Genomic DNA, 248,815 nt, shown 5'->3' on the forward strand with positions numbered 1-248,815 from the left:
TTGCATTTATTCACAGTCGCATCAGTTCAGTTCATTTTCTCAGTCATGTCTAACTGATGATGGGAAAGACTGAAGGCGGGCGGAGAAGGGGATGACAGAGGACGAGATTGTTGGATGACATCGCCGACTCAATGGGCCTGGGTTTGAGTCAACTCCGGGAGTTGGTGATGGACAGGGAGGCCTGGTGTGCTGCAGTCTATGGGGTCGCAAAGTGTTGGACACGACTGAGTGACTGAACTGAACTGAAACCACTCCAGTAGATTCTTCCAAGTGTGTAGACCAAAGCGTTCTGCCTGAGGGAGTTGAGATCACACAGGTAAAACATGTAACATCTCACAGGGTGCTCAGGACTGTGGAAATGACAGCCCTTCCTGGGCAGCCAGGAACCTGAGCAGTGATGAGACCCTGCCCCTTCGTAGTCCCAGGGAGAAGGAAGCTGATTGGCCTGCCGGCCAGTCCGAGTCACTGCTGGGAGGTCCCTGTCTATCCTGACCACTGAAGCGGCCCAGGGGGCCACTCTCTCAGGCCCCACCAAGGCCCTGCCCTAGACCCATGTGGAGAGTCCTTCCAGGCCGTCGTGATGGGAATCTGTGGTGGGAACTCAGCAGAAAGTGCGTGAGGGCAGCTGGGACGTTCCTTCACCGAGGACATGACATCACCAGGTACACTGAGGTCACGCAGGTGGCAGGGAGGCTGTTTCCGATGGTGGTCTGTGCTGAGAAGGACACAGGACTCGGGGAGGCAGGGGCTGATGGGCGGCGAGTCCAGAGAGGTGCTTTCTTAGAGGAGGGGACATGCTCAGACAGAACTGCGTCTGGGCCCGGAGCTCCATCGGGCCGGCCGGTGGCTGAGGAGGGCAAGGCCGGGGCTCAGCCCCAGAAGTGGTGCATCTGGCCTCTGGTAGAGTTTCTGCCCCCCAAGGACTGGGGTTATTGTCTGTCTCCTCACGGCTGTCCCGTGCCTGGAACACGACCTGGCCAGAGGCAGGTGCTAAGCAAATATCTGTGAATGAGTGGACGGTCCGAGTGTGGAGATGCACAGGACAGGCGGCGTCAGACTGCAGAGTGGGGGTTAAGTAGATTAGGAGGCCGAGCCGGGAGAGAGGCATACAGGGTTTCTGAGTCTGGACTCCCAGCCCCATTTGGCTCAGCTCCACCCAAGCCCGTCTGTTCCCCAGACCCTCTGTTTTCTCCGGCACATTCCCTCTGGCCTTCACTCACCTGCGTGTCCTGCCCTGCATGACTTAAAAGCGGCTCCAAGTCTGCTCTTACCACCTTTGCCTGAAGCCTCTTTATGCTTAAGCTGGGGGATCCCAAGGGCGCCCCCTTAGATGGGGCCACTTCCCTGCCCAGGGAAGGGTGCACCTTGTCTGTGCCATAGACTCTGCTCTCTGCAGTTGTCTGCCTGTTCGGGTGTCTGCCTGACCCAGGGCCGGGAGTGTTCATGGGTCGGTGTGTCCCTGCTGATTCTAGCCATCCGCCAGGCTGAGTCCTGCTGGCCTACATCACAACACCACCATTTACTGGTGACACATGGCCCACCCTGTAGCACCGCTGACAACGTGCCCACTGTTCTCAGCTGGACCTCGCTGTTGGGCTGGGAGCCAGATGGTCAGTGCTGCTGGTGCCTGTGGGCCTGGCTGCCATCACAAGCTTTCACCTTGGGGCTCAGCAGCTGAGCCGTCAGGGCGTGTGCAGAACGCGCTGCAGACCAGCACAGGAGGTGAGCACTGGGCCTCAGCCAGAGAGCGGAGGCACCGACATGGGCCTGCCCTCCATTAGGACACTTTCCGGCCTCCTGGGCTGTTTTGTCAGACTTTCGAAGAATGGGCGGAGCTGCTGCGCTTATCCTGGCCCACCTACTCCAGAGCTGCCCTCACAGACCTCCCCTGCAGTGGGGTCTGACCAGTATATTCCTGGTCCCAGCACCAAGCCAGGGCCTCCTGGGGCCCCTTCAGTTAAGGGGTCAGGGGAAGCAGAGCTATTTTGTTTTGAGGTGGAGTGGGAGTCGTTTGGGTAGAGTTCTCATTTCCTCCAGCGACACTTGTGACTTACGGTGCCCAGGACTCCCAGCCAGCCTGTGGGCCGCCGTGGGACCCCGTCTCCTGTCGGCCCCTCTTCTGAATGGTTGGTCCATGTTCTGACTGCTTGGCACTTGGTGCTCCTGGGTTGAGTGTCTATTGTAATTGGCTAGGGTCTATTCTTTTCTTTTTTTTTTTTTTTTAATCAGTATTTTTTCTTTGTTCTTTGAATTATGGCTGGCTTACAATGTGTTAATTTCTGCTGTGCAGCTCAGAGATACACTTATACAGATATATACATTGTTTTTAAAAATATTCTTTTACAGTTTATCATTGGATACTGAATATTGTTCTCTGCTATGCAGCAGGGCCTTCTTTAACCATTCTACTTACAAAAGCTACATCTGCTGACCCAGCCTCCCACTCTGGCCTTCCACCGCCCCCTCCTCCTCGGAGAGCACCAGTCTGTTCCCTCTGTCCCTGAGTCCATTTCTGTTTCATATGTGTGTGTGCTCAGGTGTTCAGTTGTGTCTGATTCTTTGCAACCCCATGGACTGTAGCCCACTAGGCTCTTCTGTCCATGGGATTTTCCAGGCAAGAATTCACCGCTGGGTGAGTGCAGGCTCGTGGTCACTCTGACCTGTCTCAGACCTCTCAGAGGCCGTCCGCCCTGTGAGTGCAGGCTTGTGGTCACTATGGCCTGTCACAGACCTCTCAGAGGCCATCCACTGGGTGAATTCATGCTTCAGGAAACTCTGGCATGGCACATACCTCTCAGAGGCCATCTTCTGGGTGAAAACATGCTTGTGGTAACTCTGGTCTGTCACAGACCTATCAGAGGCCATCCACTGGGTGAGTCCAGGCTCGTGGACACTCTGACCTGTGTCAGACCTCTCAGAGACCATCTGCTGGGTGAATGCATTCTTGTGGTCACTCTGGTGTGTCACCGACCTATCAGAGGCCATCCGCTGGGTGAGTTCAGGCTTGTGGTCTCTCTGGTCTGTCACAACCCTCTCAGAGGCCATGAACTGGGTGAATTCATGCTTCAGGAAACTCTGGCGTGGCACATACCTCTCAGAGGCCATCTTCTGGGTGAAAACATGCTTGTGGTAACTCTGGTCTGTCACAGACCTATCAGAGGCCATCCACTGGGTGAGTGCAGGCTAGTGGTCACTCTGACCTGTGTCAGACCTCTCAGAGACCATTTGCTGGGTGAATGCATTCTTGTGGTCACTCTGGTGTGTCACCGACCTATCAGAGGCCATCCGCTGGGTGAGTGCAGGCTTGTGGTCACTCTGGTCTGTCACAACCCTCTCAGAGGCCATCCACTGGGTGAGTGTAGTCTTGTTGTCACTCTGGTCAGTCACAGACCTGTCAGAGGCCATCTGCTGGGTAAGTGCATGCTTGTGGTAACTCTGGTCTGTCACAGACCTATCAGAGGCCATCCACTGGGTGAGTGCAGGCTAGTGGTCACTCTGACCTGTGTCAGACCTCTCAGAGACCATCTGCTGGGTGAATGCATTCTTGTGGCACTCTGGTATGTCACCGACCTATCAGAGGCCATCCGCTGGGTGAGTGCAGGCTTGTGGTCACTCTGGTCTGTCACAACCCTCTCAGAGGCCATCCACTGGGTGAATTCATGCTTCAGGAAACTCTGGCCTGGCACATACCTCTCAGAGCCCATCTTCTGGGTGAAAACATGCTTGTGGTAACTCTGGTCTGTCACAGACCTATCAGAGGCCATCCACTGGGTGAGTGCAGGCTAGTGGTCACTCTGACCTGTGTCAGACCTCTCAGAGACCATTTGCTGGGTGAATGCATTCTTGTGGTCACTCTGGTGTGTCACCGACCTATCAGAGGCCATCCGCTGGGTGAGTGCAGGCTTGTGGTCACTCTGGTCTGTCACAACCCTCTCAGAGGCCATCCACTGGGTGAGTGTAGTCTTGTTGTCACTCTGGTCAGTCACAGACCTGTCAGAGGCCATCTGCTGGGTAAGTGCATGCTTGTGGTAACTCTGGTCTGTCACAGACCTATCAGAGGCCATCCACTGGGTGAGTGCAGGCCAGTGGTCACTCTGACCTGTGTCAGACCTCTCAGAGACCATCTGCTGGGTGAATGCATTCTTGTGGCACTCTGGTGTGTCACCGACCTATCAGAGGCAATCCGCTGGGTGACTGCAGGCTTGTGGTCACTCTGGCCTGGCACATACCTCTCAGAGGCCATCTTCTGGGTGAAAACATGCTTGTGGTAACTCTGGTCTGTCACAGACCTATCAGAGGCCATCCACTGGGTGAATGCAGGCTCGTGGTCACTCTGACCTGTCTCAGACCTCTCAGAGGCCGTCCGCCCTGTGAGTGCAGGCTTGTGGTCACTATGGCCTGTCACAGACCTCTCAGAGGTCATCCACTGGGTGAATTCATGCTTCAGGAAACTCTGGCGTGGCACATACCTCTCAGAGGCCATCTTCTGGGTGAAAACATGCTTGTGGTAACTCTGGTCTGTCACAGACCTATCAGAGGCCATCCACTGGGTGAGTGCAGGCTAGTGGTCACTCTGACCTGTGTCAGACCTCTCAGAGACCATCTGCTGGGTGAATGCATTCTTGTGGTCACTCTGGTGTGTCACCGACCTATCAGAGGCCATCCGCTGGGTGAGTGCAGGCTTGTGGTCACTCTGGTCTGTCACAACCCTCTCAGAGGCCATCCACTGGGTGAATTCATGCTTCAGGAAACTCTGGCGTGGCACATACCTCTCAGAGGCCATCTTCTGGGTGAAAACATGCTTGTGGTAACTCTGGTCTGTCACAGACCTATCAGAGGCCATCCACTGGGTGAGTGCAGGCTAGTGGTCACTCTGACCTGTGTCAGACCTCTCAGAGACAATCTGCTGGGTGAATGCATTCTTGTGGTCACTCTGGTGTGTCACCGACCTATCAGAGGCCATCCGCTGGGTGAGTGCAGGCTTGTGGTCACTCTGGTCTGTCACAACCCTCTCAGAGGCCATCCACTGGGTGAGTGTAGTCTTGTTGTCACTCTGGTCAGTCACAGACCTGTCAGAGGCCATCTGCTGGGTAAGTGCATGCTTGTGGTCACTCTGGTCAGTCACAGTCCTGTCAGAGGCCATCCACTGGGTAAGTGCAGGCTTGTGGTCACTCTGGTCAGTCACAGACCTCTCAGAGGCCATCGGCTGGGTGAAGGCAAGCTGTGGTCACTCTGGTCTGTCACAGACCTCTCAGAGGCCATCTGCTGGGTGAATGCATGCTTATGGTCACTCTGGTCTGTCCCAGACCTCTCAAAAGCCATCCCCTGGGTGAGTGCAGGCTCGTGGTCACTCTGGCCTGTCACAGACCTCTCAGAGACTGTCTGCTGGGTGAATACACGCTTGTGGTCACCCTGCTCTGTCACAGACCTCTCAAAAGCCATCTGCTGGGTGAGAGCAGACTTGTGGTTACTCTGGTCTGTCACAGACCTCTCAGAGGCTGTCCGCCGTGTGAGTGCAGGCTTGTAGTCACTATGACCTGTCACAGACCTCTCAGAGGCCATCCACTGGGTGAGTGCAGTCTCGTGGTCACTCTGGTCTGTCAAAGACATTTCAGAGGCCATCTGCTGGGTGAATGCATGCTTGTGATCACTCTGGTCTGTCACAGACCTCTCAGAGGCCATCTGCTGGGTGAATGCATGCTTGTGGTCACTCTGGCCTCTCACAGACCTTTCAGAGGCCATCCGCTCGGTGAGTGCAGGCTTGCGGTTGCTTTATTCTGTCACTGAGCTCTCAGAAGCCATCTGCTGGGTGAATGTGGGATCCTGGTCACTCTGGTGCACAGTTTCCACAGGGCTGTCGAGAGGCACCGTGTGGCTGCTCCAGCTGGGCCCACTTGTTGCGCTCTTGCTGCCCCCAAGCTACGTCTGGAGAAGGCTAATCCCAATGAGAAGCTACTTTCAGACATTACCTCACATCCCAGGAACTAGTCTTCCAGCCTAAGCAGGTCACTTGCAGGTTCCTGTGTTAGTGCTCACATCCCCTAGAGAGTGGGCCATGTCTGGGGACACATGTCCTCTGCTGCTAAAACTGATATTAGACTGTGTTCCCAGGGATGGACCACAAGGGGTGATTGGAGAACGTCTGCCCTACCTGCTTGGAGGCACTGTGCCCCAGCCCCTGCCTTCTCCCCACTCAGGTACAGAATGTGGGAGAGCAGGAGGGGAAACCTGGGTCCCAGTGAGACCCTCTCAGCAGAGCTGGGCCTGGGGCAGGCTTGGAGGGTGTGATCGAGAGGTTGCTGAACAGGATGCCACATTTAGAGGGCTTCCTGCAGTGTAGGTTTCAGGGCTAAATAGCAACTAAGTGCAGAGCATGGTGGCTGAGCTGACGGCTGTGGATCCTGCAGGCTGAACGCTGAACCCTGAACGTTTGAAGGTTGTCTGGAGTCACAGGACGTGCTTGCTCTCTCTGCTGAGATGATCTCAATGGGGACCCAGGTTCCCCCTCCTACTCTTTAGAAGCTATCAAACTGAAGCCACTCCTCATGGTGAGCTCTGAGGAACCTCAGGAAAGAGAAGAATACCTGCTTTCCAGCAGCCATCAAACTGCAGCCACTCCCCACTGTGATACTCGAGAAAATTCAGGAAGGAGAAATCAGGATGCTGGTCCCAGGTGGTAATGTATGTATCAAAGGGGATGATTTCAGTGAGATGGCTGCTGCATCTTCCCACACACAGACAAGTGCTAAGTTCCTTAACTTTAGATGCTGCCACCTGGTTTTGAAGTCCTAAAAGTTTTGTACTGAATAAAACAACTCTCAACACCTGTATTATAATATTATTATGTCTATACATATGAAGTAGTGACCTTCCAAAGAACAACAAAAGTCAAATATCAACATTTAGAACAGTGGCACCAGTGGTGGGCACTCCCCAAAAGATGCAACTAGTGGGGCAATTAGAACAGTCATCACCTCTTTCCCATAAGATTGTGGAGTGGACCCTGACACTGGGGAATTGTTACGGGGAAGAACAAAATCTGACTCCATGTTGAATGCTTTACTCTAACCTTTGCTTCCTGTTGGTCTGTTTGCTACAGGGATGCTGTCCATACATCATGGCGTGCCTCAGAAAACCCCACCCCTCTGCCTCTGTCCGGGACCTGTCTACCTGCGGATGGCTATAGGAGGGAGAAAGTAACACATATCCCTCCAAGGCTGGCCATTCCAGGAGATATTTCCAGAATAATGGCCTTTTTACTTTATTTCCTTACCTCCCAGCACTGTGTTCTATAAAAGACACTGGCATCCAGACCCTGACAAGATGGTTTCTTCGAGATATTAGTCGGCTATCTTCTCAATCTGCTGGCTTTCCAAATAAAGTCATATTCTTTGCCTCAGCATCTCGGCTCTGATTAATCGGCCTGTTGTGAGGCATGCAGAACAAGCTTGGACTTGGTAACAATCCCACATGCATTGCAGTAAAAAAATTGAAACATAAAATGGAAGCTATATTGTAACAGATTCAATAAAGACTCTGAAAATGGACCATATAAAAAGATCTGAAACCAAAAACCAAAAGGAACTCAGTGGTTGTCTGAAATATTTAGAAAGGTGTTAGTGCCCTCCTTGCCTGTATTCCCTGAAGCCACACTGGACAGTCAGGCCCTGTCCATTCAGGACACCCTCTCCAGACCCCGGTGGAGGTGCTCTGCCCTCAGTGCCACCTGGGTCTCAGGAGTAGAAGAGACACAGCCTGGGGGTCTCCTCTCTGGTGCAGGGGAGCGTCAAACCAGCCACCCTGTCTACCTGCCCATAATAAATAAGGAGGGTTGTCAACACCTGGGCAAGTGATGCTGTGGGCACCTGGACTGCCTCGTCCTTGTGAGATTTGGTGTTTAGACAACACAGAAGGAGGACCAGCCAAGAGGGATCCAGGGAGCAGTGAACCCTTCTTCACAGGGACCCTGTGAGACCCAAGACTCACTCTGCACACCCTGCTCTGACTTTTGGGAACTGGCCTTTGTCATTCTCTGGGCAGGAGGTGGGAAGGTCAACAGGGTCTCTCTTCCACCTCCTGAGACCCAGGTGGCCACTGGGGGCATCAGCCCTCCACCTGGGGTCCAGAGAGGGTGTCCTGAGTGCACAGGGCCTAACCGTTCAGTGAGGCCGGCCCTCGTCCACAGTGCACTGACCTGCTGCAGGGTCTCGGGTTCCCTGGCATCCAGCTCGCCCATCGCCAACCCCAGCTTGGTGTCTTGGGGGGCCCTCACTGGCGGGCACCCAGCAGGTGAAAGCTGCATGCCCAGAGAGAAGGAGGAGAAGTCGGTGGGGCAGGGGTCCAGCATGCAGTTTCCAAGGCCCCTCTGCTCCCCCAGGAACACCCAGCCCCGCCTGCCGTGGCCTTTCTCCTCTTCAGTATGTGCCTTTGTGGTTGATGTTGCCAAACCCCTTCCTCTGGAAGAAAAGGCTCCATGACCATGGAAGGGGTGGAGGTGAGGAGGTGCTGTATCCCTAAACCCAGAGAGCTTCAGAACTGATTTCCCTGAGCCCTGAACGTACTGCCTATTACATCTGTACCAACCGAGGCCGAGATTCAGGCAGATTCTCTGTGGAAACACTTTTCTGTCCAACAAGAGAGGTCTTGTTAACCCACAGCTGAACCCCGAGACGTGGGACGTGCTGTAACTGTGGATGCAGCAGGGAAGGTGTTTGAGAGGCTTCTTCCCGGGCAGCTCCCCGAGGCCCCTGGAGTTACTGAACCCAGAAGTGGAGCACTCGCACTTCTCTCCTCACTGCAGGCCAAACGGTGTCCCCAACCACACAGCCCTACTCCTCCACCTCCCTGAGTTCAACAGAAACCCCCCAGTCACGAGTGCAAAGCACAGTCTTCTTGGTGAGCAGAGCAGAGGCCGGTGGGAAGAGGGGTGGAGGCTGAAAGCTTCTTTGTAGAAGAAAAACACGGACGTGTGTTCCCGTGTGTGGTGGCCGCATGCTGCAGTAATTGGTGTTCCCCACACATTTATGGGTGGGTTTTAGTTTCTGTATTTTCTAAGTTTCTTCTTTTTTAAACAGCTGCATATTATGAGAAGATTTTGCAATCAACCATGAGCACTTGCAAAATAAGCTCTTATTTTTTTTCCTTTTTCTAAAATGTTGCAGTTTTCTATGGTGACAGATGAACAGCCTCCTACTTTTAAGTATTCATTTAATTGGCTGTGCTGGGTCTTAACTGTGGCATGCAGGGCCTTCAGTTGCAGCATGTGGGAAATAATGCCCTGACCAGGGATTGAACGTGGCCCCCTGTGCTGGGAGTTCAGAGTCCTAGGGTCTGGATGAGCAGAGAATGCTGCGATCTCCTACTTAAAGCAAGGCTATATATTTATTTTCGGCTTGCTGGGTCTTCGGTGCTGTGCGGGCTTGTCTCTGGCTGTCAGGCGTCGGGGTTGCTCTCTCGTTTCTGTGCTGAACTTCTCCCTTCGGGGGCTGCTCTGGGTGGGAAGCAGAGACTCTAGGCTCTTGGGCTGCAGTAGTTGTGGACGGACTTAGTTGCTCCACGGCACGTGGGGTCGTCCCAGATCAGGGATTGAACCCGTGTCTCCTGCATTGGCAGGTGGATTTTTAACCACAGCACCACCAAGGGAGTCATTCCCCTTCCCGCTTCCTGGCAACATCTTCCTGTAAAAAAAGCCTAAAAATAATCAGCTTAGTAAGTTTTCAGGAGTCTGAGCTCTGAGGTCAGCGTCTGTGGTGTCAGTCTCCCAAAGCCATCTTGGCTTCAGATACTGGTTGGGCTCATGAGTCCAGTAAGCAGGGCAGCTCTGGTGGCTGAAGACAGACTTGGCCTCTGGAGCTCTGCCCTCACCGACTCACCCAGGGTCCCCGAGCCCTGGCAGCCAAGCAGAGCCGCGCGCCGGCGGGGCTGGTACAGCCACGGGGCCACCGTGGTCAGGGTGGAGTGTGCAGCGGAGGCAGCTGGCTGTCCGTCCCATGATTGCTGGTGTCCTGTGTGCCCGTGCAGGGCAGTCACGGTGTCAGGTGGGGCCTGGCCGCTGTCCTGGGGACAGGATGGGACCTCAGAGAGCTCGCATCCCCACTCCCCATCTCCCAGCTCTGATTCAGATCCTGGCTTGTGCCTACTGGCAGCTCCTTGGGCTGGGAGGCTGTGTAAAATACCAACCCCCTTGCTCAAGGTCAGCTGAGACCCCAGCTCTGCGGTCACACACCATCTGTGCCACCACCCAGGCCATCCCACTTCTGAGAGGGAGGGCCTTTGTGGGGCTGTGGGTGATGGGGGATTTGGGGGTGTTGTGGGCTGGCCCCAGGAGTCAGCTTTTTGGGTGCAGGGGAGCAGAGGGGAGGGGAGGGAGAAGGTTTGACCTGCTCAGGGTTCCAGGGGATTCCAGGCCCAGCTCTGGTGGGAGGTGCAGGTGAGACGCCCCTGCAGGTTTCTGGATTCCTACCGTTTTTCAGTTGAAGACCCTCTGCCTACACCACCCCTAACTCTCCATCCCGTGGCCCCGGCCTGAAGCCACAGAAGATGGGGAGTTTATGTGGCTTCCCTTCCTGTAGGGAAACCAAGCCTCAGACAAACGTGTTCCTTTAAGAAAGCATAGAAACCGGAAAATAATAGTGGGTGGTTATCACTGATGCGGTTCATGTAGAGACGCTTCACAAGCCTGGCACATGGAGGGGACTGAGGGCCGTTGCCCCGAGTCCTGGACTTCGCACCCTCCACTCCCCGCCCCGTGGCCCACTCTCCCCTTTGTGTCTTCTGGTGGGCGGGCGGACTTCAGGCTCCTGAACCCCTTCTGGTAGGATCAGGCCGGGGCAGAAGTTATTCACAGAGGGGAGGCTGTGGTCGACCTTAAGAACGCCATTGCCGCCACTCTGTGTTGGAGCTCTGTTCCGGGTCTCAGCAAGCGTGGCTTCCTGGTGCTGTCCCCACCCTCACTCACCCAGGGTGGGGGGCTTTGTGTCCAACTTGTCCCCTTGTGCAGCCTGGTCACCCCAGGACCCGTGCTGTGTGTGCATCTGCTCTGCTCACAGCTCAACCCGGGGCCCATCAGACTTCACTCCTGAAAGGGAAATGTAAGGACGAAGTATTCCATGGTTAAGAATTTCAAGGTCACGACAGCATTGCCCAGAGTGCACGGGCACAGGTACGAGGCCCATGCAGAGAGAAGCCGCGGTGTGGGATTCAAGGACCCTCCGTGTGGGGGTGGGATGGGGCTGGACAGGGATTTCCTGCAAACCTGGCTCCAGGCTCTGTTCTCTGCAGGGGGATGGCTGTGGGCACTGCCTGTCTGTGGAGGAGACGTGGTGCTGCCCAGCTCAGCAGGAACGGCAGGGGTGGGAAGGGAGTTTGGCTTCCCTTAGCACCCGTGACCTACCACTCCCTCATCAGGGCAGCCCAGTGCCTAAACAGCCCCTTCCCCGTCTAGCTCTGAAGAGCTGGAAAGTGTGGGGGCTCGAGGACATGCAGGAAACAAATTCTGTAAAGCAACTATCCTTCTATTAAAAAAAATAATAATAAAAAGCGATTGAATAAAAAAACAAAAAGGAAAGCAAAGGTGTGGCTTGCATTCTCAGCCTGCCTCTGCCAGATTACGCCTGTGCTTACCAATCAGACCAAAATGCTGGTGCTCCCACCTCATATCACAGATGAGAATAGAGACACAGAGAGGTTGAGCATCTTTCCCCAGCTCACACAGCTGCTGGGGGCAGGGCTGAGAACTGGACTCCTGTGGTCGCATCTGGAGTTCAGATGCTGTGATGACCCTGAGGGAGCAGCAGACACAAGATTGCCCATGCTGAACCAGGCGCATGCACACACACACACACGTGCTCATGGCCTTCACCTTTGCGGCTACAGAAGTCAGAGGGAAACAGAGGGCCACCAGGAGAGACCAAAGGAGAGTCGGTGTCTATAAGGAGGAGAGGTCCCAATTCCCAGAAGGCCAAGGAATTCCCTTCCCTAGTGAGTCTGACTCCACTCTGCATTCCTCTCCCTGGACCAGGATTGACTGTCCAGTGACCTAACTGACTTGGCTCGAGAGTTATGCCTTCCCGGGGGTACAGCTACAACTGGACTCCACTACTGTCAGTGATACGGGGGGAATGAGTACATAGTCTGGACTTCAGATTTGTTTGGAGACAAAATTTATTAGAAGAGCAGTACTAAAAAACCACGAAGGCAATTGGCATGAACATCTCCAGAACACTTAAGAAACTCTCTGCTGTTTATCTACCTCCTCTCCTGTCACAAAAGTGGAAGGTCTATTTAACAAGTAATTCTTGCTTATCACACACTTTCTTTAAAATATTTATTATATATTTATTTATTCGGCTGTGCTGTGTCTTAGTTGCAGACTGTGGGAGCTAGTTCCCCAATCAGGTATTGAACTTAGGTCTCTGCATTGGAGTCTTGACCCCTGGACGACCTGGGAAGTCTCTCCTCATACTCTTGGGGACAGTAATGGTTCACAGGCCTCCTCTGAGGCCTCCTTAGAGCTGAGGCATGGGGTGTCTGCAGTAATCCTCCTGTGGCTAAGGTGTGGTTTGTTGGTCATGACTCACTCACACTCCCTACAAACATATGGCTACTCCCCTGTGTGTGTCCTCTGGTGTCTGATGAGGAGTGACTTCCGACTGAAGCTTCGCCCACATCCCCGCAAACATAGGGCTTCTCCCCTGTGTGTGTCCTCTGGTGTGAGATGAGATTTGACTTATCATTGAAGCTTCTCCCACACTCCCTGCAAACATGGGGCTTCTCCCCTGTGTGTGTCTTCTGGTGTCTGATAAGGTTGAAGTTCTTAATGAAGCTTTGCCCACACTCCCCACAAACATAGGGCTTCTCCCCTGTGTGTGTCCTCTGGTGGGTGATGAGGACGGACTTCTGACTGAAGCTTCGCCCACACTCCCCGCAAACATAGGGCTTCTCCCCTGTGTGTGTTCTCCGGTGTCTGATGAGGGTGGACTTCCGATGGAAGCTTCGCCCGCACTCCCTGCAAACATAGGGCTTCTCCCCTGTGTGTGTCCTCTGGTGTCTGACGAAATCTGACTTCTGACTGAAGCTTCGCCCACACTCCCCACAAACATAGGGCTTCTCCCCTGTGTGTGTCTTCTGGTGTCTGATGAGGGCTGACTTCTGACAGTAGCATCGCCCACACTCCCCGCAAACATAGGGCTTCTCACCTGTGTGTGTTCTCTGGTGTCTGATGAGGGTGGACTTCCGATGGAAGCTTCGCCCACACTCCCTGCAAACATAGGGCTTCTCCCCTGTGTGTGTCCTCTCGTGTGTGCTGAGACTTGACCTGTCCTTGGAGACTTGTCCACACTCTCTGTACGTGAACCTCATAATCCTCGAGACCCCTGCCCCCGTGAGCAATGTGCCTGTGTCCTCTGGATTCAGTTTCTGGCTTGTGCTGGGCTTGTCTTTCATTCTCTCATGCACCCCAGAACCCCCCATTTGTCCTCCGGGTGAGTAGGCACAGGCCCTTGAAATCTTCTTCAACCTTGTGCTTTTCAGCAATTGTTGGGGCCTGTCCTTGACCTCCTGACCTTCAGGATTGTCACTAGGGCTGTGTGGGTCTGCGTATCGCTGATTTTGATTGCCTGGGCAGGGATCCTCTAGTTGGAGGAGGTCTCTTTCAGATGGTCTCAGGAGATTCTTAGAGGGGTGACTGCGTTGGGTGTGTTGGCTGAGAAATTTCTGACTGGAGAAGGCCAGAGAGCAGGAGGCACATGGGTGGATCTTGCACTTCGGTTCTGCTGAAAGAGGAAGCTTTTGGTCAGGTAGCTGGTTTGCCATGGTCAGGCCTGCCTCACTAATTATCTAAGTGTTGACAGTGCACAATTTGTCTCCCATTGGGTGTCTCTTTATTGTCCCCGATTCCACTCCACTCTTATTCTCTATATCTACAGAAATCCAGGAAGTTGGTGTCAGGGGCCTTTTCTACCTATCACCCAGATGGAGACCTTCAAGCACCATCAGAGGTAGCATCTCTCCTGATAGAGGTGGATCTGTAGGGAATTTCCCTGCGTCTAAGTGTCTGAAATGTCATGTCACAGTGGCCACAGGTATTTACCCTACTGAGGGATAAGACTTGATGACCTAGGTGAAATGTCCTGAGAGGCTCCCTGTGAGGGGAAAGGGTCTATTAAGTTAGGGGCGCCTGGCCTGGAGCTCTCTGCATATGGGAGGCAGCACAGGGGGTGGTTACAGCAGGTGTGGGTAAATCTGACTTTGTGGCTCCTTGTTCAAAGAGCAGCCTTTGTGCCGATCGCTGCAGGAAGTGGGTTTGAGACTGGACGAGACCGAGCGGCCCAGGTCCCACTGACTAAAGGTCTCTGGCCCCTGTGTCCCAAACTGGTTCACAAATTGCTCCTCTCTCTGTTTCCCATAAATCATAAAATAAAGGCATATCCTTTCTCCAGCCTCAGCAGTACTCATACCTCATTTATTTCATTCAGTCTTAGTCCATTTAACGTGCACTAGGAAGCCCTATTTAAAAATACATCTCCAGCCAGACTCTTCACACCCTCACTCCCAAGCATATTAAACTAGCCCAATCTCCCCTCATGTCTGGCAATGAACTGACCTCTGAGTGGACTACCCCCTGCTGTCTCATCCGAAAAATGAACTAAAGCATCGTCTTAGCACAGAGAACATGATGCTTGCAGGTGAAAGACACGTGGTTGTTCTGTGTCACCCAGGAGGACCCCTGGTGCCTGCACGTGGACACAGGCCCTGAGGCTTCCGTGTCCCGTCCAGCCTCCTTCCTCTCCCTCTGTGCTTCCACCCACGACCCCTGGCATGGTCTCTCTTCCCGGCCCTGGGGCTGTAGCACTGGCTGCTTCCCTGCCCAGAATCCTTCCCCACGGGTGTTATCTCTGCACAGACCCCGCCGCACCGTCCTGCACCACACCCCACCCTCTGCTCATGCTGACCCGAGGCATGTTCCCTGCACTGGTTTTCCTCAGAGCACCAGCCCCTGTCTGGTGTGAAGCCCCTGCTGCCCCTGGGCAGTGGTTCTGTCTGTTTCGGTGCGTGGAGCCCCCCTCTGGCACAGAGTATGAACACACATGACATCAAACTGGACCAGTAACTGAATGCACATCACTGTGCATGTGTTGCTTAGAAATGGGAGGAGGTGAGGAAGAAATAGGTAAAGGGCAGAAAGCTGGTAGGTGCTAGAAATGTTGCTTTTTGCTTCTAAGCCTTTCAGCAGAAGGTGATGTTACACATTTTTTTGCATGAAATATTAAAAATTAGAACTAGCATTTTTAATATAATAATTTTTCCTAACAAGCATATGAAAAGAATCAAATTCTGAGGCATTTTAATTGCAACTCAACTGACTTTACACTGGATCATACTCTGCTTCGAAATCGGACCACGGAGGCTCCCAGGATGGGGTCGGTGCTGGAAGAGGGCTGACACTCACCTCTCCCGGTCGCGAGCTCACTCTTCCCCCTGCTGTTCCTCTTGATGCCAAGGTCCTGACCATACTCATCCCCGTACCAGACCAGCAGCTCACAGCCAGGCCTGACCACCTGACAGGTTCGGTAGAAGATCTGCCCGTGATACTGGAAGGCCACCAGGTTCTGCTCCTCATCGTCCCGGGCACAGTTCACATACCTGGGGTAGAGGCCGGGAAAGGGAAAGAAACCTCAGGTGATAAGTGCCCTCCACTCTCCGACCATGCCCAGCTCCTTGCCTTCCGCCTCTGAGGCTGCCCCTCATGTGGACCTTCTGTTCACACCTTCGGGTAGGCCATGTGAATTCCCATGCTTTTCTCTCCTTACCTAATTAGCCATTTTCCCAGAGCCCAGTTCCAGCCTCATCTCCTCCTGGACTGTCCTTGAGGCTGGTGACCTCCAGCTCCTCTAACCTTTGAATTAAGCTCTCTTTCATCCATAGGACTTGGTGCTCCTTGGCTAACACACAGCCCTCAGCACTCACCCCAGCCTGCCTTCTCTCCCAAGGCTATCTCCCATCTCCCCACGTGTATCCAGGGTTCTATTTGCTTGCCCACCCCCTCCCACGGAAACTTGGAGAGAGCTCTGATATAGCTTGAGACACAGAACAGTAATTGTTTGTTCACTGTCTGCCTGCCCTGATGAAAGGAGAGGCCCTCAGAGAATGGCCCTGCTCAGGGCCATCCTGCCCCCCATTCCTTCCGAGGCCTCAGGGCCCACTTCTCACTGGAACCAAGACTGAGGAGGTTGTTGCCAACATAGAGTCAAGGTCTCCTGTATTCGCTTATCCTGGCACTGTGTAGTTACTCAAAGATAGAAAACCTAAGGTTACTGTTCCTAAAATCAATTGACTAATGTCTGTCTGCAGTATGTTCTCCAAAAGGACATGGGTTGTGTGATCTGCTTCAGTAACGAAGTTCACTGTCTAAACTGAAACATAAAGTGCATGGTAAGTTTCCATTAAGTGAGTTAAAGTGTCCCTGGTGAATCTAGACTCCTCAAGTTGTTTTCAAATCCACCAGTTTTGTTCAGCATATAGACTTGTATCTTGATGGCACATGCCATATTTTTATTTGCTTCTTTCTAGTGTCTTTTGAAATGAAAGAGCATGATATGGAGGGAAAAGAGGAAAGAAGATGTGAATGCTGTTGAGGGAGCCGGGTTGAGAAGGAAAGGGGCATGGCATGGAGGGAGTCTCAATGTCTACACACTGCAGACTAACTGCACTCACCTCATCCAGTTGGCCCAAGACGTGTCCTTTCCATCCACATATTCGAAGCTGTTCCTTGCTTTGGTGATCTGAGTGTCAGAGAAAGAGTTACAAGCTTTCCTCTTTCTTTTATTTTTTCTTGGTAGGAAGATATAGAAGAGCTATTTCCCTCTGTAGTCATTGATGCTTTTCAGCCTGCATGGATTCACCTGCCAGTCGGACCACACAGTGGGCCCCTTACTCATCTCCAAGTCTGAGTCTCTTGGTTCATTGAAGGCAAGGGCTCCACAAGGGAGGAGTCAATTCTGTCTGTCTGTACTACTGTGTTCCCACCTGTCCTAAGACCTTTATACAGAGGTCCTAAGTGTGTGTACACAATGGTCCCACCTCTCCTCTGACCTTTAGATAGAGGTCCTGAGTGTCTGTACACTGTGGTCCCACCTCTCCTCTGATCTTTAGATAGAGGTCCTGAGTGTCTTTACACCGTGTTCCCACCTCTCCTCTGACCTTTAGATAGAGGTCCTAAGTGTCTGTACACTGTAGTCTCACCTCTCCTCTGACCTTTGGATAGAAGTCCTGTGTGTCTGTAGACTGTGTTCCCACCTCTCCTCTTATCTTTAGATAGAGGTCCTGAGTATCTGTTCACTGTGGTCCCATCTCTCCTCTCATCTTTAGATAGAGGTCCTGAGTGTCTCTACACTGTGTTCCCACTTCTCCCCTGATCTTTAGATAGACGTCCTCTGTCTCTGTACACTGTGGTCCCACCTCTCCTCTGACCTTTAGATAGAGGTCCTGAGTGTCTGTACACTGTGGTCCCACCTCTCCTCTGATCCTTAGATAGAAGTTTTGAGTGTCTGTACACTGTGGTCCCATCTCTCCTCTCATCTTTAGATAGAGGTCCGGAGTGTCTGTACACTGTGTTCCCACTTCTCCCCAGATGATTAGACAGAGTTCCTCTGTCTCTGTACACTGTGGTCCCACCTCTCCTCTGGCCTTTAAATAGAGGTCCTGAGCGTCTGTGCCCTGTGGCCCCACCTCTCCTCTGATCTTTAGATAGAGGCCCTGAGTGTCTCTACACTGTGGTCCCACCTCTCCTCTGACCTTTAGATAGAGGTCCTGAGTGTCTATACACTGTGATCCCACCTCTCCTCTGACCTTTAGATGGAAGTCTTCTGTTGACGCCCAGGGCACACAGTACCCAGGGCTGACTGTGTCATTGCTGACCATGTTATCACCATGTGCGTCCTCGCATGTAGACATGAAGTACCCCCCACCACACACAAGCAGTTAGAGGCCAGAGGACAGGGAAATGGGTGCTTCTCACCTGCCAGGCGTATCCAGTCTTGGCGGCCTCTTCATCGTCTGTGATCTGGCCCTCATAGGGGCCAAAGTGCAGCCCCAGTGGCAGATCAGATGCCTCGTTCCACACTCCAAGCCCAGCATCAGGGATGCCCGACAGTCTGATGCTTAACCCAGGGGGCAGAGTGAGGGCTGAGCGGTTGGCATGCCCCTTTTCCACTGCACAGTCCTTTACAAAGGTTGGGGGCCCATGGGCAGCACAGCTGTCGATGAAAAAGTTCTGACACTCCTCACAATCTGGAGGTGAGAACAGGGATGAGAGGAAGTATAGTGAAGTTGCTGGTTGTAACGACCTCCTCGAAAGAACTGGGGCACTCATGGTGTTAGGGGAAGCACACTGTTTGAGATCGCCCACCCTGTTCAGGCACCATAGTAACCATTTACATGAGTTGTTTTATGGCAGGAGATCCTGATAAGGAATACAGAACTAATAAGCCACCACCAACCAGAAGAGTTCGGGAAAGATCAAAAGGAGACACCGCATGTCTGTCCACGTCCCAGAATCCCTCTCGCTGCATCCACCTTGGCTGAGGGATGTGTCAGCCACCAGGAAAGACTCTGAATTAAAATGATTCGCCAAAGACCACCCGGAAACTAATCCATCACCATAAAACCTGAGACTGTAAGCTACGAGGCAGAGCAGTTCTCCTGGGTTCCCTTACCTCCTGCTCCCCGCCCAGGTGCCCTTTCCCAACAAAATCTCTTGCTTTGTCAGCATGTGTCTCCTCGGACAATTCATTTCCGAGTGTTAGACAAGAGCCCAGTTTTGGACCCTGGAATGGGTCCCCCTTCTTGCAACAAATGGCGACTCTGGTGGGACTCTTCTTCACTGAGACTGATATCCTGACCACTTGGGCTACTTAGGGCCCAGCTTGCCTGCCAATGGGCCAGACCCAGCAGCTGCAACTGAGACTTTTTTGTCCCTGGACTTCTCCTGATGCGGACAACTGGCCAGAGTGCCCCGACCTGTAAGGAACAAGAGACTTTGTTGACCTCTCCCCTTCCCTCTCTCTTTCCTCTCCCTAGCCCTTCCTATCCTTCCCATTTTGCTAGTCCCCTGGTCCTGGACGCAGGAATCTGGTGGAAGGGCCTCAGCTTGAGCTGAGGATTGGAGACGGATCACCTCCTCTTGGCAGAGAACTCGAATTTTCTGGTCTGGTTTCTGGTAGGGCCGGGTTCCAGTCCTCCCTTTTCTGGAAGCCCAGGGAAAAGTCCCGTAATGCCTGGGTGTCTGTAAGTGGCAGGAGACGTCTGTAAGGCCACCCCTTATGTCCCCCTTTCCCGCCTTCTCCTCCTTCTTCTTTCAACCTGGCTTCCTTTCCTCCTTTTGAAATCTTTGAAGACATCTGAAGTTTTGTGTCTCTATGGAAGGCTTTCTGAGAGACTGTATTCTTGTATTTAAGGGAGTGTCTGATGAGGACTGCCAGGTTTATATGTGTGTGCTTTAATTCTGTTCTGTGTTGTGATTTGTGATGGCCATTTTGCTTTGTCTGGCCACCATTTATACCTGCTGACATTTTGTTAGAACTTGATTTTCTTTCCCTGTGCCTTGAGACCAGGGCTCTCAGTAACACTTACATAGACCATCTCTAACTCCTGAGACTGAGAGAAAAAGGAAAAAAGCCTTTAAAAATGTTATTTATTTCAACTTTTTTATAAACTAGTAAATTTTATATTGTAATATCTAATTCATGACCTAACTTAGAAAATGAAGCTAGATCTTGCACTGTGTCTGTCTAAATATGTTTTGGTATGTCTTTGTCTCTGGGTAATATTTTTTAGGTTAATTTGTAAATTAGCTCTATTTAATTGGCTTAAAAAAAGATAAGTGCTTACAAATCAAATAATTCTAAATTAAACAATAAATTCCAGGTTTAGGTGAACTGGGAAATATTCAGTAGTAAATACCTGATATTAATGTTTGTTTGTTGACCTATCTAATATAGACATGTCTTAGAGTAATTAACATCAAGTAGAATATTTTCATTGTACCTAGGTTTAATATAAGTTAAATATTACACCTGTTACAAGTTTGTCAACAAGGAAATTACCTCGAGTGAAAAAACTTCTAAAAAATGTAAATGAGGTATGAGTTTGTATATAAACTCTATTAAGAATAATTATTCTTTAAAAATATCTGTCTACAATAGTCTCCCCAGATTGGCATAACTTGAATTTCTAAGGGTTGTGCTAAACTAAGTATTGGAAGTCTATTAAATAATTAGGTCATTTCCAAATGAAATAAGATTTTGAAACATTTACTACTAAACACTGATTTCCTTTTACAGAAAAACTAAAGAGATTTGGGACTATAAATGAATAATGTTTGATGCCATCCTAAAATGTTTTAAAAAAGCAAGGGTTTTAGAAATTATCACTGGTATTTATGCTCACCAATCTATAAAATGCTAATATAAAAGTTAGCTCTTGGTTGCTAAAGGAAAGCTGGAAGTGTGCTTTCAGTAAAAAAGTATGAAAAAATACTAAAAAGGGTTATGCATGATCAGGATTTTCTAAAATTGGATTACAATTAATTAGATAAATGGATTTTGTTAGGAATGACAGGGTCGTAAGAAAACTGGTTAGAGCCACTTAGGTCCAAGATGGCGGAGCTGACTTTTACTAGACCTTGAGCCTTGGTATTTACACCCATTGTGACATATCAACAAGCTAAATGATACACCCATCAACATTGACTAAATCTGACCAAATGTTCTAAATGCTTTTAATTGATCTTTTCAATAAAACTTCCTAAATCGAATTCTTTTGAAGTTCCTTTGACCTCTAGCTAACTTTGGGGTGCTTTAGAGGGCCCCTGAAACATCCCAAAGAGAGATATTAAACTGTGTTTATTTGGTTGGTTAAATTACATGAAAAAGATTATCAAATGAGTAATAAATCTGCTCATGTTATAATGTATGATAAAATTACTAATACGGATATCCTAGAAATTATATGGAGTTCTTAACATTTTTATATGTCTTTGTGTTCTAATCAGAAACCTGATGACTTCACAAAAGTTAACAAAGGACTGAATGAACCAGCGAATATGCTTATAACTTATGGTTTCTATCTAAAAAAATTACAGGTTTGAATCTTGTGTTTTCCGGGAGTAAGGAAAACCTTCCTCTCAAACTGATTATGAAAATAATTTGGTAAAATTATACATTATGAACAAAACAATTATATTTTCTCTCTATCTGACTCCTCCAGAAATTTGGAACTCTTAGGTTTCCAGTAAGTTTATCAAATGAGCTAGGAAGGTTATCTCACTAACAGGTACAAAAATCTCAAGGAATTTTTGAGCCCTTAAAAAGAAAAGAGTTCACCTAGATTTGTTAGACAAAATCTGTGATAAGCCTTTGGTGTGAGTTTCCCAGCCCTGTTTTATATTAAAAGTTCAGCAAAAGTGTTTCAGCAAAATCTATGATCAATTATGGTTATATAAATCATTAGAGCAAAATTAGTGAGAACAGACCTGTTTTGCAAACAAACTAGCCTTAATTTGGTTATATTTGATAAAAATGAGGGTAACTTTAGGAAAAAAAAAAGATATTTCAAAAAATGTTAAATCTCAGTTAATGGAGGTCTGCATGTAGTAAGACTCATTTCTTAGATAGTTCTTTGCTGTTATGTGATATTAATGTAAAATTTAATTGAATTCTTAAAGAACACCCTAAGTTTGTTTCTGAAGCTTGTCTCAGTAATCTGTCTTTGGATGAAGATCAGATGCCTCATGACCTGCAACCAGGACTAGAAAAAGACATAATTTAGGAGACTGTCTCCAACCTGGATAGAAGGGCTTTTTATCAGGTACTCTTAACTAGCTCATGCACAATGAAACTGAAGGAAAATTAACTCTTAGATTAATTCCCACTTCCAAAGGCCCTTACCCTGGATTGGTCTATAGAAAAGACAGCCGACCTGATCTCACCTTAAAGTGATGCTCAAACAGGAAAAGCTACACTACACCAGGATGAAAAGACCACTACATCAGAGGTAGGCAGCTTGCCCAAGATGCTGGATCTGCTTCGTATGATCATTTATAATGTTTTCTTGACTTCTTAGACTTTTGCATATAAATCAAATGCTTTCCTATCATAGGCCTGATCCTATGCTAGTTTTATTAATCAATCCAATTGTTGGGTTTGTGGCCAATTACCTGTATCCAATCCTGGGTTACCTTGGTAAATTTCTCTAATATAAGATTCTAACTGGTTGGCCGTGAAAAAATTTACTTAAAAAAAAAAAAAATTATAGTCATATTCAGGTCACTGTGATGCTACTAGATGGGATCCCCTCACTGGGCCAATTAATAATGCCTGCTCTGACTCTGGCCATAAATTTGAGCTTTTTTCTATTACTCAGGCTTAATCAGAGCAACAAGAAAAGTTTTATCAAAAAAAAAAAAAATCTCCCACAATTATGAGATGGATTTATATAGATAACACCAGGCTATGGTAATTTAGGTTTAAAGTCTCCTCTGTGTTGGAAACAATTAAATCATACTAAGGATAATCAGTCTAGTAACACTAAAAAACTGGGCTCTGTGCCTTATAGACGGTGGTGCCAATGTATAATTTCCCTGAAAGATAAAGATTTGTACAGAGTAGACTAAGTCAGACGACCTGAGATATACTGGGCTATGTGCCTTATAGATGGTGGTGCCAATGTATAATTTCCCTGAAAGATAAAGATTCGTGCAGAGTAGAATAAGTCAGACGACCTGGGATATACTGGGCTACATCTAATGGAAGCTCTTAAGTCTTACTTGTGACTTTACTAATACTGCTGGCTATGCTCTTTGTATTTCACCTGTTTTACAAAACTGCTGTTTTTTACACCACCAAACGTGTGACTGAGGCCTTTGATAAAATAATATATAGTTCCCTATGAGATCGATGATGATAACAGTGTAACTCTAGATATGAAAAAAAGCAACAAGAGGGAATGTCTTCCTGGACCAAGAGGCTAGTAAGACAGGTGGTCCAGAGAATTTTGGATACTGTTTAATGGCCTAGTCCAGTAACAGCACATTGAGTGGCCTGTCAACAAAATCTTTGCCAAACCTGAAAATGGACATTCTCAGCACCATGGGATAAAATGGTCATGAAATGTCCCCCTCAAAATCATGGTCAAGTTTATGAGCAAAAAGGGGCTCTGCCAACTGAAGATTGACACTTGCCATCTACATCTACAGAGATTAAATCATGTGTGCAACTGCTGACTTTCGACAGCCCTGAAAGGAGTTCAGGGTGAAAATCAGGAATGAGGCACTTGGTGCTCTGAAAAAAACTGGCAGAACAGGCCTTCAGATAGTTAGATCTTTTCAAGAGATTTTATGAGTCCCAATTCTTGCATCTTCTCATACCTAGAGAAACACTGACGTCAGTAGTGGTGACATCTGCTTTGGCTATTATGGAAAATTTTATGACTACAAATCAAAATAGAGTACTCAGCTATGGTTCAGACATCCTGGAAAATAACCAGGTGTTGCAATGGGTGTAATTTCAGATTAGACGTTATATTGCTAAACACTTGAGTTTTCTGAGTCGTGTCAGGCTTAGATGCCACCATTCTCAAAACAATATCTGCTGGATGCTAATAACTTCTACCTTACTTTTTATAAAACTAGACAACTGGCCACCTGGCTAAAAGTCTCCCTGAAGTGCCAGGACTAGACTGGGTTTCAGGCCTATTTTTATTTTTTTTATTTTTTTTCAGGCCTATTTTTAAAAAGAAGAGATTTATTTTGTCTATTAAAATTCCACTTATCCCTCCTCCAGCTACTACTAATTGGGTGTGTTACAACAAAACGGCAGACCAAAAGATTGAGATTTTAATCATACAAGGCTCAGATCTAGGACTTAGAACTCAGGAATACTTCCAATTCAGTGTCTCTTCTCCAAGCTGAGGCGGTCCTATACCCCATTTTGAGAAAAACTTATCACAGTCATAGTTGCCCTGTTCCCTAAATTAAAACTGAGCAGGACTCTGTGGGTGGTGACTCTGGAGTACAGATCTGCTGTATGTTCTCCATTTCTCATCTGTAAGATATAGGGTTCATTCAGCCTCCTTGACCTTCCCTGAGTTCCAAAGGGTGGATTCAAACGATTGCAAATCAGGGAAGGGAGAGAATACCGAATCACTAGAAATAATCATATGGTGGTGCAGCCTTGAGACAGGGTCCTGGTTCCTACTCAAAGAAATATGCATAACAATGTCTTTTGAGTTCTTCTACAGAACTGGAGCCACCACCCAGGTGGAAGATGGTAACCTCAGACTAAACACGATTCCTGGAGCACAGCTCTGTTCCTTCACCACCAGCCAAGCAAAAAAAAAAAAAAAAAAGTCACAAACCCTGCAGCCCTCACTCCAAATGTTGCCTCCTATTTCTGGGGACCAGTGATGACCATCCTGGAAGGTCTCCTGTTTGGCCCCTGTCTATTTCATCTCTGAGAGGCGCCAACAGTTTCAAACTAAATTGCTGTTATTACAAGAGTAAAATCTGGTTTCAGATATAGAACACCCCAACCTAGATCAGGTAGAGAGAGACTTCTGCTCTGCTAGGCAGGCCCATGCCCAGGCACAGCAGGAAAAATTTACAGAAGAAAGAGACCTCCGCCCCAATTCCCAAGAAGCATCTTGAGTATAAAGTCTCTCAGGGGGGAGTTGTTAGGGGAAGCACACTGATTGAAACCACCCACCCTGGTCAGGCACCATAGTAAACATTTGCATGAGTTGTTTTATGACAGGAGATCCTGATAAGGAATACGGAACTAATAAGCCATCACCAACCGGAAGAGTTCGGGAAAGATCAAAAGGAGACACCGCATGTCTGTCCACTTCCCAGAATCCCTCTCGCTAGAATCCATCCTGGATGAGAGATTCGTGTGCCACCAGGAAAGACTTTGAATTAAGATGATTCGCCAAAGACCACCCGGAAACTAATCCCATCACCATAAAACCTGAGACTGTGAGCCACGAGGCAGAGCAGTTCTCCTGGGTTCTCTTACCTACTGCTCTCCACTTGGGTGCCCTTCCCAATAAAATCTCTTGCTTTGTCAGCATGTGTCTCCTTGGACAATTCAGTTCCGAGTGTTAGACAAGAGCCCAGTTTCGGACACTGGAAGGGGTCCCCCTTCTTGCAACAATGGCATTTGTCCTTGATCCTGCACCTCAAGTCATAGAGGAAGGGGATGACCAGGGGACCAGATGGTGAGGTGAGGTTAGTGGACCAAGGCCTCGTAGCCCCTTCTCCATGAGTGGGCCAGCAGGGTCACTCACAGAGGTAGTCGTCATCCTCGGGCTCGCTGACCTCTTGGTACACATGGCCCTTTCTTTCTCGTAGACTGTACCTCTTCACTCCAGTCTCCTTTCCTCTGAGGTCTAAGACGGAAAACAGAAGCTAAGCAAGGCTGGTGGGGTCTGGAGAATTAGTCTCTCTTTTATCAGAAAGTGTGAGATCTCCTACCTGTCCATCTATACACTTTGTTAAAACTTTCTTACATGTATTTTTCAAACTTTTACTTTTGTAATTTTATGCTTTATTATTCCATTATTTATTTCTTGGCTTGTGAGATCTTAGATCCCCAACCAGGAATGGAACCCACACCTCCTGCAGTGGAAGCATGGAGTCTTAACCACTTCACCCCCAGGAAGTCCCTTCTCTATACTTTTTTTAATTTCCCTTTAACTACTGGTTCAGGAGACTGAGGCTCCAATGACCACAGATGCCCAGTTCAGTGATAGCATTCTGCACTTCCCGTTAGTAGGTTTAACTTCCGAACCTTCTAACTTAGGAAATAGTTCACCAACACATCTACTCAGAAAATATATGTTAAGGGCACACGACACATAAGGCACTGAGCAGAGGTCTGGGCATAAACACTGACAAAGCACGGTTCCCATTATCACAGCTGGATTTATTGAACTACTTTTAGGTGTCAGACTTTTGCATTTAATGTAAGGCTTTCGAGCACTGTATGAATTATGTATCCTTATCCTCACTTTAAAGACAGCAATCAGGACCTCAGAAAATGTATAAGATTTTCCCAAGGCCCCAGTGCTAACTTCGTGTCTCAGACCAGTCCAGCTTAAACCCCACCTACCCAAAGTCCATGCCACACACCTAGGCCATACTTATTAGTTTTTCCTCAGGGATTAGAGGAACTAATTAGAGGAACTCCCCAAAGTTTTTCTTACCGACTTTTTCTCTGGGGTGCTGTCCAGGGGTCCTTGCTTTTCTGTGATGGGGCACTGGTTTCTGAGGCTGCTTGGAGCCACTTGTTTTCAGCAATTTTGCTGCTCCCGGCAATTCCATCAAACTAGATTCCTTACTTAATGGTGCCCTGGACATTCTCTTCCATGTGAGTAAAAGACAACATTCATTTCTTCAGTTCTTTAGGACTTTATGAAGTGTTTTCACATGCATGACTTTAGTTAATACTTTGACAATTCTTGGAAATACCTGATTTTTTTTTTTGGGGGGGGGGTGGTCTGAACACTGGACTGTAACAAAAGGACCTAGGTGGATAGTGAATCAAAACTAGAATTCAAGATGGCTGAGGAGTAGGACGGGGAGACCACTTTCTCTCCTACAAATTCATCAAAAGAATAACTGAACGCAGAGCAAACTTCGCAAAACAACTTCTGATCGCTAGCTGAGGTCATCAGGCACCCAGAAAAGCAGCCCATTGTTTTTGAAAGGAGGTAGGACAAAATATAAAAGATAAAAAGTGAGACAAAAGAGCTAAGGACAGAGGTCCGTCCCGGGAAGGGAGTCTTAGGTGGCATTGCTTGGGGTAGGGTCCGGGCCTGAGTGCCCTGAGGACAATCGGAGGGAGCTTCTGTGAGTTGCCAACTTGAACTGTGGGAGACCAAAAGAGAGAGAGTAAATTAACCAGCCCGAACACACTGCCGGCCGTTCGCAGAACAAAGGGACCGAGAAAGTCCAGAGAAGGGCTTGCAGGCTGCGGACCGGCCCAGCCTGGCCGGAGGCAGGAGGCAGGGGGGAGGGGAAGGTCACGGCGAGACACAGGGCGCAGGCACCCAACTGGCGCGGGCGGGGACTGGGGCTGGGGACGTGGAGGGCAGAAGGCGCACGCACCCGACTGGCGCCAGAGGAAACTGAGACTGGGTCCATGGAAGGGAGTGGGCGCGCCACACCTGGGGAGAGTGCGCCCACAAGCCCCTGGCTGCCTGGACTGCTCTGGCGGGGAAGGCACAGAGAGCAGGCGCAGCTTTTCATTCCGCGCTTTTGTGGAACACCCGAGGGCTGGAACCTCACGCAGCGCGGGGCGCGCTCCATATAGAACAGCCGGAAGCCTGAGCGGCGCAGATGGAGAAAGCAGCGTCAGCCCCTCCCGGCAGCGCCAGCCCCTCCCCGCAGCTACAGCCCCTCCCCGCGGCGCCAGCCCCTCCCCACAGAGAGACAGAACTAGCTACCTGTGTCAGGGCGGAAATGAGGCTCTGAAGAGACCTGCAAACAGACGCCAAATAAACAAAGGGAACCGCTTCAGAAGGGACTGGTGCAACAGATTAAAATCCCTCTAGAAAACACCGACTACACAGGAAGGGGCCTGTAGATATCAAGAAGCATAAGCTGGAATGAGGAGCTATCTGAAACTGAGACAAACCCACACTGACCGCAACAGCTCCAAAGAAACTCCTAGATATAATTTTACTTTTTTCTCTTTTTTTTTTCTTTTTTTCTTTTTTATTTTTTCTCTTTTATTTTCCTTTAAAATCCCCTATTACTCCCCCATTACTCCTTAACTTTCATTTCCATATATTTTTAAGATTCTTTTAATTAGGGGAAAAAATTTTTTTTTTCTTTTTTTTTCTTTTTCTTTTTTTTCTTCTTTCTTCTTTCTTTTCTTTCCTTTTTCTGTTCTATTTTCTATTTTTCTTTTTCTCTTATTTCATTTAAAGTCCTCTAGTACTCCTCTACTGCTCCTTAATTTTCATTTTCAATACACTATAACCTTACAAAAAAAAAAAAAAAAAAATGAGAGAAGCCCTATTATTAAACAGAAGATTATTCTCTCCCAATCTTGACTCTCTGTTTTCTACCTCAGAACATCTCTATTTCCTCCTTTCCCCTTCTCTTCCCAATCCAATTCTGTGAATCTTTGTAGGTGACTGGGCTACGGAGAACACTCTGGGAACAGACAGCTGCGTAGATCTGTCTCTCTCCTCTTGAGTCCCCCTTTTTTCTCCTCCTGCTCATCTCTATCTCCCTCCTCCCTCTCCTCTTCATGTAACTCTGTGAACCTCTATGGGTGTCCCTAATGGGGGAGAATCTTTTAGCCATTAACCTAGAAGTTTTCTTATCAGTGCTGTATAGTTGGAGAAGTCCTGAGACTACAGGAAGAATGAAACTGAAATCCAGAGGCAGGAGACTTAAGCCCAAAACCTGAGAACACCAGAAAACTCCTGACTACATGGAACTTTAAGTAATAAGTGACTGTCCAAAAGCCTCCATACCTACACTGCAACCAACCACCACCCAAGAGCCAATAAGTTTTAGAGCAAGACATACCACGCAAGTTCTCCATTAACGCAGGAACATAGCCCTGAACATCAACATACAGGCTGCCCAAGGTCACACCTAACACATAGACCCATATCAAAACTCATTACTGGGCACTCCATTGCTCTCCAAAGAGAAGAAATCAAGTTCCATGCACCAGAACACTGACGCAAGCTTCCCTAACCAGGAAACCTTGAGAAGCCAATAGTCTAACCCCACCCACTGGGTAAATCCTCCACAATAAAAAGGAACCACAGACCTCCAGAACACAGAAAGCCCACTCCAGACACAGCAATCTAAACAAGATGAAAAGGCAAAGAAATACCCAACAGGTAAAGGAACATGAAAAATGTCCACCAAGTCAAACAAAAGAGGAGGAGATAGGGAATCTACCTGAAAAAGAATTTAGAATAATGATAATAAAAATGATCCAAAATCTTGAAAACAAAATGGAGTTACAGATAAATAGCCTGGAAACAAAGATTGAAAAGATACAAGAAATGTTTAATAAAGACTTAGAAGAAATAAAAAAGAGTCAATTAAAAATGAATAATAAAATGAATGAGATAAAAAACACTTTGGAGGGAACCAAGAGTAGAATAACAGAGACAGAAGATAGGATAAGTGAGGTAGAAGATAAAATAGTGGAAAGAAATGAAGCAGAGAGGAAAAAAGAAATAAGGATGAAAAGAAATGAGGACAACCTCAGGGACCTCTGGGACAATGTGAAATGCCCCAACATTCAAATCATAGGAGTTCCAGAAGAAGAAGACAAAAAGAAAGGCCATGAGAAAATATTCGAGGAGATAATAGCTGAAAACTTCCCTAAAATGGGGAAGGAAATTGCCACCCAAGTCCAAGAAACCCAGAGAGTCCCAAACAGGATAAACCCGAGGTGAAACACCCCAAGACACATATTAATCAAATTAACAAAGATCAAACACAAAGAACAAATATTAAAAGCAGCAAGGGAAAAACAACAAATAACACACAAAGGGATTCCCATAAGGATAACAGCTGATCTATCAATAGAAACCCTCCAGGCCAGAAGGGAATGGCAGGACGTATTGAAAGTAATGAAAGAGAATAACCTACAACCTAGATTACTGTATCCAGCAAGGATCTCATTCAGATATGAAGGAGAATTCAAAAGCTTTATAGATAAGCAAAAGCTGAGAGAATTCAGCACCACCAAACCAGCTCTTCAACAAATGCAAAAGGATCTTCTCTAGACAGGAAATGCAGAAAGGCTGTATAAACGTGAACCCAAAACAAGAAAGTAAATGGCAACAGGACCACACCTATCAATAATTACCCTAAATGTAAATGGGTTGAATGCCCCAGCCAAAAGACAAAGATTGGCTGAATGGATACAAAAACAAGACCCCTATATATGCTGTCTACAAGAGACCCACCTCAAAACAAGAGACACATACAGACTAAAAGTGAAGGGCTAGAAAAAAATATTTCATGCAAACGGAGACCAAAAGAAAGCAGGAGTCGCAATACTCATATCAGACAAAATAGACTTTCAAATAAAGGATGTGAAAAGAGACAAAGAAGGACACTACATAATGATCAAAGGATCAATTCAAGAAGAAGATATAACAATTATAAATATATATGCTCCCAACATAGGAGCACCGCAATACGTAGGGCAAACACTAACGAGTATGAAAGAGGAAATTAATAGTAACACAATAATAGTGGGAGACTTTAATACCCCACTCACAACTATGGATAGATCAACAGAAAATTAACAGAAAATAAACAGAAAATTAACAAGGAAACACAAACCTTAAATGACACAATGGACCAGCTAGACCTAATTGATATCTATAGGACATTTCACCCCAAAACAATCAACTTCACCTTTTTCTCAAGTGCACACGGAACCTTCTCCAGAATAGATCACATCCTGGGCCATAAATCTGGTCTTGAAAAATTTAAAAAAATTGAAATCATTCCAGTCATCTTTTCTGACCACAGTGCAGTAAGATTAGATCTCAATTACAGGAAAAAAATTGTTAAAAATTCAAACATATGGAGGCTAAATAACACGCTTCTGAATAACCAACAAATCATAGAAGAAATCAAAGAAGAAATCAAAATATGTATAGAAATGAATGAAAATGAAAACACAACAATGCAAAACCTATGGGACACTGTAAAAGCAGTGCTAAGGGGAAGGTTCATAGCATTACAGGCTTACATCAAAAAACAAGAAAAAAACCAAATAAATAACCTAACTCTACACCTAAACCAATTAGAGAAGGAAGAAATGAAGAACCCCAGGGTTATCAGAAGGAAAGAAATCTTAAAAATCAGGGCAGAGATAAATGCAAAAGAAACTAAAGAGACCATAGCAAAAATCAACAAAGCTAAAAGCTGGTTTTTTGAAAAAATAAACAAAATTGACAAACCATTAGCAAGACTCATTAAGAAACAAAGAGAGAAGAATCAAATTAACAAAATTAGAAATGAAAATGGAGAGATCACAACAGACAACAGTGAAATACAAAGGATCATAAGAGACTACTCCCAGCAGCTCTATGCCAATAAAATGGACAACTTGGATGAAATGGACAAATTCTTAGAAAAGTATAACTTTCTAAAACCGAACCAGGAAGAAATAGAAGATCTTAACAGACCCATCACAAGCAAGGAAATCGAAACTGTAATCAAAAATCTTTCAGCAAACAAAAGCCCAGGACCAGATGGCTTCACAGCTGAATTCTAACAAAAATTTAGAGAAGAGCTAACACCTATCTTACTCAAACTCTTCAGAAAATTGCAGATGAAGGTAAGCTTTCAAACTCATTCTATGAGGCCACCATCACCCTAATTCCAAAACCAGACAAAGATGCCACAAAAAAAGAAAACTACAGGCCAATATCACTGATGAACATAGATGCAAAAATCCTTAACAAAATTCTAGCAAACAGAATCCAACAACATATTAAAAAAAATCATACATCATGACCAAGTGGGCTTTATCCCAGGAATGCAAGGATTCTTTAATATCCGCAAATCAATCAATGTAATACACCATATTAACAAATTGAAAGATAAAAACCATATGATTATCTCAATAGATGCAGAGAAAGCCTTTGACAAAATTCAATACTCATTTATGATTAAAACTCTCCAAAAAGCGGGAATAGAAGGAACATACCTCAACATAATAAAAGCTATATATGACAAACCCACAGCAAGCATCACCCTCAATGGTGAAAAATTGAAAGCATTTCCCCTGAAATCAGGAAAAGACAAGGGTGCCCACTCTCACTACTACTATTCAACATAGTGTTGGAAGTTTTGGCCACAACAATCAGAGCAGAAAAAGAAGTAAAAGGAATCCAGATAGGAAAAGAAGAAGTGAAACTCTCACTGTTTGCAGATGACATGATCCTCTACATAGAAAACGCTAAAGACTCTACCAGAAAATTAATAGAGCTAATCAATGAATATAGTAAAGTTGCAGGATACAAAATTAACACACAGAAATCCCTTGCATTCCTATATACTAACAATGAAAAAACAGAAAGAGAAATTAAGGAAACAATACCATTCACCATTGCAACAAAAAGAATAAAATATTTAGGAGTATATCTTCCTAAAGAAACAAAAGTCCTATACATAGAAAACTATAAAACACTGATGAAAGACATCAAAGAGGACACAAACAGATGGAGAAATATACCGTGTTCATGGATTGGAAGAATCAATATTGTCAAAATGGCTATTCTACCCAAAGCAGTCTATAGATTCAATGCAATCCCTATCAAGCTACCAACGGTATTTTTCACAGAACTAGACCAAAGAATTTCACAATTTGTATGGAAATACAAAAAACCTCAAATAGCCAAAGTAATCTTGAGAAAGAAGAATGGAACTGGAGGAATCAACCTGCCTGACTTCAGACTCTACTACAAAGCCACAGTCATCAAGACAGTATGGTACTGGCACAAAGACAGAAATATAGATCAATGGAACAGAATAGAAAGCCCAGAGATAAATCCACAAACTTATGGACACCTTATCTTTGACAAAGGAGGCAAGGATATACAATGGAAAAAAGACAACCTCTTTAACAAGTGGTGCTGGGAAAACTGGTCAACCATTTGTAAAAGAATGAAACTAGAACACTTTCTAACACCATACACAAAAATAAACTCAAAATGGATTAAAGATCTAAATGTAAGACCAGAAACTATAAAACTCCTAGAGGAGAACATAGGCAAAACACTCTCTGACATAAATCACAGCAAGATCCTCTATGACCCACCTCCCAGAATATTGGAAATAAAAGCAAAACTAAACAAATGGGACCTAATGAAACTTAAAAGCTTTTGCACTACAAAGGAAACTATAAGCAAGGTGAAAAGACAGCCCTCAGATTGGGAGAAAATAATAGCAAATGAAACAACAGACAAAGGATTAATCTCAAAAATATACAAGCAACTCCTGCAGCTCAATTCCAGAAAAATAAATGACCCAATCAAAAAATGGGCCAAAGAACTAAACAGACATTTCTCCAAAGAAGACATACAGATGGCTAACAAACACATGAAAAAATGCTCAACATCACTCATTATTAGAGAAATGCAAATCAAAACCACAATGAGGTACCATTACACGCCAGTCAGGATGGCTGCTATCCAAAAGTCTACAAGCAATAAATGCTGGCGAGGGTGTGGAGAAAAGGGAACCCTCTTACACTGTTGGTGGGAATGCAAACTAGTACAGCCGCTATGGAAAACAGTGTGGAGATTTCTTAAAAACTGGAAATAGAACTGCCATATGACCCAGCAATCCCACTTCTGGGCATACACACTGAGGAAACCAGATCTGAAAGAGACACATGCACCCCAATGTTCATTGCAGCACTGTTTATAATAGCCAGGACATGGAAGCAACCTAGATGCCCATCAGCAGATGAATGGATAAGGAAGATGTGGTACATATACACCATGGAATATTACTCAGCCATTAAAAAGAATTCATTTGAACCAGTCCTAATGAGATGGATGAAACTGGAGCCCATTATACAGAGTGAAGTAAACCAGAAAGAGAAAGAACATTACAGCATACTAACACATATATATGGAATTTAGAAAGATGGTAACAATAACCCTATATGCAAAACAGAAAAAGAGACACAGAAATACAGAACAGACTTTTGAACTCTGTGGGAGAATATGAGGGTGGGATATTTCAAAAGAACAGCATGTATACTATCTATGGTGAAACAGATCATCAGCCCAGGTGGGATGCATGAGACAAGTGCTCGGGCCTGGTGCACTAGGAAGACCCAGAGGAATCGGGTGGAGAGGGAGGTGGGAGGGGGGATCGGGATGGGGAATACGTGTAAATCTATGGCTGATTCATATCAATGTATGACAAAACCCACTGAAATGTTGTGAAGTAATTAGCCTCCAACTAATAAAAAAATAAATAAATAAATAAATAAATTAAAAAAATTAAAAAAAAAAAAAAAAAACTAGAATTCATATCTTAAGGTTCTTCCCCTGCAACTTTCTCCATAAAAGTGAGAGCAAGGCAGAGAGAATAGCTGGAGGCCAGGGAAAGAAGAAGGTAAGGGCTCGTAGAGAGATCCGGGGGGTTTCTATTAATTACTGGTCCTTTGATGGGTGAAGAAGTATGGAAAATTACAGAGGGGACAAAACACATCTGGAAAAAAAGGTAACAACGCAGTGAGATTAAGAAGAGAAAAGACGATCAGCAGAAATGCATTTAGACAATAAAGGAAAAGAGATGAAAGTTGCAGGTTGCCATGTCCTAGAGACAATATTTGGAATTAAAGTAGCTGGTCTCATCAGTTCTCCTTGAACAAGGCTGTATGACTCGCTGGTTCTCCTCAGTTTCCTGATCCATTAATTGGTATACAGGCTAATTCTTAATATTATAGTGGACATGAAATTTAATAACCTTCGCCAAATTGTTGTGTGAGCTATTTAATACAGTTAGAACATGAGCGTACATCCCTGGTATCAATTTATACCCTAAACTGCATCTATATTTCAAGTGTACCTCACAGATACTATCTTCAGCATCCTTTGACCTTTCTACTCCTAGAGGAATGCTTAAATGTGGAGTCACTCATTCACAAAACATTCAGGGGGCCCTCATGGGCTTTGAGCTGGGCCTGGACTTCTGAGAATGAATGCGTGTGGGCTAGCCTCCCAAAGCTCACAACACAGGGGCAGGCTAAACAAATGATTACAAACAGGAGAGTTGCCTATTAGAGCTCAGAGGAGGAGCTGTTCCTCGCTCCTGCAAGAATGAGCATTTGAAATGATGCCCAGATGATGCGTTTCTACTCAAAAGTGGGTAATCTATGTGAAGTCCTTCTGTTATTTTCTTATTTGTTGCTTTTCACTCATAAACCTGAGGCTTCTCAGGGTTGTGAGTTGCTTCCTCTTATTGGAGTGGGAGGCTCTGAGGTAGGGATCCTGTCTCCTTCTTCATCTTGCACTGTCCACTCTACTAACTGCCCATCATGTCCTTAAGCTTCCCTTAGTCAGATGTCTTAGTATATCCCTCCCTAGCACAGCACAAAAAAACTGAGGTTGAAAACATCTCTCAGATGAATGATATAAAGATATATGAATAAGCTTCATAGAACTATGGAAGTTTTAATCAGTCTGTAAGCGGTTTAGAGAACATGCATTGGTTTAGATTGCACTACCAGTGATACTGTGATCTCAGGCATATAATCAAACGTTTTTTACCTCATTTTTTGAATCTATAATGGTGATAGCTATACCTATTTATAGGTACTGTAGGATTGATTTAAGGTTTAAGTAAATTTATTCACATATAATGCTTAAAGTCTGAAACATTATGAAAATAATGTAACAACAGAACTGCCTACTATTGCTTTCGTTCTTACTAACTGTAAAGGTGGTGATGATATCAGACAGTGTGCTAAAGATCCAGGACAGGAAGGCAGCCGTCTCCTGGATCTCTGTGTTTCCTCCTATTCTCACCTGTGACTGGATCCATGAGGAGGATATTTTGGCAACAGGATTTGGGAAATACTCACCTTCTGGTGTTTACTGTGGTCCACTCTGAAGGCCATCGAGCAAGGTTTACCTAAAAAATGATGAGAAGCAGTGTTTCGGTTGGGAAATGTTTCCAAACTCTGGGTATTCTAACTAAGGATACATAATTCTAAGCCAGAGAGTGACAAAGACAATGATTACCAAAGAAGGAATGGAAGATGATTTCTGTATCATCAACTTCTGTGCTTCCACTGGGAGCATTACATAATTTTCTTAAAATTAAAAAAAAAAAAAAAAAAAAAAGAAACTTCATCTGTGCCTCATGTGATGTTCTGTAGAGTATCTAATAAATTTACTAGTCGTTCATGACAATAGTTCTCAACAATGTAGAAATAGGAGGAAGTGACTGCAATATAATAAATGTCATATATTGAAAATCTAGCTCTAGCATCATAGTCATCAGTGAAAAAGATCAAGAAAAAAAGGCAAGGATGCCCGTTAACAACATTTCTGTTCACCATAATATTAGAAGTCCTAGCCAGGGTTTTAGTTTAGAAATGGAAACAAAAGGCTTCCATTTGGAAAGAAAGAAGTAAAATTATGTCTACTCACAGGGGCATGGTTTTATGTGCAGAAAAATCTTTAAATCCACACACACAAAAATCCTGCACAGAAAGTTGCATGGTACAAAATCAACATTCAAATACCTTTCCATGCATGAAGAATGACCATTCCGAAAAGGAAAATAAGAAAACAATCCTATTTATTTTTTATTTTTTTAAAGCTACAGTCAAGAGCTAAATTAAAAAAAAAAATTATTTTTATTTATTTGTTTGTGCCAGGTCTTTGTTGCGGCATGTGGGGTCTAGTTCCCTGACTAGGGACTGAACTCAGGTTCTCTGCACTGGGAGTGTGGAATCTTAGACACTGGACAAAGAATCTTGTTTGTAATAGCATTGAAAAAAATGAAGTAATTAGGAATAAACTTAAGGAGATGAAAGACTTACATGTTGAAAACTACAAAGTATTGCAGAAAGTAATCTGACATAAATAAATAGATAGGTGTCTCGTGTTTATGGATTTGGAGGCTTAATATTATTAAGCTGTTCATACTACCCAAAGCAATTTAAAGATTCAAAGAATTCCTAATGAAATCCGAATGGAAATTTTTTCGCATATAGAAAATCCATCCAACAGTTAACATGGAATCTCAGAGCACCCCAAATAGGCAAAGAATCTTAGAAAGAACAGCAAAGCTGGAGGCCTCTGATTTCAGAACATACTACAAAGGTACAGGAACCAAAAGAGTGTAGATATGGCAAAAAAAACAGTGTTGAAAATTCCACCTCCAGGATGGTAGAATATATCTGTAAAATATGCATCTGATAAGGGGTTAATAAGCATATACCAGTGTGAAGGTTACCGATAAGCCAGGAAGAGAAACTGACTGACCATGATGGCACCTTGATATCAAATTTCCATGTTCCAGCATTGTAAGAAAACAAATTTCTCTGTTTTAAGGAATGCAGTCTGTTTTGTTATGGCAGTCTGAGCTGACTAACCGTGAGAGAAGGAATTGAATAGACCTTCCTCCAGAGAAAATACACAAATGGCCAACAAACATATGAAAAGATGCTCAATATTACTAATCAATAGGGAGATACAAACTGAAACCTTCTGTCATGGGCAATATGTATAAGAAGACAATAGCATATTTGGTAAGGATATGGATAAATTGGAACCCTTATTCACTACAGTTGGCAATGTAAAATGTTGCATGCTTTCTAGAAAATAGTATGGAGTTTCGACAGAAAATTAGAACTGCTGTATGATCTAGCAATCTCACTCAAGAGTGTGTTTCCATAAAGAATTGAAAGCAAGATATTGACTAAATAGTGGGCACATGTATGGTCACTGCCGCATTATTCCCAATGGGCACGATGTGTAAGCAGTCTAAATGTTCATTGCTGGATAAAAGATAAAGATTATATATTAGATATATGTTATAGCTATTACATCCACATACACACAACGGGATGTTTTGAGGCCTTAAAAAAGAATTCTGTCATATGCTCCATCATGGATGGGCCTTGATGATATTATACTAAGTGAAATGAACCAATCAAAAAAGACAAATATTGTACGATTCCACTTCTATGAGGTATCTAAATTAATCAAATCCATGGAAACAGAAAATATAACCGTGGTTGCCAAGGGCTGTGAGGAGGAAGGACTGGAGAATTGTCACTCAGTGGGTTAGGGCTTCAGTCACGCAAGATGTAACATTTCTACAGATTTGTTATACAGCAATGTGGATATATCCCCGGTAGCTCAGTGGTAAAAAATCCACCTGAAATGCAGGAGATGCAACAGATGCAAGCCCAATCCCTGAGTTGGGAAGATCACCTGGAGGAGGAGATGGCAACCCACTCCAGGATTCTTGCCTAGAGAATCGCATGGAGAGAGAGGCCGGGTGGGCTACAGTCTATGGGTACGCAAAGTCAGACATGACTGAGCAATTAACACTATGGCCACTAACACTAACGTGCACATAGTTAGCAACAGTGTGTCATACACTCAGAAATTGTTAAAAAGGTAAATAAAGACGTGCAGGTGTATGGTGAACCAAGGCGTATGTATTCCCTGTAAAGAATCTCTCCTTATGTCAACACCTTTGCAGACAACCAAATGTTTGGTTTTCATGTCCAATTCCCTAGTTTTATTAGCCTCAGGGAACAGAGGGACTTCCCTGGTGCACAGTGGATGAGAATCTGCCTGCCAATGAAGAGGACACAGGTTTGATGGCTGGTCCAGGAAGATTCCACTTTCTGCGGGGCAACTAAACCTGTGTGTCACAAACTACAGAGCCTGTATATGCTCTGCAATGAGAAGACGCTTACTGCAACCAGAGAAACCCATGGACAGCAGCAAAGACCCAGTGCAGCCAAAACTAAATAAATAATTTTTAAAAATCTGGGAGAACAGAAATCCACAGATGGAGAATCATAGAACTATCTAAATTGTTTTCTCCAGTCTAGGAGGATTAACTCTTCTAAACTCTTTGAGCAGCTGAAGAGGAAGTGAGTGCTCACTTCTATTTTATAATAAGTGTACTTCATTTTATTTACCTGATGCCATCTCTGGTCAGGGAAATGTGGGAAAGAACATGGAGAATAAACAGGTCTCTCCAATTCTTTCCCAGAATCAAAATATAGAATTAGTTTAACCTTAGGGTAAGAAGATCATGGGTTTTGTTTTATATACTTACATAAATAATGTATCTTAATATAATATGTTAATTATTTCCTTTGCAAAGAGATTTCATCCAATAACCAATGAGATTAGTATTAAATCTGTTTGGTGAATTTATTCCTAAGGTTTCTTTAACTGCCTTACACTAAGAATGTTTAGCACAAATAATTCTTTTTTAAAAAGAATCATACATTTTAACCATAAAACTTTTGAGAATTACAAGGGAAAACTTATACATTCATTTTCATTCAGGCTTATGTAAATATTTGGCCACAACCACTTCGGAATGCTGAAAATTATGTGTCCCTTGATAATGGCTGAGATGAAGTTGAGAACTAAGCCCAGGCTGGTTTCAGGAAGACACCTCCACATCCTCCTGGCCTCTCACCTTGCTGCCTTGGTGTCCATTCTTCATCAGAATCTTCAGTGTCATCTACCTGAGGTTTGATGACCTGCCTGCGGTGATGCATGAAATCCGGTCGAGTGGCTCTGAAACCTGGAAAGAAGCAAAATATTTGTTCTAAGAAGGAGAAATAAAGCACAGAATCAATGGAAAGTATCACAAAGTCAGGGAATCAGTGGGGTGGGCTGGGGGAATCTAGAATAATGCAAGAGGGTTAACCTCCCGCTGGTACAGAACTGTAAACATTTCCTCCAGTTTAGTCTCCACACAAAAGGGACATGTGAGCAGATGGAGCCACCTAAGAGCGGGCCAAGTGAACACTGAGGGTGAAGACCTGTTTCATGTTTCCCAGGCTCAGGCACCCAGCACTTCCTGGTACCTATAGCAATCAGCGCTTCATAGTTTCTTTTCACATTCCTATATCGGATTTTTTCCCATTCTCCCATCTCTTCCCATTCTTCCTTGGAGAAGTATACGGAGATATCTTTGAAAGCATCTTTGTCCTAAGGAACATAATAGATTTCATCAGTGATTTACTAATCTAAGTCAGACCTTAGAGCTGAGGCTTCTTCTCCACCTTTTGTGCAGGGAGTAGCCTGAAGCTGCAGGATGGCCTGACTGAGACAGGGATGAAGACTTTCCTTCCCGACTGTGTCCTGCTTACCTGAACAAACACTGAGCATTTTCCTAACTCTCCCTGAACACAGAGCAGTTGACGAAGCTAGTGTACTGTTTTGTCCCACTCCACCCCCACCATCTCAGACAGGACCAGGCATTTCCATCCTGTGTATGGTCACAGGGAAGTTCACTCAGCTGCCCAGGCAAGCAGTCTGTGGTGCTTCAGGGACCAGCACCATGTCTTTCCTATAGAGCTGGCTTAGAGCCCAGGTTTGCCGCCTCCACCTCTCACCGTGGGCTTCCACTCTGTTCTCCCGGCATCTCCCTCAGTGCTCTCCTCTGGAGACCTGTTGGTCCTCATGGCCATTGGAGTGCTCAAGACCAAGGTGCCTGTGGAAGAAGAAGGTGCTGAGAGAGCCCAGACCAGTGTCCAGAGCCTGATCTGTCTTCCTTGCGTGGAGTGTCCAGGGCAGGAAGGTGAGGGGAAAGTCAGGGCGAGGGTACTGGTGGGATGGACAGATCCTGACTAGATATGACAGATCAGCCTAATGTGAACTAGATTTGGTTTCTTTGGTTCCCCTACAATTCTGGCCTTCTGAGGGAAGGCACTGGGAGGGAAGTGTCTGTGGGTGACGGAGGGATTCTTGAGGAGACCCGGAAACCCCTAACCGCTGGACTGGGGTCAGGCTGAAATCAGGGCTCTTTTCCAGTACAGCAGAGGGAATGTTTCTCCAATAAGGATTTTGAGGATCTCCTTCTGGACACTCAGAAAAATCTGGGCATAACGTAGGTTCTACGTCTAAGGGAGAAGTCACTCGGCTTGAGGAGATCTGGGCCCCTGGGCTGAAGTAACTGGGGTCCTCAGACAGAGGGGACTGGGGATCTTCTGGCTGATGTAGAATGCGCAGGTTGATAAACCTTGGGATCTGTGAGGCTGAGGAAATCGGGAGTTTCTTATTAAGGGACTTTAAGTCTCTGACAGGCAGGACAGTTAGGGTCTTGAGGAGGAAGTTTCAAGAGCTCGCAGGCGGAGGGATTCCGGGTCTATGAGGTTGAGGAAATTTGGTATCTCTGCGGGTGGTATTTTTAGGGTGCCTCAGGCTGAGGGGAACTGGGGTTAATCTAGGTGTTTGAGGGTCGCAGCACTAAGGGGTTTGGTGGGTGAAGGGACTTGTAATCCCTAAGCTGACGAGACCCAAGCCCCCTTCAGAATAGGACTCAGGCTACTCAAAGTTGACAGGATTTCGGACCTCCCACCCTGGAATTTGAAGCCATTAGGCTAAGGGTTTATGAGGGCTGCACAGGGCGCTTTCCTGTCAGCCTCCCAGCTGTCCTGCCGCGCTGCCCACCCTGTCCCCAGGAGAGCTAGAGGTTCAGCGACGTCCAGTCCTTCCGCGCTGAGGTGAAGTGAAGGGCCAGCAGCCTGCCTGTACCCTGTCAGGCACAAGCGACCAATCGGTGATGTGACTGAAGCAGTCTGGCCAATAGGCGCCCGGAGGTGTGGGGAGCGGGATGGAGGCCCCGCCCCACCGCTCGGGGATTGGCTGCTCTGTGGGCGTGTCTGTCAATCCTCCACTGCGCAGGCGCCGTTTGGCTGGTTTCTTTGTTTTCATGCATGGCCTCTTAGGCCTGGATCCTCAAGTGGGCGGGTGGTCCTCAGGCTGAATGTTTCTTTCCAGTGCCCTCAACTCGTATATCGTCTCCACCAGACTGTAACCGTGCTCCCGGAGTTTATCCTAGGCCCACCTGTACCCTACCTTATCAAATCCAGTTTTGTCAAGAACTCTTTGTGGTGAGTACTGCATTATTCAAGGGAAACGGTGTAATTAACTGCATTCTGAGGAGACACAAGATAAACACCGTGTGTTCAAAGATTTAAACACAATGCGTGGAATAAGGATGTTAGAAAAAACTTGGAGGGTTTTTAACCTGAAAGTAGAAGTGACAGTGATGAGCCATCTGTATATTTAATGTGGGTATGAAAAGCCTTCAGAAATGAGGTATAAATAAAACCGCAAAGCCTTGCAAGTGTTTTCTGTAAGCCGAGGCATCAATCTGGAGGACTGTGGATCCACTGAGCTGAGTTTGCCTGCCACCTACTGGCTTCACAAGGTAAAATGGGGACACTGTTTCTGGCCCTTAGGTAGCTTTGCTCACAGAAAATTAATGTGATTTCCATGTATTGGAAGCAAAGCGACTGACTGTAGAATTAGTGTCAAGTGGTGGTTGGGAGTCTGGATGGAGAAATGTTACCAGAAAAGCGAGTTTACCTCTTGGTGGGTGTAGAGCCAGAAGGTACAACCCAGCCAAAGCTCATGGGAAGGAAAAGTGTATTACTTGCAGAACTATGGAGAACACCATGGCGCTTTCCAGAGCAGTGTCTCTGTAAACCACAAAGTTGGGTAAGCTTTAATCTATGAGTACAGGTATGTTCCGGCTTCTGTGGTGACTCAGATGGTAAACAATCTCTGCATAGCAGAAGACCCGGGTTCAACCCATAAGTGTGGAAGATCCCAAGAGGAGGGTGGGGCAGTCCACTCCAGAATTCTTGCCTGGAGAATCCCATGGAGAGAGGAGGCTGATGGTCCATGGGGTTGCAAAGAGTCAGACATGAATGAGTGACTAACACTTTAACTTACAGGCATCTTCATTAAAAGTCTTGGGCTGTGGGAGACTCCAAGCTTCAGTCGATTGAAGTCTTGAGAGTCAGAACCAGTCATCATCAGCATCCCTTACATTCCAGCTGGTCTGGTATACATATAGATATCTATTCTTGATATAGATATAGATATCTATTCTTCTTCATATTCTTTCCCCTTATCAGTTCAATTCAGTCACTCAGTCGTGTCTGACTCTTTGCAGCCCCATGGACTGTAGCACGCCAGGCCTACCTGTCTATCGGTAACTTCCGGAGTTTACCGAAACTCATGTCCATTGAGTCGGTGATGCCATACAACCATCTCATCCTCTCTTGTCCCCTTCTCGTCCTGCCCTCAATCTTTCTCAGCATCAGGATACTTTGAAATGATTAAGCAGTTCACATCAGGTGGCCAAAGCATTGGAGTTTCATCTTCAACATCAGTGTTTCCAATGAAAACTCAGATCTGATCTCGTTTAGAATGGACTGGTTGGATCCCCTTGCAGTCCAAGGGACTCTCGAGTCTTCTCCAACACCACAGTTCAAAAGCATGCATTCTTCAGCAGTCAGCTTTCTTTATAGTCCAACTCTGCCATCCATACATGACCACTGGAAAAACCATAGCCTAGACTAGACATACCTTTGTTAGCAAAGTAACGTCTCTGCTTTTTAATATACTTTCTAGGTTGGTAATAACTTATCTTCCAAGGAGTAAGTGTCTTTTAATTTCATGGCTGCAGTCACCATCTGCAGTGATTTTGGAGCCCCCTGAAATAAAGTCAGCCACTGTTTCCCCATCTATTTGCCATGAAGTGATGGGACCAGATGCCATGATCTTAGTTTTCTGAATGTTGAGCTTTAAGTCAGCATTTTCATTCTCTTCTTTCACTTTCTTCAGGAGGCTCTTTAGTTCTTCTTCACTTTCTGCAATAAGGGTTGTGCCATCTGCATTGCTGATATTTCTCCCGGCAATCTTGAATCTAGCTTGTGCTTCATCCAGCCCGGTATTTCTCATGATGTATTCTGCATAGAAGTTAAATAAGCAGGGTGACAATATATAGCCTTGATATGCTTCTTTCCCAATTTGGAACCAGTCTGTTGTTCCATATCTGGTTCTGACTGTTGCTTCTTGCCCTGCATACAGATTTCTCAAGAGACAGGTCAGGTGGTCTGGTAGCCCCATCTTTTGGGAATTTTCCACAGTTTATTGTGACCCACACAGTCAAAGCCTTTGGCATAGACTATAAAGCATAAATATATTTTTTTCTGGAACTCTCTTGCTTTTTCGATGATCCAGTGGATATTGGCAATTTGATCTCTGGTTTCTCTGCCTTTTCTAAAGCCAGCTTTAAGATCTGCACGTTCACAGTTCACGTATTGTTAAAGCCTGGCTTGGAGAATTTTGAGCATCATTTTGCTAGTGTATGAGATGAGTGCAATTGTGCAGTAGTTTGAGCATTCTTTGGCATTGCCTTTCTTCGGGATTGGAATGAAACCTGACCTTTTCCAGTCCTGTGGCCACTGCTGAGTTTTCCAAATTTGCTGACAGATTGAGTGCAGCACTTTCACAGCATCATCTTTTAGGATCTGAAATAGCTCAACTGGAATTCCATCTCCTCTACTAGCTTTGTTTGTAGTGATGTCTCCTAAGGCTCACTTGACTTCACATTCCAGGATGTCTGGCTCTAGATGAGTGATCACATCATTGTGATTATTTGGTTGATGAAGATCTTTTTTGTACAGTTCTTCTGTGTTTTCTTGCCACCCCTTCTTAATATCTTGTGCTTCTGTTAGGTCCATACCATTTATGTCCTTTGCTGAGCCCATCTTTGCGTGAAATGTTCTCATAAGCATAAGTTTTAAGTTCGCTATTGCAGGGAATGGCCACAAGGCGTCAGGACTTTTTCATGCCCACTTGTGATTACGTTGAAAGTGAAAACTTTCAAGTTTTAACTCAAGACTGTAATTCAATATGGAATGTAGCCGAAGAAACACCCAAAAGCTTCTGTACTCTTTCTGAACATAATTATTTATTTATTTTAATAATTTTTTTCATTTACTGGCGGTGCCATGTGGCATGTGGGATTTTTAGTTCCCCGACCAAGTGTCGAACCATTGGCCCCTGCATTTGAAGCACAGAACCTTCACCACTGGGTTGCAGGGAAGTCCCCCTAAGCATTATTTTTTTTTAAGTAACCTTTATTTCATATTGTAGTAACATTGATATACCATGTGTTGTTGGTGGCAGGTGAACCGAATGTATTTTCTTTTTGGTTGTTGTTCAGTTGCAGAGTCAGGTCTTTTTGTAGGAGCGTTCCCTTTTCTACAGGCCCTGTTATACTGATAAGACATCTATTTATATATACCTAAGTGTACATAAATGTAAATATCTAGGTACATAGATATGTAAATGTCCAGTTAGAGATATAAATGTCTAGGTATGTAGACATACAAATGTTTATGTGCATAGAAATATACATTCTAGGTACATAGATATATAAATACCTAGGTTCATAGAGACATAAATATCTATATACTTAAACATATAAATATATATGTACCTATAGACATACCTATGCAAAACAGAAAAAGAGACACAGAGGTACAGAACAGACTTTTGGACTCTGTGGGAGAAGGCGAGGGTGGGATGTTTTGAGAGAATAGCATCGAAACATGTATATTATCTAGGGTGAAAGAGATCAGCAGCCCAGGCTGGATGCATGAGACAGGTGCTCAGGCCTGGTGCACTGGGAAGACCCAGAGCAATTGGGTGGGGAGGGAGGGAGGTGGCAGCGGGAATCAGGATAGGGAAAACATGTAAATCCATGGCTGATTCATGTCAATGTATGACAAAAACCATTACTATATTATAAAGTAATTAGCCTCCAAGTAATAAAAATAAATGGACATAAAAAGAAATATACATTCTAGGTACATAGATGTATAAATACCTAGGTTCATAGAGACATAAATATTTATATACATAGATGTATAAATACTTATGTACATATAGACATGACTATGTATATACAGATATAATTATCTATTATAGATACATATAGACATAGACATCTATATACATAGACATGTAAATATCTGTATACACAGAAGATGGTTACACAGTGGACAATGAAGGAGACCACCTTATAGACAAAATAAGTGATACAGATAGCAGCATTTATAAGAGCATACTAGGAGAGAGAAACATGAACAATTTCAAACAAAAAGAACACAGCTAAGCAAGATGCATGTGACTAGTTTAATCTGAGGGCACTAAACCAACAAGTCCGCAGGGGGTCAGTAGATGAAGGCAAATTCTGGAAGGGTGAGATAGTGAAAACTAGTTAAATGTTTCATCTTTGTTTACAAAGTATACCTCATACGTTTTTGGATTCATACTTGTTACCTCCTTAAGTATGTATTACCTATATAACCTCATATGCCCACATCCAAACTGTTTCAACTCAAATCAAGCATAACTCCAACCTGTTGCATCTCTAGTTAGTCAACTGCAGCAATTTCATGAAAAAGACACATTGGGATTCTTTTGTATAGACCAGTAATGGTTAGGATTTCTGTCTAATGTTTTTTTTTTTTTTTTTTTTTAGGGTCCTTTTAGAGATCATTTAAAATTTCAACACTTCTCCCTGCTTCACCTTGCTCTGATTCAATTGACATTGGAAAAGTTTTGAAAAGAGTGTTTAATATAATCTGAACTCACCAGGTATCTATTGTTTGGTGTACAGAAAGATCTGAGAAGTAGGCTTCGATGGATGTAAAAATAAATATTGTGGATATAGAACATATTTAGAAATTGTGAGAGTCACTGGACCAGAGATCAATCACAATGGATCCACTTCATCTCCCACACCCATGAGGACAAGTTTATCTTGGTAATAATATCAGCAACTGAAGAGTTAAACTGTTATCACTGTGAAAATTGATTATGAAAAGAAATCTGTGGAATGTTTTCATAGATAGGATGCAACTTTCCAAGAGGCTTTAAATTTCAGGTGAATGTTTTATTATTTGAAATCTTGAGTGGATTACAGACTCTGTAAGTTTCACAGACTGTTCAAAGTTACATTCTCTTCCATCCTGGACTGAATCCATTACCTTTTGGTTCATGCACTTGTGACACACTTCATCAGCTTAGAGACAATCTGTGTTGGGGAGTGTTCTAAACCAATGTGTGCGTACCAGCTGCAGGTCTGACAAGAAACATTCACTCTCATGTTGTTGTAGTTGCTGTTCAGTTGCTAAGTTGTGTCTGACTCTTTGTGACCCCATGGACTGCAGCACACCAGAAATCCCTGCCCATCACCAACTCCTGGAGATTGTTCAAACTGCTGTCCGTTGAATCAGTGATGCCATCCAACCATCTCTTCCTCTGCCATCCCCTTCTCCGTTTGCCTTCAACCTTTCCCAGCATCAGGGTGTTTTCCAGTGGGTCAGCTCTTCACATCAGGGGGTCAATGGATTGGAGTTTTGGTTTCAGTGTCAGTCCTTCCTATGAATGTTGAGGACTGAGTTCCTTTAGGATTGCTGGTTTGATCTCCTCGCAGACCCAGGGACTCTCAAGAGTCTTCTCTAGCACCACAGGTCAAAAGTATTCGTTCTTCAGTGCTCTGCCTTCTTTGTGGTCCTGCTCTCACATCCGTACATGACTACTGCAAAAACCAGTAGCTTTTACTCTCACATATGGGATACCAAATTTGTTTTTACATATTGCCTGCTATATTTAGGCTCTTGGTTCATACTTCATGTACCCATGTAGTGTTGTATTTCAATCCAGTTTGAAACAGAGCTTTATTTGAAGAACGTTTTGCCCACCAGCAGCGTTCTATTCTCACCAGCACCTCTTACCTTGGTGTGACATCTCAAAACTCAGAAACTCTTACATGTTGATATGAATATCAATTTCATTTTAGCAGAGTTTAAACAGAGAAGTGACAAAATCAGGGTGCCTATTTTATCAGGTTTCTCCAGGCAGAAAATTGAAGCTTGATGTGGTTCAGTTGCTCAGTCGTGTCCAACTCTCTGCAACCCCATAGACTGCAGCATGCTGGCTTCCCATCCCTCACCATCTACCAGAGTTTGCTCCAACTCATGTTCATTATGTCGTTGATGCTCTCCAAGCATTTCGTCCTCTGTCATCCCCTTCTCCTCCTGCCCTCAGTCTTTGAAACTGAAATTGTTAGAAGGCAGAGTTCATACAGCTTATGAGCCCCTTGACTCCATTTTCTCTTGCAAGAATTTTCTTAGCTATTTTTCAAGTGTGACCTTTCATTCATATAATAGCAAATAACAGAATTAGAAGAAACCAATTTGAAACAACAGATGGTTTCTCTCCTGACAATCTGAACACAAAGGAACCAGTAGGAACCCCAAAGATCTGGGGGCCAAGATTTTAAGAATATTTTAGGTTGGCAAATACTAACTAGTATGCTTTCCACTTCAACAATTCTTATTCTGATACAGAATACCCTTTTCTAGAAGGCTTCCAGTGTGGCTGCCTCCTGCTGGAAGCATGGAAGAAGGAATCAGGGAACTTTCTGTCTGTCTTTACAAAACACTGGACTCAACTCTAAGAAATCCCTGGATCTTCCCTGGATCCTGACCGCCACATGGCCAAAGATACTGGTAACAGTTTTGTTTTGCCTGTTAAAGTGTTTAATGACAAAGATTCTCTCGGTTTCCTGATGTGGGTGACATGTGGGGCCCAGTGATGATTTTTTCTTTAAGAAAGTTACTTGCCGGTTCCCACCTGAGGGTGATGCCCCTGTCCAATGATGAGAGACTTGTGCCTCCAGCAGAGCAACTTTATGCTAGTTTAAACCTGACCAACTTCTGTCTGCATGGTAGATTTAGACCTCTCTGTCTTGTCTAGGGGCTTCCTTGGTGGCTTAGATGGTAAAGAATATGCATGCAGTGCAGGAGAACTGGGTTCATCTCTGGATTGGGAAGGTCCCCTGGAGAAGGGAATGGTAACTGAATCCAGTATTCTTGCCTCCAGAATCGCATGGACAAAGGAGGCTGGAGTGCTACAATCCATGTGGTCACAAACAGTCAGACATATCTGAAGGATGAATACTTTGATTTTTCAATCCTGTCTGCATGATTATGTTTAGACAGGACATCTTGCTTTCTGCAATGAGAATATTGACACCTGACCATGTTCTGTGTGCACGAGAACATGGAGACCTGGGTATGCACTGGGCCTGGCCTACGTCCTGGAAAACTCCGTGCCTGTGTCTGAATGTCAGTGCTCAGAGGTCTGGGGTCTGGAGCTGAGGTGGGCCTCTCTGGGTAATGTGCCCTGCTCTGAGAGGGGTTCCATGGCCCTCCCAGGGTCAGTGCTGCAGTAGGGCTCTTAGTCTTTCCTCCTGCCAGGGTCACCTGCCCTGAGGCTCATGGAGACTCCTCGGGTGAGCTACTTGGTAATTATTCCAGTTTTCTAGCATATTCAGTTTGAGTAGGGAGGCAGGTTCACCTGGCTCATTGATTCCAGGGTACAAGGATCAGGGATAAAACCAACGGGCAGCAGGTGAGGTTGCTATGTGATCGCTTTCCCGTCAGCCGTCCCTGCTCAGCAGACACCAGACCAGACCCTGGTCTTCTAGCCCCACGCCTGGTGTATTTTCTCAACACCTCAGTGGGAAAATAAAGAATGGAGCCTGCTGGAACCAAGGCAGTGTGTTCAGCATTATTGTGACAGATGTGAAAACAGTTAGTATCAGGCAGAACCAAAGGGCAGGAGAGGGCAACTTCTCTGGGATGAGAGAAGCTTCCAGGAACCCAGGGGGTTCCAGGAACCCACTCGTTTCTGCCTTTGGGGCCCAGCCATCAGGGACCTGCTGTTCTAACCAAGAGTCTTGTGGCCCAAGAGGCAGGGTTTTGGGACTGTGTGGGTCTCACCCCATCCACACGGGTCTGGATCCTGTGCCCAGAGACCCCGTGTCTGCTCTTCACCTCTGTATGTCTTGCCCCTTGGAGATCCCCAACATCTGAATTGAGGGCATTGCCCTGATTAATCTGTGGTCTTTCTTCTCTTCATCTTGGGACATTCACATGAGGCCAGGCACCTTTGAATGGGTTGCTGCTCTTTGTTCTGCTGGGTGAAATCCTTTGGCGGTGTCATATTAATCTCATAGTGTATCAGAGACCTAATCTGTTGGGTCGCCACTGTCTGGGGTCCCCTAGATGGATCTTCTGTAATTTAATTTTTATTTTCTATTGGAGTCAGGCTGATTTCCATTGTTTTATTAGTTTTACCTGTACAGTAACTTAATTTGATTTTACATAGAAGTGAATCTATTCCTTATTCCATTTTTTCCCTCATATAGATTATTACAGTCTCCCTAGTAGAGTTCCTTCTTCTGTTCACTAGGTCCTATTTGCTTATCAATTTGTTAGATCTTAGTGTGTATATAGATCCTAAACTCTTTATCCCTTCTTTCTTTCTTTTGATACTCATAATTTGATTTTCGCAGGCTGTGAAGTCTGTTTTGTACATTAGTCATTGTTATGAATTTATAGACTGCGCCCGTAAGTGATATCTCATGATGTTTGTCCTTCTGTGTCTGAGTTCCCTCACCTGATGTTATGACTTCTTAGCACACCCAGGCAGCTGACAGCATCCCCGTTTCACTCTGTTTTATGGTTGAGTGGTGTTCCAGTTGTAGATGTATGCCTTGTCTTCACTTTTTTTTTCCACTGGATCTTTTGGTGGATTCCATGTCTTGCCTATTGAAATAGTGCTGCCCTGAAAATCAAGGTGCACGTGTCATTTTGAATGGTGATTTTCAGTGGACCATGCTTCCCTGATAGCTCAGTTGGTAAAGAATCCGCCTGCAATGCAGGAGACCCCAGTTCAATTCCTGGGACAGGAAGATCCGCTGGAGAAGGGATGGGCTACCCACTCCAGTATTCTCGGGCTTCCTTTGTGGCTCAGCAGGTAAAGAATCTGCGTGCAATGCGGGAGACCTGGACTTGATCCCTGGGTTGGGAAGATCCTCTGGAGAAGGGAAAGTTTACCCACTCCAGTGTTCTGGCCTAGAGAATTCCATGGACTGTATAGTCCATAGTGTTGCAAAGTGTTGAACACGACTGAGTGACTTTCACTTCACATTATCTGGACCTAGGCCCAGGAGTGGGATTGCAGGGTCATAGGATACCTCTATGTCTTGTATTTCTTGGAAGCTTCACACTGTTTTCCATAGTGCCTTCACCATTTACATTCCGAAAAAGATTGTAGGAGGATTTCATTTTCCTTATATTCTTTGCAGATGTTTTATTTTATTTATTTATTTATCTTTTTTCTCTGTAGATCATTTTTATGATGGCCTCCGTGACCAGCGTGAGGTGATACCTCATAGGAGTTTTGATTGGCAGTGATTTAATTATTATTGGGGTGGACTATCTATCCATGTGCTTTATTATTTTATACTTTGTGAGTACAATTTATCTCTTGAAACTTGCCTCTTGAAACTTGGCCCTGTTTGGAATTCTTTTCTGATGAAATACCCCAGGACATTTCTTGAGGGCGGATGTCATTTAAAGCCCTGTCAAACTTGTGACTCTTTAGAGCCCTTCAGCACCTGTTTTATGGCTTCCCTGCTCACTTGGTGGTAAAAGAACCCACCTGCAATGCAGGAGACTTTCAGGAGACCTGGGCTCGATCCCTGGATTGGGAAGATTCCCTGAAGATGGAAATGGCAAACCACTCCACTCTTCTTGCCTGGAGAATCCCATGGATATCCTTTGTCCTGGCAGGCTACAGTCCATGGGGTTGCAAAGAGTCGTACATGACTGAGCAACTAAACAACAAAAACCGCACCACTTTTGACATGTAAATATAGATCTGACTAGCTAATTACTCCCCCCACCCCTTGCCACCTTTCCATTTTGTTAAGGGTAAGTTTCTGAGTCTGTGAATCTGTTTGCATTTTGTAATGATGCTCATTTGTATCCATTATTAGATTCCACAGAAGTGATACTCTCTATTATCTGTCTTTCCGTTTCTCAGTTATTTCACTTAGTTTGATCACCTCTAGTTTCTTCCCTGTACCTGGAAATGGCATTATTTCATCCTTCTTCATGTCTGAGCAATATTTCATTGTGTATATGTACCTCATTTTCTGTGTCAGTTCGTCTGTCCTTGTACAATTAAGTTGCTCCCTTGTCGTGGCTGTCGTACCTAGTGCTGCCATGATCTTTGGAGTGCAGGTGTCTTTAAAATTGTGCTTTTTTCTGGATCTACTCCTAGGTATTGGATTTCTGGGCCACTGGGTACTTCTGTGCTTAGTTTTAAAAGAACCTCCATAATGTTCTATCTAGTAGGTGTACCAATTTACGTTCCCACCAACAGTGTAGGAGACTTTCTTTCTTTCCACACCCTCTGCAGACTTTATTGTTGTAGGTTTTTGATGTTGCCATTCTGACTAATGTGGGGTGATACCTCATGGTACATTTGATTTGCCTTTCTCAATGAACTAATGATGCTGAGCATCTTTTCATGTGCTTTTATCACCAGCTCTATGACTTCTTTAGAGAAACATGCATTTAGGCCTTTGGCTGATTTTTTTGTTGAGTTTTTTTTCTTTTTTTAAATGAGCTGTACTAAAATGTGTATGTGTTAAAGAGAAAGTTCTTGTGAAATCAATCCTGAATATTCACTGGACGGACTGAAACTCCAACCTTTTGGCCACCTGATGCAAAGAGTTCATTCATTGGAAAAGACCCTGATGCTGGGAAAGATTGAGGCCGGGAAGAGACGTGGGCAGCAGAGGATGAGATGGTTGAATGGCTTTACCCACTCAACAGACATGAGTTTGAGCAAACTGCCAGAGATAGTCAGGGACAGGGAGGCCTGGCATGCTGCAGTCCATGGGGTCACAAAGAGTCAGACAAGACTTAGCAACTGAGCAACTACAAAAACCTGAATCCTCCTGAATATTAACTGCCTAGCAATTCAGCTGGCATTTAATATTCAGTTGTCCAGTATGAAAAGACAAAAAGTTATGACACTGAAAATTGAATTCCCCTGGTTGGTAGTTGCCCAATATGCTACCGGAGAAGAGTGAAGAAATAAATCCAGAAGGAATGGAAAGGTTAAGTCAAAATGGAAACAGTTGTTGGGTGTGTATGGTGGTGTAAGTAAAGTCTGATGCTGTAAAGAGCAAAATTGCATAGGAACATGGAATGTTAGGTCTATGAATCCAGGTGAATTAGAAGTTGTCAAGAAGAAGATAGCAAGAGTGAACATTGATATTTGTGGAAAAAGTGAACTACGATGTGTGGGTTAGGGTTAGGATTAGAATGTGGTCCACGGGAGAAAGGAATAGCAAACCACTTCAGTATTCTTGCCTTGAGAACCCCATAAGCAGTGTGAAAAGGAAAAAAAAATGTTAAGACACTGAAAGATGAAATCCCCAGGTGGGTAGGTGCCCAATGTGTTACTGGAGATCAGTGGAGAGATACCTCTAGAAAGAACGAAGGGATGGAGCCAAAGCCAAAACAACACCCAGTTGTGCATGGGTCTGGTGATCAAAGCAAGGTTCAATACTCTCAAGAGCAATATTGCATAGGAACCTGGAATGTTAAGTCCATGAATCAAGGCAAATTGGAAGTGGTCAAACAGGAGATGACAAGAGTGAACATCGAAATTTTAGGAATCAGCAAACGCAGGTGGACTGGAATGGGTGAATTAAACACAGATGACCATTATATATATTACTGTGGGCAGGAATCCCTTAGAAGAAGTGGAGTAGCCATCATAGTCAACAAACGAGTCTGAGATGCAGTAATTGGATGCAATCTCAAAAACAACAGAATGATCCCTGTTAATTTCCAAGGAAAACCATTCATTGTCACAGTAATCCAAGTCCATGGCCCAACCAGTAATGCTGATGAAGCTGAAGTTGAATGGTTCTGTGAAGACATACAAGACCTTCTAGAACTAACACACCCAAAAAGATGTCCTTTTCATTAAAGGGGACTGGAATTCAAGAAACGCCTGGAGCAACAGGTAAATTTGGCCTTGGAGTACAGAATGAAGCAGGGCAAAGATTAATAGAGTTCTGCCAATAAAATGAACTGGTCATTGCAAACACCCTCTTCCAACACACAAGAGAAGACTCTACACATGGACATCAACAGATGAACAGCACCAAAATCAGGTTGATTATATTCTTTGCAGCCAAAGATGGAGAAGCTCTATACAGTCAGCAAAAACAAGACCAGGAGCCATTTATGGCTCACATCATGAATTCCTTATTGCCAAATTCAGAGTGAAATGGAAGAAAATAGGGAAACCACTAGATCATTCAGGTATGACCTAAATCAAATCCCTTATGAGTATACAGTGGAAGAGAGAAATATATTTAAATATATTTAAGGCACTCTGATAGACAGAGCGCCTGATGAACTATGGATGGAGGTTCATGGCATTGTAAAGGAGATAGAAATCAAGACCATCCCCCTAAATACAGAAAAATAAAAGAAATACAAAAAATCAAAATGGCTGTCTGAGGAAGCCTTACAAATAGCTGTGAAAAGAGGGAAGTGAAAAGCAAAGGAGAAAACGAAAGATATACCCATCTGAATGCAGACTTCCAAAGAAGAGCAAGGAGAGAGAAGAAAGCCTTCCTCGGTGATCAGTGCAAAGAAATGGAGGAAAACAATAGAATGGGAAAGACTAGAGATCTCTTCAAGAAAATCAGAGATTCCAAGGGAACACTTTATGCAAAGATGGGCTCAATAAAGGACAGAAATGGTAGGGACCTAACAGAAGCAGAAGACATTTAGAAGACGTGGCAAGAGTACACAGAAGAACTGTATAGAAAAGATCTTCATGACCCAAGTAATCATGATACTGTGATCACTCACCTAGATCCAGACATCCTGGAATGTGAAATCAAGTGGGCCTTAGGAAGCATCACTATGAACAAAGCTAGTGGAGTTATGGAATTCCATTTGAGCTATTTCAAATCCTAGAAGATGATGCTGTGAAAGTGTTGCACTCAATATGCCAGCAAATTTGGAAAATTCAGCAGTAGACACAGGACTGGAAAGGTCAGTTTTCATTCCAATCCCAAAGAAAGGCAATGCCAAAGAATGCTCAAAGTACCGCACGATTGCACTCATCTCACACACTAGTAAAGTGATGCTTAAAATTCTCCAAGCCAGGCTTCAGCAAGACATGAACCGTCAATTTCCAGATGTTCAAGCTGGATTTAGAAAAGGCAGAGGAACCAGAGTTCCAATTGCCAACGTCCGCGGGATCATGAAAAAAGCAAGAGAGTTCCAGAGAAGATCTATTTCTGTTTTATTGAGTATGTCAAAGCCTTTGCCTGTGTGGGTCACAATAAACTGTGGAAAATTCTGAAAGAGATGGGAATACCAGGCCACCTGACCTGTCCCTTGAGAAACCTGCATGCAGGTCAGGAAGGAAGAGTTAGAAGTGGACATAGAACAACAGACTGGTTCCAAATAGAAAAAGGAGTACTTTAAGGCTGTATATTATCACCCTGCTTATTTAACGTATATCCAGAGTACATCATAAGAAACGCTGGGTTGGAGGAAGCACAAGCTGGAATCAAGATTGCCGGGAGCAATATCAATAACCTCAGATATGCAAATGACACCACCCTTATGGGAGAATGAGAAGAAGAACGAAAGAGCCTCTTATTGAAAGTGAAAGAAGAGAGTGAAAAAGTTGGCTTAAAGCTTAACATTCAGAAAACTAAGATCATGGCATCCAGGCCCATCACTTCATGTTAAATAGATGGGGAAAGAGTGAAAACAGTGGTTGACTTTATCTTTCTGGGCTCCAAAATCACTGCAGATGGTGATTGCAGCCATGAAATTAAAACACACTTGCTCCTGGGAAGGAACGTTATGAACAATCTAGACAGCATATTAAAAAGCATAGATGTTACTTTGCCAACAAAGGTCTGTCTAGTCAAGTGTATTCTTTTTCCAGTGGTCATGTATGGATGTGAGTATTGGATTATAAAGGAAACCGAGCACATAAGCATTGATGCTTTTGAACTGTGGTTTTGGAGAAGATGCCTGAGAGTCCCTTGGACCACAAGGAGATCCAACAGTCCATCCTAATGGAGATGAGTCCTGGATGTTCGTTGGAAGGACTGATGTTGAAGCTGAAACTCCTATACTTTGGCCACCTGATGCAAAGAGCTGACTTATTTGAAAAGACCCTGATGCTGGGAGGGATTGAGGACAGGAGGATAAGGGGACGACAGAGAATGAGATGGTTGGATGGCATCACCAACTTGATGGACATGGGTTTGGGTGAACTCTGGCAGTTGGTGATGGACAGGGAGGCGTGGTGTGCTGCGGTCCACGGGGTTGCAAAGAGTCAGGCATGACTGAGTGACTGAACTGAACTAAAATAGTGTTGTCGAAAAATTGTTTGATGTAGGTGCCCTGGGATCGCATCTGATTTTCGTCTTAGAGAAGGCACGGCTCACGAGTGTAGCACATCTTCTGTGGAAATTAACATTTAACTATCGCTATAGGTAAAACAACTCAATCATCTACTTCCGAATACCCTGGCTTTAACTCAGATGTTGGAATTATATAGGAGTCAAAATTCAAGTCTTCATAATCTGTATATTCGTAGCTTCAATATCTTTGGTGACTGATAGTTTATGCCATAAGGCATGGAGTGTTAATTTTGTCTATTATGTATAAAAGGCAATTAAGATGAAAATAATAGCTGCTAAGATTTTTCAGATAGTCTACTTCTTGTGTGTCTATAGTGCCAGTGTGTGTGAGTTTTGTTGTCAGAATAAGTGAGATAATATAAACTACTAGTGAGCTGATTAAGAAAACAATTACTAATGTGTTATCAACAAGTGTAAGAATTCTTCGATGATGGCTGGTGTTGCATCTTGAAAGTCTAGTTGTAGAGGATATGCCATTGATATATACAGATTTTTCATCTATAACTTAACTTCAACAAAGTGATATAATATTTTACTAATATCTCATAAATAGAGAAAGAAATCATGGTTATGATTTTGGCTTGAAATCAGTAGTCAGGGGTTCGATTCCTTCCTTATTTATTTTCAAATGATGTGCATAGGTTCTTTGGGTGTGTGATATGGTTGGTCTACTGTTAAGACCTCGTCTTGATGTAAATGCTTCTCAGGTAATGAGAATTATTGGTATTACTGTGGTTAAAGAAATGAATGGGCCTATAGATGAAATAGTATTTCATACTGTGTATGCATCTGGGTGGTTAGAATATTGTTGTGGTATTCCAAACAGGCCTAGCAAGTGTTTTTGGAAAAGGTTATGTTAACATCTACAAATACATTTATGAAGTGAGTTTTTACTCAAGTCAAGTTGGGTATAGCCTGAGAATAATGAGATTCAGTGCAGAATGCCCCCTATAATAGCAAATCTCCCACTGAAAGTAAATAATGCAACTATGTAACTACATAGTGTATCTCATGAAGAAAATATCTGAAGATGAATTAGCCAGGAAAATTCCTTTAACCCTCTGACTGTGAAGAGAAATATAAAACCTAGGACTCACATTATAGCTGGGTATTGTTTAATGCGACTGTCATGAGGCATTGCTAATCAACTGAACATTTTTACTCTTGTTGGCCTGGTGATAATTATAGTGGCTGATGTGAAATAGGCTTGTGTGTCAACATATATCCCTACTGTGAATATATGATGTTCTCATACAATAAATGCTAAGAATCCAGTTGACACTATAGCTCAGGCCATTGCCATGCACCTGAAAGTTTCTTTTCCCCTAAGTAATAGGTTACAATATGTGAAATCATCCTAAATCCTGGCAAAATCAAAAGATATACTTCAGAGTGTCGGAAAACTCAGATCAATGTTGATACAGTATTGGGTCCTCTCCTCCTTCTGGATTTAGATTTCAGTCTGTTAATAGCATAGTAAAAATACCAGCTGCCAATACAGGTAGTGATAGTAATATGGCTGTGACTAGGAATAATCAAATGAATAACAGCGTTTGACATTGGGATATGCCAGGGGTTTATATTAATAGTTGTAGTAATAAAATTGATAACAACTAAGATAGAAGAAACACCTGTTAGGTGTAGAGAAAAAGTAGTAAAGTCTACTTAAGCTCCAGCAAGAGCTAGATTTCTGGCTAAAGGTGTAGATAGCTCAGCCTGTGCCAGTGCCTGCTTCAGCTATTGGTGATGCAAGCAGTAAGAGGAAAGAGGGAGGGAGAAGTCAGAAGCTTATTTATTCAAGGAAAACTATGTCATTAGCTCCAGCTATTAGGGAAACTAATCAGTTACCAAAGCCTCCAATCATCATAGGGAGTACTATAATGAAAATTATTACAAATGCATGAGCTGTTACAATTGCATTATAAATTTGGTCATCTCCAAGTCGAGCTCCAGGTTGGCCCAACCCAGCACAGATTAAGAATCTTGGGGCTGTGCCTACTGTTGCCACCCAAAATCTTGGCCTTCTTTGCCCACTGACGCTGATCGAAAAATATGGAGACCGGGTTTGGAGGAAATAGAAAGGTGGCTTTTATTCTTAGCTGGAAGAGAGGAGAAACACAGTAGGCTTATGCCTCGAGAGCTGTGCCCTGCCCCCCATGAGGAATCTAGGGGCTTATAGAAGGCAAGAGCCCACAGTCAGGAATCAGTGATGAGGAGCAAAGGGGATAGGATCTTGATTTCTTCCTTTTGCATTGTTTCAAAGACAGTAGGAGACTGATGTCAATAACCCAGTAATTGAGTCTGGCATTCGGTGATCCTGTGGCCTTCTTTCTGATATGTAACTACAAGGGGAAGAGTGTTCTGAGGGTAAACAGCAGAGAGGGGATATATTTAGCACAGAGTCAAAGGAACATAGGTGCCAAGTGTACCTTCTGCAGAGTTTAGGGACAGAAAAGCAAACTTAGTCCCAGACATTCAGCGTGAGGAGCAGTTACAGGAAAAAGAAAAGTTAGGAATATTCAGGCCTGCTCACTCTTCTCTTTATCTTCTTTGTTGTCAGAAAAGAAATGAGAAAAACTCACTCCTCCTTTTTCTCTTTCACTGCAAACCTGCATCCCAGCTCAAGCACCAAATAGTAAGTATATAGTAGTGATATCTTTACGGTTAGTTGAAAATAGTAAGCAGTTAATGAACATAGGCAGAATGGCTGAGTAAGGTTTAGACCATAAATCTAAAGACAGGGGTTTAATCCACTTTTTCTTTTTACTAAGTCCTGTATGAATATTTCACTTTGAATTGCAAATTCAAAGAAGCCAGTTCAATTTGCTGGGACTTATACCGCTTTTTTTTTTTTTTTTTTTTTCCCCTATTTTCCTTTTGCAATAGAAGTAGGTTGAAATCAGTTGACCAGGATAATTAGCTGTTAACTAAAAGTTCATGGGGTTATAGCCCACCAATCTAGAGAGGGTTCAGCTTGAGGTGGCTTGTTTGCATTCAACTGATGTAAGATATAATCTTGCAAACCTTATGAACAGGAATTAAGTAAATTATACTTGCTCAGGGCTTTGAAGTATAAGGAACATCCTTGTAGTACAGGAATTTTCCTGTATTTCATACAATAAAGAACCTGCTTGCAATGCAGGAGACCTGGGTTCCATCCATGGATCGGGAAGATCCCTGGAGAAGGGAATGGCAATCCACTCCAGGATTCTTACCTGGAGAATCCCATGGACAGAGGATTCTGGTGCGCTACAGTCTATGCGATCGCTAAGAGTTGGACATGACTGAGCGACTAAGCATACAGCACACAGGGCATTGAAGGCTCTTGGTCTAGTTAACCTAAATTCCTATTCCAGCGCTGAGAGAATTGGTGTTATGGGTGGAAATATTGTGGCTATTGCAGTTATTGTGGATAGGAGTGTTATTTGTTTCATAGAGTAGAATCGTCATGTTTTCTCTGTTATTTGTGGAGAGGTATAAATTTAATGCCGTGGAGTGTGTGAGTCATATGTTGAAGTAGAGTAGTGCCATGATTGCTATTACTGTTGGTAAAACGATGCTTTTTTTGGTCGTTGTTATCTTTTCAATAATTATTCACTTGTGTTTGTATCCTAATAGTGGTGGAAGGTCCCCTATTGATAATAGAACGATGAGGATAAGGGTTGTTATGATTGATATCTTGTTGCATGTATGTGATAGCGATAATGTGGTGGTGGTGGAGTTGGTTATGGACATTCTGAATATGGTGGAAGTTAAGATAATATAACCAGGTTTAGTGGAGAAGGCAATGGCAACCTACTCCAGTACTGTTGCCTGGAAAATCCCATGGATGGAGGAGCCTAGTAGGCTGTGGTCTATGGGGTCGCGAAGAATCAGACACGATGGAGTGACTTCACTTTTACTTTTCACTTTCATGCATTGGAGAAGGAAATGGCAACCCACTCCAGCGTTCTTGCCTGGAGAATCCCAGAGACGGCAGAGCCTGGTGGGTTGCCGTCTATGGGATTGCAGAGTTGGACACGACTGAAGCAACTTAGCAGCAGCAGCAGCAACCAGGTTTAGTGCTGTCAGAGTGGGATTACATAATACGATGGTGTTTATACATCCTATGTGGGCCGTTGATGAATAGGCTGTGATTTTGCATACTGCATCTGATTTTACCATCCTCAGCTTCCAATTATAGTGGATAATGTGGATATAGCTTGTATCAACTTGGGCATCCCTGGTGTTTCAGATGATAGAGAATCTGCCTGCAATGTGGAAGACCTGGGTTTGATCCCTGGCTTGGGAAGATCCCCTGGAGGAGCCATGGCAACCAACTCCAGTGTTCCTGCCTGGAGAATGCCCACAGCAGAAGAGCCTGGTGGGATACAGTCCCTGGAGTCAAAAAGAGTCAGACACGGCTGAGCAACTAAGCCCAGCACACAGTACACTATTAAATTAATTGATGGTTAAGTTTGGTATAGCACAGACATGGGTACAAGTTTTTGTCATGGTCATAGAATGAAGCCAGATGTTAGTAAAATGTCTAGTATACCTTCTGGTACTCCAATGTGAAATGCAGATATTTCCAGTTTTCATAAGTCTATTGTTAGTAATATGGATGCTGTTGGATTAAATAGTTTTGTGACAGTCCATTGGCCTGAGAATAATAAACAATGACAGTTATCATGAGTAATATTGATGTGGTGGATTGTGTCAAGTATTTAGTTGATGCTTCTGTTGCTCCTGGGTAAAATTTATTTATTATGATGGGGATGATGCCTAATATATTTATTTCAAAGCCAAACAGATAAGTAATCAATGGAGATAATTATAATGACAATAAATCCCGAGAAAATAGTTGATAGGATAATGATAAAGATGATGGGAGTTATTAGTACAGAAAGGGTATAAATGAACATTTTTGGGGTACAGGCCCAATAGTTTAATTAGCTGACCTTACTTATAGAATGTGGTGTAATTTGGTAGCACAAAGAACTTTGGATTCTTAGGGGTCTGTTCAATTTCTATGACTCTAGATACAAGAGGATTTAAATCCCTATTATTTACTCTCTCAAAATAACTCTAGTCAGACGCATTTCTTATGCTTGTGGAAGAGCACTTGATAATAGGGTGGATAGGATATGTGTCATATGCATAGGGCTTATTGTTAGGGATTGAAAATATTGGAGAGTAAATGTATTCATTGGTCATATTGGAATCAGGGGTCTAATGCTCAAATTGATAGGAAGGAGACTGTTAATAATAGTGATTTGGTTCAGTTCAGTTGCTTAGTCCCATCCGACTCTTTGTGACCCGATACACTGCAGCACACCAGGCCTCCCTGTCCATCACCAACTCCTGGAGTCAATCCAAACCCATGGTCCATTGAGTTAGTGATGCCATCTCACCATCTCATCCTCTGTCGTCCCCCTCTCCTCCCACCTTCATCTGACCCAGCATCAGGGTCTTTTCAATTAAGTCAGCTCTACACATCAGGAGGCCAAAGTATTGGAGTTTCAGCTTTAGCATCAGTCCTTCCAATGAACATGCAGGGCTGATCTCCTTTAGGATGGACTGGTTGGATCTCCTTGCAGTCCACGGGACTCTTCAAGAGTCTTCTCCAACACCACAGTTCAAAAGCATCTGTTCTTCAGCCCTCAGCATTCTTTATAGTCCAACTCTCGCATCCATATATGACCACTGGAAAAACCACAGTCTTGACTAGACGGACCTTTGTTGGCAAAGTAATGTCACTGCTTTTTAATATGCTGTCTAGATGTGTCATAGTTTTTTTTTTTTTTTTTCCCCAAATAGTAAGCATCTTTTAATTTCATGGCTGCAGTCACCATCTGTAGTGATTTTGGAGTCCCCCAAAATAGTCTGTCACTGTTTCCAATCTTTCCCCATCTATTTGACAAGAAGTGATGGGACCAGATGCCATGATCTTGGTTTTCTGAATGTTAAGATTTAAGCCAACTTTTTCACTCTCCTCTTTCAGTTTCATCAAGAGGCTCTTTCGTTCTACTTCACTTTCTGCCATAAGGGTGATGTCATCTGCATATCTGAGGTTATAGTTATTACTCCTGGCAATCTCAATTCCAACTTGTGCTTCCTCCAGCCCAGGGTTTCTCATGATGTACTCTGCATATAAATTAAATAAGCAGGGTGATAATATACAGCCTTGACGTACTGCATTTCATGTTTGGAACCAGGCTGTTGTTCTATGTCCAGTTCTAACTCTTGCTTCCTGACCTGCATACAGGTTTCTCAGGAGGCAGGTCAAGTGGTCTGGTATTCCCATCTCTTTCAAAATTTTCAATAGTTTATTGTGATCCACACAGTCAAAGGCTTTGACATAGTCAATAAAACAGAAATAGATGTTTTTCTGGAACTCTCTTGCTTTTGTGATGATCCAGCAGATGTTGGCAATTGGACCTCTGGTTCCTCTGTCTTTTCTAAAACCAGCTTGACCATCTGGAAGTTCACAGTTTATGTATTGCTGAAGCCTGGCAGAGCCACCCTCCACCCCCCGGCCCCAAATAAATTCTATCACTGTTTCCGTTGTTTTCCCATCTATTTGCCATGAAGTGATGGGACTATTTGCCATGACCTTAGTTTTCTGATTGTTGAGTTTTTAGTACACTTTTTTTCCAAAGAGGGTGTTTGCTTTTACCAGTGCATTCACTTGGCAGAACTCTATTAGCCTTTGCCTTGCTTCATTCTGTACTCCAAAGCCAAATTTGCCTGTTACTCCAGGAGTTTCTTGACTTGCTTCTCTTGCATTCTAGTCTTGCAGATCTTCATAGAACTGTTCAACTTCAGCTTCTTCAGCAATACTGGTCAGGGCATAGCCTTGGATTACTGTAATATTGACTGGTTTGCTTAGAAATGAACAGAAATCCTTCTGTCGTTGTTGAGACTGCATCCAAGTACTGAATTTCAGACTCTCTTGTTGACTATGATGGCTACTCCATTTCTTCTAAGGGATTCTTGCCCACCGTAGTAGCTATAATAGTTTCAATAATACGTGAACTGTGAACATCAAGATGTTCAAGCTGGTTTTAGAAAAGGCAGAGGAACCAGAGACCAGATTTCCAACATCCACTGGACCATTGAAGACAAGAAAGTTCCAGAAAAATGTCTATTTCTGCTGTATTGACTATGCCAAAGCCTTTGACTGTGGATCACAATAAATTGTGGAAATTTCTGAAAGAGATGGGAATGCCAGACCACCTGACCTGCCACTTGAGAAACCTGTATGCAGGTCAGGATACAACTGTTAGAACTGGACATGGAACAGCAGACTGGGTCCAAATTTGAAAGAAGCATGTCAAGGCTGTATATTGTCAGCCTGCTTATTTAACTTATATGCAGAATACATCATGAGAAACGCTGGGCTGGAGGAAGCACAAGCTGGAATCGAGATTGCTGGGAGCAATATCAATAACCTCAGAAATGCGGATGACACCACCCTTATGGCAGAAAGTGAAGAAGAACTAAAGAGCCTCTTGATGAAACTGAAAGAGGAGAATGAAAAAGTTTGCTCAATGCTCAATATTTAGAGGCAAAGGCAATGGCACCCCACTCCAGTACTCTTGCCTGGAAAATCCCATGGTTGGAGGAGCCTGGTAGGCTGCAGTCCTTGGGCGAGCGAAGATTCGGACACGACTGAGCAACTTCAGTTTCACTTTTCACATTCATTGATTGGAGAAGGAAATGGCAACCCACTCCAGTGTTCTTGCCTGGAGAATCCCAGGGATGGAGGAGCCTGGTGGGTATCCATCTACGGGTTTGACAGAGTCGGACACGACTGAGCAACGGAACTGACTGACTGACATTTCTATCATATGCTGGAGCAGCAATTGTGTCACACTCGAGTGACTCTGAGGAGATACCCCACGTCCAGGGGCAAAGGCAAAGCCCCAGAAAGATGGTACGAGTGGCACAGTCACATTCAGAATCAAACCCCACACCTGCCAGAGACACTCAGAGGGCTCAAACACACCCTGTGCACACCAGGACCTCAGCCACACAGAGACTGAGACAGAACTGTGTCTGGGTGTGTCCTGAGGAGATACAGGTCAGCAGTGGACTGCCGCAGGGCCAGGGACTCTGGGTGCAATAGACCTGGGTATGGTAGAAGCCCTCTTGGAGAAGTTCACCATTAACCCACCACAGAGCTGCCAGGACGTCCACAGGACTGGGGAAACAGACTCTTGGAGGGCACAACAGAACCTAGTGCACACCAGGTCCCAGGAGAAAGGAGCAGTGACCCACAGGAGACTGACCAAGACGTGCCCATGAGTGTCCAGGAGTCTCTGCTGGAGGCGTGGGTTGGCGGCTGCCTGCTGCAGGGTTGGGGACACTGACTGTAGCAGGGCCCGCATGGCATCTTTTGAAGGAAGTCGCCATTATCTTCATCACCTCCACAATAGTTTGGCCTCAGGTCAAAAAACAGAGAGGGAACACAACCTCGGCCTTCAACAGAAAATTGTATTTCCATCAGAGGGCAGACCGACTGAAAACCACAATCACAGAAAACTAACCAATCTGATCACATGGGCCGCAGCCTTGTCTAATTCAATGAAACTATGAACCATGCTGTGTAGAGCCAGCCAAGATGAACGGGTCCTGGTGGAGATTTCTGACAAACATGGGCCACTGGAGAAGGGAATGACAAACTACTTCAGTATTCTTGCTTTGAGAACTCCATGAGCAATATGAAAAGCAAAAAGATAGGACACTGAAACATAATCTCCCCAGGTCGGTACGTACCCAATATGCTCCTGGAGATCAGTGGAGATCTAACTCCAGAAAGAATGAAGAGACAGAGCCAAAGCAAAAGCAACACCCAGTTGTGGATGTGACTGGTGATGGAAGTAAAGTCTGATGCTGTAAAGAGCAATATTGCATAGGAACCTGGAATGTTAAGTCCGTGAATCAAGGCGAATTAGAAGTGGTCAAACAGGAGATGGCAAGAGTGAACATTGACATTTCAGGAATTAGTGAAATAAAATGGACTAGAATGGGTGAATTTAACTCAGATGACCATTTTGTCTTTTGGGAAAGAATCCCTTAGAAGAAATGGAGTAGCCCTGATTGTCAACAAAAAAGTCTGATGCAGTACTTGGATGTAATCTCAAAAATGACAGAATGATCTCTGTTCATTTTCAAGGCACACCATTCAATATCACAGTAATCCAAGTCAATGCACAGACCAATAATGCTGAAGAAGCTGATATTGCACGGTTCTATGAAGACCTACAAGACCTTCTAGACTTAAATTGAAGAAAATAGGGAAAACCACTAGACTGTTCAGGTATGACCTAAATCAAAACCCTTATGACTCTATTGTGGAAGTGACAAATAGATTCAAGGGGTTATATCTGCTAGACAGAGTGCCTGAATAACTATGGATGGAGCTTCACGACATTGTACAGGAGGCAGTGATCAAGACCATCTCCAAGGAAAAGAAATGCAAAAAGGCAAAATGGTTGTCTGAGGAAGCCTTACAAATAGCTCTGAAAAGAAGAGAAGCAAAAGGCAAAGGTGAAAAAGAAAGATATACCCATTTGAATACAGAGTTCCAAAGAAGAGCAAGAAGAGATAAGAAAGCCTTTCTCAGTGATTAGTGCAAACAAATAGAGGAAAACAATAGAATGGGAAAGACTAGAGTTCTCTTTAAGAAAATTAGAGATACCAAGGGAAGAGTTCATGCAAAGATGGGCACAATAAAGAACAGAAATGGTAGGAACCTAAGAGAAGCAGAAGATATTAAGAAGAGGTGGCAAGAATACACAGAAGAACTGGACAGAAAAGATCTTCCAGACCCAGATAATCATGATGGTGTGATCACTCACCTAGAGCCAGACATCCTGGAATGTGAAATCAAGTGGGCCTTAGGAAGCATCACTATGAACAAAGCTAGTGAAGGTGATGAAATTCCAGTTGAGCTATTCCAAATCCTAAAAGATGATTTTTTGAAAGTGCTGCACTCAATATACCAGCCAATTTGGAAAACTTAGCAGTGGCCACAGGACTAGAAAAGGTCAGTTTTCATTCCAATCCCAAAGAAAGAGAATTCCAAAGAATGCTCAAACTACTGCACAAGTGCACTCACCTCACATGCTTGCAAAGCAATGCTCAAAATTCCCCAAGGCAGGCTTCAACAGAGTGTGAACCATGAACTTCCAGAAGCTCAAGCTAGATTTAGAAAAGACAGAGGATCGAGAGATGAAATTGCCAAGAACCACTGGATCATTGAAAAAGCAAGAGAATTCCAGAAAAACATTTACTTCTGCTTTATTGACTATGCCAAAACTTTTGACTGTGTGGATTACAACAAAGTATGGAAAATTCTTCAAGAGATAGGAATACCAGACCACCTGACCTGCCTCCTGAGAAATATGTATGCAGGTTAGGAAGCAACAGTTAGAACTGGACATGGAACAATAGACTGGTTCCAAATAGGATAAGGAGTACGTCAAGGCTGTGTATTGTCACCCTGCTTATTTAACTTATATGCAGGGTACATCATGAGAAATGCTAGACTGGATGAAGCACAAACTGGCATCAAGATTGCCAGCAGAAATATCAATAACCTCAGATATGCAGATGACATCACTCTTATGGTAGAAAGTGAAGAAGAACTGAAGAGCCTCTTGATGAAAGTGAAAGAGGAGAGTGAAAAAGTTGACTTAAAACTCAACATTCAGAAAACTAAGATCATGGCATCTGGTCCCATCACTTCATGGCAAATAGATGGAAAAACAGTGGGCAGAGTGGCTGACTTTATTTTTTTGGGTTGCAAAATCACCGCAGACAGTGATTCCAGCCAAGGAGTTAAAAGACACTTGATCCTTGGAAGAAAGTTATGAGCAACCTAGACAGCATATTAAAAGGTAGAGACATTACTTTGCCAATAAAGGTTTATCTAGTCAAGGCTGTGGTTTTTTCAGTAGCCATATATGGATGTGAGAGTTGGACTATAAAAAAAGCTGAGCACAACAGAATTGATGCTTTTGAACTGTGGTGTTGGAGAAGACTCTTGAAGAGTCCCTTGGACTGCAAGGAGAGCCAACCAGTCCATCTTAAAAGAGATCAGTCCTGGGTGTTCATTGGAAGGATTGGTGTTGATGCTGAAACTCCAATACTTTGGCCACCTGTTGGGATAAACTATCTCATTTGAAAAGACCCTGATGCTGGGAAAGATTGAAGGCAGGAGAAGAAGGGGAAGGCAAAGGATAAGATGGTTGGATAGCATCACCAGCTCAATGGAAATGAGTTTGGGTAAACTCCAGTAATTGGTAATGGACAGGGAGGCCTGACGTGCTGCGGTTCTTGGGGTTGCAAAAAGTCGGACATGACTGAGCGACTGAAGTGAACTGAGGATAAAAATTTGTTGTAAGTGTCATGTGTTGAAGTTAAGTAAGAATCATGCTATTGTTTTAATAAAACCATTATCAGTATAGGGTTCGGAGAAGGCAATGGCACCCCACTCCAGCACTCTTGCCTGGAAAATCCCATGGACGGAGGAGCCTGCTAGGCTGCAGTCCATGGGGTCGCAAAGAGTCAGACACGACGGAGTGACTTCCCTTTAACATTTCACTTTCATGCATTGGAGAAGGAAATGGCAACCCACTCCAGTGTTGCTGTCCGTAGAATCCCGCGGACGGAGGAGCCTGGTGGGCTGCCATCTATGGGGTTGCACAGAGTCGGACAAGACTGAAGCGACTTAGCAGCAGCAGCAGCAGCACGGGGTTATACAAAACAGGTCCACACGCCCCTGGCCCCGCTTTCTCACATCCACGCCCCCGTGCCCTGCATCCCCACATCCACACAGCACAAGCCAGCAGTCTGCCTCCTCTTTCCAGTCAGTCTTTGGGCTTCGCTGAGGTGTTTTGGCCCTGGGGAAGGAAATGGCAACCCACTCCAGGATTCTTGCCTGGAACACCCCATGGACTGAGGGGCCTGGTGGGCTACAGTCCACGGGGTCGCAAAGAGTCGGACACAGCTGAGCGACGGAGGTGTTATTCAAAATTGCCTGTAGTGCGGCCGTGTTTGCATCTGCCGTCCACACCGTCATCCAGTGAGCAGGAAGGACATAATCCCTGCCCCTTCTCAGCCAGTAAGTCATTGGAAGACATTATTAGTGGTAACAAGAATTAGTATTGTAACAAGGAAAAGGAGTGTTTGAAGAATCAGTTAATGTTGGGGTCTGAGTGAATGGATCATATTGAGAAGTCTATAATTGATCATATGACAAATAGGGCCACCAGCACACGTTATTGAGTAATAATCTATTTTAGAATTGAATGATAGCTTAAGGGTTTGTAGTGTGATTCAGTGCCAGTCTGAGATAATTATCTCTTGACCTGTATACATGAATATTATTGTTAGAACTAAGCTAATGCTGACGGCATATGAGATAATCTTACATATAGAGGGTATGTGGTGGTTTTATATATGTTAGTGCTTGTTATTATGATTGATGATATACATAGTGTGGATGGAGTGAAAGAGGAAATTTGATTTATTACTTTTATTTGCAGTTGCACCAATTATTTCGTTCCTAACACCAATGGATAAAAGTTTGAAAAAGCCATGCTGTTAGTCAAGGGAGTATAGAATCAGCAATTCTTCTATACTTATGTGATAAATAAGAAGGTATTGTCTTCTCTTACTAGATTCACAATCAAGTGTTTTTCTCTAAACTATGTATATAGTATAGGGGGCCTAGAATGATTTTTGGGTTTAAGGATAGGAGTAGAAGAGGTAGGATGCGTAATGATATGAGAGCATTTTTTCCTGTAAAAGATGGAGAGATACAGTTTATGTGGTGTGTGTATTTTCCTCACTGTGTTGTAATGACTATATATAAAGAGTATAGGGCAACAATTACTATATGAATTCCTATTAAAATAATTGCAATGTTTGATCACGAGATGGATATTACTACAAATAGCTCTCCAATCAAGTTAATATTTGGGAGTAGAGCTAGGTTTGTTTACTTGCTGGTAATCACCAGGTTGCTATTAGTAGGAGGAACATTTGTAGGCTTTAGGCTAGGATTATTGTTTGGTGATGGACCTGGTAATTTGAATTTGCCAGGCAGAACAATACAGAGGATGTAAGACTATGGGCAATTATTAGGGCTGTGGCTCCTATACAACTTCAAGGTGTTCTGGTAAGGATAGCAAAGTGCTATGTGGCTGACAGAAGAGTATGCAGGGAGTGATTTTAGGTCTGTCTGGCATAAGCAAATGGAGCTGGTTATAATTATGCCTCATAGGGACAGTAGAATGAGTGGATATCCTATGAAGTCTGTTGGTGTGTTTCAAATTATTGTAATTCGTATTTCGTAGTATACCATAGCATCCAAATTTTAGTAGTGCTGGCAGCATAGCCAGAGCTATGAAGCCTGCAATAGGGGCCTCTTCATGTGCTTTAGGTAGTCAAAGGTGGAGGCCATAAAATGGTATTTTTACTATAAAGGCAACTATGCATACTAACCATATGAAACTGTTGGATCAAGAGTTGGATACTGATTGGGCTCAGCAATAGAATATTTAAAGGTCCTACTGTATTTTAAATATAGACAAGTATTCCTAAGAGGGGGAGAGACCTTACTAGGGTATAAAATGATTAGAGACCTGCCTTAACGTGTTCTGCTTGATTTCCTCTTTGGGTAATGATAATGAGTGTTGAAACTAGTGTTGCTCTAAATAGAATATATAAAAGAATGAATTTTATGGCAGTAAATGATATAATTTAAGTAATTATAGTATGACTAGCAGTGATAATATTTTTTTTTCTGGTAGAGATTCTTTTAATACGTGGTGTTGACTATTAGTATAAGGTGTCATAATCATGTAGTTAAAATCAGTGGTGGCGTCCATAGGGAGCGGGAGAAACCTAGTGAGAAATTGAGGCTGTTATCATTTATTAAGGAGGAGTAGGCTTGTGAGTCTAATTAGGAGGCTGTGCATGGTGGTGTTAATTCAGATTAACCTGGTGATCAGGTCAGTGGTATTGTTGCTGACCATAATCTTGGCCTTCTCTGCCTGCTGAAGCTAAATAAAAGGACATGGAGACAGACTCTGGAGGAAATAGAAAGCTGGCTCCAATTCTCAGCTGACAGAGAGGAGAACCCAGCAGGCTCATGCCTCAAGACCTGTGCCGGCCCCTTGGAGGAGTCTAGGGTCTCATAGAAAGAAGGGTTCACAGTCAGGAGGCAGTGTGATAAACAAAGGGGATAGGACTTTGAATTCTTCCTCTTGCATTTATTCACAGTTGCATCAGTTCAGTTCAGTTGCTCAGTCATGCCTGACTGATAATGGGAAAGACTGAAGGCGGGAGGAGAAGGCGACGACAGAGGATGAGATGGTTGGATGGCCTCACTGACTCAATGGACATGGGTTTGAGTAAACTCCGCGAGTTGGTGATGGACAGGGAGGACTGGTGTGCTGCAGTCCATGGGGTCGCAAAGAGTTGGACACGACTGAGCGACTGATCTGAACTGAAACCACTCCACTAGATTCTTCCAAGTGTGTAGCCCAGAGCGTTCTGCCTGAGGGAGCTGAGATCGCACAGGTAAAACGTGTAACAGCTCACAGGTTGCTCAGGACAGTGGAACTGACAGCCCTTCCTGGGCAGCCACGACCCTGAGCAGTGATGAGAGCCTCGCCCCCTCGTGGTCCCAGGGAGAAGGAACCTGATCGGCCCGCTGGCTGGTCCGAGCCACTACTGAGAGGTCCGTGCCTACCCTGACCACTGGAGCGGCCCAGGGGCCACTCTCTCAGGCCCCACCGAGCCCCTGCCCCACACCCGTCTGGAGTGTCCTTCCAGGCCGTCGTGATGGGAATCTGTGCTGGGAACTCAGCAGAAAGTGCGTGAGGGCAGCTGGGACCTTCCTTCACCGAGGACGTGACATCGCCAGGTACACTGAGGTCACACATGGTGGGGAGGCCGTTTCCGATGGTGGTCTGTGCTGAGAAGGACACAGGACTCGGGGAGGCAGGGGCTGACGGGCGGCGAGTCCAGAGAGGCGCCTTCTTGGAGGAGGGGGCATGCTCAGACAGAACTGCATCTGGGCCCGGAGCTCCAGCAGGGCTGGCCGGCGGGTGAGGAGGGCAAGGCCGGGGCTCAGCCCCAGAAGTGGTGCATCTGGCCTCTGGTAGAGTTTCTGACCCCCAAGGACTGGGGTTATTGTCTGTCTCCTCACGGCTGTCCCGTGCCTGGAACACGACCTGGCCAGAGGCAGGTGCTAAGCAAATATCTGTGAATGAGTGGACGGTCCGAGTGTGGAGATGCACAGGACAGGCGGCGTCAAGCTGCAGAGTCGGGGTTAAGTAGACTAGGAGGCCGAGATGGGAGAGAGGCGTACAGGGTTTCTGAGTCCGGAATCCCAGCCCCCATGGGCTCAGCTCCACCCAAGCCTGTCTGCTCCCCAGACACACTGTTTTCTATGGTACATTCCCTCTGGCCTTCACTCATCTGCGTGTCCTGCCTTGCATGACTTAAAAGCAGCTCCAAGTCTGCTCCTCCCACCTGTGCCTGAAGCCACTTTATGCTTAAGCTGGGGGATCCCAAGGGCGCCCCCTGAGTTGGGGCCCCTTCCCTGACCGGGGACGGGTGCTCCTTGTCTGTGTCGTGGGCTCTGCTCTCTGCAGTTGTCTGCCTGTTCGGGTGTCTGCCTGACCCAGGGCCGGGAGTGTTCATGGGTCGGTGTGTCCCCGCTGATTCTAGCAATACACCAGGCTGAGTCCTGCTGGCCTGCATCGCGACACTGCCACTTGCTGGTGACTCGGGGCCCACCCTGGAGCACCACTGACAAGATGCCCACTGGTCTCAGCTGGACCTCGCTGTTGGGCCGGGAGCCAGATGGTCAGTGCTGCTGGTGCCTGTGGCAATGATTGTCATCACAAGCCTTCTCCTTGGGGCTCAACAGCTGAGCCGGCAGTGCGTGTACAGAACATCTGCAGACTGGCACAGGCGGTCAGTGCTGGGCCTCAGCCAGAGAGCGGAGGCACCGACGTGGGGCCTGCCCTCCATTAGGGCACTTTCCGGCCTCCTGGGCTCTGTTTTGTCCGACCTTCGAGGAATGGGCAGAGCTGCTGTGCTCATCCTGACCCACCTGCTCCAGAGCCGCCCTCACAGACCTCCCCTGCATTGAGATCCGACCAGTACATTTCTGGTCCCAGCACCAAGCCAGGGCGTCCCGGGGCCCCTTCAGTTAAGGGGTCAGGGGAAGCAGAGCCGCTTTGTTTTGAGCTGGAGGGGGAGTCGTGTGGGTAGAGTTCTCATTTCCTCCAGCGACACTTGAAGCTTAAGGTGCCAAGGGCTCCCAGCCAGCCTGTGGGCCACCGTGGGAGCCCGTCTCCTGTCGGCACCTCTTCTGACTGGTTGGTCCATGTTCTGACTGCTCGGGACTTGGTGCTCCTGGGTTGAGTGTCTATTGTAATTGGCTAGGGTCTGTTTTTTTTTTTTTTTTTTTTAATCAGTATTTTTTTTTTTTTTTTGAAGTATAGCTGGTTTACAATGTGTTAATTTCTGCTCATAGCTCAGAGATACACTTATACACACATACGCATTCTTTTTAAAAATATTCTTTTACAGTTTATCATTGGATACTGAATATTGTTCTCTGCTATGCAGCAGGGCCTTCTTTAACCATTCTACTTACAAAAGCTACATCTGCTGACCCAGCCTCCCACTCTGGCCCTCCACCGCCCCCTCCCCCTCAGAGAGCGCAAGTCTGTTCCCTCTGTCCTTGAGTCCATTACTGTTTCATGTGTGTGTGGCCAGGTGTTCAGTTGTGTCTGACTCTTTGTGACCACATGGGCTGTAGCCCACCAGGCTCTTCTGTCCATGGGATTCTCCAGGCAAGAATTCAACGCTGGGTGAGTGCAGGCTCGTGGTCACTCTGACCTGTCTCTGACCTCTCAGAGGCTGTTCTCTCTGTGAATGCAGGCTTGTGGTCACTCTCGTCTGTCACAGACCTCTCAGAGGCTATCCGCTGGGTGAGTGCAGGCTCATAGTCACTATGGCCTGTCACAGACCTCTCAGAGTCCATCCGCTGGGTGAATGCAGCTTGTGGTCACTCTGGCCTGTCACAGACCTGTCAGGAGTTGTCTGCTGGGTGAATGCATGCTTGTGGTCATTCTCGTCTGTCACAGACCTCTCAGAGGCCATCCACTGGGTGAGGGCAGGCTCGTGGTCACTCTGGTCTGTCACAGACTTATCAGAGTCCATCCGCTGGGTGAATGCATGTTTGTGATCACTCTGGCCTGTCACAGACCTGTCAGGGGTTGTCTGCTGGGTGAATACATGCTTGTGGTCACTCTGCTCTGTCACAGACCTCTCAGAGGCCATCCACTCGGTGAGTGCAGGCTCGTGGTCACTCTGGTCTGTCACAGATTTATCAGAGTCTGTCCGCTGGGTGAATGCATGCTTGTGGTCACTCTTCTCTGTCACAGACCTGTCAGAGTCTGTCTGCTGTGAGTGCAGGCTCATAGTTGCTTTAGTCTCTCACAGACCTCTCAGAAGCCATCTGCTGGGTGAATGTGGGCTCATGGTCACTCTGGTGCACAGTTTCCACAGGGCTGTCGAGAGGCACCGTGTGGCTGCCCCAGCTGGGGGCCACTTATTGCAGTCTTGCTGCCCCCAAGCTACGTCTGGAGAAGGCTAATCCCAATGAGAAGCTACTTTCAGACTTCAGCTCATATCCCAGGAACTAGTCTTCCAGCCTAAGCAGGTCACTCTGGGTTTCTTGTGTTAGTGCTCACAGCTCACACCCCTAGAGGGTGGGCCGGATCTGGGGACACATGTCCTCTGCTGCTAAAAGTGACATTAGACTGTGTTCCCAGGGATGGCCACAAGGGGTGATGGAAGAACGTCTGCCCTACCTGCTGGGAGGCACTGTGCCTCCAGCCCCTGCCTTCTCCCCACTCATGTACAGAATGTGGGAAAGCAGGAGGGGGAACCTGGGTCCCCAGTGAGACCCTCTCAGCAGAGTTGGGCCTGGGCCAGGCTTGGAGGGTGTGACTGAGTGTTTGCTGGATAGGACTCCACATTTAAAGGGCCTCCTGCAGTGTAGGTTTCAGGGCTAGATAGCCACTAAGTGCAGAGCATTGTGGCTGACCTGACGGCTGTGGATCCTGCAGGCTGAACGCTGAGCCCTGAATGTTGGAAGGTTGTCTGGATCACAGGACCTGCTTGCTCTCTCTGCTGAGGTGATCTCAATGGGGACCCAGGTTCCCCCTCCTACTCTCTATAAGCTATAAAACTGAAGCCACTCCTCATGGTGAACCCTGAGGAACCTCAGGAAAGAAAAGAATACCTGCTTTCCAGCAGCCATCAGACTCAGCCACTCCCCACTGTGAAACCTGGGGAAATTCAGGAAGGAGAAAACAGGATGCTGGTCCCAGGTGGTAAGGTGTGTATCAAAGGGGATGGTTTCAGTGAGATGGCTGGTGCATCTTCCCACACATAGAAAAGTGCTAAGTTCCTTAACTTTAGATGCTGCCGCCTGGTTTTGAAGTCCGAGAAGATTTGTACTGCATAAAACTCTCAACACCTGTATTATAATATTATTATGTCTATCCATATGAAGTAGAGACTTTCCAAAGGACAACAAAGACAAACCTCAACATTCAGCACACTGGCACCAGTGGTGGGCACTCCCCAAAAGGTGCGACTAGTGGAGCAATTAGAACACTCATCACCCCTTTTCCCATAGGATTGTAGAATGGACGCTGACACTGGGGAATTGTTACGGGGAAGAAAACATGTTGAATGTTTTCCTTTAACCTTTGTTTCCTGTTGGTCTGTTTGCTACAGGGATACTGTCCATACATAATGGCCTGCCCCAGGAAACCCCGCCCCTCTGCCTCTGTCCAGGACCTGTCCACCTGTGGATGGCTACCGGAGGGAGAAAGTAACACATCTCTTCCCGAGACTGGCCATTCCAGATATTTGCCAGATAAATGGCCTTTTTACTTTATTTCCTCACCTCCCAACTCTGTGTTCTATAAAAGACACTGGCATCCAGACCCTGACAAGATGGTTTCTTGGAGATATTAGTCTGCTATCTTCTCAGTCTTCTGGCTTTCCAAGTAAAGTTATATTCCTTGCCTCAGCATCTCGCCTCTGATTTATCACCCTGATGTGAGACACGCAGAGTGAGCTTGGACTTGGTAACAACCCCACATACCTTGCAGTCAAAAAATCAAAACATAAAATGGAAGCAATATTGTAAGAGATTCAATAAAGACTCTGAAAATGGACCATATAAAAAGATCTGAATTCAAAAGGAACTCAGTGGTTGTCTGAAATATTTAGAAAGGATTTAGTACCTCTCTTGCCCATATCCCCTGGAGCCACAGTAGACAGTTAGGCCCTGTCCATTCAGGACACCCTCTCCAGAACCCAGCTGGACGTGCTCTGCCCCCAGTGCTCACCTGGGTCTCAGGAGTAGAAGAAACACAACCTATGGGGTCTCCTCTCTGGTCCAGGGGAGCATCACACCAGCCACCCTGTCTCTCTGCCCATAATAAATAAGGAGGGTTGTCAGCACCTGGGTGAGTGATGCTGTCGGCACCTGGAATGCCTTGTCCTTGCGAGATTTGGTATGAAAACCACACAGAAGGGGAACCAGCAAAGAAGGTTCCAGGGAGGAGTGAACCCCTCTTCACAGGGATCCTGTGAGACCCAAGACTGACTCTGCCCACCCTGTTCTGACCTTGGGGAACTGGCCTTTGTCATTCTCTGGGCAGGAGTTGTGAAGGACAACCTGGTCTCTCTTCCACCTCCTGAGACACAGGTGGGAAGTGGGGGCACAAGCACCTCCATCTGGGGTCCAGAGAGGGTGCCCTGAACGCACAGGGCCTAACCGGTCAGTGAGGCTGGCCCTCTTCCACAGTGCACTGACCTCCTGCAGTGTCTCGGGTTCCTGGCATCCAACTCCCACATCGACAAGCACAGCTTGGCGTCTTGGGAGTCCCTCACTGGCGGGCACCCAGGAGGTGAAAGCTGCATGCCCAGCGAGAAGGAGGAGAAGACGGTGGGGCAGGGGTCCAGCATGCAGTGTCCAAGGCCCCTCTCCTCCCCCAGGAACACCCCGCCCCGCCTGCCGTGGCCTTTCTCCCCTTCAGTATGTGTCTTTGTGGCTGATGTTGCTAAACACCTTCCTCTGGAAAAGAAGGCTCCATCACCATGGAAGGGGTGGAGGTGAGGAGGTGCTGTACCCCTAAACACAGAGAGCTTGAGAACTAACTTCCCTGCGCCCTAAACTTACTGCCTGTTACATCTGTACCAACCGAGGCCAAGATCCAGGCAGATTCTCTGTGGAAACACTTTCCATGTCCAATAAGAGAACCAACCGAGGCCAAGATCCAGGCAGATTCTCTGTGTAAGCACTTTTCTGTCCAACAAGAGAGGTCTTGTTAACCCACAGCTGAACCCCGAGACGTGGGACGTGCTGTAACTGTGGAGACTGCAGGGAAGGTGTCTGAGAGGCTTCTTCCTGGGCGGCTCCCCTGAGGCCCCTGGAGTTACTGGACCCAGAGGTGGAGCACTTGCGCTTCTCTGCTCACTGCAGGCCAGACGGTGCCCCCAACCACACAGCCCTGCTCCTCTGCCTCTCTGAGTTCAACAGAAACCCCCCAGTCACGAGTCCAAAGCACAGTATTCTTGGTGAGCAGAACAGAGGCTGGTGGGAAGGGGGGTGGAGACTGAAAGCTTCTTTGTAGAAGAAAAACACGGACGTCTGTTCCCGTGTGTGGTGGCCGCATTCTGCAGTAATTGGTGTTCCCCACACATTTATGGGTGGGTTTCAGTTTCTGTATTTTCTAAATTTCTTGTTTTTTAAACAGCTGCATATTATGAGAAGATTTTTGCAATCAACCATGAGCACTTGCAAAATAAGCTCTTATTTTTTTTTTTTTTTCCTTTTTCTAAAATGTTGCAGTTTTCTATGGTGACAGATGAACAGCCTCCTACTTTTAAGTAGTCCTTTAATTGGCTGTGCTGGGTCTTAGCTGTGGCATGCAGGGCCTTCAGTTGCAGCATGTGGGAAATTGTGCCTGACCAGGGGTTGAAGTGGCCCCCTTTGTTGGGAGCTGAGTCCCAGCCTCTGGATGAGCAGAGAATGCTGCGATCTCCTACTTAAAGCAAGGTTATTTATTTATTTTCAGCTTGCGGGGTCTTCGCTGCTGTGCGGGCTTGTCTCTGGCTGTCGGGCGTGGGGGCTGCTCTCTCGTTTCTGCGCGGAACTTCTCCCTGTGGCAGCTGCTCTGGTGGGAAAGCAGAGACTCTAGGCTCTTGGGCTGCGGGAGTTGTGAACGGACTTAGTTGCTCCACGGCACGTGGGGTCTTCCCAGATCAGGGACTGAACCCGTGTCTCCTGCATTGGCAGGTGGATTCTTAACCACAGCACCACCAAGGTATTCATTCCCCTTCCCGCTTCCTGGAAACATCCCCCTGTAAAAAAAAAAAAAGCCTAAAAATAATCAGCTTAGTAAGTTTTCAGGAGTCTGAGCTCTGAGGCCAGCAACTGTGGTGTCATTCTCCCACAGGCACCTTTGTCTTGGACTTCACACCCACCGCCCCCCTCCCCGTGCACACTCTCCCCTTGGTGTCTTCTGGTGGCCGGGTGGACTTCAGCCTCCTGAGCCCTTTCTAGAAGGATGAGGCCAGGGCAGAGTTCATTCACAGAGGGGAGGCTATGGTTGACCTTAAGAACCCCATTGCCCCCACTCTGTGTTGGAGCTCAGTTCCGGGTCTGAGCAAGCGTGGCTTCCTGGTGCTGTCCCCACCCTCACTCACCCAGGGTGGGGGGCTTTGTGTCCAACTTGTCCCCTGGTGGAGCCTGGTCATCCCAGGACCCGTGCTGTGTGTGCATCTGCTCTGCTCACAGCTCACCCCGGGGCCCATCAGACTTCACTTATGAAAGGGAAGTGTAAGGATGAACATTTCCATGGTTAAGAATTTCAAGGTCGTGACAGCGTTGACCAGAGCGCACGGGCACAGGTACGAGGCCCATGCAGAGAGAAGCTGCGATGTGGGCTTCAAGGACCCTCCATGTTGGGGGTAGGATGGGGGCTGGGCAGGGATTTCCTGCAAATGCGGCTCCAGGCTCTGTTCTCGGCAGGGTGACGAATGTGAGGACTGCCTGTGTGTGGAGGGGCCCTGGGGCTGCCCAGCTCTGCAGGAACGGCAGGGGTGGGAAGGGTGATCGGCCTCCCTTAGCACCCCTGACCTCACAGCCCCTCATCAGGGCAGCCCAGTACCTAAACAGCCCCTTCCTCATCTAGGTCTGAAGACCTGGAAATTGTGGGGGCTGAGGGACATGCAGAAAACAAAATTCTGTAAAGCAATTATCCTTCTATTAAAAAATAAAAAAAGATTAAAGAAAAAACACAAAGGACAGCAAGGTGGGGCTTGCATTCTCAGCCAGCCTCTGCCAGATTCCTCCTGTGCTTACGCATCAGACCAAAAGGCTGGTGCTCCCACCCCGTATCACAGATGAGAATAGAGACACAGAGAGGTTGAGCATCTTGCCCCAGCTCACAGAGCTGCTGGGGGCAGGGCTGAGAACTGGACCCCTGTGGTCGAATCTGGAGTCCAGAAGCTGTGATGACCCTGAGGGAGCGGCAGAGACCAGATGGCCCATGCTGAGACAGGCGCGCACACACACACATGTGCACGTGGCCTTCACCTTTGCAGCTACAGAAGTCAGAGGGAACAAGAGGGCCATCAGGAGATACCAAAGGAGAGTCGGGGTCTATAAGGAGGAGAAGCCACACTTCCCAGGAGGCGGGGGAATCCCTTTCCTGGTGAGTCTGTCTCAACCCCTAGATTCCTCTCCCTGGACCCAGGATTGACTGTCCAGTGACCTAACTGACTTGGCTAAAGAATTATGCCTTCCCAGGGGCTCAGCTATGACTGGACGTCACTACTGTCAGTGATAAGCCGGGAATGAGTACATAGCCTGGGCTTCAGATTTGTTTGGAGACAAAATTTACTAGAAAAGGAGACCTAAAAAACCACGAAGGTAATTGGCATGAACATCTCCAGAACACTTAAGAAACCCTCTGCTGTTTATCTACCTCCTCTCCTGTCACAAAATTGGAAGGTCTATTTAACAAATAATTCTGTGCTTACCACACACTTTCTTTAAAATATTTATTATATATTTATTTATTCAGCTGTGCTCTCTCTTAGTTGCAGCCTGTGGGAGCTAGTTCCCCAATCAGGTATTGAACGTGGGTCTCTGCATTGGAGTCTTGGCAACTGGACCACATGGGAAGTCTCTTCTCTTACTCTTGTGGACAGTAACAGGTCACAGCCCTCCTCTGAGGCCCCGTTAGAGCTGAGGCATGGGGCGGCTGCAGTAATCCTCCTGTGGCTAAGGTGTGGTTTGTTGGTCATGACTCACTCACACGCCCTGCAAACATAGGGCTACTCCCCTGTGTGTGTCCCCTGGTGTCTGATGAGGACGGGTTTCTGACAGAAGCTTTGCCCACACTCCCCGCAAATATAGGGCTTCTCCCCTGTGTGTGTCCTCTGGTGTCTGATGAGGACGGGCTTCTGATTGAAGTTTCGCCCACACTCCCTGCAAATGTAGGGCTTCTCCCCTGTGTGTGTCCTCTTGTGTGAGATGAGATTTAACCCGTGATGGAAGCTACGCCCACACTGCCCGCAAACATAGGGCTTCTCCCGTGTGTGTGTCCTCTTGTGGGTGATGAGGACGGACTTCAGACTGAAGCTTCGCCCACACTCCCTGCAAACATAAGGCTTCTCCCCTGTGTTTGTCCTCTTGTGTGAGATGAGATTTGACCCGTGATGGAAGCTACGCCCACACTGCCCGCAAACATAGGGCTTCTCCCCTGTGTGTGTCCTCTTGTGGGTGATGAGGACGGACTTGTGACTGAAGCTTCGCCCACACTCCCACAAACATAGGGCTTCTCCCCTGTATGTGTCCTCCGGTGTCTGATGAAGTCTGACTTCTGACTGAAGCTTCGCCCACACTCCCCGCAAACATAGGTTTTCTCCCCTGTGTGTGTCCTCTCGTGTCTGATGAGGGCTGACTTCTGACTGAAGCTTCGCCCACACTCCCCGCAAACATAGGGCTTCTTCCCTGTGTGTGTCCTCTCGTGTGTCCTGAGACTTGACCTGTCCTTGGAGACTTGCCCACACTCTCCGTATGTGACTCTCATAATCCCCGAGACCCCTGCCCCCGTGAGCAGTGTGCCTGTGTCCTCTGGATTCAGTGTCTGGCTTGTGCTGGGCTCTTCTCTCATTCTCTCATGCACCCTAGAACCCCACAGTTTTCCTCCGGGTGAGTAGGAAGAGGCCCTTGAAATCCTCTTCAGCCTTAACCTTTTCAGCCTTTGTTGGGGCCTGTCCTTGGCCTCCTGACCCTCAGGTTTGTCGCTCGGGCTGTGTGGATCTGAATGTCGCTGATTTTGATTGCCTGGGCAGGCATCCTCTGGTTGGAGGAGGTGTCTTTCAAATGGTCTCAGGAGGGTCTGAGAGGGGTAACTGCGTTGGGTGGATTGGCTGAGGAATTTCTGACTGGAGAAGGCCAGAGAGCAGGAAGCACATGGGTGCATCTTGGGCTTTGGTTCTGCTGAAAGAGGAAGCTTTTGGTCAGGTAGCTGCTTTGCCATGGACATGCCCTCCCTACTGATCATCTAAGTGTTGACAGTGCATGATTTGTCTCCCATCGAGTGTGTCTTTATAGTTCACGTTTCCACTCCACTCTTATTCTCTACATTTACAGAAATCCAGGAAGTTGGTGTCAGGGGCCTTTTCTACATATCACCCAGATAGGGACATTCCAGCAGCATCAGAGGCACCTCTCCTGATAGAGGTGGATCTGCAGGGACTTTCCCTGCGTCTAAGTGTCTGAAATGTCATGTCACAGTGGCCACAGGTATTTACCCTCCTGAAAGATAATACTTGATGACTTAGGTGGAATCTCCTGAGAGCCTCGCTGTGAGGGGACAGAGTCTATTAAGTTAGGGGCGCCTGGCCTGGAGCTCTCTGCATATGGGAGGCAGCACAGGGGGTGGTTACAGCAGGTGTGGGTAAATGTGACTTTGTGGCTCCTTGTTCAAAGAGCAGCCTTTGTGCTGATCTATGCAGGAAGTGGGTTTGAGACTGGACAAGACCAAGCCGCCCAGGTCTCACTGACTACAGGTCTCTGGCCCCTGCTGCCCAAACATTTTCACAAATTGCTCCTGTCTCAGTTTCCCATAAATCATAAAATAAAGGCATATCCTTTCTCAAGCCTCACCAGTAGTCATACCTCATTTATTACATTCAGTCTTAGTCCATTTAACGTGCACTAGGAAGCCCTATTTAAAAATGCATCTCCAGCCAGACTCTTCACATCCTCACTCGAAAGCAACTTCAGACAGCCCACTCTCCCCTCATGTCTGGCAATGAACTGACCTCTGAGGGGGCTCCCCACTGATGTCTCATCCCCAAAATGAACCAAAGCATCATCTTGGCACAGAGAGCATGCTGCTTGCAGCACAAACCGCGCAGTTGTTCTGTGTCGCCCAGGAGGACCCCTGGGGCCTGCACGTGGACACAGGTCCTGAGGCTTCCGTGTCCCGTCCAGCCTCCTTCCTCGCCCTCTGTGCTTCCTCCCATGACCACTGGCATGGCCTCTCTTCCTGGCCCTGGTGCTGTAGCACTGGCTGCTTCCCTGCCCAGAATCCTTCCCCATAGGAGTTATCTCTGCACAGACCCTGCACTGTCCTGCACCACACCCCACCCTCTGCTCACGCTGACCCAAGTCATGTTCCCTGTGCTGGTTTTCCTCAGAACATCAGTCCCTGTCTGGTATGAAGCCCCTGCTGACCCAGGGCAGTTGTTCTGTCTGTTTCCATGTGTGGAGCCCCGTCTGGCACAGAGTATGAACTCACATGACAACAAACTGTAACAGTAACTGAATGCACATCACTGTACATGTGTGCACCCCAATGTTCATTGCAGCACTGTTTATAATAGCCAGGATATAGAAGCAACCTAGATGCCCATCAGCAGACGAATGAATAAGGAAGCTGTGGTACATATATACCATGGAATGTTACTCAGCCTTTAAAAAGAATTCATTTGAATCAGTTCTAATAAGATGGATGAAACTGGACCCATTATACAGAGTGAAGTAAACCAGAAATATAAAGACCATTACAGCATGCTAAAACATATATATGGAATTTAGAAAGATGGTAATGATAACCCTATATGCAAAGCAGTAAAAGAGACACAGATGTACAGAAGAGAATTTTGGACTCTGTGGGAGAAGGAGAGGGTGGGATGTTTTGAGAGAACAGCATCAAAACATGTATATTATCTAGGGTGAAACAGATCACCATCTCAGGTTGGATGCATGAGACAAGCGATTGGGCTGGGTGCACCAGGAAGACCCAGAGGGAACGGGTAGAGAATGAGGTGGGAGGGGGGATCGAGATGGGGAAGACATGTAAATCCATGGCTAATTCATGTCAATGTATGACAAAAACCACTACAATATTGTAAACTAATTAGCCTCCAACTAATACAAGTAAATGAAATAAATAAATAAATGTAAAAAATACTGCTGACTAAGGAATTCCATTTACTTTCTTTAAATTGGCAGATGTTAATCATAAATTTCCTAGTGTGACTCTTTAAATATCTTTGTCCTATAAATATTTTAAAATAAAATGTCTTTATTTTAGTGACCAAAAAAAAAAAAAAAAAAAGAGAGAGAGAAATGGGAGGGAATAAGGAAGAAAGAGGTAAAGGGCAGAGAGCTGGTAGGTGCTAGAAAACTTGCTTTTTGCTTCTAAGCCTTTCAGCAGAAGGTGATGTTACATATTTTTTGCATGAAATATTAAAAATTAGAACTAACATTTTTACTATGAAAATTTTTCATAACAATCATATGAAAAGAACCAAATTCTGAGGCATTTTAACTGCAACTCAACTGACTTTGGACTGGATTGTACTCTGCTCTGAAATCGGACCACGGAGGCTCCCAGGATGGGGTCGGTGCTGGAAGAGGGCTGACACTAACCTCTCCCGGTCGCGAGCTCACTCTTCCCCCAGCTGTTCCTCTTGATGCCAAGGTCCTGACCATACTCGTATCCATACCAGACCAGCAGCTCACAGCCCGGCCTGACCACCTGGCAGGTTCCGTAGAAGATCTGCCCGTGATCCTGGAAGGCCACCAGGTTCTGCTCCTCGTCGTCCCAGGCACAGTTCAGATACCTGGGGGTGAAGCCGGGAAAGGGAAAGAAACCTCAGGTGATGAGTGCCCTCCACTCTCCAACCATGCCCAGCTCCTTGCCTTCCGCCTCTGAGGCCGCCCCTCATGTGGACCTTCTGTTCACACCTTCAACCAGGCTATGTGAATTCCCATGCTTTTCTCTCCTTACCTATTTAGCCATTTTCCGGATCCCAGTTCAAGACTCATCTCCACCTGGACTGTCCTTGAGGCTGGTGACCTCCAGCTCCTCTAAACTCTGAACTAAGTTCTCTTCCATCAACAGGACTTGGTGCTCCTTGGCTAACACACAGCCCTCAGCACTCACCCCAGCCTGCCATCTCTCCTGAGTCTTTCTCCCATGTCCCCACGTGTATCCAGAGTCCTATTCGCTTGCCCACCGCCTCCCACGGAAACGTGGAGAGAGCACTGATATAGCTTGAGACACAGAACAGTAATACTTTGTTCACTGTCTGCCTGCCCTGATGAAAGGAGAGGCCCTCAGAGAATGGCCCTGCTCAGGGCCATGCTGACCCCCATTCCTTCTGAGGCCTCAGGGCCCACTTCTCACTGGAACCAAGCCTGAGGAGGTTGTTGCCCACATAGAGTCAAGGTCTCCTGTGTTAGGTTATGCTGGCGCTGTGCAGTTACTAAAAGATAGAAAAGATAAGGTTACTGTTCCTAAAATTAATTGGCTAATGCCTGTGTGCAGTATGTTTTCCACAAGGACATTGGTTGTGTGATCTGCTTCAGTAACGAAGTGCACTGTCTAAACTGAAACATAAAGTGCATGGAAAGTGTCCATTAAGTGAGTTAAAGGGTCCCTGGTGACTCTAGACTCCTCAAGTTGTTTTCAAGTCCACCAGTTTTGTTCAGCATATAGACTTGTATCTTGACGGCACATGCCATATTTTTATTTCCTTCTTTCTAGTGTCTTTTGAAATGAAAGAGCATGATATGGAGGGAAAAGAGGAAGGAAGATGTGAAAGCTGTTGAGGGAGCTGGGTTGCGAAGGAAAGGGGCGTGGGATGGAGGGAGTCTCAATGTCTACACACTGCAGACTAACTGCACTCACCTCATCCAGTTGGCCCAAGACGTGTCCTTTCCATCCACATACTCGTAGCAGTTCCTCCCTTTGGTGATCTGAGTGTCAGAGAAAGAGTTACAAGCTTTCCTCTTTCTTTTATTTTTTCTCGGTAGGAAGATATAGAAGAGCTATTTCCCTCTGTAGTCATTGGTGCTTTTCAGACTGCATGGATTCAACTGCAAGTCGGACAACACGGTAAGCCCCTTACTCATCATTCCAAGTCTGAGTCTCTTGGTTCATTGAAGGCAAAGGCTCCACAAGGGAAGAGTCACTTCTGTGTGTCTGTACACTGTGTTCCCACCTCTGCTTTGACCTTTAGATAGAGGTCCTGAGTGTCTGTACACGGAGTTCCCACCTCTCTTCTGATCTTTAGATAGAGGTCCTGAGTGTCTCTACACTGTGTTCCCACCTCTCCTCTGACCTTTAGATAGACGTCCTGTGAGTGTGTACCAAGGTGTTCCCACCTCTCTTCTGACCTTTAGATAGAGGTCCTGAGTGTCTGTACACTGTGTTCCCACCTCTCCTCTGATCTTTAGATAGATGTCCTGAGTGTCTACACTGTGTTCCCACCTCTCCTCTGACCTTTAGATAGAAGTCCTGTGAGGGTGTACCAAGGTGTTCCCACCTCTCCTCTGACCTGTAGATAGAGGTCCTGAGTGTCTGTACACTGTGTTCCCACCTCTGCTCTGATCTTTAGATAGAGGTCCTGAGTGTCTGTACACTGTGGTCCCACTTCTCCTCTGACCTTTACATAGATGTCCTGAGTGTCTGTACACAGTGGCCCCACCTCCCCTTTGACCTTTGGATAGAAATCCTGAGTGTCTCTACACTGTGATCCCACCTCTCCTCTGACCTTTGGATAGAGGTCCTGAGTGTCTGTATACTGTGGTCCCACTTCTCCTCTGACCCTTAGATTGAAGACCTGTGTTCACGCCCAGGGCACACAGTACACAGGCCTGACTGTGTCATTGTCGACCGTGTTATCACCATCTGTGTTCTCGCATGTAGACATGAAGTATGCCCCACCACATACAAGCGGTTAGAGGCCAGAGGACACGGAAACGAGCACTTCTCACCAGCCAGGCATATCCACTCTTGACAGCCTCTTCATCATCTGTGATCTGGCCCTCATAGGGTCCAAAGTGCAGGCCCAGCGGCAGATCGGAAGCCTCGTTCCACACTCCAAGCCCAGCATCAGGGATGCCCGGCAGTCTGATGCTCAACCCAGGGGGCAGCGTGAGGGTTGAGCGGTTGGCATGCCCCTTCACCACTGCACAGTCCTTTACAAAGGTTGGGGCCCCATGGGCAGCACAGCTGTCGATGAAGAAGTTCTGACACTCACAATCTGGAGGTGAGAACAGGGATGAGAGGAGGTATAGTGATGTTACTGGTCGTAAAGCCCTTCAGAAAGAACAGGGACACTCATGGCATTTGGCCTCAATCCTGCACCCCAAGTCATAGAGGAAGGGGATGGCCGGGGGACCAAATGGTGAGGTGAGATTCGTGGACCAAGGCGCCATAGCCCCTTCTCCGTGAGTGGGCCACCGGGGTCACTCACAGAGTTACTCATCATCCTGGGGCTTGCTGACCTCTTGGTACACATGGCCCTTTCTTTCTCGTAGACTGTACCTCTTCACTCCAGTCTCCTTTCTTCTGAGTTCTAAGATGGAGAACAGAAGCTAAGTAAGGCTGGTAGGGTCTGGGGAGTTAGTCCCTGTTTTATCAGAACGTGTGAGATCTCCTACCTGTCCTTCTATACATTTTGTTAAAACTTTCTTACATGTATTTTTCAAACTTTTACTTTTGTAATTTTATGTTTTCATGTTACATTATTTATTTCTTGGCCACGCTGCATGGCTTGTGGGATCTTAGTTCCCCGACCAGGAATGGAACCCACAGCTCCTGCAGTGGAATCGTGGAGTCTTAACCACTTCACCCCCAGGAAGTCCCTCCTCTATACTCTGTTTCTGCTCCCTTTAACTACTTGTTCAGGAGACTGAGGCTTCACTGACCACAGATGCCCAGTTCAGTGATAGCATCCTGCAGTTCCCATTAGTAGCTTTAATCCCAAACCTTCTTACTTAGGAAATAGCTCACTGACACATCGACTCAGAAAATATATGCTAAGGGCACATGACACATTAAGGGCACATGAGCAGAGTTCTGGGCATAAACAGTAACAAAGCACGGTTCCCATTATCATAGCTGGATTTATTAAACTACTTGTAGGTGTCAGACTTTTGCATTTGTGTAAGCCTTTCAAGCACTGTATGAGTTATGTATCCTTATCCTCACTTGCTTTTTGTCTGGGGAGCTGTCCAGGGGTCCTTGCTTTTCTTTGATGGGGCACTGGTTTCTGAGCCTGCTTGAAGCCACTTGTCTTCAGCAATTTTGCTGCTCCTGGCAATTCCTTCAAACTAGATTCCTTATTTAATGGTGCCCTGGACATTCTCTTCCATGTGAGTAAAACACAACATGGATTTCTTTAGTTCCTTAGGACTTTATGAAGTGTTTTCACATGCATGACTTTAGTTAATACTTTGACAATTTTTGGAAATACCTGATATGGGGGGAGGGTCTGAACACTGGAGAGTAATAAAAAGACCTAGGTCGATAGTGAATCAAAACTAGAATTCATATCTTAAGGTTCTTCCCCTTCAACTTTCTGCATAAACGTGAGAGCAAAGCAGGGCGAATAGCTGGAGATGAGGGAAAGAAGAGGGTAAGGGCTCATAGAGAGATCCGGGGGGTTTCTATTAATTAGTGGCCCTTTGATGGATGAGGAAGTATGGAAACTTACAGAGGGGGCAAAACACATCTGGAAAATAAGGTGACAACGCAGTGAGACTAAGAAGAGAAAAGACGACCGGCAGAAACACATTTAGACATTAAAGAAAATGAGATGAAAGTTGCAGGTTGCCATGTCCTAGAGACAATGGTTGGAATTAAAGTAGCTGGTCTCATCAGTTCTCCTTGAACAAGGCTGTATGACTAGCTGGTTCTCCTCAGTTTCCTGATCCATTCATTGGTATACAGGCTAATTCTTAATATTATAGTGGACATGAAATTTAATAACCTTCACCAAATTGTTGTGTGAGCTATTTAATACAGTTAGAACATGAGCGAACATCCCTGGTATCAATTTATACCCTAAACTGCATCTATATTTGAAGTCTACCTCACAGATACTATCTTCAGCATCCTTTGACCTTTCTACTCTTAAATGAATGCTTAAGTGTGGAGTCACTCATTCACAAAACATTCAGGGGGCCCTCAGGGGCTTTGAGCTGGGCCTGGACTTCTGAGAATGAATGGGTGTGGGCTAGGCTCTCAAAGCTCACAACACAGGGGTAGGCTAAACAAATGATTCCAAACAGGAGAGTTGCATATTAGAGCTCAGAGGAAGGAGTTGTTACTCCCTCCTACAGGAATGAGCATTTGAAATCATGCCCAGATGATGAGTTTCTACTCAAAAGCAGGTAATCTATGTGAAGTCCTTCTGTTATTTTCTTATTTGTTGCTTTTCAGTCATAAACCTGAGGCTTCCTCTTATTGGAGTGGGAGGCTCTGAGGTAGGGATCCTGTCTCCTTCTTCACCTTGAACCATCCACTCTACAAACTGCCCAGCATGTCCTAAGCGTCTTCATCTTGGACTGTCCACTCTACTAACTGCCCAGCATGTCCTTAACTTCCCTTAGTCAGATGTCTTAGCATATCCCTCCCTAGCACAGCACAAAAGAACTGAGGGTGAAAACATCACTCAGATGAATGATATAAAGATGTATGAATAAGCTTCATAGAACTATGGAAGTTTTAATTAGTTTGCAAGGGGTTTAGAGAACGTGCATTGGTTTAGATTGCACTACGAGTGATACTGTGATCTCAGGCATATAATCAATCATTTTTTTTTTTTTACCTCAGTTTTGTTATCTCTAATGGTGATAGCTATATACCTACTTATAGGTACTGTAGCATTGATTTAAGGTTTAAGTAAGTTTATTCACATAAAATGCTTGAAGTCTGAAATATTATGAAAATAATGTAACAACAGAACCGTCTACTACTGCTATTTTTCTTACAAACTGTAAAGATGGTGATGGTATCAGACATTGTGCTAAAGTTTCAGGGCAGGAAGGCAGCCGTCTCCAGGATCTCTGTGTTTCCTCCTATTCTCACCTGTGCCTGGATCCATCAGGAGGACATTTTGGCAACAGGATTTGGGAAATACTCACCTTCTGGTGTTTACTGTGCTCCACTCTGAAGGCCATCGAAGAAGGTTTACCTAAAAAGTGATGAGAATCAGTGTTTTGGTTCGGAAATGTTTCCAAACTCTGGGTATTCTAATTAAGGACACATAATTCTAAGCCAGAGAGTGACAAAGACAATGATTACCAAAGGAGGAATGGAAGATGATTTCTGTGTCATCAACTCCCATGGTTCCACGGGGAGCATTACATAATTTTCTTAAAATTAAAAAAAATATGTGAAACTTCATCCGTGCTTCATCTGATGTTCATAAAGTATCTAATAAATTTACTAGTCTTTCATGTCAAAAGCACTCATCAATGTAGAAATACGAGGAAGTAATTGCAATATAATAAAGGTCATATATTGAAAGTCTACCTCTAACATCCTAGTCATCAGTGAAAAGCTGAAAACTTCTACGATCAACAAAAAAAGGCAAGGATGCCCGTTATCAACATTTCTGTTCACCATAATATTAGAACTCCTAGCCAGGGCTTTAGGTTAGAAATGCAAACAAAAGGCTCCCATTTGGAAAGAAAGAAGTAAAATTATGTCTGTTCACAGGGGCATGGTTTTATGTGCAGAAAAATCTTTAAATCCACACACACAAAAATCCTACACAGAAAGTTGCACGATACAAAATCAACATTCAAATATCTTTCCGTGCATGAAGAATGACCATTCCAGAAAGGAAAGTAAGAAAACAATACTTTTTATTTTTTTATTTCTTTAAAGCTATAGTCAAGAGCTAAATTTAAAATATATATTTTTATTTTTATTTGTTTGTGCCAGGTCTTTGTTGTGGCATTAGGGATCTAGTTCCCTGAATAGGGACTGAACCCAACTTCTCTGTACTGGGAGTGTGGAGTCTTAGCCACTGGACAAAAAATCTTATTTATAATAGCATTGAAAAGAATGAAGTAATTAGGAATAAACTTAAGGAGATGAAAGACTTATATGTTGAAAACTACAAAATATTGCTGAAAGGAATCTGACATAAATAGATAGGTGTCTCATGTTTATGGATTTGGACGCTTAATATTATTAAGCTGTTCACACTACCAAAAGCAATTTAAAGATTCAATGCATTTCCTATCAAAATCCCAATGGAATTTTTTCAGATATAGAAAATCCATCCAACAGTTAACACAGAATCTCAGAGCACCCCAAATAGGCAAAGCAATCTTAGAAAGAACAGCAAAGCTGGAAGCCTCTGATTTCCGAACACACTACAAACATACAGAAACCAAGAGTGTAGATTTGGCAAAAAATGTATGCTTAGTCACTCAGTCTTCTTGACTTTTTGTGACCTTTTGGACTGTAGCCCACCAGGCTCCTCTGTGCAGGGGATTTCTCAGGCAAGAATCCTGGACAGGGTTGCAATTTCCTTCTCCAGGGGGTCGTCTTAACCCATGGATTGAACCCGCATCTCCGGTGTCCACTGCACTGAAGGCAGATTCTGCACCTGCTGAGCCACTGAGGAAGCTGGCTGGCATAAAGACAGACATGTCAATCAATTGAACAGTATAGACAGCAAGAAATAAACGCTTGGATACATGGTCTAATGATCTTCATCTAGGGTGTCAAGATAATGGGAAAGTTTAATCCCTGTAATGAATGGTGCTGGGGAAACAAAATAACCATATGCAAAATAATGAACATTTTACATCTTGAAAAAAAAATCAATTCAGAATGGATTAAAGACCTAAATGCAAGACTTGATAAGACTCTTCCAAGTGTGAAGCTTCACAACACTGAAACAGCAATTATTTCTTAGATATGGTACCAAGTGCACAAGTATTAGTAACAAAGTAAAAATAGACAAATGAGATTAATCTTAAAACCTCTGTGCAGCAAAGAACACTGAACAGAGTTGAAAAGGCCACCTATAGGTGGTAGAAAATACTTCTAAAATATGCCTCTGATAAGAGGTTAATAAGCATACACCAGTATGAAGGCTACCTACAAGCCAGGAAGAAACCCTGATTGACCATGATGGCACCTTGATATCAAATTTCCATGTTCCAGCATTGTAAGAGAACAAATTTCTGTGGTTTGAGGAATGCAGTCTGTTTTGTTATGGCAGTCTGAGCTGACAAACAGTGAGAGAAGTAATTGAATACACATTTCTCCAGAGAAAATACACAAATGGCCAACAAACATATGAAAAGATGCTCAATATTATTAATCAATACGGAAATACAAACTGAAACATTCTGTGATGGGCAATATGTATAAGAAGACAATAGCAAGTTTGGTAAGGATATGGAGAAATTGGAAGCCTTATACCCTACTGTTGGCAATGTAAAATGTTGCAAGCTTTCTAGAAAAGAGTATGGAGTTTCCCCAGAAAGTTAGAACTGCTGTATCATCTAGCAATCCCACTCAAGAGTGTGTTTCCATAAAAAATTGAAAGCAAGATATTCAATAAATAGTGGGCACATGTATGGTCACTGCCGCATTTTTCCCAATAGGCAAGATGTGTAAGCAACCGAAATGTTCATTGCTGGATAAAAGATAAAGATTATATATAAGATATATGTTATAACTCTTATATCCACATGCACACAACGGAATGTTTTGAAGCCTTAAAAAAGAATTCTGTCACATGCTACATCATGGATGGGTCTTGATGATATTTTACTATGTGAAATGAACCAATCAAACAAGACAAATATTGCTCGATTCCACTTCGATGAGGTATCTAAATTAATCAAATCCATGGAAACAGAAAATAAAATCGTGGTTGCCAAGGCCTGTGAGGAGGAAGGATTGGAGAATTGTCACTCAGTGGGTTAGGGCTTCAGTCACGCAAGATGTAACATTTCTACAGATTTGTTGTAAAGCAATGTGTATGTATATCCCCGGTGGCTCAGCGGTAAAAAATCCACCTGCAATTCAGGAGATGCCACAGATGCAGGCCCAGTTCCTGGGTTGGGAAGATCACCTGGAGCAGGAGATGGCAACCCACTCCAGGATCCTTGCCTAGAGAATCCCATGGACAGAGGAGCCTGGTGGGCTACAGTCTATGGGTACGCAGAGTCAGACATGACTGAACCATTAGCACTATGGCCACTAACACTAACGTGCACATAGTTAGCAACAGTGTGCCATACACTCAGAAATTGTTAAAAAGGTAAATAAAGACGTGCAGGCGTATGGTGAACCGAGGAGTATATATTCCCTATGAAAAATCTTTCCTTATGTCAAAACCTTTGCAGACAACCAAATGTTTGGTTTTCATGTCCCTTTCACTAGTTTTAATAAGCTCAGGGAACAGAGGGACTTCCCTGGTGCACAGTGGATGAGAATCTGCCTGCCAATGCAGAGGACACAGGTTTGATGGCTGGTCCAGGAAGATACCACTTTCTCTGGGGCAGCTAAGCCTGTGTGTCACAAACTACAGAGCCTGCACATGCTCTGCAACGATAAGACACTCACCGCAATCAGAGAAACCCATGGACAGCAGCAAAGACCCAGTGTAGCCAAAACTAAATAAATAATGTTTTAAAATCTGGGAGAACAGAAATCCACAGATGGAGAATCATAGAACTTTCTAAATTGTTTTCTCCAGTCTAGGCAGGTTAACTCTTCTAAACAGTTTGAGCAGCAGAAGAGGAAGTGAGCTGCTCCCTTCTATTTTATAATAAGTGTACTTCATTTTATTTACCTGATGTCATCTCTGGTCAGTGAAATGTGGGAAAGATCATGGAGAATAAACAGGTCTCTCCAATTCTTTCCCAGAATCAAAATATAGAATTAGTTTAAACTTAGGGTAAGAAGATCATGGGTTTTGTTTTATATACATACATAAATAATGTATCTTGACATAATATGTTAATTATTTCCTTTTCGAAGAGATTTAATCCAATAACCAATGAGATTAGTATTAAATCTGTTTGGTGAATTTATTTCTAAGGTTCCTTTAACTGCCTTCACTAAGAATGTTTAGCAAAAATAATTCTTTCTTAAAAAGAATGATAAATTTTAACCATAAAACTTTTGAGAATTACACTGGAAAACCTATACATACATCTTCATTCAGGCTTATGTAAATATTTGGCCACAACCACTTCAGAATGCTGAAAATTATGTTTTCCTTGCTAATGGCTGAGATGAAGTTGAGACCTAAGCCCAGGCTGGTTTCAGGAAGACACTTCCACATCCTCCTGGCCCCTCACCTTCCTGCCTTGGTGTCCATTCTTCATCAGAATCTTCAGTGTCATCTACCTGGTGTTCGATGACCTGCCTGCAGTGATGCATGAAATCCGGTCGAGTGGCTCTGAAACCTGGAAAGAAGCAAAATACTTGTCATAAGAAGGAGAAAGAAAGCACAGAAGCAATGGAAAGTGTCACAAAGTCAGGGAATCAGTAGGATAGGCTGGGGAAAACTAGAATAAGGCAAGAGAGTCAACCTCCCTCTGGTACAGAACTGTAAACATTTCCTCCAGTTTAGTCTCCGCACAAAAAGGACCTGTGAGCAGATGAAGCCACCTAAGAGCAGGCCAAGTGAACACTGAGGGTGAAGACCTGCTTCATGTTTCCCAGGCTCACAGCCACCCAGCACTTCCTGTTACCTATAGCAATCAGTGCTTTGTAGTTTCTTTTCACATTCCTATATCGGATTTTTTCCCATTCTCACATCTCTTCCCCTTCTTCCTTGGAGAAGTATACGGAGATGTCTTTGAAAGCATCTTTGGCCAAAGGAACATAATAAATTTCATCAGTGATTTACTAATCTAAGTCAGACCTTAGAGCTGAGGCTTCTTCTCCACCTTTTGTGCAGGGAGTAGCATGAAGCTACTGGATGGTCTGTGTGAGACAGGGATGAAGACTTTCCTTGCCGAATGTGTCCTGCTTACCTGAACAAACACTGAGCATTTTCCTAACTCTCCCTGGACACAGAGCAGTTGACGAAGCTAGTGTCCTGTTTTGTCCCACTCCACCCCACCATCTCAGACAGGACCAGGCATTTCCATCCTGTGTATGGTCACAGGGAAGTTCACTCAGCTGCCCAGGCAAGCAGTCTGTGGTGCTTCAGGGACCAGCACCATGTCTTTCCTATAGAGCTGGCTTAGAGCCCAGCTTTGCCGCCTCCACCTCTCACCGTGGGCTTCCACACTGTTCTCCCGGCATCTCCCTCAGTGTTCTCCTCTGGAGACCTGTTCGGCCTCATGGCCATTGGAGTGCTCAAGACCAAGGTGCCTGTGGAAGAAGAAGGTGCTGAGGGAGCCCAGACCAGTGTCCAGAGCCTGGTCTGTCTTCCTTGGGTGGAGTGTCCAGGGCAGGAAGGTGAGGGGAAAGTCAGGGTGAGGGTACTGGTGGGATGGACAGATATTGACTAGATATGACAGATCAGCCTAATGTGAACTAGATTTGGTTTCTTTGGTTCCCCTACAATTCAGGCCCTCTGAGGGAAGGCACTGGGAGGGAAGTGTCTGTGGGTGACGGAGGGATTCTTAAGGGGACCCGGAAACCCCTAACCACTGGACTGAGGTCAGGCTGAAATCAGGGCTCTGTTCCAGTGCAGCAGAGGGAATGTTTCTCCAAGAAGTGTTTTGAGGATCTCCTCCTGGACACTCAGAAAAATCTGGGCATAACGTAGGTTCTATGTCTAAGGGACAAGTCGCTCAGCTTGAGCAGATCTGGGTCCCAAGGGCTGAAGTAACTGGGGTCCTCAGACAGAAGAAACTGGGAATCTTTTGGCTGACATAGCATGCGCAGGGTGACAAAACTTGGGATCTGTAAGGCTGAGGAAATCGGAGGTTTCTTATTAAGGGACTTTAGGTCTCCGACAGGCAGGAAGGACAGTTAGGGTCTTCAGGAGGAGAGTTTTAAAACCTCGCAGGCGGAGGGATTCAGGGTCTCCGAGGTTGAGGAAATTTGGTCGCTCTGTGGGTGCGATTTTTAGGGTGCGTCAGGCTGAAGGGAACTGGGGTTAATCTAGGTATTTGAGGTTCGCAGCACTAAGGGGTTTGGTGTTTCTGTCGGTGAAGGGACTTGTAATCCCTGAAGCTGAGGAGACGCAAGCCCCGTTCAGAATAGGACTCAGGTTACTCAAAGTTGACAGGATTTCAGGCCTCCCACCCTGGAATTTTAAGCCATCAGACTTAGGGTTTACGAGGGCTGCGCAGGATGTATTCCCGTCACCCTCCCCGATGTCCTGCCGAGCTGCCCACCCTGTCCCCACGAGCGCTAGAGGTTCAGCGAAGTCCAGTCCTTCCGCGCTGAGGTGAAGTGAAGGGCGAGCATCCTGCCTGTACCCTGTCAGGCACAAGTGTCCAATCGGCGTTGTGACTGAGGCAGTCTGGCCAATAGGCGCCCGGAGGGTGGGGAGCGCGATGGAGGCCCCGCCCCTCCGCTCGGGGATTGGCTGCTCTGTGGGCGTGTCTGTCAAGCCTCCAGTGTGCAGGCGCAGCTTGGCTAGTTTCTTTGTTTTCAGGCATGGCCTCTTAGGCCTGGAACCTCAAGTGGGCTGGTTGTCCTCAGGCTGAATGTTTCTTTTCATTGCCCTCAACTGGTATATCGGCTCCACCAGACTGTAACCGTGCTCCCAGAGTTTATCCTAGGCTCACATATGCCCTACCTTGTCAAATCCAGTTTTGTCAAGACCTCTATGTGTTGACTGCTGCATTGTTCAAGGGAAACTGTGCAATTAACTGCATTTTGATGAGACACAAGATAAACACCGTGTGGTCAAATATATAAACACAACACATGGAATAAGGATGTTAGAAAACACTTGGAGGATTTTTAACCTGAAAGTGGAAGTGGCACTGATGAGCCATCTGTATATTTAATGTGGGAACAAAAAGCCTTCAGAAATGAGGGATAAATAAAACCTCAAAGCCTTGCAAGTGTTTTCTGTAACCCAAGGCATCGATCTGGAGGACTGTCAATCCACACAGCCGAGTTTGCCTGACACTTACTGGATTCACAAGATAAAACAGGGACACTGTCTGGCCCTTAGATAGCTTTGCTCACAGAAAATTAATGTGATTTCCATGTATTGGAAGCAAAGTGACTGACTGTAGAATTAGTGTCAAGTGCTGGTTGGGAGTCTGGATGGAGAAAAGTTACCAGAAAAACGAGTTTACCTCTTGGTGGGTGTAGAGACAAAAGGTGCAACCCAGCCAAAGCTCATGGGAAGGAAAAGTGTATTACTTGCAGAACCATGTAGAACACCATGGAGCTTTCCAGAGCAGTGTCTCTGTAAACCACAAAGTTGGGTAAGCTTTAATCTATGAGTACAGGTATGTTCTGGCTTCTGTGTTGGCTCAGATGGTAAACAATCTCTGCATAGCAGAAGACCTGGGTGCAACCCTAAATGAGGAAGATCCCAAGAGGAGGGCAGGGCAGTTCATTCCAGGATTCTTGCCTGGAGAATCCCATGGACAGAGGAGGCTGGTAGTCCATGGGGTTGCAAAAAGTCAGACATGAGTGAGTGACTAACACTTTAACTTACAGGCATCTTCCTTAAGTGTCTTGGGCTGTGGGAGATGCCAAGCTTCAGTCGATTGAAGTCTTGAGAGTCAGAACCAGTCACCATCAGCATCCCTTACATTCCAGCTGGTCTGGTATATATATATATATATATATATATATATATATATATATATATATATATATATATAGATAGATATAGATATATAGATAGATAGATAGAGATATCTATTCTTGATATAGATATAGATATCTATTCTTCTTCATATTCCTTCCACTTATCAGTTCAATTCAGTCGCTCAGTCGTGTTCGACTCTTTGCAGCCCCATGGACTGTAGCACGCCAGGCCTACCTGTCTATTTGTAACTCCCAGAGTTTACCGAAACTCATGTCCATTGAGTCGGTGATTCCATGCAACCATCTCATCCTCTGTCGTCCCATTCTCCTCCTGCCCTCAATCTTTCTCAGCATCAGGATACTTTGAAATGAGTCAGCTCTTCACATCATGTGGCCAAAGCATTGGAGTTTCAGCTTCAACATCAGTCTTTCCAATGAACACTCAGGTCTGATCTCATTTAGAATGGATTGGTTGGATCCCCTTGCAGTCCAAGGGACTCTCGAGTCTTCTCCAACACCACAGTTCAAAAGCATCCATTCTTCAGCAGTCAGCTTTCTTTATAGTCCAACTCTGCCATCCATACATGACCACTGGAAAAACCATAGCCTAGACTAGACATACCTTTGTTAGCAAAGTAACATCTCTGCTTTTTAATAGGTTGATAATAACTTATCTTCCAAGGAGTAAGTGTCTTTTAATTTCATGGCTGCAGTCACCATCTGCAGTGATTTTGGAGCCCCCCAAAATAAAGTCAGCCACTGTTTCCCCATCTATTTGCCATGAAGTGATGGGACCAGATGCCATGATCTTAGTTTTCTGAATGTTGAGCTTTAAGTCAACATTTTCATTCTCTTCTTTCACTTTCTTCAGGAGGCTCTTTAGTTCTTCTTCACTTTCTGCAATAAGGGTTGGGCCATCTGCATTGCTGATATTTCTCCCGGCAACTTGAATTTAGCTTGTGCTTCATCCAGCCCGGTATTTCCCATGATGTACTCTGCATAGAAGTTAAATAAGCAGTATGACAATATATAGCCTTGATATGCTCCTTTCCCGATTTGGAACCAGTCTGTTGTTCCATATCTGGTTCTGACTGTTGCTTCTTGACCTACATACAGATTTCTCAAGAGGCAGGTGAGGTGGTTTGGTATTCCCATCTCTTGGGAATTTTCCACAGTTTATTGTGACCCACACAGTCAAAGGCTTTGGCATAGTCTATAAAGCAGAAATAGATTTTTTCTGGAACTCTCTTGCTTTTTCAATGATCCAGTGGATGTTGGCAATTTGATCTCTGGGTTCTCTGCCTTTTCTAAAACCAGCTTGAAGATCTGGACGTTCACAGTTCACGTATTGTTCAAGCCTGGCTTGGAGAATTTTGAGCATTACTTTGCTAGTGTATGAGATGAGTGCAATTGTGCAGTAGTTTGAGCATTCTTTGGCATTGCCTTTCTTCGGGATTGGAATGAAACCTGACATTTTCCAGTCCTGTGGCCACTGCTGAGTTTTCCAAATTTGCTGACAGATTGAGTGCAGCACTTTCACAGCATCATCTTTTAGGATCTGAAATAGCTCAACTGGAATTCCATCACCTCTAATAGCTTTGTTTGTAGTGATGTCTCCTAAGGCTCACTTGACTTCACATTCCAGGATGTCTGGCTCTAGATGAGTGATCACACCATCGTGAATATGTGGTTCATGAAGATCTTTTTTGCACAATTCTTCTGTGTTTTCTTGCCACCCCTTCTTAATATCTTCTGCTTCTGTTAGGTCCATACCATTTATGTCCTTTGCTGAGCCCATCTTAGTATTAAATGTTCTCATAAGCATATGTTTTAAGGTCGCTATTGCAGGGAATGGCCACAAGGCGTCAGGACTTTTTCATGCCCAGTTGTGATTACCTTGGAAGTGAAAACTTTCAAGTTTTAACTCAAGAATATAATTTAGTATGGAATGTACCTGAAGAAAGACCCAAAAGCTTTTCTGTTCTTTCTGAACATTCTGATTTATTTATTTTATTTTTATTATTATTATTTTTAATTTACTGTCAGTGCCATGTGGTATGTGGACTTTTTAGTTCCCTGACTAAGTGTCAAACCCTCGCTCCCTGTATTTGAAGCACAGAATCTTCACCACTGGGCTGCAGGGAAGTCCCCCTAAACATTATTTTTTTAAAGTAACCTTTATTTCATATTGTAGTAACATTGATATACCACGTGTTGTTTGTGGCAGGTGAAGCAAGTATATTTTCTATTTTGTTGTTGTTCAATTGCCAAGTCAGGTCTTTTTGTAGGACTGTTCCCTTTTCTACAAGCCCTGTTATACTGGTAAGACATCTATTTGTATATACATAAGTGTACATAAATGTAAATATCTAGGTACATAGATATGTAAATGTTCAGATAGAGATATAAATGTCTAGTTATGTAGACATACAAATGTCTATATGCATAGAAATATACATTCTAGGTATATAGATGCATAAATACTTAGGTTCATAGAGACATAAATATCTATATACATAAATATATATGTACATATAGACATAACTATCTATGCAAAACAGAAGAAGAGACACAGATGTACAGAACAGACTTTTGGACTCTGTGGGAGAAGGCGAGGGTGGGATGTTTCGAGAGAACAGCTTCAAAACATGTATATTATCTAAGGTGAAACAGATCACCAGACCAGGTTGGATGCATGAGACAAGTGCTCGGGCCTGGTGCCCTGGGAAGACCCAGAGGGAGCGGGTAGAGTGGGAGGTGGGAGGTGGGATCGGGATGCGGAATACATGTAAATCCATGGCTGATTCATGTCAATGTATGACAAAAACCACTACACTATTGTAAAGTAATAGCCTCCAACTATAAAAATAAATGGAAAAAAAAGAAAAAAAGAATTCAATTTGTTGTAAACCATGGGCCCCACCGAAACCCAATGAATCAGAAAATTTTGAAGTGGGACACTGCAATTCATGTTTTTTAAGCAAGATTTTCAGTTCATTGTGATGGATATGCAATTTTAGAACCTCAGTGGCTGTTTTTTAAAATCACCTTGGAAAGGGAACCCTCTTTCACTGTTGGTGGGAATGCAAACTAGTATAGCCACTATGTAAAACAGTGTGATTTCTTCAAAAACTGGAATTAGAACTGCCATATGACCCAACAACCCCAATTATGGGCATACACATCAAGGAAAATAAATCTGAAAGATACACATGTACCCCAGTGTTCATCGCACCACTGTTTATAATAGCCAGGACATGGAAGCAACCTAGATGCCCATCAGCAGACAAATGGATAAGGAAGCCGTGGTATATATACACCATGGAATATTACTCAGCCATTAAAAACAATTCATTTGAATCAGTTCTAATGAGATGGATGAAACTGGAGCCCATCATCCAGAGTGAAGTAAGCCAGAGAGATAAAGACCAATACAGTATACTAACGCATATATATGGAATTTAGAAAGATGGTAACGATAACCCTATATGCAAAACAGAAAAAGAGACACAGATGTACAGAACAGACTTTTGGACTCTGTGGGAGAAGGCGAGGGTGGGATGTTTCAAGAGAACAGCATCAAAACATGTATACTATCTAGGGTGAAAGAGATCAGCAGCCCAGGCTGGATGCATGAGACAAGTGCTCGGGCCTGGTGCACTGGGAAGACCCAGAGGAATTGGGTGGAGAGGGATGTGGGAGGGGGAATCGGGATGGGGAACTCATGTAAATCCATGGCTGATTCATGTCAATGTATGACAAAAACCACTACAATATTGTAAAGTAATTAGCCAGCAACTAATAAAACTAAATGGAAGAAAGAAAGAAATATACATTACAGGTACATAGATGTATAAATACCTAGCTTCATAAAGACATTAATATCTATATACATAGACATATATATGTACAAATAGACATAACTGTCTATGTATATGCAGATATAAATATCTATTATAGATACATATAGACATAGATACCTATATACTTAGACATGTAAATATCTGTATACACGGAGGATGGTTACACAGTGGACAATGAAGGAGACCACCTTATAGACAACATAAGTGATACAGATAGTGGCATTTATAAGAGCATACTAGGAGAGACAAACATAACAATGTCAAACAAAGAGAACAGAGCTAAGCAAGATGCATGTGACTAGTTTTAATCTGATGGCACTAAACCAACAAGTCCACAGTGGGTCAGTAGATGATGGCAAAGTCTGGAAGGGTGAGGTAGTGAAAACAAGGTAAATGTTTCACCTTTGTTTACAAAGTATACCTTATAAATTTTTGGATTCATACCTGTTACCTCCTTAAGTATGTATCACCTATATATCCTCCGATGCCCACATCCAAGTTGTTTCAACTCAAAGCAAGCATACCTCCAACTTATTGCAACTCTAGTTAGTCAATTGTTCCAATTTCATGAAAAAGACACATTGTGATTCTTTTGTGTGGACCAGCAATTGTTAGGATTTCTCTCTAATGTTTTGTTGTTGTTGTTGTTTTGGTTTTTTTTTTTTTTTTTTGTTTTGTTTTTTAGTGTCCTTAGAGATCATTTAAAATTTCAACACTTCTCCCTGCTTCACCTTGTTCTGATTTAATTGACATTGGAGAAGTTATGGAAAGAGTGTTTAATATAATCTGAACTCACCAGGTATCTATTGTTTGGTGTAAATAAAGATCTGAGAGGTAGACTTCGATGGATGTAAAAATAAATATTGTGGATATAGAACATAATTAGAAACTGCGAGAGTCACTTGACCAGAGAGCAATCACAATGGATCCACTTCATCTCCCATACCCATGAGGACAAGTTAATCTTTTTAATAATATCAGCAACTGAAGAGTTAAAATGTTTAAAAGTTGTTGTTGAAGGATAAGACACCAGGATTCTTGGCCTCCGGAGGAGATGAATTCAATCCAGGGCCAGAGACGAGGCTGGATCGCTCAGAGCTTTTGTGTAATAAAGTTTTATCAAGTATAAAGGAGGTAGAGAAAGCTTCTGACATAGGCATCAGAAGGGGGCAAAAGAGTACCCCCCTCCTTCTCTTTAGCTGTATGTTATATAGTCACTCACAGTCTGTTAATGAAAAGAAAGGAGTGTCATAAAATTTAGAATGGCACCAGATAATTCATCCCTGGCCATAAAATGATTGACTTGAATCTTGTAGAAGGGCAGAATACCAATGAATAGTTTCATTTACATAGACTAGGGGAAGAATACCTGAGTCAGTAGGTTGGGCCATTTGGAGGAACCAACTTGAAGATAGAGTCTGGGGTTCATTAACATAGCTTAAAAGAACATGTCCATAAGAAAAAGAAATGTATTTGCTAACTCAAGGTTTGACAGTAGTTAGCCTCAGGTGAAACCAGGTGTCATGGCAACAAAGCATTTTAAGAGAAACCTCCATTAAAATTTGTATAGAGAAGAAAAATATCACTGGTTTTCTTCCTCCTGCAGCTTAAGAGAGATAAAAATGTCTGGCACTTGCAGCCTCTTTCCTCCATTTGGAGACCCCTGGCCTTCCTGCCTGTTACCCTCTCAGTGTTATCACTGCGAAAAATGATTATGAAAAGAAATCTATGGAATGTTTTCATAGATATGATGCAACTTTCCAAGAGGCTTTAAATTTCAGGTGAATGTTTCATTATTTGAAATCTTGAGTGGATTACAGACTCTGTAAGTTTTACAGACTGTTCAAAGTTACATTCTATCCCATCCTGGAATGAATCCATTGCCTTTTGGTTCATGCACTTGTGACACACTTCATCAGCTTAGAGACAATCTGTGTTGTAGAGTGTTCTAAACCAATGTGTGCGTACCAGCTGCAAGTCTGACAAGAAACATTCACTCTCATGTTGTTGTAGTTGCTGCTCAGTTGCTAAGTTGTGTCTGACTCTTTGTGACCCCATGGACTGCAGCACGCCAGGAATCCCTGCCCATCACCATCTCTTGGAGATTGTTCAAGCTGCTGTCCGTTGAATCAGTGATGCGATCCAACCATCTCTTCCTCTGTCATCCCCTTCTCCATTTGCCTTCAGTCTTTCCCCACATCAGGGTGTTTTCCAGTGGGTTGGCTCTTCACATCAGAGTGCCAAAGGTTTGGAGCTTTGGTTTCATCGTCAGTCCTTCCTATGTATGTTCAGGACTGATTTCCTTTAGGATTGACTGGTTTGATCTCCTCACAGACCCAGGGACTCTCAAGAGTCTTCTCTAGCACCACAGTTCAAAAGCATTAGTTCTTCAGTGCTCTGCCTTCTTTGTGGTCCTACTCTCACATCCATACATGACTACTGCAAAAACCAGTAGCTTTTACTCTCACATATGGGGTACCAAATTTGTTTTTACATATTGCCTGCTATATTTAGGCTCTTGGTTCATACTTCATGTACCCATGTAATGTTGTATTTCAATCCAGTTTGAAACAGAGCTTTGTTTGAAGAACGTTTTGCCCACCAGCAGCGTTCTATTCTCACCAGCACCTCTTACCTTGGTGTGACATCTCAAAACTCAGAAACTCTTACATGTTGATATGAATATCAATTTCATCTTAGCACAGTTTAAACAGAGAAGTGACAAAATCAGGGTGCCTATTTTATCAGGTTTCTCCAGACAGAAAATTGAAGCTTGATGTGGTTCAGTTGCTCAGTTGTGTCCAACTCTTTGCAACCGCATAGATTGCAGCATGCTGGGCTTCCCTGTCCTTCACCGTCTACCAGAGTTTGCTCCAACTCATGTTCATTATGTTGGTGATGCTATCCAACCATCTCACCCTATGTCACCCCCTTCTCCTCCTGCCCTCACTCTTTGAAACTGAAATTGTTAAAAGGAAGAGTTCATACAGCTTATGGGCTCCTTGACTCAATTTTTTTTTTTTTTTTTTTGCAAGAATTTTCATATGTATTTTTTCAAGTGTCCTTTCATTCATATAATAGCAAATAACAGAATTAGAAGAAACCAATTTGAAACAATGGATTGTTTCTACCCTGATAATCTGAATACAAAGGGACCAGTGGGACCCGCAAAGATCTGGGGACCAAGCTTTTAAGAATATTTTACGTTTGCAAATACTAACTAGTATGCTTTCCATTTCACCAATATTTATTCTGATACAGAATATCCTTTTCTAGAAGGCTTCCAGTGTGGCTGCCTCCTGCTGGAAGCATGGGAGAAGGAATCAGGGCACTGTCTGTCTGTCTTTACAAGACACTGGACTCAACTCTAAGAAATCCCTGGATCTTCCATGGATCCTGACCACCACATGGCCAAAGATACTGGTAACAGTTTTGTTTTGCCTGTTAAAGTGTTTAATGACAAATATTTGTTGTACCCGGATCGCGGAATCCCACCAAACACCACAGGAGCCGCGGACCAATGCAAAAGCAGTGAGGAACTTTATTACAAGCTCGAGCAGGGGCTCCCTCCACGCAACATAATGGCCATGCGGAGAGAGCTCCGAGTAATACGGCGATCTACTTTACACCATATAGTGCGGAAAACGGGAAGCTTAAGGGGATTGGTTAATTCTTTAACTAAGGGCATCTTGTTAGCTACTGATTGGTGGGTTAGGGTAAGGGGGTGAGGGACTTCCTGTCCTCCCCTGATTGGCTCGTTGAGTTTCTTTGTCTTAAAGTTTTGTTTTCTCTCCTCGGGAGGGGGTTTCACATTTCCCCCTCTTCTAGTTCCTATGGTAGGCCCAATTATGTGTCTTCTACAGAGTCAATATATCATCTGTGGAGACAGTCGTATATTGAGATCTTAGTAACATTAGGTGGACTTACAGGCAGTGTCTCTTCTCGACCTTTCCCGAACCCTTCGGGCTGATGGTGGCTTATTAGTTCTGTATTCCTCATCAGGGTCTCCTGTCATAAAACAACTCATGCAAATGGTTACTATGGTGCCTGGCCAGGGCGGGCGGTTTCAATCAGTGTGCTTCCCCTAATAACTCCCCACTGAGAGACTTCATACTCAAGATGCTTTCTGGGAATTGGGGCGGAGGTCTCTTTTTTCTATAACGTCTTCCTGCTGTGCCTGGGCGTAGGCCTGCCTAGCAGAGCAGAAGACTCTCTATACCTGACCTAAGCTGAGGTGTTTTATATCTGAAACCAGCTTTTACTTTTGTAATAACAGCAACTTAGTTTGAAACTGTTGGCACCTCTCAGAGATAAAATAGACAGTGGGCAAACAGGAGACCTAACAGGATGGTCATCACTGGTCTCCAGAAACAGGAGGCAACATTTGGGGTGAGGGCTGAAGGGTTGGTAACTCTTTTTTTTTTTTTAATTGGCTGGTGGTGAATCAACAGAGCTGTGCTCCAGGAATCGTGTTTAGTCTGAGGTTACCATCTTCCACCTGGGTGGGGGCCCCAATTCTGTAGAAGAACTCAAAAGACATTGTTATGCATATGTCTTTGAGTAGGAACTAGGACCCTGCCTCAAGGCTGTGCCACCATTTGATTGTTTCCCCTCCGTTTCTGTATTTCCTCCCTTCCCTGATGAGCAATTGTTTGAATCCACCCTTTGGAACTCAGGGAAGGTCAAGGAGGCTGAATGAAGCCTATATCCTACAGATAAGAAATGGAGAACACACAGCAGATCTGTACTCCAGAGTCACCACCCACAGAGTCCTGCTCAGTTTTAATTTAGGGAACAGGGCAACTATGACTGTGATAGCCTCCTGTCAAAACGGGGCATAGGACTGCCTCAGCTTGGAGAAGAGACACTGAACTGGAAGTATTCCTGAGTTCTAAGTCCAAGATCTGAGCATTGTATGATTAAAATCTCAATCCCTTGGTCTGCCATTTTGTTGTAACATACCAGTTAGTAGTAGCTGAAGGAGGGATAACTGAAGTTTTAATAGACAACATAAATCTCTTTCTTTTAGAAGAATAGGCCTGAAAACCAGTCTGGACTTGGCACTTTAGGGAGACTTGTAGCCAGGTGGCCAGTTGCCTAGTTTTATAAAAAGTAAGGTAGAAGTTACTACCTTCCAGCAGATATTGTTTTGAGAATAGTGGCATCTAAGCCTGACACGACTCAGAAAACTCAAGTGTTTAGCAATACAATGTCTAATCTGAAATTACATCCATGGTAACACCTGGTTATTTCCCAGGATGTCTGAACCATAGCTAAATACTCTATTTTGACTTTTAATTGTAAAATTTTTCCTTAATAGCCAAAACAGATGTCACCATTAATGATGTCAATATTTCTCTAGGTATGAGTAGATGCAAGAATTGGGACTCATAAAATCTCTTGAAAAGATCTAACTATCTGAAGGCGTGTTCTGCCAGTTTTTTTCAGAGCACGGAGTGTCTCATTCCTGATCTTCACCCTGAACTCCTTTCAGGGCTGTTGAAAGTCAGCAGTTGCACAGGCCATGATTTAATATCTATACATGTAGATGGCAAGTGTCACTCTTCAGTTGGCAGAACGACTTTTTTCTCATAAACTTGATCACGACTTTGAGGGGGGCATTTCATGACCATTTTATCCCATGGTGCTGAGAATGTCCATTCTCAGGTTTGGCAAAGATTTTGTTGACCAGCCACTCAATGTGCTGTTCCTGGACTAGGCCATAAAACAGTACCCCAAGTTCTCTGGACCACCTCTCTTACTAGCCTCTTGGTCCAGAAAAACATTCCCTCTTGTTGCTTTTTCTCATAGTTAGAGTTACAATGTTATCATCGTCATTCTCATAGGGAACTGTATGTTATTCCATCAGAGGCCTCAGTAACGCATTTGGCAGTGTAAGAAATAGCAATTTTGTAAAACAGGTGAAGTACAAAGAACATAGCCAGCCGTATTAGTAAAGTCACAAGAAAGACTTAAGAGCTTCCATTAGATGTAGCCCAGTATATCCCAGGTCATCTGACTTAGTCTACTCTGTACCAATCTTTATCTTTCAGGGAAATTATACATTGGCACCACCGTCTATAAGGCACATAGCCCAGTTTTCTAGTGTTACTAGACTGATTATCCTTTGTATGATTTAATTGTTTTCAACACAGAGGAGATAAACCTAAATTACCATAGCCTGGTGTTATCTATATAAATCCATCTCATAACTGTGGAATACTTCTTTTTCCTTTGCTAAAACTTTTCTTGTTGCTCTGATTGAGCTTGAGGAATAGAAAAAGGCTCAAATTTATGGCCAGTGTCAGAGTAGGCATTCTTAATTGGCCCAGTGAGGGGATCCCATCTGGTAGTATCACAGTAACCTGAATATGACTATAATTTTTTCAAGGAGATTTCCTCAGGTCCAACCAGTGAGAGTCTTGTAGTAGAGAAATTTACCAAGGTAACCCAGAGCTAGACACAAATAATTGGCCACAAACCCAACAATTGGATTGATTTCTAAAACTAGCATAGTATCAGGCCTATGATAGAAAAGCATTTGATTTATATACAAAGGTCTAAGAAGTCAAGAAAACATTATAAATGATCATAGGAATCAGGTCCAGACATCTTGGGCAAGCTGTCTACCTCTGATGTCGTTGTCTTCTCATCCTGGTGTAGTGTAGTTTCTCTTGTTTGAGCATCATTTTAAGGTGAGATCAGGTCAGCTGTCGTCTCTATAGACCAATCCAGTGTAGGGGCCTTTGGAAGTGGGAATTAATCTAAGAGTTAATTTTCCTTCAGTTTCATTGTGCATGAGCTAGTTAAGAGTACCTGATAAAAAGTCCTTCCATCCAGGTTGGAGACAGTCCCTTTAATTATGTCTTTTTGCAGTCCTGGTTGCAGGTCATGAGGCATCTGATCTTCATCCAAAGATAGATTAGTGAGATAAGCTTCAGAAACAAACTCAGGGTATTCTTTAAGAATTCAATTAAATTTTGCATTAAGATCACATAACAGCAAAGAGCTATCTGAGAAATGAGTCTTACTAAATGCAGACCTCCATTAACAAACTGGGATTTAACATTTTTTGAAATATCTTTTTCTCCCTAAAGTTACCCTCATTTCTTTCAAATACAACCAAATTAAGGCTAGTTTGCTTGCAAAATAGGTTTGTTCTCACTAATTTTGGTCTGATGATTTATATAAACATAATTGATCATAGACTTTTTATTTTGCTGAAACACTTATAGGATCTCGGACTGAACTTTTAATATAAAACAGGGCTAGGAAACTCATACCAACCACTTATCACAGATTTTGCCTAACAAATCTAGGTGAACTCTTTTCTTTTTAAGGGCTCAAAAATTCCTTGAGATTTTTGTACCTGTTAGTGAGATAACCTTAGCTCATTTGATAAATTTACTGGAAACTTAAGAGTTTCAAATTTCTGGAGGAGTCAGATAGAGAGAAAATATAACTGTTTTGTTTATAACATGTAATTTTACCAAATTACCTTTATAATTAGCTTGAGAGGAAGGTTTTCCTTACTCCGGGAAAACACAAGATTCAAACCTGTAATTTCTCAGATAGAAACCATAAAAGTTATAAGCATATTCGCTGGTTCATTCAGTCCTTTGTTAACTTTTGTGAAGTCATTAGGTTTTTCATTAGAATACCAAGACATATCAAAATGTTAAGAACTCCATATAATTTCTAGGATATCTATATTAGTAATTTTCCATAAATTATAACATGAGTGGATTTATTACTCACTTGATAATCTTTTTCATGTAATTTAACCAACCAAATAAACACAGCTTAATATCTCTCTTTGGGATGTTTCAGGGGCCCTCTGAAACACCCCAAAGTTAGCTAGATGTCAAAGGAACTTCAAAAGAATTCGATTTAGGAAGTTTTATCAAAAAGATCAATTAAAAGCTTTAGAACATTTGGTCAGATTTAGTCAATGTTGATGGGTGTATCATTTAGCTTGTTGATATGTCACAATGCCCGCAAATACCAAGGCTCAAGGTCTAATGAAAGTCAGCTCCGCCATCTTGGAACTAAGTGGCTGTAACCAGTTTTCTTATGACTGTATCATTCTTAACAAAATCCATTTATCTAATTGTAATCCAATTTTAGAAAATCCTGATCATGCTTAACTCTTTTTAGTATTTTTTCTTTCTTCTTCTTCTTTTTTTTTTTTTTTTTTTACTGAAAGCACACTTCCTGCTTTCTGTTAGCAAGCAAGAGCTAACTTTTATATTAGCATTTTATAGATTGGTGAGCATAAATACCAGTGATAATTTCTAAAACCCTTGCTTTCTTAAAACATTTTAGGATGGCATCAAACATTATTCATTTATAGTCCCAAATCTCTTTAGTTTTTCTGTAAAAGGAAATCAGTATTTAGTAGTAAATGTTTTAAAACCTTATTTCCTTTGGAAATGACCTAATTATTTAATAGACTTCCAATACTTAGTTTAGCACAACCCTAAGAAATTTAAGTTACACCAATCTGGAGAGACTATTTTAAAAAGATATTCTTAAAGAATAATTATTCTTAATAGAGTTTATATACAAACTTATACCTCATTTACACTTTTTAGAAGTTTTTTCACGCGAGGTAATTTCCTTGTTGACAAACTTGTAACAGGTATAATATTTAACTTATATTAAACCTAGGTAAAATGAAAATATTTTACTTGATGTTAATTACTCTAAGACATGTCTATAGTAGATAGGTCAACAAACAAACACTACTATCAGGTATTTAACACTGAATATTTCCCAGTTCACCTAAACCTGGAATTTATTGTTTAATTTAGAATTATTTGATTTGTAAGTGCTTACCCTTTTTAAAAGCCAATTAAATAGAGCTCATTTACAAATTAACCTAAAAAAAAATATTTGGAGAGAGACAAAGACATACCAAAACATATTTAGACAGACACAGTGCAAGATGTAGCTTCATTTTCTAAGTTAGGTCATGAATTAGATATTACAATATAAAATTTAAATAAATAACATTTTTAAAGGCTTTTTTTCCTTTTTCTCTCAATCTCAGGAGTTAGAGATGGTCTAGATTAATGTTCATGAGAGCCCTGATCTCAAGGCACAGGGAAAGAAAATCAAGTTCTAACAAAATGGCAGCAGGTCTAAATGGTGGCCAGACAAAGCAAAATGGCCGTCACAAATCACAACACAGAACAGAGTTAAAACACACACATATAAACCTGGCAGTCCTCATCAGACACTCCCTTAAAGACAAGAATACAGTCTCTCAGAAAAACTTCTATAGAGACAGAAAACTTTAGATGTCTTCAAAGATTTCAAAAGGAGGAAAGGAAGCCAGGTTGAAAGAAGGAGGATGAGGCGGGAAAGGGGGACAAAAAGGGTGGCCTTACAGATGTCTCCTGCCACTTACAGGCACCCAGGCATTACGGGACTTTTCCCTAGGCTTCCAGAAAAGGGAGGACTGGAACTTGGCCCTACCAGAAACCAGACCAGAAAATTCGAGTTCTCTGCCAAGAGGAGGTGATCCGTCTCCAATCCTCAGCTCAAGCTGAGGCCCTTCCACCAGATTCCTGTGTCCAGGACCAGGGGACTAGAAAAACGGGAAGGATAGGAAGGGCTAAGGAGAGGAAAGAGAGAGGGAAGGGGAGAGAGGTCAATAAAGTCTTTTGTTCCTTACCGGTCGGGGCACTCTGACCAGTTGTCTGCATCAGGAGGAGACCAGGGACAAAACGGTCCCATTTGCAGCCGCCGGGTCTGGTTCATTGGCAGGCAAGCTGGCCCCTGAGTACTCTGGAGTCTGAATCCAGTTATTAAGGTAAGCGGAGAGCATCCAGATTGGGCCTGTCCCCTCGTCAGTCAGTCACACAATGAACAAACAAGACGACACAGAAGAAAAATAACAGAGCATGCAATCCCGAGAAAAAAAAAGTACAGAGTAGTCCCCGCACAGGTATATATATATGTGTATATATATATATATATATATATATATATATATATATATATATATATATATATATATATACGGGACTACAGAGTGGGAGCTGGAAGACGTCTCTTCCGGCTCCCTGCTGGAGACCATTATCAGCGCGTCCACCTAGGTTTAATTCCATCTACAGATACAGATTGGGGCCCCTCTACAGATACAGATGCAGGTGCTGCTACTGCTTACTGGCCATTCGTCCTCCGAAGTGCGGGTCCTGAAGGGCTTGGGGGATCCCGGACGAGCCCCCAAAATGCTGTATCCGGATTGCGGAATCCCACCAAACACCACAGGAGCCACGGATTGATGCAAAAGCAGTGAGGAACTTTATTACAAGCTCGAGCAGGGACTCCCTCCACACAGCCTAATGGCCATGCGGAGAGAGCCCAGAGTGATGCGGCGATCTATTTTTATACCATATAGTGGTGAAAACGGGAAGCTTAAGAGGATTGGTTAATTCTTTAATAAGGGTGTCTTGTTAGCTACTGATTGGTGGGTTAGAGTAAGGGGGTGAGGGACTTCCTTTCCTCCCCTGATTGGCTCGTTGGGTTTCTTTGTCTTAAAGTTTTGTTTTCTCTCCTCAGGAGGGTGTTTTACTCAAAATGGTGGTGCTATGTTTTCTCTCCTCAGGAGGGGGTTTCACATTTCACAGATTCTTTCGGTTTCCTGATGTGGGTGACATGTAGGGGCCAGTGATGAGTTTTTCTTTAAGAAACTTACTTGCTAGTTCCGACATGATGGTGAGGCCGCTGTCCAATGTTGAGAGACCCTGCATGTGTATGACCTGTGCCTACAGGAGAGCAACTTTATGCTAGCTTAAACCTGGCCAAGTTCTGTCTACATGGTAGATTTAGACCTCTCTGTCTTGTCTAGGGGCTTCCTTGGTGGTTAGATGGTAAAGAATGTGCATGCAGTACAGGAGAACTGGGTTTTATCTCTGGATCAGGAAGATCCCCTGGAGAAGCGAATGGCAACTGAATCCAGTATTCTTGCCTGCAGAATCCCATGGACAGAGGAGGCTGGAGGGCTACAATCCATGTGGTCACAAACAGTCAGACATGACTGAATGATGAATACTTTGACCTTTCAATCCTGTCTGCACTGATTATGTTTAGACAAGACTGCTTGGTTTCTGCAATGAGAATATTGACAACGACCATGTTCTGTGTGCACAAGAATGTGGAGACCTGGGTGTGGACTGGGCCTGGCCTCCATCCTGGAAAACTCCGTGCCTATGTCTAAATGTCAGTGCTCAGAGGTCTGGGGTCTGGAGCTGAGGTGGGCTTCTCTGGGTAATGTGCCCTCCTCTGAGTGGGATTCCATGGCCCTCCCAGGGGTCAGTGCTGCCTTAGGGCTCTTAGTCTTTCCTCCTGCCAGGCTCACCTGCCCTGAGGCTCTTGGAGACTCCTCAGGTGGGCTACTTGGTAATTATTCCAGTTTTTCAGAGCATTCAGTTTGAGTAGGGAGGCAGGTTCACCTGGCTCATTGATTCCAGGGTACAAGGATCAGGCAAAAAACCAACAGGCAGCAGGTGAATTTGCTATGTGATCGCCTTCCCGTCGGCTGTCTCTGCTCAGCAGACACCAGACCTGCCCCTCGTATTCTAGCACCACGCCTGGTGTGTTTTCTCAACACCTCAGTGGGAAAACAAAGAACAGAGCCTGCTGGAACCAAGGCAGTGTGTTCAGCATTATCGTGACAGCTGTCAAAACAGTTAGTATCAGACAGAACCAAAGGGCAGGAAAGGAGGACTTCTCTGGGACAAGAGAAGCTTCCACAAACCCACGGGGTTCCAGAAACCCAATCGTTTCCACCTTGGGCCCAGCCATCACGGACCTGCTGTGCTAACCAAGAGTCATGAGGACCCAGAGGCAGGGTTTGGGGGCCGTGTGGGTCTCACCCCGTCCACACGGGTCCAAGTCCTGTGTCCAGAGACCCCGTGTCTGCTCTTCCTGTCTGTGTGTCTTGCCCCTTGGAGATCCCCAACATCTGAATTGAGGGTGTTGCCCTGATTAACCTGTGGTCTTTCGTCTTTTAATCTTGTGATATTCACATGAGGTCAGGCACCTTTGAATGGGTTGCTGGTCTGTGTTCTGCTCGGTGATATCCTTTGGCGGTGTCATATTAACATCATAGTGTATCACAGACCTAATCTGTAGGGTCACCACTGTCTGGGGTCCCCTAGATGGATCTTCTGTAATTTAATTTTTATTTTATATTGGAGTCAGGTCGATTTCCATTGTTTTGTTAGTTTTAGCTCTACAGAAACTTAATTTGATTTAACATTGAAGTGAATCTATTCCTTATTCCATTTTTTTTCTCATATAGATTATTACAGTCTCTTTAGTAGAGTTCCCTGTTCTTTTCGGGAGGTCCTGTTTGCTTATCAATTTGTTAGATCTTAGTGTGTATATAAATCCTAAACCCTTTATCCCTTCTTTCTTTCTTTTGATACTCATAATTTGATTGTCGCAGGCTGTGAAATCCGTTTTGTACATTAGGTCACTGGTATGAATTTATAGATTGTGCCCATAAGTGATATCTCATGATATTTGTCTTTCTGTCTCTGAGTTCCCTCACCTGGGGTGATTATTTCTTAGCACACCCATGTTGCTGACAGCATCCTTGTTTCACTCTGTTTTATGGTTGAGTGGTGTTCCAGTTGTAGATGTACACCTTGTCTTCACTTTTCTTCCACTGGACATTTTGGTGGATTCCATGTCTTGCCTATTGAAAGAGTGCTGCCCTGAAAATCTAGGTGCAAGTGTCATTTTGAATGGTGATTTTCTGTGGACCACGCTTCCCTTTATAGCTCAGTTGGTAAAGAATCCACCTGCAATGCAGGAGACCCCAGTTTGATATCTGGGACAGGAAGATCAGCTGAAGAAGGGATGGGCTACCCACTCCAGTATTCTTGGGCTTCCTTTGTGGCTCAGCTGGTAAAGAATCTGACTGCAATGCGGGAGACCTAGGCTTGATCCCTGGGTTGGGAAGATCCCTTGGAGAAGGGAAAGTCTACTCACTCCAGTGTTCTGGCCTAGAGAATTCCAGGGACCGTATAGCCCATAGTGTTGCAAAGTGTTGAACATGACTGAGTAACTTTCACTTCGCATTCTCAGGACCTAGGCCCATGAGTGGGATTGCAGGGTCAAATGATACCTCTATGTCTTGTATTTCTTGGAAGCTCCATGCTGTTTTCCATAGCGCCTTCAACATTTACATTCCCAAAAAGATTGTAGGAGGATTTCATTTTCTGTATATTCTTTGCAGTTGTTTCATTTTATTTATTTATTTATTTATCTTTATTCTTTGTAGATCATTTTGATGATGGCCTCCATGACCAGCGTGAGGTGATGCCTCATAGGAGTTTTGATTGACAGTGATTTAATTATTATTGGGGTGGACTGTCTATCCATGTGCTTTATTATTTTATACTTTGTGAGTTCAATTTATCTCTTGAAACAGGCCTCTTGAAACTTGGTCCTGTTTGGAATTCTTTTCTGATGAAATACCCCAGGACATTTCTTGAGGGCAGATGTCATTTAAAGCCCTGTCAAACTTATGACTATTTAGAGTCCTTCAGCACCTATTTTATGGCTTCCCTGCTCACTCAGTGGGAAAAGAATCCACCTTCAATGCAGGAGACTTTCAGGAGACCTGGGCTCGATCCCTGGGTTGGGAAGATTCCCTGAAGAAGGAAATGGCAAACCATTCCAGTATTCTTGCCTGGAGAATCCCATGGACATCCTTTGTCCTGGCAGGCTACAGTTCATGGAGATGTAAAGAGTCAGACATGACTGAGCAACTAAACAACAAAAACTGCACCCCTTTTGACATGTAAATATTGATCTGTGCAGCTAATTACTCCCCCACCCCACCACCTGCCACCTTTCCATTTTGGCAAGCGTAAGTTTCTGAGTCTGTGAATTTGTTTGCATTTTGTAATGACGCTCATTTGTATCCATTTTTAGATTCCACAGAAGTGATACTCTCTATCATCTGTCTTTCCCTTTCTCAGTTATTTCACTTAGTTTGATCACCTCTAGTTTCTTCCCTGTAACTGGAAATGGCATTATTTCATCCTTCTTTATGTCTGAGCCATATTGCATTGTGTATATGTACCTCATTTTCTGTATCCATTCGTCTGTCCTTGTACAATTAAGTTGCTTCCCTGTCTTGGCTATTGTACCTAGTGCTGCCATGATTTTTGGAGTGCTGGTGTCTTTTAAAATTTTGCTTTTTATTCTGGATCTACTGCTAAGTATTGCATTTCTGGGTCACCAGGTATTTCTGTGCTTAGTTTTTAAAAGACCCTCCATAATGTTCTACCAAATGGGTGTACCAATTTACATTCCCACCAACAGTGTAGGAGGCTTTCTTTCTTTCCACACTCTCTGCAGAATTTATTGTTCTAGGTTTCTGATGTGGCCATTCTGACCAATGTGAGGTGATACATCAAGATACATTTGATTTGCCTTTCTCAAAGAACAAGTGATGCTGAGCATCTTTTCGTGTGCTTTTATCACCATCTCTATGACCTCTTTAGAGAAACATGCATTTAGACCTTTGGCTGATTTTTTTGTTGCTGAGTTTTTTTTTTTTTTTCAATTGAGTTGTACTAATAATTTGTATGTGTTAAAGAGAAATTTCTTGTGAAATCAACCCTGAATATTCATTGGAAGGACTGAAGCTCCAAACTTTTGGCCACCTGATGCAAAGAGTTCATTCATTGGAAAAGACCCTGATGCTGGGAAAGATTGAGGACAGGAGGAAAAGTGGGCAGCAGAGGATGAGATGTTTGGATGGCTTTACCCACTCAACAGACATGAGTTTGAGCAAACTTCCAGAGATAATGAGGGACAGAGAGGCCTGGCGTGCTGCAGTCCATGTGGTCACAAAGAGTCAGACAAGACTTACCAACTGAATAACTACAAAAACCTGAATCCTCCTGAATATTAACTGCCTAGCAATTCAGCTGGCATTTAATATTCAGTTGTCCAGTATGAAAAGACAAAAAGATATGACACTGAATGATGAATTCCCCCGTTCAGTAGGTGCCCCATATGCTACCAGAGAAGAGTGAAGAAATAAATCCAGAAGGAATGAAAAGGCTAAGTCAAAATGGAAACAGTTGTGGGTGTGTATGGTGGTATAAGTAAAGTCTGATGCTGTAAAGAGCAATATTGCATAGGAACGTGGAATGTTAGGTCTATGAATCCAGGTAAATTAGAAGTGGTCAAGAAGAAGATAGCAAGAGTGAACATTGACATTTGAGAAATAAGTGAACTAAGATATGTGGGTTAGGGTTAAAATGTGGTCCACTGGAGAAGGGAACAGCAAACCACTTCAGTATTCTTGCCATGAGAACCCCATAAACAGTATGCAAAGGCTAAAAGATAAGACACTGAAAGATGAACTCCCCAGGTGGGTAGGTGCCCAATATGTTACTGGAGATCAGTGGAGAAATAACTCCAGAAAGAATGAAGGGATGGAGCCAAAGCAAAAACAACACCCAGTTGTGGATGGGACTGGTGATAGAAGCAAGGTTTGATGCTATCAAGAGCAATATTGCATAAGAACCTGGAATGCTAAGTCCATGAATCGAGGCAAATTGGAAGTGGTCAAACAGGAGATGACAAGAGTGAACATCGACATGCTAGGAATCCTCAAACAAAGGTGGACAAGAATGGGTGAATTTAACACAGATGACCATTATATCTACTACTGTGGGCAGGGGTCCCTTAGAAGAAGTGGAGTAGCCACCATAGTCAACAAACGAGTCTGAAATGCAGTAATTGGGTGCAACTCAAAAACAGAATGATCCCTGTTAGTTTCCAAGGCAAACCATTCAATGTCACAGTAATGCTGAAGAAGCTGAAGTTGAACAGTTCTATGAAGCCCTATAAGACCTTCTAGAACTAACACCCCCGAAAAGATGTCCTTTTCATTAAAGGGGACTGGAATGCAAAAGTAGAAAATCAAGAAACACCTGAAGTAACAGGCAAATTTGACCTTGGAATACAGAATGAAGAAGGACAAAGACTAATAGAGGTCTGCCAGGAAAATGCACTCATCATAGCAAACACCACCTTCCAACAACACAAAAGAAGTCTCTACACATGGACATCAACAGATGGACGACACCGAAATCAGGTTGATTATATTCTTTGCAGGCAAAAATGGAGAAGCTATATACAGTCAGCAAAAACAAGACCAGGAGCCAACTGTGGCTCAGATCATGAACTCCTTATTGTCAAATTCAGAGTGAAATGCAAGAAAATAGGGAACACCACTAGATCATTCAGGTATGACCTAAATCAAATCTCTTACGACTACACAGTGGAAGAGAGAAATAGATTTAAGGGACTAGATCTGATAGACAGAGTGCCTGATGAACTATGCATGGAGGTTCATGACATTGTAAAGGAGACAGAAATCAAACCATAACCAAAAACAGGGAAAAGTAAAAGAAATACACAAAATCAAAATGGCCTTACAAAAGGCCTGAGGAGGCCTTACAAAGCGCTGTGAAAAGAGGGAACTGAAAAGCAAAGGAGAAATCGAAAGATATTCCCATTTGAATGCAGAGTTCCAAAGAAGAGCAAGGAGAGAGAAGAAAGCCTTTCTTAGTGATCAGTGCAAAGAAATGGAGGAAAACAATAGATTGGGAAAGACTAGAGATCTCTTCAAGAAAATCAGAGATGCCAAGGGAACACTTTTTGCAAAGCTGGGCTCAATAAAGGACAAAAATAGTCAGGACCTAACAGAAGCAGAAGATATTAAGAAGAGGTGGCAAGAATACACAGAAGAACTGTACAAAAAAGATCTTCATGACCCAGATAATCATGATAGTGTGATCACTCACATAGAGCCAGACATCCTGGAATATGAAACCAAGTGGGCCTTAGGAAACATCACTATGAGCAAAGCTAATGGAGGTGATGGAATTCCAGTTGAGCTATTTCAAATCCTAAAGGATAATGCTGTGAAAGTGTTGCACTCAATATGCCAGCAAATTTGGGAAACTCAGCAGTGGCCACAGGACTGGAAAGGTCAGTTTTCATTCCAATCCCAAAGAAAGGCAATGCCAAAGAATGCTCAAACTACCCCACGATTGCACTCATCTCACACGCTAGTAAAGAGATGCTTAAAATTCTCCAAGCCAGGCTTCAGCAAGACTTGAAACGTGAACTTCCACATGTTCAAGCTGATTTAGAAAAGGCAGAGGAACCAGAGATCCAATTGCCAACATCCGCTAGATCATCAAAAAAGCAAGAGAGTTCCAGAGAAAGATCTATTTCTGTTTTATTTACTATGCCAAATCCTTTCCCTGTGTGGGTCACAATAAACTGAGGAAAATTCTGAAAGAGATGGGAGTACCAGGCCACCTGACCTGTCCCTTGAGAAACCTGTATGCAGGTCTGGAAGCAAGAATTAGAACTGGACATAGAGCAGACATGTTCCAAATAGAAAAGGTAGTATGTCAAGGCTGTATATTATCACCCTGCTTATTTAAATTATATGTGGAGTACATCATAAGAAACGCTGGGTTGGAGGAAGCACAAGCTGGAATCAAGATTGCTGGGAGCAATATCAATAAGCTCAGATATGCAGATAACACCACCCTTATGGCAGAATAAGAAGAAGAACTAAAGAGCCTCTTGATGAAAGTGAAAGAGGAGAGTGAAAATATTGGCTTAAAGCTTAACATTCAGAAAACTAAGATCATGGCATACAGGCCCATCAGTTCATGTTAAATAGATGGGGAAAGAGTGAAAACAGTGTTTGACTTTATTTTTCTTGGCTCCAAAATCACTGCAGATAGTGATTGCAGCCACAAAATTAAAAGACACTTGCTCCTTCGAAGGAACGTTATGAGCAATCTAGACAGCATATTCGAAAGCAGAGACATTACTTTGCCAACAAAGGTCTGTCTAGTCAAGTGTATTATTTTTCCAGTGGTCATGCATGGATGTGAGTATTGGACTATAAAGCAAACTGAGCACATAAGCATTGATGCTTTCGAACTGTGGTGTTGGAGAAGATGCTTGAGAGTCCTTGGACCACAAGGAGATCCAACCAGTCCATCCTAATGGAGATGAGTCCTGGATGTTCATTGGAACGACTGATGTTGAAGCTGAAACTCCAATGCTTTGGCCACCTGATGCAAAGAGCTGACTTATTTGAAAAGACCCTGATGCTGGGAGTGATTGAGGGCAGGAAGATAAGGGGAGGACAGAGGATGACATGGTTGGATGGCATCACTGACTTGATGGACATGGGTTTGGGTGGAGACCGGGAGTTGCTGTTGGACTGGGAGGCGTGGTGTGCTGCGGTTCACGGGGTAGCAAAGAGTCAGACATGACTGAGTGACTGAACTGAAATTTATTAGTGTTAGAAAATTTGTTTGATATAGGTGCCCTGGGATCGCATCTGATTTTAGTCTTTTTTTTTTTTTTTTTAATTATTATTATTATTTTTTTTCCAGTGGGTTTTGTCATACATTGATATGAATCAGCCATGGATTTACATGTATTCCCAATCCCGATCCCCCCTCCCACCTCCCTCTCCACCCGATTCCTCTGGGTCTTCCCAGTGCACCAGGCCGGAGCACTTGTCTCGTGCATCCCTCCTGGGCTGGTGATCTGTTTCACCATAGATAGTATACATGCTGTTCTTTTGAAATATCCCACCCTCACATTCTCCCACAAAGTTCAAAAGTCTGTTCTGTATTTCTGTGTCTCTTTTTCTGTTCTGCATATAGGGTTATCGTTATCACCTTTAAGCTGTGGTACATATACACCATGGAATATTACTCAGCCATTAAAAAGAATTCATTTGAACCAGTCCTAATGAGATGGATGAAGCTGGAGCCCATTATACAGAGTGAAGTAAGCCAGAAAGATAAAGAACATTACAGCATACTGACACATGTATATGGAATTTAGAAAGGTGATTTTAGTCTTATAGAAGGCACAGCTCATGAGTGTAGCACATCTTCTGTGGAAATTAACATTTGTTTAACTATCACTATAGGTAAAACAACCCAATCATCTACTTCCAAATACCCTGGCTTTAACTCTGATGTTGGAATTATATAGGAGTCAAAATTCAAGTCTTCATAATCTGTAAATTAATAGCTTCCATATATTTGGTGACTTGATAGTTTATACCATAAGGGATGGAGTGTTAATTTTGTCTATTATGTATAAAATTTATAGGAATAGAAAGGCAATTAAGATGAAAATAATAGCTGGTAAGATTGTTCGAATAGTCTACTTCTTGTGTGTCTATAGTGTTAGTGTGTGTGAGTTTTATTGTCTGAATAAGTGAGATAATGTAAACTACTAGTGAGCTGATTAAGAAAACAATTACTAATGTGTTATCAACAAGTGTAAGAATTCTTCGATGATGGCTGGTGTTGCATCATGAAAGTCTAGCTGTAGAGGATATGCCATTGATATATACAGATTTTTCACCTATAACTTAACTTCAACAAAGTGATATAATATTTTACTAATATCTCCTAAATAGAGAAAGAAATCATGGTTATGATTTTGGATTGAAATCAGTCGTTGGGGGTTCGATTCCTTCCTGATTTATTCTCAAATGATGTGCATAGGTTCTTTGAGTGTTTGATATGGTTGGTCTACTGTTAAGACCTCATCTTAATGCAAATGCTTCTCAGGTAATAGGAATTATTGGTATTACTGTGGTTAAAGAAGTGAATGGGCCTATAGATGAAATAGTATTTCATACTGTGTATGCATCTGGGTAGTCAGAATATTGTTGTGGTATTCCAAACAGGCCTAGAAAGTGTTTTTGAGCAATGTTATGTTAACATCTACAAATACATTTATGAAGTGAAGTTTTGCTCATGTCAAGTTGAGTATAGCCTGAGAATAATGAGATTCAGTGCAGAAAGCCCCCTATAATAGCAAATCTCCCACATAATGCAACTCCAACATAATGCAAATCTCCCACATAATGCAACTATGTAACTACATAGTGTATCTCATGAAGAAAATATCTGAAGATAAATTAGCCAGGAAAATTACTGTTAACCCTCTGACTGTGAAAAGAAATACAAAACCTAGAATTCACATTATAGCTGGGGGTCATTTAATGTTACTGTCATGAGGCATTGCTAATCAACTGAACATTTTTACTGTTGTAGGCCTGGTGATAATTATAGTGGCTGATGTGAAATAGGCATGTGTGTCAACATACATCCTTACTGTGAATATCTGGTGTTCTCATACAATAAATCCTAAGAATCCAGTTGACACTATAGCTCAGACCATTCCCATGTACCTGAAAGTTTCTTTTCCCCTAAATAATGGGTGACAATATGTGAAATCATCCTAAATCCTAGCAAAATCAAAAGATATACTTCAGAGTGTCTGAAAAATCAGATCAATGTTGATACAGTATTGGGTCCCCTCCTCCTTCAGGATCAAAGAAAGCTGTATTTACTTTTCAGTCTGTTAATAGCATAGTAAAAATACCAGCTGCCAATACAGGTAGTGATAGTAATATGGCTGTGATTAGGACTAACCACATGAATAACAGTGTTTGATATTGGGATATGGCAGGGGTTTATATTAATAGTTGTAGTAATAAAATTGGTAACACTTAAGATAGAAGAAATTCCTGTTAGGTGTAGAGAAAAAATAGTAAAGTCTACTGAAGCTCCAGCATGAGCTAGATTTCTGGCTAAAGGTGTAGATAGCGCAGCCTGTGCCAGTGCCTGCTTTAGCTATTGGTGATGCAAACAGTAAGAGGAAAGAGGGAGGGAGAAGTCAGAAGCTTATTTATTTAGGGAAAACTATGTCATTAGCTACAGCTATCAGAGAAACTAGTCAGTTACCAAAGCCTCCAATCATCATAGGGAGTACTATAATGAAAATTATTACAAATGCATGAGCTGTTACAATTACATTATAAACTTGATCATCTCCAAGTCGAGTTCCAGGTTGGCCCTACCCAGCACAGATTAAGAACCTTGGGGCTGTGCCTACTGTTGCCAGCCAAAATCTTGGCCTTCTTTGCCCACTGATGCTGAACGGAAAGTATGGAGACCGGGCTTGGAGGAAATAGACAGGTGGCTTTTATTCTTAGCTGGAAGAGAGGAGAAACGCAGTAGGCTTATGCCTCGTGAGATGTGCCCTGCCCCCCATGAGGAATCTAGGGGCTTATAGAAGGCAAGAGCTCACAGTCAGGAATCAGTGATGAGGAGCAAAGGGGATAGGATCTTGATTTCTTCCTTTTGCGTTGTTTCAAAGACAGTAGGAGACTGATGTCAATAACCCAGTAATTGAGTCTGGCATTCGGTGACCCTGTGGCCTTCTTTCTGATATGTAACTACAACGGGAAGAGTGTTCTGAGGGTAAACACCAGATAGGGTATATATTTAGTGCAGAGTCAAAGGAAAATAGGTGACAAGTGTAGCTTCTGCAGAGTTTAGGGACAGAAAAGCAAACTTAGTCCCAGACATTCAGCGTGAGGAGCAGTTACAGGAAAAAGAAAAGTTAGGAATGTTCAGGCCTGCTCACTCTTCTCTTTATCTTCTTTGTTGTCAGAAAAGAAAGGAGAAAAACTCGTTCCTCCTTTTTCCTTTTCACTGCAACACTGCCTTCTCGGCTCAAGCACCAAATCGCAAGTATATCGTACTGATATCTTTACGGTTAGTTGAAAATAGTAAGCAGTTAATGTACATAGGCAGAATGGCTGAGTAAGGTTTAGACTGTAAATCTAAAGAGAGGGGTTCAATCCACTTTTTCTTTTTACTAAGTCCTGTATGAACATTTCACATTGAATTGCAAATTCAAAGAAGCTGGTTCAATTTGCTGGGACTTATATGGCTTTTTTTTTTTTTCTTTTTTCCTTTTGCAATAGAAGTAGGTTGAAGTTAGATGACCAGGGTATTTAGCTGTTAACTAAAAGTTCATGGGTTTATAGTCCAGCAATCTAGAGAGGGTTTAGCTTGAAGTGGCTGGTTGCATTCAATTGATGTAAGATATAATCTTGCAAACCTTATGAACAGGAATTAAGTAAATTATACTTGCTTAGGGCTTTGAAGTATAAGGAACATCCCTGTACTAAATGAATTTTCCTGTAGTTCATACAATGAAGAATCTGCTTACAATGCAGGAGACCTGTCTTCCATCCGTGGATCGGGAAGATCCTCTGGAGAAGGGAATAGCAATCCATTCCAGGATTCTTGCCTGGAGAATCCCATGGACAGAGGAGCCTGGTGGGCTACTGTCTATGGGATCGCAAAGAGTTGGACATGACTGAGCGACTAAGCCCACAACACACAGGGCATTGAAGGCTCTTGGTGTAGTTAACCTAAATTCCTATTCCAGTACTGAGGGAATTGGTGTTATGGGTAGAAATGTTGTGGCTATTGCAGTTATTGTGGATAGGAGTGTTATTTGTTTCATAAGGCTCTTGGTCTATTTAACCTAAATTCCTATGCCAGCACTGAGAGAATTGGTGTTATGGGTGGAAATGTTGTGGCTATTGCAGTTATTGTGGATAGGAGTGTTATTTGTTTCATAGTGTAGAATCATCATGTGTTCTCTGTTATTTCTGGAGAGGAATAAATGTAATGCCGTGGAGTGTGTGAGTCATATATTGAAGTACAGTAGTGCCATGATTGCTATTAGTGTTGGTAAAACAATGTTCTTTTTGGTTGTAGTTATTTTTTCAATAATTATTCACTTGGGTCTGAATCCTAATAGTGGTGGAAGGCCCCTATTGATAATAGAATGATGAGGATAAGGGTTGTCATGATTGGTATTTTGTTGCATGTGATAGAGAAAATGTGGTGGTGGTGGAGTTGCTTATGAACATTCTGAATATGGTGGAATTTAAGATAATATAACCAGGTTTAGTGGAGAAGGCAATGGCAACCCAAGTACTCTTGCCTGGAAAATCCCATGGACAGAGGAGCCTGGTAGGCTGCAGTTCAGGGGGTTGCTAAGAGTCGGATATGACTAAGCGACTTCACTTTCACTTTTCACTTTCATTCATTGGAGAAGAAATGACAACCCACTCCAGTGTTCTTGCCTGGAGAATCCCAGAGTCGGCAGAGCTTGGTGGGCTGCCGTCTATGGGACTGCAGAGTCGGACACGACTGAAGAGACTTAGCAGCAGCAGCAGCAGCCAGGTTTAGTGCTGTTAGAGTGGGATTACATAATAGGATGGCGTTTATACATCCTGTGTAGGTCGTTGATGACTAGACTGTGAGTTTGCATACTGCATCTGATTTCACCATCCTCAGCCTCCAATTATAGTGGATAATGTGGATATAGCTTGTATCAACGTGGGCTTCCATGGTGGCTCAGATGATAGAGAAACTGCCTGAAATGTAGAATACCTGGGTTTCGTCCCTGGCTGGGGAAGATCCCCTGGAGGAGAGCATGGCAACCAACTCTAGTATTCCTGCCTGGAGAATGCCCACAGCAGAAGAGCCTGGTGGGATTCAGTCCCTGGAGTCAAAAAGAGTCAGACATGACTGAGCGACTAAGCCCAGCACACAGTACACTATTAAATTAATTGATGGTGAAGTTTGGTATAGCACAGACCTGGGTGCAAGTTTTTGTCATGGTCATAGGATGAAGCCAGATGTTAGTAAAATGTCTTGTATACCTTCTGGTACTCCAATGTGAGATGCAGATATTTCCAGTTTTATTCATAAGGCTATTGTTAGTAATATGGATGCTGTTGGATTAAATAGTTTTGTGACAGTCCATTGGCCTAAGAATAATAGATAATGACAGTTATCATGAGTAATATTGATGTGATGGATTGTGTCAAGTATTTAGTTGATGCTTCTGTTGCTCCTGGGTTGAATTTATTTATTATGATGGGGATCATGCCTGATATATTTATTTAAATGCCAAATCAGATAAGTAATCAATGGAGATAATTATAGTGACAATAAATCCTGAGAAAATAGTTGATAGGATAATGACAAAGATGATGGGACTTATTAGTACAGAAAGGGTATAAATGAACATTTTTGGGGTACAGGCCCAATAGTTTAATTAGCTGACCTTACTTATAGAATGTGGTGTAATTTGGTAGCACAAAGAAGTTTGGATTCTTAGCGGTATGTTCAATTCCTATAATTCTAGATATAAGAGGATTTAAATCTCTATTATTTACTTTCTCAAAGTAAGTCTAGTCAGACACATTCCAATGCCTTTGGAGGAGTACTTGATAAGAATGGATAAGGGTATGTGTCATATGCATAGGGCTTAGTGTTAGGGATAGAAAATATTGGAGAGTAAATGTATTCATTGGTCATATTGTAATCAGGGGTCTAATGCTCAAATTGATAGGAAGGAGATTGTTAATACCAGTGACTTGGTTCAGTTCAGTTGCTCAGTCCTGTCCAACTCTTTGTGACCCCATGGACTGCAGCATTCCAGGCCTCCCTGTCCATCACCAACTCCTGGAGTCGACCCAAACCCATGTCCATTGAGTCGGTGATGCCATCTCACCATCTCATCCTCTGTCATCCCCTTCTCCTCCCACCTTCAATCTGTCCCAGCATCAGGGTCTTTTCAAATAAGTCAGCTCTTCGAATCAGGTGGCCAAAGTATTGGAGTTTCAGCTTTAGCATCAGTCCTTCCAATGAACATCCAGGGCTGATCTCCTTTAGGATGGACTGGTTGGATCTCCTTGAAGTCCAAGGGACTCTCAAGAGTCTTCTCCAACACCACAGTTCAAAAGCATCCATTTTTCGGTGCTGAGCTTTCTTTATAGTCCAACTCTCAAATCCATACATGACTACCGGAAAAACCATAGGTTTGACTAGATGGACCTTTGTTGGCAAAGTAATGTCACTGCTTTTTAGCACGCTGTCTAGGTGTGTCATATTTTGTTTTTTTTTTTTCCCCACATAGTAACCATATTTTAATTTCATGGCTACAGTCTCTATCTGTACTGATTTTGGAGCCCCCCAAAAATAGTCTGTCACTGTTTCCATTGTTTCCCCATCTATTTGCCATCAAGTGATGGGACCAGATGCCATGATCTTGGTTTTCTGAAAGATGAGTTTTAAGCTAACTTTTTCACTCTCCTCTTTCACTTTCATCAAGAGGCTGTTTAGTTCTACTTCACTTCCTGCCATAAGGGTGATGTCATCTGCATATCTGTGGTTATTGTTATTGCTCCTGGCAATCTCAATTCCAGCTTGTGCTTCCTCCAGCCCAGGGTTACTCATGAGCTACTCTGCATATAATTGAAATAGGCAGGGTGTAATATACAGCCCTGATGAATTCCATTTCATGTTTGGAAGCAGTCCATTGTTCTATGTCCAGCTCTGACTGTTGCTTCCTGACCTGCATACAGGTTTCTCAGGAGGCTTGTCAAGTGGTCTGGTATTCCATTTCTTTCAGAATTTTTCCATAGTTTATTGTGATCCACACAGTCAAAGGCTTTGACATAGTCAATAAAACAGAAATAGATGTTTTTCTGGAACTCTTGCTTTTTTGATGATCCAATGGATGTTGGCAATTTGATCTCTGGTTCCTCTGTCTTTTCTAAAACCAGCTTGAACATCTCGATGTTCACAGTTCACATATTGCTGAAGCCTGGTGGACACTTCCCCCCCAACCCCACAAATAAACTCTGTCACTGTTTCCATTATTTTCCCATCTATTTGCCAAGAAGTGATGGGGCTAGGTGCCACGACCTTAGTTTTCTGATTGTTGAGTTTTTAGTACACTTTTTTCCAAAGAGGGTGTTTGCTTTTACCAGTGCATTCACTTGGCAGAACTCTATTAGCCTTTGCCTTGCTTCATTCTGTACTCCAAAGCCAAATTTGCCTGGTACTCCAGGTGTTTCTTGACGTCCTTCTTTTGCATCCCAGTCTTGCAGGTCATCACAGAACTGTTCAACTTCAGCTTCTTCAACAATACTGGTCAGGGCATAGCCTTGGATTACTGTGATATAGAATGGTTTGCCTTGGAAATGAACAGAAGTCCTTCTGTCATTTTTGAGACTGCATCCAAGTAATGCATTTCAGACTCTCTTGTTGACTATGATGGCTATTCCCTTTCTTCTAAGGGATTATTGCCCACAATAGTAGATATAATGGTTTCAACAATACATGAACCGTGAACATCGAGATGTCCAAGCTTATTTTAGAAGAGGCAGAGGAACCAGAGATCAGATTTGCAACACCCACTCAATCATTGAAAAAGCAAGAGAGTTCCAAAAAATATCTATTTCTGCTGTATTGACTATGCAAAGCCTTTGACTGTGGATCACAATAAATTGTGGAAATTTCTGAAAGAGTTGGGAATGCCAGACCACCTGACCTGCCTCTTGAGAAACCTGTATGCAGGTCAGGAAGCAACTGTTAGAACTGGACATGGAACAACAGACTGGTTCCAAATTTGAAAGGAGCATATGAAGGCTGTATATTGTCAGCCTGCTTATTTAACTTGTATGCAGAGTACATCATGAGAAACGCTGGGCTGGAGGAAGCACAAGCTGGAATCGAGATTGCTGGCTGCATTATCAATAGCGCCAGAAATGCTGATGACACCACCCTTATCGCAGAAAGTAAATAAGAACTAAAGAACCTCTTGATGAAACTGAAAGAGCAGAGTGAAAAAGTTTGCTTAAAGCTCAATATTTAGAGGAGAAGGCAATGACACCCCATTCCAGTACTCTTGCTTGCAAAATCCCATGGTTGGAGGAGCCTGGTAGGCTGCAGTCCATGGGGTTGTGAAGAGTTGGACACGACTGAGTGACTCCATTTCAGTTTTCACTTTCATTGATTAGAGAAGGAAATGGCAATCCACTCCAGTGTTCTTGCCTGGAGAATCTCAGGGATGGTGGAGCCTGCTGGGCTTCTGTCTACGGGATTGCACAGAGTTGGACACAACTGAAGTAACATAGCAGCAGCAGCAGCAACAACATTCAGAAAACTAAGATCATGATATTTGGTCCCATCACTTCATGGCAAATAGATGGAGAAACAGTGGAAACAGTGGCTCACTTTATTTTCTTGTGCTCCAAAATCACTGCAGATGGTGATTGCAGCCATGAAATAAAATGATGCTTACTGCTTTTAAGAAAAGTTATGACCAACCTAGACAGCATGTAAAAAGCAGAGACGTTACTTTGCCAACAAAGATGTGTCTCGTCAAGGGTATTGTTTTATCGGTAATCCTGCATGGATGTGATAGTTGGACTATAAAGAAAGCTGGGTACTGAAGAATTGATGCTTTTGAATCATGGTGTTGGAGAAGACTCTTGAGAGTCCCTTGGACTGCAAGGAGATCCAACCAGTCCATCCTAAACATAGTCAGTCCTGAATATTCATTGGATGGACTGATGTTGAAGCTGAAACTCCAAAACTTTGGCCACCCGATGTGAAGAACTGACTCATTGGAAAAGACCCTGATGCTGGGAGAGACTGTAGGCAGGAGCAGAAGGGGACGACAGAGGATGAGATGGTTGGATGGCATCACCGACTCAATGGACATGAATTTGAGTAAACTCCGGGAGTTGGTGATGGACAGGGAGGCCTGGTGTGCTAGAATCCATGGGGTCGCAAAGAGTCGGGTACAACTGAGCGACTGATCTGACTTACTGTTGTTTCTATCATATGCTGGAGCAGCAATTGCCTCACACTCGAGTGACTCTGAGGAGATACCCCACGTCCAGGGGCAAAGGCGAAGCCACAGAAAGATGGTACGAGGGGCACAGTCACATTCAGAATCAAACCCCACACCTGCCAGAGACACTCAGAGGGCTCAAACGCACCCTGTGCACACCAGGACCTCAGCCACACGGAGACTGAGACAGAATTGCGTCTGGGTGTGTCCTGAGGAGATATGGGTCAGCAGTGGACTGCTGCAGGAACAGGAACTCTGGGTGCAGTAGACCTGGGTATGGCAGAAGCCCTCTGGGAGAATTTCACCATTAACCCACCACAGAGCCGCCAGGACGTCCACAGGACTGGGGAAACAGACTCTTGGAGGGCACAGCAGAACCTAGTGCACACCAGGACCCAGGAGAAAGGAGCAGTGACCCACAGGAGACTGAACAAGACTTGCCCGCAAGTGTCCAGGCATCTGGACACCATCTCCAAGCATCTGCTGGAGACGTGGGTTGGTGGTGGACTGCTGCAGGGCTGGGGGCCTGACTGTAGCAGGGCCTGCATGGCATCTTTTGAAGGAGGTCGCCATTATCTTCATCACCTCCACCATAGTTTGGCCTCAAGTCAAAAAACAGAGAGGGAACACAACCTCGGCCTTCAACAGAAAATTGGATTTCCATCAGAGGGCAGACAGACTGAAAACCACAATCACAGAAAACTAAGCAATCTGATCACATGGACCACAGCCTTGTCTAACTCAATGAAACTATGAACCATGCTGTGTAGAGCCAGCCAAGACAAACGGGTCATGGTGGAGATTTCTGACAAAACATGGGCCACTGGAGAAGGGAATGGCAAACCACTTCAGTATTCTTGCTTTGAGAACCCCATGAGCAGTATGAAAAGGCAAAAAGATAGGACACTGAAAGATAAGCTCCCCATTGTCGGTAGGTGCCCAATATTCTTCTAGAGATCAGTTGAGAAATAACTCGAGAAAGAATGAAGAGACAGAGCCAAAGGAAAAGCAACACCCAGTTGTGGATGTGACTGGTGATGGAAGTAAAGTCCGATGCTGTAAAGAGCAATATATCATAGGAACCTGGAATATTAGGTCCATGAATCAAGGCAAATTAGAAGTGGTCAAACAGGAGATGACAAGAGTGAACATTGATATTTCAGGAATCAGCGAAATAAAATGGACTAGAATGGGTGAATATAATTCAGATGACCATTATGTCTTTTAGACAAGAATTCCTTAGAAGAAATGAAGTAGCCCTGATAGTCAACAAAAGAATCAGATGCAGTACTTGGAAGCAATCACGAAAACGACAGAATGATCTCTGTTCATTTCCAAAGCGAACTATTCAATATCACAGTAATCCAAGTCTATGCCCCGAGCAATAAGGCTGAAGAAGCTGAAATTGAATGGTTCTATGGAGACCTACAAGACCTTCAAGAACTAACACCTAAAAAAGGTGTCCTTTTCATTAAAGTGGACTGGAATGCAAAAGTAGGAAAGTAAAAAATACCTGGAGTAATGGGTATTTTTGCCAAAAGAATGCATTCACCATAGCAAACACCCTCTTCTGACAACACAAGAGAAGATTTACACATGGACATCACCAGATGGTCAACACTGTAATCAGGTTGATTATATTCTTTGCAGCCAACGATGGAGAAGCTCTATACAGTCAGCAAAAAGAAGACTGGGAGCTGACTGTGGCTCAGACCATGAACCCCTTATTGCCAAATTCAGACTTAAATAGAAGAAAATAGGAAAAAACACTAGACCATTCAGGTATGACCTAAATCAAAACCCTTATGACTGTATAGTAGAAGTGACAAATAGATTCAAGGGATTATATCTCTAGAGAGACTGCCTGAATAACTATGGATGGAGTTTTGTGACATTGTACAGGAGGCAGTGGTCAAGACCATCCCGAAGAAAAAGAAATGCCAAAGTCAAAATGGATGTCTCAGGAGGCCTTACAAATAGCTTTGAAAAGAAGAGAAGTGAATGTCAAAGAGAAAAAGAGAGATACCCATTTGGATGCAGAGTTTCAAAGAAGAGCAAGGAGAGATAAGAAAGCCTTTCTTAGTGGTCAGTGCAAGGAAATATAGGAAAACAATTGAATGGGAAGGATTAGAGATCTCTTCAAGAGAATTAGAGATACCAAGGGAACATTTCATGCAAAGATGGGCACAATAAAGGACAGGAATTGTAGGGACCTAACAGAAGCAGAAGACATTAAGAAGAGATGGCAAGAATACACAGAAGAACTGTACAAAAAAGATCTTCCCGACCCAGATAATCATGATGGTGTGATCACGCACCTAGAGCCAGTCATCCTGGAATGTGAAATCAAGTGGGCCTTAGGAAGCATCACTATGAACAAAGCTAGTGGAGGTGATGAAATTCCAGTTGAGCTATTTCAAATCTTAAAAGATGATGCTGTGAAATTGCTGCACTCAATGTTCCAGCCAATTTATAAAAGTTAGGAGTGGCCACAGGACTGGAAAGGTCAGTTTTCATTCCAATCCCAAAGAAAGACAATGCCAAAGAATGCTCAAACCACGGTACAACTGCACTCATCTCACATGCTGGCAAAGTAATGCTCAAAATTCTCCAAGTCAGGCTTCAACGGAGCATGAAGCATGAACTTCCAGATGTTCAAGCTGAATTTCGAGAAGCCAGAGGAACCAGAAATGAAATTGCCAACAACTATTGGATCGTCAAAAAAGCAAGAGAATTTCAGAAAACCATTTATTTCTGCTTTATTGACTATGCCAAAACTTTTGACTGTGTGGATTACAACAAAGTGTGGAAAATTCTTCAAGAGATGGGAATACCAGACCACCTGACCTGCCTCCTGATAAATCTATATGCAGGTTAGGAAGCAACAGTTATAACTGGACTTGGAATAACAGACTGGTTCCAAATAGGAAAAGGAGTACGTCAAGGCTGTATATTGTCACCCTGCTTATTTAACTTATATGCAGAGAACATTATGAGAAATGCTGGACTGGATGAAGCACAAACTGGAATCGAGATTGCTGGGAGAAATATCAATAACCTCAGATATGTGGATGACACCACCTTTATGGCAGAAAGTGAAGAAGAACTAAAGAACCTCTTGATGAAAGTGAAAGAGGAGAGTGAAAAAGTTGGCTTAAAACTCAACATTCAGAAAACTAATATTATGACATCTGGTCCCATCACTTCATGCAAGTAGATGGGGAAACAGTGGCTGACTTTATATTTTTGGGCTTCTAAATCACTGTAGATGGTGAGTACAGCCATGAAATTCAGAGACGTTTGCTCCTTGGAGGAAAACAAAGAAAAGAAAAGAAGAAAAGAATACCTAGATAGCATTATTAAAAAGCAGGAATATTACTTTGCTAACAAAGGTCCGTCTATTCAAAACTATGGTTTTTCATGTATGTATGGGTGTCTGAGTTGGACTATAAAGTAGTCATGTATGGATGTAAGAATTGGACTATAAAGTAAGCTGAGAGCTGAAGAATTGATGCTTTTGAACTGTGGTGTTGGAGAAGACTCTTGAGAGTCCCTTGGGTAGCATTAAGATCCAGCCAGTCCATCCTAAAGGAAATCAGTCCTGAATATTCATTGGAAGGACTGATGCTAAAGCAGAAACTCACATACTTATGCCACCTGATGTGAGGAAGTGACTCACTGGAAAAGACCCTGATGCTGGGAATGATTGAAGGCGGCAGGAGAAAGGGGCAGCAGAGGATGAGAGGGTTAGACGGCATCACTGACTCCATGGACATGAGTTTGAGCAAACTCCAGGAGTTGATGGTGGACAGGGAGGCCTGGTGTGCTGCAGCCCATGGGGTCACAAAGAGTAAGACATGACTGAATGACTTAACTGATGGTTTGGGTAGAGGAATTCATATGGTTCAAGCTAGGCTCAAGGCAAAGATAGGTTCATGGATAAGTACAGAACCTGAGGATATGGCTGGTCATAGGGCTTCTTTAATAAATAGTTTGACTGCATCGCCAATAGTTTGGAGTAGGCTGTATGGCCCTACAACATTTGGGCCTTTTCAGAATTGTGTATAGCCTAGAACTTTTCATTCTACTAGTGTCAAGAATGCTATAGTTAGGAGGATGGGCATAATAACTATTAGAATATTATGAACAGTTTGTTAAGGATAGGATTTAAATCTCTGATCATACAGGTTCAAGTTTTATGGAATTATCAGATTCTGCCACCTTAAATAAGGCCTGTTTTTGGGTGGAAATGTTTTACTTATCCATTAAGATAAAATTATTCATTGTTTTAAGGCACTTATTTAACGTTGGCCTTATTTCTCTTGTCCTTTCCTACTGGGAAAATTGTATAACAGACGGAAACCGACCTGAATGACTCTGGTCTGAACTCAGATCATGTAGAACTTTAATTGTTGAAAAAAACAAATCTTTAATACTGGTCACACCATTCAGGTGTCCTGATCCAACATCAAGGTTGTAAACACTGTTGTTAATATGAACTCTAAAATAGGACTGTGCAATTATCCCTAGGTTACTTGTTCCATTGATCAATTTCTTGGATCAATAAGTGATAATTTGATTAACTGGGAAGTATTGGCTTTAACAGTCAGATGAAGGATCTTTTGTTCTCCAAGGTCACCCCAATCAAAATAATTAGCTCATTAAAAGTTCTGTAATCCCTTAATCACTTAATTTTATTTGAGGGGCTAGTTAATTGAAGTTCCATAGGGTCTTCTTGTCTCATTGGTTTTTTCCCCTGACTTCATGGGAAGGTCAATTTCACTGATGAGAAGTAAAAGTAAAATCCTTGTGTGGCCATTTATACAAGTCCTTATTTAGAGAACCAATGATTAGGCTACATTTGCACGGTCAGGACAACACAGCTGTTTAACGATTGTCACTGGGCACGCAGTGCCTCTAATACTAGTGATGACAGAGATGATGCTTTTGGTAAACAGGCAGGGTTTATGTTTGCCGAGTTCTTTTTCCTCTTTTCATCTTTGCTTGAGTGAATGACTCTGTTGGGTTAACAGTGCAATTAATAACCTAATATTAGATTATTTTTATTTACTGTTCACCATCAAGGAGTAATACTAGTTGCTGACACAGACTTGTGCAAGGAGTCTTAGGGAGTTTTATTGTTTTCCCTTTCAGGTTTACAAGACCAGAAGCATGGATATATTTCAAAGACTTCTCTTCATTTTAGATTATTTTAGATAATGCTAGTTACTGGCATTGATAGTAGGATAAGGAAAAACATATAATAGATACTAGTTGACCAGTGATGATAAAGGGATGTTCTACTAGTTGTCCTCCAATTCATGCAAGTGTTAAGAGGTTCACTACTAGAATTCAGAATAGGCACTGGCTGAAAGGTCAGAATGTCATGCTTTGTTGTTTGCATGTATGCAGTAATGGCATTAATATTAAGATTAGGATAGAAAAGATTCGGGCTAAAATTCTGCCTAGTTTGTTAGGGCTTGATCATAGGACTGCATATGTGAATAAGAAGTACCGTTCTGGCTTGATGTGTGAAGGTGTGTTGAGAGGTTTGCTGGGGTGTAGCTATCTGGGTCTCCTAGTAGGTCAGGTGAAAATAGGACTAGTATTTTTAACCCCAGAACTAGTAGCAACGCACCCAAGATGTCTTTCAATGTATAATATAGCTGAAATGGGATCTTGTCTATATCAGATGAAATTCCTACTGAGTTATTTGATCCTGTTTCATGGAGAGATAGTAAGTGGACTATAGTAAGTGCTGCAATAAATGAGCTTGTAGAGAAGGGGAACCAACCATGTTACTAGTTGGTCATAATTAATTTTTATTACAGAAATTACTTGTGGAAATTTACATTATGCTGATGAGTAAGGTGATAAGGAAAGAGGAAATACAGTGTGATTAGCCCTTTTTTATCTGATACTAATATAGACAATTTTATTTGATTGAGGGAGGTGGTTTTTGGCACAATATCCTCTCCTCAGATTCAGTCTAGAAGCGGGATGCTGACTTTTGGCTGGTTAAGTTTAAATAAGGGGTCAGGCAGTGTATGATAGTGGAAAAGTGTTCTTGAATACATTTGAATAGCTGTACTTCAGGTTTTGTGTTACTGCTAGTTTTGAGTGCCAAGATGAAGCCTAGAGCATTCAGGGCCAGGGCAGTTCTTTTGAGGTAGTAAGGTATGGTTATTTGTGGAACTGCTGTTGGGGGAATATTGTTCGAGATAATAAAGCCAGCAAAAATACTTCTAACTAGTAGGCATTTAATTGATTAGGAGGGGGTTGTTCTTGTTAATGATAATCAGAGTAGAAAATTGAGGCCTTCATCTTAGCGTGAAGAAAATAGTGAGGATGTTGGAGACGGCTGTGAGTGAGGTGGCCGTTTGTGCAGGGGATCAGGCATTGGTATAAGGCATATTCACAGTTTCAATATTTAGTCTTTAGAGTAGAATCCAGTGAGGAAAGGCATTCCTGTCAAAGCTAAGCTGCCAATGATAAGGGTGGTTGTAGTAAACCGCATAGCTTTAAACAGACCTTCTAATTTTTGAATATCTTGTTCATCATTTAGGATGTGAATTATCTGGATTACATAAATAGAATGGCTTTGAAAAAGGCAAGAGCATTCTTTTGGAGAAAGAGGAATGCTGGGAAGAGTTGGTTGATGCCAATTGTCACTACCATGAGGCCTAATTGACTGGAGCTGGAGAAAACAGTGATTTTTTTTTTTTTTTTTAATTTAATCATTCTGGGTAATGGCACATATTGCTATAAATGTTGTGATAGCCCCTAGACATAAGTAACTGATGGGATACATTTATAGCTTTCTGTCAGAGGCTAGAGGTGGATGAGTAGGAACATATCTGCTACTGCTATTGTGCTTGAGTGGAGTAGGGCTGAGACTGACGTGGGCCCTCTATTGCTGAAGGTAATTATGGGTGTCACCCAATTTGGCAAATTTTCCCGTTGCAGCTAATACCAAACCTAATAGATGTAAAATTGAATTAAGTTGACCAAGAAAGTTCCAGAAAAACATCTATTCCTGCTTTATTGACTATACCAAAGCCTTTGACTGTGTGGATCACAATAAACTGTGAAAAATTCTGAAAGAGTTGCGAATACCAGACCACCTGACCTGCCTCTTGAGAAACCTGTATGCAGGTCAGGAAGCAACTGTCAGAACTGGATATGGAATAACAGACTGGTTCCAAATAAGAAATGAAGTATGTCAAGGCTATATATTGTCACCCTGCTTATTTAACTTATATGCAGAGTACATCATGAGAAATGCTGGGCTGGAGGAAGTAGAAACTGGAATCAAGATTACCGCGAGAAATATCAATAACCTCATATATGTAGATGACACCACCCTTACGGCAGGAAGTGAAGAAGAACTAAAGAGGCGCTGAATGAAAGTGAAAGAGGAGAGTGAAAAAGTTGCCTTAAATCTCAACATTCAGGAGACTAAGATCATGGCATCTGATCCTATCACTTCTTGGCAAATAGTTGGGGAAAAAGTGGAAACAGGGCTCCAATATCACTGCAGATTGTGATTGCAGCCATGAAATTAAAAGACGCTTGCTCCTTGGAAGGAAAGTTATGTGCAACCAAGACAGCATATTAAAAAGCAGAGACATCACTTTGCCAACAAAGTTCCGTCTATTCAAGGCTATGGTTTTCTCAGCAGTCATATATGGATGTGAGAGTTGGACTATAAAGAAAGCTGAGCGCCAAAGAATTGATGCTTTTGAACTGTGGTGTTTGAGAAAACTCTTAAGAGTCCCTTGGAATGCAAGGAGATCCAACCAGTCCGTCCTAAAGGAGATCAGTCCTGGATGTTCACTGGAAGGACTGATGTTGAAGCTGAAACTCCAATACTTTGGTCACCTGATGCAAAGAGCTGACTCATTGGAAAAGACCCTGATGCTGGGAGGGATTAGGGGCAGGAAGAGAAGGGGACAGCAAAGGATGAGATGGTTGGATGGCATCACCGACTCAATGGACATTAGTCTGGGTAAACTCCGGGATTTGGTGATGGATGAGGAGGCCTGGTGTGCTGAGGTTCATGGGGTCACAAAAAGTTGGACACGACTAAGCAACTGAACTGAACTGAGGATAAAAATTTGTTTTAAGTGTCATGCATTGAAGTTAAGTAAGAATCATGCTGTTGTTTTAATAAAACCTGTATCAGCCTAGGGTTTGGAGAAGGCAATGGCACCCCACTCTAGGACTCTTGCCTGGAAAATCCCATGAATGGAGGAGCCTGGTAGGCTGTGTTCCATGGGGTCGCGAAGAATCAGACACGACGTTGTGACTTCACTTTCAATTTTCACTTTCATGCATTGGAGAAGGAAATGACAACCCACTCCAGAGTTGTTGCCCGAAGAATCCCAGGGACGGAGGAGCCTGGTGGGCTGCAATCTATGGGGTTGCACAGAGTCGGACACGACTGAAGCGACTTAGCAGCAGCAGCAGCAGCAGCAGCACGGGGTTATACAAAACAGGTCCACACCCCCCTGGCCCCGCTTTCGCACATCCACGCCCCCGTGCCCTGCATCCCCACATCCACACAGCGCAAGCCAGCAGTCTGCCTCCTCTTTCCAGTCAGTCTTTGGGATTCGCTGAGATGATTTGGCCCTGGGGAAGGAAATGACAACCCACTCCAGTATTCTTGCCTGGAACATCCCATGGACTAAGGGGCCTACAGTCCATGGGGTCGCAAAGAGTCGGACACAGCTGAGCGACTGAGGTGTTATACAAAATTGCCTGTAGTGTTGCTGTGTTTGCATCTGCCATCCACACCATCATCCAATGAGCAGGAAGGATATAATCCCGGCTCCTTCTCAGCCAGTAAGTCATTGGAAGACATTATTAGTGGTAACAAGAATTAGTATTGTAATAAGGAAAAGGAGTGTTTGAAGAATCAGTTAATGTTGGGGTATGAGTGAATGGATCATATTGAGAAGTCTATAGTTGATCATATGTTAAATAGGACCACCAGCACATATTACTGAGAAATAATCTATTTTAGAACTGAATGATAGCTTAAGCGTTTATAGTGTAACTCAGTGCCAGTTTGAGATAATTATCTCTTGGCCTGTATACATGAATATTATTATTGGAACTAAGCTAATGGTGAAGGCATATGAGATAATCTTACATATAGAGGGTATGTGGTGGTTTTATAAATATTAGTGCTCGTTATTATGATCAATGATATATATAGTGAGGCTAGAGTGAAAGAGGAAATTTAATTTATTACTTTTATTTGGAGTTGCACCAATTATTTGGTTCCTAACACCAATGGATAAAAGTTTGAAAAAGCCATGCTGTTAGTCATGGGAGCATAGAATCAGCAATTCTTATCTACTTCTGTGGTAAATAAGAAGGTATTGTCTTCTCTTCCTAGATTCACAATCAAGTGTTTTTTTCTAAACTATATATACAGTATAGGGGGCCTAGCATGATTTTTGGGTTTAAGGATAGGAGTAGAAGAGGTAGGATGGGTAATGATATGAGAGCATTTTCTCCTGTAAAAGATGGAGAGATACAGTTTATGTGGTGTGTGTATTTTCCACACTGTGTTGTAATGAGTATATATAAAGAGTATAGGGCAGCAATTACTATATGAATTCCTATTCAAATAACTACAATGTTTGATCACGAGAATGATATTGCTAGAGATAGCTCTCCAATCAAGTTAATATTTGGGGGTATAGCTAGGTTTGTTTAACTTGCTGGTAATCATCAGGTTGCGATTAGTAGGAGGAACATTTGTAGGCTTTTGGCTAGGGTTATTTTTTCGCGATGGACCTGATAACTTGTATTTGCCAGGCAGAACAATACAGAGGATATAAGACTATGGGCAATTATTAGGGCTGTGTCTCCTATACAACTTCAAGGTGTTCGGGTAAGGATAGCAAAGTGCTATGTGGCTGACAGAAGAGTATGCAGTGAGTGATTTTAGGTCTGTCTGGCATAAGCAAATGGAGCTGGTTATAATTATGCCTCAAACGGACAATAGAATGAGTGGATACCCTACGAAGTCTGTTACGGGGTTTCAAATTATTATAATTTGTATATCGTAGTATACCATAGCATCCAAATTTTAGTAGTGCTGGCAGCATAGCCAGAGCTATGAAGCCTGCAATAGGGGCCTCTTCATGTGCTTTAGGTAGTCAAAGGTGGAGGCCATAAAATGGTATTTTTACTATAAAGGCAACTATGCATACTAACCATATGAAACTGTTGGATCAAGAGTTGGATACTGATTGGGCTCAGCAATAGAATATATAAAGGTCCTACTGTATTTTGAATATAGACAAGTATTCCTAAGAGGGGGAGAGACCTTACTAGGGTATGAAATGAATAGAGACCTGCCTTAACGTGTTCTGCTTGATTTCCTCTTTGGGTAATGATAATGACTGTTGAAACTAGTGTTGCTCCAAAGAGAATATATAAAAGAATGAATTTTATTGCAGTAAATGATGTAATTAAAGTAATTATAGTATGACTAGCAGTGATAACATTTTTTTTCTGGTAGAGATTCTTTTAATACATGGTGTTGACTATTAGTACAAGGGGTCATAATCGCGTAGTTAAAATCACTGGTGGTGTCCATAGGGAGTGGGAGAAAGCAATTGAGAAATTGAGGCTGTTATCATTTATTAAGAAGGAGTAGGCTTGTGAGTCTAATTAGGAGGCTGTGCATGGTGGTGTTAATTCAGATTAACCTGGTGATCAGTTTAGTGGTATTGTTGCTGACCATAATCTTGGCCTTCTCTGCCTGCTGAAGCTAAATAAAAGGACATGGAGACAGAGTCTGGAGGAAATAGAAAGCTGGCTCCAATTCTCAGCTGACAGAGAGGAGAACCCAGCAGGCTCATGCCTCAAGACCTGTGCCTGCCCCCTTGGAGGAGTCTAGGGTCTCATAGAAAGAAGAGTTCACAGTCAGGAGGCAGTGTGATAAACAAAAGGGAGAGGACTTTGAATTCTTCCTCTTGCATTTATTCACAGTCGCATCAGTTCAGTTCAGTTGCTCATTCATGCCTGACTGATAATGGGAAAGACTGAAGGCGGGAGGAGAAGGCGACGACAGAGGATGAGATGGTTGGATGGCCTCACTGACTCAATGGGCCTGGGTTTGAGTAAACTCCAGGAGTTGGTGATGGACAGGGAGGCCTGGTGTGCTGCAGTCCATGGGGTCGCAAAGAGTTGGACAGGACTGAGTGACTGAACTGAACTGAAACCACTCCACTAGATTCTTCCAAGTGTGTAGCCCAGAGCGTTCTGCCTGAGGGAGCTGAGATCGCACAGGTAAAACGTGTAACGGCTCACACGGTGCTCAGGACTGTGGAACTGACAGCCCTTCTTGGGCAGCCAGGACACTGAGCAGTGTTGAGAGCCTCACCCCCTCGTGGTCCCAGGAAGAAGGAACCTGATCGGCCTGCCGGCCGGTCCGAGCCACTACTGGGAGGTCCCTGTCTATCCTGACCACTGGAGCGGCCCAGGGGCCACTCTCTCAGGCCCCACCGAGCCCCTGCCCCACACCCGTCTGGAGTGTCCTTCCAGGCCGTCGTAACGGGAATCTGTGCTGGGAACTCAGCAGAAAGTGCGTGAGGGCAGCCGGGACCTTCCTTCACTGGGACGTGACTTCGCCAGGTACACTGAGGTCACGCAGGTGGCAGGGAGGCCGTTTCAGATGGTGGTCTGTGCTGAGAAGGACACAGGACTCGGGGAGGAAGGGACTGATGGGCGGCGAGTCCAGAGAGGCGCCTTCTTGGAGGAGGGGGGATGCTCAGACAGAACTGCATCTGGGCCCGGAGCTCCAGCAGGGCCGGCCGGCGGGTGAGGAGGGCAAGCCCGGGGCTCAGCCCCAGAAGTGGTGCATCTGGCCTCTGGTAGAGTTTCTGCTCCCCAAGGACTGGGGTTATTGTCTGTCTCCTCACGGCTGTCCCGTGTCTGGAACACGACCTGCCCAGAGGCAGGTGCTAAGCAAATATCTGTGAATGAGTGGACGGTCCGAGTGTGGAGATGCACAGGACAGGCGGCGTCAGGCTGCAGAGTAGGGGTTAAGTAGATCAGGAGGCTGAGCCGGGAGAGAGGCGTACAGGGTTTCTGAGTCCGGACTCCCAGCCTCCATGGGCTCAGCTCCACCCAAGCCCGTCTGTTCCCCAGACACATTGTTTTCTATGGTACATTCCCTCTGGCCTTCACTCACCTGCGTGTCCTGCCTTGCATGACTTAAAAGCAGCTCCAAGTCTGCTCCTCCCACCTGTGCCTGAAGCCACTTTATGCTTAAGCTGGGGGATCCCAAGGGTGCCCCCTGAGATGGGGCCCCTTCCCTGCCCTGGGACGGGTGCTCCTTGTCTGTGCCGTGGCCTCTGCTCTCTGCAGTTGTCTGCCTGTTCGGGTCTCTGCCTGACACAGGGCCAGGAGTGTTCATGGGTCGGTGTGTCCCCACTGATTCTAGCAATACACCAGGCTGAGTCCTGCTGGCCTGCATCGTGACACTGCCATTTGCTGGTGACTCGGGGCCCACCCTGGAGCACCACTGACAAGATGCCCACTGGTCTCAGCTGGACCTCGCTGTTGGGCCGGGAGCCATATGGTCAGTGTTGCTGGTGCCTGTGGGCATGGTTGCCATCACAAGCCTTCTCCTTGGGGCTCAGCAGCTGAGCCGTCAGGGCGTGTGCAGAACGTCTGCAGACCGGCACAGGGGATCAGTGCTGGGCCTCAGCCAGAGAGCGGAGGCACCGACGTGGGGGCCTGCCCTCCATGAGGACACTTTCCGGCCTCCTGGGCTCTGTTTTGTCCGACCTTCGAGGAATGGGCAGAACTGCTTTGCTCATCCTGGCCCACCTGCTCCAGAGCTGCCCTCACAGACCTCCCCTGCAGTGGGGTCTGACCAGTGTATTCCTGGTCCCAGCACCAAGCCAGGGCGTCCCGGGGCCCCTTCAGTTAAGGGGTCAGGGGAAGCAGAGCCGCTTTATTTTGAACTGGAGGGGGAGTCGTGTGGGTAGAGTTCTCATTTCCTCCAGCGATACTTGAGGCTTATGGTGCCAAGGGCTCCCAGCCAGCCTGTGGGCCGCCGTGGGACCCCGTCTCCTGTCGGCAAGTCTTCTGACTGGTTGGTCCATGTTCTGACTGCTCGGGACTTGGTGCTCCTGGGTTGAGTGTCTATTGTAATTGGCTAGGGTCTGTTCTTTTTTTTTTTTTTTTTTTTAATCAGTATTTTTTTTTTTTTTTTTAAGTATAGCAGGTTTACAATGTGTTAATTTCTGCTCATAGCTCAGAGATACACTTATACACACATATGCATTCTTTTTAAAAATATTCTTTTACAGTTTATCATTGGATACTGAATATTGTTCTCTGCTATGCAGCAGGGCCTTCTTTAACCATTCTACTTACAAAAGCTACATCTGCTGACCCAGCCTCCCACTCTGGCCCTCCACCGCCCCCTCCTCCTCAGAGAGCGCAAGTCTGTTCCCTCTGTCCTTGAGTCCATTACTGTTTCATGTGTGTGTGGTCAGGTGTTCAGTTTTGTCTGACTCTTTGTGACCACATGGGCTATAACCCACCAGGCTCTTCTGTCCATGGGATTCTCCAGGCAAGAATTCAACGCTGGGTGAGTGCAGGCTCGTGGTCACTCTGACCTGTCTCTGACCTCTCAGAGGCTGTTCTCTGTGAATGCAGGCTTGTGATCACTCTCGTCTGTCACAGACCTCTCAGAGGCTATCTGCTGGGTGAGTGCAGGCTCATAGTCACTATGGCCTGTCACAGACCTCTCAGAGTCCATCCACTGGGTGAATGCAGCTTGTGGTCACTCTGGCCTGTCACAGACCTGTCAGGGGTTGTTTGCTGGGTGAATGCATTCTTGTGATCACTCTCGTCTGTCACAGACCTCTCAGAGGCCATCCACTGGGTGAGGGCAGGCTCGTGGTCACTCTGGTCTGTCACAGACTTATCAGAGTCCATCCGCTGGGTGATTGCATGTTTGTGGTCACTCTGGCCTGTCACAGACCTGTCAGGGGTTGTCTGCTGGGTAAATGCATGTTTGTGGTCACTCTGCTCTGTCACAGACCTCTCAGAGGCCATCCACTCGGTGAGTGCAGGCTCGTGGTCACACTGGTCTGTCACAGATTTATCAGAGTCTGTCCGCTGGGTGAATGCATGCTTGTGGTCACTCTTCTCTGTCACAGACCTGTCAGAGTCTGTCTGCTCTGAGTACAGGCTCATGGTTGCTGTAGTCTCTCACAGACCTCTCAGAAGCCATCTGCTGGGTGAATGTGGGCTCATGGTCACTCTGGTGCACAGTTTCCACAGGGCTGTCGAGAGGCACCGTGTGGCTGCCCCAGCTGGGGGCCACTTATTGCAGACTTGCTGCCCCCAAGCTACATCTGGAGAAGGCTAATCCCAATGAGAAGCTACTTTCAGACTTCAGCTCATATCCCAGGAACTAGTCTTCCACCCTAAGCAGGTCACTCAGGGTTTCTTGTGTTAGTGCTCACAGCTCACACCCCTAGAGGGTGGGCCGGATCTGGGGACACATGTCCTCTGCTGCTAAAAGTGACAGTAGACTGTGCTCCCAGGGATGGACCACAAGGGGTGATGGGAGAACGTCTGCCCTACCTGCTTGGAGGCACTGTGCCTCCAGCCCCTGCCTTCTCCCCACTCATGTACAGAATGTGGGAGAGGAGGAAGGGGAACCTGGGTCCCCAGTGAGACCCTCTCAGCAGAGTTGGGCCTGGGGCAGGCTTGGAGGTTGTGACTGAGTGTTTGCTGGACAGGACGCCACATTTAAAGGGCCTCCTGCAGTGTAGATTTCAGGGCTAGATAGCAGCTAAGTGCAGAGCATTGTGGCTGACCTGACGGCTGTGGATCCTGCAGGCTGAACGCTGAGCCCTGAATGTTGGAAGGTTGTCTGGATCACAGGACCTGCTTGCTCTCTCTGCTGAGGTGATCTCAATGGGGACCAAGGTTGCCCCTCCTACTCTCTATAAGCTATAAAACTGAAGCCACTCCTCATGGTGAACCCTGAGGAACCTCAGGAAAGAAAAGAATACCTGCTTTCCAGCAGCCATCAGACTCAGCCACTCCCCACTGTGAAACCTGGGGAAATTCAGGAAGGAGAAAACAGGATGGTGGTCCCAGGTGGTAAGGTGTGTATCAAAGGGGATGATTTCAGTGAGATGGCTGGTGCATCTTCCCACACATAGAAAAGTGCTAAGTTCCTTAACTTTAGATGCTGCCGCCTGGTTTTGAAGTCCGAGAAGATTTGTACTGAATAAACCTCTCAACACCTGTATTATAATATTATTATGTCTATCCATATGAAGTAGAGACTTTCCAAAGGACAACAAAGACAAACCTCAACATTCAGCACACTGGCACCAGTCGTGGGCACTCCCCAAAAGGTGCAACTAGTGGAGCAATTAGAACACTCATCACCCCTTTTCCCATAAGATTGTAGAATGGACGCTGACACTGGGGAATTGTTACGGGGAAGAAAACATGTTGAATGTTTTCCTTTAACCTTTGTTTCCTGTTGGTCTGTTTGCTACAGGGATACTGTCCATACATAATGGCCTGCCCCAGGAAACCCCGCCCCTCTGCCTCTGTCCAGGACCTGTCCACCTGTGGATGGCTACCGGAGGGAGAAAGTAACACATCTCCTCCTGAGACTGGCCATTCCAGATATTTGCCAGATAAATGGCCTTTTTTACTTTATTTTCTCACCTCCCAACTCTGTGTTCTATAAAAGACACTGGCATCCAGACCCTGACAAGATGGTTTCTTGGAGATATTAGTCTGCTATCTTCTCAGTCTTCTGGCTTTCCAAGTAAATTCATATTCCTTGTCTCAGCATCTTGCCTCTGATTTATCACCCTGATGTGAGACACGCAGAGTGAGCTTGGACTTGGTAAAAACCCCACATACCTTGCAGTCAAAAAATCAAAACATAAAATGGAAGCAATATTGTAAGAGATTCAATAAAGACTCTGAAAATGGACCATATAAAAAGATCTGAAATCAAAAGGAACTCAGTGGTTGTCTGAAATATTTAGAAAGGATTTAGTACCTCTCTTGCCCATATCCCCTGGAGCCACAGTAGACAGTTAGGCCCTGTCCATTCAGGACACCCTCTCCAGAACCCAGCTGGACGTGCTCTGCCCCCAGTGCTCACCTTGGTCTCAGGAGTAGAAGAAACACAACCTATGGGGTCTCCTCTCTGGTCCAGGGGAGCATCACACCAGCCACCCTGTCTCTCTGCCCATAATAAATAAGGAGGGTTGTCAGCACCTGGGTGAGTGATGCTGTCGGCACCTGGAATGCCTTGTCCTTGCGAGATTTGGTATGAAAACCACACAGAAGGGGAACCAGCAAAGAAGGTTCCAGGGAGAAGTGAACTCCTCTTCCCAGGGATCCTGTGAGACCCAAGACTGACTCTGCCCACCCTGTTCTGACTTTGGGGAACTGGCCTTTGTCATTCTCTGGGCAGGACATGGGAAGGACAACCTGGTCTCTCTTCCACCTCCTGAGACACAGGTGGGAAGTGGGGGCACAAGCACCTCCATCTGGGGTCCAGAGAGGGTGCCCTGAACGCACAGGGCCTAACCGGTCAGTGAGGCTGGCCCTCGTCCACAGTGCACTGACCTCCTGCAGTGTCTCGGGTTCCTGGCATCCAGCTCCCCCATCGACAAGCACAGCTTGGCGTCTTGGGAGTCCCTCACTGGCGGGCACGCAGCAGGTGAAAGCTGCATGCCCAGCAAGAAGGAGGAGAAGACGGTGGGGCAGGGGTCCAGCATGCAGTGTCCAAGGACCCTCTGCTCCCCGAGGAACACCCCGCTCCGCCTGCTGTGGCCTTTTTCCTCTTCAGTATGTGTCTTTGTGGCTGATGTTGCTAAACACCTTCCTCTGGAAGAGAAGGCTCCATGCCCATGGAAGGGGTGGAGGTGAGGAGGTGCTGTATCCCTAAACCCAGAGAGATTGAGAAATAACTTCCCTGTGCCCTAAACTTACTGCCTGTTACATCTGTACCAACCGAGGCCAAGATCCAAGCAGATTCTCTGTGGAAACACTTTCCATGTCCAATGAGAGAACCAACCGAGGCCAAGATCTGGGCAGATTCTCTGTGTAAACACTTTTCTGTCCAACAAGAGAGGATTTGTTAACCCACAGCTGAACCCCGAGACGTGGGACGTGCTGTAACTGTGGAGACTGCAGGGAAGGTGTTTGAGAGGCTTCTTCCCTGGCGGCTCCCCTGAGGCCCGTGGAGATACTGGACCCAGAGGTGGAGCACTTGCGCTTCTCTCCTCACTGCAGGCCAGACGGTGCCCCCAACCACACAGCCCTGCTCCTCTGCCTCTCTGAGTTCAACAGAAACCCCCCAGTCACGAGTCCAAAGCACAGTATTCTTGGTGAGCAGAACAGAGGCTGGTGGGAAGGGGGGTGGAGACTGAAAGCTTCTTTGTAGAAGAAAAACACGGACGTGTGTTCCCGTGTGTGGTGGCCGCATGCTGCAGTAATTGGTGTTCCCCACACATTTATGGGTGGGTTTCAGTTTCTGTATTTTCTAAATTTCTTGTTTTTTAAACAGCTGCATATTATGAGAAAACTTTTGCAATCAACCATGAGCACTTGCAAAATAAGCTCTTATTTTTTTTTTTTTTTTTCCTTTTTCTAAAATGTTGCAGTTTTCTATGGTGACAGATGAACAGCCTCCTACTTTTAAGTATTCATTTAATTGGCTGTGCTGGGTCTTAGCTGTGGCATGCAGGGCCTTCAGTTGCAGCATATGGGAAATTGTGCCTGACCAGGGATTGAAGTGGTCCCCTTTGTTGAGAGCTGAGTCCCAGCCTCTGGATGAGCAGAGAATGCTGCGATCTCCTACTTAAAGCAAGGTTATTTATTTATTTTCGGCTTGCTGGGTCTTCGCTGCTGTGCGGGCTTGTCTCTGGCTGTCGGGCGTGGGGGCTGCTCTCTCGTTTCTGCGCGGAACTTCTCCCTGTGGCGGCTGCTCTGGTGGGAAAGCAGAGACTCTAGGCTCTTGGGCTGCGGGAGTTGTGAACGGACTTAGTTGCTCCACGGCACGTGGGGTCTTCCCAAATCAGGGACTGAACCCGTGTCTCCTGCATTGGCAGGTGGATTCTTAACCAGAGCACCACCAAGGTATTCATTCCCCTTCCCGCTTCCTGGAAACATCCCCCTGTAAAAAAAAAAAGCCTAAAAATAATCAGCTTAGTAAGTTTTCAGGAGTCTGAGCTCTGAGGCCAGCATCTGTGGTGTCATTCTCCCACAGGCACCTTTGTCTTGGACTTCACACCCACTGCCCCCCTCCCCGTGCACACTCTCCCCTTGGTGTCTTCTGGTGGCCGGGTGGACTTCAGCCTCCTGAGCCCTTTCTAGAAGGATGAGGCCAGGGCAGAGTTCATTCACAGAGGGGAGGCTATGGTTGACCTTAAGAACCCCATTGCCCCCACTCTGTGTTGGAGCTCAGTTCCGGGTCTGAGCAAGCGTGGCTTCCTGGTGCTGTCCCCACCCTCACTCACCCAGGGTGGGGGGCTTTGTGTCCAACTTGTCCCCTGGTGGAGCCTGGTCATCCCAGGACCCGTGCTGTGTGTGCATCTGCTCTGCTCACAGCTCACCCCGGGGCCCATCAGACTTCACTTATGAAAGGGAAGTGTAAGGATGAACATTTCCATGGTTAAGAATTTCAAGGTCGTGACAGCGTTGACCAGAGCGCACGGGCACAGGTACGAGGCCCATGCAGAGAGAAGCTGCGGTGTGGGCTTCAAGGACCCTCCATGTTGGGGGTGGGATGGGGGCCGGGCAGGGATTTCCTGTAAATGCGGCTCCAGGCTCTGTTCTCGGCAGGGTGACGAATGTGGGGACTGCCTGTGTGTGGAGGGGCCCTGGGGCTGCCCAGCTCTGCAGGAACGGCAGGGGTGGGAAGGGTGGTTGGCCTCCCTTAGCACCCCTGACCTCACAGCCCCTCATCAGGGCAGCCCAGTACCTAAACAGCCCCTTCCTCATCTAGGTCTGAAGACCTGGAAATTGTGGGGGCTGAGGGACATGCAGAAAACAAAATTCTGTAAAGCAATTATCTTTCTATTAAAAAATAAAAAAGATTAAAGAAAAAACACAAAGGACAGCAAGGTGGGGCTTGCATTCTTAGCCAGCCTCTGCCAGATTCCTCCTTGCTTACGCATCAGACCAAAATGCTGGTGCTCCCACCCCGTATCACAGATGAGAATAGAGACACAGAGAGGTTGAGCACCTTGCCCCAGCTCACAGAGCTGCTGGGGGCAGGGCTGAGAACTGGACCCCTGTGGTCGCATCTGGAGTCCAGAAGCTGTGATGACCCTGAGGGAGCGGCAGAGACCAGATGGCCCATGCTGAGACAGGCGCGCACACACACACATGTGCACGTCGCCTTCACCTTTGCAGCTACAGAAGTCAGAGGAAACCAGAGGGCCACCAGGAGAGACCAAAGGAGAGTCGGGGTCTATAAGGAGGAGAAGCCACACTTCCCAGGAGGCCGGGGAATCCCTTCCCTGGTGAGTCTGTCTCAAACCTGGACCCAGAGATTCCTCTCCCTGGACCCAGGATTGACTGTCCAGTGACCTAACTGACTTGGCTAAAGATTTATGCCTTCCCAGGGGTTCAGCTATGACTGGGCATCACTACTGTCAGTGATAAGCGGGGAATGAGTACATAGCCTGGGCTTCAGATTTGTTTGGAGACAAAATTTACTAGAAAAGGAGACCTAAAAAACCACGAAGTTAATTGGCATGAACATCTCCAGAACACTTAAGAAACCCTCTGCTGTTTATCTACCTCCTCTCCTGTCACAAAATTGGAAGGTCTATTTAACAAATAATTCTGTGCTTACCACACACTTTCTTTAAAATATTTATTATATATTTATTTATTCAGCTGTGCTCTGTCTTAGTTGCAGCCTCTGGGAGATAGTTCCCCAATCAGGTATTGAACGTGGGTCTCTGCATTGGAGTCTTGGCAACTGGAACACATGGGAAGTCTCTTCTCTTACTCTTGTGGACAGTAACAGGTCACAGCCCTCCTCTGAGGCCCCCTTAGAGCTGAGGCATGGGGTGGCTGCAGTAATCCTCCAGTGGCTAAGGTGTGGTTTGTTGGTCATGACTCACTCACACGCCCTGCAAACATAGGGCTTCTCCCCTGTGTGTGTCCTCTGGTGTCTGATGAGGACGGGCTTCTGACAGAAGCTTTTCCCACACTCCCCGCAAACATAGGGCTTCTCCCCTGTGTGTGTCCTCTTGTGTGAGATGAGATTTGACCCGTGATGGAAGCTACGCCCACACTGCCCGCAAACATAGGGCTTCTCCCCTGTGTGTGTCCTCTTGTGGGTGATGAGGACGGACTTGTGACTGAAGCTTCGCCCACACTCCCACAAACATAGGGCTTCTCCCCTGTGTGTGTCCTCTCGTGTCTGATGAAGTCTGACTTCTGACTGAAGCTTCGCCCACACTCCCCGCAAACATAGGGCTTCTTCCCTGTGTGTGTCCTCTCGTGTGTGCTGAGACGTAGCCTGTCCTTGGAAACTTGCCCACACTCTCCGTATGTGACTTTCATAATCCCCGAGACCCCTGACCCCGTGAGCAGTGTGCCTGTGTCCTCTGGATTCAGTGTCTGGCTTGTGCTGGGCTCTTCTCTCATTCTCTCATGCACCCTAGAACCCCACATTTTTCCTCCGGGTGAGTAGGAAGAGGCCCTTGAAATCCTCTTCAGCCTTAACCTTTTCAGCCTTTGATGGGGCCTGTCCTTGGCCTCCTGACCCTCAGGTTTGTCGCTCGGGCTGTGTGGATCTGAATGTCGCTGATTTTGATTGCCTGGGCAGGCATCCTCTGGTTGGAGGAGGTGTCTTTCAGATGGTCTCAGGACGGTCTGAGAGGGGTGACTGCGTTGGGTGTGTTGGCTGAGGAATTTCTGACTGGAGAAGGCCAGAGAGCAGGAAGCACATGGGTACATCTTGGGCTTTGGTTCTGCTGAAAGAGGAAGCTTTTGGTCAGGTAGCTGCTTTGCCATGGTCATGCCCTCCCTACTGATCATCTAAGTGTTCACAGTACATGATTTGTCTCCCATCGAGTGTGTCTTTATAGTCCACGTTTCCACTCCACTCTTATTCTCCACATCTACAGAAATCCAGGAAGTTGGTGTCAGGGGCCTTTTCTACATATCACCCAGATAGGGACATTCCAGCAGCATCAGAGGCAGTGTCTCTCCTGATAGAGATGGATCTGCAGGGACTTTCCCTGCGTCTAAGTGTCTGAAATTTCATGTCACAGTGGCCACAGGTATTTATCCTCCTGAAAGATAATACTTGATGACTTAGGTGGAATCTCCTGAGAGCCTCGCTGTGAGGGGACAGAGTCTATTAAGTTAGGGGCGCCTGGCCTGGAGCTCTCTGCATATGGGAGGCAGCACAGGGGGTGGTTACAGCAGGTGTGGGTAAATGTGACTTTGTGGCTCCTTGTTCAAAGAGCAGCCTTTGTGCTGATCTATGCAGGAAGTGGGTTTGAGACTGGACAAGACCAAGCCGCCCAGGTCTCACTGACTACAGGTCTCTGGCCCCTGCTGCCCAAACATTTTCACAAATTGCTCCTGTCTCAGTTTCCCATAAATCATAAAATAAAGTCATATCCTTTCTCAAGCCTCACCAGTACTCATACCTCATTTATTACATTCAGTCTTAGTCCATTTAACATGCACTAGGAAGCCCTATTTAAAAATGCATCTCCAGCCAGACTCTTCACATCCTCACTCGAAAGCAACTTCAGACAGCCCACTCTCCCCTCATGTCTGGCAATGAACTGACCTCTGAGGGGGCTCCCCACTGATGTCTCATCCCCAAAATGAACCAAAGCATCATCTTGGCTCAGAGAGCACGCTGCTTGCAGCACAAACCGCGCAGTTGTTCTGTGTCACCCAGGAGGACCCCTGGGGCCTGCACGTGGACACAGGCCCTGAGGCTTCCGTGTCCCATCCAGCCTTCTTCGTTGCCCTCTGTGCTTCCTCCCATGACCCCTGGCATGGCCTCTCTTCCTGGCCCTGGGGCTGTAGCACTGGCTGCTTCCCTGCCCAGAATCCTTCCCCATAGGAGTTATCTGTGCACAGACCCTGCACTGTCCTGCACCACACCCCACCCTCTGCTCACGCTGAGCTGAGTCACGTTCCCTGTGCTGGTTTTCCTCAGAGCATCAGTCCCTGTCTGGTATGAAGCCCCTGCTGACCCAGGGCAGTTGTTCTGTCTGTTTCCATGTGTGGAGCCCTGTCTGGCACAGAGTATGAATTCACATGACAACAAACTGGAACAGTAACTGAATGCACATCACTGTACATGTGTGCACCCCAATGTTCATTGCAGCACTGTTTATAATAGCCAGGACATGGAAGCAACCTAGAGGCCCATCAGCAGACGAATGAATAAGGAAGCTGTGGTGCATATATATCATGGAATGTAACTCAGCCATTAAAAAGAATTCATTTGAATCAGTTCTAATGAGATGGATGAAACTGGACCCATTATACAGAGTGAAGTAAACCAGAAATATAAAGACCATTACAGCATGCTAAAACATATATATGGAATTTAGAAAGATGGTAATGATAACCCTATATGCAAAGCAGTAAAAGAGACACAGATGTACAGAACAGAATTTTGGACTCTGTGGGAGAAGGAGAGGGTGGGATGTTTTGAGAGAACAGCATCAAAACATGTATATTATCTAGGGTGAAACAGATCACCAGCCCAGGTTGGATGCATGAGACAAGTGCTCGGGCTGGGTGCACCAGGAAGACCCAGAGGGAACGAATAGAGAATGAGGTGGGAGGGGGGATCGAGATGGGGAAGACATGTAAATCCATGGCTAATTCATGTCAATGTATGAAAAAAACCACTACAATATTGTAAACTAATTAGCCTCCAACTAATACAAGTAAATGAAATAAATAAATAAATGTAAAAAATACTGCTGACTAAGGAATTCCATTTACTTTCTTTAAATTGGCAGATGTTAATCATAAATTTCCTAGTGTGACTCTTTAAATATCTTTGTCCTATAAATATTTTAAAATAAAATGTCTTTATTTTAGTGACCAAAAAAAAAAAAAAAAAAAAAGAAAGAAATGGGAGGGAATAAGGAAGAAAGAGGTAAAGGGCAGAGAGCTGGTAGGTGCTAGAAAACTTGCTTTTTGCTTCTAAGCCTTTCAGCAGAAGGTGATGTTACATATTTTTTTGCATGAAATATTAAAAATTAGAACTAACATTTTTACTATGAAAATTTTTCATAACAATCATATGAAAAGAATCAAATTCTGAGGCATTTTAACTGCAACTCAACTGACTTTGGACTGGATTGTACTCTGCTCTGAAATCGGACCACGGAGGCTCCCAGGATGGGGTTGGTGCTGGAAGAGGGCTGACACTAACCTCTCCCAGCTGCAAGCTCACTGTTCCCCCAGCTGTTCCTCTTGATGCCAAGGTCCTGACCATACTCGTATCCATACCAGACCAGCAGCTCACAGCCCGGCCTGACCACCTGGCAGGTTCCGTAGAAGATCTGCCCGTGATCCTGGAAGGCCACCAGGTTCTGCTCCTCGGCGTCCCGGGCACAGTTCAGATACCTGGGGGTGAAGCCGGGAAAGGGAAAGAAACCTCAGGTGATGAGTGCCCTCCACTCTTCGACCATGCCCAGCTCCTTGCCTTCCGCCTCTGAGGCCGCCCCTCATGTGGACCTTCTGTTCACACCTTCAACCAGGCTATGTGAATTCCCATGCTTTTCTCTCCTTACCTAATTAGCCATTTTCCGGATCCAAGTTCAAGACTCATCTCCACCTGGACTGTCCTTGAGGCTGGTGACCTCCAGCTCCTCTAAACTCTGAACTAAGTTCTCTTCCATCAACAGGACTTGGTGCTCCTTGGCTAACACACAGCCCTCAGCACTCACCCCAGCCTGCCATCTCTCCTGAGTCTTTCTCCCATGTCCCCACGTGTATCCAGAATCCTATTCGCTTGCCCACCCCCTCCCACGGAAACGTGGAGAGAGCACTGATATAGCTTGAGACACAGAACAGTAATACTTTGTTCACTGTCTGCCTGCCCTGATGAAAGGAGAGGCCCTCAGAGAATGGCCCTGCTCAGGGCCATGCTGACCCCCATTCCTTCTGAGGCCTCAGGGCCCACTTCTCACTGGAACCAAGCCTGAGGAGGTTGTTGCCCACATAGAGTCAAGGTCTCCTGTGTTAGGTTATCCTGGCGCTGTGCAGTTACTCAAAGATAGAAAAGATAAGGTTACTGTTCCTAAAATTAATTGGCTAATGTCTGTCTGCAGTATGATCTCCAAAAGGACATTGGTTGTGTGATCTGCTTCAGTAACGAAGTGCACTGTCTAAACTGAAACATAAAGTGCATGGAAAGTGTCCATTAAGTGAGTTAAAGGGTCCCTGGTGACTCTAGACTCCTCAAGTTGTTTTCAAGTCCACCAGTTTTGTTCAGCATATAGACTTGTATCTTGACGGCACATGCCATATTTTTATTTCCTTCTTTCTAGTGTCTTTTCAAATGAAAGAGCATGATATGGAGGGAAAAGAGGAAGGAAGATGTGAAAGCTGTTGAGGGAGGCGGGTTGAGAAGGAAAGGGGCGTGGGATGGAGGGAGTCTCAATGTCTACACACTGCAGACTAACTGCACTCACCTCATCCAGTTGGCCCAAGACGTGTCCTTTCCATCCACATACTCGTAGCAATTCCTCCCTTTGGTGATCTGAGTGTCAGAGAAAGAGTTACAAGCTTTCCTCTTTCTTTTATTTTTTCTTGGTAGGAAGATATAGAGGAGCTATTTCCCTCTGTAGTCATTGGTGCTTTTCAGACTGCATGGATTCAACTGCCAGTCGGACCACACGGTAAGCCCCTTACTCATCATTCCAAGTCTGAGTCTCTTGGTTCATTGAAGGCAAAGGCTCCACAAGGGAAGAGTCACTTCTGCGTGTCTGTACACTGTGTTCCCACCTCTGCTCTGACCTTTAGATAGAGGTCCTGAGTGTCTGTACACGGAGTTCCCACCTCTCTTCTGATCTTTAGATAGAGGTCCTGAGTGTCTCTACACTGTGTTCCCACCTCTCCTATGATCTTTAGATAGAGGTCCTCAGTGTCTACACTGTGTTCCCACCTCTCCTCTGACCTTTAGATAGAAGTCCTGTGAGGGTATACCAAGTTGTTCCCACCTCTCCTCTGAGATATAGATAGAGGTCCTGAGTGTCTGTACACTGTGTTCCCACCTCTGCTCTGATCTTTAGATAGAGGTCCTGAGTGTCTGTACACTGTGGTCCCACTTCTCCTCTGACCTTTACATAGATGTCCTGAGTGTCTGTACACAGTGGTCCCACCTCCCCTTTGACCTTTGGATAGAAATCCTGAGTGTCTGTACACTGTGATCCCACCTCTCCTCTGACCTTTGGATAGAGGTCCTGAGTGTCTGTATACTGTGGTCCCACTTCTCCTCTGACCCTTAGATTGAAGACCTGTGTTCACGCCCAGGGCACACAGTACACAGGCCTGACTGTGTCATTGTCGACCGTGTTATCACCATCTGTGTTCTCGCATGTAGACATGAAGTATCCCCAACCACATACAAGCGGTTAGAGGCCAGAGGACAGGGAAATGAGCGCTTCTCACCAGCCAGGCGTATCCACTCTTGAAGGCCTCTTCATCATCTGTGATCTGGCCCTCATAGGGCCCAAAGTGCAGGCCCAGCGGCAGATCGGAAGCCTCGTTCCACACTCCAAGCCCAGCGTCAGGGATGCCCGGCAGTCTGATGCTCAACCCAGGGGGCAGCGTGAGGGTTGAGCGGTTGGCATGCCCCTTTTCCAGTGCACAGTCCTTTACAAAGGTTGGGGGCCCATGGGCAGCACAGCTGTCGATGAAGAAGCTCTGACACTCACAATCTGGAGGTGAGAACAGGGATGAGAGGAGGTATAGTGATGTTACTGGTCGTAAAGCCCTTCGGAAAGAACAGGGACACTCATGGCATTTGGCCTCAATCCTGCACCCCAAGTCATAGAGGAAGGGGATGGCCAGGGGACCAAAAGGTGAGGTGAGATTAGTGGACCAAGGCGCCATAGCCCCTTCTCCGTGAGTGGGCCACCGGGGTCACTCACAGAGGTACTCATCATCCTGGGGCTTGCTGACCTCTTGGTACACGTGGCCCTTTCTTTCTCGTAGACTGTACCTCTTCACTCCAGTCTCCTTTCTTTTGAGTTCTAAGATGGAGAACAGAAGCTAAGTAAGGCTGGTGGGGTCTGGGGAGTTAGTCCCTGTTTTATCAGAACGTGTGAGATCTCCTACCTGTCCTTCTATACACTTTGTTAAAACTTTCTTACATGTATTTTTCAAACTTTTACTTTTGTAATTTTATGTTTTCATGTTACATTATTTATTTCTTGGCCACACTGCATGGCTAGTGGGATCTTAGTTCCCCGACCAGGAATGGAACCCACAGCTCCTGCAGTGGAATCGTGGAGTCTTAACCACTTCACCCCCAGGAAGTCCCTCCTCTATACTCTGTTTCTGCTCCCTTTAACTACTTGTTCAGGAGACTGAGGCTTCACTGACCACAGATGCCCAGTTCAGTGATAGCATCCTGCAGTTCCCATTAGTAGCTTTAATCCCAAACCTTCTTACTTAGGAAATAGCTCACTGACACATCGACTCAGAAAATATATGCTAAGGGCACATGACACACTAAGGGCACATGAGCAGAGTTCTGGGCATAAACAGTAACAAAGCACGGTTCCCATTATCATAGCTGGATTTATTAAACTACTTGTAGGTGTCAGACTTTTGCATTTGTGTAAGCCTTTCAAGCACTGTATGAGTTATGTATCCTTATCCTCACTTGCTTTTTGTCTGGGGAGCTGTCCAGGGGTCCTTGCTTTTCTTTGATGGGGCACTGGTTTCTGAGCCTGCTTGAAGCCACTTGTCTTCAGCAATTTTGCTGCTCCTGGCAATTCCTTCAAACTAGATTCCTTATTTAATGGTGCCCTGGACATTCTCTTCCATGTGAGTAAAACACAACATGCATTTCTTTAGTTCTTTAGGACTTTATGAAGTGTTTTCACATGCATGACTTTAGTTAATACTGTGACAATTCTTGGAAATGCCTGATGTGGGGGGAGGGTCTGAACACTGGAGAGAAATAAAAGGACCTAGGTCGATAGTGAATCAAAACTAGAATTCATATCTTAAGGTTCTTCCCCTTCAACTTTCTGCATAAAAGTGAGAGCAAAGCAGGGCAAATAGCTGGAGATCAGGGAAAGAGGAGGGTAAGGGTTCGTAGAGAGATCCGGGGGGTTTCTATTAATTAGTGGCCCTTTGATGGATGAGGAAGTATGGAAACTTACAGAGGGGGCAAAACACATCTGGAAAATAAGGTGACAACGCAGTGAGACTAAGAAGAGAAAAGACGACCGGCAGAAACACATTTAGACAATAAAGAAAATGAGATGAAAGTTGCAGGTTGCCATGTCCTAGAGACAATGTTTGGAATTAAAGTAGCTGTTCTCATCAGTTCTCCTTGAACAAAACTGTATGACTAGCTGGTCCTCCTCAGTTTTCTGATCCATTAATTGGTATACAGGCTAATTCTTAATATTATATTGGACATGAAATTTAATAACTTTCAACAAATTGTTGTGTGAACTACTTAATACAGTAAGAACGTGAGCATACATCCCTGGTATCAATTTATTCCCTAAACTGCATCTGTATTTGAAGTCTACCTCACAGATACTATCTTCATCATCCTTTGACCTGTCTACTCCTAGAGGAATGCTTAAATGTAGAGTCACTCATTCACAAAACATTCAGGCGGCCCTCAGGGGCTTTGAGCTGGGCCTGGACTTCTGAGAATGAATGGTTGTGGGCTAGGCTCTCAAAGCTCACAACACAGGGGCAGGCTGAACAAATGATTCCAAACAGGAGAGTTGCATATTAGAGCTCAGAGGAAGGAGTTGTTACTCCCTCCTACAGGAATGAGCATTTGAAATGATGCCCAGATGATGAGTTTCTACTCAAAAGCAGGTAATCTATGTGAAGTCCTTCTGTTATTTTCTTATTTGTTGCTTTTCAGTCATAAACCTGAGGCTTCCTCTTATTGGAGTGGGAGGCTCTGAGGTAGGGATCCTGTCTCCTTCTTCACCTTGAACCACCCACTCTACAAACTGCCCAGCATATCCTAAGCGTCTTCATCTTGGACTGTCCACTCTACTAACTGCCCAGCATGTCCTTAAGCTTCCCTTAGTCAGATGTCTTAGCATATCCCTCCCTAGCACAGCACAAAAGAACTGAGGTTGAAAACATCACTCAGATGAATGATATAAAGATGTATGAATAAGCTTCATAGAACTATGGAAGTTTTAATCAGTTTGCAAGGGGTTTAGAGAACGTGCATTGGTTTAGATTGCACTACCAGTGATACTGTGATCTCAGGCATATAATCAATCATTTTTTTTTTTTTTTTTTAACCTCAGTTTTGTTATCTCTAATGGTGATAGCTATATACCTACTTATAGGTACTGTAGCATTGATTTAAGGTTTAAGTAAGTTTATTCACATAAAATGCTTAAAGGCTGAAATATTATGAAAATAATGTAACAACAGAACCACCTACTACTGCTGTTTTTCTTACTAACTGTAAAGATGGTGATGGTATCAGACATTGTGCTAAAGTTTCAGGGCAGGAAGGCAGCCGTCTCCAGGATCTCTGTGTTTCCTCCTATTCTCACCTGTGACTGGATCCATCAGGAGGACATTTTGGCAACAGGATTTGGGAAATACTCACCTTCTGGTGTTTACTGTGCTCCACTCTGAAGGCCATCGAAGAAGGTTTACCTAAAAAGTGATGAGAATCAGTGTTTTGGTTCGGAAATGTTTCCAAACTCTGGGTATTCTAATTAAGGACACATAATTCTAAGCCAGAGAGTGACAAAGACAATGATTACCAAAGGAGGAATGGAAGATGATTTCTGTGTCATCAACTCCCATGGTTCCACGGGGAGCATTACATAATTTTCTTAAAATTAAAAAAAAAATATATGAAACTTCATCTGTGCCTCATCTGATGTTCATAAAGTATCTAATAAATTTACTAGTCTTTCATGTCAAAAGCACTCATCAATGTAGAAATACGAGGAAGTAATTGCAATATAATAAAGGTCATATATTGAAAGTCTACCTCTAACATCCTAGTCATCAGTGAAAAGCTGAAAACTTCTGTGATCAACCAAAAAAAGGCAAGGATGCCCGTTATCAACATTTCTGTTCACCATAATATTAGAACTCCTAGCCAGGGCTTTAGGTTAGAAATGCAAACAAAAGGCTTCCATTTGGAAAGAAAGAAGTAAAATTATGTCTGTTCACAGGGGCATGGTTTTATGTGCAGAAAAATCTTTAAATCCACACACACAAAAATCCTACACAGAAAGTTGCACGATACAAAATCAACATTCAAATATCTTTCCATGCATGAAGAATGACCATTCCAGAAAGGAAAGTAAGAAAACAATACTTTTTATTTTTTTATTTCTTTAAAGCTATAGTCAAGAGCTAAATTTAAAATATATATTTTTATTTTTATTTGTTTGTGCCAGGTCTTTGTTGTGGCATTTGGGATCTAGTTCCCTGAATAGGGACTGAACCCAACTTCTCTGTACTGGGAGTGTGGAGTCTTAGCCACTGGAAAAAAATCTTATTTATAATAGCATTGAAAAGAATGAAGTAATTAGGAATAAACTTAAGGAGATGAAAGACTTATATGTTGAAAACTACAAAATATTGCTGAAAGGAATCTGACATAAATAAATAGATAGGTGTCTCATGTTTATGGATTTGGACGCTTAATATTATTAAGCTGTTCACACTACCAAAAGCAATTTAAAGATTCAATGCATTTCCTATCAAAATCCCAATGGAATTTTTTCAGATATAGAAAATCCATCCAACAGTTAACACAGAATCTCAGAGCACCCCAAATAGGCAAAGCAATCTTAGAAAGAACAGCAAAGCTGGAAGCCTCTGATTTCCGAACATACTACAAACATACAGAAACCAAGAGTGTAGATTTGGCAAAAAATGTATGCTTAGTCACTCAGTCTTCTTGACTTTTTGTGACCTTTTGGACTGTAGCCCACCAGGCTCCTCTGTGCAGGGGATTTCTCAGGCAAGAATCCTGGACAGGGTTGCAATTTCCTTCTCCAGGGGGTCGTCTTAACCCATGGATTGAACCCACATCTCCGGTGTCCACTGCACTGAAGGAAGATTCTGCACCTGCTGAGCCACTGAGGAAGCTGGCTGGCATAAAGACAGACATGTCAATCAATGGCACAGAATAGACAGCAAGAAATAAACTCTTGGATACATGGTCTAATGATCTTCATCTAGGGTGTCAAGATAATGGGGAAAGTTTAATCCCTGTAATGAATGGTGCTGGGGAAACAAAATAATCATATGCAAAATAATGAACATTTTACATCTTGGAAAAAAAAAATCAATTCAGAATGGATTAAAGACCTAAATGCAAGACTTGATAAGACTCTTCCAAGTGTGAAGCTTCACGACACTGAAACAGCAATTATTTCTTAGATATGGTACCAAGTGCACAAGTATTAGTAACAAAGTACAAATAGACAAATGAGATTAATCTTAAAACCTCTGTGCAGCAATGGACACTGAACAGAGTTGAAAAGGCCACCTATAGGTGGGAGAAAATACTTCTAAAATATGCCTCTGATAAGAGGTTAATAAGCATACACCAGTATGAAGGCTACCTACAAGCCAGGAAGAGACCCTGATTGACCATGATGGCACCTTGATATCAAATTTCCATGTTCCAGCATTGTAAGAGAACAAATTTCTGTGGTTTGAGGAATGCAGTCTGTTTTGTTATGGCAGTCTGAGCTGACTAACAGTGAGAGAAGGAATTGAATAGACCTTCCTCCAGAGAAAATACACAAATGGCCAACAAACATATGAAAAGATGCTCAATATTACTAATCAATAGGGAAATACAAACTGAAACCTTCTGTGATGGGCAATATATATAAGAAGACAATAGCAAGTTTGGTAAGGATATGGAGAAATTGGAAGCCTTATACCCTGCTGTTGGCAATGTAAAATGTTGCAAGTTTTCTAGAAAACAGTATGGAGTTTCCACAGAAAGTTAGAACTGCTGTATCATCTAGCAATCCCACTCAAGAGTGTGTTTCCATAAAAAATTGAAAGCAAGATATTGAATAAATAGTGGGCACATGTATGGTCACTGCCGCATTTTTCCCAATGGGCAAGATGTGTAAGCAACCTAAATGTTCATTGGTGGATAAAAGATAAAGATTATATATAAGATATATGTTATAACTCTTATATCCACATGCACACAACGGAATGTTTTGAAGCCTTAAAAAAGAATTCTGTCACATGCTACATCATGGATGGGTCTTGATGATATTTTACTATGTGAAATGAACCAATCAAAAAAGAGAAATATTGCCCGATTCCACTTCGATGAGGTATCTAAATTAATCAAATCCATGGAAACAGAAAATAAAATCGTGGTTGCCAAGGCCTGTGAGGAGGAAGGATTGGAGAATTGTCACTCAGTGGGTTAGGGCTTCAGTCACGCAAGATGTAACATTTCTACAGATTTGTTGTAAAGCAATGTGTATGTATATCCCCGGTGGCTCAGCGGTAAAAAATCCACCTGCAATTCAGGAGATGCCACAGATGCAGGCCCAGTTCCTGGGTTGGGAAGATCACCTGGAGCAGGAGATGGCAACCCACTCCAGAATCCTTGCCTAGAGAATCCCATGGACAGAGGAGCCTGGTGGGCTACAGTCTATGGGTACGCAGAGTCAGACATGACTGAACCATTAGCACTATGGCCACTAACACTAACGTGCACATAGTTAGCAACAGTGTGCCATACACTCAGAAATTGTTAAAAAGGTAAATAAAGACGTGCAGGCATATGGTGAACCCAGGCGTATATATTCCCTTTGAAAAATCTCTCCTTATGTCAAAACCTTTGCAGACAACCAAATGTTTGGTTTTCATGTCCCTTTCACTAGTTTTAATAAGCTCAGGGAACAGAGGGACTTCCCTGGTGCACAGTGGATGAGAATCTGCCTGCCAATGCAGAGGACACAGGTTTGATGGCTGGTCCAGGAAGATTCCACTTTCTTTGGGGCAGCTAAACCTGTGTGTCACAAACTACAGAGCCTGCACATGCTCTGCAATGATAAGACACTCACCGCAATCAGAGAAACCCATAGACAGCAGCAAAGACCCAGTGCAGCCAAAACTAAATAAATAATGTTTTAAAATCTGGGAGAACAGAAATCCATAGATGGAGAATAAAAGAACTTTCTAAATTGTTTTCTCCAGTCTAGGCAGGTTAACTCTTCTAAACTGTTTGAGCAGCAGAAGAGGAAGTGAGCTGCTCACTTCTGTTTTATAATAAGTGTACTTCATTTTATTTACCTGATGCCATCTCTGGTCTGTGAAATGTGGGAAAGATCATGGAGAATAAATAGTTCTCTCCGACCCTTTCCCAGAAACAAAATATAGAATTAGTTTAAACTTAGGGTAAGAAGATCATGGGTTTTGTTTTATATACATACATAAATAATGTATCTTGACATAATATGTTAATTATTTCCTTTTCGAAGAGATTTAATCCAATAACCAATGAGATTAGTATTAAATCTGTTTGGTGAATTTATTTCTAAGGTTCCTTTAACTGCCTTCACTAAGAATGTTTAGCAAAAATAATTCTTTTTAAAAAGAATGATAAATTTTAACCATAAAACTTTTGAGAATTACACTGGAAAACCTATACATTCATCTTCATTCAGGCTTATGTAAATATTTGGCCACAGCCACTTCAGAACGCTGAAAATTATGTTTTCCTTGCTAATGGCTGAGATGTAGTTGAGACCTAAGCCCATGCTGGTTTCAGGAAGACACCTCCACATCCTCCCGGCCTCTCACCTTGCTGCCTTGGTGTCCATTCTTCATCAGAATCCTCAGTGTCATCTACCTGGGGCTTGATGACCTGCCTGCGGTGAGGCATGAAATCCGGTCGAGTGGCTCCGAAACCTGGAAAGAAGCAAAACATTTGTCCTAAGAAGGAGAAACAAAGCACAGAAGCCATGGGAAGTGTCACAACGTCAGGGAATCAGTGGGATGGGCTGGGGGAGTCTAGAACAAGGCAAGAGGTGAGCTCTGCACTGCAGGGTCAACCTCCCTTTGGTGCAAAACTGTAAACATTTCCTCCAGGTTAGTCTCCACACCAAAGGGAACTGTGAGCAGATGGAGCCACCTAAGAGCGGGCCAAGTGAACACTGAGGGTGAAGACCTGCTTCATGTTTCCCAGGCTCACAGGCACCCAGCACTTCCTGTTACCTATAGCAATCAGTGCTTCGTAGTTTCTTTTCACATTCCTATATCGGATTATTTCCCATTTTCCCATCTCTTCCCATTCTTCCTTGGAGAAGCATACGGAGATGTCTTTGAAAGCATCTTTGGCCAAAGGAACATAATAGATTTCATCAGTGATTTACTAATCTAAGTCAGACCTTAGAGCTGAGGCTTCTCCTCCACCTTTTGTGCAGGGAGTAGCCTGAAGCTACTGGATGGTCTGTGTGAGACAGGGATGAAGACTTTCCTTCCCGACTGTGTCCAGCTTAACTGAACAAACGCTGAACATTTTCGTAACTCTCCCCGGACACAGAGCAGTTGACGAAGCTAGTGTCCTGTTTTGTCCCACTCCACCCCCACCATCTCAGACATGACCAGGCATTCCCATCCTGTGTATGGTCACAGGGAAGTTCACTCAGCTGCCCAGGCAAGCAGTCTGTGGTGCTTCAGGGACCAGCACCATGTCTTTCCTATAGAGCTGGCTTAGAGCCCAGCTTTGCCGCCTCCACCTCTCACCGTGGGCTTCCACTCCGTTCTCCCGGCATCTCCCTCAGTGCTCTCCTCTGGAGAACTGTTCGGCCTCATGGCCATTGGAGTGCTCAAGACCAAGGTGCCTGTGGAAGTAGAAGGTGCTGAGGGAGCCCAGACCAGTGTCCAGAGCCTGGTCTGTCTTCCTTGGGTGGAGTGTCCAGGGCAGGAAGGTGAGGGGAAAGTCAGGGTGAGGATAATGGTGGGATGGACGGATCCTGACTAGATATGACAGATCAGCCTAATGTGAACTAGATTTGGTTTCTTTGGTTCCCCTACAATTCAGGCCCTCTGAGGGAAGGCACTGGGAGGGAAGTGTCTGTGGGTGACGGAGGGATTCTTAAGGGGACCCGGAAACCCCTAACCACTGGACTGGTGTCAGGCTGAAATCAGGGCTCTGTTCCAGTGCAGCAGAGGGAATGTTTCTCCAAGAAGGGTTTTGAGGATCTCCTCCTGGACACTCAGAAAAATCTGGGCATAACGTAGGTTCTATGTCTAAGGGACAAGTCGCTCAGCTTGAGCAGATCTGGGTCCCACGGGCTGAAGTAACTGGGGTCCTCAGACAGAAGAGACTGGGGATCTTTTGGCTGACATAGCATGCGCAGGGTGAGAAAACTTGGGATCTGTAAGGCTGAGGAAATCGGAGGTTTCTTATTAAGGGACTTTAGGTCTCCGACAGGCAGGAAGGACAGTTAGGGTCTTGAGGAGGAGAGTTTTAAAACCTCGCAGGCGGAGGGATTCAGGGTCTCCGAGGTTGAGGAAATTTGGTCTCTCTGCGGGTGCTATTTTTAGGGTGCGTCAGGCTGAAGGGAACTGGGGTTAATCTAGGTATTTGAGGTTCGCAGCACTAAGGGGTTTGGTGTTGCTGTCGGTGAAGGGACTTGTAATCCCTGAAGCTGAGGAGACGCAAGCCCCCTTCAGAATAGGACTCAGGTTACTCAAAGTTGACAGGATTTCGGGCCTCCCACCCTGGAATTTGAAGCCATCAGACTTAGGGTTTACGAAGGCTGCGCAGGATGCGTTCCCGTCACCCTCCCCGTTGTCCTGCCGAGCTGCCCACCCTGTCCCCACGAGCGCTAGAGGTTCAGCGAAGTCCAGTCCTTCCGCGCTGAGGTGAAGTGAAGGGCCAGCAGCCTGCCTGTACTCTGTCAGGCACAAGTGACCAATCGGCGATGTGACTGAGACAGTCTGGCCAATAGGCACCCGGAGGGTGCAGCGCGCGATGGAGGCTCCGCCCCACCGCTCGGGGATTGGCTGCTCTGTGGGCGTGTCTGTCAAGCCTCCAGTGTGCAGGCGCAGCTTGGCTAGTTTCTTTGTTTTCAGGCATGGCCTCTTAGGCCTAGATCCTCAAGTGGGCTGGTTGTCCTCAGGCTGAATGTTTCTTTTCATTGCCCTCAACTGGTATATCGGCTCCACCAGACTGTAACCGTGCTCCCGGAGTTTATCCTAGGCCCACATATGCCCTACCTTGTCAAATCCAGGTTGTCAAGACCTCTATGTGTTGACTGCTGCATTGTTCAAGGGAAACTGTGCAATTAACTGCATTTTGATGAGACACAAGATAAACACCGTGTGGTCAAATGTATAAACACAACACATGGAATAAGGATGTTAGAAAACACTTGGAGGATTTTTAACCTGAAACTGGAAGTGGCACTTATGAGCCATCTGTATATTTAATGTGGGAACGAAAAGCCTTCAGAAATGAGGTATAAATAAAACCTCAAAGCCTTGCAAGTGTTTTCTGTAAGCCAAGGCATCGATCTGGAGGACTGTCGATCCACACAGCTGAGTTTGCCTGACACTTACTGGATTCACAAGATAAAATAGGGACACTGTCTGGCCCTTAGGTAGCTTTGCTCACAGAAAATTAATGTGATTTCCATGTATTGGAAGCAAAGTGACTGACTGTAGAATTAGTGTCAAGTGGTGGTTGGGAGTCTGGATGGAGAAATGTTACCAAGAAAAGCGAGTTTACCTCTTGGTGGGTGTAGAGACAAAAGGTGCAATCCAGCCAAAGCTCATGGGAAGGAAAAGTGTATTACTTGCAGAACCATGGAGAACACCATGGAGCTTTCCAGAGCAGTGTCTCTGTAAACCACAAAGTTGGGTAAGCTTTAATCTATGAGTACAGGTATGTTCCGGCTTCTGTGTTGACTCAGATTGTAAACAATCTCTGCATAGCAGAAGACCCGGGTGCAACCCTAAATGAGGAAGATCCCAAGAGGAGGGCGGGGCAGTTCACTCCAGGATTCTTGCCTGGAGAATCCCATGGACAGAGGAGGCTGGTAGTCCATGGGGTTGCAGAAAGTCAGACATGAGTGAGTGACTAACACTTTAACTTACAGGCATCTTCATTAAGGGTCTTGGGCTGTGGGAGACTCCAAGCTTCAGTCGATTGAACTCTTGAGAGTCAGAACCAGTCACCATCAGCATCCCTTAAATTCCAGCTGGTCTGGTATATATATATATAGATAGATAGATAGATAGATAGATAGATAGATAGATAGATATATCTATAGATAGATAGATAGATAGATAGATAGATAGATAGATAGATAGATAGATAGATATAGATATCTATTCTTGATATAGATATAGATATCTATTCTTCTTCATATTCCTTCCAATTATCAGTTCAATTCAGTCACTCAGTCGTGTCCGTCTCTTTGCAGCCCCATGGACTGTAGCATGCCAGGCCTACCTGTCTATTTGTAACTCCCAGAGTTTACCGAAACTCATGTCCATTGAGTCGGTGATGCCATGCAACCATCTCATCCTCTGTCGTCCCCTTCTCCTCCTGCCCTCAATCTTTCTCAGCATCAGGATACTTTGAAATGAGTCAGCTCTTCACATCATGTGGCCAAAGCATTGGAGTTTCAGCTTCAACATCAGTCTTTCCAATGAACACTCAGGTCTGATCTCGTTTAGAATGGACTGGTTGGATCCCCTTGCAGTCCAAGGGACTCTCGAGTCTTCTCCAACACCACAGTTCAAAAGCATCCATTCTTCAGCACTCAGTTTTCTTTATAGTCCAACTCTCCCATCCATACATGACCACTGGAAATACCATAGCCTTGACTAGGCAGACCTTTGTTAGCAAAGTAACATCTCTGCTTTTTAATATACTGTCTAGGTTGGTAATAACTTATCTTCCAAGGAGTAAGTGTCTTTTAATTTCATGGCTGCAGTCACCATCTGCAGTGATTTTGGAGCCCCCCGAAATAAAGTCAGCCACTGTTTCCCCATCTATTTGCCATGAAGTGATGGGACCAGATGCCATGATCTTAGATTTCTGAATGTTGAGCTTTAAGTCAACATTTTCATTCTCTTCTTTCACTTTCTTCAGGAGGCTGTTTAGTTTTCTTCACTTTCTGCAATAAGGGTTGTGCCATCTGCATTGCTGATATTTCTCCCGGCAATCTTGAATTTAGCTTGTGCTTCATCCAGCCCGGTATTTCCCATGATGTACTCTGCATAGAAGTTAAATAAGCAGGATGACAATATATAGCCTTGATATGCTCCTTTCCCGATTTGGAACCAGTCTGTTGTTCCATATCTGGTTCTGACTGTTGCTTCTTGACCTACATACAGATTTCTCAAGAGGCAGGTGAGGTGGTTTGGTATTCCCATCTCTTGGGAATTTTCCACAGTTTATTGTGACCCACACAGTCAAAGGCTTTGGCATAGTCTATAAAGCAGAAATAGATTTTTTCTGGAACTCTCTTGCTTTTTCAATGATCCAGTGGATGTTGGCAATTTGATCTCTGGGTTCTCTGCCTTTTCTAAAACCAGCTTGAAGATCTGGACGTTCACAGTTCACGTATTGTTCAAGCCTGGCTTGGAGAATTTTGAGCATTACTTTGCTAGTGTATGAGATGATTGCAATTGTGCAATATTTGAGCATTCTTTGGCATTGCCTTTCTTTGGGATTGGAATGAAACCTGACATTTTCCAGTCCTGTGGCCACTGCTGAGTTTTCCAAATTTGCTGACAGATTGTGTGCAACACTTTCACAGCATCATCTTTTAGGATCTGAAATAGCTCAACTGGAATTCCATCACCTCTAATAGCTTTGTTTGTAGTGATGTCTCCTAAGGCTCACTTGACTTCACATTCCAGGATGTCTGGCTCTAGATGAGTGATCACACCATCATGATTATGTGGTTCATGAAGATCTTTTTTGCACAATTCTTCTGTGTTTTCTTGCCACCCCTTCTTAATATCTTCTGCTTCTGTTAGGTCCATACCATTTATGTCCTTTACTGAGCCTATCTTAATATTAAATGTTCTCATAAGCATATGTTTTAAGGTTGCTATTGCAGGGAATGGCCACAAGGCGTCAGGACTTTTTCATGCCCAGTTGTGATTACCTTGGAAGTGAAAACTTTCAAGTTTTAACTCAAGACTGTAATTTAGTATGGAATGTACCTGAAGAAAGACCCAAGACTTTTCTGTTCTTTCTGAACATTCTGATTTATTTATTTTATTATTATTATTATTTTTAATTTACTGTCAGTGCCATGTGGTATGTGGACTTTTTAGTTCCCTGACCAAGTGTCGAACCCTCGCCCCCTGCATTTGAAGCACAGAATCTTCACCACTGGGCTGCAGGGAAGTCCCCCTAAGCATTATTTTTTTAAAGTAACCTTTATTTCATATCGTAGTAACATTGATATACCAAGTGTTGTTTGTGGCAGGTGAAGCAAGTATATTTTCTATTTTGTTGTTGTTCAATTGCCATGTCAGGTCTTTTTGTAGGACCGTCCCTTTTCTACAGGCCCTGTTATACTGGTAAGACATCTATTTGTATATACATAAGTGTACATAAATGTAAATATCTAGGTACATACATATGTAAATGTTCAGATAGAGATATAATTGTCTAGTTATCTAGACATACAAATGTCTATATGCATAGAAATATACATTCTAGGTATATAGATGCATAAATACTTAGGTTCATAGAGACATAAATATCTATATACATAAATATATATGTACATATAGACATAACTATCTATGCAAAACAGAAAAAGAGACACAGATGTACAGAACAGACTTTTGGACTCTGTGGGAGAAGGCGAGGGTGGGATGTTTCGAGAGAACAGCTTCAAAACATGTATATTATCTAATGTGAAAGAGATCACCAGACCAGGTTGGATGCATGAGACAAGTGCTCGGGCCTGGTGCCCTGGGAAGACCCAGAGGGAGCAGGTAGAGTGGGAGGTGGGAGGTGGGATCGGGATGTGGAATACATGTAAATCCATGGCTGATTCATGTCAATGTACGACAAAAACCACTACACTATTGTAAAGTAATAGCCTCCAACTATAAAAATAAATGGAAAAAAAAGAAAAAAAGAATTCAATTTGTTGTAAACCATGGGCCCCACCCAAACCCAATGAATCAGAAAATTTTGAATTGGGGCCCTGCAATTCATGTTTTTTAAGCAAGATTTTCAGTTGATTGTGATGGATATGCAATTTTAGAACCTCAGTGGCTGTTTTTTAAAATCACCTTGGAAAGGGAACGCTCTTTCACTGTTGGTGGGAATGCAAACTAGTATAGCCACTATGGAAAACAGTGTGATTTCTTCAAAAACTGGAATTAGAACTGCCATATGACCCAACAATCCCAATTCTGGACATACACATCAAGGAAAATAAATCTGAAAGAGACACATATACCCCAGTGTTCATCGCACCACTGTTTATAATAGCCAGGACATGGAAGCAACCTAGATGCCCATCAGCAGACAAATGGATAAGGAAGCCATGGTATATATACACCATGGAATATTACTCAGCCATTAAAAACAATTCATTTGAATCAGTTCTAATGAGATGGATGAAACTGGAGCCCATCATCCAGAGTGAAGTAAGCCAGAGAGATAAAGACCAATACAGTATACTAACACATATATATGGAATTTAGAAAGATGGTAACGATAACCCTATATGCAAAACAGAAAAAGAGACACAGATGTACAGAACAGACTTTTGGACTCTGTGGGAGAAGGCGAGGGTGGGATGTTTCAAGAGAACAGCATCAAAACATGTATACTATCTAGGGTGAAAGAGATCAGCAGCCCAGGCTGGATGCATGAGACAAGTGCTCGGGCCTGGTGCACTGGGAAGACCCAGAGGAATTGGGTGGAGAGGGATGTGGGAGGGGGAATTGGGATGGGGAACACATGTAAATCCATGGCTGATTCATGTCAATGTATGACAAAAACCACTACAATATTGTAAAGTAATTAGCCTCCAACTAATAAAACTAAATGGAAGAAAGAAAGAAATATACATTACAGGTACATAGATGTATAAATACCTAGCTTCATAGAGACATTAATATCTATATACATAGACATATATATGTACATATAGACATAACTGTCTATGTATATACAGATATAAATATCTATTATAGATTCATATAGACATAGATACCTATATACTTAGACATGTAAATATCTGTATACACGGAGGATGGTTACACAGTGGACAATGAAGGAGACCACCTTATAGACAACATAAGTGATACAGATAGTGGCATTTATAAGAGCATACTAGGAGAGACAAACATAACAATGTCAAACAAAGAGAACAGAGCTAAGCAAGATGCATGTGACTAGTTTTAATCTGATGGCACTAAACCAACAAGTCCACAGTGGGTCAGTAGATGATGGCAAAGTCTGGAAGGGTGAGGTAGTGAAAACAAGGTAAATGTTTCACCTTTGTTTACAAAGTATACCTTATAAATTTTTGGATTCATACCTGTTACCTCCTTAAGTATGTATCACCTATATATCCTCCGATTCCCACATCCAAGTTGTTTCAACTCAAAGCAAGCATACCTCCAACTTGTTGCAACTCTAGTTAGTCAATTGTTCCAATTTCATGAAAAAGACACATTGTGATTCTTTTGTATGGACTAGCAATGGTTAGGATTTCTCTCTAATGTGTTTGTTGTTGTTGTTGTTTGTTTTTTGTTTTTTTTTTAGGGTCCTTAGAGATCATTTAAAATTTCAACACTTCTCCCTGCTTCACCTTGTTCTGATTTAATTGACATTGGAGAAGTTATGGAAAGAGTGTTTAATATAATCTGAACTCACCAGGTATCTATTGTTTGGTGTACATAAAGATCTGAGAGGTAGACTTCGATGGATGTAAAAATAAATATTGTGGATATAGAACATAATTAGAAACTGCAAGAGTCATTTGACCAGAGAGCAATCACAATAGATCCACTTCATCTCCCATACCCATGAGGACAAGTTTATCTTGGTAATAATATCAGCAACTGAAGAATTAAAATGTTTAAAAGTTGTTGCTGAAGGATAAGACACCAGGATTCTTGGCCTCCGGAGGAGACGAATTCAATCCAGGGCCAGAGACGAGGCTGGATCGCTTAGAGCTTTTGTGTAATAAAGTTTTATTCAAGTATAAAGGAGGTAGAGAAAGCTTCTGACATAGGCATCAGAAGGGGGCAAAAGAGTACCCCCCTCCTTCTCTTTAGCTGTATGTTATATAGTCACTCACAGTCTGTTAATGAAAAGAAAGGAGTGTCATAAAATTTAGAATGGCACCAGATAATTCATCCCTGGCCATAAAATGATTGACTTGAATCTTGTAGAAGGGCAGATACCAATAAATAGTTTCATTTACATAGATTAGGGGAAGAATACCTGAGTCAGTAGGTTGGGCCATTTGGAGGAACCAACTTGAAGATAGAGTCTGGGGTTCATTAACATAGCTTAAAAGAACATTTCCATAAGAAAAAGAAATGTATTTGTTAAGTCAAGGTTTGACAGTAGTTAGCCTCAGGTGAAACCAGGTGTCATGGCAACAAAGCATTTTAAGAGAAACCTCCTTTTAAATTTGTATAGAGAAGAAAAATATCACTGGTTTTCTTCCTCCTGCAGCTTAAGAGAGATAAAAATGTCTGGCACGTGCAGCCTCTTTTCTCCATTTGGAGACCCCTGGCCTTCCTGCCTGTTACCCTCTCAGTGTTATCACTGCGAAAAATGATTATGAAAAGAAATCTGTGGAATGTTTTCATAGATAGGATGCAACTTTCCAAGAGGCTTTAAATTTCAGGTGAATGTTTCATTATTTGAAATCTTGAGTGGATTACAGACTCTGTAAGTTTTACAGACTGTTCAAAGTTACATTCTATCCCATCCTGGAATGAATCCATTGCCTTTTGGTTCATGCACTTGTGACACACTTCATCAGCTTAGAGACAATCTGTGTTGGGGAGTGTTCTAAACCAATGTGTGCGTACCAGCGCAGGTCTGACAAGAAACATTCACTCTCATGTTGTTGTAGTTGCTGCTCAGTTGCTAAGTTGTGTCTGACTCTTTGTGACCCCATGGACTGCAGCACACCAGGAATCCCTGCCCATCACCAACTCCTGGAGATTGTTCAAACTGCTGTCCGTTGAATCAGTGATGCCATCCAGCCATCTCTTCCTCTGTCATCCCCTTCTCCATTTGCCTTCAGTCTTTCCCCACATCAGGGTGTTTTCCAGTGGGTCGGCTCTTCACATCAGAGTGCCAAAGGTTTGGAGCTTTGATTTCAGCGTCAGTCCTTCCTATGTATGTTCAGGACTGATTTCCTTTAGCATTGACTGGTTTGATCTCCTCGCAGACCCAGGGACTCTCAAGAGTCTTCTCTAGCACCACAGGTCAAAAGCATTAGTTCTTCAGTGCTCTGCCTTCTTTGTGGTCCTACTCTCACATCCATACATGACTACTGCAAAAACCAGTAGCTTTTACTCTCACATATGGGGTACCAAATTTGTTTTTACATATTGCCTGCTATGTTTAGGCTCTTGGTTCATACTTCATGTACCCATGTAGTGTTGTATTTCAATCCAGTTTGAAACAGAGCTTTGTTTGAAGAACGTTTTGCCCACCAGCAGCGTTCTATTCTCACCAGCACCTCTTACCTTGGTGTGACATCTCAAAACTCAGAAACTCTTACATGTTGATATGAATATCAATTTCATCTTAGCACAGTTTAAACAGAGAAGTGACAAAATCAGGGTGCCTATTTTATCTGGTTTCTCCAGACAGAAAATTGAAGCTTGATGTGGTTCAGTTGCTCAGTCGTGTCCAACTCTTTGCAACCCCATAGATTGCAGCATGCTGGGCTTCCCTATCCTTCACCGTCTACCAGAGTTTGCTCAAACTCATGTTCATTATGTTGGTGATGCTATCCAACCATCTCATCCTATGTCACCCCCTTATCCTCCTGCCCTCACTCTTTGAAACTGAAATTGTTAGAAGGCAGAGTTCATACAGCTTATGGGCTCCTTGACTCAATTTTTTTTTTTTGCAAGAATTTTCATATGTATTTTTTCAAGTGTCCTTTCATTCATATAATACCAAATAACAAAATTAGAAGAAACCAATTTGAAACAATGGATTGTTTCTACCCTGACAATCTGAATACAAAGGGACCAGTGGGACCCGCAAAGATCTGGGGACCAAGCTTTTAAGAATATTTTAGGTTTGCAAATACTAACTAGTATGCTTTCCATTTCACCAATATTTATTCTGATACAGAATATCCTTTTCTAGAAGGCTTCCAGTGTGGCTGCCTCCTGCTGGAAGCATGGGAGAAGGAATCAGGGCACTGTCTGTCTGTCTTTACAAGACACTGGACTCAACTCTAAGAAATCCCTGGATCTTCCCTGGATCCTGACCACCACTTGGTCAAAGATACTGGTAACAGTTTTGTTTTACCTGTTATAGTGTTTAATGACAAATATTTGTTGTACCCGGATCGCGGAATCCCACCAAACACCACAGGAGCTGCGGACCGATGGAAAAGCAGTGAGGAACTTTATTACAAGCTCGAGCAGGGGCTCCCTCCACACAACATAATGGCCATGCGGAGAGAGCTCCGAGTAATACGGCGATCTACTTTTACACCGTATAGTGGGGAAAACGGGAAGCTTAAGGGGATTGGTTAATTCTTTAACTAAGGGTGTCTTGTTAGCTACTGATTGGTGGGTTAGGGTAAGGGGGTGAGGGAATTCCTGTCCTCCCCTGATTGGCTCGTTGAGTTTCTTTGTCTTAAAGTTTTGTTTTCTCTCCTCGGGAGGGGGTTTCACATTTCACATTTCCCCCTCTTCTAGTTCCTATGGAAGGCCCAATCATGTGTCTTCTACAGAGTCAATATATCATCTGTGGAGACAGTCGAATATTGAGATCTTAGTAACATTAGGTGGACGGACAGGCAGTGTCTCTTCTCGACCTTTTCCGAACCCTTCTGGGTGGTGGTGGCTTATTAGTTCCGTATTCCTCATCAGGCTCTCCTGTCATAAAACAACTCATGCAAATGGTTACTATGGTGCCTGGCCAGGTTGGGCGGTTTCAATCAGTGTGCTTCCCCTAATAACTCCCCACTGAGAGACTTTATACTCAAGATGCTTTCTGGGAATTGGGGCGGAGGTCTCTTTCTTCTATAACTTCTTCCTGCTGTGCCTGGGCGTATGCCTGCCTAGCAGAGCAGAAGTCTCTCTATACCTGACCTAAGCTGAGGTGTTTTATATCTGAAACCAGCTTTTACTCTTGTAATAACAGCAACTTAGTTTGAAACTGTTGGCGCCTCTCAGAGATAAAATAGACAGGGGGCAAACAGGAGACCTAACAGGATGGTCATCACTGGTCTCCAGAAACAGGAGGCAACATTTGGGGTGAGGGCTGCAGGGTTGGTAACTCTTTTTTTTTTTTTTTTTTTTTTTAATTGGCTGGTGGTGAATCAACAGAGCTGTGCTCCAGGAATCGTGTTTAGTCTGAGGTTACCATCTTCCACCTGGGTGGGGGCTCCAGTTCTGTAGAAGAACTCAAAAGACATTGTTATGCATATGTCTTTGAGTAGGAACTAGGACCCTGCCTCAAGGCTGTGCCACCATTTGATTGTTTCCCCTCCGTTTCTGTATTTCCTCCATTCCCTGATGAGCAATTGTTTGAATCCACCCTTTGGAACTCAGGGAAGGTCAAGGAGGCTGAATGAAGCCTATATCCTACAGATAAGAAATGGAGAACACACAGCAGATCTGTACTCCAGAGTCGCCACCCACAGAGTCCTGCTCAGTTTTAATTTAGGGAACAGGGCAACTATGACTGTGATAACTTCCTGTCAAAATGGGGCATAGGACTGCGTGAGCTTGGAGAAGAGACACTGAATTGGAAGTATTCCTGAGTTCTAAGTCCAAGATCTGAGCATTGTATGATTAAAATCTCAATCCCTTGGTCTGCCATTTTGTTGTAACATACCCAGTTAGTAGTAGCTGAAGGAGGGATAACTGAAGTTTTAATAGACAACATAAATCTCTTTCTTTTAGAAGAATAGGCCTGAAAACCAGTCTGGACTTGGCACTTTAGGGAGACTTGTAGCCAAGTGGCCAGTTGCCTAGTTTTATAAAAAGTAAGGTAGAAGTTACTACCTTGCAGCAGATATTGTTTTGAGAATGGTGGCATCTAAGCCTGACACGACTCAGAAAACTCAAATGTTTAGCAATACAATGTCTAATCTGAAATTACATCCATGGTAACACCTGGTTATTTCCCAGGATGTCTGAACCATAGCTGAATACTCTATTTTGACTTTTAATTGTAAAATTTTTCCTTAATAGCCAAAACAGATGTCACCATTAATGATGTCAATATTTCTCTAGGTATGAGAAGATGCAAGAATTGGGACTCATAAAATCTCTTGAAAAGATCTAACTATCTGAAGGTGTGTTCTGCCAGTTTTTCCCAGAGCACGGAGTGTCTCATTCCTGATCTTCACCCTGAACTCCTTTTAGGGCTGTTGAAAGTCAGCAGTTGCACAGGCCATGATTTAATATCTATACATGTAGATGGCAAGTGTCACTCTTCAGTTGGCAGAACGACTTTTTTCTCATAAACTTGATCACGACTTTGAGGGGGGCATTTCATGACCATTTTATCCCATGGTGCTGAGAATGTCCATTCTCAGGTTTGGCAAAGATTTTGTTGACCGGCCACTCAATGTGCTGTTCCTGGACTAGGCCATAAAACAGTACCCCAAATTCTCTGGACCACCTCTCTTACTAGCCTCTTGGTCCAGAAAAACATTCCCTCTTGTTGCTTTTTCTCATATCTAGAGTTACAATGTTATCATCGTCAATCTCATAGGGAACTGTATGTTATTCCATCAGAGGCCTCAGTCACACATTTGGCAGTGTAAGAAATAGCAATTTTGTAAAACAGGTGAAGTACAAAGGACATAGCCAGCCGTATTAGTAAAGTCACAAGAAAGACTTAAGAGCTTCCATTAGATGTAGCCCAGTATATCCCAGGTCATCTGACTTAGTCTACTCTGTACCAATCTTTATCTTTCAGGGAAATTATACATTGGCACCACCGTCTATAAGGCACATAGCCCAGTTTTCTAGTGTTACTAGACTGATTATCCTTAGTATGATTTAATTGTTTTCAACACAGAGGAGATAAACCTAAATTACCATAGCCTGGTGTTATCTATATAAATCTATCTCATAATTGTGGGATATTTCTTTTTCCTTTGCTAAAACTTTTCTTGTTGCTCTGATTGAGCTTGAGGAATAGAACAAGGCTCAAATTTATGGCCAGGGTCAGAGTAGGCATTCTTAATTGGCCCAGTGAGGGGATCCCATCTGGTAGTACCACAGTGACCTGAATATGACTATAATTTTTTCAAGGAGATTTCCTCAGGTCCAACCAGTTAGAGTCTTGTAGTAGAGAAATTTACCAAGGTAACCCAGAGCTAGACACAAATAATTGGCCACAAACCCAACAATTGGATTGATTTCTAAAACTAGCATAGTATCAGGCCTATGATAGAAAAGCATTTGATTTATATACAAAGGTCTAAGAAGTCAAGAAAACATTATAAATGATCATAGGAATCAGGTCCAGACATCTTGGGCAAGCTGTCTACCTCTGATGTCGTTGTCTTCTCATCCTGGTGTAGTGTAGTTTCTCTTGTTTGAGCATCATTTTAAGGTGAGATCAGGTCAGCTGTCGTCTCTATAGACCAATCCAGTGTAGGGGCCTTTGGAAGTGGGAATTAATCTAAGAGTTAATTTTCCTTCAGTTTCATTGTGCATGAGCTAGTTAAGAGTACCTGATAAAAAGTCCTTCCATCCAGGTTGGAGACAGTCCCTTTAATTATGTCTTTTTCCAGTCCTGGTTGCAGGTCATGAGGCATCTGATCTTCATCCAAAGATAGATTAGTGAGATAAGCTTCAGAAACAAACTTAGGGTATTCTTTAAGAATTCAATTAAATTTTGCATTAATATCACATAACAGCAAAGAACTATCTGAGAAATGTGTCTTACTAAATGCAGACCTCCATTAACAAACTGGGATTTAACATTTTTTGAAATATTTTTTTCTCCCTAAAGTTACCCTCATTTCTTTCAAATACAACCAAATTAAGGCTAGTTTGCTTGCAAAATAGGTCTGTTCTCACTAATTTTGGTCTGATGATTTATATAACCATAATTGATCATAGACTTTTTATTTTGCTGAAACACTTATAGGATCTCGGACTGAATTTTTAATATAAAACAGGGCTAGGAAACTCACACCAAAGGCTTATCACAGATTTTGCCTAACAAATCTAGGCGAACTCTTATTTTTAAGGGCTCAAAAATTCCTTGAGATTTTTGTACCTGTTAGTGAGATAACCTTAGCTCATTTGATAAACTTACTGGAAACTTAAGAGTTTCAAATTTCTGGAGGAGTCAGATAGAGAGAAAATATAATTGTTTGGTTTATAACATGTAATTTTACCAAATTACCTTTATAATTAGCTTGAGAGGAAGGTTTTCCTTACCCTCGGAAAACACAAGATTTAAACCTGTAATTTCTCAGATAGAAACCATAAAAGTTATAAGCATATTCGTTGGTTCATTCAGTCCTTTGTTAACTTTTGTGAAGTCATTAGGTTTTTCATTAGAGTACCAAGACATATCAAAATGTTAAGAACTCCATATAATTTCTAGGATATCTATATTAGTAATTTTCCATACATTATAACATGAGTGGATTTATTACTCATTTGATAATCTTTTTCATGTAATTTAACCAACCAAATAAACACAGCTTAATATCTCTCTTTGGGATGTTTCAGGGGCCCTCTGAAACACCCCAAAGTTAGCTAGATGTCAAAGGAACTTCAAAAGAATTCGATTTAGGAAGTTTTATCAAAAAGATCAATTAAAAGCTTTAGAACATTTGGTCAGATTTAGTCAATATTGATGGGTGTATCATTTAGCTTGTTGATATGTCACTATGGGCGCAAATACCAAGGCTCAAGTTCTAGTGAAAGTCAGCTCCGCCATCTTGAACTTAAGTGGCTGTAACCCGTTTTCTTATGACTGTGTCATTCTCAACAAATCCATTTATCTAATTGTAATCCAATTTTAGAAAATCCTGATCATGCTTAACTCTTTTTAGTATTTTTTCTTTCTTTATTTTTTTTTTTTTTTACTGAAAGCACACTTCCTGCTTTCTGTTAGCAAGCAAGAGCTAAATTTTATATTAGCATTTTATAGATTGGTGAGCATAGATACCAGTGATAATTTCTAAAACCCTTGCTTTCTTAAAACATTTTAGGATGGCATCAAACATTATTCATTTATAGTCCCAAATCTCTTTAGTTTTTCTGTAAAAGGAAATCAGTGTTTAGTAGTAAATGTTTTAAAACCTTATTTCCTTTGGAAATGACCTAATTATTTAATAGACTTCCAATACTTAATTTAGCACAACCCTTAGAAATTTAAGTTACACCAATCTGGAGAGACTATTTTAAACAGATATTCTTAAAGAATAATTATTCTTAATAGAGTTTATCTACAAACTCATACCTCATTTACACTTTTTAGAAGTTTTTTCACGTGAGGTAATTTCCTTGTTGACAAACTTGTAACAGGTATAATATTTAACTTATATTAAACCTAGATAAAATGGAAATATTTTACTTGATGTTAATTACTCTAAGACATGTCTATATTAGATAGGTCAACAAACAAACATTACTATCAGGTATTTAATACTGAATATTTCCCAGTTCACCTAAACCTGGAATTTATTGTTTAATTTAGAATTATTTGATTTGTAAGTGCTTACCCTTTTGAAAAGCCAATTAAATAGAGCTCATTTACAAATTAACCTAAAAAAAAAAAAAAATTAGCCAGAGACAAAGACATACCAAAACATATTTAGACAGACACAGTGCAAGATCTAGCTTCATTTTCTAAGTTAGGTCATGAATTAGATATTACAATATAAAATTTAAATAAATAACATTTTTAAAGGCTTTTTTTCCTTTTTCTCTCAATCTCAGGAGTTAGAGATGGTCTAGATTAATGTTCATGAGAGCCCTGATCTCAAGGCACAGGGAAAGAAAATCAAGTTCTAACAAAATGGCGGCAGGTCTAAATGGTGGCCAGACAAAGCAAAATGGCCGTCACAAATCACAACACAGAACAGAGTTAAAACACACACATATAAACCTGGCAGTCCTCATCAGACACTCCCTTAAAGACAAGAATACAGTCTCTCAGAAAACCTTCTATAGAGACAGAAAATTTCAGATGTCGTCAAAGATTTCAAAAGGAGGAAAGGAAGCCAGGTTGAAAGAAGAAGGAGGAGGAGGCGGGAAAGGGGGACAAAAGGGGTGGCCTTACAGACGTCTCCTGCCACCTGCAGACACCCAGGCATTACGGGACTTTTCCCTGGGCTTCCAGAAAAGGGAGGACTGAAACTTGGCCCTACCAGAAACCAGACCAGAAAATTCGAGTTCTCTGCCAAGAGGAGGTGATCCGTCTCCAATCCTCAGCTCAAGCTGAGGCCCTTCCACCAGATTCCTGTGTCCAGGACCAGGGGACTAGAAAAACGGGAAGGATAGGAAGGGCTAAGGAGAGGAAAGAGAGAGGGAAGGGGAGAGAGGTCAATAAAGTCTTTTGTTTCTTACCAGTCGGGGCACTCTTACCATTTGTCTGCATCAGGAGGAGACCAGGGACAAAACGGTCCCATTTGCAGCTGCTGGGTCTGGTTCATTGGCAGGCAAGCTGGCCCCTGAGTACTCTGGACTCTGAATCCAGTTATTAAGGTAAGCGGAGAGCATCCAGATTGGGCCTGTCCCCTCGTCAGTCAGTCACACAATGAACAAACAAGACGACGCAGAAGAAAAATAACAGAGCACGCAATCCCGAGAAAAAAAGTACAGAGTAGTCCCCGCACAGGTATATATATATGTGTATATATATATATATATATATATATATATATATATATATATATATATATATATATATATATATATATATATATATATACGGGACTACAGAGTGGGAGCTGGAAGACGTCTCTTCCGGCTCCCTGCTGGAGACCATTATCAGCGCGTCCGCCTAGGTTTAATTCCATCTACAGATACAGATTGGGGCCCCTCTACAGATACAGATGCAGGTGCTGCTACTGCTTACTGGCCATTCGTCCTCCGAAGTGCGGGTCCTGAAGGGCTCGGGGGATCCCGGACGAGCCCCCAAAATGCTGTATCCGGATTGCAGAATCCCACCAAACACCACAGGAGCCACGGATTGATGCAAAAGCAGTGAGGAACTTTATTACAAGCTCGAGCAGGGACTCCCTCCACACAGCCTAATGGCCATGCGGAGAGAGCCCAGAGTGATGCGGCGATCTATTTTTATACCATATAGTGGGGAAAACGGGAAGCTTAAGAGGATTGGTTAATTCTTTAATAAGGATGTCTTGTTAGCTACTGATTGGTGGGTTAGAGTAAGGGGGTGAGGGACTTCCTTTCCTCCCCTGATTGGCTCGTTGGGTTTCTTTGTCTTAAAGTTTTGTTTTCTCTCCTCAGGAGGGTGTTTTACTCAAAATGGTGGTGCTATGTTTTCTCTCCTCAGGAGGGGGTTTCACATTTCACAGATTCTTTCGGTTTCCTGATGTGGGTGACATGTAGGGGCCAGTGATGAGTTTTTCTTTAAGAAACTTACTTGCTAGTTCCGACATGAGGGTGAGGCCCCTGTCCAGGGATGAGAGACCCTGCACGTGTATGACCTGTGCCTACAGGAGAGCAACTTTATGCTAGCTTAAACCTGGCCAAGTTCTGTCTACATGGTAGATTTAGACCTCTCTGTCTTGTCTACAGGCTTCCTTGGTGGTTAGATGGTAAAGAAAGTGCATGCAGTACAGGAGAACTGGGTTTATCTCTGGATCAGGAAGATCCCCCGGAGAAGTGAATGGCAACTGAATCCAGTATTCTTGCCTGCAGAATCCCATGGACAGAGGAGGCTGGAGGGCTACAATCCATGTGGTCACAAACAGTCAGACATGACTGAATGATGAATACTTTGACCTTTCAATCCTGTCTGCACTGACTATGTTTAGACAAGACTGCTTGGTTTCTGCAATGAGAATATTGACAACGACCATGTTCTGTGTGCACAAGAATGTGGAGACCTGGGTGCGGACTGGGCCTGGCCTCCACCCTGGAAAACTCCGTGTCTATGTCTAAATGTCAGTGCTCAGAGGTCTGGGGTCTGGAGCTGAGGTGGGCTTCTCTGGGTAATGTGCCCTCCTCTGAGTGGGATTCCATGGCCCTCCCAGGGGTCAGTGCTGCCTTAGGGCTCTTAGACTTTCCTCCTGCCAGGCTCACCTGCCCTGAGGCTCTTGGAGACTCCTCAGGTGGGCTACTTGGTAATTATTCCAGTTTTTCAGAGCATTCAGTTTGAGTAGGGAGGCAGGTTCACCTGGCTCATTGATTCCAGGGTACAAGGATCAGGCAAAAAACCAACAGGCAGCAGGTGAGGTTGCTATGTGATCGCCTTCCCGTCGGCTGTCTCTGCTCAGCAGACACCAGACCTGCCCCTCGTATTCTAGCACCACGCCTGGTGTGTTTTCTCAGCACCTCAGTGGGAAAACAAAGAACGGAGCCTGCTGGAACCAAGGCAGTGTGTTCAGCATTATCGTGACAGCTGTCAAAACAGTTAGTATCAGACAGAACCAAAGGGCAGGAGAGGAGGACTTCTCTGGGACGAGAGAAGCTTCCACAAACCCACGGGGTTCCAGAAACCCAATCGTTTCCACCTTGGGGCCCAGCCATCAGGGACCTGCTGTCCTAACCAAGAGTCATGCGGACCCAGAGGCAGGGTTTGGGGGCCGTGTGGGTCTCACCCCGTCCACACGGGTCCAAGTCCTGTGTCCAGAGACCCCGTGTCTGCTCTTCCTGTCTGTGTGTCTTGCCCCTTGGAGATCCCCAACATCTGAATTGAGGGTGTTGCCCTGATTAACCTGTGGTCTTTCGTCTTTTAATCTTGTGATATTCACATGAGGTCAGGCACCTTTGAATGGGTTGCTGCTCTGTGTTCTTTTGGGTGAAAACCTTTGGCGGTGTCATACTAACATCATAGTGTATCACAGACCTAATCTGTAGGGTCACCACTGTCTGGGGTCCCCTAGATGGATCTTCTGTAATTTAATTTTTATTTTATATTGGAGTCAGGTCGATTTCCATTGTTTTGTTAGTTTTAGCTCTACAGAAACTTAATTTGATTTAACATTGAAGTGAATCTATTCCTTATTCCATTTTTTTTCTCATATAGATTATTACAGTCTCTTTAGTAGAGTTCCCTGTTCTTTTCGGGAGGTCCTGTTTGCTTATCAATTTGTTAGATCTTAGTGTGTCTATAAATCCTAAACCCTTTATCCCTTCTTTCTTTCTTTTGATACTCATAATTTGATTGTCGCTGGCTGTGAAGTCCGTTTTGTACATTAGGTCATTGGTATGAATTTATAGATTGTGCCCATAAGTGATATCTCATGATATTTGTCTTTCTGTCTCTGAGTTCCCTCACCTGGGGTGATTATTTCTTAGCACACCCATGTTGCTGACAGCATCCTTGTTTCACTCTGTTTTACGGTTGAGTGGTGTTCCAGTTGTAGATGTACACCTTGTCTTCACTTTTCTTCCACTGGAAATTTTGGTGGATTCCATGTCTTGCCTATTGAAAGAGTGCTGCCCTGAAAATCAAGGTGCAAGTGTCATTTTGAATGGTGATTTTCTGTGGACCGCGCTTCCCTTTATAGCTCAGTTGGTAAAGAATCCACCTGCAATGCAGGAGACCCCAGTTTGATATCTGGGACAGGAAGATCAGCTGAAGAAGGGATGGGCTACCCACTCCAGTATTCTTGGGCTTCCTTTGTGGCTCAGCTGGTAAAGAATCTGACTGCAATGCGGGAGACCTAGGCTTGATCCCTGGGTTGGGAAGATCCCTTGGAGAAGGGAAAGTCTACTCATTCCAGTGTTCTGGCCTAGAGAATTCCAGGGACCGTATAGTCCATAGTGTTGCAAAGTGTTGAACATGACTGAGTAACTTTCACTTCACATTCTCAGGACCTAGGCCCATGAGTGGGATTTCAGGGTCAAATGATACCTCTATGTCTTGTATTTCTTGGAAGCTCCATGCTGTTTTCCATAGCGCCTTCAACATTTACATTCCCAAAAAGATTGTAGGAGGATTTCATTTTCTGTATATTCTTTGCAGATGTTTCATTTTATTTATTTATTTATTTATCTTTATTCTTTGTAGATCATTTTGATGATGGCCTCCATGACCAGCGTGAGGTGATATCTTAGTGCAGTTTTGATTGGCAGTGATTTAATAATTATTGGTGTGGACTATCTATCCATGTGCTTTATTATTTTATACTTTGTGAGTACAATTTATATCTTGAAACTTGCCTCTTGAAACTTGGTCCTGTTTGAAATTCTTTTCTGATGAAATACCCCAGGACGTTTCTTGAGGGCAGATGTCATTTAAAGCCCTGTCAAACTTATGACTATTTAGAGTCCTTCAGCACCTATTTTATGGCTTCCCTGCTCACTCAGTGGGAAAAGAATCCACCTTCAATGCAGGAGACTTTCAGGAGACCTGGGCTCGATCCCTGGTTTGGGAAGATACCCTGAAGAAGGAAATGGCAAACCATTACAGTATTCTTGCCTGGAGAATCCCATGGACATCCTTTGTCCTGGCAGGCTACGGTTCATGGGGCTGTAAAGAGTCAGACATAACTGAGCAACTAAACAACAAAAACCGCACCACTTTTGACATGTAAATATTGATCTGAACAGCTAATTACTCCCCCACCCCACCACCTGCCACCTTTCTATTTTGGCAAGCGTACGTTTCTGAGTCTGTGAATTTGTTTGCATTTTGTAATGACGCTCATATGTATCCATTTTTAGATTCCACAGAAGTGATACTCTCTATCATCTGTCTTTCCCTTTCTCAGTTATTTCACTTAGTTTGATCACCTCTAGTTTCTTCCCTGTAACTGGAAATGGCATTATTTCATCCTTATTTATGTCTGAGCCATATTGCATTGTGTATATGTACCTCATTTTCTGTATCCATTCGTCTGTCCTTGTACAATTAAGTTGCTTCCCTGTCTTGGCTATTGTACTTAGTGCTGCCATGATTTTTGGAGTGCCGGTGTCTTTTAAAATTTTGCTTTTTATTCTGGATCTACTGCTAAGTATTGCATTTCTGGGTAACCAGGTATTTCTGTGCTTAGTTTTTAAAAGACCCTCCATAATGTTCTACCAAATGGGTGTACCAATTTACATTCCCTCCAACAGTGTAGGAGGCTTTCTTTCTTTCCACACTCTCTGCAGAATTTATTGTTCTAGGTTTCTGATGTGGCCATTCTGACCAATGTGAGGTGATACATCAAGATACATTTGATTTGCCTTTCTCAAAGAACAAGTGATGCTGAGCATCTTTTCGTGTGCTTTTATCACCATCTCTATGACCTCTTTAGAGAAACATGCATTTAGACCTTTGGCTGATTTTTTGTTGTTGAGTTTTTTTTTTTTTTGTTTTGTTTTGTTTTGTTTTGTTTTTTTTTAATTGAGTTGTACTAATAATTTGTATGTGTTAAAGAGAAATTTCTTGTGAAATCAACCCTGAATATTCGTTGGAAGGACTGAAGCTCCAAACTTTTGGCCACCTGATGCAAAGAGTTCATTCATTGGAAAAGACCCTGATGCTGGGAAAGATTGAGGACAGGAGGAAAAGTGGGCAGCAGAGGATGATATGTTTGGATAGCTTTACCCACTCAACAGACATGAGTTTGAGCAAACTTCCAGAGATAATGAGGGACAGAGAGGCCTGGCGTGCTGCAGTCCATGGGGTCACAAAGAGTCAGACAAGACTTACCAACTGAATAACTACAAAAACCTGAATCCTCCTGAATATTAACTGCCTAGCAATTCAGCTGGCATTTAATATTCAGTTGTACAGTATGAAAAGACAAAAATATATAACACTGAAAGATGAATTCCCCTGTTCGGTAGGTGCCCCATATGCTACCGGAGAAGATGAAGAAATAAATCCAGAAGGAATGAAAAGGCTAAGTCAAAATGGAAACAGTTGTGGGTGTGTATGGTGGTATAAGTAAAGTCTGATGCTGTAAAGAGCAATATTGCATAGGAACGTGGAATGTTAGGTCTATGAATCCAGGTAAATTAGAAGTGGTCAAGAAGAAGATAGCAAGAGTGAACATTGACATTTGAGAAATAAGTGAACTAAGATATGTGGGTTAGGGTTAAAATGTGGTCCACTGGAGAAGGGAACGGCAAACCACTTCAGTATTCTTGCCTTGAGAACCCCATAAACAGTATGCAAAGGCTAAAAGATAAGACACTGAAAGATGAACTCCCCAGGTGGGTAGGTGCCCAATATGTTACTGGAGATCAGTGGAGAAATAACTCCAGAAAGAATGAAGGGATGGAGCCAATGCAAAAACAACACCCAGTTATGGATGGGACTGGTGGAAGAAGCAAGGTTTGATGCTATCAAGAGCAATATTGCATAAGAACCTGGAATGCTAAGTCCATGAATCGAGGCAAATTGGAAGTGGTCAAACAGGAGATGACAAGAGTGAACATCGACATGCTAGGAATCCTCAAACAAAGGTGGACAAGAATGGGTGAATTTAACACAGATGACCATTATATCTACTACTGTGGGCAGGGGTTCCTTAGAAGAAGTGGAGTAGCCACCATAGTCAACAAACGAGTCTGAAATGCAGTAATTGGGTGCAATCTCAAAAACAGAATGATCCCTGTTAGTTTCCAAGGCAAACCATTCAATGTCACAGTAATGCTGAAGAAGCTGAAGTTGAACAGTTCTATGAAGCCCTATAAGACCTTCTAGAACTAACACCCCCGAAAAGATGTCCTTTTCATTAAAGGGGACTGGAATGCAAAAGTAGAAAATCAAGAAACACCTGAAGTAACAGGCAAATTTGACCTTGGAATACAGAATGAAGAAGGACAAAGACTAATAGAGGTCTGCCAGGAAAATGCACTCATCATAGCAAACACCACCTTCCAACAACACAAAAGAAGTCTCTACACATGGACGTCAACAGATGGACGACACCGAAATCAGGTTGATTATATTCTTTGCAGGCAAAAATGGAGAAGCTATATACAGTCAGCAAAAACAAGACCAGGAGCCAACTGTGGCTCAGATCATGAACTCCTTATTGTCAAATTCAGAGTGAAATGCAAGAAAATAGGGAACACCACTAGATCATTCAGGTATGACCTAAATCAAATCTCTTACGACTACACAGTGGAAGAGAGAAATAGATTTAAGGGACTAGATCTGATAGACAGAGTGCCTGATGAACTATGCATGGAGGTTCATGACATTGTAAAGGAGACAGAAATCAAGACCATAACCAAAAACAGGGAAAAGTAAAAGAAATACACAAAATCAAAATGGCTGTCTGAGGAGGCCTTACAAAGAGCTGTGAAAAGAGGGAACTGAAAAGCAAAGGAGAAAACGAAAGATATTCCCATTTGAATGCAGAGTTCCAAAGAAGAGCAAGGAGAGAGAAGAAAGCCTTTCTTAGTGATCAGTGCAAAGAAATGGAGGAAAACAATAGAATGGGAAAGACTAGAGATCTCTTCAAGAAAATCAGAGATGCCAAGGGAACACTTTATGCAAAGCTGGGCTCAATAAATGACAAAAATAGTCAGGACCTAACAGAAGCAGAAGATATTAAGAAGAGGTGGCAAGAATACACAGAAGAACTGTACAAAAAAGATCTTCATGACCCAGATAATCATGATAGTGTGATCACTCACCTAGAGCCAGACATCCTGGAATATGAAACCAAGTGGGCCTTAGGAAACATCCCTATGAGCAAAGCTAGTGGAGGTGATGGAATTCCAGTTGAGCTGTTTCAAATCCTAAAGGATGATGCTGTGAAAGTGTTGCACTCAATATGCCAGCAAATTTGGGAAACAGCAGTGGCCACAGGACTGGAAAGGTCAGTTTTCATTCCAATCCCAAAGAAAGGCAATGCCAAAGAATGCTCAAACTACCCCACTATTGCACTCATCTCACACGCTAGTAAAGTGATGCTTAAAATTCTCCAAGCCAGGCTTCAGCAAGACATCAAACGTGAACTTCCAGATGTTCAAGCAGATTTAGCAAAGGCAGAGGAACCAGAGATCCAATTGCCAACATCCGCTAGATTATCAAAAAAGCAAGAGAGTACCAGAGAAAGTTCTATTTCTGTTTTATTGACTATGCCAAAGCCTTTTCCTGTGTGGGTCACAATAAACTGAGGAAAATTCTGAAAGAGATGGGAGTACCAGGCCACCTGACCTGTCCCTTGAGAAACCTGTATGCAGGTCTGGAAGCAAGAATTAGAACTGGACATAGAACAGACATGTTCCAAATAGAAAAAGTAGTATGTCAAGGCTGTATATTATCACCCTGCTTATTTAAATTATATGTGGAGTACATCATAAGAAACGCTGGGTTGGAGGAAGCACAAGCTGGAATCAAGATTGCTGGGAGCAATGTCAATAAGCTCAGATATGCAGATGACACCACCCTTATGGCAGAATAAGAAGAAGAACTAAAGAGCCTCTTGATGAAAGTGAAAGAGGAGAGTGAAAATATTGGCTTAAAGCTTAACATTCAGAAAACTAAGATCATGGCATCCAGTCCCATCAGTTCATGTTAGATAGATGGGGAAAGAGTGACAACAGTGTTTGACTTTATTTTTCTTGGCTCCAAAATCACTGCAGATAGTGATTGCAGCCACGAAATTAAAAGACACTTGCTCCTTCGAAGGAACGTTATGAGCAATCTAGACAGCATATTCGAAAGCAGAGACATTACTTTGCCAACAAAGGTCTGTCTAGTCAAGTGTATTATTTTTCCAGTGGTCATGCATGGATGTGAGTATTGGACTATAAAGCAATCTGAGCACAGAAGAATTGATGCTTTCGAACTGTGGTGTTGGAGAAGATGCTTGAGAGTCCTTGGACCACAAGGAGATCCAACCAGTCCATCCTAATGGAGATGAGTCCTGGATGTTCATTGGAACGACTGATGTTGAAGCTGAAACTCCAATGCTTTGGCCACCTGATGCAAAGAGCTGACTTATTTGAAAAGACCCTGATGCTGGGAGTGATTGAGGGCAGGAAGATAAGGGGAGGACAGAGGATGACATGGTTGGATGGCATCACTGACTTGATGGACATGGGTTTGGGTGGAGACCGGGAGTTGCTGTTGGACTGGGAGGCGTGGTGTGCTGCAGTTCACGGGGTCGCAAAGAGTCAGACATGATTGAGTGACTGAACTGAACTTTATTAGTGTTAGAAAATTTGTTTGATATAGGTGCCCTGGGATCGCATCTGATTTTAGCCTTATAGAAGGCACAGCTCATGAGTGTAGCACATCTTCTGTGGAAATTAACATTTGTTTAACTATCACTAAAGGTAAAACAACCCAATCATCTACTTCCAAATACCCTGGCTTTAACTCTGATGTTGGAATTATATAGGAGTCAAAATTCAAGTCTTCATAATCTGTAAATTAATAGCTTCCATATATTTGGTGACTTGATAGTTTATACCATAAGGGATGGAGTGTTAATTTTGTCTATTATGTATAAAATTTATAGGAATAGAAAGGCAATTAAGATGAAAATAATAGCTGGTAAGATTGTTCGAATAGTCTACTTCTTGTGTGTCTATAGTGTTAGTGTGTGTGAGTTTTATTGTCTGAATAAGTGAGAGAATGTAAACTACTAGTGAGCTGATTAAGAAAACAATTACTAATGTGTTATCAACAAGTGTAAGAATTCTTCGATGATGGCTGGTGTTGCATCATGAAAGTCTAGCTGTAGAGGATATGCCATTGATATATACAGATTTTTCACCTATAACTTAACTTCAACAAAGTGATATAATATTTTACTAATATCTCCTAAATAGAGAAAGAAATCATGGTTATGATTTTGGATTGAAATCAGTCTTTGGGGGTTCGATTCCTTCCTGATTTATTCTCAAATGATGTGCATAGGTTCTTTGAGTGTTTGATATGGTTGGTCTACTGTTAAGACCTCGTCTTAATGCAAATGCTTCTTAGGTAATAGGAATTATTGGTATTACTGTGGTTAAAGAAGTGAATGGGCCTATAGATGAAATAGTATTTCATACTGTGTATGCATCTGGGTAGTCAGAATATTGTTGTGGTATTCCAAACAGGCCTAGAAAGTGTTTTTGAGCAATGTTATGTTAACATCTACAAATACATTTATGAAGTGAAGTTTTGCTCATGTCAAGTTGAGTATAGCCTGAGAATAATGAGATTCAGTGCAGAAAGCCCCCTATAATAGCAAATCTCCCACATAATGCAACTCCCACATAATGCAAATCTCCCACATAATGCAACTATGTAACTACATAGTATATATCATGAAGAAAATATCTGAAGATAAATTAGCCAGGAAAATTACTGTTAACCCTCTGACTGTGAAAAGAAATACAAAACCTAGAATTCACATTATAGCTGGGGGTCATTTAATGTTACTGTCATGAGGCATTGCTAATCAACTGAACATTTTTACTGTTGTAGGCCTGGTGATAATTATAGTGGCTGATGTGAAATAGGCATGTGTGTCAACATATATCCTTACTGTGAATATCTGATGTTCTCATACAATAAATCCTAAGAATCCAGTTGACACTATAGCTCAGACTATTCCCATGTACCTGAAAGTTTATTTTCCCCTAAATAATGGGTGACAATATATGAAATCATCCTAAATCCTAGCAAAATCAAAAGATATACTTCAGAGTGTCTGAAAAATCAGATCAATGTTGATACAGTATTGGGTCCCCTCCTCCTTCAGGATCACAGAAAGCTGTATTTACATTTCAGTCTGTTAATAGCATAGTAAAAATACCAGCTGTCAATACAGGTAGTGATAGTAATATGGCTGTGATTAGGACTAACCACATGAATAACAGTGTTTGATATTGGGATATGGCAGGGGTTTATATTAATAGTTGTAGTAATAAAATTGGTAACACTTAAGATAGAAGAAATTCCTGTTAGGTGTAGAGAAAAAATAGTAAAGTCTACTGAAGCTCCAGCATGAGCTAGATTTCTGGCTAAAGGTGTAGATAGCGCAGCCTGTGCCAGTGCCTGCTTTAGCTATTGGTGATGCAAACAGTAAGAGGAAAGAGGGAGGGAGAAGTCAGAAGCTTATTTATTTAGGGAAAACTATGTCATTAGCTACAGCTATCAGAGAAACTAATCAGTTACCAAAGCCTCCAATCATCATAGGGAGTACTATAATGAAAATTATTACAAATGCATGAGCTGTTACAATTACATTATAAACTTGATCATCTCCAAGTCGAGTTCCAGGTTGGCCCTACCCAGCACAGATTAAGAACCTTGGGGCTGTGCCTACTGTTGCCAGCCAAAATCTTGGCCTTCTTTGCCCACTGACGCTGAACGGAAAGTATGGAGACCGGGCTTGGAGGAAATAGACAGGTGGCTTTTATTCTTAGCTGGAAGAGAGGAGAAACGCAGTAGGCTTATGCCTCGTGAGATGTGCCCTGCCCCCCATGAGGAATCTAGGGGCTTGTAGAACGCAAGAGCTCACAGTCAGGAATCAGTGATGAGGAGCAAAGGGGATAGGATCTTGATTTCTTCCTTTTGCATTGTTTCAAAGACAGTAGGAGACTGATGTCAATAACCCAGTAATTGAGTCTGGCATTCGGTGACCCTGTGGCCTTCTTTCTGATATGTAACTACAACGGGAAGAGTGTTCTGAGGGTAAACACCAGATAGGGTATATATTTAGTGCAGAGTCAAAGGAAAATAGGTGACAAGTGTAGCTTCTGCAGAGTTTAGGGACAGAAAAGCAAACTTAGTCCCAGACATTCAGCATGAGGAGCAGTTACAATAAAAAGAAAAGTTAGGAATGTTCAGGCCTGCTCACTCTTCTCTTTATCTTCTTTGTTGTCAGAAAAGAAAGGAGAAAAACTCGTTCCTCCTTTTTCCTTTTCACTGCAACACTGCCTTCTCGGCTCAAGCACCAAATCGCAAGTATATCGTACTGATATCTTTACGGTAGTAAGCAGCTAATGTACATAGGCAGAATGGCTGAGTAAGGTTTAGACTGTAAATCTAAAGAGAGGGGTTCAATCCACTTTTTCTTTTTACTAAGTCCTGTATGAACATTTCACATTGAATTGCAAATTCAAAGAAGCTGGTTCAATTTGCTGGGACTTATATGGCTTTTTTTTTTTTTTTTTTTTCTTTTTTCCTTTTGCAATAGAAGTAGGTTGAAGTTAGATGACCAGGGTATTTAGCTGTTAACTAAAAGTTCATGGGTTTATAGCCCAGCAATCTAGAGAGGGTTTAGCTTGAAGTGGCTGGTTTGCATTCAATTGATGTAAGATATAATCTTGCAAACCTTATGAACAGGAATTAAGTAAATTATACTTGCTTAGGGCTTTGAAGTATAAGGAACATCCCTGTACTAAATGAATTTTCCTGTAGTTCATACAATGAAGAATCTGCTTACAATGCAGGAGACCTGGCTTCCATCCGTGGATCGGGAAGATCCTCTGGAGAAGGGAAGGGCAATCCATTCCAGGATTCTTGCCTGGAGAATCCCATGGACAGAGGAGCCTGGTGGGCTACAGTCTGTGGGATCGCAAAGAGTTGGACATGACTGAGCGACTAAGCCCACAGCACACAGGGCATTGAAGGCTCTTGGTGTAGTTAACCTAAATTCCTATTCCAGTACTGAGGGAATTGGTGTTATGGGTAGAAATGTTGTGGCTATTGCAGTTATTGTGGATAGGAGTGTTATTTGTTTCATAAGGCTCTTGGTCTATTTAACCTAAATTCATTGAAAAAGCAAGAGAGTTCCAAAAAATATCTATTTCTGCTGTATTGACTATGCCAAAGCCTTTGACTGTGGATCACAATAAATTGTGGAAATTTCTGAAAGAGTTGGGAATGCCAGACCACCTGACCTGCCTCTTGAGAAACCTGTATGCAGGTCAGGAAGCAACTGTTAAAACTGGACATGGAACAACAGACTGGTTCCAAATTTGAAAGGAGCATATGAAGGCTGTATATTGTCAGCCTGCTTATTTAACTTGTATGCAGAGTACATCATGAGAAACGCTGGGCTGGAGGAAGCACAAGCTGGAATCGAGATTGCTGGCTGCATTATCAATAGCGCCAGAAATGCTGATGACACCACCCTTATCGCAGAAAGTAAATAAGAACTAAAGAGCCTCTTGATGAAACTGAAAGAGCAGAGTGAAAAAGTTTGCTTAAAGCTCAATATTTAGAGGAGAAGGCAATGACACCCCATTCCAGTACTCTTGCTTGCAAAATCCCATGGTTGGAGGAGCCTGGTAGGCTGCAGTCCATGGGGTTGCGAAGAATTGGACACGACTGAGTGACTCCATTTCAGTTTTCACTTTCATTGATTGGAGAAGAAAATGGCAACCCACTCCAGTGTTCTTGCCTGGAGAATCCCAGGGATGGTGGAGCCTGCTGGGCTTCTGTCTACGGGATTGCACAGAGTTGGACACAACTGAAGTAACATAGCAGCAGCAGCAGCAACATTCAGAAAACTAAGATCATGGCATCTGGTCCCATCACTTCATGGCAAATAGATGGAGAAACAGTGGAAACAGTGGCTCACTTTATTTTCTTGTGCTCCAAAATCACTGCAGATGGTGATTGCAGCCATGAAATAAAATGATGCTTACTGCTTTTAGGAAAAGTTATGACCAACCTAGACAGCATGTAAAAAGCAGAGACGTTACTTTGCCAACAAAGATGTGTCTCGTCAAGGGTATTGTTTTATCGGTAATCCTGCATGGATGTGAGAGTTGGACTATAAAGAAAGCTGGGTACTGAAGAATTGATGCTTTTGAATCATGGTGTTGGAGAAGACTCTTGAGAGTCCCTTGGACTGCAAGGAGATCCAACCAGTCCATCCTAAACATAGTCAGTCCTGAATATTCATTGGATGGACTGATGTTGAAGCTGAAACTCCAAAACTTTGGCCACCTGATGTGAAGAACTGACTCACTGGAAAAGACCCTGATGCTGGGAGAGACTGTAGGCAGGAGCAGAAGGGGACGACAGAGGATGAGATGGTTGGATGGCATCACCGACTCAATGGACATGAATTTGAGTAAACTCCGGGAGTTGGTGAAGGACAGGGAGGCCTGGTGTGCTAGAGTCCATGGGGTCGCAAAGAGTCGGGTACGACTGAGCGACTGATCTGACTGACTGTTGTTTCTATCATATGCTGGAGCAGCAATTGCCTCACACTCGAGTGACTCTGAGGAGATACCCCACGTCCAGGGGCAAAGGCGAAGCCACAGAAAGATGGTACGAGGGGCACAGTCACATTCAGAATCAAACCCCACACCTGCCAGAGACACTCAGAGGGCTCAAACGCACCCTGTGCACACCAGGACCTCAGCCACACGGAGACTGAAACAGAACTGCGCTGGGTGTGTCCTGAGGAATTACGGGTCAGCAGTGGACTGCTGCAGGAACAGGAACTCTGGGTGCAGTAGACCTGGGTATGGCAGAAGCCCTCTGGGAGAGGTTCACCGTTAACCCACCACAGAGCCGCCAGGACGTCCACAGGACTGGGGAAACAGACTCTTGGAGGGCACAGTAGAACCTAGTGCACACCAGGACCCAGGAGAAAGGAGCAGTGACGCACAGGAGACTGACCAAGACTTGCCCGCAAGTGTCCAGGAGTCTCTGCTGGAAGCGTGGGTTGGTGGTGGCCTGCTGCAGGGCTGGGGGCCTGACTGTAACAGGGCCTGCATGGCATCTTTTGAAGGAGGTCGCCATTATCTTCATCACCTCCACCATAGTTTGGCCTCAAGTCAAAAAACAGAGAGGGAACACAACCTCACCCTTCAACAGAAAATTGTATTTCCATCAGAGGGCAGACAGACTGAAAACCACAATCACAGAAAACTAAGCAATCTGATCACATGGACCACAGCCTTGACTAATTCAATGAAACTATGAACCATGCTGTGTAGAGCCAGCCAAGACAAACGGGTCATGGTGGAGATTTCTGACAAAACATGGGCCACTGGAGAAGGGAATGGCAAACCACTTCAGTATTCTTGCTTTGAGAACCCCATGAGCAGTATGAATAGGCAAAAAGATAGGACACTGAAAGATAAGCTTCCCATTGTCGGTAGGTGCCCAATATGCTTCTAGAGATCAGTTGAGAAATAACTCGAGAAAGAATGAAGAGACAGAGCCAAAGCAAAAGCAACACCCAGTTGTGGATGTGACTGATGATGGAAGTAAAGTCCGATGCTGTAAAGAGCAATATAACATAGGAACCTGGAATATTAGGTCCATGAATCAAGGCAAATTAGAAGTGGTCAAACAGGAGATGACAAGAGTGAACATTGATATTTCAGGAACCAGCGAAATAAAATGTACTACAATGGGTGAATATAATTCAGATGACCATTATGTCTTTTAGACAAGAATTCCTTAGAAGAAATGAAGTAGCCCTGATAGTCAACAAAAGAATCAGATGCAGTACTTGGAAGCAATCACGAAAACGACAGAATGATCTCTGTTCATTTCTAAGGCGAACTATTCAATATCACAGTAATCCAAGTCTATGCCCCGAGCAATAAGGCTGAAGAAGCTGAAATTGAATGGTTCTATGGAGACCTACAAGACCTTCAAGAACTAACACCTAAAAAAGGTGTCCTTTTCATTAAAGTGGACTGGAATGCAAAAGTAGGAAATCAAAAAATACCTGGAGTAATGGGTATTTTTGCCAAAAGAATGCATTCACCATAGCAAACACCCTCTTCTGACAACACAAGAGAAGATTTACACATGGACATCACCAGATGGTCAACACTGTAATCAGGTTGATTATATTCTTTGCAGCCAAAGATGGAGAAGCTCTATACAGTCAGCAAAAAGAAGACTGGGAGCTGACTGTGGCTCAGACCATGAACTCCTTATTGCCAAATTCAGACTTGAATAGAAGAAAATAGAAAAAAAACACTAGACCATTCAGGTATGACCTAAATCAAAACCCTTATCACTGTATAGGTAGAAGTGACAAATAGATTCAAGGGACTATATCTCTAGAGAGAGTGCCTGAATAACTATGGATGGAGCTTTGTGACATTGTACAGGAGGCAGTGATCAAGACCATCCCGAAGAAAAAGAAATGGCAAAGTCAAAATGGATGTCTCAGGAGGCCTTACAAATAGCTTTGAAAAGAAGAGAAGTGAATGTCAAAGAGAAAAAGAAAGATATACCCATTTGAATGCAGAGTTTCAAAGAAGAGCAAGGAGAGATAAGAAAGCCTTTCTTAGTGGTCAGTGCAAGGAAATAGAGGAAAACAATTGAATGGGAAGGATTAGAGATCTCTTCAAGAGAATTAGAGATACCAAGGGAACATTTCATGCAAAGATGGGCACAATAAAGGACAGGAATTGTAGGGACCTAACAGAAGCAGAAGACATTAAGAAGAGATGGCAAGAATACACAGAAGAACTGTACAAAAAAGATCTTCCCGACCCAGATAATCATGATGGTGTGATCACGCACCTAGAGCCAGACATCCTGGAATGTGAAATCAAGTGGGCCTTAGGAAGCATCACTATGAACAAAGCTAATGGAAGTGATGAAATTCCAGTTGAGCTATTTCAAATCTTAAAAGATGATGCTGTGAAAATGCTGCACTCAATGTTCCAGCCAATTTATAAAATTTAGGAGTGGCCACAGGACTGGAAAGGTCAGTTTTCATTCCAATCCCAAAGAAAGACAATGCCAAAGAATGCTCAAACCACGGTACAACTGCACTCATCTCACATGCTGGCAAAGTAATGCTCAAAATTCTCCAAGTCAGGCTTCAACGGAGCATGAAGCATGAACTTCCAGATGTTCAAGCTGAATTTCGAGAAGCCAGAGGAACCAGAAATGAAAAAGCCAACAACCATTGGATCATCAAAAAAGCAAGAGAATTTCAGAAAACCATTTATTTCTGCTTTATTGACTATGCCAAAACTTTTGACTGTGTGGATTACAACAAAGTGTGGAAAATTCCTCAAGAGATGGGAATACCAGACCACCTGACCTGCCTCCTGATAAATCTATATGCAGGTTAGGAAGCAACAGTTATAACTGGACTTGGAATAACAGACTGGTTCCAAATAGGAAAAGGAGTACGTCAAGGCTGTATATTGTCACCCTGCTTATTTAACTTATATGCAGAGAACATTATGAGAAATGCTGGACTGGATGAAGCACAAACTGGAATCGAGATTGCTGGGAGAAATATCAATAACCTCAGATATGTGGATGACACCACCTTTATGGCAGAAAGTGAAGAAGAACTAAAGAACCTCTTGATGAAAGTGAAAGAGGAGAGTGAAAAAGTTGACTTAAAACTCAACATTCAGAAAACTAATATTATGGCATCTGGTCCCATCACTTCATGCAAGTAGATGGGGAAACAGTGGCTGACTTTATATTTTTGGGCTTCTAAATCACTGTAGATGGTGGGTGCAGCCATGAAATTCAGAGACGTTTGCTCCTTGGAGGAAAACAAAGAAAAGAAAAGAAGAAAAGAATACCTAGATAGCATATTAAAAAGCAGAAATATTACTTTGCTAACAAAGGTCCGTCTATTCAAAACTATGGTTTTTCATGTATGTATGGGTGTGTGAGTTGGACTATAAAGTAGTCATGTATGGATGTAAGAATTGGACTATAAAGTAAGCTGAGAGCTGAAGAATTGATGCTTTTGAACTGTGGTGTTGGAGAAGACTCTTGAGAGTCCCTTGGGTAGCATTAAGATCCAGCCAGTCCATCCTAAAGGAAATCAGTCCTGAATATCCATGGGAAGGACTGATGCTAAAGCTGAAACTCACATACTTATGCCACCTGATGTGAGGAAGTGACTCACTGGAAAAGACCCTGATGCTGGGAATGATTGAAGGCGGCAGGAGAAAGGGGCAGCAGAGGATGAGAGGGTTAGACGGCATCACTGACTCCATGGACATGAGTTTGAGCAAACTCCAGGAGTTGATGGTGGACAGGGAGACCTGGTGTGCTGCAGCCCATGGGGTCACAAAGAGTAAGACATGACTGAACGACTTAACTGATGGTTTGGGTAGAGGAATTCATATGGTTAAAGCTAGGCTCAAGGCAAAGATAGATTCATGGATAAGTACAGAACCTGAGGATATGGCTGGTCATAGGGCTTCTTTAATAAATAGTTTGACTGCATCGCCAATAGTTTGGAGTAGGCTGTATGGCCCTACAATATTTGGGCCTTTTCAGAATTGTGTATAGCCTAGAACTTTTCATTCTACTAGTGTCAAGAATGCTATAGTTAGGAGGATGGGCATAATAACTATTAGAATATTATGAACAGTTTGTTAAGGATAGGATTTAAATCTCTGATCATACAGGTTCAAGTTTTATGGAATTATCAGATTCTGCCACCTTAAATAAGGCCTGTTTTTGGGTGGAAATGTTTTACTTATCCATTAAGATAAAATTATTCATTGTTTTAAGGCACTTATTTAACGTTGGCCTTATTTCTCTTGTCCTTTCCTACTGGGAAAATTGTATAACAGACGGAAGCCGACCTGAATGACTCTGGTCTGAACTCAGATCATGTAGAACTTTAATTGTTGAACAAAACAAATCTTTAATACTGGTCACACCATTCAGGTGTCCTGATCCAACATCAAGGTTGTAAACACTGTTGTTAATATGAACTCTAAAATAGGACTGTGCTATTATCCCTAGGTTACTTGTTCCATAGATCAATTTCTTGGATCAATAAGTGATAATTTGATTAACTGGGAAGTATTGGCTTTAACAGTCACATGGAGGATCTTTTGTTCTCCAAGGTCACCCCAATCAAAATAATTAGCTCATTAAAAGTTCTGTAATCCCTTAATCATTTAATTTTATTTGAGGGGCTAATTAATTGAAGTTCCATAGGGTCTTCTCATCTCATTGGTTTTTTCCCCTGACTTCATGGGAAGGTCAATTTCACTGATGAGAAGTAAAAGTAAAATCCTTGTGTGGCCATTTATACAAGTCCTTATTTAGAGAACCAATGATTAGGCTACATTTGCACGGTCAGGACACCACAGCTGTTTAACGATTGTCACTGGGCACGCAGTGCCTCTAATACTAGTGATGACAGAGATGATGCTTTTGGTAAACAGGCAGGGTTTATGTTTGCCGAGTTCTTTTTCCTCTTTTCATCTTTTCTTGAGTGAATGACTCTGTTGGGTTAACAGTGCAATTAATAACCTAATATTAGATTATTTTTATTTACTGTTCACCATCAAGGAGTAATACTAGTTGCTGACACAGACTTGTGCAAGGAGTCTTAGGGAGTTTTATTGTTTTCCCTTTCAGGTTTACAAGACCAGAAGCATGGATATATTTCAAAGACTTCTCTTCATTTTAGATTATTTTAGATAATGCTAGTTACTGGCATTGATAGTAGGATAAGGAAAAACATATAATAGATACTAGTTGACCAGTGATGATAAAGGGATGTTCTACTAGTTGTCCTCCAATTCATGCGAGTGTTAAGAGGTTCATTACTAGAATTCAGAATAGGCACTGGCTGAAAGGTCAGAATGTCATGCTTTGTTGTTTGCATGTATGCAGTAATGGCATTAATATTAAGATTAGGATAGAAAAGATTCGGGCTAAAATTCTGCCTAGTTTGTTAGGGCTTGATCATAGGACTGCATATGTGAATAAGAAGTACCGTTCTGGCTTGATGTGTGAAGGTGTGTTGAGAGGTTTGCTGGGGTGTAGCTATCTGGGTCTCCTAGTAGGTCAGGTGAAAATAGGACTAGTATTTTTAACCCCAGAACTAGTAGCAAGGCATCCAAGATGTCTTTCAATGTATAATATAGCTGAAATGGGATCTTGTCTATATCAGATGAAATTCCTACTGAGTTATTTGATCCTGTTTCATGGAGAGATAGTAAGTGGACTATAGTAAGTGCTGCAATAAATGAGCTTGTAGAGAAGGGGAACCAACCATGTTACTAGTTGGTCATAATTAATTTTTATTACAGAAATTACTTGTGGAAATTTACATTATGCTGATGAGTAAGGTGATAAGGAAAGAGGAAATACAGTGTGATTAGCCCTTTTTTATCTGATACTAATATAGACAATTTTATTTGATTGAGGGAGGTGGTTTTTGGCACAATATCCTCTCCTCAGATTCAGTCTAGAAGGGGGATGCTGACTTTTGGCTGGTTAAGTTTAAATAAGGGGTCAGGCAGTGTATGATAGTGGAAAAGTGTTCTTGAATACATTTGAATAGCTGTACTTCAGGTTTTGTGTTACTGCTAGTTTTGAGTGCCAAGATGAAGCCTAGAGCATTCAGGGCCAGGGCAGTTCTTTTGAGGTAGTAAGGTATGGTTATTTGTGGAACTGCTGTTGGGGGAATATTGTTCGAGATAATAAAGCCAGCAAAAATACTTCTAACTAGTAGGCATTTAATTGATTACGAGGCGGTTGTTCTTGTTAATGATAATCAGAGTAGAAAATTGAGGCCTTCATCTTAGCGTGAAGAAAATAGTGAGGATGTTGGAGACGGCTGTGAGTGAGGTGGCCGTTTGTGCAGGGGATCAGGCATTGGTATAAGGCATATTCACAGTTTCAATATTTAGTCTTTAGAGTAAAATCCAGTGAGGAAAGGCATTCCTGTCAAAGCTAAGCTGCCAATGATAAGGGTGGTTGTAGTAAACCGCATAGCTTTAAACAGACCTTCTAATTTTTGAATATCTTGTTCATCATTTAGGATGTGAATTATCTGGATTACATAAATAGAATGGCTTTGAAAAAGGCAAGAGCATTCTTTTGGAGAAAGAGGAATGCTGGGAAGAGTTGGTTGATGCCAATTGTCACTACCATGAGGCCTAATTGACTGGAGCTGGAGAAAACAGTGGTTTTTTTTTTTTTTTTTTTTTAATTTAATCATTCTGGGTAATGGCACATATTGCTATAAATGTTGTGATAGCCCCTAGACATAAGTAACTGATGGGATACATTTATAGCTTTCTGTCAGAGGCTAGAGGTGGATGAGTAGGAACATATCTGCTACTGCTATTGTGCTTGAGTGGAGTAGGGCTGAGACTGACGTGGGCCCTCTATTGCTGAGGGTAATTTTGGGTGTAACCCAATTTGGCAAATTTTCCTGTTGCAGCTAATACCAAACCTAATAGAGGTAAAATTGAATTAAGTTGACCAAGAAAGTTCCAGAAAAACATCTATTCCTGCTTTATTGACTATACCAAAGCCTTTGACTGTGTGGATCACAATAAACTGTGAAAAATTCTGAAAGAGTTGCGAATACCAGACCACCTGACCTGCCTCTTGAGAAACCTGTATGCAGGTCAGGAAGCAACTGTCAGAACTGGATATGGAATAACAGACTGGTTCCAAATAAGAAATGAAGTATGTCAAGGCTATATATTGTCACCCTGCTTATTTAACTTATATGCAGAATACATCATGAGAAATGCTGGGCTGGAGGAAGTAGAAACTGGAATCAAGATTACCGGGAGAAATATCAATAACCTCATATATGTAGATGACACCACCCTTACGGCAGGAAGTGAAGAAGAACTAAAGAACCTCTGAATGAAAGTGAAAGAGGAGAGTGAAAAAGTTGCCTTTAATCTCAACATTCAGGAGACTAAGATCATGGCATCTGGTCCTATCACTTCTTGGCAAATAGTTGGGGAAAAGTGGAAAGAGGGCTCCAATATCACTGCAGATTGTGATTGCAGCCATGAAATTAAAAGACGCTTGCTCCTTGTAAGGAAAGTTATGTGCAACCAAGACAGCATATTAAAAAGCAGAGACATCACTTTGCCAACAAAGTTCCGTCTATTCAAGGCTATGGTTTTCTCAGCAGTCATATATGGATGTGAGAGTTGGACTATAAAGAAAGCTGAGCGCCAAAGAATTGATGCTTTTGAACTGTGGTGTTGGAGAAAACTCTTGAGAGTCCCTTGGAATGCAAGGAGATCCAACCAGTCCGTCCTAAAGGAGATCAGTCCTGGATGTTCACTGGAAGGACTGATGCTAAAGCTGAAACTCCAATACTTTGGTCACCTGATGCAAAGAGCTGACTCATTGGAAAAGACCCTGATGCTGGGAGGGATTAGGGGCAGGAAGAGAAGGGGACAGTAAAGGATGAGATGGTTGGATGGCATCACCGACTCAATGGACATTAGTTTGGGTAAACTCCGGGATTTGGTGATGGATGAGGAGGCCTGGTGTGCTGAGGTTCATGGGGTCACAAAAAGTTGGACACGACTAAGCAACTGAACTGAACTGAGGATAAAAATTTGTTTTAAGTGTCATGCATTGAAGTTAAGTAAGAATCATGCTGTTGTTTTAATAAAACCTGTATCAGCCTAGGGTTTGGAGAAGGCAATGGCACCCCACTCTAGGACTCTTGCCTGGAAAATCCCATGAATGGAGGAGCCTGGTAGGCTGTGTTCCATGGGGTCGCGAAGAATCAGACACGACGTTGTGACTTCACTTTCAATTTTCACTTTCATGCATTGGAGAAGGAAATGACAACCCACTCCAGAGTTGTTGCCCAAAGAATCCCAGGGACGGAGGAGCCTGGTGGGCTGCCGTCTATGGGGTTGCACAGAGTCGGACACGACTGAAGCGACTTAGCAGCAGCAGCAGCAGCAGCACGGGGTTATACAAAACAGGTCCACACCCCCCTGGCCCCGCTTTCGCACATCCACGCCCCCGTGCCCTGCATCCCCACATCCACACAGCGCAAGCCAGCAGTCTGCCTCCTCTTTCCAGTCAGTCTTTGGGATTCGCTGAGATGATTTGGCCCTGGGGAAGGAAATGACAACCCACTCCAGTATTCTTGCCTGGAACATCCCATGGACTAAGGGGCCTACAGTCCATGGGGTCGCAAAGAGTCGGACACAGCTGAGCGACTGAGGTGTTATACAAAATTGCCTGTAGTGTTGCTGTGTTTGCATCTGCCATCCACACCATCATCCAATGAGCAGGAAGGATATAATCCCGGCTCCTTCTCAGCCAGTAAGTCATTGGAAGACATTATTAGTGGTAACAAGAATTAGTATTGTAATAAGGAAAAGGAGTGTTTGAAGAATCAGTTAATGTTGGGGTATGAGTGAATGGATCATATTGAGAAGTCTATAGTTGATCATATGTTAAATAGGACCACCAGCACATATTACTGAGAAATAATCTATTTTAGAACTGAATGATAGCTTAAGGGTTTATAGTGTGACTCAGTGCCAGTTTGAGATAATTATCTCTTGGCCTGTATACATGAATATTATTGTTGGAACTAAGCTAATGGTGAAGGCATATGAGATAATCTTACATATAGAGGGTATGTGGTGGTTTTATAAATATTAGTGCTCGTTATTATGATCGATGATATATATAGTGAGGCTAGAGTGAAAGAGGAAATTTAATTTATTACTTTTATTTGGAGTTGCACCAATTATTTGGTTCCTAATACCAATGGATAAAAGTTTGAAAAAGCCATGCTGTTAGTCATGGGAGCATAGAATCAGCAATTCTTATATACTTCTGTGGTAAATAAGAAGGTATTGTCTTCTCTTCCTAGATTCACAATCAAGTGTTTTTTTCTAAACTATATATACAGTATAGGGGGCCTAGCATGATTTTTGGGTTTAAGGATAGGAGTAGAAGAGGTAGGATGGGTAATGATATGAGAGCATTTTCTCCTGTAAAAGATGGAGAGATACAGTTTATGTGGTGTGTGTATTTTCCACACTGTGTTGTAATGAGTATATATAAAGAGTATAGGGCAGCAATTACTATATGAATTCCTATTCAAATAACTACAATGTTTGATCACGAGAATGATATTGCTAGAGATAGCTCTCCAATCAAGTTAATATTTGGGGGTATAGCTAGGTTTGTTTAACTTGCTGGTAATCATCAGGTTGCGATTAGTAGGAGGAACATTTGTAGGCTTTTGGCTAGGGTTATTTTTTCGCGATGGACCTGATAACTTGTATTTGCCAGGCAGAACAATACAGAGGATATAAGACTATGGGCAATTATTAGGGCTGTGTCTCCTATACAACTTCAAGGTGTTCGGGTAAGGATAGCAAAGTGCTATGTGGCTGACAGAAGAGTATGCAGTGAGTGATTTTAGGTCTGTCTGGCATAAGCAAATGGAGCTGGTTATAATTATGCCTCAAACGGACAATAGAATGAGTGGATACCCTACGAAGTCTGTTACAGGGTTTCAAATTATTGTAATTTGTATATCGTAGTATACCATAGCATCCAAATTTTAGTAGTGCTGGCAGCATAGTCAGAGCTATGAAGCCTGCAATAGGGGCCTCTTCATGTGCTTTAGGTAGTCAAAGGTGGAGGCCATAAAATGGTATTTTTACTATAAAGGCAACTATGCATACTAACCATATGAAACCATTGGATCAAGAGTTGGATACTGATTGGGCTCAGCAATAGAATATTTAAAGGTCCTATTGTATTTTGAATGCAGACAAGTATTCCTAAGAGGGGGAGAGACCTTCCTAGGGTATAAAATGAATAGAGACTTGTCTTAACGTGTTCTGCTTGATTTCCTCTTTGGGTAATGATAATGAGTGTTGAAACCAGTGTTGCTCAAAATAGAATATATAAAAGAATGAATTTTATGGCAGTAAATGATATAATTAAAGTAATTATAGTATGACTAGCAGTGATAATATTTTTTTTCTGGTAGAGATTCTTTTAATACGTGGTGTTGACTATTATTCTAAGGGGTCATAATCATGTAGTTAAAATCAGTGGTGGTGTCCATAGGGAGCGGGAGAAAACTAGTGAGAAATTGAGGCTGTTATCATTTATTAAGGAGGAGTAGGCTTGTGAGTCTAATTAGTAGGCTGTGCGTGGTGGTGTTAATTCAGATTAACCTGGTGATCAGGTTAGTGGTATTGTTGCTGACCATAATCTTGGCCTTCTCTGCCCGCTGAAGCTAAATTAAAGGACATGGAGACAGAGTTTGGAGGAAATAGAAAGCTGGCTCCAATTCTCAGCTGACAGAGTGGGGAACCCAGCAGGCTCATACCTCAAGACCTGTGCCGGCCCCCTTGGAGGAGTCTAGGGTCTCATAGAAAGAAGGGCTCACAGTCAGGAGGCAGTATGATAAACAAAGGGAATAGGACTTTGAATTCTTCCTCTTGCATTTATTCACAGTCGCATCAGTTCAGTTCAGTTGCTCAGTCATGTCTGACTGATGATGGGAAAGACTGAAGGCGGGAGGAGAAGGGGACGACAGAGGATGAGATGGTTGGATGACATCACTAACTCAATGGACATGGGTTTGAGTAAACTCCAGGAGTCGGTGATGGACAGGGAGGCCTGGTGTGCTGCAGTCCATGGGGTCGTGAAGACTCGGACACGACTGAGCGAGTGAACTGAACTGAAACCACTGCAGTAGATTGTTCCAAGTGTGTAGCCCAGAGCGTTCTGCCTGAGAGAGTTGAGATCACACAGGTAAAACGTGTAACAGTTTACAGGGTGCTCAGGACTGTGGAACTGACAGCCCTTCCTGGGCAGCCAGGACCCTGAGCAGCGATGAAAGCCTCACCCCCTCATGGTCCCAGGGAGAAGGAAGCTGATCGGCCTGCGGGCCGGTCTGAGACACTACTGGGAAATCACTGTCAACCCTGACCACTGGAGCGGCTCAGCGGGTCCATCCGCTCGGGCCCCACTGAGCCCCTGCCCCACACCCATCTGGAGACTCCTTCCAGGCCGTCGTGATGGGAATCTGTGGTGGGAACTCAGCAGAAAGGGCATGAGGGCAGCTGGGACGTTCCTTCATCGAGGACGTGACATCACCAGGTACACTGAGGTCACGCATGGTGGGGAGGCCGTTTCTGATGGTGGTCTGTGCTGAGAAGGACACAGGACTCGGGGAGGCAGGGGCTGATGGGTGGCGAGTCCAGAGAGGCGCCTTCTTGGAGGAGGGGGCATGCTCAGACAGAAAAGCATCTGGGCCCGGAGCTCCAGCAGGGCTGGCCGGTGGCTGAGGAGGGCAAGGCTAGGGCTCAGTCACAGGAACGGTGCATCTGGCCTCTGGTAGAGTTTCTGCTCCCCAAGGACTGGGGATATTGTCTGTCTCCTCACGGCTGTCCTGTGCCTGGAACACGACCTGGCCAGAGGTAGGTGCTAAGCAAATATCTGTGAATGAGTAGACGGTCCGAGTGTGGAGATGCACAGGACAGGCGGCGTCAGGCTGCAGAGTGGGGGTTAAGTAGATTAGGAGGCCGAGATGGGAGAGAGACATACAGGGTTTCTGAGTCTGGACTCCCAGCCCCCTTGGGCTCAGCTCCACCCAAGCCCGTCTGTTCCCCAGACCCTCTGTTTTCTATGGTACATCCCCTCTGGCCTTCACTCACCTGCGTGTCCTGTCCTGCATGACATAAAAGCATCTCCAAGTCTGTTCCTCCCACCTGTGCCTGAAGCCTCTTTATGCTTAAGCTGGGGGATCCCAAGGGCGCCCCCTGAGATGGGGTCCCTTCCCTGCCCGGGGACGGTTGCTCCTTGTCTGTGCCGTAGACTCTGCTCTCTGCAGTTGTCTGCCTGTTCGGGTCTCTGCCTGACCCAAGTCCGGGAGTGTTCATGGGTCAGTGTGTGCCCGCTGAGTCTAGCAATCCGCCAGGCTGAGTCCTGCTGGCCTGCATCATGACACTGCCATTTCCTGGTGACATGGGGCCCACCCTGGAGCACCGCTGAAAACGTGTCCACTGGTCTCAGCTGGACCTCGATGTTGGCCCGGGAGCCAGAAGGTCAGTGGTGTTGGTGCCTGTGGGCATGGCTGCCATCACAAGCCTTCTCCTTGGGGCTCAGCAGCTGAGCCGTCAGGGCGTGTGCAGAACGTCTACCGACCAGCACAGGGGGTAAGAGCTGGGCATTAGAGAGCGGAGGCACCGACGTTGGGCCTGTCCTCCATTAGGACACTTTCCGGCCTCCTGGGCTCTGTTTTGTCCGACCTTCAAGGAATGGGCAGAGCTGCTGCACTCATCCTGGTCCACCCGCTCCAGAGCTGCCCTCACAGACCTCCCCTGCATTGGGATCTGACCACTACATTCCTGGTCCCAGCACCAAGCCAGGGCGTCCCGGGGCCCCTTCAATTAAGGGGTCAGGGGAAGCAGAGCCGCTTTGTTTAGATCTGGAGGGGGAGTCGTGTGGGTAGAGTTCTCATTTCCCCCAGCGACAGTTGTGGCTTACGGTGCCCAGGGCTCACAGCTAGCATGTGGGCCACTGTGGGACCCCGTCTCCTGTCGGCCCCTCTTCTGACTGCTTGGTCCATGTTCTGACTGCTCGGGACTTGGTGCTCCTGGGTTGAGTGTCTATTGTAATTGGCTAGGGTCTGCTCCTTTTTTTTTTTAATTTTTTTTCTCAGTTTTTTTTTTTTTTTTTTTTTTTTTGGAAGTATAGCTGGTTTACAATGTGTTAATTTCTGCTCATAGCTCAGAGATACACTTATACACACATATACATTCTTTTTAAAAATATTCTTTTGTAGTTTATCATTGGACACTGAATATTGTTCTCTGCTATGCAGCAGGGCCTTCTTTAACCATTCTACTTACAAAAGCTACATCTGCTAACCCCAGCCTCCCACTCTGGCCCTCCACCACCCCCTCCTCCTTGGAGAGTGCCAGTCTGTTCCCTCTGTCCTTGAGTCCATTTCTGTTTCATGTGTGTGTGCTCAGGTGTTCAGTTGTGTCTGATTCTTTGTGACCCCATGGACTGTAGCCCACCAGGCTCTTCTGTCCATAGGATTCTCCAAGCAAGAATTCACCGCTGGGTAAGTGCAGGCTTGTGGTGACTCTGACCTGTCTCAGGCCTCTCAGAGTCCATCCACTGGGTGAGTGCAGGCTTGTGGTCACTCTGGTCTGTCACAGACCTGTCAGATGTCATCTGCTGGGTGAGTGCAGGCTTGTGGTCACTCTGGTCTGTCACAGACCTCTCAGAGGCTGTTCTCTGTGTGAGTGCAGACTCATAGTCACTATGGCCTGTCACAGACCTCTCAGAGGCCATCTGCTGGGTGAGTGTAGGCTCGTGGTCACTCTGGTCTGTCACAGACCTATCAGAGGCCATCTTCTGGGTGAATTCTTGCTTGTGGTCACCCTGGTTTCTCACAGACCTATATCAGAGGCCATCTGCTGGGTGAGTGCAGGCTCGTGGTCACTCTGACCTGTCACAGACCTATCAGAGGCTGTCTGCTGGGTGAATGCATGCTTTTGGTCACTCTTCTCTGTCACAGACCTATCAGAGGCCATCCACTGGGTGAGTGCAGACTCGTGGTCACTCTGGTCTGTCACAAACCTCTCAGAAGCCATCCGCTGTGTGAATGCATGCTCTTGGTCACTGTGCTCTGTTACAGACCTCTCAGAAGCCATCCATTGGGTGAGTGCAGGCTCGTGGTCACTCTGATCTGTCACAGACCTGTCAGAATCTGTGCACTGGGTGAATTCATGCTTGTGTCACTCTGGTCTGTCACAGACCTGTCAGAAGCCATCTGCTAGGTGAATGCATGCTTGTGGTCACTCTGGTCTGTCACAGACCTCTCAGAGGCTGTCAGCTGGGTGAATGCACGATTGTGGACACTCTGGTCTGTCACAGACCTCTCAGAGGCTGTCTGCTGTGAGTACAGGCTCATGTTGCTTTAGTCTGTCACAGACCTCTCAGAAGCCATCTGCTAGGTGAATGCATGCTTGTGGTCACTCTGGTCCATCACAGACCTATCAGAGGCCATCCACTGTGTGAGTGCAGGCTCGGGGTCACTCTGGTCTGTCACAGACCTATCAGATGCCATCCACTGGATGAATGCAAGATTGTGGTCACTCTGGTCTGTCACAGACTTCTCAGAGGCTGTCTATTGTGAGTACAGGCTCATGGTTGCTTTAGTCTGTCACTGACCTCTCAGAAGCCATCTGCAGGGTGAATGTGGGCTCCTGGTCACTCTGGTGCACAGTTTCCACAGGGCTGTTGAGAGGCACTGTGTGGCTGCCCCAGCTGGGGGCCACTTATAGCACTCTTGCTGCCCCAAGCTAGGTCTGGAGAAGGCTAATCCCAATGAGAAGCTACTTTCAGACTTCAGCTCACATCCCAGGAACTAGTCTTCCAGCCTAAGCAGGTCACTCGGGGTTTCCTGTGTTAGTGCTCACAGCTCACACCCCCTAGAGAGTGGGCTGGTTCTGGGGACACATGTCCTCTGCTGCTAAAAGTGACAGTAGACTGTGTTCCCAGGGATGGACCATAAGGGGTGATGGGAGAACGTCTGCCCTACCTGCTTGGAGGCACTGTGCCCCCAGCCCCTGCTTCTCCCCACTCAGGTATGGAATGTGGGAGAGCAGAAGGGGGAACCTGGGTCCCAGTGAGACCCTCTCAGCAAAGCTGGGCCTGAGTCATGCTTGGAGGGTGTGACCGAGAGTTTGCTGGACAGGACGCCACATTTAGAGGGCCTCCTGCAGTGTAGGTTTCAGGGCTAAATAGCAACTAAGTGCAGAGCATGGTGGCTGAGCTGACGAATGTGGATCCTGCAGGCTGAACGCTGAGCTCTGAATTTTGGAAGGTGGTCTGGAGTCACAGGACATGCTTGATCTCTCTGCTGAGATGATCTCAATGGGGACCCAGGTTCCCCCTCCTACTCTCTATAAGCTATCAAACTGAAGCCACTCCTCATGGTGAGCTCTGAGGAACCTCAGGAAAGAAAAGAATACCTGCTTTCCAGCAGCCATCAGACTGCAGCCACTCCCCACTGTGATCACTGAGGAAACTCAGGAAGGAGAAGTCAGGATGCTGGTCCCAGGTGGTAAGGTGTGTATCAAAGGGGATGATTTCAGTGAGATGGCTGGTGCATCTTCCCACACATAGAAAAGTGCTAAGTTCCTTAACTTTAGATGCTGCCGCCTGGTTTTGAAGTCCGAGAAGATTTGTACTGTATAAAACAACTCTCAACACCTGTATTATAATATTATTATGTCTATCCATATGAAGTAGAGACTTTCCAAAGGACAACTAAGACAAATCTGAACATTCAGAACAGAGGCACCAGTGGTGGGCACTCCCCAAAAGATGCAACTAGTGGGGCAATAAGAACACTCATCACCCCTTTTCCCATAAGCTTGTGGAATGGACCCTGTCTCTGGGGAATTGTTACAGGGAAGAACAAAATCTGTGTCCATGTTGAATGTTTTACTTTAACCTTTGCTTCCTGTTGTTCTGTTTTCTATAGGGATGCTGTCCATACATAAAGGCCTGCCTCAGGAAACCCCGCCCCTCTGCCTCTGTCCAGGACCTGTCCACCTGTGGATGGCTACAGGAGGGAGAAAGTAACACATCTCCTCCCGAGACTGGCCATTCCAGGAGATGTTTGCCAGATTAATGGCCTTTTTACTTTATTTCCTCACCTCCAAGCTCTGTGTTCTATAAAAGACACTGGCATCCAGACCCTGACAAGATGGTTTCTTCAAGATATTAGTCTGCTATCTTCTCAGTCTGCCAGCTTTCCAAGTAAAGTCATATTCCTTGCTCAGCCCCTCACCTCTGATTTATCGCCCTGTTGTGAGGCATGCAGAGCGAGCTTGGGCTTGGTAACAATCCCACATGACTTGCAGTCAAAAAATCAGAACATAAAATGGAAGCAATATTGTAAGAGATTCAATAAAGACTCTGAAAATGGACCATATAAAAAGATCTGAAACCAAAAACCAGAAGGAACTCAGTGGTTGTCCGAAATATTTAGAAAGAATTCAGTACCCCTCTTGCCCATACCCTTTGAAGTTACACTGAACAGTTAGGACCTGTCCACTCAGGACACCCTCTCCAGACCCCAGCTGAAGGTGCTCTGTTCCCAGTGCCCTCCTGGGTCTCAGGAGTAGAAGAGACACAGCCTGGGGGGTCTCTTCTCTGGTCCAGGGGAGCGTCACACCAGCCACACTATCTCCCTGCCCATAATAAATAAGGAGGGTTGTCAGCACCTGGGCACGTGATGCTGTGGGTACCTGAACTGCCTTGTCCTTTTGAGATTTGGTATGAAGACCACACAGAAGGGGAACCAGCAAAGAAGGTTCCAGGGAGCAGTGAACCCCTCTTCACAGGGACCCTGTGAGACCCAAGACTCACTCTGCCCACCCTGCTCTGTCTTTTCGGAACTGGCCTTTGCCATTCTCTGGGCAGGAGGTGGGAAGGACAACCCGGTCTCGCTTCCATCTCCTGAGACCCAGGTGGGCACCAGGGGAAGCAGCCCTCCACTTGGGGTCCAGAGAGGGTGCCCTGGACTCACAGGGCCTAACCAGTCAGTGAGGCTGGCCCTCGTCCACAGTGCACTGACCTGCTGCAGGGTCTCAGGTTCCCTGGCATCCAGCTCACCCATTGCCAAACCCAGCTTGGTGTCTTGGGGGCCCCTCACTGGCGGGCACCCAGCAGGTGAAAGCTGCATGCCCAGTGAGAAGGAGGAGAAGCCAGTGGGGCAGGGGTCCAGTTTGGAGTGTCCCAGGCCCCTCTGCTCCCCCAGGAACACCCAGCCCCGCCTGCCTTGGCCTTGCTCCTCTATAGTGTCTTTGTAGCTGATGTTGCCAAACATCTTCCTCTGGAAAAGAAGGCTCCATGACCATGGAAGGGGTGGAGGTGAGGAATTGCTGTATCCTTAAACCCAGAGAGCTTCAGAACTAACTCCCCTGAGCCCTGAACGTACTGCCTGTTACGTCTGTACCAATCGAGGCCAAGATCCAGGCAGATTCTCTGTGGAAACACTTTTCTGTCCAACAAGAGAGGTCTTGTTAACCCACTGCTGAACCCTGAGACGTGGGATGTTCTGTAACTGTGGAGACTGCAGGGAAGGTGTTTGAGAGGCTTCTTCCCAGGTGACTCCCTGAGGCCCCTGGAGTTACTGGGCCCAGAGGCAGAGCACTCGCGCTTCTCTCCTCGCTGCAGGCCAGACGGTGCCCCCAACCACACAGCCCTGCTCCTCTGCCTCCCTGAGTTCAACAGAAACCCCCCAGTCATGAGTCCAAAGCACAGTCTTCTTGGTGAGCAGAGCAGAGGCCGGTGGGAAGGCGGGTGGAGGATGAAAGCTTCTTTCTAGAGGAAAAACACGGACGTGTGTTCCCGTGTGTGGTGGCCGAATGCTGGAGTAATTGGTGTTCCCCACACATTTATGGGTGGGTTTTAGTTTCTGTATTTTCTAAGTTTGTTCTTTTTTAAACAGGTGCATATTATGAGAAGATTTTGCAATCAACCATGAGCACTTGCAAAATAAAATCTTATGTTTTTGCTTTTCCTAAAATGTTGCCGTTTTCTATGGTGACAGATGAACCGCCTCTTACTTTTAAGTATTCATTTAATTGGCTGCACTGGGTCTTAGCTGTGGCATGCAGGGCCTTCAGTTGCAGCGTGTGGGAAATAGTGCCCTGACCAGGGCTTGAACGTGGCCCCCTGTGCTGGGAGCTCAGAGTCCTAGCCTCTGGATCAGCAGAGAATGCTGCAATCTCCTACTTAAAGCAAGGTTATTTACTTATTTTTGGCTTGCTGGGTCTTCGCTGCTGTGCGGGCTTGTCTCTGGCTGTCGGGCGTGAGGGCTGCTCTCTCGTTTCTGCACTGAACTTCTCCCTGTGGCGGCTGCTCTGGTTGGGTAGCAGAGACTCTAGGCTCTTGGGCTGCAGTAGTTGTGAACGGACTTAGTTGCTCCACGGCACGTGGGGTCTTCCCAAATCAGGGATTGAACCCGAGTCTCCTGCATTGGCAGGTGGATTCTTAACCACAGCACCGCTGAGGGAGTCATTCCCCTCCCCGCTTCCTGCCATCATCCCATTTTTAAAAAAGGCTATAAATAATCAGCTTAGTAAGTTTTCAGAAGTCTGAGCTCTGGGGTCAGCATCTGTGGTGTCATTCTCCCAAAGGCATCTTGGCTTCAGATACTGGCTGGGCTCATGAGTCCAGTAAGCAGGGCAGGTCTGCTGGCTGAAGACAGGCTTGGCCTCTGGAGCTCTGCCCTCACTGACTCACCCAGGGTCCCCGAGCCCCGGCAGACAAGCAGAGCCGCGCGCCGGCGGGGCTGGTACAGCCACGGGGCCACCGTGGTCAGGGTGGAGCATGCAGCGGAGGCAGCTGGCTGTCCGTCCCGTGATTGCTGGTGTCCTGTGTGCCCGTGCAGGGCAGTCACGGTGTCAGGTGGGGCCTGGCCGCTGTCCTGGGGACAGGATGGGACCTCAGAGAGCTCTCATCCCCACGCCCCATCTCCCAGCTCTGATTCAGATCCTGGCTTGTGGCTACTGGGAGCTCCTTGGGCTGGGAGGCTGTGTAAAGCACCAGCCTCCTTGCTCAAGGTCAGCTGAGACCCCCAGCGCTGGGGTCACACACCATCTGTGCCACCACCCAGGTCATCCCACTTCTGTGAGGGAGGGCCTGTGTGGGGCTGTGGGTGATGGGGGATTTGGGGATATGGTGGGCTGGCCCCAGGAGTCAGCTTTTTGAGGGGAGTGGAGCGGAGGGGAGGAGAGGGAGAAGGTTTGACCTGCTCAGGGTTCCAGGGGATTCCAGGCCCAGCTCTGGTGGGAGGTGCAGCTGAGAAGCCCCTGCAGGTTTCTGGGTCCCCACCGCTTTTCAGTTGAAGTCCCTCTGCCTACAGTACCCCTAACTCTCCCTCCCGTGACCCCGGCCTGAAGCCACACACCATGGGGAGTTTACGTGGCTTCCCTTCCTGTAGGAATTCCAAGCCACAGACAAACACGTTCCTTTAAGAAAGCATAGAAACCAGAAAATAATAGTCGGTGGTTATTACTGACGCGGTTCATGTAGAGACGCTTCACAAGCCTGGCACACGGAGGGGACTGAGGGCCGTTTCCCCGAGTCCTGGACTTCTCACCCTCCGTCCCCCGCCCCGTGGCCCACTCTCCCCTTGGTGTCTTCTGGTGGCCGGGCGGACTTCAGCCTCTTGAACCCCTTCTGGAAGGATCAGGCCAGGGCAGACGTCATTCACAGAGGGGAGGCTGTGGTCGACCTTAAGAACCCCATTGCCCCTACTCTGTGTTGGAGCTCAGTTCCATGTCTGAGCAAGCGTGGCTTCCTGGTGCTGTCCCCACCCTCACTCACCCAGGGTGGGGGGGCTTTGTGTCCACCTTGTCCCCTCGTGCAGCCCGGTCACCCCGGGACCCGTGATGTGTGTGCATCTGCTCGGCTCACAGCGCACCCCGGGGCCCATCAGACTTCACTCATGACAGGGAAGTATAAGGACGAACTATTCCATGGTTAACCATTTCAAGGTCGTGACAGCGTTGCCCAGAGCGCACGGTCACAGGTACGAGGCCCATGCAGAGAGAAGATGCAGTGTGGGCTTCAAGGACCCTCCGTGTAGGGGTGGGATTGGGGCGGACAGGGATTTCCTGCAAACGTGGCTCCAGGCTCTGTTCTCTGCAGGGGGACAACTGTGGGCACTGCCAGTCTGTGGAGGGGCCCTGGGGCTGCCCAGCTCAGCAGGAACGGCAAGGGTGGGAAGAGAGGTCACCCTCCCTTTGCATCCCTGACCTCACACCCCCTCATCAGGGCAGCTCAGTGCCTAAATAGCCACTTCCTCGTATAGCTCTGAAGACCTGGAAGTTGTGGGGGCTGGAGGACATGCAGAAAACAAAATTCTGTAAAGCAATTATCCTTCTATTAAAAAATAAAAAAGATTAAAGAAAAAACACAAAGAACAGCAAAGGTGTGGCTTGCGTTCTCAGCCAGCCTCTGCCAGATTCTGCCGTGCTTCCGCATCAGATCAAAATGCTGGTGCTCCGACCTCGTATCACAGATGAATAGAGAGAGAATAGAGAGAACAGAGATACAGAGAGGTTGAGCATCTTGTCCCAGCTCACACAGCTGCTGACGGCAAGGCTGAGAACTGGACCCCTGTGGTCGACTCTGGAGTCCAGATGCTGTGATGACCCTGATGGAGCAGCAGAGACCAGACGGCCCATGATGAGCCAGGCGCGCGCACACACACACGTGCACGTGGACTTCACCTTTGTAGCTACAGAAGTCAGAGGGAACCAGAGGGCTACCAGCAGAGGGCAAAGGAGAGTCGAGGTCTATAAGGAGGAGAGGGGGCACTTCCCAGGAGGCCAGGGAACCCCTTTCCTGGTGAGTCTGTCTCAAACCCTTCATTCCTCTCCCTGGACACAGGAACTGACTGTCCAGTGACCTAACTGACTTGGCTACAGAATGATGCCTTCCCAGGGGATCAGCTATGACTGGACTCCACTGCGGTCAGTGATAAGGGGGGCATGAGTACATAGTCTGGGCTTCAGATTTGTTTGAAGACAAAATTTATTAGAACAGCAGTACTAAAAAACCACGAAGGCAATTGGCATGAACATCTCCAGAACACTTAAGGAACCTTCTGCTGTTTATCTATCTCCTCTCCTGTCACGAAAGTGGAAGGTCTATTTAACAAGTAATTATGTGGTTATCACACTCTTTCTTTAAAATATTTGTCATATATTTACTTATTCGGCTGTTCTGTGTCTTAGTTGCAGCCTGTGGGAGCTAGTTCCCCAATCACGTATTGAACGAGGGTCTCTGCATTGGAGTCTTGGCAACTGGACCACATGGGAAGTCTCTTCTCTTACTCTTGTGGAGAGTAACGGGTCTCAGACCTCTTTGGAGGCCCCCTTAGAGTTGAAGCTTGGGGTGGCTGCTGTAATCCTCCTGTGGCTAAGGTGTGGTTTGTTTGTCATGACTCACTCACACTCCTTACAAGCATAGGGCTGCTCCGCTGTGTGTGTCCTCCGGTGTCTGATGAGTACAGACTTCCAACTGAAGCTTCGCCCACACTCCCCGCAAACATAGGGCTTCTGCCCTGTGTGTGTCCTCTGGTGGGTGATGAGAGTTGACTTATCACTGAAGCTTCACCCATACTCCCTGCAAACATCGGGCTTCTCCCCTGTGTGTGTCCTCTGGTGGGTGACGAGGACGGACTTCCGACTGAAGCTTCGCTCACACTCCCTGCAAACATAGGGCTTCTCCCCTGTGTGTGTCCTCTGGTGTCTGATGAGGGCAGACTTCCGGCTGAAGCTTCGACCACACTCCCTGCAAAAATAGGGCTTCTCCCCTGTGTGTGTGCTCTGATGTCTGATGAGATGGGACTTCTGACTGAAGCTTCGCCCACACTCCCCGCAAACATAGGGTTTCTCCCCTGTGTGTGTCCTCTGGTGTCTGATGAGATGGGACTTCTGATGGAAGCTTCGTCCACACTGCCCACAAACGTAGGCCTTCTCCCCTGTGTGTGTCCTCTCGTGTGTGCTGACACTTGACCTGTCCTTGGAGCCTTGCCCACACTCTCCGTAAGGGAACCTCATAATCCCAGAGACCCCTGCCCCCGTGAGCAATGTGCCTGTGTCCTCTGGATTCAGTTTCTGGCTTGTGCTGGGCTCGTCTTTCATTCTCTCATGCACCCCAGAACCCCCCATTTGTCCTCCGGTTGAGTAGGAAGAGGCCCTTGATATCCTCTTCAGCTTTATGCTTTCCAGCAATTGTTGGGGCCTCTCCTCGACCTCCTGACCCTCAGGTTTGTCGCTCGGGATGTGTGGGTCTGCATATTGCTGATTTTGATTGCCTGGGCAGGGATCCTCGGGTTGGAGGAGGTCTCTTTCAGATGGTCTCAGGCGGGGCTGAGAGGGGTGACTGCGTTGGGTGTGTTGGCTGAGGAATTTCTGACTAGAGAAGGCCAGAGAGCAGGAGGCACATGGGTGGATCTTGGGCTTTGGCTCTGCTGAAAGAGGAAGCTTTTGGTCAGGTAGCTGGTTTGCTATGGTCAGGCCCTCCCCATTAATCATCTAAGGGTTGACAGTGCATGACTTGTCTCCCATCGAGTGTGTCTTTATAGTCCACGTTTCCACTCCACTCTTATTCTCTACATCTACAGAAATCCAGGAAGCTTGTGTCAGGGGCCTTTTCTACATATCACCCAGATAGGGACCTTCCAGCAGTATCAGAGGCAGCATCTCTCCTGATAGAGGTGGATCTGTAGGGAATTTCCCTGCGTGTAAGTGTCTGAAAAGTCACGTCACAGTGGCCACAGGTATTTACCCTACTGAGGGATAAGACTTGATGACTTAGGTGAAATCTCCTGAGTGGCTCCCTGTGAGTAGAAAGGATCTATTAAGTTAGGGGCGCCTGACCTGGAGTTCTCTGCAAATTGGAGGCAGCACAGGGGGTGGTTACAGCAGGTGTGGGTAAATGTGACTTTGTGGCTCCTTGTTCAAAGAGCAGCCTTTGTGCCGATCTCTGCAGGAAGTGGGTTTGAGACTGGATGAGACCGAGCGGCCCAGGTCTCACTGACTACAGGTCTCTGGTGCCTGCTGACCAAACAGGTTCACAAATTGCTCCTCTCTCAGTTTCCCAGAGATCATAAAATAAAGGCATATCCTTTCTCAAACCTCACCAGTACTCATACCTCATTTATTACATTCAGTCTTAGTCCATTTAACGTTCACTAGGAAGACCAATTTAAAAATACATCTCCAGTCAGACTCTTCACATCCTCACACGAAAGCATCTTCAGACAGCCCACTCTCCCCTCATGTCTGGCAATGAACTGACCTCTGAGGGGGCTCCCCGCTGATGTCTCAACCCCAAAATGAACCAAAGCATCGTCTTAGCACAGAGAACATGCCGCTTGCAGCAGAAAGCCGCGCTGTTGTTCTGTGTTACCCAGGAGGACCCCTGGGGCCTGCACGTGGACACAGACCCTGAGGCTTCCGTGTCCCATCCAGCCTCCTTCCTCGCCCTCTGTGCTTCTTCCCGCGACCCCTTGCATGGTCTCTCTTCCTGGCCCTGGGGCTGCGGCACTGGCTGCTCCCCTGTCTGGAATCCTTCCACACGGGTGTTATCTCTGCACAGACCCCGCCGCACCGTCCTGCACCACACAACACCCTTTGCTCACGCTGCCCCGAGGCACGTTCCCTACGCTGGTTTTCCTCAGAGCACCAGCCCCTGTCTGGTGTGAAGCCCCTGCTGCCCCAGGGCAGTGGTTCTGTCTGTTTCGGTGCGTGGAGCCCCGTCTGGCACAGAGCATGAATTCACATGACAACAAACTGGAACAGTAACTGAATGCACATCACTGTACATGTGTCACTTCGAAATGGGACAAAATGAGGAAGAAACAGGTAAAGGGCAGAGAGCTGGTAGGTGCAAGAAATGTTGCTTTTTGCTTCTCAGCCTTTCAGCAGAAGGTGATGTTACCCATTTTTTTGCATGAAATATTAAAAATTAGAACTAGCATTTTTAATATAAAAATATTTCCTAACAATCATATGAAAAGAATAAAATTCTGAGGCATTTTAATTACAACTCTACGGACTTTGGGCTAGATTGTACTCTGCTTTGAAATCGGACCACGGAGGCTTCCACAATGGGGTCGGTGCTGGAAGAGGGGTGACACTCACCTCTCCTGGTCACAAGCTCACGCTTCCCCCTGCTGTTCCGCTTGATGCCAAGGTCCTGACCATACTCGTCCCCATACCAGACCAGCAGCTCACAGCCCGGCCTGACCACCTGGCAGGTTCCGTAGACGATCTGCCCGTGATCCTGGAAGGCCACCAGGTTCTGCTCCTCGTCATCCCAGGCACAGTTCACATACCTGGGGGTGAGGCCAGGAAGGGGAAAGAAATCTCAGTGATGAGTGCCCTCCACTCTCCGACCATGCCCAGCTCCTTGCCTTCCGCCTCTGAGGCTGCCCCTCATGTGGACCTTCTGTTCACACCTTCGACCAGGCCATGTGAATTCCCATGCTTTTCTCTCCTTACCTAATTAGCCATTTTTCCAGAGCCCAGTTCCAGACTCAAATCCACCTGGACTGTCCTTGAGGCTGGTGACCTCCAGCTCCTCTAAACTCTGAACTAAGTTCTCTTCCATCAACAGGACTTGGTGCTCCTTGGCTAACACACAGCCCTCAGCACTCAGCCCAGCCTACCTTCTCTCCCGAGGCTTTCTCCCATCTCCCCACGTGTATCCAGGGTCCTATTTGCTTGCCCACCCCCTCCCACGGAAACTTGGAGAGAGCTCTGATATAGCTTGAGACACGGAACACTAATCGTTTGTTCACTGTCTGCCTGCCCTGATGAAATGGAGGTCCTCAGAGAATGGCCCCGCCTCGGGCCATCCTGCCTGCCATTCCTTCTGAGACCTCAGGGCCCACTTCTCACTGGAACCAAGCCTGAGGAGGTTGTTGCCCACATAGAGTCAAGGTCTCCTGTATTAGGTTATCCTGGCGCTGTGTAGTTACTCAAAGATAGAAAAAAAACTAAGATTACTGTTCTTAAAATCAATTGGCTAATGTCTGTTTGCAGTATGTTCTCCAAAAGAACATGGGTTGTGTTATCTGTTTCAGTAACAACGTTCAATGTCTAAACTGAAACATAAAGTGTGTGGTAAGTGTCCAATAATTGAGTTAAAGTGTCCCTGGTGAATCTAGACTCCTCAAGTTGTTTTCAAGTCCACCAGTTTTGTTGAGCATATAGACGTCTATCCTGACAACACAGGCCATATTTTTATTTCCTTCTTTCTAGTGTCTTTTGAAATGAAAGAGCATGATATGGAGGGAAAAGAGGAAGGAAGATGTGAAAGCTGCTGAGGGAGCCGGGTTGAGAAGGAAATGGGCGTGGCATGAAGGGAGTCTCTATGTCTACACACTGCAAACTCACTGCACTCACCTCATCCAGTTGGCCCAAGACGTGTCCTTTCCATCCACATACTCGTAGCAGTTCCTCCCTTTGGTGATCTGAGTGTCAGAGAAGGGGTTAAGCTTCCCTCTTTCTTCTATTTGTTTTTTGGTAGGAAGCAATAGAAGAGCTATTTCCCTCTGTAGTCATTGGTGCTTTTCAGCCTGCATGGATTCAACTGCCAGTTGGACCACACGGTAAGCCCCTTACTCATCATTCCGAGTCTGAGTCTCTTGGTTCATTGAAGGCAAGGGCTCCACAAGGGAGGAGTCACTTCTATGTATCTCTACACTGTGTTCCCACCTCTCCTCTGACCTTTAGATAGAAGTCCTATCAGTGTGTACCACGGTGTTCCCACCACTCCTCTGACCTTTAGATAGAGATCCTGAGTGTCTGTACACTGTGGCCCCACCTCTCCTCTGATCCTTAAATAGAGGTCCTGAGTGTCTGTGCACTGTGGTCCCACCTCTCCTCTGACCTTTAGATAGAGGTCCTGAGTCTCTGTACACTGTAGTCCCACCTCTCCTCTGACCTTTAGATTGAGGTCCTGAGTGTCTCTACACTGTGGCCCCACCTCTCCTCTGATCCTTAAATAGAGGTCCTGAATATCTGTACACTGTGTTCCCACCTCTCCTCTGACCTTTAGATGGAGGTCCTGAGTGTCTGTACACTGTGGTCCCACCTCTCCTCTGACCTTTAGATAGAGGTCCTGAATATCTGTACACTGTGTTCCCACCTCTCCTCTGACCTTTAGATAGAGGTCCTGAGTGTCTGTACACGGTGGTCCCACCTCTCCTCTGACCTTTAGATAGAGGTCCTGTGTTTCTGTACACTGTGGTCCCACCTTTATCTGACCTTTAGATGGAAGTCCTCTGTGTCTGTACACTGTGTTCCCACCTCTCCTCTGACCTTTAGATAGAGGTCCTGAGTGTCTGTACACTGTGGTCCCATCTTCCTCTGATCTTTAGATAGAGGTCCTGAGTGTCTGTACACTGTGGTCCCACCTCTCCTCTGACCTTTAGATGAAGGTCCTGTGTCCGTACACTGGTCCCACCTCTCTTCTGACCTTTAGTTTGAGGTCCTGACTGTCTGTACACTGTGTTCCCACCTCTCCTCTGACCTTTAGATAGAGGTCCTGAGTGTCTCTACACTGTGGTCCCACCTCTCCTCTTACCTTTAAATGGAAGTCCTGTGTTCACGCCCAGGGCACACAGTACAGAGGTCTGACTGTGTCACTGCCAACCTTGTTATCACCATCTGTGTCCTCACATGTAGACATGAAGTACCCCCCACCACATACAAGCCATTAGACCCCAGAGGACAGGGAAACGGGTGCTTCTCACCAGCCAGGCGTATCAACTGTTGGCCGCCTCTTCATCTTCTGTGATCTGGCCCTCATAGGGGCCAAAGTGCAGGCCCAGCAGCAGATCGGACGCCTCGTTCCACACTCCAAGCCCAGCGTCAGGGATGCCCGACAGCCTGATGCTTAACCCAGGGGGCAGCGTGAGGGCTGAGCGATTGGCATGCCCCTTTTCCACTGCACAGTCCTTTACAAAGGTTGGGGGCCCATGGACAGCACAGCTGTCGAGGAAGAAGTTCTGACAGTTCTCACAATCTGGAGGTGAGAACAGGGATGAGAGGAGGTATAGTGATGTTGCTGGTCGTAATGACCTTCAGAAAGAACTGGGGCATTCATGGAATTTGGCCTCGGTCCTGCACCCTAAGTCAGAGGAAGGGGATGGCCGGGCACCAAATGGTGAGGTGAGGTTAGTGGACCAAGGCCTCGTAGCCCCTTCTCCGTGAGCAGGCCAGCGGGGTCACTCACAGAGGAAGACGTCATCCTGCGGCTCCCTGACCTCTTGGTACACGTGTCCCTTTCTTTCTTGTAGACTGTACCTCTTCACTCCAGTCTCCTTTCTTCTGAGTTCTAAGATGGAGAACAGAAGCTAAGCAAGGCTGGTGGGGTCTGGAGAGTTAGTCCCTGTTTTATCAGAAAGTGTGAATTCTCCTACCTGTCCATCTATACACTTTGTTAAAACTTTCTTACATGTATTTTTCAAACTTTTGCTTTTGTAATTTTATTTTCACTGTTCCATTATTTATTTCTTGACCACACAGCATGGCTTGTGGGATCTTATTTCCCTGACCAGGAATGGAACCCACCCCTCCTGCAGTGGAAGCGTGGAGCCTTAACCACTTCACCCCCAGGAAGTCTTTTCTCTATATTTTGTTTCTTCTCCCTTTAACTTCAGGTTCAGGAGACTGAGGCTCCACTGACCACAGGTGCCCAGTTCAGTGATAGCATCCAGCACTTCCCATTAGTAGGTTTAACCCCAAATCTTCTTACTTAGGAAATAGTTCACTGACACATCTGCTCAGAAAATATATCTTAAGGGCACATGACATGTAAGGGCACATGAGCAGAGGTCTGGGCATAAACACTAACAAAGCATGGTTCCCATTATCACAGCTGGATTTATTGAACTACTTGTAGGTGTCAGACTTTTGCATTTAATGTAAGACTTTCAAGCACCGTATGAGTTATGTATCCTTATCCTCACTTTATAGATAGCAATCAGGACCTCAGACAATGTATAAGATTTTCCCAAGGCCCCAGGGCTAACTTCATGTCTCAGATCAGTCCAGCTTAAACCCCAACCTACCCAAACTCCATGCCACACACCTAGGCCATACTTATTAGTTTTTCTACAGGAATTAGAGGAACTAATTAGAGGAACTCCCCAATTTTGTCTTACCAACTTTTTGTCTGGGGTGCTGTCCAGGGGTCCTTGCTTTTCTGTGATGGGACACTAGTTTTTGAGCCTGCTTGGAGCCACTTGTCTTCAGTGATTTTGCTGCTCCTGGCACTTCCTTCAAACTAGATTCCTTACTTAATGGTGCCCTGGATATTCTCTTCCATGTGAGTAAAAGACAACATGCACTTCTTTAGTTTAGGATTTTACGAAGTGTTTTGACATGCATGACTTTAGTTAATACTTTGACAATTCTTGGAAATACTTTTTTTTTTTTTGGTGGGGGGGGGGGGGCGGGGGTTGAACACTGGAGTGTAAAAAAAGGACCTAGGTGGATAGTGAATCAAAACTAGAATTCATATCTTAAAGTTTTTACCCTTCAACTTTCTGCCTAAAAGTGACAGCAAGCAGGGAGAATAGCTGGACGTCAGGGAAAGAAGAAGGTAAGGGCTCAAAGAGAGATCCGGGGGGGTTTCTATTAATTTGTGGCCCTTTGATGGATGAGGAAGTATGGAAAATTACAGAGGGGAAAAACCACATGTGGAAAATAAAGTGACAAAGCAGTGAGATTAAGAGGAGAAAAGACGATCGGCAGAAACACATTTAGACAATAAAGGAAAAGAGATGAAAGTTGCAGGTTGCCATATCCTAGAGACAATGATTGGAATTAAAGTAGCTGGTCTCATCAGTTCTCCTTGAACAAGGCTGTATGACTAGCTGGTTCTACTCAGTTTCCTGATCCATTAATTGGTATACAGGCTAATTTCTAATATTGTAGTGGACATGAAATTTAATAACCTTCAACAAATTATTGAGTGATCTATTTAATACAGTAAGAACGTGAGTGTACATCCCTGGTATCAATTTATTCCCTAAACTGCCAGTATATTTCAAGTGTAGCTGACAGATGTTATCTTTAGCATCCTTGACCTTTCTACTCCTAGATGAATGCTTAAATGTGGAGTCACTCATTCACAAAACATTCAGGGGGCCCTCAGGGGCTTTGAGCTGGGCCTGGACTTCTGAGAATTAATGATTGTGGGCTAGGCTCCCAAAGCTCACAACACAGGGGCAGGCTAAACAAATGATCCCAAACAGGAGAGTTGCATATTAGAGCTTAGAGGATTAGCTGTTACTCCCTCCTACAGGAATGAGCATTTGACATGATGCCCAGATGATGATTTTCTACTCAAAAGCAGGTAATCTATGTGATGTCCTTCTGTTATTTTCTTATTTGTTGCTTTTCAGTCATAAACCTGAGGCTTCTCAGGGTTGCGAGTTGCTTCATATTATTGGAGTGGGAGGCTCTGAGGTAGGGATCCTGTCTCCTTCTTCATCTTGGACTGTCCACTCTACATACTGCCCAGTATGTCCTTAGCATCTTCATCTTGGACTGTCCACTCTACAAACTGCCCAGCATGTCCTTAATCTTCCCTTAGTCAGATGTCTTAGCATATCCCTCCCTAGCACAGCACAAAAAAACTGAGGTTGAAAACATCTCTCTGATGAGTGATATAAACCTTCATATAACCATGGAAGTTTAATCATTTTGTGAGGAGTTTAGAAAAATTGCTTTGGTTTAGATTGCACTACCAGTGATACTGTGATCTTGGCCATATAATCAATTTTTTTTTTTTTTTTGCCTCAGTTTTGTTATCTCTAATGGTGATAGCTATATACCTACTTATAGGGTAGGATTGTTTTAAGGTTTAAGTAAGTTTATTCACATAAAATGCTTAAAGGCTGAAATATTATGAAAATAATGTAACAACAGAACTGCCTCCTACTGTTGTTGTTCTTACTGACTGTAAAAGTGGTGATGGTATCAGACAGTGTGCTAAAGATGCAGGACAGGAAGGCAGCTGTCTCCAGGACCTCTGTGATTTCTCCTATTCTCACCTGTGACTGGATCCATGAGGAGGATATTTTGACAACAGTATTTGGGAAATACTCACCTTCTGGTGTTTACTGTGCTCCACTCTGAAGGGCATCGGAGAAGGTTTACCTAAAGAATGATGAGAATAAGCGTTTTGGTATGGAAATGTTTCAAAACACTGGGTATTCTAGTTAAAGACACATAATTCTAAGCCAGAGAGTGACAAAGACAATGATTACCAAAGGAGGAATGGAAGATGATTTCTGTATCATCAACTTCTGTGCTTTCACTGGGAGCATTACATAATTTTCTTAAAATAAAAGAAAAAAAAAGAAACTTCATCTGTGCCTCATCTGATGTTCATAAAGTATCTAATAAATTTAGTAGCCTTTCATGACAAAAGTACTCATCAATGTAGAAATACGAGGAAGTGACTGCAATATAATAAAGGTTACAAATTGAAAGTCTACCTCTAACATTCTAGTCATCAGTGAAAAGCTGAAAACTTCTACGATCAAGAAAAAAAGGCAAGGATGCCTGTTATCTATATTTCTGTTCACCATAATATTAGAACTCCTAGCCCGGGCTTTACGTTAGAATTGGAAACAAAAGGCTTCCATTTGGAAAGAAAGAAGTAAAATATGTCTGTTCACAGGGCCATGGTTTTATGTGCAGAAAAATCTTTAATCCACACACACAAAAATCCTGCACAGAAAGTTGCATGGTACAAAATATACATTCAGATATCTTTCCATGCATGAAGAATGACCATTCCAGAAAGGAAAATAAGAAAACAATCCTATTTATTTTTTATTTTTTTAAACCTATGCTGAATAGCTAAATTTAAAAAAAATTATATTTATTTTTATTTATTTGTTTGTGCCAGGTCTTTATTGTGGCATGTGGGATCTAGTTCCCTGACTAGGGACTGAACCCAAGTTCTCTGCACTGGGAGTGTGGAGTCTTAGCCACTGGACAAAAAATCTTATTTATAATAGCATTGAAAAGAATGAAGTAATTAGGAGTAAATTTAAGGAGATGAAAGACTTATATGTTGAAAACTACAAAATACTGTTGAAAGTAATCTGATGTAAATAAATAGATAGAAAAATCAATTCAGAATGGGTTAAAGACCTAAATGCAAGACTCGATAAGACTCTTAGAAGAAAACAAGGGTGAAGCTTCACGACACTGAAACAGCAATGATTTCTTAGATATGGTACCAAGTGCACAAGTATTAGTAACAAAGTAAAAATAGACAAATGAGATTAATCTTAAAACCTCTGTGCGGCAAAGGACACTGAACAGAGTTGAAAAGGCCACCTATAGGTGGTAGAAAATACTTCTAAAATATGCCTCTGATAAGAGGTTAATAAGCATACACCAGTATGAAGGCTACCTACAAGCCAGGAAGAGACCCTGATTGACCATGATGACACCTTGATATCAAATTTCCATGTTCCAGCATTGTAAGAGAACAAATTTCTGTGGTTTGAGGAATGCAGTCTGCTTTGTTATGGCAGTCTGAGCTGACTAACAGTGAGAGAAGGAATTGAATAGACATTTCTCCAGAGAAAATACACAAATGGCCAACAAACATATGAAAAGATGCTCAATATTACTAATCAGTAGGGAAATACAAACTGAAACTTTCTGTGATGGGTAATATGTATAAGAAGACAATAGCAAGTTCAGTAAGGATATGGAAAAATTGGAACCCTTATACACTATTGCTGGCAATATAAAATGTTGCAAGCTTTCTAGAAAACAGTATGGAGTTTCCACAGAAAGTTAGAACTGCTGTACGATCTAGCAATCCCACTCAAGAGTGTATTTCCATAAAGAATTGAAAGCAAGATATTGAATAAATAGTGGGCACATGTATGGTCACTGCCACATTTTTCCCAATGGGCAAGATGTGTAAGCAACCTAAATGTTCATTGGTGGATAAAAGATAAAGATTATATATAAGATATATGTATATAAGATATTATATATAAGATTATATATAAGATATATGTTATAGCTCTTATATCCACATGAAGCCTTAAAAAAGATTTCTGTTTTATGCTACCTCATGGATGGGCCTTGATTATATTATACTAAGTGAAATGATCCAATCAAAAAAGACAAATATTGCCCGATTCCACTTCTATGAGGTATCTAAATTAATCACATCCATGGAAACAGAGAATAAAATCGTGGTTGCCAAGGGTTGTGAGGAGGAAGGATTAGAGAATTGTTACTCAGTGGGTTAGGGCTTCTGTTATGCAAGATGTAACATTTCTACAGATTTGTTGTACATCAATGTGTATATATATCCCCGGTGGCTCAGTGGTAAAAAATCCACCTGCAATGCAGGAGATGTAACAGATGCAGGCCCAGTACCTGGGTTGGTAAGATAACCTGGAGCAGGAGATGGCAACCCACTCCAGGATCCTTGCCTAGAGAATCCCATGGACAGAGAAGCCTGGTGGGCTACAGTCTATGGGTATGCAGAGTCAGACATGACTGAGCCATTAGCACTATGGCCACTAACACTAACGTGCACATAAGGTAAATAAAGACGTGCAGGCGTATGGTGAACCGAGGTGTATGTAATCCCTATGAAGAATCTCTCCTTCTGTCAAAACTTTTGTAGACAACCAAATGTTTGCTTTTCATGTCCCTTTCCCTAGTTTTCACAACCTGAGGGAACAGAGGGACTTCCCTGGTGCACAGTGGATGAGAATCTGCCTGCCAATGCAGAGGACGCAGGTTCGATGGCTGGTCTAAAAAGATTCCACTTTCTGTGGGGCAGCTAAGTCTGTGTGTCAGAAACTACAGAGCCTGCATGTGCTCTGCGATGAGAAGACACTCACTACAACCAGACAAAGCCCGTTCAAAGCAACAAAGACCCAGTGCAGTCAAAACTAAATAAATAATTTTTAAAAATCTGGGAGAACATAAATCCATAGATGGAGAATCATAGAGCTATCTAAATTGTTTTCTCCAGTCTAGGCAGATTAACTCTTCTAAACTGAGCAGCAGAAGAGGAAGTGAGCTGCTCACATCTATTTTATAATAAGTGCACTTCATTTTGTTTACCTGATGCCATCTCTGGTCAGTGAAATGTTGGAAAGATCAGGAGAAGAAATAGTTCTCTCCAACCCTTTCCCAGAATCAAAATAAAGAATTAGTTTAACCTTAGGGTAAGAAGATCACAGGTTTTGTTTTATATACATACATAAATAATGTATCTTGACATAATATGTTAATCATTTCCTCTTTGAAAAGATTTAATCCAATAACCAATGAGATTAGTATTAATCTGTTTGGTGAATTTATTTCTAAGGTTTGTTTAACTGCCTTTCACTAAGAATGTTTATCAAGATAATTCTTTTTTAAAAGAATGATAAATTTTAACCACAAAACTTTTGAGAATTACACTGGAAAACCTATACATTCATCTTCATTCAGGCTTATGTAAATATTTGGCCACAACCACTTCAGAACGCTGAAAATTATGTTTTCCTTGCTAATGGCTGAGATGTAGTTGAGACCTAAGCCCAGGCTGGTTTCAGGAAGACACCTCCAAATCCTCCCGGCCTCTCACCTTGCTGCCTTGGTGTCCATTCTTCATCAGAATCCTCAGTGTCATCTACCTGGGGCTTGATGACCTGCCTGCGGTGAGGCATGAAATCCGGCCGAGTGGCTCTGAACCCTGGAAAGAAGCAAAACATTTGTCCTAAGAAGGAGAAACAAAGCACAGAAGCCATGGGAAGTGTCACAACGTCAGGGAATCAGTGGGATGGGCTGGGGGAGTCTAGAACAAGGCAAGAGGTGAGCTCTGCACTGCAGGGTCAACCTCCCTTTGGTGCAAAACTGTAAACATTTCCTCCAGGTTAGTCTCCACACCAAAGGGAACTGTGAGCAGATGGAGCCACCTAAGAGCGGGCCAAGTGAACACTGAGGGTGAAGACCTGCTTCATGTTTCCCAGGCTCAGGCACCCACACTTCCTGTTACCTATAGCAATCAGCGCTTCGTAGTTTCTTTTCACATTCCTATATCAGATTATTTCCCATTCTCCCATCTCTTCCCATTGTTCCTTGCAGAAGTATACGGAGATGTCTTTGAACGCATCTTTGTCCTAAGGAAAATAATAGATTTCGTCAGTGATTTACTAATCTAAGTCAGACCTTAGAGCTGAGGCTTCTCCTCCACCTTTTGTGCAGGGAGTAGCCTGAAGCTACTGGATGGTCTGTGTGAGACCCGGGATGAAGTCTTTCCTTCCCGACTGTGTCCTGCTTAACCGCTCTGTTCTCCCGGCATCTCCCTCAGTGCTCTCCTCTGGAGACCTGTTCGGCCTCAAGGCCATTGGCGTGCTCAAGGCCAAGGTGCCTGTGGAAGAAGAAGGTGCTGAGAGAGCCCAGACCAGTGTCCAGAGCCTGGTCTGTCTTCCTTGGGTGGAGTGTCCAGGGCAGGAAGGTGAGGGGAAAGTCAGGGTGAGGGTACTGGTGGGATGGACGGATCCTGACTAGATATGACAGATCAGCCTAATATGAACTAGATTTGGTTTCTTTGGTTTCCTACAATTCAGCCCCTGTCAGGCGCTGAGGTGAAGTGAAGGGCCAGCAGCCTGCCTGTACCCTGTCAGGCACAAGCGACCAATCCGCGTTGTGACTGAGGCTGTCTGCCCAATAGGCGCCCGGATGGTGGGAGCGTGATGGAGGCCCCGCCCCACCGCTGGGGGATTGGCTGCTCTGTGGGCGTGTCTGTCAAGCCTCTATTGCGCAGGCGCATTGTGGCTGGTTTGTTTGTTTTCAGGCATGGCCTCTTCGGCCTGGATCCTCAAGTTGGCTGGATGTCCTCAGGCTGAATGTTTCTTTCCAGTGCCCTCAACTCGTATATCGGCTCCACCAGACTGTAACCATGCTCCCGGAGTGTATCCTACGCCCACCTGTGCCCTACCTTATCAAATCCAGTTTTGGCAAGAACTCTTATGTGGTGAGTACTGCATTATTCAAGGGAAATGGTGTAATTAATTACATTCGGATGAGACACAAGATAAACGCCGTATGATCAAAGATTTAAACACAACACGTCGAATAAGGATGTTAGAAAAAACTTGGAGGATTTTTAACCTGAAAGTGGAAGTGGCACTGATGAGCCATCTGTATATTTAATGTAGGTATGAAAAGCCTTCAGAAATGAGGTATAAGTAGAACCTCAAAGCCTTGCAAGTGTTTTCTGTAAGCTGAGGTATCGATCTGGAGGACTGTGGATCCACTGAACTGAGTTTGCTTGACACCTACTGGCTTCACAAGATAAAATGGGGACACTGTTTCTGGCCCTTAGGTAGCTTTGCTCACAGAAAAATAATGTGATTTTCATGTTTTGGAAGCAAAGTGACTGCCTGTAAATTTAGTGTCAAGTGGTGGTTGGGAGTCTGGATGGAGAAATGTTACCAGAAAAGTGAGTTTACCTCTTGGTGGGGGTAGAGCTAGAAGGTACAACCCAGCCAAAGCTCATGGGAAGGAAAAGTGTATTACTTGCAGAACTATGGAGAATACCATGGCGCTTTCCAGAGCAGGGTCTCTGTAAACCAGAGTTGGGTAAGCTTTAATCTATGACTATAGGCATGTTTTGGCTTCTTTGGTGACTCAGATGGTAAACAATCTCTGCATAGCAGAACACCCGGGTTCAACCACTAAGTGAGGTAGATCCCAAGAGGAGGGCTGGGCAGTCCACTCCAGTATTCTTGCCTGGAGAATCCCATGGACAGAGGAGGCTGGTGGTCCATGGGGTTGCAAAGTATCAGACATGAGTGAGTGACTAACACTTTAACTTACAGGCATGTTCATTAAGGGTATTTGGCTGTGGGAGACTGCAAGCTTCAGTCGATTGAGGTCTTGAGAGTCAGAACCAGTCATCATCAGCATCCCTTACATTCCAGCTGGTCTGGTATACATATAGATATCTATTCTTGATATACATATAGATATCTATTCTTCTTCATATTCTTTCCCCTTATCAGTTCAATACTTCTTCATATTCTTTCCCCTTATCAGTTCACTTCAGTCACTCAGTCGTGTCTGACTCTTTGCAGCCCCATGGACTGTAGCACGCCAGGCCTCCCTGTCTATCAGTAATTCCCGGAGCTTACCAAAACTTGTGTCCATTGAGTTGGTGATGCCATCCAATTATCTCATCCTCTGTCATCCCCTTCTCCTGCTACCCTCAATCTTTCGCAGCACCAAGGTCCTTTGAAATGAGTCAGCTCTTCACATCATGTGGCCAAAGCATTGGAGTTTCAGCTTCAACATCAGTCTTTCCAACGAACACTCAGGTCTGATCTCGTTTAGAATGGACTGGTTGGATCCCCTTGCAGTCCAAGGGACTCTCGAGTCTTCTCCAACACCACAGTTCAAAAGCATCCATCTTCAGCACTCAGTTTTCTTTATAGTCCAACTCTCCCATCCATACATGACCACTGGAAAAACCATAGCCTTGACTAGACAGACCTTTGTTAGCAATGTAACATCTCTGCTTTTTAATATACTGTCTAGGTTGGTAATAACTTTTCTTCCAAGGAATAAGTGTCTTTTAATTTCATGGCTGCAGTCACCATCTGCAGTGATTTTTGAGCCCCCCGAAATAAAGTCAGCCACTGTTTCCCCATCTATTTGCCATGAAGTGATGGGACCAGATGCCATGATCTTAGGTTGCTGAATGTTGAGCTTTAAGCCAACATTTTCACTCTCCTCTTTCAGTTTCATCAGGAGGTTTTTAGTTCTTCTTCACTTTCTGTCATAATGGTTGTGCCATCTGCATTGCTGATATTTCTCCCAGCAATCTTGAATCTAGCTTGTGCTTTATCCAGCCTGGTATTTCTCATGATGTACCCTGCATAGAATTTAAATAAGCAGGGTGACCATATATAGCCTTGATGTGCTCCTTTCCTGATTTGAAACCAGTCAGTTGTTCCATGTCTGGTTCTGACTGTTGCTTCTTGACCTGCATACAGATTTCCCAAGAAACAGGTCAGGTGATCTGCTATTCCCATCTTTTGGGAATTTTCCACAGTTTATTGTGCCCCACACAGTCAAAGGCTTTGGCATAGTCAGTAAAGCAGAAATAAATACTTTTTCTGGAACTCTCTTGCTTTTTCGATGATCCAGTGGATGTTGGCAATTTGATCTCTGGTTTCTCTGCCTTTTCTAAAACCAGCTTGAATATCTCGAAGTTCACAGTTCACGTATTGTTCAAGCCTGGCTTAGAGAATTTTGAGGATTATTTTGCTAGTGTATGAGATGAGTGCAATTGTGTAGCAGTTTGAGCATTCTTTGACTTTGCCTTTCTTTGGGATTGGAATGAAAACTGACCTTTTCCAGTCCTGTGGCTACTGCTGAGTTTTCCAAATTTGCTGACAGATTGAGTGCAGCACTTTCACAGCATCATCTTTTAGGATCTGAAATAGCTCAACTGGAATTCCATCTCCTCTGCTAGCTTTGTTTGTAGTGATGTCTCCTAAGGCCCACTTGACTTCACATTCCAGGATGTCTGGCTCTAGATGAGTGATCACACCATCATGACTGTCTGGTTCATGAAGAACTTTTTTGTACAGTTCTTCTGTGTTTTCCTGCCACCCCTTCTTAATATCTTCTGCTTCTGTTAGGTCCATACCATTGATGTCCTTTACTGTGCCCATCTTTGCATGAAATGGTCTCATAAGGGTAGTTTTAAGGTTGCTATTGCATGCAATGGCCACATGGCATCAGGGCTTTTTCATGCCCAGTTGTAATTGCCTTAAAGTGAAAACTTTTAAGTTTTAACTCAAGACTGTAATTCAATATTGAATGTACCTGAAGAAACACCCAAAAGCTTGTGTGTTGTTTCTGAACTTTCTTATTTATTTATTTTAATAATTTTATTTATTTACTGGCAGTGCCATGTGGCATGTGGGATTTTTATTTCCCCGACCAAGTGTCGAACCCTCGCCCCCTGCATTTGAAGCACAGAATCTTAACCACTGGACTGCAGGGAAGTCCCCCTAAGCATTTTTCTTTAAGTAACGTTTATTTCATATTGTAGTAACATTGATATACCATGTGTTATTGGTGGTAGGTGAACCGAATGTATTTTCTATTTTGTTTTTGTTCAGTTGCAGAGTCAGGTCCTGTAAGAGCATTCCCTTTTCTACAGGCCCTGTTATACTGGTAAGACATCTATTTGTTTATACGTAAGTGTACATAAATGTAAATATCTAGGTACATAGATAAGTTAATATCCAGATAGAGATATAAATGTCTAGGTACGTAGATATACAAATGTGTATATGCATAGAAATATACATTCTAGGTACATAGATGTATAAATACCTAGGTTCATAGAGACATTAATATCTATATACCTATACGTATGAATATATATGTACATATAGACATAACTATCTCTGTATATACAGATATAAATATTATAGGTACTTATATACATAGATATCTATATAGATAGACATGTGAATATCTGTATACACGGAGGATGGTTACACAGTGGACAATGAAGGAGTCCACCTTATAGACAACATAAGTGATACAGATAGTGGCATTTATAAGAGCATACTAGGAGAGAGAAACATAAACAATTTCAAAGAGAACACAGCTAAGCAAGATGCATGTGAGTAGTTTTAATCTGATGGCAATGAGCCAACAAGTCCACAGGGGTTCAGTAGATGATGGCAAAGTCTGGAAGGGTGAGATAGTGAAAACAAGTTAAATGTTTCATCTTTGTTTACAAAGTATACCTTATACATTTTTGGATTCATACTTCTTACCTCCTTAAGTATGTATCATCCTATATATCCTCATATGCCTACATCCAAACTGTTTCAACTCAAAGCAAGCATACCTCCAACTTGTTGCAACTCTAGTTAGTCAGTTGTTGGAGTTTCATGAAACAAGACACATTGTGATTCTTTTGTATAGACCAGCAATGGTTAGGATTTCTGTCAAAAATTTTTTTTTTTTTTGGCTCCTTAGAGATCATTTAAAATTTCAACACTTCTCCCTGCTTCACCTTGTTCTGATTCAACTGACATTGGAAAAGTTATGGAGGGAGTGTTTAATATAATCTGAACTCACCAGGTATCTATTGTTTGGTGTACATAAAGATTTGAGAAGTAGACTTCAATAGATGTAAAAATAAATATTGTGGATATAGAACATAATTAGAAACTGCGAGAGTCATTTGACCAAAGAGCAATCACAATGGATCCACTTCATCTCCCACACCCATGAGGACAAGTTCATCTTGGTAATAATATCAGCAGCTGAAGAGTTAAAATGTTGAAAGTTTGTTGCTGAAGGATAAAACGCCAGAATTCTTGGCCTCCAGAGGAGACGAATTCAATCCAGGGCCAGAGACTAGGCTGAATCACTCAGAGCTGTTGTGTAATAAAGTTTTATTAAAGTAAAAATTAGTTAGAGAAAGTTTCTGACATAGGCATCAGAAGGGGGCAAAAGAGTACCCCCCTCCTTCTCTTTAGCTGTATGTTATATAGTCAGTCACAGTCTGTTAATGAAAAGAAAGGAGTGTCATAAAATTTAGAATGGCACCAGATAATTCATCCCTGGCCATAAAACGATTGACTTGAATCTTGTAGAAGGGCAGAATACCAATAAATAGTTTCATTTACATAGATTAGGGGAACAATACCTGAGTAAGTAGGTTGGGCCATTTGGAGGAACCAACTTGGAGATAGAATCTGGGGTACATTAACATAGATTAAGACAACATTTTCATAAGAAAAAGCAATGTATTGGTTAACTCAAAGTTTGAGAGTAGTTAGCTTCAGGTGAAACCAGGTGTCCTGGCAACACAGCATTTTAAGAGAAACCTCCTTTTAAATTTGTATAGAGAAGAAAAATATCACTGGTTTTTTACCTCCTGCCAATTAAGAGAGATAAAAATTCTGGCACTTGCAGCCTCTCTCCTCCATTTGGAGACCCCTGGCCTTCCTGCCTGTTACCCTCTCAGTGTTATCACTGTGAAAAATGATTATGAAAAATATCTATGGAATGTTTCAATAGATAGGATGCAACTTTCCAAGAGGCTTTAAATTTCAGGTGAATGTTTCATTATTTGAAATCTTGAGTGGATTACTGACTGTGTAAGTTTCACAGACTGTTCAAAGTTACATTCTGTTCCATCCTGGACTGAATCCATTACCTTTTGGCTCATGCACTTGTGACACACTTCATCAGCTTAGAGACAATCTGAGTTGGAGAGTGTTCTAAACCAATGTGTGCATACCAGCTGCAGGTCTGACAAGAAACATTTATTCTCATGTTGTTGTAGTTGCTGTTCAGTTGCTAAGTTGTGTCTGACTCTTTGTGACCCCATGGACTGCAGCACGCCAGGAATCCCTGCCCATCACCATCTCTTGGAGATTGTTCAAACTGCTGTCCGTTGAATCAGTGATGCGATCCAACCATCTCTTCCTCTGTCATCCCCTTCTCCATTTGCCTTCAGTCTTTCCCAGCATCAGGGTCTTTTCCAGTGGGTCGGCTCTTCACATCAGGTGCCCAAAGAATTGGAGCTTTGGTTTCATCGTCAGTCCTTCCTATGAATGTTCAGGACTGATTTCCTTTAGGATTGACTGGTTTGATCTCCTCACAGACCCAGGGACTCTCAAGAGTCTTCTCTAGCACCACAGTTCAAAAGCATTAATTCTTCAAGCTCTGACTTCTTTGTGGTCCTACTCTCACATCCATACATGACTACTGCAAAACCCAGTAGCTTTTACTCTCACATATGGGATGTCAAATTTGATTTTACATATTGCCTGCTATATTGAGGCTCTTGGTTCATACTTCATGTACCCATGTAGTGTTGTAATTAAATCCAGTTTGAAACAGAGCTTTATTTGAAGAACGTTTTGCCCACCAGCAGCATTCTATTCTCACCAGCACCTCTTACCTTGGTGTGACATCTCAAAACTCAGAAACTCTTACATGTTGATATGAATATCAATTTCATTTTAGCAGAGTTTAAACAGAGAAGTGACAAAATCAGGGTGCCTATTTTATCAGGTTTCTCCAGGCAGAAAATTGAAGCTTGATGTAATTCAGTTGCTCAGTCGTGTCCAACTCTTTGCAATCGCACAAACTGCAGCATTCTGGGCTTCCCTGTCCTTCACCATCTACCAGAGTTTGCTCAAACTCATGTTCATTATGTCGCTGATGCTCTCCAAGCATTTTGTCCTCTGTCATCCCCTTCTCCTCCTGCCCTCACTCTTTGAAATTGAAATTGTTAGAAGGCAGAGTTCATACAGCTTATGGGCTCCTTGACTCCATTTTTTTTTTACAAGAATTTTCTTATGTATTTTTTCAAGTGTGACTTTTCATTCATATAATAGCAAATAACAGAATTAGAAGAAACCAATTTGAAACAACGTATTGTTTCTACCCTGACAATCTGAACACAAAGTAACCAGTGGGAACTGCAAAGATCTGGGGGCAAAGCTTCTAAGAGTAGTTTAGGTTGGCAAATACTAACTAGTATGCTTTCCATTTCAACAATTCTTATTCTGATCAAGAATAACCTTTTCTAGAAGGCTTCCAGTGTGGCTGCCTGCTGCTAGAAGCATTGGGGAAGGAATCAGGGAACTTTCTGTCTGTCTTTACAAGACACTGGACTCAACTCTAAGAAATCCCTGGATCTTCCCTGGATCCTGACCACCACATGGCCAAAGATACTGGTAACAGTTTTGTTTTGCCTGTTAAAGTGTTTAATGACAAAGATTCTTTCAGTTTCCTGATGTGGGTAACATGTGGGACCCAGTGGTGATTTTTTCTTTAAGAAACTTACTTGCTAGCTCCCACATGAGGGTGAGGCCCCTGTCCAGGGATTAGAGACCCTGCTTGTGTATGACCTGTGCTTCCAGGGAGAGCAAATTTATGCTAGTTTAAACCTGACCAAGTTCTGTCTGCATGGTAGATTTAGACCTCTCTGTCTTGTCTTGGAGTTTCCCTGGTGGCTTAGATGGTAAAAGAATCTGCATGCAGTGCAGGAGAACTGGGTTCATCTCTCGATCGGGAAGATTCCCTGGAGAAGGGAATGGCAGCTGAATCCAGTATTCTTGCCTGCAGAATCCCATGGACAGAGGAGGCTAGATGGCTACAGTCCATGTGGTCACAAACAGTCAGACATGTGTGAACGATGAATACTTTGACTTTTCAATCCTTTCTGCACTGAGTATGTTTAGACAAGGCTGCTTGCTTTCTGAAATGAGAATATTGACACCTGACCATATTCTCTGTGCACAAGGACGTGGAGATCTGTCTGTGGAGTGGTCCTGGCCTCCGTCCTGGAAAACTCCGTGCCTGTGTCTGAATGTCAGTGTTTAGAGGTCTGGGGTCTGGAGCTGAGGTGGGCCTCTCTAGGTAATGTGCCCTCCTCTGAGTGGGGTTCCATGGACCTCCCAGGGTCAGTGCTGCCTTAGGGCTCTTAGTCTTTCCTCCTGCCAGGCTCACCTGCCCTGAGGCTCATGGAGACTCCTCAGGTGGGCTACTTGGTAATTATCCCAGTTTTTCAGTGCATTCAGTTTGAGTAGGGAGGCAGTTTCACCTGGTTCATTGATTCCAGCGTACAAGGATCAGGCAAAAAACCAACGGGCAGCAGGTGAGGTTGCTATGTGATCGCCTTCCCGTCAGCTGTCCCTGCTCAGCAGACACCAGACCTGCCCCTCGTCTTCTATCCCCATGCCTGGTGTATTTTCTCAACACTTCAGTGGGAAAACAAAGAACGGAGCCTGCTGGAACCAAGGCAGTGTGTTCAGCATTATCGTGACAGTTGACAAAACAGTTAGTATCAGACAGAACCGAAGGGCAGGAGAGGGGGACTTCTCTGGGATGAGAGAAGCTTCCAGGAACCTACTGGTTTCCGCCTTTGGGGCCCAGCCATCAGGGACCTGGTGTCCTAACCTAGAATCACGCAGCCCCAGATGCAGGGTTTGGGGGCCGTGTGGGTCTCACCCCGTCCACATGGATCCAGATCCTGTGCCCAAATACCCTTTGTCTGCTCTTCACCTCTGTGTGTCTTGCCCCTTGGAGATCCCCAACATCTGAATTGAGGGTGTTGCCCTCATTAACCTGTGGTCGTTTCTCTTCTCTTAAACTTGTGACATACACATGAGGTCAGGCACCTTTGAATGGGTTGCTGTTTTGTGTTTGCTGGGTGAAAACCTTTGCCGGTGTTATATTAATATCATAGTGTATCACAGACCTAATCTGTAGGGTCGTCACTGTCTGGGGTCCCCTAGATGGATTTTCTGTAATTTAATTTTTATTTTCTATTGGAGTCAGGTTGATTTCCATTGTTTTATTAGATTTAGCTGTACAGGAACTTAATTTGATTTTACATTGAAGTGAATCTATTATTTTTCCAATGTATTTCCTCATATAGATTATTACAGTCTCTCTAGTAGAGTTCCCTGTTACTTTCACTAGGTCCTATTTGATTATCAATTTGTTAGATCTTAGTGTGTATATAAATCCTAAACTCTTTATCCCTTCTTTCTTTCTTTTGATACTCATAATTTGATTTTCGCAGGCTGTGAAGTCCGTTTTGTACATTAGGTCATTGGTATGAATTTATTGATTGTGCCCGTAAGTGATATCTCATGATATTTGTCTTTCCGTCTCTGAGTTCCCTCAACTGGTATGATGATGTCTTAGCACACCCATGCCGCTGACAGCATTCCTGTTTCACTCTGTTTTATGGTTGAGTGGTGTTCCAGTTGTAGATATACTGCCTTGTCTTCACTTTTCTTCCACTGGACCTTTTGTTGGATTCCATGTCTTGCCTATTGAAAGAGTGCTGCCCCGAAAATCAAGGTGCACGTGTCATTTTGAATGGTGATTTTCTATGGACCTGTGCTTCCCTTTATAGCTCAGTTGGTAAAGAATCCACCTGCAATGCAGGAGACCCCAGTTCGATTCCTGGGACAGGAAGATCTGCTGGAGAAGGGGTGGGCTACCCACTCCAGTATTCTTGGGCTTCCTTTGTGGCTCAGCTGGTAAAGAATTTGCCTGCAATGTGGGAGACCTGGGCTTGATCCTTGGGTTGGCAAGATCCCCTGGAAAAGGGAAAGGCTACCCACTCCAGTGTTCTGGCCTAGAGAATTCCATGGACTGTATAGTCCATAGTGTTGCAAAGTGTTCAACACGACCGACTGACTTTCACTTCACATTCTCAGGACCTAGGTCCATGAGTGGGATTGCTGGGTCATATGATACCTCTATGTCTTGTATTTCTTGGAAGCTCCATGTTGTTTTCCATGGTGGCTTCACCATTTACATTCCCAAAAAGATTGTAGGAGGGTTTCATTTTCCGTATATTCTTTGCAGTTGTTTAATTTTATTTATTTATTTAATCTTTATTCTTTCTAGATCATTTTGATGATGGCCACCGTGACCAGCATGACCAGCATGACCTTATTGTAGTTTTGATTGACACTGATTTAATAATTATTGGTGTGGACTATCTATCCATGTGCTTTATTATTCTTACTTTGTGAGTACAATTTATCTCTTGAAACTGGCCTCTTGAAACTTGGCCCTGTTTGGAATTCTTTTCTGATGAAATACCCCGGGACATTTCTTGAGTGTAGATGTCATTTAAAGCCCTGTCAAACTTATGACTGTTTAGAGCCCTTCAGCACCTGTTTTATGGCTTCCCTGTTCACTCGGTGGTAAAAGAATCCACCTGCAATGCAGGAGACTTTGAGGAGACCTGGGCTCCATCCCTTGGTTGAGAAGATTCCCTGAAGATGGAAATGGCAAACCTCTCCAGTATTCTTGCCTGGAGAATCCCATGGGCATCCTTTGTCCTGGCAGGCTACAGTCCATGGGGTTGCAAAGAGTCAGACATGGCTGAGCGACTAAGCCCAGCACACAGTACACTATTAAATTAATTGATGGTGAAGTTTGGTATAGCACAGACGTGGGTGCAAGTTTTTGTCATGGTCATAGGATGAAGCCAGATGTTAGTAAAATATCTTGTATACCTTCTGGTACTCCAATGTGAAATGCAGATATTTCCAGTTTTATTCATAAGGCTATTGTTATTAATATGGATGCTGTTGGATTAAATAGTTTTGTGGCAGTCCATTGACCTGAGAATAATAAATAATGACAGTTATCATGAGTCATATTGATGAGGTGGATTGTGTCAAGTATTTAGTTGATGCTTCTGATGCTCCTGGGTTGAATTTTTTATTATGATGGGGATCGTGCCTAATATATTTATTTCAAAGCCAAATCAGATAAGTAATCAATGGAGATAATTATAATGACAATAAATCCTGAGAAAATAGTTGATAGGATAATGATAAAGATGATGGGAGTTATTAGTACAGAAAGGGTATAAATGAACATTTTTGGGTTACAGTCCCAATAGTTTAAATAGCTGACCTTACTTATAGAATGTGGTGTAATTTGGTAGAACAGAGAACTTTGGATTCTTAGGGGCATGTTCAACTCCTACAATTCTAGATAAGAGGATTTAAATCTCTACTATTTACTCTCTCAAAGTAACTCTAGACAGACACATTTGTTATGCTTGTAGAATAGTACTTGATAATAGGATGGATATGGATATGTGTCATATGCATAGGGCTTATTGTTAGGGATTGAAAATATTTGAGAGTAAATGTATTCATTGGTCATATTGGAATCAGCGGTCTAATGCTCAAATTGATAGGAAGGAGACTGTTAATAATAGTGATTTGGTTCAGTTCAGCTGCTCAGTCCTGTCCGACTCCTTGTGACCCCATGGACTGCAGCATTCCAGGCCTCCCTGTCCATCACCAACTCCTGGAGTTGACCCAAACCCATGTCCATTGAGTCAGTGATGACATCTCACCATCTCATCCTCTGTCGTCCCCTTCTCCTCCCGCCTTCATCTGACCCAGCATCAGGGTCTTTTCAAATAAGTCAAGTCTTCACATCAGGTGGTCAAAGTATTGGACTTTCACCTTCATCATCAGTCGTTCCAATGAACATTCAGGGCTGATCTCCTTTAGGATGCACTGGTTGGATCCCCTTGCAGTCCAAGGGACTCTCAAGAGTCTTTTCCAACACCACAGTTCAGAAGCATCCATTCTTCAGCGCTGAGCTTTCCTTATAGTCCAACTCTCACATGCATACATGACTACTGGGAAAACCATAGCTTTGACTAGACCGACCTTTGTTGACAAAGTAATGTCACTGCTTTTTAATACACTGCCTAGGTGTGTCATAATTTTTTTTTCCCCAAATAATAAGCATCTTTTAATTTCATGGCTGCAGTCACCATCTGTAGTGATTTTGGAGTCTTCCCCCCGCCCCAAAAAAAAAAAGTCTGTCACTGTTTCCATTGTTTCCCCATCTATTTGCCATCAAGTGATGGGACCAGATGCCATGATCTTAGTTTTCTGAATGTTGAGTTTTAAGCCAACTTTTTCACTCTCCTCTTTCACTTTCATCAAGAGGCTCTTTAGTTCTACTTCACTTTCTGCCATGTGGGTGGTGTCATCTGCGTATCTGAAATTATTGTTATTGCTCCTGGCAATCTCGATTCCAGCTTGTGCTTCCTCCAGCGCAGGGTTTCTCATGAGGTACTGTGCGTATAAGTTAAGTAAGCAGGGTGAAAATATACAGCCTTTACGTACTCCATTTCGTGTTTGGAACCAATCTGTTGTTCTATGTCCAGTTCTAACTGTTGCTTCCTGACCTGCATACAGGTTTCTCAGGAGGCTTGTCAAGTGGTCTGGTATACCACGTCTTTCAGAATTTTCCATAGTTTATTGTGATCCACACAGTCAAAGGCTTTGACATAGTCAATAAAACAGAAATAGATGTTTTTCTGGAACTCTCTTGCTTTTTTGATGATCCGATGGATGTTGGCAATTGGATCTCTGGTTCGTCTGTCTTTTCTAAAACCAGCTTGAACATCTCGATATTCACAGTTCACATATTGCTGAAGCCTGGCGGACACCTCCCTCACCACCCCACAAATAAATTCTGTCACTGTTTCCATTGTTTTCCCATCTATTTGCCATGAAGTGATGGGGCTAGGTGCCATGACCTTAGTTTTCTGATTGTTGAGTTTTAAGTACACTTTCTTCCAAAGAGGGTGTTTGCTTTTACCAGTGCATTCACTTGGCATAACTCTATTAGCCTTTGCCTTGCTTCATTCTGTACTCCAAAGCCAAATTTTCCTGTTACTCCAGGAGTTTCTTGACCTCCTTCTTTTGCATCCCAGTCTTGCAGGTCTTCCTAGAACTGTTCAAATTCAGATTCTTCAGCAATACTGATCAGGGCACAGGCTTGGATTACTGTGATATTGAATGGTTTCCGTTGGAAATGAACAGAAATCCTTCTGTCGTTTTGGAGACTGCATGCAAGTACTGCATTTCAGACTCTCTTGTTGACTATGATGGCTACTCCATTTCCTCTAAGGGATTCTTACCCACAGTAGTAGATATAGTGGTTTCAATAATATGTGAATTGTGAATATTGAGATGTTCAAGCTGGTTTTAGAAAAGGCAGAGGAACCAGAGATCAGATTTCCAACATCCATTGGATCATTGAAAAAGCAAAAGAGTTCCAAAAAATATCTATTTCTGCTTTATTGACTATGCCAAAGCCTTTGACTGTGGATCACAATAAATTGTGGAAATTTCTGAAAGAGATGGGAATGCCAGACCACCTGACCTGCCTCTTGAGAAACCTGCATGCAGGTAAGGAAGCAACTGTTAGAACTGGACATGGAACAAGAGACTGGTTCCAAATTCGAAAGGAGCATGTCAAGGCTGTATATTGTCAGCCTGCTTGTTTAACTTGTATGCAGAGTACATCTTGAGAAAAGTTGGGCTGGTGGAAGCACCAGCTGGAATCGAGATTGCTGGAAGCATTATCAATAACCTCATAAATGCGGATGACACCACCCTTATGGCAGAAAGTAAATAAGAACTAAAGAGCCTCTCGAGGAAACTGAAAGAGGAGAGTGAAAAAGTTTGCTTTAAGCTCAACATTTAGAGAAGAAGTTAATGGTGTCCCACTCCAGTACTCTTACCTAGAAAATCCCATGGTCGGAGGAGCCTGGTAGGCTGCAGTCCATGGGGTTGCGAAGAGTCGGACATGACTGAGTGATTTCACTTTCAGTTTTCACTTTCATTGATTGGAGAAGGAAATGGCAACCCACTCCAGTGTTCTTGCCTGGAAAATCCCAGGGATGGTAGAGCCTAGTGGGCTCTGTCTATGGGGTTGCACAGAGTTGGACACGACTGAAGCAGCAGCATCAGCAACATTCAGAAAACTAAGATCATGGCATCTGGTCCCATCACTTCATGGCAAATAGATGGAGAAACAGTGGAAACAGTGGCTCACTTTATTTTCTTGTGCTCCAAAATCACTGCAGATGGTGATTGCAGCCATGAAATAAAATGACGCTTACTGCTTTGAAGAAAAGTGATGACCAACCTATACAGCATGTTAAAAAGCAGAGACATTACTTTGCAAACAACGATCCATCTAGTCAAGGGTATTGTTTTTCCAGTCATCCTGCATGAATGTGAGAGTTGGATTATAATGAAAGCTGAGTACCGAAGAATTGATGCTTTTGAACTGTGGTGTTGGAGAAGACTCTGGAGAGTCCCTTGGATTGCAGGAAGATCTAACCAGTCCATCCTAAACATAATCAGTCCTTAATGTTCATTGGAAGGACTGATGTGGAAGCTGAAACTCCAATACTTTGGCCACGTGATGTGAAGAACTGAGTCACTGGAAAGACCCTGATGCTGGGAAAGATTGAAGGCAGGAGCAGAAGGGGAAACAGAGGATGAGATGGTTGGATTCATCACCGACTCAATGGACATGAATTTGAGTAAACTCCAGGAGTTGGTGATGGACAGGGAGGCCTGGTGTGCTAGAGTCCATGGTGTCACAAAGCGTCAGACACGACTGAGTGACTGAACTGACTGACTGTTGTTTCTATCATATGATGGAGCAGCAATTACGTCACACTTGAGTGACTCTGAGGAGACACCCCACGTCCAGGGGCAAAGGCGAAGCCCCAGAAAGATGGTACGAGGGGCACAGTCACATTCAGAATCAAACCCCACACCTGCCAGAGACACTCAGAGGGCTCAAACGCACCCTGTGCACACCAGGACCTCAGCCACACAGAGACTGAGACAGAACTGTGTCTGGGTGTGTCCTGAAGAGATACGGGTCAGCAGTGGACTGCTGCAGGAACATGGACTCTGGGTGCAGTAGACCTGGGTATGGCATAAGCCCTCTTGGAGAAGTTCACCATTAACCTACGACAGAGCCACCAGGACATCCACAGGACTGGGGAAACAGACTCTTGGAGGGCACAACAGAACCTAGTGCACACCAGGACCCAGGAGAAAGGAGCAGTTAACCCCAGGAGACTGACCAAGACTTGCCCACGTGTCCCGGAGTCTCTGCTGGAAGCGTGGGTTGGTGGTGGCCTGCTGCAGGCTTGGGGGACTGACTGTAGCAGGGCCTGCATGGCACCTTTTGAAGGAGTTTGCCATTATCTTCATCACCTCCACCATAGTTTGGTCTCAGGTCAAAAAACAGAGAGGGAACACAACCTCGGCCTTCAACAGAAAATTGGATTTCCATCAGAGGGCAGACAGACTGAAAACCACAACCACAGAAAGCTAACCAATCCGATCACATGGACCACAGCCTTATCTAACTCAGTGAAACTATGAACCATGCTGTGTAGAGCCAGTCAAGACGAACGGGTCATGGTGGAGATTTCTGCCAAAACCTGGGTCACTGGAGAAGGGAATGGCAAACCACTTCAGTATTTTTACTTTGAGAACCCCATGAGCAGTATGAATAGGCAAAAAGATAGGACACTGAAAGATAAGCTGCCCAGGTCGGTAGGTACCCAATATGCTTCTAGAGATCAGTGCCGAACTAAGGTCAGAAAGAATGAAGAGACAGAGCCAAAGCAAAAGCAACACCCAGTTGTGGATGTGACTGGTGATTGAAGTAAAGTCTGATGCCGTAAAGAGCAATATTGCATAGGAACCTGGAATGTTAGGTCCATGAATCAAGGCAAATTAGAAGTGGTCAAACAGGAGATGGCAAGAGTGAACATTGATATTTCAGGAATCAGCGAAATAAAATGGACTAGAATGCGTGAATATAATTCAGATGACCGTTATGTCTTTTGCACAAGAATTCCTTAGAAGAAATGGAGTAGCCCTGATAGTCAACAAAAAATCTGATGCAGTACTTCGATGCAATCTCAAAAATGACAGAATAATCTCTGTTCATTTCCAAGGTGAACCATTCAATATCACAGTAATCCAAGTCTATGCCCCGACCAATAAGGCTGAAGAAGCTGAAATTGAATGGTTCTATGAAGACCTACAAGAACTTCAAGAACTAACATCCAAAAAAGTTGTCCTTTTCATTAAATGGGACTGGAATGCAAAAGTAGGAAATCAAGAAATACCTGGAGTAACAGGCAAATTTGGCCTTGGAGTACAGAATGAAGCAGGGCAAACCCTAATAGAGTTTTGCCAAAAGAATACATTCATCATAGCAAACACCCTCTTCCAACAACATAAGAGATGACTACACATGGACATCACCAGATGGTTAATACCGAAATCAGATTGATTATATTCTTTGCAGCCAAAGATGGAGAAACTCTATACAGTCAACAAAAAGAGGACTGGGAGCTGACTGTGGCTCAGACCATGAACTCCTTATTGCCAAATTCAGACTTAAAGAGAAGAAAATAGGAAAAACCACTAGACCATTCAGATATGACCTAAATCAAAACCCTTATGACTATATAGTGGAAGTGACAAATAGATTCAAGGGATTATATGTGCTAGACAGACTGCCTGAATAACTATGCATGGAGCTTTGTGACATTGTAAAGGAGGCAGTGATCAAGACCATCCCCAAGAAAAAGAAATGCAAAATGGAAAAATAGATGTCTGAGGAGGCCTTACAAATAGCTCTGAAGAGAAGACATGTGAAAGGCAAAGAGAAAAAGAGAAATATACCCATTTGAATGCAGAGTTCCAAAGAAGAACCAGGAGAGATAAGAAAGCCTTTCTCAGTGATCAGTGCAAAGAAATAGAGGGAAACAATAGAATGGGAAAGATTAGAGATCTCTTCAAGAAAATCAGAGATACCAAGGGAACATTTCATGCAAAGATGGGCACAATAACGGACAGGAATGGTAGGGACTTAACAGAAGCAGAAGATATTAAGAAGAGGTGGCAAGAGTACACAGAAGAACTGTACAAAAAAGATCTTCATCACCCAGATAATCACGATAGTGTGATCACTCACCTAGAGCCAGACATCCTGGAATGTGAAATCAAGTGGGCCTTAGGAAGCATCACTATGAACAAAGCTAGTGGATGTGATGGAATTCCAGTTGAGCTATTTCAAATCTTAAAAGATGATGCTGTGAATGTGCTGCGCTCAATGTTCCAGCCAATTTATAAAACTTAGGAGTGGCCACAGGACTGGAAAGGTCAGTTTTCATTCCAATCCCAAAGAAAGACAATGCCAAAGAATGCTCAAACCACGGTACAACTGCACTCATCTCACATGCTGGCAAAGTAATGCTCACAATTCTCCAAGTCAGGCTTCAACAGAGCTTGAACCATGAACTTCCAAGATGTTCAAGCTGGATTGAGAGAAGGCAGAGGAACCAGAGTTGATATTGTCAATAACCATTGGATCATCAAAAAAGCAAGAGAATTTCAGAAAAATATTTACTTCTGCTTTATTGATTATGCCAAAACTTTTGACTGTGTGTATTACAACAAAGTATGGAAAATTCTTCAAGAGGTGGGAATACCAGACCACCTGACCTGCCTCCTGAGAAATCTGTACGCAGGTGAGGAAGCAACAGTTATAACTGGATATGGAATAACAGACTGGTTCCAATTAGGAAAAGGAGTACGTCAAGGCTGTATATTGTCACCGTGGTTATTTAACTTATATGCAGAGTACATCATGAGAAATGCTGGACTGGATGAAGCACAAGCTGCAGTTGAGATTGATGGGAGAAATATTAATAACCTCAGATATGCAGATGACAGCATCCTTATGGCAGAAAGTGAAGAAGAACTAAAGAACCTCTTGATGAAAGTGAAAGAGGAGAGTGAAAAAATTGGCTTAAAACTCAACATTCAGAAAACTAAGATCATGGCAGCTGGTCCCATCACTTCATGGCAAGTAGATGGGAAACAGTGGAAACAGTGGCTGACTTCATATTTTGGGGCTCCTAAATCACTGCAGATGGTGAGTGCAGCCATGAAATTCAAAGACGCTTGCTCCTTGGAAGATAAGAAAGGAAAGAAAAGAAAAGAATACCTAAATGGCGTATTGAAAAGCAGAGACATTACTTTGCTAACAACAGTCCATCTAGTCAAAACTATGCTTTTTCAGGTATTATGGCTGTGCGAGTTGGACTATAGAGTAGTCATGTATGGATGTAAGAATTGGACTATAAAGAAAGCTGAGAGCTGAAGAATTGATGCTTTTGAACTGTGGTGTTGGAGAAGACTCTTGAGAGTCCCTTGCACAGTACTGAGATCCAGCCAGTCATCCTAAAGGAAGTCAGTCCTGAATATCCATGGGAAGGACTGATGCTAAAGCTGAAACTCCCATACTTTGGCCACCTGATGTGAGGAAGTGACTCATTGGAAAAGACCCTGATGCTGGGAATGATTGAAGGTGGGAGGAGAAAGGGGTGACAGAGGATGAGATGGTTGGATGGCATCACTGACTCCATGGACATGAGTTTGAGCAAACTGCAGGATGTGGTGGTGGACAGTGAGGCCTGATATGCTGCAGTCGATGGGGTCACATAGAGTCAGACATGACTGAACGACTTAACTGATGGTTTGGGTAGAAGAATTCATATGGTTAAAGTTAGGCATAAGGCAAAGATAGGTTCAAGGATAAGTACAGAACCTGAGGATGTGGCTAGTCATAGGGCTTCTTTAATAAATAGTTTGACTGCATCGCCAATAGTTTGGAGTAGGCTGTATGGCCCTACAACATTTGGGCCTTTTCAGAATTGTGTATAGCCTAGAACTTTTCATTCTACTAGTGGTACGAATACTATAGATAGGAGGATGGGCTTCACTTTCACTTTTCACTTTCATGCATTGGAGAAGGAAATGGCAACCCACTCCTGTGTTATTGCTGAAGCATCCCAGGGACGGAGGAGCCTGGTGGGTTGCCGTCTATGAGGTTGCACAGAGTCGGACACGACTGAAGCGACTTAGCAGCAGCAGCAGCAGCAGAGGCACGGGGTCATACAAAACAGGTCCACGCCCCCCCGGCCCCGCTTTCTCACATCCACGCCCCCGTGCCCTGCATCCCCACATCCACACAGTGCAAGCCAGCAGTCTGCCTCCTCTTTCCAGTCAGTCTTTGGGATTCGCTGAGGTGTTTTGGCCCTGGGGAAGGAAATGGCAACCCACTCCAGGATTCTTGCCTGGAACATCCCATGGACTGAGGGGCCTGGTGGGCTACAGTCCATGGGGTCGCAAAGAGTCGGACACAGCTGAGCGACTGAGGTGTTATACAAAATTGCCTGTGGTGCCGCTGTGTTTGCATCTGCCATCCACACCATCATCCAATGAGCATGAAGGATATAGTCCCTGCTGCTTCTCAGCCAGTAAGTCATTGGAAGAGATTATTAGTGGTAACAAGAATTAGTATTGTAACAAGGAAAAGGAGTGTTTGAAGAATCAGTAAATGTTGGGGTCTGAGTGAATGGATCATATTGAGAAGTCTATAGTTGATCATATGACAAATAGGGCCACCAGCACACATTATTAAGAAATAATCTATTTTAGAACTGAATGATAGCTTAAGGGTTTGTAGTGTGATTCAGTGCCAGTTTGAGATAATTATCTCTTGGTCTGTATACATGAATATTATTGTTGGAACTAAGCTAATGGTGAAGGCATATGAGATAATCTTACATATAGAGGGTATGTGGTGGTTTTATAAATGTTAGTGCTTGTTATTATGATCGATGATATAAATAGTGAGGCCAGACTGAAAGAGGAAATTTAATTTATTACTTTTATTTGGAGTTGCAACAAATATGTGGTTCCTAACACCAATGGGAAAAATTTTGAAAAAGCTATGCTGTTAGTCAAGGGAGTAGAAAATCAGCAATTCTTATCTACTTCTGTGGTAAATAAGAAGGTATTGTCTTCTCTTCCTAGATTCACAATCAAGATTTTTTTTTTCTTTTTCTAAATTATATATACATATAAGGGGCCTAGGATGATTTTTTGGTTTAAGGATAGGAGTAGAAGAGGTAGGATGGGTAATGATATGAGAGCATTTTCTCATGTAAAAGATGGAGAGATACTGTTTATGTGGTGTGTGTATTTGCCTCACTGTGTTGCAATAAGTATATATAAAGAGTATAGGGCAGAAATTACCATATGAATTCCTATTAAAATAATTGCAATGTTTGATCACGAGAAGGATGTTACTACAAATAGCTCTCCACTCAAGTTAATAGTTGGGGGTAGAGCTAGGTTTGTTTAACTTGCTGGTAATCATCAGGTTGCTATTAGTAGGAGGAACATTTGTAGGCTTTAGGCTAGGATTATTGCTTGGCGATGGACCTGGTAATTTGATTTTGCCAGGGAGAACAATACAGAGGATGTAAGACTATGGGCATTGACTAGGGCTGTGGCTCCTATACAACTTCAAGGTGTTTGGGTAAGGATAGCAAAGTGCTATGTGGCTGACAGAAGAGTATGCAGTGAGTGATTTTAGGTCTGTCTGGCATAAGCAAATGGAGCTGGTTATAATTATGCCTCATAAGGACAATAGAATGAGTGGATACCCTATGAAGTCTGTTAGTGGGTTTCAAATTATTGTAATTCATAATTCATAGTATACCACAACATCCAAAGTTTAATAGTGCTGGCAGCATAGCCAGAACTCTGAAGCCTGCAATAGGGGTCTCTTCATGTGCGTTAGGTAGTCAAAGGTGGAGGCCATAAGATTGTATTTTTACTGTAAAGGCAATTATTCATACTAACCGTATGAAACCATTTTATCAAGAGTTGGATACTGATTGGGCTCAGCATTAGACTATTTTAAGGTCCTATTGTATTTTGAATGTAGACAAGTATTCCGAAGAGGGGGAGAGAACTTACTAGGGTATAAAATGAATAGAGACCTGCATTAAGGTGTTCTGCTTGATTTCCTCTTTGGGTAATGATAATGAGTGTTGAAACTAGTGTTGCTCCAAATAGAATATATAAAAGAATTAATTTTATGGCAGTAAATGTTATAATTAAAGTAATTATAGTATGACTAGCAGTGATAATATTTTTTTTTCTGGTAGAGATTCTTTTAATATGAGGTGTTGACTATTAGCATAAGGGGTCATAACCATGTAGTTCAAATCAATGGTGGCGTCCATAGGGAGTGGGAGAAAACAATTGAGAAATTGAGGCTGTTATCATTGACTAAGGAGGAGTAGGCTTATGAGTCTAATTAGTAGGCTATGTGTCGTGGTGTTAATTCAGATTAGCCTGGTGATCAGGTTAGTGGTATTGTTGCTGACCAAAATCTTGGCCTTCTCTGCCTGCTGAAGCTGAATAAAAGAACATGGAGACTGAGTCTGGAGGAAATAGAAAGCTGGCTTCAATTCTCAGTCGGCAGAGAGGGGAACCCAGCAGGCTCATGCCTCAAGGCTTTGCCTGCCCCCCTGCAGAAGTCTAGGGGCTCATAGAAGGAAGGGCTCACAGTTAGGAGGCAGTATGATAAACAAAGGGGATGGGCCTTTGAATTCTTCCTCTTGCATTTATTCACAGTCGCATCAGTTCAGTCCAGTTGCTCAGTCATGCCTGACTGATAATGGGAAAGACTGAAGGCAGGAGGAGAAGGGGACGACAAAGGATGAGATGGTTGGATGGCCTCAGCGACTCAATGGACATGGGTTTGAGTAAACTCCAGGAGTTGGTGATGGACAGGGAGGCCTGGTGTGCTGCAGTCCATGGGGTCGCAAAGAGTCGGACACTACTGAGCGACTGAACTGAATTGAAACCACTCCACTAGATTCTTCCAAGTGTGTAGCCCAGAGCGTTCTGCCTGAGGGAGCTGAGATCGCACAGGTAAAACGTGTAACAGCTCACAGGGTGCTCAGGACTGTGGAACTGACAGCCCTTCCTGGGCAGCCACGACCCTGAGCAGTGATGAGAGCCTCGCCCCCTCGTGGTCCCAGGGAGAAGGAAGCTGGTCGGCCTGCCGGCCGGTCCGAGCCACTACTGGGAGGTCCCTGTCTACCCTGACCACTGGAGCGGCCCAGGGGCCACTCTCTCAGGCCCCACCGAGCCCCTGCCCCACACCCGTCTGGAGTGTCCTTCCAGGCCGTCGTGACGGGAATCTGTGGTGGGAACTCAGCAGAAAGGGCGTGAGGGCAGCCGGGACCTTCCTTCACTGGGACGTGACTTCGCCAGGTACACTGAGGTCATGCAGGTGGCGGGGAGTCCGTTTCCGATGGTGGTCTGTGCTGAGAAGGACACAGGACTCGGGGAGGCAGGGGCTGACGGGCGGCGAGTTCAGAGAGGCGCCTTCTTGGAGGAGGGGGCATGCTCAGACAGAACTGCATCTGGGCCCGGAGCTCCAGCAGGGCTGGCCGGCGGGTGAGGAGGGCAAGGCCGGGGCTCAGCCCCAGAAGTGGTGCATCTGGCCTCTGGTAGAGTTTCTGTCCCCAAGGACTGGGGTTATTGTCTGTCTCCTCACGGCTGTCCCGTGCCTGGAACACGACCTGGCCAGAGGCAGGTGCTAAGCAAATATCTGTGAATGAGTGGACGGTCCGAGTGTGGAGATGCACAGGACAGGCGGCGTCAGGCTGCAGAGTGGGGCTTAAGTAGATTAGGAGGTCGAGACGGGAGAGAGGCGTACAGGGTTTCTGAGTCCGGACTCCCAGCCCCCTTGGGCTCGGCTCCACCCAAGCCCATCTCTTCCCCAGACACTCTGTTTTCTACGGTACATTCCCTCTGGCCTTCACTCACCTGCGTGTCCTGCCCTGCATGACTTAAAAGCGGCTCCAAGTCTTCCTCCCACCTGTGCCTGAAGCCTCTTTATGTTTAAGCTGGGGGATCCAAAGGGCGCCCCCTGAGATGGGGCCCCTTCCCTGCCCGGGGAAGTGTGCACCTTGTCTGTGCCGTGGGCTCTGCTCTCTGCAGTTGTCTGCCTGTTCG

The 248,815-nt window shown here is 44.3% G+C and overlaps 2 protein-coding genes and 2 pseudogenes across 2 annotated transcripts; all 4 read right to left on the reverse strand.

Moving 5' to 3' along the window:
* Positions 1 to 1,611: 1,611 nt before the first annotated feature.
* Positions 1,612 to 40,247, reverse strand: LOC133052970 (histone-lysine N-methyltransferase PRDM7-like). The gene is made up of 14 exons (XM_061137729.1): positions 40,172 to 40,247; positions 39,648 to 39,764; positions 39,254 to 39,361; positions 35,655 to 35,704; positions 26,257 to 26,413; positions 25,339 to 25,440; positions 18,017 to 18,288; positions 16,714 to 16,781; positions 15,449 to 15,642; positions 13,555 to 13,769; positions 9,873 to 10,056; positions 8,195 to 8,271; positions 2,901 to 3,075; positions 1,612 to 1,703 (listed from the first exon to the last, which is right to left on the reverse strand). The coding sequence occupies exons 1-14, from the start codon at positions 40,245 to 40,247 to the stop codon at positions 1,612 to 1,614; spliced, it is 1,887 nt and encodes a 628-aa protein (XP_060993712.1).
* A 40,241-nt stretch (positions 40,248 to 80,488) lies between these two features.
* On the reverse strand, positions 80,489 to 144,430 carry LOC133052971 (histone-lysine N-methyltransferase PRDM7-like). Its single transcript, XM_061137730.1, has 5 exons — positions 144,279 to 144,430; positions 140,269 to 140,321; positions 85,404 to 85,672; positions 84,316 to 84,383; positions 80,489 to 80,606 (listed from the first exon to the last, which is right to left on the reverse strand). Exons 1-5 carry the CDS (start codon positions 144,428 to 144,430, stop codon positions 80,489 to 80,491), a joined length of 660 nt encoding a protein of 219 aa, XP_060993713.1.
* Positions 144,431 to 148,440: 4,010 nt separating this feature from the next.
* Positions 148,441 to 212,153, reverse strand: LOC133052972 (uncharacterized; annotated as a pseudogene).
* Positions 212,154 to 213,738: 1,585 nt separating this feature from the next.
* On the reverse strand, positions 213,739 to 225,202 carry LOC133052973 (histone-lysine N-methyltransferase PRDM7-like; annotated as a pseudogene).
* Between the last annotated feature and the right edge of the window lie 23,613 nt (positions 225,203 to 248,815).

This window comes from Dama dama, chromosome X (genome assembly GCF_033118175.1).
Source record: "Dama dama isolate Ldn47 chromosome X, ASM3311817v1, whole genome shotgun sequence".
In the NCBI taxonomy this organism is placed as follows: domain Eukaryota; kingdom Metazoa; phylum Chordata; class Mammalia; order Artiodactyla; family Cervidae; genus Dama; species Dama dama.

Bases quoted from the DNA above. Each gene is read 5' to 3' on its own strand.
- LOC133052970 (XM_061137729.1), bottom strand. From the start codon at position 40,247: ATGAGGACCAACAGGTCTCCAGAGGAGAGCACTGAGGGAGATGCCGGG. The intron at 35,705-39,253 runs GTGAGAGGCCAG...ATCATTTTTTAG, and splicing joins ATGGACACCAAGGCAGCAAG to GTAAACCTTGCTCGATGGCC. The intron at 16,782-18,016 runs GTGAGAAGCACC...TCTGACACTCAG, and splicing joins AGACTGGATACGCCTGGCAG to ATCACCAAAGCAAGGAACAG.
- LOC133052971 (XM_061137730.1), bottom strand. From the start codon at position 144,430: ATGCTGGACCCCTGCCCCACCGTCTTCTCCTCCTTCTTGCTGGGCATG. The intron at 85,673-140,268 runs GTGATGGCAACC...TCTCACCTCCAG, and splicing joins GAGCCCCAAGGAGAAGGCTT to ATTGTGAGTGTCAGAACTTC. The intron at 84,384-85,403 runs GTGAGAAGTGCT...TCTGACACTCAG, and splicing joins AGAGTGGATATGCCTGGCTG to ATCACCAAAGGGAGGAACTG.